The sequence below is a fragment of the Columba livia genome, chromosome 2 (assembly GCF_036013475.1).
Source record: "Columba livia isolate bColLiv1 breed racing homer chromosome 2, bColLiv1.pat.W.v2, whole genome shotgun sequence".
In the NCBI taxonomy this organism is placed as follows: domain Eukaryota; kingdom Metazoa; phylum Chordata; class Aves; order Columbiformes; family Columbidae; genus Columba; species Columba livia.
Window position 1 is genome coordinate 74,863,739 of NC_088603.1, and position 279,697 is coordinate 75,143,435.

Sequence of the window (279,697 nt, forward strand, 5' to 3'; positions counted from 1 at the left end):
GGACTGAGTTCACATACTGCACAGAGAATAAACTAATGTTTATGTCACAATGAAAAAACAGGATAATTATTATTAAGAAGCTGAGTCTACATTCTATTCAAAAACTCTAAAAATTCCACAGACTGTGGTGAGTAGAAAAACAGAGAAAGACAGGAGTCTTTCAGTAGATTATTTAAGTGGATTTTTTTTTCTTTTCACTTGGAGTGCTTCTATATAGAGACCTGTTTGCAAAATGTCATAGAAAAATCTGCTGAGCACAAAGTGTTTCCTCGCAGCATCTCGAACTCAACAGCAGAGCTCAGAGAGGAGAGCCTGCCTCTAGCCCTGGCAGGGCCACTGCAGTCACAAACCATTTGCCTGCCTTCTTCCCATCACAATTTAGAAAGCTGTCGTCCTGATCTCCCCCCTGCAGTCACTGGAGGGAGAGGTGCATGGTTCCAGAAGGCAAGACAGACGTTCAGTTATGTCAGAGGGTGTTTCAGCACACACTGCTAAGCGTTGAATTCAGAGGGTGTTTAGGTTATCGGCATTCCTTAGGAACTCAGTAAAGGCACCCCAAAAGAAATGCCATTGTTCTGTAAATACTGAATGGATGAGGCATCTTTGTCAGCCATAAGTTGGTATAAAACAAAATAATATTGAGCTGTAAGGAAACTACAGATTCGAGAGGGGTGGAAGAAAATAATTGGGTTCAGTCCAGTTCAGATCTTTCCTGCTAGTATAATCATCCTTTTACTGACAGAGAAGAAAAACACAAAGGCATTAATGGTTTGTTTGAGGCCACACAGGAAGCCTGAGAGAGAGCTGGAAACTGAGACTGTATCTTCAGCATCCAAATCTTTAACCACAAGACCATCCTCCTTTTCATAGCTGTCTGTCTTGGGGAAGAGAAATAGAGTAATTCTGAATCCCATGGGCCAACAAATTATGTTACCATGACATGCAGAATCAGTGCTTTGTGCTGGCATATTCTTTGCTCCTTGCAATTACCTTACCAGGGATCACTTGGCTGCATTTATTGGAAGACCAGTACATAATCTGGTGGAGATAATACGTCTTACTGTTTCGTTAGACCTATAAATGAGCTCAGTGGACCCTAAATCCATTGCCCAGTGAGCAATGGCCTATGTTGCAAAAACCCTCCAAAATTTATCATCATCTGCAATAAACTTTGAATCAACTTCTGACTGCAAACGCAAAGGCTGCTGCAGATGAGTCTGAATGACACAGCTGACTAGAGGAAGCTTGGACATACTGCCAAGATGTCTATCTGGCAATACTTCTTCATGTTTCTTATCACTCCTTGTGCTTTTAAAGATTGCGATGGGGGGTAAGAAAGGAACGAGTTTTAAGTATTTTTTATTTTTAACACAGCAGTCTCAGGATCAAAGGTGAGGTTAGTAGAGAGAGCTAATACCTTATTTTAAGCACATAAAATAAAAACATCTGGCCTAGAAAAGATAGTAGTTCTGCCCTGTAGTCTGGGCAAAGGCCAGTAATGGAGTGCTGCTCTGGTGTGATATGCAGCCTTCGCTAACTGGTGTTGCAGTCATGCATGCACTAGTTCTTCACAACACTGGCCCTTGCAGAGCTCAGAGACAGAAATAAATAGCTTATTGTTTCCTTCAACTCTTAACAGAAAATATTAAGCCTTCCTGTGTAAGATGTCTGAAATGTGCAAGTGAATCCATGTGCTGTGAATGGAAGATAACAGAACAAAGAAGCCATGTGTCTTACTCTGGACTTTTAAATGGTGGATATTTGGGAATTTCTCTTCATGGCGGAGAGCAGGAATTACTATTTAAAAATTGCTCCATCATTCAAAACCAGTAGGTATAAGAGGAGATGGAAGTGAAAGAACATAGTAATTCACTCGAAGATCCTGAAGGTCTCTTCCAACAGAAATTATTCTATGATTCTATGATTATTATGAGCGGGAGCCACGGTGGGTTTTAGTATGGATGATCTTCCTTTCCTTTCCAGAGGACAAGTGACCAGGTTATCTGCACTCTTCTGAATGTGTTATGACAGAAGAGCATTAATGTTCCCTCACTCGGGGCATGCCCTTGCAGTTTTTCCACAAGTGCAGGACGAACCAAGTGAGGCAGCTGTAACTGGGATTCTCATGCTGATATGAGACCCATTCACAAATGAGCCAATTCCTTTCCACAGGTTCTAATTCCGTCAGGACATTGTCAGCTAAGCCCAGGTATACTGTCAAGCTTCCCCATGCAACCCAAGAGACCATAGTACATCTAGTAAAGGAAGGAAGTCAACCTCAGGAGATATTTAGAATACAAAAAAAGGTTAATTACCTTACTACCCTGAGTCAGTCCTTCCCCTGTGGCTCCTATTATGATCCTACAGCATTTTGGAAAGCAACGCAGTGGCTAAATGTGTATTCTCAGAAGAGGCGGGGTGACGCCCTATACATATATTTCAACATGTAGATCAAGAGGTGGAATTTCACCAGCCCACACTGAAAACTAAGTATGTCAAAAGCACTCATGAGAATGAGATCTCTTCTTTAACACCCAGCTGTGAAGTTATAGGTCTTCTGAAGCATTGTCCTCCAAATCTAGACAGAGACACTTATTGACAAGGTGCTATCCAAATATCCTTTCCTCTTAGCTCATGTCCTTGTCCTACAGTAATTCATAGGCATTTCAGGACCTTCTGAAAACTGTAGAGCTGCTATAACTAGATTTCATGGAAATACACATGACTCTTGGAGGCCACATGTGAAGTTGGGCTACCTGATAGCTTACAACTGCATTTGCTTGCCAGTGGGAGAGACTAAACAGTTTAACTCTGATAAACCATTTCTGTATGTTTGAAGTACTAAGGGAAACCACATGAAATGCACTGAGAGAGATGGTGTCAAACTTTACCCACAGGAAGCACCTTATTCTCATTTTAGAGTGAAATAGCTGACCTTCACTTATTCTGAAGTATGTAGGGGGTGTACTCTACTTTGAAACATTCTCCTCTCCAGTCTTCTGCCTGTTTCAGGCTCCGGCTTCAAAGCTGCTCAGGAAGGACCTGGGCAGATAGAGAGTATCTGCTAAACATCCTGAAAACATGCAGATTTGTGAAATTTGTGGCTGGCAGCTACTTCCACACCCCGTCACCAAATGGAAACCAAATCTAAGTGCCAGAGGCTATTCAGTAAAAGTTCACTAATAAACTTTGAACTGTGTTATAGGTATTCTTGTTAGCCAGTGTGTGTTATGTTTGGCTGTAGAAGTAGCTCAGCTTTCATTTTATGCAAATGAGCCAGTCAGGGACATCTGACAAAATCTTGGAAGGCCTGACAGTATGGCTTTCTAGACTCTGTTGCACTTTGAAGAAGGGAGCATGCATAGATACCCAAATTAAATGAATTAGAATTTGTTTTCTCTGCTGGCATGAACTTCATGGAAATGGAAAGCTCCCCCATGTAGGCTCATAGAAAGGAGATGTACTGACACCTGCTCTGGTCCCAGTTTAAGAATATTTCACATTGAAGAGAAGCCACCACACTGCCAGCATACTGCAAGTTTGACATCCGTATTTCCCATTAACTACGTGATATTGAGGAAAGGCTTATAAACCTGAAGCAATCTATAAAGGGACAGTGCCTTAAATAGTTGTAAAATTTACATCAACATAAAAAAAACTTAATCCAGATGTTTGTGACTGGATTAATTACTTGTAAGTGCTCAGGTAGTGTGAGTCAAGCATTTCGTGCTTGTAAGTCGTTCCACAAGGGAACTACTTTCTCCATGCACCATTTCTGCTTGTAATTCATCATTTAGGCCCCATAATCATGTTTCTGATGCCTGACTGAGTAACTAAACACTTTTAGTCCTGTGGATACATTTAAACAGGAGCGTAAGGAAGAAACAAGTGAAAAAAACAATGAACAGACAAAAAGCACTTTTCAAACACACCAACATCCTAAATTAAAGTACCCATGGCCCAAATAATTTAATGCAAAGAAAATCTTTGTGCGGTCATTGACATCTGTATCATCATTCAATTCCAAGTTTGGTGGAGCTAGACAAGAACAAAAAAAATTTGCTTACAAATGCCACTCTTAGTAAAATCAACGCACCTTGGTGTCAAACCTGTTCTGCTTCAGCAGAGGATGGTCAATATATATATATCTTTGGGCAAAGAGACCAATGAAAATCATTACCTTTCTTCTGTGTAATTCTCTCTTTCATTAGAGTGAGGCAGTTTTTGTTACATTGATTGAAAGGTATACTTAAGCAAGGCACTGCTTAGGTCTTGTTTCACTATAAAAAGTCCCTGGCATAAAGCTGTCTATAACTCTTCTAAACTATCCATTTTGAATGACTGTCATTAGGAAAGAATTTAGTGGCTTTGCATTTCATATAAGGTAATAGTTTCTAGAGGATTTGGGGGCAGCAAATAATAACTTTAAACGGTCTCAAGAGAAGTCTGGATGACGTACAGCCTTCAAAGCACCTGAGAAAGTCTGTCTTTTACCACCAAGCATAAAGCATCTATTACTTACCTTCTTGTTCTTGTCTAAACCAGTTCCTCCAACATTTATAGGAATATCTCACCCAGTATTGCTCTACCATTGCCATCTCAGTTACAATTCATCCTAAACCTACCCAAGTTACTACCTAAGAGACGTGAGAGCTGCGAAGCAATATAGTAGACACTCTTGTAAAAGACCTGGAGGCATTTAGAAGGAAAATCAGTTTTCTTTATAGTATTGTATCTTCAGTGTATGCTTAACAAACCAACAGCTGTTGTGGGGAGCAGAGAGAACAGTCAGAAGATTTGCACCCAGATCTCATGATGATATAAATTAGGATAGATCCATCCACTGCCAGTTTATGTTGCCTGCAGACTTGTGTCTCCATAGTGTCCCACTGAGGAGAGCAAAAACTTCATGCTATATGCTGCTAATGGAAGTGCTGCATAGCTTTATTGCGTGCTACCATTGAGCATTCATGGAGAGATCACAGAAGCATCCAGTGCTCTGCCTATGTGGGCACACACAGCTTTCTTTAAATAGCTGCAAATCATATATAGTTTAAAGTTCCTGTGAATAAAATCTTGTCAACTCAAGTAGGCTCAGGTTTTCCAGCTGAGTTCAATTCTTTCTTTTGAAACAGAAGAAAGGCAAGGGAAAGTAAACAGGTTTAAAGGATCAAGACCTGTAGCATTCCACTCCAGCAAGTCTGAATGGGTTGAAAGAGCACTGGAACAGGCTGTCCAGAGAGGCTGTGGAGTCTCCTTCTCTGGAGACATTCAAGACCTATCTGGACACATTCCTGTGCAATCTGTACCTGCTTTAGTAGGGGGGTTGGACTAGATGATCCCCAGAGGTCCCTTCCAACCCTAACCATACTGTGATTCTGTGAAAGTGAGGGCTAGAATTTGTGACATGGATGAAATCCTGATAATGTTTCCATCATCTCACAGTTCTGGCCACAATGAAGCCAGTAAGAAGCACTGAGGAGCTTTCTCCACTTTGCATTTCTTAAATTGCTTTTAATATAGAAAACTCACAACAATACAGCAGATTTTTAGTGCTTCCAGGATGGCTAAGCAGTTTTATTCTTTGGAACAGAAAAACACATGAGGAGTAAACCGAAAAAAAGTTCAGAATGTTCAGAATTTCTCTACTCAAAACCACTTAATCTTAGTTGTACTTGGAAGATGGATAAAAATAAGGAAGAAAATAACTGAGTTTGGAAGTGCTAACATGTTATTTTACTAGTTTTCAAATATTTTAACTAACATAACTGGATTCCAAAAGCACTCCAGCACAGGCCACAAAACCAGAATAGGCTACACACAGTTTCTGGGTAGATACAGTTAAATAGATTCTACTATAGTACACACTAGAATTTAGATGAAAACAGTATCTCCCCTTCACTCCATCATGAGAATCATAGTTAAAACACATATTTTCATTCTGTCTTTTTATGATTCTGTTATTTAAATCCTCATAGAGTGTAGAGTAGTTTCAAGAGGACAAGACAAGGAAAAGCAGACTAAAATTCAATATAACATTTGTCAGGAAAGAATGTTTCCTCTACATCAGGTAAAGACGTGATGTGAACTTCATTCGTCTCAATTCCCTGATGATTAACCACTGCGCACTGCTTAGGACATAAATTACAAATGAAGTTTCTTCTTCCTGTTTTGCCAACAATTCCAAAAAGTCACATTTGTTTTCGGGTCAGCCCAAGATTATTTATTCATTTTTCTCCAGTTGGCACACCAAACCCTCCAAACCTCTAAATTATTTATATTTTCCCTGTCTCTAACACTGTATCTGCTCAGAGTGAGCAATACATCTCTTGGGATTTCCCTGTTGCAGTGACCTTCATCCATGCTTTATCTAACAGAGTTCAGAAGAACAACTTTTAGCAGAAATATATTTCAGGTCCTACCAAATTATTTTAGAAGAAAACCTGAATGCAAAATTAAAGTATTTATCATACCCAAGAAGTCCAAAAATAACCAGAACCACTTTAAATATTGCTAGTTCCTCTATTGAGTTTCTATTAGGCTGGATCATCAAAAGAACAAAAGGAATAAACAGTGAAGTCAGCACTGGGGGTGGTAAGGAAGCTTGTCACTAATGACATGTTTGAACTGCCTGTAAAGAAGGTTTTTAAGTAGAAGGAAGACACAGAATCACAGAATGGTTGAGGTTGGAAGCAACCTCTGGAGATCATGTAGTCCAGCCCAACTGCTAAAGCAGGTTCACCCAGAGCAGATCGCACAGGAATGTGTCCAGGCAAGTTCTGAATGTCTCCAGAGAATGAGACTCCACAATCTCTGTGGGCAGCCTGTTCCAGTGCTCTGACAACCTCAAAGTAAAGAAGTTTCTCCTCATATTCAGATGGACCCTCCTGTGCTTCAGTCTGTGCCTGTTGTCCCTCATCCTATCATTGGGCACCACTGAAAAGAGTCTGGTCCCATCCTCTTGACACCCACCCTTGAGATATTTATAAACATTGATCCCCTCTCATCCTTCTCTTCTCCAGGCTGAACAGACACAGCTCTCTCAGTCTCTCCTCATAAGAAAGATGCTCCAGCCCCCTACTCATCTTTGTAGCCCACTGCTGGACTCCCTCCAGTAATACCTTATCCTTCTTACACTGGGGAGCCCAGAACTGAATGCAATACTCCAGATGTGGCTTCACCAGGGCAGAGTAGAGGAGGAAGATAACCTCCCCCAACCTGCTGGTCCCACTCTTCTTTGTGCACCCCAGGACACCGTTGTCTTTCTTGGCCACCAAGGCACACTGTTGACTCATGATCAACCTGTTGTCAACCAAAACTCGCAGGTCCTTCTCCACAATGCTGCTTTCCAACAGGTCCACCCCTAATCTGTACTGGTGAATGGGGTTATTCCTCCCCAGGTGCAGAACCCTACACTTGCCCTTGTTGAACTTTGTTAGGTTCTTCTCTGCCCATTCCTCCAACCTGTCCAGGTCTCACTGAATGGCAACACAGCCTTCTGGTGTGTCAACCCTTTCTCCCAGTTTGGTATCATCAGCAAACTTGCTGAGGGTGCACTTCGTCTCTTCATCCAGGTCATGGATGAACAGGTTGAACAGGACTGGGCCTAATACTGACCCCTGTGGAACCCCACTAACTACAGGCCTTCAAGTGGACTCTGCACAGTTGATCACAACCTTCTGAGCTCTGCCATCCAGCCAGTTCATGATCCATCTCACTGTGAATTCATCCAGCCCACACTTCCTGATCTTGTCTATGAGGATGTTGTGAGAGACAGTGTCAAAAACCTTGATGAAGTCAAGGTAGACAATGTCTACTGCTCTCCCTTCATCTACCCAGCCAGCCATATAATCATAGAAGGCTATTAGGTTGGTCAAACATGATTTCCCTTTGGTGAACCCATGCTGACTACTCCTGATAATCCTCTTTTCCTCCACATGCTTGGAGATGACATCCAGAATGAGCTGTTCCACCACCTTTCCAGGGATGAAGGTGAGGCTGACTGGCCTGCACTTTCCTGCGTCGTCCCTCTTGACTTTTTTGAAGACTGGAGTTATGTTGGCTTTCTTCCAGTCCTCAGGCACCTCTCCTGTTCTCCAGGACCTTTCAAAGATGATGGAGAGTGGCTTAACAACAACATCTGCCAATCCCCTCTGCACTCGTGGGTGCATCCTATTGGGGCCCATGGATTTGTGGATGGATTTGTCTAAATGATCTCTAACTGGATCTAAATTTGTCTAAATGATCTCTAACTGGATCTTCCTCAACCAAGGGAAAGTCTTCCTTTTGACAGACTTTCTCTCCTATATCTAGGGTCTGGAATACCTGAGGGCTGGTCTTAGCAGAAAAGACAGAAGAGAAGAAGGCATGCAATAACTCTGACTTCTCTGTATCACCCATCACCAGGGCACCCTCCTCATTCAGCAGTGGACCTACATTTTTCCTAACCTTCCTTTTGCTGATGATGTATTTAAGAAGCCCTTCTTGTTGTCCTTGACATCCCTGGCCAGATTTGCTTCCAAGTGAAGCTTGGCCTTCCTCACCCCATCCCTGCATATTCTAACAGCCTCCTTGTATTCCTCCCAGGTGGTCTGTCTCTTTTTCTACATTACATAAACATTGTTCTTCCACTTGAGTTTTGACTGGAGTTCCTTATTAATTCATGCTGACCTCTTACTCCCTCTACTTGATTTCTTGCTTATAGGGATGCATCAGTCTTGAGCTTGGAGGAAGTGATATTTGAATATTAGCCAGCTCTCTTGGACCCCCCTACCTTCTAGAGCCCTATCCCATGGGATTCTTCCAAGCAGGACCTCAAAGAGGCCAAAGCTCACCCTGCTGAAGTCCATGCAGGATACTACTTACTGTCCTGCTTCCTTCATGCAGGATCCTGAACGCTACCATCTCATGGTCACTGCAGTCAAGGCTGCCCCCAACCATGACATCTCCAACCAGTTCTTCTTGGTTTGTTAGGACAAGGTCCAGCAGCACACCTCTCCTTGTTGGCCCCTGCACCATGTCAAAAATTTGTCATCAGTGATCTGTAGGAAACTCCTGGACTGTATGTGCTTAGCTGTGTTGCCCACCCAGCAGATGTCAGAGTGACTGAAGTCTCCCATGAGAACCAGGGCATGTGATCATGAGGCTACTTCCATCTGTCTGTAGAAAGCCTTATCAACTTCCTCCTCCTGATCAGGTGATAGTAAACACCCACAACAGTGTCCCCCTTGTTAGCTTGTCCTTTAATTTTTACCCATAAGGACTCAAGTAACTTGTCATCCCCCCTTAGGCAGAGTTCAAGACATTCGAGTTGCTCTCTCACATAAAGTGCACCTCCTTCACCTCGTCTTGCTGGCCTATCTTTCCTAAAAGTGCATAGCCCTCCATGGCAACATCCCAGTCATGTGAGCTGTCCCACCACATCTCCATAAAAGCAATAAGATCATGGTCCTTTGAATGCAGATAGATCTCTAACTCTTCCTGTTTTTTTTCCTCTTCCCACACAGGGGAAGAGGAAAGAATCAGATGACCAGAACAGGCAGTTGTGAATAGAAAAAAGTTTTTGCCATATTTTTCTTCACTTTCTTGACCACAGACTACTCAGGTGATTTAAGGTGGCTCTAGAGCTCCAAGAGATAATATGCTCTTGTACTAGGGATAACGTATTTATTGTGGAGCAAGTAGTTTCCTATCCTTGGAGATGTTCTACTCCATCACCCCTTGACTAATGTTTTCTCTGTCTTGCTTTGAAACCATGAATGTAGTTTAGAAATTTGATAGGATCTTGTATAGTTTTGGTTTTGCTCTTGCTCCAAAATCTTCAGCACATACTTCTGTACAACTATCATCAAAGAAAACAATTTAAAGTCATTTAGCCACTTTTAGTGTATAACATTAACAGAACTGTGCCTTGTGCATGGTTGAAGAAGACACAAGAAAGATTGAAAACAAAATCATTGTAAAAAGTATAAAAGAAGAGCTGTGTTTATTCTAGAGTAACTGTACTTCAGGGTAGAAGGCTACACTTATAATGGCATTGCAGAAGACACATTTACACACAAAAGTTGTATGGCTGAAGCTCTCCATCAGTAGGTCCCTCCTCCAGAGGAGATTCCTTTCCAAAGTGTCCTTCAGTCACCACTTTGAAAACTGCTTTCCACTAATGTCTTACACTAGAGAAGACCAACACTTCTAGCTCAGTGGATTTTCACATTTCAGGGTGCCTCCTCATAATTGCACTCATGCTGCACTGTTTTCAGTGTTCATGGACTATCTTAGCATCAATTTTTCAACCAGATGGTTGTCTTCATATGTGGTTACTGAATGGCATGCTAAAGAGTTCACAACAGAATACATACTGCATGTCTAAACATGACATGAAGAATGGGTAGGGATGGAACAAGAAGGAAGTGATACTGCAGCAGAAGGGGATAGTCTGACCTCAAAACCTCACTTCTTCTCCTTCCCTCCATTTCAAGGGGTGAGGAACAACATTAAATATTGAGACAGAATGTTAGTCTTTATGTGAAACAGTTATTATTTTTTATTATTATTTTAAAGTTAAAACTTCTAGACTGTAGCCAACCCTTGTTAATTTTTATTTGTAACAAAATTCATATACGGCAAAGTAAATTAAAAAAAAAAAAAAAAAGGAAAGCTATGAAGATATGTGGATTATGTAGATAATTACAACTGAATCTTACTGACATAATAAATCATGACAGACCCTCGAAGTACTTGTAACTATGTCACTCTGAATTTCCCTTTGGGAATTCTGTGCATTACTACACACACTCCCTCTATAAGTGTAGATTTAGAAACCCCATGAGTTTCAAATGGCACTTTATTATGGAGCTTTTAAATCATTTCTGAGAGCAAGATCAATTTAAGCATGCAGAATTTTTATTAGTAGCACAAAAGAGGAGTCCAGCTGTTCCTGTGGAGCAAACGTGTGTGAATCAGGCTTCAGAGCAATTTCTGCTGTGCCAGCCATGGTGTTAAATGTTGGCCAAGAGGGACTTTCTCAGAACAGAGTGAACTGAGTCTGCAGCACAGCTGAGGCAACACTGTCCCACATTTTGCATTTCTTATTAGAATGAACTAATCCCAGAATCACCCAAACAAGCCTGTCAAGAGATCCTGATTTCACGGCAGCAGGCGCAGTACAAAACATATATAAGAAGATCCTCAGGCTTTCAGAATATGAGAATAAAAGTATAGGGAGAAAGTCGCCAAGTCTGAAATATTTGCCCATCTAAGATGAGCATGTACATTCCGGAAACCAGTGAGTTTGACCATTGCAACCATATTATAAATTAGCACATTGTCTGTTTTAACCAAATATGTAAACACTTGATTAAGGAGATTGTCAAACTCATGAGCTCACTCTTAACCACCAGGAATATACCTCCTAATTTTGGATTCACCGCTACAGTGCAGGTAGCCAAGTTACCACAGGGTACCCACTGGAGCTACTGGAGTTTAAACCAGTTATGAATATATCTGCACCTGGAGCCATTTTTATTTCCAACAAAGCACTCTTCTTCCAATGAAACATATGCCTTTTTAAACACATAAGGAACATTTACCAGAACTATTTATCTTTTTCTCTGAATGCTAAAAAAAAAAATGTCCAACAGAAAACAGAATTAGACCTGCCCTGACTGGCCCCCGATGGCAATTACAGAATTAAATGTTTTAATTGCCAAAAAAAGTTCTTTTGCCAAAATAATGTCTTTATGGAGCTTGTCAAAAGTTTTCAAAATCTGTCCAAAAAGCTGCCCCAGTGAAATCCAATCACTATTGACAGAAGGTTTAAAAGTTCACAGACTGGCTGTCTGAATAGTAGTTTACAATAGAACAAAAACATTGTGCATTTTACACAGTTAATTCTTGGCAAACTTTTTAATGGGACATAAATTTTAATATGAAATGCCCATTATTTTATTCCCTGCCATTTCTTGAATGCATGGGAAACATTGAACTGGAATACTGAAAAACATAAGTATTACTTAAAGTACATTTCCTTCTCTCTAGTAACAACTGAACAGTTAATAAAATGAATTAGAAGTGGTTACTATTGGAAATACAACGTTTGAATTCTTCCTTGTCTAGAACACTGATCTTGATTCGCACATTTACCAGGGTTTCTGTATACTGTAAAAGGGCTTTCTCCACAACAGGAGAGCAAAAAGGACTATGGCAGTGCCTTATCATGTGACAGCCCATGTGTCTAATCACAAGACAGATTTGTAGTAGCAGCTCAAAGTAATTAGCACTGTATGAAAACATCATAAATATGATTTATAGAAGGAGGTGGAATGGAGTGTGCACAGAAGCTTTGTTTTCTGTGTCTTTAAATACAGGTATTTCTGAACAGCAAAGCAACTAAGATTTTGAGCATGTGAAAAAAATTTACACCTCAGAGTAAAATTATTTGCACCCTATTCCTTCCTTTGGTGATAAGATTAGCTTGAGTCAGCTAGACTCAAGTTAGAGGTAGACCTGTCTGTGCAGCATTTATACTTGTTCAGCTGCACATGCTTGCACATACGTGCACACAAACACTCAGAGCAACTCTTAACTCCCCAGCCCTTCAGCACAAACGCTTGGAGCCAAGAAGGTCCAACATACAAGCTTTGGAAAAGACATGTGAACCTTCACTACTGCTGGTAGCTGGTCCATTAAGAAAAGCACTATTTCAGAATCTGGGTCAGAACTGTCAGGAGCTCGGAAAGAACAAATTCCAACCTGAACTACTCTGAAAGGACTTCCCTAGCATAAATCAGAGCCAATCAGGTATATTTTGACATTTTATAAACTCATGGCCTAATACAAGAATCTAAATCATGCATCTTCTTCATTCATCTACAGATCAGTAATGTCACTATTTACATGCATGTACACTGAAGCCAACTGTTTGGTTTGAACACAAGATTAATTTTACCCGTAATTGTAATTCTTATTGTAATATACAGCTGAAGCATGAGACTTTCCTGAAGAGAAAAAGATATATTATGTGATGGTAGTACATCAAACAGTTTGGAAATGAAAACATCTGCTCTTCATCTATTTTAATGAAATTGTTTGATGCTTATCTTGTCCCAGTCAAACCAGTGTTAACAGCTATGGATTTTATTAAATGTATACCTTTCATGCGAATGTTCAAATCACATCTTTGAGATGTTTCATTGTATATGATACAATGAGACATGGGGACTATTCTTTTGCATTTATACAAAAACAATGCCAAAAAGCTCTTAATTTAACCATACTGTCCCTTAATACTTTGGGAGGCACCATTGTCTTAAACAATGTACTCATGTTCAGTGTATCCCCAGATTAAACAAAAGCACTGTCTGGATAGACACAGCAGTGGTTTTGCCACAGAAAACTAAGAAGCAGAATGAAAAATAGTGTAATTACTACATTTGGGCCTCATTATGTCAGCATTTATTAAGCTTTCTATTTTCTATGAAATATTAACAAAGAAGACTGGCAAGCTTCCCCCCCTGCCCTGCCCATGATGATATGGACAGAAAAATCATGAGGATCAGAAATAAGATCCATGCAGTGCAGAACAGCAAGGCAGCCACTAACCCCAAGAATATTAATAATGGTTTAACTGTACATCTTCAAAAACAAAGGAAAAAGCAAAAACACCAAACCCCACGAACAAGAGCTTCTTTTCCTCAGAAGCAGATTTTGGAGAGATAACATTGATTAGTGTGGGAAATAATTGCATAGGTTGACGAAAGCTCTCTTTAAACATAAAAGGTCCTTTGGGCTGCATTAAGAAGAATTTCAGCTGTTACAGAAAGTTAGAAAGAAAAAAAAAAAAAAGACAAAGCCCTGGCTCCCTTCAAGTCAATTGGACTGGACACACAGCATAAAAAGCTACGATGTGCTATGCTCTGGGGACACAAAACGTTTTGGCCCTAGATTTCAAAGCACCGGAGAAAACGAGGAAAAATGTTCTTCCTGAAGGTTGAAAGAATCTAGTCTTTAAAAACCATGAAGAGATGCACACTAACTTTAAAGTTTCTGCAAGAGACATAAATAAGTACCAAACAACAACAACAAGACCTCTACAATACTTTCATTTAAAAAAAAAAAAAAAAAGTCTTAGCAGCTGAGCTATTTTCAAGCTAATAGAAAGTTTCATCTTCTCTCTTTTTTTATTGCTGTGATTACTATGGAAGAAAATATAGACATTCCTTATTTTTGTTTTTAAATGGAAAAAAGTCATCACAGAGACTGCATGTAAGAATCTGCAGCACCTTAAGAACTAAAGTGGTTTTAAGTAAATAACTAATATTAAATAGTAATATTTTAAAATAAGTTAGAAGGAGAAAAGCCCCCAAATATTTGTAACATCCAATAATTTCAATTTAGATGTGCTATACAAATCCCGTTTTTAGATTCATCTAGTCTAAACTAGCACCATATACTTTCAATAAGAGAATTTGGATTTTCACTCACTCTTCTACATACTTTAATGATTTTAATGACAGTAATACACCTTCCACTTCAGTGCAAACCTTAGTGAATAATTATTTTCCTTAACAGTGCCATAATGCCACTCTACCATGCCATTTAGGTAATGGTTGCTGTTACTTTATATTACACTTCCCAAAATAACTTGGCCAATTATACACCTTCGTGTTCAGGCTTGTTCAGTTTAATAATACAAGGTGAATAATAGCTGTCAAAGAGATTTCTTCTTTTTCTAGGCCTGTCAAACTACTTAATTGATTGCTGATGGGAGTTGCCAAATGCATGATTTATATTCCTTAGTTTTGGGAAAAGTGATTGAAAAATAGAAGCGACAAAGTGATCCAGATACTTTTCTGTTATAAAAGAACAGGCAATAATAATTCTTAGCAGAGCCTGCTCCCAGCTATCCTGTTCATACAAAGCATTATCTATTCATCTCATTAGTGCAATACCATGAAAGAATAATGTGACACATGAAAGCCAGCATGGGTAAACAGTATTGCTTTTCTGCATGTCTTCTATATTGTTGGTGTCTCAACTCTACAATTTTTTACATGGAAAACACTTTCCTTCTCTCATCATCCAGTGTCGGCCTCTCAAGGGAGTGCATTAGAAATGAAGACCAAATAGAACAATTGTTTTTAAAATACAAATGAAAGCTTGTCCACACAACAATTTAAGCATCTGCCGAACACTGATCTGGTCAAAACCAAATGTGTAGGGCTATGCAAAAGTCATAATTGCCTTGATTCAGGAAAGAATTTAATTATTTTCTTACACTTAAGTGTCTGGCTGTCATTGTTGGATGACTAGCCATTAGCTTGGCCATAGTTAGATGATTAGTATCTTGCAACTTTCTTCTTCTAAAACTCTTCAGAGCTGGACTGCCCTAAAACTACTCATACATGTAGGAAAAACTTTTCCTGGGAGTGTTTAGTTGAAGTATCTCTCTCCCCTTGCCCCTTATCACACCCTATTTTCTTAGGAGGATTCAAGTCCCACTTTAGTCAACATGAGCTTTGGCACTAACCTTAGTGGAGCCAGCATTTCACCCATAAATGGTCAGAAAATAAAGCAAAGAAGCATTAAACTCACAGTTCTCTGACTGAAAGACAGACAGAAAAACACACTAATGGAGTCTCAGCTTGCAGTGCACCAAGATAACATACTAAGCAAAGAAAGAGACAGTTACATGCGTAGTACTTCATATTACTAATCAAAAGATGGACCACCATAGGGACATAAGTGTAAAATTCATTTAAAGAAGAAAAAAACAAACACAACATTAAATTCAGCTGAGTTGCTCTGTTTAATCCATGGAAGTAGGGACTCAATGTTGTTTATTTCAGCCTGAACAGTTCCTTGGCCTCTCAGTTTTTCTTAACACAGGGTTCATCCTTGCAATTGCAACTCATACAGAAGAGAGAAATAATTCATAGTGATCTTACTGAATCTTTTTGCCCTATTTTTCACATCTTATTCAACTCTCTTGTCCATTTGTTTCCAGTCTCTACAGTGCTTTTGAGTTTTTCCTTCCTGCACATTTGAAAATGGAAGTAATTGGAAATTTAACATTCTTTTTTGCCTCTCTGTGAAGTTACATGGAGTATACGGGAAACCACCTTTGCTAGCTGCAAGTTTAGTTATTTCCTTAACTAGGGAAAATCCCAATGCAAATTCTCAGAGTGTTCTTAAATTATTTAGAAATAAGCACACTTAACAGTCTAATTGGCATTTCACTTGCAGAATTAGTAATGTGCTATAGACCAAATTCTGCCAAGCTCACTCTCGCATAAAAATAATACTTCTCATTCAACCTAGCAGAGAAAGCTCTTCGAAAGGTATACCCTTTGCTAAAGTTTAAAAAAAATCTGGTCTATTTTCACACTGCTGCAACTAAAAGGACTAATCAGTCTCTCATCCTTCAGTGACTGATCCTTTGCAGGCACAAAACATTATTTACCTATTTGCATCATTTTCAGGCAACTTGTTAAGGTAAAGAGAGGTGACAGTTTATAAAAGGCTATCTGTAATATAACTGTAGAGGATACACAAATCAACTAAAGACAAGTGGTAGTAGGAACAATGGGGATTTTGGAAGGAAATGCATAAGTCCCCACTTATTTTCCACTACAATGAAACATTATCGGAGATATGCAATCCTATCAGCCACATCATTCTATCATGGCCAAATGCTCTTCTTCTCTGAGGACATAAATCCAGCTCCTCCCAGTACTCCAGTCAAGCACAAGTCATGCCATTCATTGCAAGTAAGTAGACTTATTCTTTCAGCGCACTCCACCACAAGTCTCTTTCCAATGGCAATGACCTCAGTACCTCATCAGCATAACTATACACACTTTCAGTCTCACTATGTGAGTTACTACGACTGAGGAACAGATTATCTCTCTATTAAAGTGCATTAACACCTTTATTAAAGCTTTTCAACACGACGAATATGATCAACAGAGCCACAATAGCTCGTTGGATGAAAAGTAGGCACCTATCTTAGAGTAAGCTGGTTCTTTCACTGTACTCTACTGACTGTGCTGATGATCTCTCCACTAACAATGACAGGAGCTTAGATGTTAGCTCACATTTACACATCTACATGTAGAAACTTTTTGTTTTAACATGGACCCAGATCCCATGCACAGTTTCCATCCTGAGATTGCCGAGTGCCACTTCAGTTGTGCCCTGTAGTGACTGAATCCCTCTCCCGCCTCCTCACGCAGGCTAAGTCCTCAGCACATCCCTCCTATACCTTTCCAGGAAATGGCTGGCACCTGGCCTTAGCATTTATCAGACCCAAGCTCCTGTTGCATAAGTGTCACACCCAAGCCTCAGGGGCTTTAGGAGTACTGCAGCAGTTATTTACAGTTGCAGCAGCATTGCACAAGGGTAAGGATAATTACACGCAAGCAGTCTGGTTGCAAGCCAGGTGTACCTCCCTCCTGCAAACACTTGAGCAATCTCTAAGACAATGAGCAGTATTTTAGTAAACACTCAAAATCATCTAGTGCTCAGTATAAATGTTGCCACCTTCTTCACAATGATCTCAACACCTGACTACTGTGAAAAGCTGTTTCTCTCTGTAACATCTGATCTAGATCCTCCCAGAGTTACCCATCATTGCTGTACCCAAGCGCAAGGTATTTCAGGAAACCTTTAGAGATGGACTAGGTGATCTTCAGAGGTCCCTTCCAACACTAACTATTCTGTGTGATTCTGTGACAATCCCCTTGGGCATATGTAGTACCATTTGGCATAACAGGACTGTTTAAGTGATAGGTCAGCACAGCCTGGAGAAAAGACTTTGGATTACATGACAAATAGTGTCATGATGCCAAGACAAATAAGATGACCATGCTAAGTCTTAGCCACCGACGTGTAACAGCCTAAGGAACTTAGCATTCTGTATACTCCAAGCCATACAAGGAGCAAGGACCTGCTGTCACAGCAGTGATGTAGCCTGCATGTGCATGGAGTAATGGATCTGAAATCACCTCATTTATATTTCATTGCTTTTGGTGCAATATACAGTCATCTAGCTTGCTCTGTCACACCACTAATCATACCCTGAAATATGGTTCTTGTTGAGCTTCTTTGGTTTCAGCTATTTCACTGCAATAATATCACTTTATGAGACATTTTTAAAAAATGTTTTCATATATGAACTGTATTTTTTAATTTCTGCTTTCAGTCTCCAAACAAAGAATGGTTATTCTGTACTATAATAAGAACTATTTACTGGTATTGAAATTACAGACTTACTGTAAGTTTTACAGCATTCAAAATGCAATGTAATTCTTCTCTTTTTTTCAGCCCATAATAATTTATTGCCACAATCACATCAGCACTGTCTCACTGTTTTAAAAAATAAAAAATTTTGTGGAAAAGCACACTGTGAAATACTTGCATGTTACTATTTCAATTGCTATTTAATGGATCACTAACAAACTAGTGGCTAGAAACAACTTAAGACTGGCTAGCAATTTAATTGTTCTTTTCTTGTTTACTACTCTCTTTGCCGTCTCTCTTCTGACTCAGGTTTCTCCAATGTATGCAAACAGTATAACGGTGCTGACCACTGAAGATCAAACTTTCGGCTCTACTTTGACAGCAGCAAGAAGCATGGCCTTTCTTTTTCTCCCACTCATGTTTAGAGAGTCTGCTGACCTGGCTTTTCTTTGTGCAGCAATATAAAGTTTGGGAAGTAAAGAAATTCACACAAGAACAATAACAAAAGAGAAAAAAAAAAATACAATACACCAAAGAAACCTAAGAAATCCCAGATCTCAATATCCAAACCCTTCAATACCTAAACATATAGGAGGTATGTGTATTGTCTGGAGCACAGGTCTGATAAGGAGCGGCTGAGGGAACTGGGGCTGTTTAGCCTGGAGAAGAGGAGGCTGAGGGGTGACCTGATCACTCTCTACAACTACCTGAAAGGAAGTTGTAGCATGGAGGGTGTTGATCTCTTCTCCCAAGTAGCAAGTGACAGAACGAGAGGAAATTACCTCAGGTTGCACCAGGGAAGATTCAGATTGGATATTAGGAAACATTTCTTCATGAAAAGGGTTGTCAGATGTTGGAATAAGGCTTTCTCAGGGAAGTAATTCAGTCACCATCCCTGGAGGTGTTTAAAAGACACGTAGATTGGGTTCTTAGAGACATGGTTTAGTGCTAGTTGGGTTAATGGTTGGACTAGATGATCTTAAGGGTCTTTTCCCACCAAAATGATCCTGTGATTCTATGTTATTCTTTAGTTAGGACTAAACAAGACTAACTTTATTTACGGTGCATACCCAAAGTCTGATCCAAAGCTTTTCCATGGGTTCACTTGCACTGCCACTCTCGCCAGGATTTGAATCAATGCTTTGCTGCACTTCTCAAGCCAATCATGCACAAATCTTGCCAGCTCTGTCTGGATCCAAACCTGTACAGAGTAGTCCACCTTCTTAAGTCTTGTAGAAGTCATTGAGAGAGCCTGACTCCACCAAAACAAACCTGATCTGGGCTCATAATTTGTTGTGACCGATGCATCTCCAACCTGCCACTTGCTGTAGGCCCCCACATTACTCACTGTGCCACTTGTTCAGGAGGGACTGAAGATTAAGAAGACCTCTTCATACCACTTGAGTTATGCATCACACACACCCTGAAATTTCTGCCAAAAGCAAGAAGTGATATACAGAGACTCTTACTGATATAAGAAGCCCTTCTGCCTGGCACAAATTACTATCCCTTAATTATGGTGCAGGAGGCAGGCTGGTGCTTACCAATTTACTCATTGCAGAAGTCAGCACTGGTCATAAAAGCATATAGTAATATAAAAAAATAATCTGGGTGTAACACTGAACCAACATGACAAAGAAATTAACTCTCAGTGGCATTCTAGATCATTTGCTTAGTTTTAAATTTATCTGGCCTTACTGTTGAGGTAGTGGTTTTTGCTCACATTGTGTGACAGGATCAGAGAAGAGAAATGGATTTTTGTTTTATATTACAAAGGGAACACTCTTGATACATTCATCAGTCCAGCCTCTTTCAACATATTTCACACAAGAAGATTCTAAAGGAACTGGGATTTCCAGAAGTGAGCAGAGTCCCCTAAAGCAGAATTACTAATAGAAAATACATCCAGTCAGTTGCTAATGTGTTTTGTTTTCCTCCAACCACGTATTTAAGCTTGTTTTCACCCTTCTTATCTTACTCCTTCTCCTTTTCCCCTAAAATTCTCATCAACTCAGTTGCAGCAGATGTTAAGCCAATTGTTTGAGAGACTGCATGCTAAGGGAGGAGAAGGTGTCTAGAGGAGGTTGATACAAGGGGAAAAGGATGCTGGCAGGGGCAAAAAATAGGAGGGGGAACTTATAAATGTCATCCTAAAAAGTTAAAATAATTGTCTGTAAAATTAATCTATGATTTATTTATTTATTTTTACAGATCCACATAATATGACCAAACTAACAGAGTTTAAACTAATTATAATCAGCCGGATTTTGTTCACTTTGTGTGGTTTGTTCTGGTTAGGGCATATGCATACAAGAGCACATTTGTGTTTTTCACACTTGGATTTCCAAGAAATCTCTTTGTTCAGTCTCTAAACTTGCTGTAGTCTGATGGCACAGTAGGGACTGTCTCTTACAGTTTGTTGTTGCACAATCAGATAAGTTTCCAGTTATTCTTTAGTTTTACGCAGTAGAATGTAAAGTCCGTTTATGATCCTTGATTTTTCCACCACCTAACATCTTGGCGAGCATTCCACATTTTCTTGAAAGCTATTTCCTTTCTTAAGCAGTCAATCTAAATTTAGTAAAAGCTGTGATGCTGATGACCTTTACTCTTATTTATCCACAATTAGGTAATTCCACAATCACTCTCTGAGCTCTTTCACCAAGTTATTTGTCTTTATGTCACTGTGTTATACACTCAGAATGAGCTGTTGTCTGCTTGACTACCCAGATCTCATTTGGAAGAAAAGACCTATCAGACCTTTTAACATCAACATTATTCAATCCTGAGTCAGACAAGTTGGCTATTAGGAAGAGGCGTCACAACATTTTAATCTCATAACATGATTTTGAGATGCTTCAACATTTTTTCTCACCCAACTCTCTCTTTCACCAATATATAAAACCAGATCCCAGAATTCGGCATTGCAATACTCAACTAAAAGCCAGAAAGATTTTATTAAACCTATTGGTGGGCTCACATCATAACAGACATGGTAGGCTCAAGGGAATAAGGAAAAGAAAACAGGGAAAAAAAAAAAATCCAAATAGGAGCAAGTCTGTTCTCTATAATGTATATGGCTTTCTTATTTAATTCTTCTCCACAGCTTAAGCAAGGGGAACTGTCACTATAATCCTTTCTTACCCTGATTTTCAAGCTTATGAGAATATGTTTTTTCTAGAGGATATTACCTTCAATTCATTCCTTATGATGAGTTAGTCTGAAAGCCTTACCTATTCTTCTGTGTTAGAGCTAATGCCTAGCCATTTCCACAGGGCAGTAGGAGGCAGAGACACTTATTTCAAAACCTCAGCTCTGTCACAACCTGAATTAATCAACCTCAGAAACTTTAGGTTAGCCTACACATAGTGTGTCACATAACTCCTACAAGCATTACGTATCTGTTGCTGTAGGAGCTACACAACATGGTTTGCAAACTCTGTTCCTCAAATCTGAGGCTCCTCTTTGGCATGTCCCCTGTGGCAGGATCACCAGGGTAGCAGCTGAAAAAGCCAGAGACAAAGAACTAGCAGAGAATAAGGGGAAAATACATAGAAGAACACAGACGCATGGAGCACCTACCCTCAGGACAGGATGGGCAGAGCTGCTGCAAACTCAACCCTTCCTGCAAGGAAAGGACACTGAGGAAAGATGAAAGAGGAAAGAGAGGGAGAAGTGTAAAGGCATCTTTCTTTCCCAAAATGGGCTTTCTTCCTAGAGGACTCAGTATTTCAGCATGTGCAGACTTAAAACCATTTGACTCTAATGCAATTTTGTCCAAGAGGACTTCAGGGCTTGACTCTACAATCTGAAAGCAGAGAAGTTGTCTAAGGGAACACACTTTGAAACTATATTGAGGTCAAGACACACAAATGTGATGGAGATGCACATACTACCCAAACATTATGGATGACAGCTGCCAAATATGGATCTTCTAGAACTGGTATGTTCTACACCAGTGATTTTCAGTGGTTTAGTAATATGATGTGGCTGAAATGCACCAATTACTTGACTGTTGATTTCCAGCAAGGACTTCTGCCACCCTTGAAGATTATACTCCTGACAAGTTATTCAGAGCAAGAAATACATATTTTAGCTTCACATCAGCTCCAGAACTTATCACAGCAGTATCATCATATAGGACATATCAAATATCACAGAAGAAAATATTTGTGTGATTAAATAAATGAGCTTACAGTCAGTTGATCTGGTGCCTAGAAAGACCACAAAAATGTGTAGGAAATCTCCTTCTGTGGAGAATAGAGAGCTCCCATTTAGATTTTATGGCTGAAAATAGAGTAACGGAAAAGTAGTCATATTGTACTTACTGTATTGATGTTTTAGTGGAGTTGCTATGTTTGCTCAGTAGCTGAGAAATAGTTTTCAGTCCACACAGATACACACAATCCTTCCCTTTTGGGAAGGACTTCAGGTTCTGAATGAATTCACATGTAAGTTTTATTTACCCTGCAGGACATATAAGCAGTAAAATAAATTACATTAATCCTTCATTTCCAAAGCCAACTGAAGCTAGTGGAGTCTTTGACTTCATATTGACCGCTTTTTCTCTTCTTTCCCCGGAGGTTTCCCTGCCCAAAGGGGTTATCTGCTATCCTCAGTAGGGCCTTGAGAAATCTTCGTCTTTACCAGAGGCTCACAACTCGATCACAGACCAAGTGACAGAGGTGAAAGCTTGTGTCCACTGTCATGACATGTGACAGAAAAAAAGGAATTATTTCAGCAGTTGAAGATGACTAACAGAAGTAGAAAGTCTTAAAGAGCAATCAAAGTGGGAAAAATCCCCAAACATAGAGACTTTCTTCTGAACCAGACAAATTTTCAAGCAACAAGTGCATGCCCACACTAGCCACTTAAAGTCAGAGTTTCAAATATTTAAAGCTAAATTAACCTTTTGTCCCCTGGAGCAGAGACAGAAGGAACTCAGATGCAGTTGCTTCTGCCCAACACTCTGGTGCAATCGTAACAAGAAAACTCCTAATGCCTGTCTTCTAAGCCCCCAGCAGCCAAAGCCCAGAATGCTCCCTGCCCTGGGACATGGAGTGGGGCAGGAGAAACGCAGGTCCCTAAAAGCCACTTGTGCCAAACACCACTCAGCTGCCCCTGTCCCCGGGCGGCTTTTTGAAGGACACCAGCTCATCAGGAGGCCCAAAGACCCCTTACGCAAGGTGAGGAAAAAAGTCTAAACAAAACAGACTCTGACTGCTAGCTGAACACGAGGGCTTACTGCAGGAGGAATGGAAATCATTCCTAGTTAAGTGAGCACCTCTAACAAGGGCGTTGCTGAGAAATCACACTTGGGTGTACTTTCAGTTCCTGGCATGAGTGTCCCTTTGAAAGCCATAACTATTGCCATCCACACCTGAAACAGCCAAAACTTTGAATCTGTGACTAGTATAAATTTCACTGTAAGTTGTATAAGCACAATAGACACTTTGAGAGATCTACACTGTCTTATGAACTGCATTTCCAAAAGCAGTCAACATCCAAAGCTCTCATGCAATCCCTCCTTACTAAAGTGCCTTAGCACCTGGTTATCCTTAAAAAGAAAAAGCTTTGTATAATGCCTCCACATGTTATTGCTTGATGGCAAGGAGAAACACAGGGAGATGAAGGACAAAAGCCACAGATGAGGGAGAGGAGGGAAATTTCACCATGCAGTAAGATAAAACAGCTTTGCTTAGAAAGAAAAGCTGACTGTGCCTACCTCAGAAGGCTCCAGGCTGCAGCCCAAAAGCAGATTGAAGCACCTCCAGCATCCAGGAGAAAAGAGCAGGGCTGAAGGCCCTCCATCCTAGATCCTACCAGACAGGTGCTGGCACTTCCCTGCTCATCAGGGGGTAGGAGGAAGGGGAAATTAATTTCTTTTTGAAGGGTCATACTTTTCCCACACACCAGATTGGGAGCACTGGTTTGTAATATACTATTCTGGACTTCACTTCTGCCAAAAGCTAAGCATTTCAGCACCTGACTTTTAGACACTTAGGTAGTTTTTTTGGATCTCTCTTTACAAGGTTTGCCAAAGATTGCATAGGAAGGCTGCAGCAGTCCAAGGTCTTGAACCTCTGGTCTCCTGTAGTCCATATTGAGGTGTTAATCACTGTGTCATTCTTCCTCCCCAGCAGGTTCTTTTTAAGAGTTACAGTCATCGAAAGAGAGGAGAGTTATATCCCATTATAAAATACATGACCAATCATACAGCTCAAATTGAATGCATAACAGCCTCTTACATCAGTCTGCCAGCAAGCTTGTGTCAAAGAATTATTCACAAAATGGCAACTGGCCCAAACTGGCAAATGCCTTTGAAAACAGAAGCTGTAATTACATATAGCTTGTTTTAGGATAATTAGCTAAATACCGGTCTCTTCTTGGAGGGAGGTACTTTCCAACAAACAGTGTGTTAGACCTAAACAACAACCATGAAACACAGTAGAGCACAGAAAAATTGTGGCCTCTCCCCGCTTCTTCCTGCTTCTAACTTTCAACTTCAGTCCTCACCCTGCACACCCGAGCAGGACAGCAGCACATCCATCTGGCTCCATACATATATTGCCATCCGGTGGCCACATTCTGGCAGCACAAGGGACTGTCAGAAGGGACCTGTTGCAAAAATAACTCCTGTGGACTGAGTGTTGCTATTTCTAGAGGAGTAATGCACCACATGGCACAAGCATAATAGGGCTTTGTAGTAGACATGGGCTTGAGCTAGAAAATGCACATCCAGCCACATTTTTGAACCTTTGCAGTTCAAGGTACAGCTGGATTTATGATTCAGCAGACTGTTGAAAAATATCTGAATAATGTTAGGAGGCAGGTAAGGAGGAAAGGAACATGAGGGAGAGGGGAAGGAAACACCAGGGTTTGAAATCTTCAGCAAAAACAGAAGTGTCCACCATTGACTTGAGCCCCATGTGAGCATCAGGGAACAAAAATCAATCCAAGAAGTGTAAACAAGAAAGAAAAGCCTTGATGTGACAGATGACCCAAAAGCCTCTGGAAACTTGACCCCTCTACCAAGAGGCAGTTGGAAGGAGGGCATGACTTGATTAAGGTGAGTGATAGGAGAAAGAAAGCAGAAGCTGGGTGGGCGTCTGAGAGTTGCTGGCCCATTTCAGAAAGTTGCCCTGGGTGTTGTATCCAGCCTTCTATGGCCATGGTGAGGGGGGCAAGCAATTCTTGTAAGGATGTGTTTTGGTTGTCTAATACTTTTGGCCTCCATGGAGGAGGCAATCTTCCCCTTACAACTGCTTAGGAAGGCAAAAGGAAAATGTTGATTAGCACTTAGCACAGGAAGTGGCTTATTTGGTTTGATTATAAGCATGGGAACTTTTCTCCCTCTGCTCCAGTGACCACATTGGTAGCGCTAACTGGAAAGCCAAGCAACTGGTAAAGAAACTGCTGAATCAAGCTTAGTCTCATGTTGCTTGCATAATTTTCCTTGAGTGGATATACACGGAACCTTAAGTTTCCTTATTCATTGGGCCCTTGGTGGCTTTCTCCCAAAAAGCCATTTCACAGCTCCTTATTGGGTCAAAATCTGCCTCTCTTTCCCCCAGCTGGATGCTTGGACAGTGATAAGGTTTGCACAGGGGTGCCTGAGGGCAAAATCTGGTCCTGGGATGTCCTGTAGCTATCAGTCTATCATCATTAAAAATGCTGAACTTGTGAATTATTTCTTGAGAGGCTTTTCTAGGCTAGGGTTTTTGGTTGTGTGTTTAAAACAAAAATTTACAGTGCCATAGACATTAATTTCAGTTCAGGGTCACACAGGCCAGAAGCAATAATGAAATGGTGTTTTCATAATTGACATATTTTATGGCTGTATTATTAAATGCTGGAAAGCCAAAGTGAGATTTTCCTTAGTTCTGTTAAATTAACAGCTTAAGTCAATATACTTATCAATTAATAGGTATTCATCTTAACACAGGCTGGAAATCCTTCAACACAGGCAGCGAGAGCTTTTCCAGGGCCTGCTTACATGTCAGCATAGAGCAGCCCAAAGACTGCTTTAGGTCATACTTTAAATTTATTTACAGTGGTGCCTTTTAGCTGCACTGTCTCCCTGCCTTACCATGTTGCATATCCCCCAAGCTAGCACACGCTCTGTGAGACCCCAGAGGCTGGGTCCCTGTGGGCTGAGCAGGACATCTGGTATGGACATTTCCACACTTTCTGAGGTCTTGCTAATTTTCAGATTACTAGTGTAGCTGAAAATCAGACCCACTGGATCTGAACAAGAAAAGCAAAATATAAGAGAAAGACTGGATTTCCCCTTTATACCAGAGCCTTGCTGTTATACTATAGGACTGCAGAATAGGTTTCTTTTTTTCCCAGTTGCCCTGAAAGGCAAAACAACAAGAAAAAAGGAAGATGTCTTGTGGTGTAATTTTCAAGCTCTATTTGCACAGTAGAGAATACTGAAGCTTATTAGATCACCATGTGGAAAAATGATTTTGTTTGGAAGATGCAAAGAGAAAAGAATATTTAAAAGGTAACAGAAGACTGTCCACTTAGTGCTGGGCTTAGGAGCACCAAATAAAATTACCCTGAAAAATATCCACATAATCCTCCCATCTTCTCTTTCTCTTTAGATAAGAGCAGGGCAGAATATTCCAGGGATTTAAGGCATGATTTGTTTACATGGTCGTATTTTAATCATCTGCAAGAAGCTAAGGTTACACAACCCCAGCATTCAAACAATCCTCTACCTTGCTGTTTATAAGAAGGGAGGCCTGACATTCATACTGTTCCTGGGCTGCTCTGAGGGGACAGGACAAGAGGAATGGGGAGGGAGGAGGAGGGAAGAGAGAAAGGTCAGCTCCCTTTTTAAGCATTTCTGAGCTCGCTGGAAGCTTTCAGCGTGTGGGTGGTAGGTGTATCAGCTGACACGGGGAAGTGTAAGCGTGAAGCTGGCCACCCAAGACCTCAGGGTCACTGCTGACACTCCAGATCGCTGAGCTGGGGAAGGCACCTGCTCCCTTGCCAAAACAAACCATCTTCTGCTATGGGCATACTTGAAAAGACCTGCTTTTGTCAGCCCAGGGGAAGAAGGAAAAGGAGGGGGTGAAGGGGGAGGAATTAGAGGGATGTGGGGGCTTTGGGTTTTACTTAAACAGTCTCAAATAACCAGTTTACAATACAGCGATGTTCTTCAGAATTTATTAAAGGGGGTGGAAAAAAGGAGCCGAGGAGACTTGACTCCAGATCTGGTGAGCATTAATATGCATTGCGCTAGAATTTCATGAGGCAAGCGAGTTTTGTAGCCCTTGCTCTGGTGGTCCTCTGCTGACAGGATCTCAAGCTGCTATTTGTTATCTTTAGGCCTGATAAGTACATCTGGTTTTGATTCAGGTGGCTGCGAGCTTGTCTCAGAGTTGAAAAGGGTGCTTTACTCAAATTGAATTTTCTCACAAATTTCAAACTGGGATGAGAACCAGAAGAAGCTGGGCCCTGTCACACAAAACTCCCGTTTTGCTTGCTTGGCCCTTGGGCTCGTAAAAACCTGGCCCAAATCAGTTTCACCTGTTTGGCTAAGTGAGTACATGCTAAAAGTAATAAAGCTATTAGTGCAATCAGATATTTCTCCGCATGTGTTCTGATGTGAAAAGAAAAAAATAAAAGAGAGAGAAAGAAAGCAGGGAGGTGAACTCTTCTCAACCCTGCCTGTCACATACCTTCCTGTGTCCCTGCATATTAGTTACAGAGAGGCTGCTGCTGGTTCTCCACACCTTACTGCTTGGGCATCATAGCATGGCAAAGGGACCTGGCTGCAGAGAGCTGTTTGACTCCATCACCCTGCTTAGAAAGCAATTTAAGTTGCTGAGGGAAGGGAACTTTTTTTCTTGTTCACCATCTCGTACTTTCTTGCTGTCTTTGTACCAGCACCAGACTTGTCCCCGCTTTTAGACAGTGAAGCCCCGTCTGGATCTCCAGCAAGGACCACTTCAGCGCCTGAGCAACCTGAGTCCTCCTGACCCCAGATACAGCCTCTTCCAGCAGCAGAACACGGCTTGAGTGATGAACTCCTGGGATGTTACATAGTTTGAAATAACACACACTTCTGATACCATTTCCTGTCACAGTGTATCATCGTGTCCTCAAAGCCAGTGTCTGTCACGCCTTATGGAAAAGACTCTTGGACAAACTTAGAAATGAAAGAATTTAAGAGAATTCTGGCCCCAAATGAAGATCAGTGACATCTCTAATTAACTGCACTCTGGCAACACATTTTATTACCCATAAATTTGTGACATTCCAGTAGTGTCTACTGCTTTCACGAGATACTCTGTAAAAAGCTGTGGGAACCTCCTGGACAGAAGATACCTATGCTGTAACTCTTTACCCTGTTGTTTGTCTATGTTCTGCTTGAGGAACCTTCAAGATGAATCATGGGGCATTTTTTGTTTGATTCATTATCTATTTTCTGTGTCTCTTGTTTCTGTTCTGTTATGCTTTACTTTGTTGTGCATTTTTCCTTGCAGTGGCTACTGTAGTGTCTTGTTTTATAAGAAGCCTCACCTCCCATGGACATTAAGGAATTACATTTGGGATACATATTTGTCATGCCATCTAAACTAAGAAAGTCTTGCCTTAAAAAAATGAATAAAACAAGCCCCCTTCTATAAAAGAATAATCCTCACAGAGATATTTTTAAATTGCACCAAAGCAACTCCCTAACCTAGATCCAACTGAAAGAAGAAAAAGAATGACACAGTTGGCATTGTCTTCATAAGTGTTCCTCCATATTTTCCAAAACTAAAATTCTACAAAAATATAAACCATCTGTATAGCCTTTTGCAGAGAAGGGTGTTATTCTTGGGGAAAAATGTATGAAATTTCCTGTTTTACATGTTATATATATTATATATACATATATATATATATATATATGTATATCGGTTTATATGTTAACTTCTTTCTAATAAAAAGTTGACCAGCTATACCAGTTCCTTCTCTAATCCTACAGATCAAGAAAACTGGCTGCTTTCTGGCATGAAAGGTCAAGAAAGTGCAAAAAGCCACGTGATACACATTTTCTCCATATTTAATACCCAACATTTAACATGCTGATTCATAAACTCTTTGGGATTCTCAAGAAAGGTACCCCATTTGCATGCTCTGTCTGTGTACCCAAGGTCTGAGAGGAATTCACTTTTGAAAGTGTTCTGCTGATTTATCTTGGTCCCTATTATTTAAAGTGCTATGTAATGAAAATGTCATACCTTGCTATTGTGGGTGCTCCCATGGAGCAAGTGTTTCTGCATAGCATACAAATAGCACCATTCCCAATTGCATGACTGAGGTCTGAAGAAAGGAAAAGACCTGAAGGATGCTGAATGGACCACTTACCAGAAACCAAAGGAGGAAATGAATGACAGAGCCAAAGTATTTCTGTCCATCGAGACCCATCTTGTTTGGGGATGACTTTTGTTAGTGTCACATTCTTAGGCAGGCTGATGGAGACGGAAATGCACAGAGTATTTGGATGTTTCCTTCAGCCAATTTTAGGCCCCTCAGCTGCTTGAGAACATCTGAGGGGCCTCTCATCATTGTCTTCATGGCTGTATGGGGTTTACTACTACAGCTTTCTACCAGATGGAGACTATGACATCTTTGCGGGATAGCCAGCCTCATAAATGCAATACCATGAGACATCTCTGTTGGCATTTGGAGAGTACTGTGGAAATTCACTTCTGTGACTGTTCTGATACCACCAGGAAGCTCACACTGGCCCACTCCATCAGACGAACACACAGGCAGAGCTTTCAGACAATGTCTGCCCCATCTCTTCAGGGTGTAGCTTTACTTTTAAAAACAAACAAACAAACAAAACCCACACCTACTCATAGCCATATATATCTCTACATTGTTGGGGATGTCACTTTGAACCTGCCACGAGGTTATCTGAATCCATGGCATTAGGTGGGTCATGGTTCTCTTCGACTCTCCATTTCCTTTTCCTGGAGTCATCCAGGTCTGGGACACAGAAACAGGATGTGACCGAAGGCATGCCCACAGCATACCCACTTAGGACATGTTTCTGACATCCCTGCTCACACCAGTCCACTCCTCTAGCATGTCGTCACTCCTGTTTCTTACAGATGGGAGTAAGGCATTGGTCACCATAATGGCAAGAGTCATAACAGCAGCCTTTGTGACTGGGTGGAACAAAACTGATGGATGATTTCCACACTTGCTGCCCTGAATACCTCTGTCTAGTTTTTCCTAAAACTGCTAGTCTGACATTCTCAAATTCTAAGTAAATGCAACTCCTTATCTTTTGTCCACTTCTGACATCCTGCCTTGCCTTTGCACCCAACCTACCTAAATTCTCTTCATTCTTGAGGTGTTTCTCTAGGCTGCGAATCACAGAAAAGAATGGGAACAATCAAAAAAGAAAACATGCTTAATTTCTACTGGTGGGATGCTTCCCTCCACCCACACCAGCCTTGTTTAAGTGACCATGCACACCACATGGCCCTTTCCAAGATGACAAAGTTCATTCAAAGGCAACACAGCCAGATCACCACAAGCCCACTATCAAATTAACATCTACAGTGTTTCTCAGCCCCTCCATATGATCTTTAAGGAACAGACAGATCAGAGGAAGGACACCAAGTTTGGGGACTTCTGCCTTCTAAGTCACGGAGAAAAATGTCACCAACTGAAGAGCAGCAGCAGGAGCATCAGACCATTGTTCATCATGGACAGGTTAGGGAGGAGGCAAAGAATGGGTACAGCCTTGCAGGAACTGGGATCATGGTAGCAGAGTAACACAGGGTGGCTCATTTGGTCTTTGTGCTGCAGCTGATACAACTCCACCAACCACAATTTATCACCTGGCCTCTCTCAAAACCCACCTTAATGCTCAGATCAGTTAGAACAATTTTTCCTAACTCCTTTCTATTCTCTCAGCTAAAATATAAGAGGGCAGAATTAATTTTAAGACCAAAATCTCATGACTTTGTTGTTCTTTCAGTAAGCTGTTTTAAAACTATGTGTGCTATTCCTCTTTACCTTTCTCATATTTTTTTCTCCAAATATTTGCCAACAGCCACAGTCTAACAATAAAAGCAATATATTTGAAGAAAAAAAAAAAAAAAAAAAAAAAAAGAAAAGAAAAGAAACCCCCCAAAACCCATATTTAAACTGGTTGAAATAAGTCACAGCCATAGAATGCACATACAAGCAGCAAGAATGTCAAAACTGCAGAAGAAATATACTTCAAAAATGAAGGAGACAAACAAAACAGGTTGCAATAAGTAAAGTCTTTTTTTAGAGTTCCTGGTTTCTAGGTTTTCTCTCTACAAAATGTTGTGCTGTTTGTGTTTTGGTCTTAATAGATCACACAATTCTTATGTGTAATTCTGTAAATTCAGAACTATAAATATGGGGTTTTTTTTAATTTGTGTATTTTTGGGGTATAATAAGATTTTTAAAAGGTAAAGAAAAAAATCTGTTTTAATTTAACATATCAGAAAGATACTGGAAATGGCAGGATACAGGACATGAGTAGAAAAAGATAAAAGTAAATTTACTTATTTTGTGGAGGGATATATGCAGTCAGTAGTATTATCCTGGGTTTTTTTAATCATTTTAGTTCTAGGAAATTATCAGAAAATTTACTTTAATTTTTTTACCACAGAAATCCACAGAGGTTTTATTTTTTTCCATTTTTTAAAAATAGATCTGTAGAGTTAACCACAAGTATAATTACTTTTTGAAAAAGGATTAGTGTTCAAGTGATTAACAACATTTAAAAGGTGTGAGGTAAATCAGAAGTGAGTTTTGGGAAAAAATCAGCCATTTGTACAATACTAGATATCCAGAAAGTCAGAACACAATTGATCTTTGTTTGCCAGACATCTCATTCTGTAGCAAAAGGGCACTGGATAGTTTATGTTGAAGAAAACAATATTACAACAGAAAATACTTTATTGCATAGTCAACAAATTTTAAGTCAAGAAAAGGTAGAAAGAAATATATTTGAAAACATATTCTCTTTCTTTAAGGATGGATATTCTCTGTGCAATCTTGTGGTCTTAGGAATTACAGGATATATCTTTCAATTTATTTAATTTTCTCAGCCCACAAATAATCCATACACAGACCGTGATTCAGAGTGTATTTTGTTTACTGATTGCAGTAGAAAATACCATCCTATCACATCTAGAGACGTTTCTTATACTGTGTATCTATCCATCTTTCCTCAAAAGCAGTTTATTTTCACAAATGTTTGATTTTCTTCACTGACTTGGGTAAACTGCAAACCAAACAGCAACCTTGGTCTACCTGGTTAAGGGGGAACATGCTCAGTAACAGTTATTTTGCTGTAGAGCTCTGCAAAACAAATCTGTAGGCCATCCAAGATTTTAGCTGCTTTATCTATATGAATAAACTAAATCAGACTACGTTTGGGTGAGATACAGAGCTATTTAACTCCATTTTGCAGGAAAGGAAAGAACCTCATCTAGAACCACCTGAGATGTGCACCAGGAACCAGAGCATCCCAACCTTACTCTCACATTTTGTGAAAGGCATGGAAAAGATGTGCACTGGATGAACAAATTTTACTCAGTTCCTAACCCTTACCCATGTTTCAGCCCATTCTTCTTGTTGCTTTGAGTTCAAAAGTACATATGTATGTTTTTTTTCCCTACCCTTTGCATTGCCTCTCTTCTGCCTGTTGCTGAAGTTTCACGTGAAAGCACCAGCCAAAAATACAGTCTTTCAGTACTCCCAGCTTACCTGGAGTTACTGGTATTGTGTAAGAGCTGTTTTTTCCCATGCTCAGGGATGTGTATAATTCAGAGAAGCTGTCAAGGAACACCTATAAATTTACCCTGTAAGCTGCACCTGAAAGTTTCATTAGTTAGCATGGGGCTCTGATTGCTGAAGGGCTGCCACAACTGAGAAAAAAAATGGTTCCTGCATATTCTCTCTGTCCCACGTGTGTGTGTGGTTCATCTTCACACGAGCAAACCCCTGACTCTTTGCGATTTTTAGAGGGGCGCTGAAAGGCAAATAGTGATGGTTTACCTTAAAATACCATGTAGTAAAGCACAGCTGTTCAGCATCTCCTCTGGTGCAGTTTAGCCATCTACATGGGAAAGGGCAAGTGGGGGCTGCCACCTCTCGCAGTACAACGGATCCCTTCTCCACACTGTGAGTCAGGGCACACACACATTTATAGTTCATAGATTTTAAAGCCAGAAGGCAACATAGGAGGTCTGATCTCCTATGTGCATTATAACCTGACTTGGCAGTCCTATTACAATTAAAAAATTACTTTTTTCATTACATTTTGAACACTTTCCCCCATAGAAGGAAGCTAAGCATATTGGAAAAACTGCTTACAATGAGTTCACAGAGTGCAGTGTAGCAAAGGCTGGGGCAGGTTATAGGTGCAGGAGTACCGTATAATTCCTGAACTCAAACTAAAAACATTCGCTGTTTGGTTGTTTTTTTTTTATGCACTGAGCACTTTCTATTGTCATTTTTGTATTGTCAAAATGCTACAAAAATTAAGCATAGACAGACCTATAATTAAAATAGTTTGTGAGGTACATAATTTGAAGTGGTAAAGAGCCCCTTAAAGTAAGTGGCCTAAGTATGACCAAAGACATGGCATTTGAGGGGTATAAGTTGAAAACTGGGATCCTAAGAAGCTTCCGAAGATTCCAAATCCAAACTGGTTCCAACCAGATACATATTAATCGTTTTTTTTCAAGAGGTGTACAAGAACCTGACTATCATTTTGGGGCAGCCGGAAAAGAAGTAGTGGAATAGTATAACTTGTGCACTATAAACCTGTCTGGTATTTCTGGCATTATTGTTAAATTAAAGTTATATTAAAATGAAACACTTCACTATTTAGCTTTCTGTCTGTCTGGCAGGTTTTGCTACATAAATCTAGTTAGAGAAAATTGGCCTATTTGAATCAGACATTGGATATGGCATTTCTGCACCATCAAGAAAATGACTGCACATTTTTTTAATTGTTCCCCTTGCTTATAATTTTAAAACAGTCTTATAAAAATGTTTTCCTTGTTTCACTCCCCACTGAATTAAGAATGCACATGAACAGTTGCCAGTTGGCCTATGTGATAGTCATTCCAGCAGGCAGCAATGAGAAAGTATGAAGTGGTTTTTGGAAGAACTACCTTTCTTTGCAAAATGTACTAGACTGGATAGCTCAAAAGAGATGCCTTTTATTCCCTGCAGACCACTTCCTTCAGCTCAAGAAGAAAGAGGAATTTCTTAACCAGTGAACACAAAGGATAAACATAAGAAATCTTGCATGTACTACTTGCGATCTACTTTGCAAGGGAACAAACTTTTGCTATTTTGTTGAAATTTAAGTGACTTATATTCTCTGAAGATCTTGACTGTGCATTAAGATAGAAGTCTCTTGTAGCTATAGGCATGTATGGTATTTAATTCTTTCCACATCCCCTCTGAATTCTACCTTTCTCACAAATACATACTCATTAATATATTGATGACTGCCATGTAGTTGCTTGGCTATAGTTCTCTTTTAGGGGGTTAAGGGGAAGTCACATTTTCCTGGAAAACACCACCATGCTGACATACAAAAAGGCTTTTGAGATGTACAACAAGTAAGGACAACGACCAAAACATTTTGTGCTGCCAGCTTATCAGACAAAATCCATATGAAAAGGTGCATGTGGCGCTTCTGTTGCTGGAAGAGAGAGAGGAAGTAAATTCGTGCTAGGGCTGCACTCACTGCTGATGTTTCCAGAGCTGTTCAAAGTGAACAGTTAAGGAGGCAACTATTTTATTTCATTGTATTGAAACAAAAGTCTAACAGTTTTCAATAGCAAAGTAAAAAAATATCACTTTTCAGATGGGAAAAAAAAAAAAAAATTAGGATAACCAGAAGAGAGCGCAAGCAAGTCAGTTACTTGGTGTGACCAAAGGCACCGGCTTTAAACCAGGCTGCAGCAGCTCCCTGCCTTGCTCCACTGACCCCCTGCCTTGTGGGGCACAGAGGCCCCCAGGGCCCCCAGGGCCACTGAACAATTGCTCATTTGTTGCAGGGACTGGCTGCCTGGGGCCACCAGGCCCAGCTGGAACAACACTCCCCGCCCTAGGCTGGCCTGGGGAGCTCCTCTGCCAGGCAGTGCTGGGCAAACCTACAGGAAGCATGAATTATTGAAGGAGTTTAGAAAAAAAAAAAAAAAATAAAAATAAAAAGCCCCATAACTAATTTTCCACTCTGGCACTCACTTGATGCTTTCAGATCTTGTGTAGCTCCAAAAGACATCTACACTCTGGGACCAAAGCCTGATCCTGACCCCAGCAGAAAAAGCAGGGACCTCAAACTGACTTTTAGGAGTCCCTACCACATAGGAACATCTCCCTGCTCAGCTCAGCTCCTCACCTGGTGAAGCTGCATTATTTGTGAGCACCATGACAGGGTGAGTGCAGCGCCCACAGGGGACACACATCTCTGTCCCTGGGCTCTGTCTTGGGCAATCAAGGGGTTGCTCGGGAGCTCCCAACCCAAGATACAGGCACTGCCTGTTTGGTCCATCTTTTGTGAAGCTCCACATGGCAGTTGCAAGAGCTCTCAGAGAAATGCCAGGGCAAATGATCTTTGCTCATCTATGCTTTTGAGGCTTTGGTTTATTTCAGTGTGCTCTGGACTGTGTCATCTGGCAAGAGTTAGCTTTATCTAGATCTAATTGTTTTCTCAATTAAGCCTAGAGAGAGAGATTTTTCCCTCTTGGATTACTATGCTCATTTTAAGAAGATAATTTATTGGCTTAATTTAGTGACATTAAAATTAAATTTTAGCTTCAGTTTTTTCCCCCATGCTGAGGCGTGTAATGAATAAGTTGCCTCCTGGGATGGGTAAATTTCTCTCCTGTTTTTCCTTACTGGAGAAGACACTGAGGAGGGAGGAAGTAAAAGGTGAGTTGAAAAAAATTAATATTTTCATGTTTGGATCCTAATGCAGAGAATTAAGACTAGGCTAAGAAAAATACAGGTTAATCTTGACACCAATATGTAATCAAGGGCAAGATCTTCCTGCTGCCACCAGGCTTCTACCCAGACCAAGTTGTGAAGAATAAAAAAAACAGGTATCTTTTATTTGTGTTGGAAAGACAGCACCCTGTGCCCCCTTTCAGTGTTAAATTGGGTAGACTGAGGTGCAGGTAGCACCTTCTCCTCTTTCCTGGCTTCACCTGTGAAGATGAGGTGTCTGTGAAGGGCCAGGGGGAGAGGCAGACCTTTCCCTGCTTCATCAATGGCCTCCAAATGCTGAAGAATAACATTGGTTGGCTGACTCGGGCTTTTTAGTAATACCTCTGCCCTCTTTAGGTCCTGTCTCCTGTTCCCCCAACACCAAACACTTCTTCCATCCTTTCCACCATCCTCAGCACTGCCATCTCCCAAGCAAGCCCGTGTGCAGCAGCCAACAGAGAGGTCCTACTCCCATCATCCCCACTAGCACAAAGAGATGCCCTGGGTAACTGGATGTCCTTGCATGAATTCTGCTCCTCCAGACAGGCCTGATCTGTAGTCATTTGAAATTAATAATTTCAGTGGGATTTGCACAACATCCTGGAAGTTTCCAGTGTGAAGATGTTACTAAGCACCCAAATTTTGTGCTAATCTTCACAGTGATGGATGGTTTTTAATGTTTCTGAAGATTAGGGTCTGGGGGGGGTGGTACTGAAGGTCTGAAGGGTCAGAAGTCTGAAGGTCAGACTGAAGTGGGGTCTGAAGGAACAAAGAGAGCAGCGGAGCCATCCATCCGTGGCTTCTTCACAGAAGGCCTGGAGTTTTAAGGGGATTTATACTGTTATAAGTTACTTCTCTGGATCCTATTCAGAGCTCCTTTCTTATGCTTTGCACAGTCAAATCTGTTGACTGCAGCTGAGTTAAATGTGGACTTTGTCTCACAAGGATATTAGGAACATTGAATAGAGCCTGTTGTTCCCATATTCATTTTTATTTTTCCAAATGTACAGTGACACTTCATAAGCAAATGACAATACATCTTTAGGGAAAAAAAAAAAATAAATATATATATATACATAAACATGTAAAAAAATCTGTTAAAATCTGTTGAAGAATGGCAATTACACTAAGAAAACTAGCACCTGAGAGATGAAATTATGAAATGCAGTCATGATGTGGTTCTACTAGTACTGCTATCAAAGGAGCGGGGAACACTCAAGTGGCAGCTACATCTTAAAGCACATACACTGATTGCCAGATTTGTAAACTACAAGATATAAGTTTGTTGGGCAATGTTTTTTTTTTTTGTAATGCAATTCAGAAAGCATAGATGATACACTTTCTTCCTCATCTGTATCTCTACACATATTTTTAAAACATTAAGACTACTAATAACACCTGTTTTACAGAATTATTAGTAATTTTGTCTTCCTAAGAAACTTTACCCTTTAAACACGTCCCTCATCACATATCCGTTTATTTCTCTCTCCCCATATATGCAGTTCTTTTTCACACCTCACCCCTCCCACACATAACCCCTCACTCATACCTCACACATCGATGTAAAGCACAACAGAGAAATAGCAAACCAGGGTATTTTTCTGATGATAAGAGTAAAAAGCTTTTAAAAAATTCTCACTAAGGAATTTCATGAATTTTATAATTTAAATGTCCTAGCATTTTAGAAATAAAAGCATTTCAATTACATTTAAACACAAACTTATTTCAGTTTGACTACTAACCAAAATAATTAATGCTTTCTAGAGAACTTTTCCTGAAAAGTTGGATAATTCGCAGTGAAACCTTTCAGTAGTTAATCAGGGTTTTTTTTACTAAGAAAAAAGTAATTGCCTCAAGAAAAATCTGTATGACCGTTCCTTCATAATTCTTTTTCTCAGTGTTGCCTGATCCTACTGAGGGCCAATTGTACTCTATTCCTAGGTGCGCTTCTAGAAATTATATCCATTAGCATAAAAGTTAGACTTTAAAATTGTAAATGCTAATTTCAGACTTCATTGCATAGGCTGAGCCTGTTTCGCGTTGAGTGCCGCACAGAAAAAAAAGCAGGCAAAACCCCTACGTTCTCTGGTGTGGCTCTTCAAAGGAGCCCCTGAGACGATTCTGCCCTGTAAGTACCGCCGTTGAGTCAGCGGTGGTGGATTCAGAGGGAGGCCTCTGAAATACTTTTCAAATACTTTTACAAGAAACTGAGAGATTTGTCCTTGAGAATTCTATGTGCCTTGCAGAGGGCTCATAAATAAACAGCTTTCAGGATAATGTTTCACACTTCAGCTAGCTCAAGAAAGAAGAATATGCTACTCAAATGATTTCTAAGAAAAAGGGTTCCTCCCAGAGCCTCATAAAATACAAAAGTGCTTTCTGTCAAGCTTTGCCTCCTTATGACTGTATTTTCTTTGGTGTTAATTAATTACCTGTATTCTTCACTCTCTCAATTTGCCCTACTGACATAGGTACCTAGGATTTCATTACAGAGTTTTCAGTGTTTGTTGGTTCCACCTTTACCTCCACCCCAAAGGGTATCTCAAAAATCTCAACACTTCTTTCCTGTTTTTTACTTCATTTGGGTTTTTGTTGTTTTTGGGGGGTTGTGTTTATTTAAACATTTCCTGTTTCTCTCGATTTTGAATTTGCAGCTCCATCAGAATAGAAGAATATGCACCGTAGTCGGAGATCACACATGCATCTGTTCCCACTGGGCACAAACAAGAATATACAGATCAAAATGACCCTTTTTCATTAATTTATTATTTAAGCAGTAGTTTACACAGAATACTACAGAAAATTCCTACTACAAAAATTGCCAATTGCCTGTCTAGGTTTTAATTTTGTCCAAGCTATTTGATCAATCCTGTTACAAGAGAAAAAATTGTTTGTGTCTCACCTTGCTATATAATTTAAAAAATCTTTGTGCTGTGTGTGACAATCGCTTTCAGTGTATTGTGGGTCTCTGCTCATAAGTCTGAGCTACAACTTCTGAGCGATTTCTATCAGCTTTATCGGATTTTAAATCAGGATTAAATTAGGAACACTGTGTTTTTCTTTGCTGCATACTGCTGCTTCTACTGGGGTTTCCTGACAGCTTCTCAGCTCCTAATTCAGGCTACCTGTGAAATGCACAAAGTGTGCTGTAGTGATCAACTAGCCAGTCTTTTCCCCAAATATGACAATTAACAAAAACCATGAATATTTTTGACCAAAACCAAATGTTTAATCTAAGAATGAGAAAAGTCCACAGCAAATAAATGTGACAACATGGTGTTTTGTCTTGCTCCCTTCCCTCCTACTGCTTCCAGTTTTACTTCCCTGAATTTAAAATCTATTCAAACTGCCTTGTCCCATTCCTGTGTCAGTGTCATAGGACAGCTGCTCATTTCTTTACATTAAGGTATAAATGTTCAATTCGTACCTATCTTACTGCAGATATAGAAAACCAAATGGTAAAACCACAATGATCCTTTCATCATTTTAATTTTATACTGCAAATTATATTTTTCTACTCTACTGAGATAAAAATGTTGTTGTGAACCAAATATTTTATTCAATGCATTTCATTTCATGGATTGCTTTGCTAATTAAAATTTAATTTCAGCAAATTATATATTGAAATATTTTTATTTTCAGGAGAAAGACTAAGCTGTTTTAGTTTGTGTCAGATCAGTATTGTGAAGCTCTCTCACATTCTGTTGAGGGGGCTTTTTTTGCTTAGTTGAGATCCTTCACCAAAATAAAGAAACAGACCAAACACCAAGAATCTGGACCATGACCACAGCAAGTCCTTTTAAGCTCTGGTTCAACCTTCCTGCAGGATTTTTCACACTACCCCCAGTCCTATAATTTTGATTGCAGGTGAGCTAAAAGAGGGATATTTGACAGAAAAAAATGTGTTGCACTGAAGAACAAAATCAACAAAACCAGTGGCATCTCCCAGGGACAGAGCAGGGCTTCACACAGATGACTGTGAGGACAGTGAATTTTAAAAGAAAAATGGGGCTTTTCAGTAACCTGACCGGCTGTTTTCTACATGACGCCTATATCTATATGTCATTTTACAACAAGGCTAGGGCTGCTTACAAGCACAAGCATGCAGGAAAATTTAGAAAACCTGCCTGAAGCTCCTTTTCTCCCTTAACCCCCAACCAGAACGCAGAGGAGGGAGAGAGGTGACAAGGACTGCTGCAGTGGCAGATGCTGCCGTCCTTTTGCCCAAGGTAGGGCAAAGGACTGCCGGTGCGGTGGTGGCCTCGGCTGGCTGGCTGACCTCTTCCTGACTTGGGGCAGGCAGAAACAGAAAGATTTTGTGCTCCAGCAGAGCTGGGCCTTCCCGTGACCCGGGTGAAACCCTCCAGCCGCTTTCCCACAACGCTGCGCCGAAGCCTAGCTGCAGCTCTTCGTTTATTTTTTCAGGTGAGTCGAGGCTGTATCAAGTACTGGTTTCTCAGTTGCTTTTAATTAGGCTTCTGTAAGCCACTCTTTCATCTCAGGCGAAGCCTGCGTCACTTCGCTCCAGCTATTTTCAGTCCTAAAGCCGTGGGTTCGCTTTCATGCGGCTAATTGAAGGCACACGGGAAAGCAGAAAAAGGCTAATCCCAACGATTTGAGATATTTTATGGTCAGGGTAAAACCACACATTTTTTAGCTGCAGAGAACCACTTTCTAAATTTTAACCTCACAACCACTTCCCTGAGGGGAGAGGGGTGGCTTACAGGAGAAACTGGCTGTAATGACACAAGACCCCCACGAGGTCCCACATGCTGTATGGGAAGGTTAAGCAGGTGATGGAGACCTGATGGGTTATAATAGACTGTCTTTGTTGCTAAACTCCTGCCCTTCTGGTCAGCTTCTCCTTATTTCCCAGGTAAGAAGGTGAAGAAAGCCGGGGGGAGTCCAATGAATTGCCAACCAAACTTTTGAGGAGCTGTGCAGAGATGGTCAAGGTGCGTTACTGCCATTGACAGCAGCTGGACTTTTGCAGTGATAATTACCTTTGTGGGTTCAAAAATAAAGTGATAGGCATTTCACCAGCTTACAGGAGACATTTGTAGTTACTATCCAAGTTTACAGCTAAGACATCTGTGCCAGGTGAGGCCATAGCATTCATCACCCCGTCCTACCCAAATCTGCAGCATGACCACATCATCTTGTCACGCAACAGGACATCGGCCCTTCTGCAGCTGCTGTGTGTTGTGGTGTGCTGCTGTGTGTTGCTCTGTGTGTGTTGCTGTGTGTGTATGTTGCTGTCATTCTCACGTGCGCACCCACCTGCTCCCACAGGCTGTATCCATGCTGTAGGTCCTGGGAACTCCTCTGCTGCTGAAGTCCTGCATGTATTACACCTTTATGGACAAGTCATCAGTAACAAGATATCTTATCAGACCTGTGTTTCTAGAGACTTGGAGAAATCACTCTGGTGACAGCTTTGGAGATGTGCTTACAGACACACTTTAGACACAATGGGGTGAAAGCTGGTGCAAATTTACTTAGATGCATGTATTGTGCATGAATTCTTATCTGTTGTGAACCCAGCCCACAGCCTGATACACCTGGAATACCTTCTCACACCAACAACCGTTCATGGTCAGATTCAGTCATCCCACCATATAGATGCTCATTTTCTCAACAGTGCCACTGAACTACAGAGGGCTTTTGACCAGCATTTCTTCTATAACATCAATGTCTGACACTTAGCAACTGGCTTTTTTATTTGACCTTTGAGGCAGATAATTAACAGCAGTATTCTTGAATTTATTTTTAAAAGTATATGTAAAACATACATACAAATAAAAAAAAAAAATCTGCATATAAGTTTGCAATCATCTGTTCCTGAACATGTAGCGGTATGTTTTGTGCAGCGGTTGAATGAATAGCACAAGCAGTTAGGAGCAGAAATCCCTCCATCCCAAAACACGGCAGTGCTATGAACTGTCAGTGGAGGCCCACAAAAGGTTGAAGAAACAGCCGTTGTCTTCCCTGGCTGTTACACAGACCTTTGATACCTTTTTTTCTTTCATGTTTCTGGATTCATATTTTCTTTTTCCAGCCAGCTGATGTGTTGTGCAACACATCAAGCATGTGAGCAGCAGTGAAGAAGTGTGATGAACTAGAGAGATTAGGGATACCACTGGTATGCTGGGCTGTTTGAAGGGCTCCACGTTTGGGCACTTTTCTTCCTCTGGCAGTTCAGAGACCTGTAGGAACTTAGGAAATTAACAAGTTTATGTTCACTGTACCTTGATTAAGTTATCTTGACAAATGGGCAAAATTTTGCTGCTGTTTATTCACCCCAGCACCATTTACATACTATGAGACAAACTTTTCCTCTCCAGAATTTGGGTGCGACCTCTTGATTCATGGCGCTGTATGTCTGTACCTGGGGAGGGGTGGAGTGGGGGTGGGAAACACAGTTCTCTGCACTGGCATTGGGATAGGAATATTCAAAGAGTGATGGCTGTGCCCTAGGCTAACACAAGCAGTGCAACCCTAAAAGCTTGTAATGCAAATGGGTGGGCAGTGCTGGGTAGAAAGGAAGTGAGGAGGCAGAAGGGTCAGAGGAATAGTCAGCAGCAAATACGGTGTTCTATTAGTCAAAAAGATGCATTTCTGAGACATGGCTTTTGCAAATTTAGAACAAAAAATAACATGCTTATGGGAAGATTTTAGACTGTTGGAGGCATTTGTCCTGGTAGTCTTCTAAAGTAATAAGTTTTGGGTAGTCTAACCTCTTTGTTTGAAGGCTGAAGTGACGCCATGACTTTTCACCCTGAAATTACATTTTTCACTTCGCAGGCAATCTACAGCTTCAAAAACATTTTAAAAGGATTAAGTAATTTGAAACAGAAAATAAATAATTCCTGTCTTTTTGCATTTCAAGGAAATTTGAAAAATTCTTCTTTGGTTTAAACCAAATGTTTTTTCCTCTGATACTTCTCAGCAACTGAACTGAAAATGTACTATTCATTCATTCCCTACATAGGTAATTGCAGTTTGAAAATGGGAAAGGTTACATAAATTACGCTCGACAGTCCTTCTACTTAATTATTTGCTGGCTATTTTCTTGCAGCTTCAAAGCATAAGTGGCTCTCAAAGAAGGATTTCAACAACATGAAGGCATAGTGCTAGCTTACAGTGGTTATGGGTTCATATTTTGCATATGGAGCCATTATTCCAACTAATAGATCACCACCAACAGAAGCCATTTAAAATATCTTTATGGTCTATATCCTGACGGGGAAGGAGTTGTAAAAAGGTCATAAACTGTGCCAAGAAGTATAAAAAGAAGTTGGTGTTCTGCATTACAAGAAATGCAAGATAAGGTACTTGCACGTTCCAGGCATGGTGGGTGGGTGGGCAAGGGGCCTAACAATATCCAGATGGGCCCCGGAGCACATGCTGGAGGTAGGCTCTGCAGAGCCAACCCTTTTTGTCTGCCGGTTCTTATCCACATTACTACCCCGTCGTCCCTGATTTTCACCCTTTGCCTTTCATAGCCTGCCCTCTCTTTAGCCCTTGCTGGGCTTGCTGCCTTGTGTCCCTGCAACCTCCTTCCTTTGATGCCTGGGCTCCTCCTTTGCCTTTCCCAACTAGCCAGGAGGTTGTACCCTCCAGGGATTTGTTCCTCTGGCCATTCTGTGCTACGGAAGAGAATACAAACCCTCTCCTCATCCCCTCTCACAGCAGGTGCCTGCTGTCTCAGGGATTGCTTCAGGAGTGGCACAGGGGCAAAGGAAACCAAATGGGTGGGCTGGTTCTACTGGAGTTTCCAGCTGCTGGTCTTGTCCCCTGACAGAAGTGAGGTTGTGAGTTTGGTAACTCTGTTTAAATCCTGCGCCTACATCCTCTCCCAGTTCCCCCAGGGAGCCTTTAATGAAAACACTGTGGTGGCTGGTGGCTGAGTGGGGTTTGTCTGCTTTTGCACTACCACAAATTTCCAGACAGGACACACTTATGTTCCCACGGGATTTAGCCCTTGTGCATCATGCTTTATGCACATTCTGTGATTCTGTGACTATGTCTTGTGTATTTCTACTTTGAATCTTGTTCTCTCTGTTGCAAGAAGCATCTTAATTTTGAGTTTCTAAGCTGACTAATATTTGGATGTTTAGAGAAATCTGCAGTGGCCTTAAAAGGATTTTGTTTTGGTTTGGTTTGTTTTTTTTTTTCCTTTAGAAATATTTTTTCCAGTCTTCTTATTTAAAACTGTCAATGGAAACTGCAATGGGATAGGTTACTACTTATGCTACAACTTTTTACCTTACACTGCCGGTTTAGGTGGACTGTATGTTAAGTTGGGTCTCGGGCTTTTTTGAGATATGACACCATGCAAAAGAACATTAGTGAAAATAAGAAACAGGCTGTAATGAGCAAATGTTTGGGTATTAATTCAGTCTTTACTTTGGCAAAAATCTGCCTGTGCCTTCAACGAGAATTTTCATACATGAGAACGGAGCAAATGCTATAACTTAATTTTCATAACCTTTGTACATGCTTGTGGGCACTTATGCAGATGCTTTAGTCACACTGGGATGAAAGCTGTGAGTAAATGCTCCCTATCTTGCTGTAGTTTGCACAGTCTAGTTTTGAGTAAAACTCATGAAGACCTTTGACTCAGAAGGAACAACATGTCCATGCTTGGGACACTCAGGGCTTCCCTGTCAAATTAGGTCTTCTATTAATATAGATAGTAACAGCAGAGCTCTGATTATAGCTGTGCTTGCATAAGTCCTGCAACTGAGATTCACTGAATCCAAAGTGTCAGAGTCAGCATTATGTCATGATTTGCTGGCATATCCCAGGTTAACCCTCTGTTGCATAGACTGATAATCACCCCCTTTTCTTTCATCTCTTCACTTGCGCTGGTCCTTACCAGACTCCAGTAGAGATGACTTAGCCAGCACTGAACTCTGCAGGAGAGCATGGGTCTCAATACCTACATTTGTTTCTGACAGACCCCAGTCAATGAGGTTCTCTTTTTCCAGCAAGAGGGAAAAACATACTTTACCATTTCTAGCTCTGCTCCCTGCTATGCTGTCTTATGAGCTCTTTGTCTGGCCTATATACTATATAGCTACCATACTTATGTAATGAATCTACCGAAGCCAGGGCCAACAGAAGCTAATCCATGGTTTCAGGTTCATTATGGTATGAGATCCCCTGGAGCCTCTCCTTCCAAGTGCAGTAGAGATGGCCAGAAAACTCCCCTACTCCAGTAACAGATGGGCTCTGTAGCCAGTAACACCCTTCTCCAAAAGCACACCAAGCACCAAGGGAGTGTGTGTGGGACTGGAGACGAGGATGGGCTCATTCTGGATACTACTGGAGTTGTAGCTGGCACCGAGGACTGAGCTTTGCATTATAAGGTCCCTGGTGAAGTCCTGGGACTCAATCTCCAAAGCTCTGGCTGGGGAAAGCACACTGATCTTGATTTCAAAAGTCTCCGGAGGCTTAAATAACCCAAGAGTGCACAAAGCTGTTAGCTGCTCTCTAAGTCTAGAGGTGAGTGAAGTCCATTGTCACTTGTCTTTACAACACTATCATCTTCTAGCCACCTAAATCTCGGGGTTTTAGATAGTCTTAGCGTTGTTTACCTCTCTCATTTACCATTCTGGGTTGCAAAGCAAGTCCTTCACACCTGAGGTTTGCCATGATCCGTAAAAAAATTGTCCCTTACCCATCTCACTTGAGTTGATCTTGAACACTCCAGATGCATTGGTGCTTACAGAAAATACAGCCAGGGAAGGTGGTCTGCCCTCACCATCTCCCCCCAAGGGCTGAAAGGTTAAAACACTCACTGAGGATCTGCAAGACCCTGGTTCAGATCTTTCCTCTCTTTGCAGTAATTTGAACCTGCATAAATAGCCAGTATGCCAGAGAGGAAGTGAATGATAATGTCACAGGCCACACACAAAGCCTCCCCTTGGGATGAATGACGCAGATCTCAGTATTCCCACATAAATGCCCTGACCTCTAGACCTCACCTTCTCCAGCCTGGTGAAGAGTTATTACTGACAAAGTGAAAGAGCTTCAGTAGTGGGAAAGGCTTGACCTGGAATACCATATACAGCCTGGTCATGGCTCATGAGCAACTACACTAGAAGTACAGGGTGTTTCAAAAAGTCGGACCCCACCTCAGAGATACAGTGATTTCCATTTGAGTCCATCTTTTTGAAACACCCTGTAGAAGATGCGCATTCATATCCCCTCAAACAGAAGCAAGACTTAAGCTAAGATCTCACATACCCCAGAAAACCCTTCAGTGATTTCATCTGTGCCTCAAGGCCATGGCTGACAGACTCATCACAGCATTTAGTGTTAAAGATGCCTATAAAATCCCTGTAACAAATGCCCTAACAGCCTACAGACAACTTCGCTTACCAGACACTGACTAGCCAACACACAAGTGGGGACTATCATCCTTACCAGCTGTAAGAAAAGCCTGGCTTACAAGGTAATGGCTAGAGCTCCAAATCTCAAGCTGATGCACATGCTTTCCTAAAAGTGTACAAAACAAAAATGTCACTGTCCTGAACACTGTAGCAAGGAAAGCTTTTTTGAGGTTTCTTTGGGTGTGCTGGGATAAGTGAGGCAAAAACTATTTCTGCAATGTCCTCTTATAGGAGAGGAATGATGAAGCAGAAAGGTAGAGTCATGCACATTTCTGATCCTCTTCAAATTTTCCTCTTTTGTAAGTGTTATCCCAGAGTCACTGTTACCACAGTCTGAGTCTGCTGGGCATTCCTATGCACAGGTTCTCATGTAGATACACCTAGCTATAACCATTTTGTGTGACCATCCAGCATCTCCTGGTTGAGGTCACATATAAATACAGCTATAATCCTTCTTGGCTATGAGGAAAATCCTGTAGTTCAAGTGTTCCTTTTTCTGTAATGAAAAGTATTTATTTGTATATAAACAAACCTTTTTAAAAGTATAATCCTTTTGTAAATGGACATTTTCTTACTGACCAGTAAGTGTGTTGTGAGGACAGGCAATGCTCAAGTGATACTAAATGGGACAAACTCGTTTTTATTTTTGGACCATGTTGAGTGATAGATTTCAACCTCCATAATGCTTAACATTCAGAGTGTAATTTTTTAGTATTACATCATTCCACAGATTAATGCAAAATGACAACCAAACCCCCATGGGAGAAAAGTTAACCCAGGGTGAACTTCCTCAAACCGAAATCCAAAGGCTTTTGTGTTTTCTGTGTTCATTGTCTCTGGTAAGCTAAGTAGCTCATGGCAAACAGAAAAGGTTCATGGCTTCTCTGGACTAATGACCAGCTGTTAGTTTTAACCTCAGAATCCTTCATTCTAATTCAACTGTGGTATCTTCAGAACAAGAAGACTATGTCAACAAGAGAACTGAGATTTCCTTTTTCAACCCATGTCTACTTACCCAGCCTTCTAAAGTGACTTTTAGGCAAGATTCACTTGAACGTGCCACCAGAGACTTCAGTCAATGAAAAATGAGATCGAGCAAACCTTGAGAACAACCTTCAGGACCAATCAACCAAACCATATGACATAGTGGTATCAGTGACTACATCTGCGCTTAAGGATACTCCTTTGCAGCAAGAGGTGTGAGGGAACAAAGGAACCAAGTCTTTGTCCCTGCCTTCATACATGCCCATGATTCTTGAAGAAGGTGCTTATGTCAAATATACATATGTAAACCAGCACCCTAATATACAGCATTGCCAAGACAACACTTTGCTCCGCAAAGTTAGATTGTGGATGAGCAGTAAGCGGTATGCTAAACTGCATGGACATGGAGAGTTAATCTAATGACTCATCAATCATTTGTGACTAATTTCTATTTCTGATAATATTTCTGAGACATCATGCAGCTCCAGAAAAACTCTTCCGGTTCTTACATCACCAACAGGACTTCTAAGTTCAGGCAAAAAGACCAAACTTCAGCTATATCTGGTACTGAATGTTGTGACGAAAAACAGACTTCAGAACTGAATTTTCAGAATCTTTGTTATTATAATGTCTCAGAAGCCAGCAAGAGCTTAGTTTGATTTTTTTTGATCCAACGGTGAAGCTAGAGCAAATTATCTTCATATGTGTTAAAAAATAAATTTAACTCCAAATTTAGTTCAGTTTTCAGAGTAAAAGGCATGTCTTATTTTTCAGAGTGCAATTATGCTGTCCAAATTCTTAGAAATGTGCCTTTTCTTTTACTGTCACCCCAGTCCATTAAGTAACCATTTTCAGGCAAAGAGCATGCCAGAAAGTGTAGCATTCTGTTCTGCTAAATACTTTGGTGATTATCTCAGATCTAAAAGCAGCACTGGCTTCAACCTTTGGTTATAGACTGCTCTTTATTGCTTCTGTGTTTTAGAACCATAATTTGCTCTGTTTCCCCGATAAGTAGTTTTCTATAGTTTTGTACCCATGCATTTTAACCTTTACTTATAGAGTTTGCAGAAATGACTGAGCAAAGAACATTTCTTCAGAGCTCCTTGTGTGATAGACTGGGAAAATCAGTTTTCACACACTGCCAAGTTTGGAAGGTAAGGAGAGAAAGGGCATGTTTTGGGCAAGCTCCTTTGACAGGATGGGGATATTTTGTGGTAAACTGTCATACTAGTCTGAGGTATTTTAGACCAGACAACTACAGCTGCTGTCAAAGAGAAAAGCTCCCTATTTCTGCTGATCTTGCAACTTTGAATAATGTGTGTTTGCTGCTGCCAGTAAAGCAAAGGGTTCTTCCAGAGGGCACTGCTGATCTAGAGGGCAAAGCTATATATAATATTTTTCGGTATACCATGATGTGTCGGTCCTAAGGGAACTCAAGCATCCAGGAAAGACTGAAGTTAGAAACGTGGGTGGAAGCTTTGCAGCCCACAGATATTTCTAAATCCAAATGACATCCTGGGGAAGTGAGTCTAGAAAGGGACTTTCTCATGCTGTACTCTTTCCCAGCTATTAAGAGCGTTATGTGCTTCACAGCACCATTCATGCACCAGAAATGCAATCACTTATCAGAGATGAAGGCTATTTAATCTGTTAAGGAATTCAGCCTTTGGATTAATGCATGGCATGCTGCTGATACTCTCTCCAAACATAACGTATTGCAGCCATAAATGGTGAAATTAGGCATGACAGATTGAGACTTGCAGTCTAACTGCCTGCCAGATGGGTTTGAATTTTGCATAGCCACCCACAGAGCATCCTTGGACCCTCAGATGTTTTAGGTACAGTTGCAGCAGTCAAATCCTTAAAGAAGGTGTCTATTTGCAAGTGGTACTGGTCAAATCTGGGCACTTAAAACGAGATATGCAAGTGTATAAGGAAGATTTTTTTGTGGTGTCTTATGCATGCACTTTATGTACTTTTTAAAAATAAATTTGACTCAAGCCTATGTTATTAGCAATTGAGCAGCCCAAAATACATGATAAAAATCTAGCTGGAGTAATAACATTTCCTTCATTTGGCTTTTAGGTGAAAATTTCTTTGGGACTCTCCTTAGGCTTTCCTATTCTGTCCAAATGACAACAGTTCTGTCCTTGTTCCAGTTATTCTAAAAATGAGGCTGTTTACAGTTTCTGTACATTAGTGTCTCATGTCTCTTCCCAACAGGGAGGCAAATCAATAGTTGGAAGAAACAAAATGAGAAAAAAGGCAAAAATAGCAGCTGCAACAGAATGAATGATGAAACATATGTAATGTTTTCCAAAAACCCTTTGTTGGAAAGGGCTTTATAGCAACGCAGTTTGAGTCTGCAAAGGACTGAACTGCTGGGGAGGTCACAGCTTTATAATCTGACAGCGGTTCTGTCATGGGAGACCTCCTAGTGAAGAGGTACCAGCACAATACAGACACACTGGCCTGTACATGCACACGCACACGGATGCGCAACCTGTAACGCGGCTCTACCTGGCACTATGGGAACACCATGGCCAGCATGCATTTCACCTGGAAGTCATGGAATTCTTGGTATTGCCATTTCTTGAATTTATGGTACTCTTACAGAGTACCATACACAGAATTAGTGCTGTTATATGGATTAAGAGATTCAGAGCCAGTAAATCTCATTAATTAGGGACAGGTTAGAACAAAAGGGTTAGGTTGACAGGGACAAATATGGAAAGCTACTCAGGCAACTATGGAGAAGCTGAGTCTCTTTGGAGCCTAGACAGCATCTAACTGTCATAATTCACTGTTTACAGGCTCATCAAAGAGACCAAAGACTCCAGAAATGTGGAAAATAAACTGTTCTTTCCCCCATTTTAGAAACCTTCAAAACTGAAATTAAGGCCCTTGGATAGGCAGAAGTTTATGCTGTTATGTGTGCTTTATTAAGTTTTTTTCAGTACTTATATTTTTCACAACAGGCATATATCTTCAAAGAAAGGACCACCAACTATCTGAAAATTACTTAGTGACCTGTTAAATATATATATATATATATTTCAGAATGTCTTACAGGAATGGTACGGGTTTTCTGATCTTGCAAAGAGAAATACTGCTTTGGAACGATGTCTTGTCATTACAAATCCTATATGACGTGCTGCTTACTTGGCTGGTACAGATTTCAATTTGTTCTGAGCATTTAGCATGTATAGTTTCAAAGGCTAGCTGGTGCATTAACCCTTTATGTTACTTTAGTTGCATTAATATCCTGCCTATTGTAGTCTTTCTCCATCTTCCTGTTATGCTATGGTAACATCTGCTGGTGGAAAAGTATCTGCTACTGTGAAAGAGCTCAAATACCCAACAACCACTAAGCAACTTCTAGAGTCAGTTCAGCAGGCTGCTTTAAAAAAATAGCTCTAGGAAATGCTTTTCGGTGGTGTAGATTTCAAGTAATAAATTAGTTCAGATCATACAAATAAACAAGAGGGGAGGAACGTCAGTGTGTTCCAGCAGAGGAGCAGAACTTATTTCCCCAGGCTCAAAGTTACAATAATATCAAGGGTTCCAGAGATTTTTCTGATCAAATATTAAAACTCTGGTTTCTACAAAGCAGGGCTGGCAAATGTTTGTGTTTTGCACAGGAGCACGACCAGAGAGCTGGGAGAAAGAAGAGTGATGAGATAGTGCTGGAGTTGGGTAGCAGGGAAAGAAAATTAATTTATATTGGGAGACCTGATTTTCTCTTTCTTACAAATGTGCTATTCTAGAAGCAAACACTCACAGTAACCAGTTTGTGGATATTGATGTATCAGTATGACATCCAGATTTCTTACATCTAAAATGCAGAGATCTGTCTGAATTAGGACATTAAGAAAGGCTATGTTCAGGTCAGACACCCATAGATGTACTAAGCTGTGTAAAAATTGAGGGATCCTGAAGCTTCCTTTACCAGCCCTTATTCCAAACACATGAATGTCCTTAGGAACAAACCCGTATGGAGGAGAAGTGATTTCTGGCTGCTATACAGAAACCTTCATTGGGCACAGGGTAGCTGGACTGGAGACCTGCCTCTCCTACTTGTCTTTGCTCAGGCTTTTCTGTCAGCAAAACTGATGTGCGACAAATGGCTCCACCATACATTGGCACCTGGGACTATATGCAACGAGAACTATTTCCTTTCTTCCCCTCTGGATCAGACCCTCCATGCCTCTGGTGCATCTTGAAGTCCGCATTCAATAATTTCCCGCTGTTTCCCTGCCAGTTTTGAATGAGACAGAAAAAGAAAGGAACCAGTATTCTGTGTTGCAGAAATGACAAAGGAAGCAGCTTCCATATGTGCTGAGGGGCTTAGGTTGTAAAGACTGATTTGGTGCTGTCTCCCAGTCTCAGGTGTGGGTGGTTTTTCAGTGGAGAGGTGAGACAGGGGGAACTCAAGAAACTCATCTGAGTTTTGTTTAGTTCGAGCATTTCTTGTCAGGACTTTTTGAGGGAAAAAAAAAAAAAAAAAAAATAAAAGAGCAAAAGCAGGAAAAGGCCATTTGGCTTATCTTGTTAACTTCCTGAAATCCAAACAAACTTTCAAAAAAATCTGTATCACACCCTATCCATTCACCCTGTTTCCCTGCACTGAGGATGGGAGAGTCTAGACAAATCTGGGCTTTGGGAAACCTTTGGAACGTTTTCTGAAAATAGGTTCCAAATATTTTGTTAAAGGCTTCGAACACATTGGAAACTAGCTGGGGGAGTAGAGGGAGGTTTTTTTCATTTTATTTATTTGTTTTCACCCTAAGCACCATTGCCAAGGGCACAGGAGAGACAGGCTGGGAGGTCTGTGCCAGTGAGCAATTACTCACACAAGGCAGTCTCAGTGATTTCCTTGGGACATCATTTGCCAGCAGTGACTCAGCCAGTATCACCAAAAGTTAAGAGCCAGCCCTGGCTAGATGTGACATTCCCCCCATGGCCTTTTCACACCAGGTGCCTCGGGAGAGCTCCTGCCTTTATGTTTCTCACTGCAGGTGCAGGAACATGGTTTTCCAGGGTCCACCCATCTGAACTTCTTCTGGGTGTGCTCTGTGGCTCCTCATTCTCTGTGAAGTCCATCTGTGTGGCTCCTCTTTTTGGTCCCTGGGGTGAGAAGCAGCAGTCCCTCCCCAGCTCCTGTGCCTGGTTTGCACAGCCTGGAGGCCAGGTCTGCAGGTACTTAATTTCAAATGTAGTGCCTAAAAGCCTGTGTGCATCTGGGCTTTGCTCTCTGTTGACTCAGGGTGTATTTTAAGTAGTGGCTGGCAGTTTCTAGACTAGTGAAAATGCAATTCTTCTTTACAAGTCAGATTAGACAAACAAACACCACACACATACACACACACACACACACACACACACACACACAGAAGAACAGTGGCAGAGCTATCCACCACAGTATTGTAGAGAGGAATTTCCTCAGAGTATATGCCCACCTCCTTTCCCGGCTCATTCCTCATGTGTCCTGCTATGGTTGCAAGCAAACAAATATTAATATATTCCTCTTTTCTTTAACCCCATCTTTTGCAAATATTCTGTTCTTTCTCATGGCTTGATGGAAGAAATGCTCCAGAAATGAGCCAGTCTCTCTGGGCATCCTGGAAAACACTTGTCTGCCAACTTTTGCCATAAAATAGAAGCAAGCAAGGCAGTCACTTCAGCCCATGGAGATTTAATTGACAGTTCACTGAGCTAAATGATGGGAGCCTTCATCATTGATTTGACTTAGTAGTGTCTTAAGCCTTTCTTGTAAGAACCAGGGAATTTGGCATGTTCAATATTTAGCTGGTTTAAGTGCTTTATCTAGTCAACTTATTTCCTTAAATGCAACAAAAATATGTAGGAGGATTTCAGAACACTTTTACTACTTTTTAGTGTTACTTTAAACAGTCTGCAAATCCTGATGCTGTAGAACATTTTTTGCCAGATAAATAATGACAAAATAATGGGGAAATGTTCTGCAAGACAACTAAGGATTACCAGAAAGGTAACATGAAGGAAGTTCTGACCACTTCCTAGCTAATATGAAAATCAACAATTATTAATGCCATGGTGTGAGATCCTTAAGTAGCCTAACTCCTTCTTTTATGTTATTTCGCAAAGACTGGATGGCTTTGGGAAAAAGTTAGCTCACATACTCCCCTGGAATACAGGCTGGGCTTTGGGAAAGTGTGGGAAATGCATGTAAATGGTTTTCACACACTTCAGCATATCTTACATTTAAAAGTGGAAGAAGAGAGAGTGAAACCAGGGGTGGGCAAGTAAGTTTGGGTAGATCTGCTTGTTTCAGATGCCTGAAACCAAGGCATCCTGGGGAACTTGTAATAAATCTCTTTCTCCAATGAAACAAGGACCAGTTTCTAGTTTGACCATGCAAAGCAGAAAATTTGGCTAATTGCCTGAAAGTTTGGTTTAAACTATTAATAAATTAAGCCTAAGGAGCAACCAAATTCACATCTTGCTACTAAAATATGTATTTGATTGAAAAATTCTGTGGTTTGAAGGAGAAAGAAGTTTTGTCCCAGTTTTATGTTGTTCTTTGGATCGGCCCTTAAGTGTCTCCTGAGTAGAGGCTCTTCTGTGACCTACTCTGTGCTGGGTCAGAGTGTAGAGGTAGCAGAGACCTCCCTATCCTCCTTCCAGCCCCTCTCCTGGCTCATGCCCTGCCACTTTTTTCATCAGCAAGCTACAGGACTTGAGTGGACCATGCCTCATTTCAGAAAGAGGAAGACAAATCCAAGGCTCTCAGCCAGTTTCTAGTGATTCAAGGGCATAAATAGTCCTGGAAATGCCTCAATCTCAACTGACTTCTAAGAAGGAAGAAAAAGAAAAAAAAAAAAAAATCAAACTCCCAGCCCTTCCTGTAGATTGCAGCACTAGCACAGAACTTAAAATTTGAAATATGTCATCATCGTGTTTAAGAAGAGGTCTTTTGCTGAGCAAAAAATCTAGGAGATGTTTTCCACAGATTACATCGTGTGATATACTATTGACAGAACAGAGATAGGATTATAAAACAGAGCAATTCAATACAAACTGTGGTCTCCATAAACACAAATCCCCCAAAATTGCACCATAGCCCTTTCCGCTTTCCTGGCCAACAATCCGTTTAGATGGATTAGCTTCTGAATGCCCTTCATCTGGTAACAGAGATTCAGTCAGGTAAATCTTACTGAATACCATAGAGATGAGGTGTCTTCTGATGACTAAAAAAAAGAGAGGTGTGAAGGAAAAGGGACAAAACCAGTTTTTGAAAGTTGTCAAAGGCAATCTGTCCCCTTCTCTAGACTACCACTTTCCACCTCTGAGCCAATCCTGTTTCACAAATATGACCAACCAGAAAAGGTCAAGCTGGCAGAGCCTTAACTTTGGGATAAAGAGAGACACTGGTGTTATGTTTTGCTGTTTTCTTTGGCTTCTTTGTTGGGAGGTGGGGTTTTTTTGTTCCTCCTAGTCTGAGCTCCAGTGATTCATCCATCTCCAAATGTTGACAATTTAACTCGATACAAATCCCTCTGCCTTGCTTTCTGTCTTTTCCATTTTCAATTCAAATTTCCCTTGTGGACTTGCAGTTCAGTCTCAGATCATTAATATCCTTTGCTGGCAAATCCCTCTCAATGTACAGAGTAAGAGCACTCGCTGCCAACTGATCTTCCTTCACCTCTTACTTCCAATAAGAAATGCAACCTCAGCTGCCTTTCGACATTTCCGGCTCCTATTTTTTCTACCCCTACCATTTGTAGTTGCAAAAGGGCCACTTTACCTTAGTTATCAAGGCGCTATATTCCTGCTCACTCATTGCTGTTGTTTGCCTGTAACCTCACATTTCTAGAGGATTGGCAGACAGGAGGCAAGATGGACTCAGGCGGCTGAGTACAGGCTTTTCTGACTATCCAGGATGTGGCATAAGCCAAGAAAGTTACCCTTCCTTCTGAAGAAATAAGGACGGGGGCAGGGGGAGGGAAAGAAGCAGCAATCAAGTCTCAAGACCAATTTAAGCAGAATGAATAGGTCTTTGTTCTCTAGGGCAGAGTTTGCATTTATATTTGCTGTGTTAGCCACGGTCATGATTTAATTGCACATCTTAATGACTTTTGGTGTTTCCCTTAAAGACCCAGAAGCTGGAATCAAGGGAGTCCACACGGCCCTTTGCATTCATTCAGAGCAAAAGGTAAACCTTTACTTTCGCAACAAAGAGGAAGCAAATTCTCCCCAAAGGCTCAAAAACCCAAAGGAAAATAAAAGGAAATTGACATTTGTTGTTTTTAAGAAGTTCCAGGATCTTTAAGCCACTCTCAGGATTTTGGAAGGCATGATACTTTGATGCTTAAAAATTGACAATGCTGCCTTTATGCTGAGTGTGCCACCATGCACAAGTTTGCTCAAGAAAATGAGTAAGGACTCCCTCCATCTGCTTTGTCAGCCCTTCCAGCTTGTTATTCTCTTGGTTCAAGTGGCGGCAAAGAGAGAAGACACTGCCCAGCTCACCTTTGCTGCCTTTTTAGATTGCTCATGCCTTTACTAGTTAGACATCCTTAACATCTCATCACTTACAAGATTGCTGGTGTCAGCACACACTGTATAGTGTGAGTTTTTTTCTTATTTAAATGGGAACACATGAACACTGGATTGGAGTTCACAGGAGAATGAGGCCTATGACTGATTTCTCACTGTTCTTGGGTCATTTACCCGCAATCCAGCATAACCAAAGGCCCTGACCCTTTCTAGTAAAATCACCGGTAACATTGCCATAACTTTGGTGGTGATCACCTTGGCAGGCAGCAGAGTGTGAGTGGGGTGATCTGTGTCCTTCTACTTTGTGCTATCTGGTTTTGCCTATTTGTAACAAACTGCTTTATGCAGCCTTTTACCCTCCTTTACCCATTTTATCCTTCAAAAAATGAACAGATTTGTCACTGACAGTCCGGGTTGCAACTTTTCTCAAGTGAACCAGCTACATTCCCTGCCTACGCTGGGGACTTGCATAGGCAGCATGAGATGCAGCTGGGATGAGCACCCAAGGCTTGAGTTGAAGCTCTTCCACAGAACATGCTGACTGGTCCACAAGGCTGCAGATGAGCTGGCTGTGGACATAAGGAGCTTCGGCCCACCCCTGGCTGTGTGCTGCCTTCCCTTTGCCAGAGCTGCTGCCAGAGCTGCTCTTGCTAGTGCTCATTAGCTGCTCTGTGTCAGTGTGAGCTGGGTTAGCAATGATCTACCACCTGAGCTCAGTTTTTGCTTGGGCAAGGTTGAGGAGTGCTCACACTCATGGTGAAGAAGCACGTTCGGGTGCCAGGGATATGTGGCAGTATAGATGGGTGGTGGCCAGAAGCTGGGGATGTACTTTGTTAAAACAGGACATGAGAGGAGATGTTTGACCAAGCCTGGAAGACAAGTGGACTCTGATCAAGCCACTTTGCACCTCTGCTCTCCTTGCTGCCTTTGGCTTGCTTGTCTGCTTGGATCGTAAACTGTACAGGCAAGGGAGTCTCTCTTAGCTGTGGGCTGGAAGGCCAGAATGAAGGATAGCAGTGAATTTGCTCTCAGTTCTTTTAGGTCGTACTTTAAAACATTCAGCTCAACCCTCAAGAGTACTTTTTTCCTCACTGGTAAATATGATACTGCTGGAGTTCCTCAGCCCCATCACCATCATGCATTTACAGTGAGCCAGATTCCTGACTTTCCTTAAGGCTGGATTATTTCTACCTTGCTATCATACTACCAGTGGATGTCTTCCTTCCATTGACCATCACAAACAAGGTCTTTCTTGATTTATGACATATTTCCTTAACAAGTCTCCTCTCTTGACCCTACTGGTTTATTTGGAATTTTAGCTCTGATTGAAAGTATACATAGCTCCAGCCATTGGTGGCTGGCGTGGAAATCTTTGGATTGACCTGAGACACTGTTGTCATATCAGTTCTTCAGCTGGTACACAGAGAGAGGGCAAGGCCACTCACAGAAAACTGACATTATTTCTGGAGCCCAGCAACTGTCACATACTTATCAGTGTTGTTAATCAGATACCAAAGGAACAAATGTCTTTCCTATGGACTGGGAACTTCTGTCCTGGCAACAGCAAAAGCCAGGCACTGAGAACTTGCAGGTCATAGCCTAAGTTGGTGACCAAACGATCAGTGAGCCTAATGGTGATCAAGAGTGCTGAAAAAGGCAACAGGGGAATGCATAGGAAGGACTCCATGGTCCTGTTATTGCTGATACTGAGGTTACAGATACTGCTATGCTCTGTTGCATTACAGTGCCTACGGCATAAGAATGGCCTCAGAAAACTGACATATAAATGCAAAAGAGACTTGTGAGAATGATCCAGATGTTTTTTAGTAAAAAACAGGAAAGAGCAATCCTGCTTATCTTATGCTTGAAGAGTCAGTCAAGAAGTACTTTGGTGAGGAGGAGACATTTGCTAGTGGGAATTTGTTCAGCCTTGCAAATGTAAAGCAAGAGACAATGACTAGAAGGTGAATAAAATAAAACAAGAAGTTTTTTGTTGTTTTTTTTTTGTTTTTGTTTTTGTTTTGTATTTTTTTTTAACCATGCTATGGTTTAAAAATAAATTAATTGGGAGAGGTCTTATGTCGTCTAAAGTACTGAAGATCAGACAAGGCCATCACAGCAGAGTGCTCTGACTCTATAATTTCTGCTTTCATCTTACAAATAATCATTCAGCTTTCATACAAATAGAGAAAGAGCTTATATATGGAACTTGAGACCGCCATCCTTGTCCTTTCTTTCAGGACAGGAACAGGAGTTCTGTGCAGAGAGCAAAGAGGTGTTTTAGTACACAAAGGATCAACCTTAGTAGTTGCCTAATGCCCTCATATCCCAACCAAGCCAGTAGAAGAGCAACAGAGGTGCCCCAAAAGTCACAAAGACTACTCGTCATCTCACTTCATGTTTTTCATAGAATCACCATGGAATCATAGAATACCAAGTTGGAAGAGACCACAAGGATCATCTGGTCCAACCTTTCTTGGCAAAAACACCATCTAGACAAGATGGCCCAGTGCCCTGTGCAGCTGAATCTTAAAAGTGTCCAATGTTGGGGAACTTACCACTTCCCTGTGGAGATTATTCTGATGGCCGACTGTTATCATAATGAAAAATTTCCATCTTGTGTCCAATTGAAATCTCCTCAGGAGTAACTGTTACCCATTACCCCTCATCTTTTCAATGTGATTCCTTGTAAAATGAGAGTCTCCATCTTCTTTGTAGCCACCCTTTAAATACTGTAACATGGTAACTTCCTATGGAATCTGTCTCAATGTACAAATCATATGGTGTGGGAATTTCTATTTATGACAGGAATGCTTCATTTTTTCTACCCATGTCAGCTGATTTACATGTAAATCATGAATCTCATCTACTTTCTGTTCTTGTTCTGCAGATAACCTAAAGTAGAGCTATTGCTAATAAGAGAATGGTGTAAAACGGACGTAAGTAAGAACAACTCACAGTTCCACCATTCCTTTCCCCACGTTCACCTTGGCCAGTCTCCATGCTGCACAAACTCTCTGATCCTTTTCTGATATCGTACCTCAGGCACTTGCTGGGTCCTTCTACTTTGTGTCCTAAGAACAGGCTTCAGAGGGGAGAGGTTAAAAGCTGTATTTAGCATTGTTTATGCCTGAAAATAAAGTGTTATATTAGTCTGAGATATTTTTAAGGTCACTGGCCTCCATACTCATGGGCCGGCAAGGTCGCCCCTAACTGGGAGCACCACAGCACTACATAGCCCAGGCAGTGCTGGCTGTTCCATATGTAACTTGATTTTCTAAACCAGCCCCTCAACAAAGAGGTTGCAGTGACCATTTTATTGAGTAAGAAACAACAATGCTGACCTCTCGTGGCCATACCAGCAGTTTGCAGCAAGGTATCACAAGTGGCATCTTCGTGCATCAGCTGTACACAGCTACCAGGCTCTGCTGGGTACCAGTGAAACTGAGGGTCCCTGGCCCTGGGTAAGTGACGTAAAGGGAACTGGCACCTGTCCCAGCTACTCTGTCTTGAAATGCTCCTTATAATGGAGGCATCACCTTCCCATTGTTACCAGTTCCACCCCAGTGGTACTGACTGCTAATTTTGGCCCTAACTGAGGAAAGCATCCATGGCCAATACCCAGCTTACTGTTATTACATTAAAATCAAGCTTGCCGCAATAATTTTCTTATCTGCTGAACAGTGACCTATCTGGAGAAGATTGACCAGGGAACAATGAGCACAGCCAAGTGGTCCTGAAGCTGAATGTGTGATTGCAATGTAACAATAGCTGAAAAAGCATTGGAACAACAGGTTATAACAAGATAAAGTTCTACCATGAGTTGGTGCAAAATTACGCAAAATAATTTACAGAAAATTTCATGCATCATTTACATGTGGCAGTGCCATCCAAAAAACAAATTGCAGCTTTATGTGACATACCACATTTTAAATTTACTTCTGAACTTTATTCTCTGCCCACTAATGCCTGTGAGACTAGGTCTAACATTTCAGGCTCTCTCAATAGCTCTTAGACAGCACTTTCACAGGGAAAAAGAAAAAAAAAAAAAAAGAAAACAAAACCCAAACCAAAGCAAAAAAACCCACAAACAAACAAAAAAACCCCCAACAAACACAAAACAAGGCCCTCCTGCAATTAGAAAGCTTCCTCAAGTCCCTGAAATGTGGGCATCTGCAGAAATTAAGAACAAAGTAGATGGAAGCTCCTTGCAATGGATTTTTCTTAAGTCCACACTAATAAACCATAGCATGAAAACGAAGCTGAAAGCAAAATGAAGAAGTGTAGCAAATGTCAGTGCTAGTTATATAGTTTCTTTCAGTACTCTGGTGGTTTGGCTTACTCAAGTCTTACCCATGAAGTGAGCTTTGCTGGTGAGGGATCACAAACCCGTTATGAACCTCCTGAAGAAGGAGATGGGTAACAAGTGGCAGGTGACACGGCACTGCAGTAGGAAAGCTCAGTTATCACACTGAGGCCACCACATTTTAATGGGGCAAGATCCTGCCACATGTCTCTGTGTTATCTCCAGCCACACAGTCTGAAATGGGATTGATATGTCCAAGGAGTTGTCTCAGCTCCAGAGCAGGGGGTCTTGGTACCCTTTCCATGAAAGTACTCATGTTCCTGAAGGACCAAGGTCACTTGCCATGACCTATTTTCAGTGGTCAGGTGTTACACCTACATATGTTATGGATGTAGCCATAGATAAGAGTTCATGAAACAGGGACTGGACAACTAAAGCAAAGAGGGCAGGTGAATTTATATTAACCATTGAGGAGTAGATGGCTCTGGAAAAGATGACTTCCACCTTCCCTTCCTCACAGCCCTGTGTCCACAATGGACAACAGTGTGTTGTGCCCCGGAGATAGCTTCACATCTGATTTTGTGGTGGCAGTGACGATGGTCATTGCGCACCCAGTGGCAATGGTGCAAGCTGGCAGCATGAGGGCAGACACAGTGCAAGAGCAGCACTGCTGGGGGTGGTGGCCCTGCTGCACCCAGAAGAGCCTGAAAACCTTGACTCATGGAGCAAACCCTCCAGTGCTGCCTCCTCTGCGGTTAGTCCCACTGCCGGTGGTGGGGGCAGACCCTCACACACTGCACTCCCTGCCAAGGCTTTCATTGATTTAGGAGCTGGTCCAAAGAGGGTAAAGGTGCTCCTCGCTTTCTGCAAGCTTCACATTAATAGCAGTTCCTTGGATGGCACAGCCTGGAGCTGTGAGAGCTTGGTTCTGCCTGTGGCCAGGCACCCTCGCTTCTCGCTGAAATCACCCACAGCTGACGGGGTCTGACCCCTCGACCCCCTATACATTGCCAGACTGCACTCCAAGTACAAGATGGCTTAGCTCCCAGATGAATACCTGCTGTATGCGAGATGTGAGTCACCCCCGATGAAGTGACATTTTTTCTTCCCCTCCTCTTTTTTCTTTCTTTTTGGATGAGGAGGCTTCAAGAGAGGAATTTGGAAATCTCCAGGCCCTTTCCAAAAGCTTTCATTAAAACGCCCCATAAAAGCAGTCTCTGGAAACTTTAGGAGCCCTTTAAGAAAAAAAAAAAAAAATAAAATTAAAATTCAGCTTTATTGAACAAATGGGCAGCACTGAAAATATTCAGAAAAGTAAAATTAATTTGAAAATAATTAAAAATAAGGGAAGCTTAGTATATGTTTCCAAGTTCTGGGTAATATTAAAGGAGCATTAAAAAATTGCAAAGGAAATTTACTGTGAGCAGGTGTTTGAAATAATTGGGGGAGAAAAAGGGTTGACTCTTAATTAATGAAGAATTATGAACGTCCCTTGTTGGATATTTTTCCTGTAGTCAACATATTTTTAACCACATGAACTTAGCGAACACATTTTAAAAGTGTGGAGTTGCTTTACAGACACATACAGGGAGCTGAGTGTTTTTTTAGCCCCATTTATTTTCACCAGCGGCATGCATTTAGCAGGAGCTGTTGAGAGGACTGAGGTACTATGGCAAAGTCTTCCTCATCAGCTATAAAGCACAGACTCTAATATTTTCGGGACGAAACCTCCTACACCAGGGTCACAGACACCGAAAGCCAAAACACAGCGACTGGCTTCAGAAAGGCAAATGAAGAGCAAATGCATACAGTCTGGTCATGCATAGGAACCCACTCTGGGGTTCCACCCCTAGAGGTTTTTGGAGACCAACTGTATTCAGTTGGGCCCTGTGGACACACGTGCTGGAGCCTGAACACAGGCTCAGGATGAGGGTATGGTACCACGATGTTCCAGCAGTGCAGTGTCGCTACCAGTGATTATAACGTTAGGGATTGCTAGAACACACTTTTCAAGAGAAAGGGGAAACAAAACCTTTGTATGGAGGTTAAACAGCGTGCTAATTTGGAAGAGAGATCTCTCACCTACTTGCATACGAAGGAGGCCAAGAAAGAGGCTGCGCCTGGGCTCACCAACGCAGTGCTGCTGAAGTGATGGGTGGTATAAGGGTTGTCTTGACAGGGTGTGAAGAGGCAGCAGCTATATGTCCTCTGCTTGGCTGCTGTAGAATTGTTCACCGGCCTCTTTGTTTCCTCCAGCCCCCAAGCTCTGGCAGCCAGGCTGTGATGGATTTGCTCCATGTTGGTGAGAAGCATTGAGCTCCCTGGGGGATGAGTGCAACTCTTATGTTTTAACTTACGGCTTAATCAGGAGGGTGCCTTGTTGTACACTTAGATCTTACACCTGAAAAGCTCAGGCTTCTCAAATACAGGTTGCTATTAAACTGGAGCTTTCCAGTGTAAGAAGCCAAAGTTACTCCTCAAGCATGGTAAATGCCACCGGTGCTCCCACTCAGGAAAAGTGCTACTTACTGAATACAGGCCAGTGCCATTCAGAGATTCCTTCCTGCTTTCTCATCCTGTAACTTTTTTCTCAATTTTTGCTCTTGTTCTTCATTTTTTCATTAGCCAGCCCAATTTAAGGTTGATTTAACTCTGCAATAAATATTCCTTCTGATTTCAGACTGTTTTATTAGCCCAGGGAACTGCTAGATGGGGTAAGGTTCAAGTGCAATACAAGCCAACAGTTCAAGTGTGACAATTTGGGGAGAAGAGAGTGACACCAGGAACTTTGAGTGACCAATTTCAGGAATCTCTTCTTTCCTCCCTAGTGACCTGGTCTGAGGACTTGCAGCAAGATTGCAGCCAAGAGCACCTCAAGTCCTAGTTGTCTGCAGAGACTGCTGAGGCTTTCTTACAAGGGGTGAGTACAAGCTGTGAGCCTGAGTGAATCTTCAGCTCACCTATGCTGGTTTCAATGGAAATTACTCTTTTTTTATCTTCATGTATCTAAAGACAGCAGTTGGGGAAAAGGCCATGTTTCTTTCTATTACTAGTGTAAATGACGAGCACATTAAATACAGCAAACAAAAACCCTGGAGTAAACAAAATCAGCATTTATTCCTCAGTCATCTTTTTACAAGGTTGCTTCATGGTTTTCACAAAAGAACACATACCAGAGATATATGAGTTAAGCTACAAAACCAGATATGCAAGTCAAAGGGATATGGTACACGAAAATCCACGTGCTTGATAATTTAGTTCTCACACACCTGTCATCTAAATTTAAGAGAGGTTGCTGTGGGGTACAAAAACTTTAGTTCTGCCACACCAACATGTGATCATTAACTCTACATAGATAGCTAAACAATGTATTTACAAATCATAATCTCTACCAGTATTCATCTAAGACTCAAAACAGGTAGGCAGTTTTTCAGCTACCAAGCCTTCATGGAAGGTGAAACAGTCTAATGTCCCTAAATGGATTCATGCAGTGTTTAGTTTTATTCACACAAGACACAAGGACAAGTATCTATCAGTGACAAAAAAAGCAGTACGTGAAGATGCGGCATCGTCCTGGAAGGAATTTGGAGCACCAGTGCTCACTCATTCATCACTGCTGTGGGTTTGACACTGATCAAAATTCCAATCATTCTTACATGTTGAAAGTCCACAAGCTAAGAACTGCCCTGCTCACTGGTGGGCTGGTGAAGAGAATGGGATGTTTTCAGGTCCCCATCAGCAGAGAAGAGCTGACAAACACCTACTTTCCTCACAACTTCTGCTGGTGGGGGCCGTTTTGCTGAAAGAGGCTGACAGTGATTTGTAATGTCAGCATTAAATCGAAGATGCTAAAATGCCTTGACTCTTACTGCAGCAATTTAACCACTGCGGAAAAACTGTATCTTGATTGAGATTCCTTAACTGATAAAAAACTAAGGTTCCTTTTATTTTCACTGGTCAAGGCTGTGGCAACGTATTTTTTTTTTTTTTCCTGGGGGGGGGGTGAGGGAAGAGTGTTAAACCAGGCTTCTGTGCTACTTATATCACAAAAGGTGGACCAAGTACTCCCCATATTTAATTCTGTGGAGCTGCAGTTATTCCTGGTTGGAATCAAGTTATAACAGAATTTAGCTTAGACTTTAACTCTATGCAGCTTCTGACCTTAGAAGGAACATGAAAAAATAAATTAAGGAGTAGCTTCTGTTGTAGTCTCCAGAGTGGATTATCACAGACTGCCAACTGCTTATGCTGTGAGGGTAGTCAGGGGAGTGACTGGCTGCAGGTGTTCACAAACACGGATATGGTAGTATGGACATCTTTCTGCAGTAAAGGTTTTTACCCATTCCATAGCCTCCAGGATGTTCAACATGGAAAAGCGCTGGAAAGCTACTAGTGTCCCACCTTGAGCCAAACTAATTTGCTTCTAATCCTCATGCTAAAGTAAGACTACTCTAGTGTATCTAGGGTGAAATATTCAGATTTTCTCTAGCTGAATGTCTCCGCTGCATCTATAGAAATGGGTATAACAGCATCCTAATTCTTTCAAGCATCAGGTAATAGCTGTCTTTCAGTGCCTGATAAGTAAAGTCATATTTTTCTGATACAGCTACATCCCAGGCCCTGGGAAAATCTGTCAGACTGCCTTCAACTTCCAGTGACTTCCCGCAGACCATTCCTGCAGGACAGCCCCTACATAAAATTACTGCCAGAGCTGCCTTTCTGAGCAGAAAGCCCTCTGCCTTTTTGCAGTCCAGCAGGGAGTCTGTGTGCAAACTGGGGGTCAAATAACCACCTGGTATAAATCACTACGTTCCCACAACTCAGCCTTTAATTTTTACATGTCAGGATGGTGTACACAGACCAAATGCTGCATCTTGACACTTTACCTCTTCCATCATGACTGATGTTTCTATATGGCTCTTGTACCTCCAGCCATCCCTGTCTGTCTGTGGGTATACAGCTAAATGGAGTAACAGCAGCTGATACAGTGCCTTTCACACCCAAACCTGCTCTCAAGCACAGTAATTCAGTTTCCAAATGAAATCACATAGACCAACACACAACAAAAATTACGATAAGCAAACTCATATAGATGCTTATTAGAACCTAGTCAAATTACTATTATTAACTAGTAGAAAATAAATAATGATGTGTCAAAACAATAATTTAATATAGCGGTCTCTAGCTATTAGTCATTACAGAACATATTTAAGGAAAACAGAACCAAAACCAAACTCGCACACACACACACATCATCATGCAGCTCAAAGTGCAATAAGACAGAATTAGAAAGCCACTAAAAGGAAGCTAGCTGTGTCGAGTTATTATTTAATTAAAATTAAAACAGCCAGAAAAGATACAAATGAACATCTCTGGAGACATTTTTCTTAAGTACACCACTATATATAGCCGTGATAATTACACAGCTGTGTAATTTTTTTTTTAACCCTTAATCACGACAATGATCTCGGTAGTTAGCCTCCTTTTTGACTTGGTGCTGCAGAGCTAGAGTCTATGGGGCAGTAACAAGAAGTACAGTTGGTATTTTCTCCTCCTTTGCTGGACACCAAACGGCACCTTCAGTCATTGTAGAGGTTCACTCAGCCCAACCTTCTCCAACCGTCCTCACCTCAACCTCATCCCCCACTACAGGAGCTGCTCCAGGATGAAACGGTGAGGCAGTTTACAGATAAGAATCAAGAGTGTGACCATCATTGTCTGTGTTAGTAAGAACGAAAGTTAAATCGCTTGAGTATGTTAACACATTGCCCTGTTGCACAAGCAAAGGGCTAGTGAAGTGCCTCCTCCTCAACTCATGCCTTCTGAATGGACCTAGCCTCCCAAAGCATGTGAGATGGGTCAAGATTTTCCACCCTCCCCAGCAATTCATGTGTGACACTTCTGACAGATGAACTCTGTGGGTGTACATAGCAGAGGCTACGGTCTCTTACAGCTCCTGGAGGACTTCTGGCTAACTCAGCACAATATACTCTAACACAGGGCTGATCTTTATGGCACTAAGCTCTTAATTACTACTCAGATGTATATATATCCAAAAATTATAAATCCTCTTCATTCAACTGAACAACAAAGCAGATAAAACTGTAGTCACACTGTTATTCTAGTATAGTCTAAAAGGTTCAAAATGACATGCAATTTACTCATATCCATGTGAAATCTACCACAGGAAAAACAAAACCCCCAGCCTAATCCTCCAATACTGGCACTAAAGTGCATAATGAGATCCTGTCATTCCAAAGTAGTCTGCTGCATTTTAGTCTGATCACTGAGTTATTTACTGTAAAAAAAAAAAAAAGCTACAATATCTTGAAGGCAGTCAGAAAATGAGTGGGAACTCCAGCCCTAACAGAAAGGTAGCTTTTCTATTTATTTTGCACAGGCAAACAGGTGACTAAAAATAAGCAGCCTGGTTTCTATCTAAAAGTCATATGTTCATTTTCTTGCTTTGAGACTGCTTAGTCTTTTTCCAGAGAAACTTCAGTTTCTGCTAGTCAGAGTTTACTTTAGTTGAGACTACAGATAAGGATTTGAAGGTGGCAGTACTCTACATGGTATCATAGTTACATGGTGAGTCATCGTGTGATAGTAGTAATGGGTCTCATGTATTTGCAACAACTAGTACCACACATCAGTATTTCTTAGATTTCACAGCTGTAAGAAGCCCTGTTCATTTATGGGAGCAGTCTCAAGAGACAGACTGCAATGGCTTTAAAACACTGGATCAAACTGGCTGTAGAGAATGTCATGGCCATGATGTCCCACTAATGGGCCCCTTTTATTTCAAAATGATGCTGTCCAGAAAGGACAGAGGTATGAAAAACAATTCATTGGGTGGTGATGAATAATACTGTTTTATGTTGATCCCCTTTAAAAAAAAAAAGACATAATTTAAATATAAATACAAATGAAATGTATAGATAAATATATAGACATAGCTATGTTAATATGTAGTTCGATCAGAACTAGATTAATCAAAAAAAATCTGAAGGCACTGCAGTATGTCAGCATCACTGAATAGAATACTCACTATACTTTGCTTTTATGTAGTTCTGAAACCAAGCAGTCAGAAAGCCATGTACAGCAGGGAAGTCGTCTCATTATTTTAACCTCACAGCCTAGGCAACTAAGACTCAGATGTTCGCCTAATGATGAGCCACACTCAAACAATCTCAGGTAAAGAATACAGCTGTTCTGACTCCTGCCTTTTCACCTAGTTAAGAATCAGAGAGGCTTGGGTGCAAGATGAGAAAACTTTAGAAAAACAGAGGATTTGCGTTTGGGCCTGTAACCCTGTAACCAGAGGTTATAATGAGCAGAGGACTGACTCTCCTTGCGAATGGTTTTAATCAGTCCTATTAGCATTAAACAAATTAGCTGGTATAAAATCACCCTCTGTTAAAATAACTCTGAATTATACTTGCATATTGGAAAACAGAGTCTGCATGGGTACAAGTGAATGGTGCCTTGTTTTCTTTCTTATTTAATGAATCCAAGTGTATTTAAAGTGAACAGTAATCCATCAGCCTAAAAAATCCTCAGATGTATCACATCACAGTTGCAGAAAATTCACCTACATGCAAGGAAAGCCTCATTTCTCACTTCCACTGGTGTTACATTAACATGGCTTTAACTTTGGTTGAGCTAATCCTTAGGTCATTTTTGGTGTGACAGGAAAAGCAAACTTCAAAACTTCTACATAAGGCAGCTTTAAATTGGTTGCCTTTTTTTTCTTTCTTTTAGTTGACTCCAGTGTCAAAACAACTGTGGCTACAGCTATAACAGCGACAGACTGCCTTTGGGGTTGAGATGAGAAACAGCCTATTTAACCTTATAATTTGAATCCTAAGGAGCCTTTGAGAAGTAAATGAGGAAGTAAGACAAGATAGAGAAAAGTTTGTTATGAATCCAAGCTAATGTAGCACTCCCAGACATGGAGAACACCATGTTGCTCCAGAAGAAACAGCCTCCTGCAACCTGGAGAAACACTTTCCTTCTTTCAACAGCTCAACAGAGAAGCAGCAGCTCAGCAATGCTGGGACTCGTCCTCCAGCTAAAATGCTGTTGGTCCATTTAGTAGAAGTCTCGGTCATGGCGGGGGGGTAAAGCACCAAGACTGCTGATATTTTCAAATCTCTTAGCAGCAGTAACCACACAGCAGCTTTTCTGCAAAATAAACAAAACAAGAATCCAGTTAATTCAGCAGTATACTTTTTTATTTGGTTAGGCATTCTAGGACAACCACATGGTGGTTTGTGCATAAGGAAAAGAAAGCAGTGCTGAAGGTTCTTGCTTACAAAGGGTTCTTGCAGCCACCTCATTTGTGACATGTTTTATACATATTAAAGAGACAAGGCCTCTTTGTTGAGTGCAGAAATGGTCCTGGAGGTCTCTCTTGAAATGCAGCTACTCTGCGATCTTGGCTCTCTTGTCATACAGATCACAGCATGAAAACGCATGCTGCAAACTTCTCCATTTGTTTGTGTTACCACTGCAAGCATTTATGATGCCAGGTCTAAATCAACTGGCACTTGAGTGTATTATTTTGGGTTAAATGTGGTAACTCTACTACTTGCCTGATAAAAATAGCTAAAGGGAGTCTTTAAAAACAAAGCCCCGCTATGACTTTAGATCCACTCATTAAGTAAACTCAAACTCCAAAAAGAAAAACACACATAGAGGAAATAACACTGCAAAAGCCAAAACCAGGTTTTCCTGCAGGTTAGATCATGGGTAGGCTACTATGTTACCAAACTATAAAAAGTTTATTTTAAAATAATTTTGACTGCTGTTGGACAGTCAATTTATCTCAAAGTTGATCTTGGTTGTAATAGAAAATTGTGTAATATGGTACTTCCTGCATTAGAGAGGGAGAATTTTCACCATTTGGTTGCTGAGCAGTTGTTGGCCTGAAGTACAGATAAAAACACCAGTCCTATAATATTAATAGGTCAGCAAAACCTGTTTATAAAACAGCTACATTGAGGCACACAAGTGAGTGACCAAAAGCTTCACGTAACTTGTCCCAGCACCAGTGAACTGAGGATGAACACTGAGGATCAGGAAGAGATATTAATTCCCATGGGATTCCCACCACAGAGGCTGATGCTCAGACATTACCATATCAGGAAGTTATGTGGTTTCAGAGAGTAAGTACAATATAATAATGGTACCTTAGCCCTCACTGACCTCCATTGTGCCATGGAAAGGCACACAAGTCTCCAAGATAGCTCATTTAAAAATCACAAACCTCTGTGTTACTACGCTACGCTGTATAAAATCTGTTCTAATCATACTCAGTCAAAACAGAACAAAAATTTCAGCCTCTCACAATACTCTCTCTTTTACATGTTTCTGAAAAAAAAAAACTGTGGCAAACAAAACCCAGTCACTTACCCTACCAAGCAGATGATGGATGATGGTAGCATTAAATCTTGCTTGTGGTGAGAAGTGGACTACTTTTGTTTTGGCATCTTGGTTGTTACTCATGATGCATGACTAAAAAGAAGTGGTTTTACAGTGTGTGTGTTCTCAGCCTCATTCACGTCTCGACTCTCCACTGAGTTGTGCCCAGAGATGTCCCCAGAACCTTTGAGTGGTTTCCATGGTCCTTCAGTAGAGGCACCAACCTCTGTGGTAGCTGGTAAAAGGGGCTATGGAAATTGGTGTACTGATTTATGGAGATACTGTATTGCCTGAGGTAGCCTGATTTCAAAGTGACTGAGCAAGTTTTGGTCAAAGACCAGGGAATGAACATGAGGGGAAGCAACCAAGCCAGCCTGAGAACCACTAATGAGGTGTTTGTTAATGAAAGGGGAAAGACAAGGAGCTAGAAAAAAAGAACAGAAAGAGATGCTGAGTCAAAATTGTTTGGGTTGCTACAGGTCAAAAGGGTAGAGAAGTGCCCTGTCAGAACTGGGTCCTCAAAAGCGTAGAGCAGCTTCTTTTTGGGGACACCTTGCTTTCATTCAGTTAGTGGAGCTGCCCTGAGGGTCTGGCCTGTGCCTCTGCTAAAAAGTAATTACTTTTCATATTTCTACCCTTTTTAAACCATACTCCTAACCACAGCATGAAAACCTGAAAACTTTCAACAGTGAAAAATTGTTGGGTGAAATCCTGCCCCACAAGAGCCAGTGGGAGCATAACTATTCCCTCCAAATTGGCCAGGGTTTGCAGCACATATGGTTTCATATATATGATTTTTTTTACACATTGTTGTGACTTGGTGTAAGTGATAGGGCCAGTTTACATTTTGAATGCTTTCCAGACAACAGCGAGGATGGTGGTGGTGAATACAGTTTGGACTGTGCACTTGGACTACACAAGGTTTTTGGCCGCCCACTGATACCTTCCACAGGGGCTACAGTATTTATGTCTGAAGAAACACTTGGGACCTGAAACAAACCTTCTGTTTGGCAGCTCTTTCAGTGAGGTTATTGAGCTGCGGGTGCTTGGGACGTACAGTCACTTTCAGCCGCCTTCTAGGGGAAAAGAAAAACAGAAAAAGAAAAAAAAAGAAAGATGCTATTATTGGAGCATTAATTGAAGATCAGTCACATCTTACCTCTAGTTGAAGTAATGGCAGAACACTGCAACATCAGCTTGTTTATTGAAGCTATTTTGCAAAGCACAAGAAGTATAAACAAAAAATACTAGGGGAGGAGCTACAAAGGGCAACATCAGTTGTAAGGTTTCTATTAAGGTAGGGTTTCCCCAGAAGAAAATTGGTGATAAGAAGCAACACAGCAGGTAAGCAGCCTGTGTTCTTGCAGCATTTGGAAAAGAGAGACTGTTCCCTAGGTTGCAGGAATCAGAGCTTCACTGGATCCCAACTGAAGAAGTCAAACTGTATCCAATGAAACCCTCTAAAAAGATACTTAACCTTGACAAACTCTCTTAATTTTACTCTGTATGCACACTTATAAATCTTCTAATGTTCTCATGGGCATTGCTGTTCTGGGAGATTATAAAGAAATCTAAATTTCAATTAAAATTATAATAATGTATTTGATTGTTATTGTTTCCCTTTTCACAGTAATTATTGTTATCCTTACACTGTATAACCGGAACACCTTGCAAGGACAGAGCTGCCAGGACACTACCCAGTCCATCCTGCCCAGAACTGACACCACCTCATTAGCAGAGATACTACTGCTTTATTATCATTGTAAGTTTTGCTTTTATTTTAATAAGATTATTGTGTTAATTCACAATATGTTCTCATAATTCTTAATGATGGATGTAGTTCAAAAAGACACCTTGACACATATATCCTAGGCAACACAGCAGTCATTTTATTTAACATAGATGTGCCTTGCCTGCAAAGGAGGAAGAGAATGTTGCACTTCGAATACTGTAAAAAATCTGAAACCTGCTCAAAATCATGCCCTCATGAACCACTGAACAATAGAGTGGGCTCACTTAGAATGAACCAATAGCAAGCTCATCAACAGTGTGAACCTTCCAAACTCACTGACTCCTTAACAGAGGAATAATCAAAATGGTTTAAAATCTTGCTGATCCTCCAGCTCAGCCCAGCTGATTTGTTTGTGTGAACAAACAACTCCTCCTTTTGTGTTGGTCACTAAGCTGGCTATCCTCAAAGGGCAAGAAGGTAGTTAAGTACAATGATATGCACTGGCTGAGGTTCCAGGCTCTCTTGGGAAAGGCATCCCTTGGGAAGAAGTGAGATGAAATCTAACAGCACTCATGGGCAACTTCAGGAGAGTCTGAAAGGGCTTTCAAAGCAGGAAGTAGAATCACCCCCAGCTGGCAAACTCTTTTCATATGGCAATTCAGTGCTCATTTTGTAAATAGTCTCATTTTGCTAAGAAATCACAGAGTGTTAGGGATTGGAAGGGACCTCAAAAGATCATCTAGTCCAATCCCCCTGCCGGAGCAGGAACACCTAGATGAGGTTACACAGGCGGGTTTTGAATGTCTCCAGGAAGGAGACTCCACAACCCCCCTGGGCAGCCTATTCCAGTGTTCTGTCACCCTCACTGAGAAGAACTTTCTTCTCATATTTAAGTGGAACCTCCTGTGTTTCAGTTTATACCCATTGCCCCTTGTCCTATCACTGGTTGTCACTGAGAAGAGACTGGCTCCATTCTCATGACACTCATCCTTTACATATTTATAAACATTAATAAGGTCACCCCTCAGTCTCCTCTTCTCCAAGCTAAAGAGACCCAGCTCCCTCAGCCTTTCCTCATAAGGGAGATGCTCCACTCCCTTAATCATCTTTGTTGCCAGGTGCTGGACTCTCTCCAGCAGTTCCCTGTCCTTCTGGAACTGAGGGGCCCAGAACTGGACACGATATTCCAGATGTGGTCTCACCAGGGCAGAGTAGAGGGGAAGGAGGACCTCTCTCGAACTACTAACCACCCCCCTTCTAATACACCCCTGGTACCACTGGCCTTCCTGGCCACAAGGGCACAGTGCTGGCTCATGGTCATCCTGCTGTCCACCATGACCCCCAGGTCTCTTTACCCTATGTTGCTGTCTAAAAGGTCATTCCCCAACTTATACTGGAACCTGGGGTTGTTCCTACCCAGATGCAAGACTCTACACTTGCCCTTGTTATATTTCATTAATTTTTTCCCCGCCCAACTCTCCAGCCTGTCCAGGTCTCGCTGGATGGCAGCACAGCCTTCTGGCGTGTCAGCCACTCCTCCCAGCTTGGTGTCATCAACAAACTTACTGACAGTGCACTCTGCTCCCTCATCCAAGTCATTGATGAATATATTGAATAGTACTGGTCCAAATGGATCCACATGGATCCACTCAGCACTACACAGCAATTGCAAGATCTTGTATTTCCTCCCAGATGTGCAAGAACTCATGAGCAAGTGTGAGCATGCAAATTGTAACAGCTGAAAAAAGCAAGGGAACACATGTACCTCACAGTGGTAAGAAAGGCAGCAGCAAGGAAAACTCATAACAGTTAAGAAAAATGTCAAAGCAAATAGTGATGTGACAACACAGGAAGGCAATAGCAGATCAACAATGCACAAGAATATTTAAATTTAGGGACCTGGAGTCTGTAGTGGAGCTTGTGGTCTGTTAACCAAGGGTGTTTTAAGGCAGCAGTTGCACTTATTCTCCAGCTGAAGGAAAACCAAAATACTATTAAGTTTTTTTTTCTCAGAATCTTAGAATTCAACAATTATCTCCTACAGGCCATGTGTTCTGCCATCATGCAACACCATCATTTCAGGACACTATGCCAGATGACAGCTAACCTTTGAAATAAGTAAGATTTGCTTCACAGCAGAAATGCATTCAGGTAACTTCAGAGCATTTTATGGACATAAAGAATAACGTCAATGAATTGGCATTATAATATTCCATGTGGACATGAAAAACTTGGATAAGCCATGGTAGTTCTGCAGTGGAACAGCACAAGTAATCCAGCTGTGACATGATGGCATGGAATAGACATTTCAAAGATAGAAGGATTATATACCATTTTTCCTTGATGAGAAGCTTTGAGATGAAATCTTTGGCCTGATCAGAAACATCTCGAAATTCCTCATCTTCAAAATCCCAGCTACAGGACAGGATATTGTTGAGGGTCTCATTGTCATCATCACCCAAAAAAGGAGACAATCCACTGAGGCTAAAGTAAAAAGAAATACGTTAAATCCTCCTGTCTTTTTCCCATCCTATACATGATCTCCTATGTGCCACCTGTGATCGTTCTGTCACTCCTGCCCATCTTGTATCCTTGCCCATGTTACTGTCTAAGAAAGTCTCCAGACCATTCCCATTCTCTCTCCTGTTTACGTGTTTAAATAATCACACTTCTTTAACAAACCAAGCATTACTGTCTTTCATGGTAGGTCATAGTCACTAGACCTCTGACCACTCTTACAAGTACTGACTGGGAACTTATTACACCAAGCAGTCTACCTTATTCTGAAAGTGTGATGCTCAAACACTCCTGAGAAATGTGCAATGAAACAAAACAGAAAAGTTCATGGTGCCTGGAAAAGGGGAGAGATTACTAAATACAGAATTTGGAAAGAAGCCTACATTTTCTATTTTGCATATAGATTTTGTCAGCCTTCCAGTATAACAACAAATTTGGATGACTGACACAGTTCAACCTAGAAATACCTTACAAAGCAGAGCCTGAATCATACTTACAGCATGTAAGCAATGACTCCTACGCTCCACATGTCTGTAGGAAAGGAGACAAACTCATAATTCACAACTTCAGGAGCAAGAAATTCTGGAGTCCCAAAGTTAACTCGAAGTTTTTCCCTGGGTTTATATCTAGGAAATGGAAACATTAACAGCCAATATCAAGTATAGCTCTAACTGAAGTTGAATCATAAATTGTTTAGCACTTAGAGGGATTTCAGAAGCATACAAGAAATTCAGTAGGAAAACAAGGACAGACAGAAGTACAATGTAAAAATAAGTATATCCATATAGAGAATAAAAAAAGTTTACATGCTTCAAGGCAAAATCCAACTGCTATGCAAAGAAACACATATTTCAAGGACCCCTCAGAGCAGCTGTTATCATCCTTTTGGGGCTTCTCCATACCATAGCTACAGAATTTTTAACCAGTAAATCCTCCACTGAGATTATGGTATCTAATTAAACTAGAAAGTTATATAGCATAAGACATATTGTAACAGTCTTTGATGGTCTCTTACATTCTTTTGAAGAATCTCCTAACATAGGAGACAAGAGACCAGATAAGATGCACCACTGGTTTTGTCCATTTTAGCTGTTCCAATCTACTTCTGTGCATGTTAAGCCAGAATCGGCCCCCTTTTGACCTTTTACTGGAAAAAAGGCTTCAGAATAAATATTTTTTTACTCAGGTCCGAGCATTCCGTAATAAAAGATATCCCTGGGTAAAAGAGCCACATTAAATTTGTCCAAAGAACAGTAGGAGACTATTTTGTATCTCATATGTCATTGTAGAGACATGATACTTTCTTGTCATTGTTTCCTAATAAATTTACCATTAGCAGGAACACATGCACCTACCTTCTTGCTAGTCCAAAATCAATGATTTTTATTTGATTTGCTGCTCGGTTCACGCACAGGATATTCTCAGGCTGCCAAGAGAAACCAAGAAACACTTCAATGAGAAACGAGGACAAAAACCAGGGCTTTTATCAAACTGTAGGGAGCAAAAACACTAAGCACCTTTTGCTTTCCCCCTTGTTCAGATTTCTCTGCATGGGTACTGCCCCTGCTATAGCATCACACAGCAGTTGGAGGCACGTGCTCTGTGCCTTGCAACTACTTTTTCTTCTTGGCTTTTCAATTTGACATAGAACAGCAGTTCCGATAAAGAACTCATTAGGGAAAGGGGGACAAAGAATGCAGACTTCCAAATGGGGTTTCAGGATGCTGGCTTTGTTATTTTACATACCTTAATAAGCTGACACTAATTTTTAAAAAAAAAAGGGGGGCGGGGGGAGAAAAAAAAAAGTTGGGCTTTTTGGGCTTTGAAGTTTATTTTACAGCTTTAAGTTAGGAGTTCACAAATGTTCTGGCAGTAACTGTTTGATTGAACACCCATACATTAAGCCACTCACATCAACTTTATGCTTTTCTCAGATATTTTAGCGAAAGGTAGGATTCACAGGTTAAATCCCTTTAGATTTCCACAAGGTCAAATGCTGTTCTTCACTTCCCTGGCATGAATCCACTGACTTCCTAGAACTACTCCATATTCATACAGAAGGGACAGAGAACAGAATTTGGCCAATTGTCTTTGAAACATAAATACTTAAAATAGTGTCTTATATTCACTGCCAACAGTTTTATAGCTGCTCTGTCCTGTTGCTCATTGATTCCCCTTTGAAACAAAACAGCCCTCAACACTTAAAACATTAGTTAACCTTTGTCAGCATTACTAATTCATTTTACATGCAGGACTTTCAAACACCACAGGGCTTTTAAACACCATATGTCCATAGTTTCTGAGATCTAGGATGATTATGGTCAGGATTATTTTCTTTCAGTTTCAAGATTTCTTCCCCAAACTCATCTGTTACTGACAGCAATCTATGAACAAGCAAAACAGAAGGGAGAATCCATAGCTGGTAAGTACATGAAAAGAGGTCTGTAGGAAGAATTTCTTGGATTGTATATGTATCTTTTTGTCAGCAGTTTGACCTCATATTAAAACTGTGCCACCTCCAAGAAATAATTAATGTGTCCCAAAGAACCATGCAAGCTTCTTCTTGACAGGTTTCTAGGTAACTGGATGTTTATAAAGAAAAAGTGAGCCTGGTCATTGATTAGCAACTGAAGCAGGTCCCACCAGGCATTTGCTCATTTGCTTAACCACTGCAATAATCTATATCCTAACAACGTTAAAGATGTACAATATTAACTCAGTTATTACAAGCCAAAAATAGCAGCCATAATAAAAAGCTCACCAAAGAGAAAACTTGTCTTGTGCACTTTTTGTTTTGTTTTGTTGCAAATCTCAGGGATCACTAGGAAACTGTATAGCCAGTCATAAAACTAAAGACATCATCCTGTTTTATTCCTGCATGAAGCAGAAGTAAGAAACACGTCTATCATTTGATAAAAAACTTGAGTTAAGGGAGAAAGAGCCACCTCAAATCTACGGTCTAATGAAAAATAGCTTTACAACAAATGTTTTCTAAGGGGTGACAGCTAAACATTAGCAGTCAAACACAGTAAGAATGTGCAGTTGATGGATTTATTTCTAAAAAGAAGTGAGGCAACTTTTTGTGTATATAGTTGAATAGTCCAGATAACTAAGCAAGTACGTGGCAGAGAATCTGCCACCCTTCTCTGGGCTTTCATCTGCACTAGAAACTATTGCCTAGACCAACATAAATGTGCCATATTTGTTACAATATCCACTGACTATTTTTGTTTCTTTCATTTTAGCAAGGACCTTTTAATGTGTTTTCCCTTAAGCTGGCTATCTATTGATGTTTTTTCATGACCACAACAGTGCAAGGTAGTCCTCAGAAAGATGTGCAGTGCTTCTACTGATCTTGAATGACCATTGAATTTAGTTCCACTCACTAATGCATTGGTTCCCCCATGGTAAAAGATGGGGATAATTGCCACCCCATGGCTGATGTGCAAAATAGAGATCTTGTGCAGTTGAACTAAATAATATTTGCACAATATCCTGAGATCCAAATATCAAAATTGAGAATAGCAAGGTATTTGTGATCAGCTGCTGGCTTTCTGTAAAATCAAGCACTGTGAAGCTTGATGGCATACGAACACAATTTTCATGTAATTGATTTATTCCTTTAGTAATTCAACTGATCTCTCTGTGGTTAAAGTAAATATGTATTGGTCTGAGGAAAGCAGAATAAGGCTCATTGTTGTTTCTGCCATGGGAATCTGCTAAGCTGTATGGTCTACCATTAAGAACAGGAATTTCAACAGCTGTCATTACAAAAAACATACATCTCGATTCTCTACCTTGAGATCCAAATGAAGAATGTACATTTGGTGCATGTACTGAATTCCCTCGCAGATTTGTTTTATGAATGCAATGGTATCCATCTCTGTCAAATTGTAGTTTTCATCAATAATCCGGTCAAATAACTCTCCTCCTTCCACACTGATGAGAGAAAGACAATAATGTGGTGACAAAGTCCAAATTCAATCCCATGCAGTTAGAGTAACACAGAACCTATACTGTTGACTATTTTAATCATTCACAGTCAAGTTCAGTAGGGTGGATCTACAATATGACATTGTACCCTGATCTGAACTTTCCAGGTGCTGGATTCTGATGCATACTGGCCTGAACTTCTTCAAGGTCTGAAAGTTCAGTCTCCCATCCACTGATAAGTACAAAATCTTGAAATCTGAACCTTATGCTGCCTTGAGTCATCAATTTGTACCAGTGAAATTAAAGTGACATGGAAAACCAAGACAATACGTTGGAGGATCTGCATTTAAATCTGCAGTCTCCTCCCTCAGAAGCATGTGATCCAAAATTTCAGTTTTAAACTGTCTAAAGTCAACAAAAATTACTCTTAATTTCTTTTCACATTTTCGAATGCCTCCAGCTTACCCCTTCATAGCTACACAGACATTTACTTTTTGTGATATGCTAATCATGTAGACCAAATTAAGAGGACTGTCTGAGAATGTCCAGAATAGACAAACTCATGTAACTTTGAGCCTTCTACTATGCCTTTCAATGTTTCAGTTATGCCATTTTAGGCTTCCTTAAGACAACATCTCCTTAACTTGACTTTAAGGAACCTATTTTGTGCCTAATTAGCCTTATAACCCAGCACAAAAACAAAAACCAGGTTTGTCCATTCAGGCACCCAATATAAGGATTAGGCACAACACCTACAACTGGCTCCTCTTCAGTGTAAGATGTCTTCTTGTTTGCCTCATAGAAGTGGAGATACTCTTAGAGGTCTGTTTCTTATTTGACACAAATTAAAATATGAAAATAAAGAGAAGATATATAACATAGCTCTGTTTTCAAATAGAGCAGTGGCTTTACAGCACCAGGAATGTGACACATCACTGGAAAAGATGCATAATAGCTGCATGGAAAAACTTTCAAATTTTTTTTTTTTTTTTTTTTTGCATTCCTGAGAACATCTTTCTTATGTTCTTTCCACCTGTAAGAAGCTCTATTTCAAATTTCAGGACAAAATAAGAAGGAAATGGAAAATTCTAGTGAAAGTGGTAACGACAAAAAGGGGAAAGAAAAGAACACACTTACTATTCCATGACTAGGACAATGTCATTTTTTGATTCAAAGGCATCATATAACTGGATGAGGTTCACATGATTCAGCTGGTTCATGACACTGATTTCATTCTTTACTTCATCCTGTAAAGAGTGTTGGGTATTGTTTCAGAAGCCTTTTCTCCAAGAAAGCTACATGAAACAGGACATAGTTTGAACCAGACATCTCTGTTATCTTCATATTTTCACTCACGGCAACCAAACCCAGAGTTTACTCTGATCGTTCCTGCAGTGGTAGATGTCAAGGTTATAGGAGCTACTAGGCTGAATTCAAAGCTCAGGTGAGGGAATGCTTCAGTAATAAGCTATTTAGATGGAGAAGGAAGGGGAGAGCCCACATGGACAAGTGATGGGTTCACAAGAATGTAAAGAAAAGACAGAAGCAGAATAGGACTTGTATACCTGTAGGTATATAAGCTCAAGCTGTGTAAGAAAAATCCATAAAAGTCCTCAAAACCTCCCTTTGCAGTGAGGGGAGAGAGACTGATACCTCTATTACACAACTATTTTAGACATGCAGTTTAGGATGGGCTGAATCATTCTCTGGTGGTGTCAATCTATCTCCATTGACTATAAGGGGACTCTTGGTGATCACCTTCACCACAGCTATACCTTAGCAACCCCAGTTAGTTGAGATGAATCCCACACCTGAATGCCATTGGTGACACTACCAACACACAAAGGACTATGCACATCTTTCCTGTGCACAGATGGCTGTGAGGTTTGCAAAACAGGCCAGACTAATTCTTCTTATCTGTATTTGTGCTGATTTCAGAAGCACTGATCATGCCTTTTACTGGCATTCCTCAAAGTCACATCAAGGCATTGCAGCAAAGGCTACAGTGTGCTCAGGAGGAATATGCTATGTCACAGGCCTGGAAAATGTTTTTACCATTAAACAAAACACTGACAGAATTAGTAGCAGAAAGTGAAAAAAGCAAAGCCAAAGAAACACAAAGAGCTGAAAAGAAAGTCAGAAAAATTAAGATTAAAAGAAAAAGGGAAAAAAGAAAGATAAAACCCCAAAAGAGGACTTTCATCAGTTAGTAGACGTTCTGGAGCAGAAGGGAAACAGAACTAGAGCCAATGGTAATCCAGCAGGTCCTGTGAGTGTGATGGCTTTTGAGCCACTTGACCATGGTCCGTTGCATAGCTGAACAACACTGTGTAACAAAAGACTAGTATTACAGTCTACCAACCTTCTGTTTAGGGCCTTTGGCTTGTATAATTTTGGCCGCTAGCTTGAGACCTGTTGCTTTCTCTTCACATTTGTGCACTTGACCAAATCGCCCTCTAGGTAAAAAATGAGAAAAAAGAAATCATCCAGTGGTATGGTGTCAGCCCTGCATGAAAACTAGATTATAAACAACAGAAATTATCCTCTCCCTGTTTGGTTCCATTTCAGTTGCTCTATCGCTGCTCTTTTATTGTGTAGATTAGACTTGCTACTACTCATTTAGTAACACCAAAAGCATACACTGTTCTAGATGATATTATCTCACTTGTATGATTCACTATACTCACCTCATAACATGTGATGACTAATCCCAGGGAAGTCAACACATTGTAGGGATAATAACTCACTTGTGTGCACAATCTGCCCCTCTCCATCTCACCATTCTCCTCCAAGAGAGGGCTGTGATTTCATGATGAAACAAAGTCTTACTCAAGACCATGCTCCCATAAAAAGTGACAAAATCACTCTCTCCTATACAATGTCAGTATGAGAGATCAAGTAATTACATGGCCAGTCAGATTAGCATGTGTTCTCAGGGATGGGAGCCACCAAGAGAAAGAAGGTTACAACTTGTATCTATGTCCTGCTGTCTGCGATGTGAGGTAAAGTATTACAGCATCCTAGGAGCCCTGTCATAAAGCCTGAGGGCAGCTGGCTGACCTAGAACAATATCAAACACAAGCCAAGTCTGCTGGTGCCAAACCTTAAGCCAAAATTCTCTAACACAATACAGCCTCCTGTTTTCATCCCTCTCTAAAGAACTGTTAGAGCTTAGACTTTCATGACTTCGGCTCTAGTGAGGCATGTTGCTTCCATTCATCTCCTGGGGTGCTTGGCTGTAAATTTGTGCCTTTCTTTCCATGTTGATTTGGTTCGCCTGACTTACCCTCCCAAGATTTCATTCTTGTTGACATTATAATAACTGTTGATCCCCACCCTTCTGGCTGAGACAATCCGGTGACCAAATGGTGCTGGTGGAGTAGGACTATCATCTACAAAGACAAAACAAACAGATAGCATATAAGTGGTCACATACAGTGCTTGTCTATGTTGTATTTTAGTCCCTCTTTTCCCCAGATAAGCTCATTTAAGAACTGAGTACACTTGCTGCAAGTTTCATAGATAGGTCTTTCTCTGTCACTTAAGCAGGGTGTTAATTCTAGGAGCTCTGGCTCAGGAGACATGGTGTTGTTGGGGACCTACACTACCAAGACAAGGACTCCTTTTTGAATTCAGCATCTTCTGCACAACAGTAGCAAGAGGCAAAGTGAAGACCACTAGACTAAACTTCATGCCCACAAGGGGCCTCAGCAACCTGTCTGGCAGGAATTCAGCTTTTTCTCTGTTTTGGTGTTTGTTTTTTCCTCAGGGACTGTTAACAGGTAAGTATATACTGTAACTCTCCAGTGCAGTACGAAGAGAGATTTAGCACTCCTCTAGGCCCAGCTAAAAGAGGCTATTTCCCAGCTTTTGCTGTTCATAATGAAGAATCCCCTTCTCGACCAACTGACACAGCTTGTCATTCTCCACAGTGTGGTCATCACCTTTAAAGATCACATTTAGAGCTTGTGCATATGAGGGTATTTCACCCTGGCAGGCAGCACCTGGGATTTCCAGTATGGCTCAGGACTCGGTGTGGTAGGACACATGGTAACTGTCACATGCTGCTCTGAAGAATTTCTGTCCTTAAAAAAAGACGGCAGATAAAAGGTAAAGAGGGGCACAGAGAAGGGATGGGTTTCCAACATCACAATGCAGCAGCTATGGAGTTTCAGCACAAACTCAGGTCTCTGGTATGATTGTCCAGACCTCCACATGCTGGAGCATCCTGCCGTCCTGATGTCAAAATCCCTGCTGGAGACCAGCCCTGCATGCCTTATTTCTCTTTGCATTTTTTTGCAGAGTTTTGCAACTTCAATTTCTTACCCACATTGGTTTTCATTTGATTGATATTCCTGAGAGTGACCTTTGGCTGACCAAGGTGACAAATACTTCTTCAACTGGTTGGGAGGGCTAGAGCCTCAGCGTTTCAACATGAGCTCTCTGGTTTGGAATGCCAGCTCCCTTTTTGGGGGGGATTTGTTGAGCAGTTTTAAACCCATTCATTACTCCAGTGAAAATTATTAAAAACACAAACAAAAAAAACCCCATGACAGCATGTAGCTGGCAGGAACACTTTGGTCATTAATGTAGCAGTAGATTGTCCTTATTTGCAGCAAATGTCCATTTCTCCAGGACACCAGCTGTGTACCTAGATTTTTTTTTTCCAGTGTTAATAACTTACATGGTCAGGAAGTTAGTTCATAGTCAAGGAATTGTGAAAAGCTGGGGCTTCTGGAAGTTTGCCACCTACTTGGAATTCTGCAGAGTTTGTATTGCATGTCCTTAAGTATGGGCATGTTATTGAGACCCACAAAATGCCAAGAAAATCTCTACCCTAAAGGCAGAATTTGACTCTACAAACTCCAAGGGCCTCAGCATGTAAGTGACAGAAGAAAATGTCTTTCTGAAAGCTCAGCTCGCAAATGTTACCAGACTTCAGGCAAGGAAGTTTTCTTTTAAAGAGGTCAGACTGCCTCTTTAAAACTATGCCTAAGTTTTAGCCTTCAAGATTTTCCCAGTGACAGACCCTCAATTTTCCTTTTCCTGCACACCACAGGGGATTTCTCCCTGTTCAGTGATGGCCTCCCATTACAGATCAAAGATGTTTCAACCTTAATATCATCCCTAACAATCTGCCAGAGCTCAGAACATCTTATGGAGTTTAAAGTCTTAGTATACTATCTCCTATTTCCTGCTACAAGAACCTAGCACAAACCTTTAATGTTTTCCTTTCCCACTTTCGCCCAATTCACAAAGCAAAGAAATTCATTCTGAGTCTTATCCATGCACATGCACACACATATATCTCCAAGTCCTTCAGGCCATCCTCTCATGTGCCATCATTTCATACACAGGAAAAGACACTGAAATCCTCAAGCTGGAGGTCTAATATTAGAAATCTCTGCTTCACCCCAGTGAGCACTTCTTCACAGTTCGGTGCTTGAGGACCATTCATCTGACTGTTCAACAGCATCAGTCAGGCTTCCACACAAAAATCTTTTGTTTTTGTTTTTATAGGCTACAGTTGTCCCCACTTCAGATTACAATGGTACAAATATGAGCAAGCTGGTTTTGCAGGCTACATCCAGAATATTGCAGATTGTGCATTAACACACATTCTCAGCACTTCCACAGGTCAATTTTGCCACTCATTATATAATTTCTCACACCACTCCTTTCTTAGGAGTTTTAGGGAAAGAGGATATTAGTGGAGTAGTTGTGGCAGAACAAATCAGTTGCGACTAATTTCTACCATAACAGAACCCTCTAAGATGGCATCGAACAGAACCAGAGCTTTTTTTCAGTTTCACATGTGCCATCAGCACTTTCTGCATTTAGACTGCTCCTTTTGTTGTCATCTTTGATTAGGTCTTCATCATTCACTTGGTTCTTACTGCTACCACTATGCTCAAATTGGCAGGTCTGCTCAGTGACTGAACTATAATTTCCTGTACCTTTTCCGCAGCCTTTACACCTGCAAGGACAAAATATGGCATTAGAGCAAAGTACACTTAAAGCAGAGTAAATTTAGAAGCATAGGTGAAAAATGCCTACACATATATTGCATTCGAAGAACATTAGGTTATTATGCTTTGTGGTGTAATATTAATTGCTTTAATATTCACTTTGAGAAATAAAAAATATCCTTAAGTTAATCATGACAGCAAAATGTTTCTCCATTACTGAAATCCTTGCCTGAGTTCTTCTAAATTTAACATTTGGCTATCAGTCTCACCATTAAAGCAATGGGAGAACACTGGGATTTCACTCTGTTCATGTAGGTTCCCAAGAGCTTAAAACGGTTTATCCCTGAAAGGCTATTGCCAATGCAGTAAAGAAACAATTACAGTCAACAAATGTATTGCTTTAATTGCCTAGGCAAAGTTTCACAATTTTATGTTATCACTTAAGTTACTACATTTTGCAGTAAATTTATTCCCAGCTGGCACATGGCCTAATCTAACCTTACTTCACTCATAGGCTACATGATGCTGCAGTATATAAACATAACAATGGGAGAATTCTCCTCAGAGATGAAGAATAGGCTAACCTAATTCCCCTGTTCCTAACGTATTTCCCAAGCAAACAACTGCTAGTACCATGCCTGACTGATCGTTTGCCTTTTTTAAGGGTATCATTTCATCTTAGAGCTTAGATTGGAGAGATATACTCAGTTTACATGTTTGTATTGGTCTGGATTTTCACAGATATTATATTAACCAGCCACTTTAAGCTTAAACAGCACATTTTTCTATAGTGTTTTAAGAATGTGCAGCCTGAGCTTCAGACCTTACCTTCCCTCTGGTGCCTCTTGATCATGGCTTTGTCCTGCCTCATCTTCATTTTGGGAAGGAGCTGGCTCTTCCTCACCTTCTTTTTCACTCTCATCAGCAATTCTTCCCCTTTCATTTTCCCTCTCCTCTTGTCTTTCATCTCCAGAGACCTGATGTTCCTCCTTCCTCTCCCTGTCTGCTGGGGACCCACTCTCTCCCTCCTGCCCAGTTATCCTTTGACAAGCATCATCAACAGCTTCTTCTTCTTGCTGCTTTTCTGTAGCGAAGGATTTCTGAACAGAGCTTCTCCTGCAATAGCTTTCAAAAGCCAAACTTTCTCCTTTTTCCTCTGGCCCTTCAGTATGAAATTTGGCAGGATCCATTTGAAGCAGAGCAGAGTTTTCCCTCTTGGCATTTTCCTTGTTGAGCTTATCAACTTCTTCTTCCTGAGAGCCCGACTGGTTCTTCTGGGTGGTACTCTCTGTAAGTAAACAGATTACCAAGGAATCCATCAGTAATTCTTTGATAGTCAGTAACAGTGTTAAAGTTACAGGCTTAGCATAATTTCTGTTGCATTTTGAACTAGGTACTTGCTTTGCTCTCCCACTTTCAAGGTCAGTGTAAATGTCTCCTAAGCAAGACCAGACTACTTCTTTATAACAGGGATATCGTGGGTCACAAACTCTTCCTTTCAGACACAGCACTGGAAAACGTTTTTCTCACTCAAACTTATTGTCAGCCAGGTCAAGGTTAATAAACTCCTCATGCAAATCACTTTTTTGAGCAGTTTGCCACCATGTACACAGGCATGGAAAAGAAGGTTAATGTTGCTTGGACAATTCTCTCTCATGCTGATGAGCACACGTAAACCAACCGAATTTCCTGGAGCTGCTCAGGAGAGTAATGGCTATTTCGGTGCAGTTGTACCCTGAGGAACTAGAAACTGATAAGAAGAAAAATAAAAATCTAACCTGTTGAATCTGGTGGCTTCTTCTCTTTTGTTCCCGTCTCATTCAAATGTGATTTTTCTTTTATGACCTGTGTAGAAGGCAATGTATTAGTCAGTGTATACAGTGTTCATGTATTGTTCCTCATGAAATTACAGCCTAGGTTTTTTTTGTCGAATCCAAGTACTCTGTGTTCTAACTCATGCTCTTCCTATAAATGATGGTCCTTATTTTGATCACTACCTAGCTGATCAGATTGCTATCAATGTAAAGTAAGAGAAATGCTCTCAGTTGTAATCAACATCAATGTTGGCATAAACACAGCCCAGCAAAGACCAGGATTGAGCCTCAGGGACTAAAATAAAAAAACATAGAGAAATGAGCTGTTACCTTGCACCAGCTTTGGCTGCTAAAAAAACAGGTTAGTTACACCAAAGCTAGGAATATTTAATATTCTAGTAAAATGTTCAGTAACAGTCTTACTGACAGATTTCAAAGAGTTTTTTGCTGTTAATCAACATCTGGCAACAGCGTTTTTAATGATCCAATAATTTATTACAGGCTGACTGAAACTGTTACCAGGAATCGGAGTATATAAACCATCTTTGTACCTTCTTCCTCTTACTTGCATTTTACAATGTTACAGTGACATCTAGAGGTGCTTTATTGAAGGCCAGCTCCTCATAAAAACTGCAGTAATATGTTGCCTTTATGGCTATTTACACATATTCTTATGCCGTTTGCTCAGTGTGTGTTTTCATCAGTCACTCCTAGAATTGTAGTAGGGCAGTGACCACAGAAAACCAAGGTGTTTGCTGTTGCTTGGTGCTCCTCCTGCCCTCTTACTCTCACAGTACTGTGAAACTGGAACTACCATTTTAGCAATAGATCCACAGGGTGTGAAAAATGTGGATATATCCAAATATTTTCCAGAGGGACTACTTTCAGTCTTTGAGCTACCAGCTGAAGCAGCATAATACATATTTCAGCAAAATATACAGGGCTAGGCACTTAATTTGGAGTGTCTTAATCACGCAAGAAGCCCCACTGCTTATTCATATTGTACTCTGGGCTTGACTCAGTCCCATTACCAAACATTTGCTTTGGTAAGCCTTCTGCTTTTTTAATACTTTTTTAAAAATTATTTTAATTTAATCAGTCAATATGGAAAAGAGGTGCAAAATTGAAGCTGAGACTGACAACTATTTGGGATACAGTTGCTCCCAGGAAGTTGCAAACTATAAGATGAAAAAGGCCTAAATACAGCTAGGTGAGTACCCTTCAAATATAAATTGGATCCTTGTTCACATGAAACTTAAAAAATAAATTATTCCAGGTGGATCACAGAGAATTAACCAACACTCACTCTGGGTTTTTTTGATGGTGAAAAGCACTAAAAGAAGTAGTGAAAAGCCTCAGACTCATTCGTTTTGCAATGTGACCACAATTAGTAATGCAACTGGATTCCTGTAAGTATGTCAGCCTCACCGTACCACTGAGGACATCAGCTCTGATCAAACACCGTCAGCTGAGCAAATAACCAGAGAAACGCTCTCCAAGCTCTTTGATGCACAGGGCCAGGTTTCACTTCTGTATTCAGAATTAATTGCAGGCACACAGCACTTCCTACTAAATATTGCTGTAGTATGCAGGTGTGAAATACAGAAGCCAGCTTTTGAAAATCCATCTAGTGGAACATTGGATGATGCCGTATATCTGAAACTGCTAGGGTGTTACATAAATTACTACAGTGTTTATTCAAGAGTCATTTCTGATCTCTTACATTTGAACAGCCGATGAGGAGCTCATACTAATTTAAATGAGGCAAAAAAAGAATACAAATGAAGCATTTACTGGTAAATTTCAGAATCAATAAATGCAGCTATTTGAAATAAATACAGAGTAAGTAGTGCACTAGAATAAGAAAAACAAATATAAGGACTAGATATTGGACTTTCTGTGGACATAGGAGTAGTCTACACATAAGCATCTCAGTTTTTTCCATGTTTTGGTATTTGTAGCAACACGTGATTTCAACTCGTCAAATTCTGGAGCCAACAGAAGTCAACACATCCCTCCCAGCCAGCTGCACACTGCAGGAGGCACAAAGGCCTCCCTGTAGTTTGTCAGGGGTATGCGCCCCACGACGTCCAACCCACTCTCAGAACGCACAGTTCATGAGCACCCAAAGCTATCATGCTCTTCCAAAAAGCTCATCGAAAAGCTGTGGACAACTCTTCACAACACTCCTCTCCAGTTTGTCAGCAGTACTTTCTTAAGGGTCTTTTTAACTTAATCTTTATAGGACTTTATTAAATACTTATTATTTTTCCTGAACTTTGGTGACATGTGACTTTTTCCAGCCTGTAATTTCTGAAATCATAGGAATTGATATTTCTTAGTGGAAATGAGGCCTCCACCTTGTTTTTTTCTCCTTTCTTTAATAACTTGAATATGAACAATGAGGTTAATCGTACTACATGGATTTTCTCTACTCATAAAATTCCAAAGCTTTCAATGAAGTTTTCATTTTAATTCCACAAAAGGTTAAATATTAAATGTTGTATTGTGACTCTGCAAAATATACCAAAGCAAAAAGATGTCTATACCAACAGAAGTTAGTATTGTGTCTTCAAAAATACATTTTCCAGACTTAAACATATTCTTTCATCTAGAGCATTGCTAGATCCTAAGCAACAGAGACAGACTAAAAGTCCATGTGATGATAACAAAACAATGCAAGATATTCCAGAGGCTGAAATTTCAGTACCAATGGAAAACAAAACAAAAGAAAACAAAACAACAACAAACCTTTCAGAAATTTTTCAAATTTTCTTTAAAAAGTACATAATGAAACCTGCGGAAATTAAGCAATAAGCAATTATATGTATAAATATAAAATATTTTAACAGAAATTTCAAATAAAGTGAGAAATTAATGGTTTTTATAGACATCTGACTCCTTTTTAATGAGCTGTACTTAGTTAAATTCCTTCTTTATACTGTAGCACTCCTAACCTTGGAATGTTTTCCTAGCTAACGTTCACTTTTTTTTTGTTCATGTAATAAAACTCTTTGATTTTTTTTTCCTACTGCAAAAATTTCTGTAATGAATAGCCTCATGAAGCAGACCCAGCCTTTTAGTTAGAGTTCCCTTATCACCCCAGCACATTTCACTTGATATCAAGACATAATTCTCAACTTTAATCAGCTGATACCAACACAATAAACTTTGCATATGTCTAAACCACATTTCTTACTTGGTGGCTCTTTCTTATGTTCTTAAGATAGTTTATAGAGCTTTATTATGGCAAGACATTCTGGTTTTGTATAAAATCACCATCCATTTATCAACATGGTTACTTTACTTGAGCATTGCAATGAATTCGTTTCACTAACAGCTGGAAATCAGCCATAGGCTTTGACACCTGAGCATGGGATCGTGGATGTTCCCAGTACTTCCACATTGGTACAGGGGAGAACGTGTCACGTACAACAGAGACCTTGGGGCAACAGCATGTGTGGTGATGCCTCCTGTGCCATTCCACAAAGCTGGAATCCATCCCCTCCTTCCATTTTGTGTTGCTCTTCAATACACACCCCTTTTCCTGCACAGCAATGTAAAATATTCAGCATACGTATTTCTGATACAAACTTACAAATTATGTAAAATATACACGTGGAAATTCTGCTTTTACTGGCAGGCAGTAGGTCTGCTTCCATGTCATTATTTTTTTTGCTACTCTACACAAACTCCTGGCACCTTCAGGCAAAGATTTTAACTCTTCAGTTATCTTTACAGAGCTCCTTGAACTAGATCAAGAAATCATTCTTCTGTATAAACCAAACTTGAGTCACAAATATCTTTTAATTCCACACAAAAATAACCCCTGAGCCAAGAAAATTGTGATTCCCTCACTAGGAAATACAAGAGAACCTCTATGTGACCTTCTCCCTTTGAAAATACATTTTCAATGAGGTAACAACCTGTGCATGAAGACACACACTAAACACTGAAAAATACCTTGGAATCACACCATCCTGTGTGAGAAGCTGAAGATCACTGAAGCCAAAGCCTTGTCTATTCCTGACCTGTCTATTCCCATCTGCTGCACTGGAGAAGCAGTGGCTCCTCAGTTTCAAATGGATGATTCCTCCTGCCAGGCCATTCTTCTCAAGACAGGGAGTCTATGGTGAAGAGTAGAAGAGGTTTCCATGGAACCAGGCTCCTAACGGAGCCCATGGCCTTGAGCACACCATCTGCCACAGTGAAGGCACATCATATTGCACTAACAATAGCAGGTTGCTGTTAAACATCTATACTTTTGCCTTGAGGTCTAGTCACTGTCATTTGATAGAATCAGCATCAGGCATAAGAAGAGCTGTGCAGGCAGATTTCTTAACTCCAATTGATTGCTATGATTTTAATGTCTCTGGAATACATGGAGGCCCGTAAGAATGACCAACCAATCTGAGGCTACCAATCCATCTCCTAAGACCAGAGCATTCAGCGCTACCTGGCTTTGACACATCTTTTCACTGCATCTGAGAAATCTAATCAACCCATAACTACCACTTTTGGGTTTTTCACCTGAACAGATCAGGTGCAACATCAGGCAAGCACAACCACTGGAGACTCTGGGTGCTTGTCTCACCAACATATTAGACAGCCTCACATCGACCTCTTCTCTATAGTGCTCAATGCCCTCACATATGTGATGACTGACAGGGTCCCATGTGTTTCACAGGTGGATGTGTGCCTCATATGCACCTGTGTCATATACCTAAAAGTTTCTTGGTGCTATTCTCCATATTTTCCCTATTACCATTAAATGGCTCATCCTCTGAAGTGGGCTACACTATTGTCACAGTGTGAGAAAGAAGGAAAAAAATCCCACTTGAAAACCCAGCCAGTGGCAGATCCTTTTAACTGTGGGCATAAACCACGGATCTGTCAAACTACTCAGGCAATTCTTTGTTACAATTACAGTTAAGTATCCTCATTGTTAAGATAGTATTCCTCAGCTATACTAACTTATCCGAGCTAAGCAGAGAATGATATGGATGGCAAATATCTTCAGACTTCTTGAACTGCCCTTCGTAAGCTGCTTTTGGGAAATCATGCTGTTGGGAGATTTTCAAAGGGTTACAAACTCCAGAAATCATCCCCTACAGCTTTGATGACTCACTTTGAATTGGATTCCAGAAATGCAGGTTTCCTAATAACACACTTCATTTAACAAAATCAGGTTTTGGGTGGATGAGAAGGACCCAGGATCCCTTTATTTCCCCTTTATAGACAGACCTTCTCCTATAGCACCTCACCATGCTGGCAGCGCTCTGTGAATGGAATCTGGCGGGACTCATCACAGGCTCTGCTGGGGCTGCTGCCCAGCCACCCATCACCACCCCTCCTCACTGGTGCACATGTGTGCAAAACCCAGGGTGCTGCCAGAATGGCACCAAATTAATTGCATTCCAGAGTGACTGCTAGCCTAGTCACCAAAAGACAGTGTGGCAGATAACCACATTTAGCTGCCATGGCACACCTCCAGAGGAGGCATTCAAGCACAGCATCCTTACTACTGACATATGCATCTGACTCCTGGCAGGGACTGGAAAGAGTCCTCACTTGAAAACTGACTAAATGGCTAGGATATCTGATGACAAAAGGTTGATTTTAGATTACTGAAGAGGGTGAAGACCTCTTGCCCGAGCAAATCCCTCCTATCGCTGTCTCATATCTCCAAGAAAAATTCTGTTTTTATAGGACTGCTCTCTGTTGACTTGCCTTGTCTCGTTCTCCTGCACTTGCTAATTCTCTCTTCATAATGAGATCTCTCTAGTTTTGCAAAGGGATTGTAATGGATTTCTATAATGGTCACTGTAACACACAGGCATTAATGCCATGCTCATAAGCCATCCAAGCTGGTGTGCAGGTATTTAGAAATCAGCTGTGCCTAGTTTGATTCCACATGTTCATCAGAGTTCTAGAGAGAACAAAATCACAACAACAGTGCCCAGGGCAGGATCTTACCAAGGAAACATTGTGCAGCAGACAGCAACTTCAGAAGCTAAATGAAAGCAAAATTAAACAGCATTCTGAATTGGAAGGGCATGAAAAACCTCCTGTGGCCATCAGTAAAGGAGAAAAGTGGGGCAAAACAAGACGAAAATGTCTCGTCTGGAGAAAACATACCAGCCAGGAAGAGACTTGTAACTCTAATATGTTACAGCTCACTCAAAAACTGGAACAAAATTACCAAGAACATCTGTAGGTAAAGGCATCAGTCCTGAGGGGAAGAGGGGCATTCCTAAGTACAACAGCAGCTGAAGGTCCTGACTGTCTGCACTGCCCAGGCAGTGGACAATCCATCTGCTGAGATTCTGCAGAAGGCCTCTACCCTCAAAACCACTGAGGATGGCAGAAACTCTTCCAGACAGATGAAAAAGAAAGAAAATTAAACAATTCCTGCTTATTCATCTGGAATATGAAAAATTCACAGAACACATCCAGTCTGGAGAGAATTTAAACAGTGCATGAGGGACCCATTAGTATTTGTAGGCAAATGAAGGAATCAGAAGAATGCTTATAGACTGTGGCTGAGAGGATCTTAAAACACACGTGGCAAACAGCAGTTTCATTGCAGACTCCTACTAAGTCAGCCAGTGAGTTGCAATTGCAGTGTGATACCTGCATGGGAGGGTCACAGAGTTCAAACAGAAAACACAGTTCTCACTGCTGGGGTGTTTTTAGTGTGGGAAACAGCCTCAATCTGCTACTAGTTATTAGTCCTATGGCAAAGCCTGAAGAAATGGCAGGAGACTGAAGTTACAGCGACCTGCAGGCAACGGCAATAAAGTTCAACACCACTTTACGATGCCAACAAAAGGAACTTTCTGACTCTCCAAGTGTGTGTTCACAGGTTAATAGTATAGAATCTCTAAACTGTTTAATTTGGAGGAAATAAGTGAGATATTATTTTACTCCCTTTCTTTATAAGTGGAAGGAATAGGACTGAAAATGGAGTTACAGATTCATTTTGCAACAGGATTATCACAAAGTACTTAAAAAGGTGAATTTGAGGAAAACCTCAAGACTTTTAAAGGCTCGTACTGTAGAACTTCTGATTTCCCTGGGTGCTAGTAGTGAGAAAATAATTTAAAATGACAAGTAATACATGCTACTCCTCCTAGCCATGTGGTGACAGAGTCACGCTGCACTCAGTGGGAAATGGCTTGGAGACATTTGGCAGTACTGACAAAGCATGAAGTGTCTGCAGGCTACGCAATATTATAACTCCAATTCAAAACAGAAATAAACTAACCTCCTGTACGAGGCAGTGGAGGTATTTCAGGATGGTAGTAAAAGGCAGGAAAGCAGAAATTTTGCTTCAGAAGAGAGTGATCCCTATATTTTGCAGAGCGCAAAAAGTCCCTGTGGAGCCTGCAATCTGGAAACGTTTCCAGCTGCTGCCAAATCCAGAAGAGAGATTACACACCCCAGGTGCTTATCACCCCCTCTTTGCCTCCCTCCCACTCCCCCTCTTCCTTCCCTGTAGTTCTGCCTCTTCCACTGCTCTCTACTTAATCTGGTTCAGTAAAATGAGCTAGTTAGGAAAAATTTAAAAACAATCCTATAATTAATAAAGCAAAGAGCAGCACCTCTCTAAAGAAGGAAGGATGGGAAGGCAGGTGATTAAACAGTATGTAAACACAATCCACTGCCTTATCCAGATGTATCCATGGCCACCTATTGCACCATCTACTAGTAATTAAGAATGATTGGAATATTTTGCAGAACCAGGCTGGGGACAGCCAAGTATTTGTCAGACAGCTCAGCTATTAGAACTAAAAGATGGCATCTGCTTGTAGGTGGGGCAGGGTGGATGACAAATAGACCCATCACCCAAAATATCTCACCATCTCCAGCAATGCACAAAAGCAGGTACTGTCCTACCAAATTATCTGTAGTGAATGGATCACTTTGCTCACAGCTGTAAGGAAACAACAGGACTGTGTATGTCTGAAGTGATTGCAGGTTGCTCAGTGTTGCCATAGAGAGTCCATCTAGGATTAAACAGATGTTGGTCTTGCTGCCTCGTGGCCAGCACTTCTGCAGGATCAGCATTGTTTAAAATTGGCATATAGGTGGGGTCTAGAGACATTGGTAAGGATTTGGTTGGCAGAAGCAAGGACCAATTTCTGCATAATCAGGTAGGTTTGTTCATTGCTATGCCACCAGGTATCAGTAGTAGATTTAGGGTATAAATGTAAGGGTGAGATACCCTATTTGTCTATTCATTTGTTTTTCTGTTTGCTTTTGTTACAATTTAAAAGTTCACTTGTCAATCCAGTTTGAATATGCGGCAGGCAGAGGTACATGCAACCAGCTTCACAGTGTCTCATGGACCTATCTTCACTAACTTGCTGAGATGCTCTTCCTATACCCTCATGCAAGATGAGACAGCCCTGGTTGCTGGTAAATAATGGCTCCTACTAAACTGACATCCAAGTTCAGCAGTCTCTGCTGAAGGATATCATATCATGTTCTATTATTCTTAATGCAGGGCTGAATTCAAGTCTGTTTTTACTTAAAGCCAAGATGACTAAGTGTTTACTAAAGCCAGCTGTTGTTCACGGGATAGCCTGATAATTTTATGATGGTTCTTTACTAATAAATCAAATGCACAGAGGAAAGTAGTGACAAGCTAACATATGTTGGCTATCATCTCATAAAACAAACAAAATATTAACAATGTAATAATATCACCAGCATGATTCCAGACATGCTCATGCTGCCTTTCCTAAGACCTCATGCTAGACAAGCTCCTACTGAGTCCACCCAACATTGCCAAGGGTCTCCTTGACAAAAATGAATCAGTGAGGAGATCACAAATGGAGCTGCTGTTGCAAAAAGACAGAGACTCCATTCACCCCTCTCCTCTTTGGGTCTTTGTCAGTAGGTTGCTTCTGTTTCCATCATGTTCAAGTCCCCTACCCTCCACTTCCAGGCCCTTCGTAGCTCTGAACTCGCCTCTGGGCACCTGTGTCTCTGCCATCCTTATTCCTCTCTGGGCTGCCAGGACTACGACCTCCTCCTCTGACCTGCCCCTTCTACTGCACCCACCGTCTCCCACAAACAAACCAGCAAAGCATTTCTAGTGCAGAGAGCCTTGCACCTTCTCAGGGCTCCAGGAGCTGCCACTTCACTCAGGCCTAATTCAGTTTTTATTTATAAACAGTTTAGATGAATATGTAATTTATCCAAAACTGGTAGAGTTCTACCACAAACCACAGCAACTGCAGCATTACAGAGATGACCTGTGGGTCTCACTACAATGTGGCTTTTACAACAGATGTTTTCATTGATGTTTTGAAATGTAAAAGAAGCCCTAAACTCAGATGCTCAAAAGAAGCAATCTTTTCTTATTGAAGTAATGGTACAAGAGAAGAAAACCTCTCTTCTGTTGAAACTATTTCATTGAAACCAGTCCAACCTGATGTTCAAGAAGGGCCTGTAAAAAACACTTTTATTGTCAATCTCCTTTGGCAGGGCAGCAGCTTTTCCCTTCAGTTAATGATGGACTGAGTTTACAAGGTGCTCCTCTGCTGCTACTCAGCACTGACCACTGTCTTGGCAGTTTTCTACAATGACTCAAATGCTTTATGTCTACCTGAGAAGTGCAGCCACCTAAGGGTAACCATGCTGAAAAGGCACCTCGTTTGCTGACAAGACCAGTCTGAATAATACTGGGTGCTTCTCTTTTCAAGGGATGAAACTTCCAATAATACCTTCACACAATGTTTTTCCTGTTCAAAATCTTCAGAAAAACAGACTCAAGAATTACTCACTAAATGCATCAATTAGCAAAGCCTGTATGTGACTTATTTTGGAGAAAAAAAAAAAAAAAGATAGAAAAGAATATGAAAGGCAACCTTTTGGTTCACTGTAGGTTAATTAAATATCAACACACTCTGTAGGTTAATTAAATATCAACACACTTTGTCAGAAGAAATTCCTTAATTTTCTAATGCTATTGGGCTTCATTACCAAACAAAGAACAGTTTAACTACTTTACAAGAGCCTATTATAATCAATTGAGCCGTTCAAGAGATTTTTGTGGTCTTTTAATCTGACCTGTAAAGAGCATGACAAAACTCCTGTTATAGTCACACAGGCATTTTTTTCCCCAAGGAAGTTTACACAAGCCAGAGCTCTGGTTACAGTAACCCTACCTCAGATCCCAGTTTAGAAGTCCCCCCCTCCCCACCAATGTCAGCAGAAATACCAGATCAGAACAGCACACTTAAGTTGTTCTTTGAAATAAAGGACATATGTACATGCACTGACCCAAGAAGGGTTTTTACCAGGTTCACTAAGATCTAAACCCCACTGTATATAACATGACTGCTGCAACTTGATTCGCGCAGGTAATTATAAATCCAGAGAAGATCACTGTAAAATGTGTGGCCAGGACACAAGCCTCCTGAAGTCTGTGTCAATCTTTGTCACCTGTGTCAGCAGCTTCTAGTTATGTCTTACAACTGCAAAGAAATAATTAGAAAAAAATTGAAGGTATTTACCACTCAGTAGGTTTTCTATATATTTTCCGCTGAAACTTGCTTGGTCTGTTCTAATACTTTTCATTTTTAGAGCATATTTGTTGCTCTCTCTTACATGTTATCAAAATGAAAAAGCTAAGCACATAGCAGAACATATCCACAGCTTGCAATGAATCCTGACAAGATGAAACACAAACCTGGGCTCACCTTTTCACTTTTCTTCTTGAGGAGGTCTTCAGCTGTTCTCTCCGAGAAAATCTGCATCCTAAAACGAGGTCCAACTTCTTTTGTATTATCAGCTGCCTTGCAAAGTTTACGTTTTTTAACATGGTGTTTTACAACTGAATTATGAATTACTAAAGTTTTAACTCTCTCAACCAGAGGCCTTACAAGCTTCTGTAGTCCAGAAACATTTTGTTCCAATCCATCTAGCCGTTTAACCTGCTGCTGTGCATTCCTGTTTATATCAAAAAGAGATTTTTCCATTTTAAGGCAAAGCCTCTTCATTTCATTACTCCTCATATTTTTGTTTCTTTCCAGCCTTGATCCAGGTTCAGATGTTTCTGCCTTTACAATCTCAATGTCTTTTTCAATGCAACAGATTTCTTGGGAAACGCTGTTAAGCTTCTTAAGGACATTGTCTTGCAGAGTCAACAGCTTATCTATTTTCTGTTCAAGGGAGGCAAACTTCATATCCATGATTTTAGAATTTTCAGATGTGCTGACATCACTTCTTGCAACATGAAGAGTTTTTGGGGGTTCCATTCCATTATCAGGCCCTTGGTTTTGCAAAGCATTTGGATCAAATATTTTGGCCAAGTTGTTGACCATAGACGTAGAAGAGCTCTGCCTGCTGGATGTGGTCATTTTGCTGGTTTGGGTAGGGGAAGGAAATGGTCTGATGATCAGCTGCTTGAGGACAATATCAGTTGCAAAATCTTCCCATCCAGACTGCTCAGATATACAGCCAAGTTTGGCAACTCCAGCTCAACTAATTTATAAACTACTCTCATATATTTGACTAAAACAGAGGAAAGAGACACCCAAATTATTTAAGAATAAAAACACCCTTGACTCATTCTTTTTTCATGTGTATATATATCCGTTTCCAAATGAAATTAATATAGAGATGCGCATCCTAAATGTACTCGGTTCAGTGACACCAACCCTAACAGGGACTGAACTATTTGCACTCCAATGGAATTTGACAGCAAAAGGGCTACGTGATACGTGAGAAGTCTCTAAGGATAGAGACACTTTGGCAGTGCAGTTGTTGCTTTTCAAAAGCCTAGTATGTAATGTTATCCCTGCTCTGAAGAGAATAAGGTTCCTTACAGGCAGCTTAAATGTGGCTGCTTGAAATTACTACGTCTTAAGGTAAGGTTTTCAGATGAAAACCTCTATTTCTTGAAAAGCCTGTTATGCCAACAGGAAGTTGTTAAAAAAATACATCAAAGAAAGTAAAAGAAGGAGACAGTGGAATGCAGATATTTGAAATAATCAGAGCCCCTTTCTCTACCCTACATTTCAGCTACCACATAACTAGCTCTTCATACGCAAACAATTCTCTCCATAGCAAATATCTTAATTTACTTCTGTATTTATCAAGACTCTGCTAATTTGCTACAAGGAAGAGTTTTTTATGTTTCACTATGACCTAGTCATACAAATTTCAAAATACAAATTTTGATTGAGAGGCTCAGTTCTTCGCTTACCTGTAAATATCTCGAAGACAGTGATTCATATTCATAACTCAAATAGTTTAAGTTTTGCTTTTGCAAAAGGCCTCCATTTCTTTCAGAAAGACAATAATGGATAAAGAAGAAATGTCATGACTGGGAACAAGATTTCCCCAGGTGCAGGTCCGAATTGTTGACCATTTTTCATGTTGGTTAGAAAAATAAAAACAGAATTAAAAAGAAAGAATAAAACCAGAACTTTTCATCTCAAGTCAACTGTATTCCACATGAGCAAGCAGTAAATCAGTATGGATCACCTTGATGGAGAAAGACTGCCTCTGAAATGCAAAGGAAAGGCTACCTTGGACAAATTACTGTCATAGATTGAATACACATAGGTCAGTTTGTATTTGTGCTGTACCTCTTGTAGAAAACAACCAGTTGGTTGAAAAACAGGCAGACTGCTGCTCTACTCAAAGGATCAAGAGCTTCTTTTGTGATTCCAGCAAATTCTTTCTCTTGCCAGCATCAGCTTCTCCATCCTTTAAATGGCGAGCATGAGGGATAATTAGGTAAAGCACACAGTGAGTTCTGAAAATCTAATACACCAAACAGCCTTTCAAAACTGCATCTCTTCACTAAATGAAGATTATGGAATGTCGTCTCTTGATTTTTAGATGCCAGAGATGTCTTTTGGAGTCAATCACAGCTGAAGTTTTCAGAAGTTTCCAAAGGCATTCTCCCACAGTCTTTAAGAATCAATATGTAGTCAGTATGTAGTCAGTGTTGATAAGTTAATTTAGGAGCTTGTTCTCCAGTTACCACAAGTTAATAAAGGAAAAAAGTTCCTAGGTACATTTGACAAATTCTGAGAGCAGTGTGTTACTGTGAGTGAAAGGTGAAGTGTGTCTGTGCACGACCCAAAAAGATGGATTGAAATCTCTTCTTTACATAACAGACATTACCAAGAGGTGACCACCGTGTGTTATTGTGTATAGCATATTCCCTGAATGGATTGAGAAGGTTAAATGATTTTAAAATAGGGAACAGGATAGGAGGGAAAAAAAAAAAAAAAAAAGAGTGGGTGTTTAGGGATCCCTATTTCATTGAAAGAATAATATACAGGACAGCAGGTTTTTGTTTTTGTTTTTTTTTTAAAAAAATAAAAAAGAAAGAAAGAAAAAAGAAAACAATACTGAAGCAAATATATGTTGGTTTCAGCAGACAGCAGTGATGTTTAAACCCCTTTGCCTTCTTCAGTTCACCTCTGTCAGAAAGATAAGCTAAACCCTCCTGGCAGTTTCACATCTGCAGAAGCCCCTGTTGGACACAAACTTCCAGGAGAGGTGTATGCATGTCTGTAAAATGGCCAGGTTTGAAAAGCCATTTATCTTGGATAAAACATCCCTGCAGGAACTCACTGTGAGCTTCTTCCCCTCACTGTCATTTACATGCCCTGTACAGAAAACTGGTTAAAGGTTTATTAGACCTTGCCACCCATCCAGCTAGGGCTCCTGCTCTGGGTGGTTTCATAGGCAAAGCCTGTCAGCCACAAAGACCCTCTCAAAAAGGAACACTATTTTTTAAAAGTAATGAAATTAAAAAAAAAAAAAAAAATAAAAAAAAAAAAAATAAAAGGAAGGACATACAGATAGTATGGTAAAATCATGTGTTGTATTAGTGTGCACAGCCACATATGTTAAACATTTAAATCTCTCCTAACAGCTGACCAGGGAAATGTTATGTGAAATACCTCAAACCAATACTATAAACACTAATAAATTTTTTAAGCTCTGTGATGTAAGATCCCATTATCCAGCATCATCTGTGAAGTCCCATTGATTTAATATTACGTCCTGACATACAAAAATGCCAGACACATTAAAAATGTAGAAAGCAAACTATAAAAATGCTTCATTAAAACCTCATCAGTATATGTCAGCAGTTCTGTCTGAAGCTGAAGTGATCTAGAAGAGAGAACTGCTGTGTAGTGAGGAGAAAAGAGGAATAAATGAAAGAAAGCTAACAGTGGCTTGCTTTCTGGCACCAGAAATCTCTTGTCAGCAACTTCTTTGCAGCTGGGAATCTGTGATCCATGTCTCTTGCTCTGTAAACTGGAAATGATCTTACATATTCAGATACCTTTTAATAGTTCAGTGAGAATGAATTACTTAAGGGAAAATCTTCTATAAAAAATAGTATTATTTAAAATATTCTAACATTTCTATCTTTGTGGGATGGATTATTACCACAGCTACTTCATGGAATCCAATAATATTTTATGTAAATAATATGGTATATTTCTAATAGCAAAACACCTAAGTGTACTTTTTCTAGTCACTGAATCTCTGAGCAACTGTACCTATCATTAATGCACAAAATAAGCCCATATAACAGCTTTCTTATTTTCATCACACAAATTTCAGTGATGACTGGTCATTGGATTTGCCCAGGACCAAAACTGCTAAAAAGTTAGACCGGTCAGCCTCACCTCCACCCCTGGGAAATTGATGGAATGACTTATCCTTGGTGCCATTTCAAGGCATATCAGGGATAAGAGGGTCATTAGGGGCAGTCAACATGGCTTCACCAAGGGTAAGTTGTGCTTGACCAAACTCATTGACTTTTACGAGGACATAACAAGATGGATGGATGATGGCAGAGCAGTGGACATGGTCTACCTTGACTTCAGTAAGGCATTTGACACAGTCTCCCACAGCATCCTCACAGCTAAACTGAGGAAGTGTGGATTGGACGATCAGGTAGTGAAGTGGACTGTGAACAGACTGAAGGAAAGAAGCCAGAGAGTCGTGGTCAATGGGGCAGAGTCTAGTTGGAGGCCAGTATCTAGTGGAGTGCCTCAGGGGTCAGTACTGGAGCCAGTATTATTCAGTATATTCATCAACGATTTGGATGAGGGAACAGAGTGCACTGTCAGCAAGTTTGCTGATGACACCAAGCTGGGAGGAGTGGCTGACACGCCAGAAGGCTGTGCTGCCATCCAGCGAGACCTGGACAGGCTGGAGAGTTGGACAGGAAAAATTTAATTAAATACAACAAGGGCAAGTGTAGAGTCTTGCATCTGGGTAGGAACAACCCCAGGTTCCAGTATAAGTTGGGGAATGACCTATTAGAGAGCAGCATAGCGGAGAGGGACCTGGGGGTCCTGGTGGCCAGGAAGGCAAATGGTGCCTGGGGTGTATTAGAAGGAGGGTGGTTAGTAGGTCAAGAGAGGTTCTCCTTCCCCTCTACTCTGCCCTGGTGAGACCACATCTAGAGTATTGTGTCCAGTTCTGGGCCCCTCAGTTCAAGAAGGACAGGGAACTGCTGGAGAGAGTTCAGCACAGGGCAACGAAGATGATTAAGGGAGTGGAGCATCTCCCTTATGAGGAAAGGCTGAGGGAGCTGGGTCTCTTTAGCTTGGAGAAGAGGAGACTGAGGGGTGACCTTATTAATGTTTACAAATATATAAAGAGTGAGTGCCACAAGGATGGAGCCAGGCTCTTTTCAGTGACAACCAATGGTAAGACAAGGGGTAATGGGTGCAAACTGGAAGACAAGCGGTTCCACTTAAATTTGAGAAGAAACTTCTTCTCAGTAAGGGTAACAGAGCACTGGAACAGGCTTCCCAGGGGGGTTGTGGAGTCTCCTACTCTGGAGACATTCAAAACTTGCCTGGACGCCTTCCTGTGTAGCCTCATCTGGGTGTTCCTGCTCCGGCAGGGGGATTGGACTAGATGATCTTTTGAGGTCCCTTCCAATCCCTAACGTTCTGTGATTCTGTGAAAGTCTGTTGCAGACTAAAGGCACTAGCTGCAGCAGTGGTTACCCTTCATGAATTGAAAATAAAGAAACACAACTGACTGAAATACTGTAGAAGGAAAACAATTCCACTAGTTTTGAAGATAACACAGTTTCCCCATATGCCTAAAGTTGTCTAATATTACATTAGAGAATATCAGCACTAGGCCATTGCACCATGGAAGTGACAGTATCAGCCCAAAAGGTGACACTGAACCCTGGGAATGTTTGCACACAGGTGTCACAAACACCTGCCCTATATAATATAATGCTTATCAACTATGAAAATGGGTGGTATTCTATGATCTGCCAAAAGAGCTTCATTTGTTCCATGCAACTGCCACCCCATTGATGCTGAATTCTTTTAAGTGTCTTTTCTATAAAAAAATTAACCCATATTTCTGTTTTATTTCTTTTAATTCTTTTCAAGTTCAGTTGAAAAAGGCCTTGAAGCAGCATTTGTAATTTTCCAAGTACAAAGACATCTAAAAGTTGGAAGAAATAGCAACAAAGTAGCAATGGATGAGTTGCTGCTACTGCAACTTTCACACTTTTAACACGCCTGCAGACGAGATAGGAGTCTGTAAGACAGGTGATAAAACTCCACACTGTATAGACATAGCTAAAAGTGGCTAAAGGTGAAGACTGGACAGACTAGAGTAGTAAAGTCTTCCTTTTGCTTTGTCTCTTGAACTCAGACTGCCGTCATTGTTATTTTCTCTGCACACAAATATGGAAAGCTGGCTAGTATAATGAAATAATCTCAGACAAGTTTGTCTGCTACCCCAACTCTGCTAGCCTTCTGCTTCTAAACAGCCAGTCTCCAGGCCAGGGATACCCAGAGCAAGTTTTTAGCATGTTCTGGCCCACAGAAAGACCTTAAGTTCCACAGTGTTTGGATATCAGTCTCATAAGTATAGAGAAAAGTATCTTTGAAAAAATTATCATAGCCCAAAACATCCAGTCTCCAATCAGTAAAAAGAGGTCATTTTTGCTTTTTTTCATTTCACATGACAACTTACTAGTGCAAAGAAAGCCTGCTTTCTGTTTTAAAGGGTTGTTCACTTACTTTTCACCAACTCTTGATCCTCTGATAGTACTGCTGAGACGCCAACTACTCTGCCTTCCCTTATCTTCCTCTATCAGACTCATGTTAAAAGGAGTTTTCCTCCCCCTCCCCTCTTCTTAAACTTCAATCTTTTCTATTTAGTTTAGTTCAGTTCTTCATATTTCCTAACCATTACAGGCCAAGACAGACCACCTTGTAAATTTATGGCTGCTGGCATCAAATATCATTAATAAGAGCACAAGTGGAAATGTTTGAGTCGTAAAGTCTTATTCCCACTTTCTCAAGCTGTAAGTTGTGCAGCGAGTTATGCTGCTTTTCGTGGAAGACTCCTATCACTGAACCTTATCTGGACAACATGGTACCATGTATGTTCACCAGTTTCAAGCCATTCTAGACAAAATATCTCCAAAACTCCCAAGTCTGGCTTGATATTTTACTGCTGTGGAGTCTTGGAGTGTTTTTCTCCCAGAAATAACACAGGGCTGCCTACCATGCATGAGTTTGCAGCACGTGTATGACGCACGCTCCACATTCCAGCCATTGCTCACTCCTGGGTGTAAGCACCGTATGTTCTCCTGACATTTCTGTACCTACGTCCTGGCAAGGATCAGGTTTGCATGGGATATTTATTAAGGGTGGGAAGGGGGGGAAGTGTGAACAATTAGCTCTGACTTGCAAGTGGTAATTTAGACTGGGCCACTGTGACCTCCACCTTTAGAGAAAAAAAAAAATATATGTATATGTATTTTTATATATATATATATATATATATATATACACACATATATATATACACACACATATATATATACACACACATATATATATAAAGTTATAAACCAACCTCAGTCACTCAGAGATGCACTATACGAAATTTTATGCAATCTAGGTAAGAGTGGATAGAGCATGACGTATTTCAATTTATATTCATACTGAATATTCCTGCACATTTATTATTAAAATAGCTGGAAGATCTGGAGGAAAGCCAGTTGTCTTTATGCAGCTAAAAGACAATTTGGAACAAATACAGTGCTTGAACTTCCATGGAAGTTTGTCTCATACACTGTGCTTATTCTTAAAAACTCTCAGTGCTGGAGCTTCCATAGCTTCCCTAAGCAACCTGGTGCAATGCTGTGAATTTTCTCGGCTAGAGGGTATTCCTAAAGCATAATCTAAATTTCCCTTGGTGCAATTGAAGATGATTTCTTCTTGCCCTATCCATAGATGACAAGAAAGTTTATTCTCTTCACCTCTGCAGATACCTCTTACGTATTTGAAATTTATTACTGCATCTCCCCTCAGTATTCTCTGAAGTGTATAGTTACATTGCACACAAAAATATTTTGCCATTTCCTAGAAGTGATCAGTATTGAGAAAAAAAGAGAAACATTATTCTTGAATATTTTTCTGAAGAAGTTGCCTTCCCATATGAAAAGAAATTGAAAATACTCTTTTGGGTTTCCTTTGAACATATTGATTTCCTACCAATTTCAAAAATTGCTCAAATCCCTAAAATAAAATCCCAGGACAGGTAGAAAAAGACATCAATTCATAAATGTACAGTAGGAATCAACTTTTCAGAAGCTCAGATAATAAAATTGTTATCAACTGTTTTTTTCAGAAGCTCAGATAATAAAATTGTTATCAACTGTTTTATACTTTAATTACTTAAATTAAGACCTTAGTAAGATTATCCTTATCTACTCCTTTCTTACTTTTCTGCTGACTTTTCATTTATTTCTAGTCCTTTCAGTAGCATTTTTTTCTTTATATATCCCTGCCCTATACACCTGGAACTCCCATGTTCCTCTTCCTTCCTTAAAGATTAATTCTCTCCAGGAACCTTTACCACCTTCTTGTCTTCAGCTTTTATCCTATAGTTGATTTCTATTCGTCCACTTGATGGAAACTCAAGTCATAAACTAAAAAACGTCAGGGAATATGTGTTAGCCTACTTTTATGAAGTTGTAGTTCAAATTCTTCATTCTGATGCCATATCTTTTACACATAATAATGATAAAAGAAAAAAACAAAAAAACACAAACCCTCCCACAAATCTTTTTCTGAAACTCTGATCAAGAGAGATGCAGATTTTGTTTTCTGATTGGCCATAGACATGCACATTGTGTGGCTGGACTAGCCATAGGACTCAGCAGAGAAGTTCCAGTAAGATCTTGCATCCGAATCATCAATTGTGTTTACAGATAAATCATGTCTTTGTATTTTTCCTCTCTAGCAAAGAATGTTGCCTCCTCTAATCATTTGCAATTAAGGTGTTTTGAAGAAGATCTTTATATCATTTACAGAATATTTCTGTAGAAATCTCAGTAAGATTCAAATCTCAGTAAGCCACAAAGAAGAAACAACTTTAGATTTTGGAGAACAGGAGAACTGCTATCCAAACTATTAGAGGACTGTTATATGCTAGTCACGAAGCAGAGAAAGTTCTGTACATAGTAAGTGCACAAGTGAGAGCTAAAGCACGTCTGCTCTTTCTCTAGTACACAACAACAGCTCCCTGAGAAACAATATAAGCTTACAGCTGCTCAGCTCTGAAAGAGATCAGAAGGTAAGCATGAAAGCTATGAACCAGATTGAGAAAGTCATGCTGTTTACTGAAAATTCACAGATGTCCATGATGGTAGAACAGAAAAACCATTCTCTTCCCCCTCTCCTCCTCCCTCCCACCCTTCCCAACCAAAAAAAAAAAGATACATCAACATGGATCAGGGAATTTATCCAAAATGATAAATTTCTAAAATCAGCAGTCACGTTGGACTCTTTCATTGTGGGGGCTGAAATAACTGTATGCTTAAGATTAAGTGACATACTGTGTCATAAGTGATATACCTTTATGACACCCCAGGGGTCTGCCCAAAACACTAGTCTGGAACTCTGCTTAAGGTCAGAAAAGGAAACAGCTTTATATAGGGCAGGAGCATACAGCAAGAAAAGTCTGGCACTGAACTTCATGAGGTAGGACTAGGGAATTTACTGCTCCACAGGGCTCTCTGCATACAACTACTCTATGACCTGTTAATTAATTATGAATTCTGACTTCCTTTACTATAATGACCCTGGTAACTAAGTATCCTGGAGATACTCTAGTGATGAATTATGAGAGACCTGAAGCAAAGTACAGCAAGCTCCTGGCTACAGTTCAGTGATTGATCTGCCGATGGCCCCACATACTGGCCTTTTAGAATACACCACCACCTCTCTGCAAGCATTCACATGGCCACCTTTTTGTGGGGGTGAGGGGAGTTAATTGAGCTGTATATCTCTTGTATATCTCTCTGTAGAAAATATCTAGATCTTCAAAGATGGAAATGACAATGGAAGACAGTATCCAGGTTCTGGGAGTGATTCTCCTCATACTCTGGAGCTCTGCAGATCTATTCCATATGGAAAAGCATTTGCACAGAAGAGGTAATCCACTGCAAGTTGCATGGTGGTGCAGCATTTAGCCAGGTCAAGCACAACTCACACATGGCGTCCCACTGTTAATGGGTTTCTTTAGGTGAATAAGAACTGCCACAGCACATAAAAACCCACCAATATCAGCATCGGTCTGCTTAACAGCTGTAGCTGAAGTTCAAAGCATTTCACTGTCAAAGGGCATGATGTTCTTTCAATGAGGGTTGTTCTCCACTATCATCATCTCCTGCTGTCAAGATATCACATCAAGGGTCTCACTTCTGCTTAGCTGTCCCAAATTTACTATACTAAAAACAAAACAAACCTCAAAATCCAGAGTTTCTTAAGGCTGAAAAATACTGTGTGATAAATTACTCATTAATAGCCTAAAACTCTATTTCCAGGAAGCCTGTTTAAAGGAAAATTCCTGACTTTCTGAGGCTAAAGCAGAGGTGTCATAACTCTGAAACAGGGCAATGAAAGAAGTACTGTCTCCAGGTGCAGCAGGAGCTGTACCTCATTTCATCTGCTGGGTAGACTGGTTAAAATCTTTGGTTGAAACCCAAAACTTTCTGGCAGCTAGCATCCTGTATTAAAATTTATAAACCACGAAAGGCTTTTTCATACAAAAAAGTTAATTCAGGATGGATAGTCTGAAAAGACTTGAAAGGGACAGTCATCAGAAGTGGTTATATGGAAAATTGGATGTAAGTAACACCTTTTGCTCCATCAGAACATACTAAAAATACAGTAAATACAATTTCAGTGAGAAAGGGAAACTGTATTGATTAAAAAATTTTTGAAAGAGTTGTGGAGAAGAAATCCAAAGATGCCTGGCCTGTTGGGAGGTGGAAGTTTTACAAAGGATGTATTATCTTCTCCAGAAGAAACATACTGATACCTCAGCTTCCTTCAAGCTACAAAATTTACCTACTGTTCAGCCCGTGATATCAGAGCTCTGGTCAGAAACTGGGCATCCTCTGTGGTGGCTGCCCCCTCAACAGGTTGTATCAATAGAAAGAAGAGTCGAGATCCATGTGTGTCTTGGGTTGTTACTCTGTGATTGACTTTAAGAAACCAGCCCTTAAAAAGCAAAGGCAATTATCTTCGGATTCATTATGAGTTAACATGCTTTCTCTGCTTTAAGAACACTGCAAAGATAACAACATTGAGTCTAGTGAAGGTCCCAGCATGGCAATGAGGAGAATGTTGTGCTCTTCTGCTGAATTACTGCTGATTCATTTTCACTTGTGGTGGTTAGTTCCAGGCTACCTTCTACTGGAAGATGGGATGAGTGCAGAACTCGGAAGGGGGGGTTGAGGATTTTTGCTTGTTTATTTATTTTTTTTTAATACCAGTAAACACTCTCCACAACTACTATTAGCCTATTTCTGCATCACATACTTTCTAAGAAATTATTTTATCCTGCTCCACTGCTAAGGCACTACACCAAAACCAGGAATCCACTCATTCTGTAGGTGAGCCAGGGCACTGGTTATTTATCCAGGCAGGCTCTGCTGAAGCAAACATTTCTTTACCAGTATGATTGCAACCAGAGCTGGAATTAAACAAGCTTTAACTAAGTAAATCAGCACGAAAAGCTGTGTGTAGAAAATACCGTGACCCATCTCTTCTTCTTCTTGAAAGTCTAGTGTAAAAAAGTGAAATAAATGGCACATTCATATTTAGCATGAATGTCAGAATTCAGGACTGTGTAGAAGGGAGAGCACCATGAGACGCATATAGTGGAGACCAGTGTTTTTAGGAAAGGGGTAATTTGAGCTGATTTTATTTGTAGGGTTGGCTAATTCTAGTGAATATTTGTTGATAGTTTAATAGATTGTAACTTGCACCTGTCAAGTTTTCATAGCATACCCTTATGCTTTAGGGATGAAGAATTCAAAGAAAGGGTGTTACGTAAAATTTAACTTCTGACTTGTATTTAAAAGCCCTAAAATCCAGGAAGTGAAGTATTACAGTCAGCTCCCCTTTGATCTGATATATTTTTTTTAAACCAATACAAATAGCCCATTCTGCTCAATTTCATATTACAGAATGAATGGACATGAAGTAAATAAAGGTCACAGAAATCCTCCTCCCTGTCTTCCTGCCCTGGGTGCCTGTGCCAATCCCATTTTATGCTAAGGACATTCTCACAACAAAAATGCCTTCTAACTACGTATTTTGTAGCTATTTTCTTTCCCCTAGAGTGTTCATTCCAAATAGAAACATGGCAAGTATCTGAACTTTGAAAGCCATCACAGTCACCATCTATTTTTGTTTCTTGTAACGCCCACATATTTCAACTAAGTGATCATTTCAGATGTTCAGCCACAGTATCACAGTATGTTTGGGATTGGAAGGGACCTCAAAAGATCATCTAGTCCAATCCCCCTGCTGGAGCAGGAACACCTAAGTGAGGTCACACAGGAACATGTCCAGGTGGGTTTCGAATGTCTCCAGAGAAGGAGACTCCACAACCTCCCTGGGCAGCCTGTTCCAGTGCTCTCTCACCCTCACTGAGAAGAAGTTTCTCCTCAAATTTAAGTGGAACCTCTTGTGTTCCAGCTTGATCCCATTACCCCTTGTCTTATCATTGTTTGCCACTGAGAAGAGCCTGGGTCCATCCTCATGGCACTCACCCTTTATATATTTATAAACACGAATAAGGTCACCCCTCAGTCTCCTCTTCTCCAAGCTAAAGAGACCCAGCTCCCTCAGCCTTTCTTCATAAGGGAGATGCTCCACTCCCTTAATCATCTTCGTTGCCCTGTGCTGGACCCTCTCCAGAAGTTCCCTGTCCTTCTTGAACTGAGGGGCCCAGAATTGGACACAATATACCAGATGGGATCTCACCAGGGCGGAGTAGAGGGGAAGGAGGAACCTCTCTCGATCTACTAACCACCCTCCTTGTAATACACCCCAGGATGCCATTGGCCTTCCTGGCCACAAGGGCACAGTGCTGGCTCATGGTCATCCTGTTGTCCACCAGGACCCCCAGGTCCCTTTCCCCTACACTGCTCCCTAATATGTAATTTCCCAACCTATACTAGAACCTGGGTTTGTTCCTGCCCAGATGCAGGACTCTACACTTTCCCTTGTTAAATTTCATTAGATTATTCCCCACCCAACTCTCCAGCCTGTCCAGGTCTCGCTGGATGGCAGCACAGCCTTCTGGCGTGTCAGCCACTCCTCCCAGCTTGGTGTCATCAGCAAACTTGCTGATAGTACACTCAATTCCCTCGTCCAAATCATTTAATGAATATATTGAATAATATTGGCCCCAATACTGACCCCTGAGGCACTCCACTAGATACTGGCCTCCAACTAGACTCCGCACCATTGACTACCACTCTCTGGCTTCTCTCCTTAAGCCAGTTTGCAACCCACCTCACTACTCTGTTGTCTAGACCACACCTCCTCAACTTAGCTGTGAGGATGCTGTGGGAGACTGTGTCAAAGGCTTTACTGAAGTCAAGGTAGACCACATCCACTGCTCTGCCATCATCCATCCACCTTGTTACATTCTCATAAAAGGCTATGAGGTTGGTCAAGCATGACTTACCCTTGGTGAAGCCATGCTGACTGCCCCTAATAACCCTCTTATCCTTGATATGACTCGAGATGGCACCAAGGATAAGCTGTTCCGTTACTTTCCCAGGGACAGAGGTGAAGCTGACCAGTCTATAATTACCCGGGTCCTCCTTCTTGCCCTTTTTGAAGACTGGACTGACATTTGCTTTCCTCCAATCCTCGGGCACCTCTCCCGTTTCCCAAGACTTGGCAAAGATGATGGAGAGCGGTCAGGCAATGACTTCAGCCAGCTCCCTCAGCACCCGCAGATGCATCCCATCTGGACCCATGGATTTATGGATGTCCAGACTATTTAATTGCTCCCTAACCCGGTCCTCATCAACTAAAGCAAACTCCTCCATTGACCTGGCTTCATCCGGGGTCTCAGGGGTACAGGGCTCCCCAGGACAGCCTCCGGCAGAGTAGACAGAGACAAAGAAGGCATTCAGTAATTCTGCCTTCTCTGTATCTTCTGCCACCAGGGCACCCACCCCATTCATCGGTGGGCCTACATTGCCTCTGGTATTAGTTTTATCTGCTATGTATTTGAAGAAGTTCTTTTTGCTGTCCTTGACCCCTCTCACCAGCTGTAATTCTAAGGAGGCCTTGGCTATCCTAGCTGCCTTCCTACATCCTCTAACAGCAGCCTTATATTCTTCCCAAGTGGCCAGCCCCTGCTTCCATGACCTGTAAACTCTCCTCTTCTGCTTGAGCATACCCAACACATCCCTATTCAACCACGCAGGCCTCCTGGCTCCCTTCCTTGACTTCCTACGTGTGGGGATGCTCTGATCCTGAGTGTGGAAGAAGCAATCTCTGAATGCAATCCAGCTATCTTGGGCCCCTTTTCCTTCAAGCAGTCTTGCCCATGGGATTTCCCCCAGCAATTGCTTGAAAAGGCCAAAGTTAGCCCTGCTAAAGTCCAGGGTTGCAATTCTACTTGCTATTCTGTTCCTGCCACACAAGATGCTGAACTCCACCATCTTGTGGTCACTGCAACCCAGGCAGCCCTCAACCTTTACTGCTTCGACCAGACCCTCCTTGTTACTGAGGATGAGATCCAGCATTGCACCTCTCCTAGTCGGCTCCTCCACCATCTGCATGAAGAAGTTATCATCAATGCACTGGAGGAACCTCCTGGACTGTGGCTGGCTGGCTGAATGGTCCTTCCAGCAAACACCAGGGAAGTTAAAATCTGGCTGTAAAGACTTGCCACATTCATTGCCCAAAGACATTTGGGAAATGAACAATACCAACAGCCATCACAAAGATCCTGTGTGGTACTCCTTCAATTTTCAGTTACCTAATCAGTTCTAAAAGGTGCTATGGTAGCTGTCAGGATACTAATATATAAAACAAGCTAAGATTCACCCAATATCTTTTGTCATAAAGCCTTTTAGTTTTAATTTGTCAAGTTTTAATAGTTCAACTTGAATCTTCCATCAGTTTTGGCCTTACTGTTGTGAGAAACTTCACATTAAATTATTGCCGAGAAAAAAAGAAATTTAAAAAGACATGCTGTGTATGTTAAATATACTGTTAGCACCTGTTACACAAAAGGTGGGGAGAGGATCCTCGCTGTCTATTACCTGCCTTTGCTCACTGAATTAAAAAACAAACTAAACAAAAAAAACAAAACAAAACAAAACAACAAAACACACTCAGACCTCACCAACTTCTAAGGCGCTCAATGCCAGAGATTCCATAGAATCTTTTCATAGCTACATGCCAGTTGCATGGAGTTCGCTTTCCTGGAGGCCATCAAGTCAAGGGAGGACTTTCCTTGCAGATACAGGGAGTCCAGGCAGGATGTACCTTGTAAATGCTTTATCTTGCCTTCAAGAGCCTGCAGTGGCACTGGCAGATGCACCCCTACACTGTGCCATCTTTTCTCCCCTGCTTTCACTTCTCTCTATGACACCCTTCAGGCAGTCTGGAATTGGTAAAGAACCTGTTTAAACACACCAGTGAGTAACGCAAGGAAGGTTGCACTCAATGGGAAGAAACGAAAGTCCTGACAATTGAGTTGTTGTGAACAGGCTCCTGTTTACCATCCAAGAGAGTCCCAAAAACAGTAGTATGTGACAAGATATTAGGACAGTCCATAAGAACTGGGGAAGAAACACTGAGGCTGCATATTTGCCATTTTTCAACTTCTCAGTGCTTTTCTTGGGAAGCAGTGTTCCTTAAGGCAGTCCAGGAGTAAAATAACAGCTGCATTATTCAGTGAAGAGGATGAGCTAAGTTTTTATTTCGTAGAAATGCTGCAAGTAAACTGCTTTCAAAGTTTGGGCATCTGAGGAGCACAGTGACCCAAAAGACACACAGATGGATTACAGTGCCTACCTTAACGGGCAGGCTAAGTAAAAGCATGCAAGATTTAAAGTGCTTAGCTTTTGGGCCAACGTGCTAAATAAAAAGAGTGCTTCCTTTGGCCGGTCACAGATTTTCCCAGACAGGAGTTTATTTTCTTAAAAATTTGATTGACTTATAATGCTGGATAAGTCTGTGATTTGAATAAACAAAGTAAAGCAATGTTACAGAAGTTTGCTAAATAAAACAGAGTCTGACATTACTGATTCACCAGTCTTCCACTGCTCAAACAGTATGTTTCGGCCTATAAATGCTGAGGAATTGCTCTTTCTTTGTCTTTTTAGGAAATGCTATGCTACCTGCCAAGATCACTTACACAGTTGCAGTCCTACTTCTTAAACCACTGATTTCATGCAACTGAGTTTTCACTTTTTTTTTTTCCTTCCAGTGAGTGTGAGGCAGTCTTTCATTAGACTTTGAAGAACTCCAGTAGTCAGCATTATTAAACTGGAGTACAGAAGAAAGCCTTGTGTTAACAGAATGGCTTAAAAATAGCCTACACTAGCTCAGGTGTCTAAATCCAGGTATTTTTTTCCCAGTGAGTACAGAAGAACTAAACCAATGGACTCAATCTGCCCACTTGAGCTTAGCAGTTATATCACATCTTTGCCAAAATGCACACATTGTGCTTTCCCGTGGTCACCTGCTCCAAATTAAAATGCGGTTACAGCGCACACCTGCAGGCTACTGAAGTGGAGGCTTTAAGCCTTTGCTAAGTCCATGCTGTGGGATTCAGCATTAGTTTTATTAGCAGGATTTTAAGCTAAAGACACCAGAACTGAAGCATGATCCACTGAGGAAGGAGCTTCCACACAGGTGGCCAAAACAGGTGAAAGGCAACTTTTGTTGACAGTAGTAATGTTTCATTGTGCTTTACCATCTGATATCATTATGTGCATCCAGAAGCATTTCTGACTGCTCTTTAAAAAGTATTTTGGGAAAAGTCTTGCCTGCTGTTCATACTTACTTGTGAACTTCTAAAATGCCTGCTTGGGCACCCAGGTGAAAATAACTGCGCTGCTATGTTATAGGAGTGGGAACCCTTCATAAGCTGAAGAGCGCTCATCCTCTGAACAACTCATGGAAGACACCAGCTATATGTGCTGGTAAACAGGCCTGGTTTCTTAGCAAAGCAGGTGGTCAGAGCAAGCACTGCCCTCAGGAGAGCTTCAGTGCTCTCCTAGAAACTCATAGAGCAAAAAGGAAGACCAGTGAAGAGGTTGTACCTTTACATTTCCCCCTTGACCCATGTAGTTGGCCCAATTGCTAATGGATTTTGTATCCTATCTGAGAACAGAAAAGGAGGCAATGATGGTTAGCCAACATGGTCTGCTTGCACCTGTAACTTCCCTGTGCTTCTGTGTAGGGGGGACTATAAGCTATCTCTAACTTTGCATCATTAAAATGCAAATAAAAAGGGACCAGAAGTGTTAGGACTCTTGCTGGATCGTACAGTTGTCCACAGTGACTATCCTGTGTTAGGCGCTACTATAACATCTAATAAAACCTCATAAATAGGAAACTCTGACTTTAAAAAAACAGGAGGATTAAGTAACATTATAGCCATGCAATGTAAGAAAACTAACACTCCCTGGGAGACAGATCTTTTGTATTTCTTTATGTGTTTTCAGGTTAAATTGTTATCTCTTTTTTGTATTTAAAAAAAAAAAAAAAGTAAACATAACATTACTTAGAATAAGTTTGTTATGCTAATAGATCAGATCTGGATTCCTGAGTGCCTGGTGACTCTGCTTCTGGGACAGGGAAACACGAGAAGAGCAGTCTTGTTATGAAACAAACTCTCCTCTTACCTCAGAGGCCCTCTCCTCTCTTCCCCTGACCTATCCTCATCTGCTCACTTCTTCTATTTACAGAACTCCATTAACGTTACTCGTTCTAATTTGATCACAAGTTTTCGGGCTCCATACAGAAACTGCCTGGCTGATTTCCATGGCCTCTGTGATGTCGAAGGGCAGAGCAGAGGATCAAAATGGTCCCTTCTCACTTCACATAGCTGGCGGAAGCTTATGTTATAGGCCTTTTTAACTTTTAAACTCTTCATTATCTTTAGGATCACAGATACAAGTCAATCCCTTTTTCTCTTTCCATTTTGAAGGGAAAATATAGGTGGATAAAGTCCTACTGATACTCCTGCCTGGCTTTCCTCTCCTCCTCAGCAGGATGGCCAGCAATTAGTATTATTATAATGGTTAAAGCTGGACATAAACCCAAGGAAAATGAAGTTACAGAAGATCTGAAACCCATAAATCTAACTCCAGTCATCTAAAAGGTGTTTAGCTTAAGGTAGATATCCTCTATGTACAAGGGAGAGAATGTCTACACAACAGTTCAACCCCATGTTACAGGGAAGGACAAATGGGAAGAATTGTCCCTGGGAGAAGTTTGTCATCATCACAGAAACTTGAATTATAGCTTTCAGCATCATTTAAATTGTGTCCGCCCTTGTCCTGAGCAAGAGCCAGTCTTGTAACCCTGTTCCTTCTGCACCATCAGGGTAGATTCTATTGAGAGAGAAAAATAAAACAGTCTACTCTCATCTCAAAAAAAAGTCTTTGATTTTGTGAGAAGCTGTCATGGATGGTATTTTTGTCATGACTGCTTAACAATATATCTCTTATGAATGTTGCTTGCAGAAATGGCATCAGCAAGAATCATAGATTAGACCTTGCCCTAAGGGTATGAAATATATGAGGACTGATCAGAAATGACAAATTATTTTCTCACTCTGCCTACACAACATAGATGGCATTGCAGAAAGTGATTATTCCACTCAAAATATCTGACTTTCACTCTTTGGAAAGACAATTTTCATGAGTTGGAAAAAATCCACACTCTTTGGAAAGGTAGGGCACTTTCACACAGCAATCTCACTTTGCAATTAGGCCATGCTGTTTGGATTATGGTTAAGCTGCTCAGCTGTTTTTATGGTCTTATTAAACAGTTCATTCCTCTCTCACTTGCTCTCTTTTTTTTTTCTTTTTTAAAATAAATATGCCATTTCTAACATGCTTAAACTCAGCACTCAGTGAAAAGTCATATATATGCCTGTAAGTGGTACTGTGGTTCTAGAAAATCATGATTGCTGTGACAAGATGAATGGGCGATGACTGATTGCCATTTCTCCCAATGCAAGAGGATAGAGACACTCAACACAAGTATTGCACATCTGTTGCAAATGCGACACAACAGATTCTCACACTAATTACTTGTTGCGGAGCTTACTGCCACAGGATATTGTGCTGGTGATCAGGTAAACGGAAAGATGAAAAGGCACTGGACAAAATTACAATGGATAACTTCATCAGCAGTAATAGAGAAGATACAACTTCTGGCCATGGGCTGCTGTCTGGCTGTCTGAAGCTAAGAGGGTCTCACAGGGAAAAAAATCTCACCTCACGTTCCCCGATCTTCGATACTGCTACCGACCACCTGCAGCTGGGATGCTGGCCAACCTCTAAATCCAGAATATTAATATAAAAAACCCTGCTTAACCACTTGTAATCCTTTCTTTCTGCCCCTAGAACACAGTGGAGATATTCTTTACTTCTAGGTTTGTCCTACCTAACAGCGTAGAAGGTTTTGGGCTCTTTGGTTTCTCTCCCATCCTGCCTGCACCTAGAAACAGTTGGAAGCTTTGCCATGACCTCACTCACCTTTCTACCTATGGGATTCAATTTCATGACTGCTGCATTTTTTTTTCCTAAATTTTTCACCTATCACTATAGAAAATGAATTGATTACCAGGAGCACAAGTCTGTGTTCCATGAGCAATTAACATGATCCAGCATGAGAATTAAAAATAGTTGTCACTGGAGCTAACCAGAGTTTTGAAACAAAACACTGGAATGTGTTGGAAAACGATGGCTCATGAAAACAGAAGACTTTGATGGACACATAAGGACATGCTATTTCCAAATAAAATTAACTGGGGAAGAAGGCAAGGCAATGCTTGCCACCCTACTAGAATGAAGCATGTCTATTTTTCATTTCAGTGTAGTTTTTTCTCACTGCAGCCCCCTCTTCAGGGGCACAACATTATAACAATGAAACTGAAAACCTTATGAAACAAGCCAGATTGAAATTATTTTGCAAAGAAATTGATAATCAGCTTGCTTAGTCAAAGGCTTTGTTAACTTCTGGCAACCTGCTGACTGAGCTGGAGCATACTTATTGTGAAACAGTCAACTGAATTTGACATAAAAAGACAACTCTACAGGAAGCTGGGGGTAGCTGTTTTCAGTTTTGTTTTAAATGCTACTCCGTGTTGAACACAGCATACAGAGTTCAGGGAGAGCATGAAGCTCTGACAACAGATACAACTGTTGGGATCTGCACAGGGTTTTTTTTAGTCTTTCTTCCTTTCTTCCTTTTGCCCCTGCACTACTACTTTTTGACATTTTCATTAAAAGATATGGATTCTTGACATCATGTTTCATCCTTCAGTTCTGCGGTTTTGCTGTACTAGCTGTTTCAAATTTACTTTCAGTGGTAAACATGCCACGATGTAGAACATCCCCATATATCAAGTAGCTGTGATCAGGCAGATCAGGTACCAGTAATTTTCCTAATGGAGATCCAGTGTCAGAGATCAAGCACGAAGGATCAGATGTCTGCATTGCCACCGTCCAGAATCAAGTGTCATGGATCAGAGCTGTAACTGCAAGGAATGAAGTGTCACGTATGGCAGAGCAGGGAGCAGATAGCGCCCTGGACGTCAGTGGAGGGACTGTGTCTCCGTAACTTCACCACGGCACAGTGAGGATTAACGCAGCAAAGGTGGTTATATGATTGTTCTCTTAGGTGAGCTCAATGCCTCTTTGACAAACATCGATTTGGTCACATAGGTATGTCTCTGGGCAAGCAGTACCTGCAGTATTGTGTGTGCAGTTAATCTTTTTAGACACTGCTATTCATGCGTTTGACTTGCTGCTCAATATATAAACACATGTTTTTTAAGGAACATACCCTGAATGCATGTAGTGACACAGGAACATCCCAAACTTGCACAGAAGTGCACCTGAAGGAGCATGACTTCTGGAAATTGTCCAGTTTGAAGATCAAGAACTTGTCAGTGCCCTCTGCTTCTCTGGTACACATTATCACTATGACCAGTGCTTTCAGATTTAGCTGAAGCTGGGAACTGTAGTGGAACATGAAGAAAATAAAAATAATTGGGAGAAAAGAAGTCTAGGATTATTTTTTTTTAAATACTCTAAATAATTAAAGATTTCTTCTAATTTGGTTCATGTTTCTGGTTTTCAAAATCAAGGGAAAATATTAGGGGACTAAAGTCAAGTCTCTGCTTAGTACCTGTTTGCTGTGCATCCTCTTAAGCAAGTTGCACAATAATTTTGTGACTCAGGTCCTGTGTTTTTCAAGTGGGGATAATAATTCAGCTGTATCATTCAGAAGTGTCATAAAATGTTTCAAGAACTTTGAGATTGGAAGGAGGCATCAGGCAACGAAAATGCTAAGAACTGTTATGGTGAAAGCTATCCACTGGGGTGTCTGTAACTGTCATGAATGTAATCAGAGCTGGAGTGGAGTGGATATGCATCACACTAACAGAAAGAACAATTATGCCTCTTTTGAGTTAGAGTAAGAATCTATTTTAACCTTTCCACTTTCCGAAGGAGTGCTGATATGATTGCTTATTGCTATAGGACAAATAACCCATAGACACAAAGCCATGAGTAACAGATGAAGTGACATCATTTCTTAAAATGGTCCAAATTGAATATCAAGGACCTGTCAGCCATTTGCTCCTCTTGAATGTATTACCATTGTGCTCAGGTCACTGCTCAAAAGCATTTTGTACCGAGCTGTTGATTCTTGTAACCTGGGTGTTTAGACACGATAGGACGACCATGGGCAGCATGCTCCCTGCCTGAAACTAACTCCATGTGAAGCACCTCTCAAGCCTTCAAAGTATGAAGAAACTTTGGAAGAAGAATCATTGACTTAATCTATGTGTTAATACTGTGTATTGTGAAGACAAAGTAGGGAGTTGATGGTAGAGGCTAAATTCCCACCATTTCAGTGAACTAACGTGCATTCACCTGCTTGAACAGATTAATCCTGATCAAGGGAAAATTTCACCGGACAGGGGACAGTGAGGGAGCATTGCACACAACAAACAATTTACATGAACCTTAAATACCTTGTTTCATTGTTGGGTACAATAATTTACATGTCCCAAATAGTGACTTAGAGGCATGTTTTAATAACAATTAAATTAGATTTTTGAGGTTTCTTGAGCTTTCAGGGCTCATTAGAAATTGCAGAGGAAGAATTAAACCCGATGGCAAAGTTCAAGGTTTCGGTCTGCTTCATTAGTGCTGCAGTCCCCTCAGAGCACTACAAGTTATCCTGCTCAAGATCAAGCCAGACTATTTGAATACAATTGTTTTAAAACTTATTTTTGTTATTTAAATACCCAACAGAAGAATCTGAGCTGACAAAATACAAAGGAGAGACAGGTAAATGGAAAGAAAAATAAATTTAAAAAATAAATTAAGCTCTTCTACTCTCCCTTGTCTTCCCACCTTACCTAACCAATCTATAGGTAGATACAAAATCATAGAATCATTTTTGGTTGGGAAAGACCTCTAAGATCATCAACCGTATATAATAATCATTCAAAACATGAAATTGCAAATGTCCTTAAACTGGAAAGTGTTCCACTGGCTTGCATCCTGGCTTTCCTTCATCCAAGGTGGGACAGATGAAAGTCTCTAAGGAAGGCATCAGAAGTGCCTTGTACAGTGATACTGTTTGCTCTTTCTCTAGATACTGATCTTCTGGAGGCACAAATCTTCTTTCTGCCCCACTTCATCTTGAGCTGGCAAAAAAGGTTTGTGGATGCAGGCAGCTTTAATTTTTTTAATGATACACAGAGTAACAGATCTGTAGATTTTAGGATAGGATGAGCAGTTCATAATCACATATTCTAATTAGCTTGCATTAGTTCCTAAAGATTATCTTGTGATTCTCAAGAATCCCTCAGAAAACAGCTCATTGTCAAGATGCTTGCCACTGTTGAACTAAAAAAGGAAACACCATTGTCCTCAGGAAACACTCCTGGAAAGTACTGCAACAAGTAGGTTCACACAGAACATCCAGAACTATGGCTTGAAGCTATGACACATTTTGATAGTGCTTGGTATTAAGTCCTTGGTATACGAGCCACCTGTAAATCCCATCTATTATTAGCAGGGATAAAGAAATATGCCTGGAGCCATTTAAGGAGCAGAAACATTTGGAGAGAGGTGGACCTGTTATAGTTAGCACTCACATCACTGTCTGCTAAGTCTGCTAAGCCCACAAGACTCATCAGCATCTGCAGGTACTTCAGTTCCCAGCTAGCTTTGACATAGATGGTTTATAAGCCAGAACAGAAGAGCCAGCTACAGCCATTGCACCATTACATTTCATGTCACAGGTCTAAACCTTTGTCACTCCAACACCTGCTGTGCTGCTGACAACTACAGCCTTCTAACATTTCAAGCTGCTCTGACACCATCAGCATCTCTTCAGAGGTCCACAGCCTCTCAGAGGGTCATGAAACCTGATGTCTGTGTTTCACTGCACAGAAATTAACTGGAGAAACTTTACAGGGTGACCAGCACATGCCTGTCACTGCAGAATGAGCCATGGCCATGTCTATCACCATTTCTTCACGTCAGCTCCAATGTGAGCCCTGTTTTTTTGTTAGCCTGGAAAATCAAACAAATAGGCTATTCTTATACATGTTTATTCCACAGCTATTAGAAATATGCACTTGATTTTCAGACATTTGCAGAGTTCACAAGGAGCTGACTACTGAGAGACTCCCAAGAAGTTAACTGGCTCCTTGTCAGCACAGCACCTAAGCTTCCTCTCTCTTAGGACTGGAATATTGCCATTTACAAGCATAATTGCTCCCTTGGAGCCCAGAATAAGGAAAGCAGAAATGTGGTCAAGAAGCACAACACTCCCTTTTCTTTTACAAGGACAACAGGATCTTTTACTCCCAGACACTGTGGTTGTGGCAAAGATGCGGAAAGCCTCTCTAAAGGAAATTCAATAGCAGCTAACTGATCTCTTTGGGAAGGATTTATGACAAAGCCAGGCAAGCACAGTTTGCAGAAGAATGTCTCATGCTTTATGTTTTAGCAGGCTGCTCTGCTGTGTTGTTTAATTGGTTAGTTTGTTTTCCAAATTTTAGCCCATCTCAAGCAAGACAAGGTACTCTGTTCTGACAATTTCTCAAATACCATCCCAAAGAAAGTCCATGAGAATTAAAGACCCATCACAATATGCAAAACCTGGTTCAGAAAGTCAGCAAACAAGACTTCTTTTGCAAATTCTGAAACCTGATCTTCATACCTGTTTTTTCTTCTCTCTTTATCTGGATATTCCCAGAAAAGGACAACTCCCACTATAAGCTCACTGGCAACCCAGAATATGTCCACTCAAGTCACACACATGTGAGTTAACATTCACAGCAGCTGGCTGGAGTCTGAAGATTTCTGATCCCTTGCATGTCTGCCACAGAGCACATTTACTTGGTATATGATGTGTAAAAGAATGAAAATCATCTCGGAAAGGCAAGTGACTCCTGTATCATATTAATCCCCCAAAATTTCCTCCCCATCCCTATAAAAACCACAAATGACCTAACGTCTTGACTGCTCTTTGTAGAATCCAGCTCCATTTTCATTCCTGAAGACAGGTCTCTGTTTTCTACGGAGAAAGGTCGGTAAAGCTAAGACGTGGAAGTAAAGAATGCAATCACTTGACAGCAATCAAGTTAATCTGTGCTGCCCACAGTACAGAAGTGAGTGTGGGCAAAGACAAGTGTTCTTCTGGTAAAAATTGCTGTGAAGGACTCTAAAACATAAAGATATATTCTGTCTTGTAAAACACGCAAATATCTTCCCTCCACCCCCAATGCCATATTCCAGCATCACTAATCTCAAAAATCAGCTCTTTCATACTACTTGTGTGGTGTGAGCTAGCCAGAGCGCTAAACCATTGCAGAATCAACCCTTAACATAGAACAGTGAAGAAGCCAGTTGAAGTGAAATGGAAAAAGTCCTCAATGAACAACATATGAGAGACTTTCTAAATCTATGGGAAAGCCAGAAAGGCAGATGTAGAAGGAGCTGAAAGAAATTGTGAACATTGAGAAGACTACAGAAAATCAGATTTCTGAGGGGAGGAAGACCAGAACTGATCTCACACTGTTACACCAGGAAATACATAATCAGCAAAGCTTCATAAAGCTCAGAAACCATATTGCTCCAGGGTGACTATTGTCAATCATTTTCAGTCCAAAAATCAAGAAGATCCTGAGAGGACAAAGAGCTGGGGGGGGGGGGGGGGGAGGCAACAACAAAAACAAGGCTTAAAACATGACAAATAAATTTGAATGTAATAAGCTTTATAGGACTGAAACATGCATCACCTAAACCCTTAGAGGAAGGACTTTCAGACAAAAATCAAGATTTTAGCTACATCATTCTTTCAGAAAGGTTTCTCACCACTGGAGGTCACTGTAAACTGCAGTTGCTCTTCCTCAGTCCCTCAAAAGAAAAAAAAAAATACACTATATGCAAGGTATGCAGGATCCACATTTTGGGGTGAGACAGAACTGAAATATCTCTTGCAGAGTATTTGAAAAGTACATGTACCTAATCAGTGAGAATCTCTCAGACTTACTTTTGTTTCGACTTATTCCAAGCAGAGCAATTGGCAGACTGCTGAGAGCTCAAACGTGCCTGCACAAACACATGGACCAGTTTTGCATCTGTCAGCCTTTCTTACCAGTCTTGCAGACACTTCCTGAAAGCCAGCAAGGTAACAACAGGGAAAGATGAGGACACCATGGGAGACCTACTATTGCAGCTCATAAGAATCACAGGGCTCTTTTTAGAGAACTAATGTAGGATCATCTGCATTAGGATCTCTAAAAAATGACAAATATTTGGCAACAGTTCCTAATAAAAACAAAAGCCCGTTAGGTTTGGAAGTTTACATCCTATGTAATCCATAGATCATAGTTCATCTGAATGCAATTTTCTTTTTTCATTGCATTCAGATGACCATTAGTGGGAACAACCTTTCAAACAATTCCTAGCCCACCCCATTCAATCAGATAGCAGTGCATATACATATATATACACATTACAGATTTTAAGCTGATGCTCAGACGGTAAAGAGATATTAACCCAAGTTCCTGTCTCACATATGGTAGGAGTTCTACTGATACGAATATCAAAAAGAAGAGCTGATGTTCACAAAATGCTGGGTCACTTTCAGGGAAAAAAAGTATGAAATCACTGGAATAAAGATAAATGAGCCCAGCTAGATCCCAATGGCTTAAAAATAAAAATCCAGCTTCATAAAGCAAAGATTTTATACTTCAGGGATACAACTGAAACTCCCATTTGACCACAATTCTGACAATGAATCAGAGGCAGCTGGGCAACTTTTATCTGAAATGCACATGTTATTTACTGAAATTCCACTTTTTGGTGGGAAGAGGGAATCATCCTAATGCAGGTTTCTTTATTTTCTGCTCTGTGAAACACAGCAGACCAATTCTTGGCTTTTGTCAGTCAGAATAACTCCAAAGAAGTTTGGCCTGGTTTGGTCTAAATGGAGAACTTCTATAAAAGAGGAACAATCTGGATCTCTGACAATTTAAAAATAAATTTAAATGAGGCCAGCTTTTCTTCGCTCCTCTGATCTATCTTTTAGATTTCCCTCTATTCTTTTACACTTTAACCTATTTCAAGGAATCAGCAACAGAAGACTTATCACACAATTCACAGTACGGCATAATCCTAACAAAAACCAACCAAACAAAAAACAACAACAAAACACAAACAAACAAAAAATTGCAGAATGAAACTTGAAAAAAATCCTTAAATGTGATTAAATCATTATAGTGACTAAGCAAAGGCTAGCTACAATGACAAGTTGACTGAACAATAACTTCATTGCTTTGCTGTGTCATTCTCATTTTGTTTTTGTTCACACATAGAATATGAGCCCCTTGAAACAGTAATTGCCTTTTTACTGGCTGTATGCTCAGACAGCCTCAGCGTAAATAAATACATAATACCTAACAACCTTGATTTAACAAAACATTGCAGCACATGCTTCACCCACTGTAAACAATGTGTAATCCAAGACCACCCACATGGTGAAGCATCTCCAGCCATATCCTTTAACATGTCATTTTAGCTCACTGGAAGGTAGAAAATCTCAGCTTTCCACTGGAACAAACAGTACTTGCTTGTTTGCAATTATAATTGACTAACAGATAGCAGCACTTGAAATGTGTTATATAGTTCAGAGAGCTATGCTTTAGTTTCATCTAGTTCTTTCTAATACTGAATGACTCTCTTGGACTACAGTGGAGTACCACAAAGACCAAAGGAAACATGCCTTTATAGGCTGAGAAGAAAAAAAAAAAAAAACAGGAGAGATTCTGGGCAATGGATAAACAGATGCTCCAAATAAATGCTTTGTTTTGTTTTTCCATAAAATGTTTATTTTGAATAAATCTCAATATTTCATTTCCCATTCCAAATTCATGCTGATAAAACACATCTAACTCTAGAGACATGCACTTCTTTTCTTCCTGATCTTCATTGCATTGATAGGTCCCTGCAAATAATTATTTCTAAGCTAAACCACAAAATGTAGTTTCTAAAGTCAAATGTAAGTGAAAGATAACGTGGAGGGTTTCTTAATTTACTTTTAAGAGTCTAATTTTTTCTTTGGTGAAGATTTTGGAAAACCTTCCATAGCTCCAGACACTTCATACATTAAGAGTATGATTCCAGCTGTAGGAGATCCTGGGAACTACGGGAGACTTGGCAGATCTGCAAATAGAGCTTAAATCATTATTGCCCACCCACATTCTTTCAATTAAACATTCCACTGATTTTGGAACCCAGAGATAGCTACGAAGCCAATTTTCTCTACCACAGTCACACGATGCTCAAATGGAGATGAGTGAAGAATTTGTAGAGACAGAAAAAATAAATCTCCCAAACATTTGGCAAATGCTAGCTAATAACATGAAGGCTTTCATACAATGTGTGTCAGAGAATACTATTCCAGATATAAGAGATAGGTGTGACAAGGCAGACATTTCTTTCATTGCAAGGGAGTCAGGCTGCAGCAGCAGCATACCTCAGGCTCTGGCCTGGAAGTCAGAAAGTCTGGCTTATAGCCCTGCTTTTGTCACAGATCTGCCGGGTGACCTTGGGTGCATCTTTCTGTCCCTCTGAGGCCCCTGCTTCTCCACACAGTTCTTTAACAACCTGCCTACTTAGACTGTCAAGTCACTGATGTGACAACTGTCACAGACAGTGTCCATAAATAATCTCCAGTGCAGCAAAACTTTGGATTGCCTGAGGATGTAAGGAGCAAATGCTCATCCTGAGCTGGTCTCCTGAACTATCTAACCATGTAAGAAATTACCACTAATGAAGCAGGAGGACCACATACAGCATAGGCATCAGCCAGGAATCATGCAAAGAGGCATTATATAAGCTGTCTTTACAAGTCACATACTAGTCTTCACAAACATTTTGAATCAAACTGTTGACAACTGGTGGCAGCCGGAAAATAATTCAGAGAGATTCTTCAAGAAGATCATTAAATAAAATCTGTTTGACTTGTTCGGAATTCCAGCCACAAATTCCTAGCTACAGATGTTCATGCTTGTTCTCTGGAGTAACTGCCTGATAAAGGTAAACAGTTGTTAATAAGTGACTTACAGTTGAATTTACAACTTATATTTGTTGTACAACTTTATTATAAAGATTTGTAGTACACAACTAATTACGCAGCATGATGTGTATCAGGTGTTCTCCTTACAGCAAGGAAAGTGTTATGAATACTGTGTTTAATGAACCTGGTAACTAAAAGGATAGGAGAGGCAATATGTGGAATCAGGACAATGAAGAGAAAATGCCTTCAAAAACCTTGAAAATTTAAGTATTTGGATAAATTCATAGCTTTGTATATGTCTCTATTTTAACAGACAGCAAGTAATTCTACAACTGAAAATGAAGCACACACACAATGGAGTTTAAAGATACAGATCTTGGATGCAGCACTGGAAAGGTGGAAAACAGGGAGACAGATCTGCCTTTTAGCAGCTAGAATATCATCTTGAAAGAAGGACAATATAGAGGAATAGAAGTGACTAAAATAAAAAAACCTCTTTATAGAAACAGAAGTTAGTATCTTTAGTCAATTTGTATGATTCATTTGTCCTAATCTTCTGAATTTAGTTCATTTTTCCATTTTAGTGGTGCTATATGGACTTATGGTTTAAGAGTTTCCAATTCTTTAGACTCCCCCACAAGCAAGCTAGCTTTCCATACTGTCCATTTTTATTCCTACAAAACAGGTTTCCTATGAAAACATAGTAAATCCCTTGGAAGAAATACATAGGGTAGGTATAAATAGGAGACCTAAGATATCTCTGGGATAGTCGATAACATTCAAGACCAAGAGACTTTAAGCAATTTCTCCAAATTAAGAGCTACCAAACATAGGTCTACCGCAAATTTCAGAAAGACAGCAGAAAGTGTCAAAGGTCAACAGAAAATCATCCTGCACCTTGTTGTCTCCCTGCCAATGGTTAAGATAAAAGGTTCTAATTTTCTCCTATCGTCTTCAACTACAGTCACTATTTAAGATATGAGGTCAACTAGACAGGCTCATAACTAGAAAGGGCCCTAGCTGAAATTAAACCTATCTGCCCATGCAGCTGCTCCATCACTGTTTAGTCCAGGCGTGGAGTTAGGGAGATCTTGTGTATCAGCATGTCTGCTTAGTTAGCCTTGAAGACATGGAAAAATACTCTCTCCTCTCCTTTTAGTATCAATAACAAATTCCTTTACACATGTATTATAACAACATCCTGCAAGCTTTCTTTGGCATAAGGTCATATTATAGAGCCACATTTTCATTTCTCTCAGGAATTTCATTTGTAAATGTCAATCAAGCACTTAAAAGTACTTGACTACATAGTACTTTAAAAAAATCCTCCCTTATATACTACACAATGCATGTCTATCAAACAGTTATGTTTTCAATATAAGCAATTAAGGGATTTATTTAACTTGGGAGTGAAAAATAAGCCATTTTCAACAAACACAGAAAGACCAAACACCAGGAATTACATTGGATTGTCCATATAAGGGGAAAAACAAGGGTCCTCAGCTCATCAAAATGCTCATTACACGTGAGGTTTCCGTTTGAGGTGACAGAAATGTGACCTCTCCTATGCAAGGGCCCTTGTTTGGAACCCTCACGCTGTACCCCACACTGGAGTGTCACTTTTACGGCACCGTGACTTCTGCTAAACGTGTCCACTAGACATTGCACAAGGGTGCCAGAAGAGAAATGTCACAGGAACGGTCTGGATGTATCTCCCTGCACCTCCGTGTACATTACAAATTGGCTGGGTACGTAACCTGTAACGAGACACCTTTGAATGCTCATGGCCAAAAGAATTCTTTGCTAAGCTGTGCATCTAAGGTCAAAGAGGAGTTTTTAAAGGAAGGAAGTATTTTTCAAAACAGACAAGATTCCCCATCTTTGACACTGAAATAAACACCTCTGCCTTTGCTGTACCGAAACGGTTCTGATTTTTATATGTTTTACCAGTCACATGACTTACGACAAACATGCCATCATGGTATTCATAGGATCTAAATAAAAAACAAGGAGGATGAACTGGGGGAGGAGGGAGTCAGTTTCATGTAAATAAACACCAGAAAAATAAAGAAAACATCTAGAAGCTGCAATAGATTTTTGACATTTTAGATCCTGGGCCAAACAGTGTGCAGGACCTTTGCAAAATAATCAGCATTCATGAAATGGCTGGGATCCTGGAGGCTGAGGGTTCAGAGGCATGCCTCCCATCAGATCTTGGCATATAGCTCTGTAAAGAGGATACTAGACAGATAGTCAGCAATTTTCATTTCCATATTACAGATATCTCTACACAGATGTCACTGGTTGAGAGCATGACCTGAGGAGACTCTTAATCCATTTCTGTACCTGCTTCTCATTTTACTTCTCCCTTATTCATCTGCTTAGACAATGAATTCCATGGAGGGGGTCCAACCTGTAATGTGCCTCACACAATCTCCGTTAGGGTCTCTGCTTGCTCATAATAACACATATAATTATTAACAAATGCCCTTTACAACCCCTTGAAGAGACACAGGCTTACCAGGCTTACTGCCACTGGCAGTAGTATTCTGCTGTAGTATCACATACAGAAAGAAAAAGGATTTACTAAAAGTTACTTGTTATAGTTCTAAATTTTCTTTTTTATTAATGCTGCTTTGAGGATGGAGCACCACAACCAATGGGTAGCACTATTCCCTCACATTCCCCTAGGAAGCCACTCACATTTTCTACAGAATCACAAAAAAGTAAGCAAGACCCATAGAATTTTCAGATCACATCCCCCTTCTCTCCTCACTTTGGGGGTTCAAGGGGCATACCATTCTCAAATACGAACTCTGGTTCATATCACTAGCCCTTCTGATCACACCAGCCATGTGTCCAAACCAGGTCTGAGAGCCCCAGGACACATATCATCATGGAGAGGAACAAGGGAGCTCTAGGAACAGTTTACTTGCAGTTGAAAATAATACTTCTCTAGAAAGAGAGGGAGGGAAGGATGAATCTGGAATGGACATAGCATGGGGTCCTGAGATGACACAGCAATCTTGGTCTCTGGCTGCTGTTGGCTCATTTCCTCCCAAAGATAAGGGTTCAGATTATCTAGGAGTCCCTGCATGTGCACGGCCCTACTACCCTGGCAAGGACCCTTGCCCTGCTCTGGAAATACTTCTGAGTCCATGCCACCTTTCAATGTGTGAGGACTTACGAGATAGCCTGGGAAACCTGCACTTCATGAGAGACCTCTCAGCACAAAAGAACAAATATAACTTACATAGAGAGCGATCAAAAGATAAATGTCTGACAGATGTCACCATTCCAAACTTCAAAAGTGGGTTCAAGATGTGTGCAGCAAAAGTGGCAAAGAGATCTGACAGCCACTGGTTTATGTAAAATTCAGGGAAAAAATACTTTAGTGCAGAAAAGGACTAGAAAGCAATCCTTGGTAGTCTTAACACAGACTATTTTAAAATCCATGTTCTTTGCAATGCAATGGATATAGTTCTCTTGCTAATAAACACCATTTAATACACTGACCTTGGGTCTTAAAAACTGGAAAATAAATTAACAGTAGCGAAGCAGTAGAAGTGCAATAAAAATAGGACAGTGGAATGAAATGAACTTATTTTTCCTTTCAAACTACAATTCACCCAAGAAAAAACGCAAAATCTTAGTGAGCCAGGCATGAACAAACGAGTGGATCTTTTTTTCAAGCTCATCTGTGAGTGCAGTAACTACAGAGACAAAATGCAAACCACCAACCACAGACTTGACTTTTTTTTTTACTTGCCAGTGAATCTACAGATACCACTTCCTATAAAGTAGAAAGCACTAGTATGTTTTTTACATGTCTATTAATTATCTTCTCTCTACCACTCGTTTTACTCAGTAACTGAATGTAACTGAACTTTAGATTCAACAGAGCTGCGTACCAGGGACAACATTCTCTTTGACAGTGTGGTACTGAACAGCTAGTTCTTCATCTTCTATCACATTGGTTAAATAATGGACTTAAAGACCATTACTTAAAGTGATCTTCTTTTAAAAAAATATCATCATTCAGTAACTGACACTACCAAATTCTTTAACAGCATGGATAAAGAAATGTCTAACCTGTCTTTAATTTCTGAGTGACCCCCTAGTTTTTCCTTTCTTTCTATTTATCCATGCATGTATGTCATAGAAGCAGAACAAGGATAAACTAAAACAGCGTTAAAAACCTTGATAAAATCTGGCTGGTTTGCTTTTACTAGAAAACTATTAGTACAGATTTCTGAGAGAACAATTTCTCTCATGGATTAGAGGACATTCATATAACAAGTTTCTTAGGTCATCATGGACAAGTATAAAATGATTTTTTTTTATTTTTGTTTTGTTTTTTTTTTTTTCTTCAATTTCTTTATCAATCTTATTAATCCTGACTGCTGATACATGTAGTGATATTTCAGTTATTCTCCTTATTAATGTCCTGTGTGGTCCTCACACAATGTGTGAAAAATTCTTATATATTCACATTAGGTCATGACTCTTTTGGCTAATAGTACTAGAAGAATATGCAAGTGTGAGATTGCAGACTTTTTAGGTCTCAAACCTTTGACATTAAATCAGTTCGAGATTCTGCAGGTGGATCTCTTCACAGAAATAGAGGAGAATTTTGTTTCCAGCAGACTAACTAAAATCCTAAGCATTCTGGCAATCTACATCCTTGGACCTATTTTAGAACAAGTGTCTTCCTTTTTGCCTTTCTAAACTCATATAATTCTTCTGTTTAAACAATGTCTCTTTTTAAGAATAATTCTAAAAGCTCTTGAGTTAAAACATGATGGGTCATCTCTTCACTGTACTACTTTCTGGGAAATCACTGCAAACGTACATACTATTTTTGACTGCAACACTCAGTACATAATAACCAGTGATGCTGCTTCTTTGGGGAGATAATGCTACGTTCATTTGACGAAGACAGGAGAATAACAGGCATGAGCCTTACTGGGGATTTCCAAGTCCCACACCACGGGCTCCCACCGTGGCCGAAAAGGGTAACCTTGGGGCAGTCCCTTGTTCTGCACCCGGTAGAGGTCACTAGAGGATACCTCATGTTTTAATGGCAAGACAAAGCACTCCAACAGCAAGGGTAAAGATACACCTTCCTGAAAAGCACATCAGCAACTGTCTAGGATTTACTGCCAGAGAGACTCTCTCTTAAAAGAGAGGAATATGTGTTGCTCCACGAAAGAACAGGTTTAACTGGCTATGTCTGAACACAAGCAGCATTCATCCAGTTAAACAATATCAATACTGATAAGTGAAATATATCTAACTTATTAGAAGTATATCTACTACCTGTGCATTTCCAGATGCAGGGATCTGTTTCTTTCTTCCACAGCTTAACACAGTCCACAAGGTGTGCCAGATATATGAAGCCAAAAGGCAGAAACTATCTGCAATCCAGGCAGCATTTCTTTGCAGGGGTAGATCCATCCCTTTATTTTTAATCAACTGATTAACTTGGTTCTCCTGCTCTAGCAAATGCAATTTGGCAGGCACCCTCAAAATCCTCCCCAGCTCTGTAAGTACCACCTAGCTAGACAAGGCTTGGACATGGAGCAGGATCCCATCTCACACTTCAACACATTCCCTGAACCTATAAGGAAAAGAAGTGATGGCCCACTGACAAGTGAAAAACAGGTGCAGGGATCTACACAGGAGATGTGTATTGCATGGACTTGAAAGGTAATTACTCTGACACCCCAGAAATTCTCAAACGAAAGTGAACTCTTAGCATAATCCCTTTGCAGTTAGCAGTTCAGGCCACTGGTCATCTTTTTTTCCCTTTTATTAAGCAAAAAATGGGAAAAAAAATACCCAAAGAGCAAAATTCAAGACAGTCACTTAAACTGTGTCATGGTGCACATGCATAGGAAGGTCAGTTTGAAATCTCCTGTCTGCAGTCCCTTCTGTTCCTGTCCTTGCAGTTTATCTACTTTGCTCTCATATCCAAACTACCACCATGCGGAACACAGGTCTTAGCTGTACCCCATCTCATATCCAGCATCTTCTCACCTGTCAGCCATCAAGTCCTTGGCCCAAATGATGGAAGTGCTGGGTCATTTCAACTATATGGATGTGGGACTTTCAATGCCATCAAGGTAACTTCTTTCCCCTGAAATTTCAAGAAACAGACTGCTTCTGCTGAATTTTCCCACGCAATCCAATGTGATGCAAATCCTGCATGGAAAATTTTGGCTTGAGGAGCCAAAACCTGGGAAATTTTTAAACAACTGAAAACTGGATCTTAAAATGGGAAATGGTAAGCAACTTTAATAAAAAAAATATCCTGCTACCAACTCTGTTATAAACCTCATGAAACTGTTTTACTTCTAGAGGTAGAAAACTAGATATCTGAGGAACAAAACATGTCACAGTTTATTGTCTTATATATAAGGATTGTAAAAGACCATTAAATAAGGTCTTAGGTCTATATAGAGGGGAGGAATCCTCATATATAAGAATTATACATGTGCAATAGGCGCTCATAATTACAGAGCACTAACAGACATTTTAGAATATGAAGCAGCAAGACGAAACAGTGTTATTTCTCCTCTGCTTGTGTATTTATCTGATCAGAGGTGCACAAGTAAAGAATTTTAAACACTACCTCTGGCTGCGAAGAAATGTGAGCAGCAGAAATGTCAAGTACTAAAACTTCACAACTCAAACTGAAATTATGACATCACTTGACAACTGTCAAGAGATGTATAAGTTATAACGACTTTTCTTAGTTATAACGTCCTTTTCTTAGACAACTTCTGGCTTCTGAGACTTCAGAGCATTCTCAAGTCACGTTTTGCTTTATTATGTAGTTGTTATACTGGGGCGGGTTTAGTTGTGGGGTTTTTTCAGGTGGGAAACCTTTATACTCCTCTCTTTCTTTCTGAGAAGGATAGACATATACTCTCACAAGTACAGAAACTGGGAGCATTAAGTAAAACAAAGCTGCTTGAAATCATGGAATTGCACACATTGCCACACAGAATGTCACGAACTTGGGACCTGAAGAGTGCACTGCAGAAAGTATATTCTGCAAAGCTGTGCCAGGCTGAGTTTGGCAACATGATGCCTGATGACAGCATTCCAAGCAAGCTGAAATGAAAAGGAGGTTGGTAAAAAAAAAACTGGGCCCAAACTTGGCTGAAGTCCACTTCCACTTTTCTAACCATACTGAGCCAAGCTTTAGGAGGGGTGCTTTGATTTCAAGGCTGAAGTAAGCCTTGAGGGTTTTGATCACTTCTTCACCAGTTAAGAAGTCTCACTGGAAATGTACATAATCCCTTGCAGGATTTTGCTAAAGAGTCCTGGATTAAAATTGTAAAATAAGAAATAGGTTTCGGTCAAAATATTTAGATCAATATTTTGAACAGTATTCAAGGGCAGAGAAAAGTTATTTTGGGCTAATTATGCAACAGTGATCATTTTGTTCCATGTTCAAAATACTGCCATGACTCTAGCCTTGCCTGGAAGAATGAACTTGCAAAGGTATCGTTACCACCACAGTTGTTTCCAACAGAGAGGCTGCACAGACAGTAACTGCTAGAGAAACTGTGGTCATGGTCAAGAGGGAGAAAAAAGGCTCAAAGGAGACAAGGCTGATGACATTCTGACTGGAGACAAGGAATTAGAGGACAATTGGCCATCCCAAGGCCTAGCTTAGGTGAACACCAAATATTCAGTCTATCCAACAGTTCCAGCTGGCCTAAAGATTTAAAAGTTAGTCCTTAAACTGTTTTTGGAATATTATCAAAAGGATACTTTTGCAAGGAAAATTGTATTGGAGGGAAAAAATAAAAAAAGAAAACAAACACCTGTACTGAACTGAAAGTACTCAAATGTCTCCAGAACTTTAAAATGAACTGGCATAGCAACTATCTATTCAAATAAAAGTAGCTAGTATGATGTTTAATACTTATTAAGTTATTGTTTCCTTAAAAGACCAGGACTAAGAAGGCCTGAAATATGGAAGTAAGGAAAGAGCAGCTCTGCTTCTTGCCACTTCCATTCTTTCAAGGAGGACAGCAAGGGCAATAGAGCTACTAGAGGTTATTGCTTATACAACAGTAAGTTGCAGATGACAAAGTCACATTTTTTACCAAATGTTAGGATTCACATTTTTGTTTACTAAGTATGAGAGAAATTCTATTCTGGCACATAAGACTCTAGTATAACTAATTAAATACATCTCAGCATATGAACTAAACTGCAGTAAATAACGACAATACAATTCTGCAAATGTAAGGTAAAATCACAGTAGAAGAAACATTTAACTTAATGAGTTTCACTAATGTCTTTTCTTTGCATTTTGCAGTAGACTGTAAGTTTGCAAACAGTCACCACCACTCAGTGGACAGCAAGTAATGTACCACCCATACTAGTTCAGCTGTATCTGAGCTCTAGATAAAGGTCGTTCTCAATGCTCACACCTCCAAGGGAAAGCTTGCTCATGTACACGCATGTGGAGGATCTCTACTGTCACAGGATATTGCTCAAATGAATGTACTAGCACCACATAGCAAATAAGCAAAAGAGATGGATGGTAAGTCAAGGCAATGGCCAAGACTTGTAGATGCAAATTGATCAGACAATCACAGGAACTGCAATCATAGCTGTGGCAAGAACTTTAAGGGTAGCAGCATTACGCTTGCTGAAAGAACCTGAATTTCAAATCTCTTTCCCTGGGTGGTCTGCCAAAGTTCAGAAAGCTTTGAAGCTTAGCTTAGGACTACATTTAGCTTTTGTTGAATGTTTATTTAATATCACTCTCCTGAAAAAGCAGTCATGTAATAATTATCTGATGTGAGTGGGTTACTTTTGTTATTAACTTGGTAAACGTGAGCCTAGGAGCTTCTGTGGTTCTGAACATTGTTAATGAAAAAGAATCAAGTTGCACACATCTGAATCATGGAGCCAGGGTCTAAAAACAAGTCCCTGACCCTGAAGAGGATAATTTTACAGTATTTAAAACTCAACAGTCATTGGGCTGAGGGGGTTAGTGCCCTAATTTCAGATCGTTATTCAAAATTAAACAGTTTGAATTACATTCTCACACGCGTAATTGACTAGTCCACTGACCAACGGTGTGCAGCTTTGGCTGGGCCATCAGAAGCAGTCTAGGCGAGGAACCTGAAGCTCACTGGGAGCTAATGCTGGTGGGTAAATTGTGCAGTAGTTTCTCAATCAATTTACCTTTGCATAAGCTGGTGCTATTGTCAAAAGAGGTGGTTTTACCTGCCCAAAGCTGCTTGCTCCTACCCTGTGCCACCCCATGCCTTGGACCAGCACAACCCTCGGTGTGGCTGTTCAGTGCAATGGGTCAAGGACAGACCTGGCTATTTACGCTCGTTTTTAATCTAGTTCTCACGCATGAAACCTGCTTTTATAAAACAAAATGTCTTTCACTTGTTAACATATAACCTGAAGCAAAACTTCATTCCTGAATACAGAACTTAGCCAAGATACAAAGATACGGGCTGCCAATGGTACAAATCAAGGTGGCAAGAGGACATTCTGCATAATACACATGTAAAACAGGTAGAGGGCAGTTCTGCCATGAGTTATTTAGAGCCATCCTCCCCAAAAGCAAATGGTCCAGGTGGAGAGCTGGTGTGGCAGAGAGTGCCATCTAGAGGACTGCAACACCACAGCTTGTTCACAGCTCCAAGGACGTACATTGCACTGTGAAGTCATTATTCATAATTGATGGTCAGCAATTGCTGGGTTTGCTTTCTGTAGTAGTACTTTAATGGCCCTGAAAGTATTTTTTAATTATTATTAGGTTTTAGTTTTTACAAGAAAATACTGCACTGAAAGATAAAAATTGTGTTTGCTTATTTTATTAAAAAAATATATCTAGAAAAATCGCTGTTTTGAGGAAGGGCATAATTTTCTTCTCTAATTATAATCAATCAGTTTCAGACAGCATTATGTTTTCCAGCAAGTACACACTTTCACCACTCTCTTCTAGGTGGTCTCTTGAGTTGTAACTCACTCCCATTGAAGCAAATAGATGTTTCATCACTGCTTTCAAAGTGAGCAGGACTTGACCCACAGAAATTGCATACATATGCCCACAAGCATACACACGTAAATGCATATATCTGAGCAAAGTTTACTGTATTTCCTGCCAGCACAGTCTTCTTCCTTCCTTTCATGATCAGTGTAATAAAACTGTTCATCAGGCAAGCAGACCAAGCTAAGACCTTTCAAAGGAAGGTCTTTGTTTTCCTTTAATCAACATTAACAGCATAGCCAGGGCCCAATTCTCTACCCCTTGAGAAATTCTTTAAAAAAAAAAAAAGTGTGAAAGTTAAGTTTTGCAATTAACTTATAAGCTTGTAAAAGTTTAGGAGAAATAAAACTAATGTTTATGTATCTGGAAACCTCACTCCAGTGAGGTATATTACCAAAGTTCAGTTGGACTGCCTTTCACCTTTGAAGTCTTGTCCCCAGGAGACTGATGAGCTAAAATGGGAATACAGAGCTATTTCTCCAGCTTGCAACTAGCCACCAGCTGTTCATATTCTAAACGTATTCCTTTCTGCCCTACCGCACCTCCAAACACTCCCTGCCCTCTCTTACAGCACTCCTAACAAAGAGCCAGTTCCAAGCATTAGATTGAAGAAGCAAGCATCGAGCATTTTTGCAGCAAAAAGTGGGGGAAAATCCCCCTACCCCAGCTACTATCTGAAATTCGTCATCAAACTAAGATACATTAACATCAGCAAAGCAGCTCACATAGCCTTTTTCTTGACCCTAAAGGGACAAAACTAAAGGAAGAGCTAAATGGCAACAACAGGAATTTTCTCACTTGTGCAAGTTGTGCTTTTCGTACAGGAAGAAACCTTTCTTAAAAGAGATACTATCCCCCAAGTCCCAACCACTCACTTTATTTTTTTAATTTTCATTTTCTCTGTAACACTAAATGAAATCCTCTAAAATAAACACAGATCACATCTGAGACATGCTTTGTTTTTTTTAATATATAGATCATTTTCTTCCTTACAATGTAAATATTGTAGTAGCTTACTGAAGACTGCAATAATTTTGTATGAAGGTGACCCAGCAGATTAAGAAATATCAAAAATTCAGCTTCTTGAGTTGTGAACACAAATACAATCATCATGACATTTACTTTACATCAGTGCTCCGGGGTATCATATGAATGAAAACATATTCAGAATACTTGAAAACTGCTCTATCATATCAGCACAATCAGTACACAAAGAGCCACAGAACAAATTTTTCAAGTCTTATCACAAACTAGTGTGTAAAATCAATTTCTTATTGCCCTATTGCAAGTACATTTTTATAGTTCTTTTCTAAACGACATATCAATAAAAATACTGGTTCCTCCGAACTCTCCCATAGAAGGATAATAAAATCACAAGGAAATGTGTTGCTATTTCTAAACACATTTTGGCTGATCACAGGGTCATTTTCCTGCCAGAGACCCCATACTGTGATGCCCAGCACCGTTCTTACAGGAGACAGGTGCAGCACAGAGCTAGGCTGGATGATACTCAGCCTTGCAAGCGCAGCACGCAGCATGTAACCATGCTCTGCTCCCCCAGTCCTAATAGGGAGCAAAGGACAAAGCTGCCTTGGTTCCTCTGGGAAATCCGCTCTTCCAATGGGATTCATTCAGTGCCCACTAACTCCAAAGCTGCGAGATAGGACAAATGCTTTTGAAACACAAATCCAACAAAATCCATATTTACCTTCTGATTCTGAATAGCTGCAGAACCACACAACTTCTTTACAGCTTCTGAATAGAAGTCCAGCTGTAAATGAACCCCAGAATAAAAACACACATGCTTGCTTCTGTGAATCCAAAAGATTAAAAGATGCTGACCAGTCTCTCACAGCTGCAACACATTCTCACAAATGATAATGAAAAACTCAGCTCTACTGGGAAACACCATAGTAAACTCCCTAACTAGCTAAAAGAAGAAAGGGAGAGTGCTTTGGAAAGATAAAACTAATTATGCAGTTAGTTACCTTTTCATCTTCTCTTTCAGGATCTGATTCACTGAATGTTTCTTCCTGAAAGCTTCTTTCCACTTTTTCCATGTTCTGAAAAAAGGCTGTTTTTTCGAGTCTGTTGCTGTTTTGTCGTGTGTTGATCTCTTCCAGCCTGTTAATCTTAATTAGCTTCATACTATGCCCCGTTAATTTACTCTCTGTTTTCCTCTCCACCTTAGATTCATAAACCAGGGAACACTCATAGCTTCTGATTTCTCCACCTTCTTGGCTGTAAAAAAGAAAGACAAATAAGAAACATCAGTGTCATTCATGCATTTTAGCTTAGAAAACTGACATTGTTGCAGTATTTTATGTTACAACTCTCATACTTTCTGAACCAATACACAAATACAGCACTAGCTGTTCAGAGATGTCATTCTACCTACTCATCTACATTCAACACCAAATAATTCAAGCAGGCTACAAGACCAATGTAATTCAATTTTTTCACAGAAAATATTTAGCTCTATCAAATCAAAACGTATTGCTGTTGCTTGCAGACCTTGCTTATGGGTTACTCCCCAGTTTTTAAACACTTCAGTGGTTCCCTGTTGCTCAATGTGTTCTCCTCTCTGTTGCAGTTCCAGAAAGTTGACAGGTGAGGACTCTGTCATAAAGTCCATTAAGATTTCAGATATTAAACAAAGTGTTTTAGGCCTGAACATAGTCTTCTCTTTCCACTATCCTATACCACAGAAATAGGTAATTGCCAAAATGGTGGTGATTTTGGGCCCTATGTTGAAGGTTGCGGAAGGGCTAAGTCCTCAGCTGGGTTCCTTTCCACTGTAGGCCCTCACTATCTGCCTAGTACTTGTGCAATGTAGGATCATTGAGGCTTGTCTAGTGGCAAGATTGGCTGGAAAGCTATTGCAAGTCAAGCTGTTAGTTTAGATTAATTCTCTATAGAAGGGCTTTTATTTCACAGCAAGGTGGTGGGTTCTCCCTTCCAAGTAATCACTCGGTTACACTTAGAAAAGGTGTCTTTTTGCACACTGATTTTAAAAGAGTAAGAGAAACTACTCTAAAATTTCACTTAGCAAATCCATGTAGACCCAGGAAACAGAGGACAAAAACATTTTCATTGTTATTATTGCAACCCTTCCTTCACTATACTGGAAACCTGGCTGCAAAAGCATAGTGCTAATGCTTTCACTCTAGAAACCTGAATCTGGTCAATCTCGTCACACAGCTCATGGTTTTCATTTTAACTTGCATAAATACCATAAACTATGTGGTGTAATTAAGAATGTATATACAACCTTACAGTCATGAGCAGCATAGAAGAACAGCTTTCACTATACAACCAGAGACTCAATTAAATTACTTATTTTTACTTGAACACCTTCCAACAGAAAATGTTCCTCACTGTGTTTTGACCCTACATCTGCACATGCAACAGATTAGATGTATACCTACACTGACTAACTGCACTGCCCATGGCTAGTCTTCCAAACTCTTCCAAGATGAGAAAGATGCCATATGCTATCATGTGTGACACAGGAGGTGGCTTGCCAGTGGTGACATTTATAGATGATGGACAGCAAAAGACAGTGCAAGCATGCAGCTTGCAAATCTGCCTTCCAGAGAGCTTCCTACCACCATGGTATTGCAGCCCTAGAGCGTGCTGTTAATATGTGAGATGCAGGGACACCAGCATGGGATTCCAAAGACATTCATCATCCATAGAAGTTGTGCACCCAGTATGTAAAAATTCCAAATCTGCTCCTTCTAGCCTCTTGTCTCTGACATCCTTTTTCATCCCCTTAAGGCAAAAGGGCACTTTATGAGATTTTCTTTCCCTTTTTCTCAAGAGCAGGGTTCTTGAGTTTTCCTAAACACACTGACAATTGCAGTTGACATACTACAAGGGAACAGTCTAACCTTCAAGCCACTATCTACATATCCTTTGATCTGCTCCACACCAAAACGTGATGCAACATACTCCAAAGCTGTCAGAAAAACAAGCAGGTAATGCCCTCTGCTCTGTCCATGTCTCCAGCAATTCTAATCCCACAGTGTTTTAGAGTGACCTGGCTGTGAAGACTACTTCTGGCCTGACATATCTGCAACCAGGGAAAGATGATTCAGGTTCTCCATAGCTCTTCAAAGAGCATATCATCCTCTAGGTTAAGATCACCAAATGCGGCCATCCATCTCAAGAGAATGACATGTCCTACTCAAAGGACATGTTGTTCCTTCAAGCTGACAAATGGGTCAGTTATCTGGGAAAATATTAACAGGATGGCAAGCCCAAAGGTATTACTGGGCTCTGTTACCAAGCAGAGGCAAGGACTGAGTCCAAATGTGATTGCCCTCTCCCCCATTATGACCTTAATGTATCCCCAAAACAAGGGGATATATCCACAGCTGAACAATAGAAAGTTTCTGAGGAGCACACAGTGAGATTTGTTTGCAAGTGCCCCCTTCACAGTCCTAGAGAAGCCATCCCACCTGGTCATGTGCCACTGAGCAATGGGAGGCTATGGCCTTCCACCTTACTAAGAAAGAAAGAAAAAAAAAGTTCAAGTGGGTGTTGAGCTCCGTTTCCCCCAAAGGACCACGAAAACCTCCCCCCCCATCATTGACATTCCCCAACTTTGGCCTGGAAGATGCTTTCTTCTGGGCCACCTTCAGCAAGCCAATCTTTCACTTCAAGTAAAATAGCTTGCTTCATGAACCACTCCTTCACTTACACTCTCAGAAATCACACAGGTCATAAAAACACAGAAACTAGCCTAGCTGTATGCACAGGGGTTATATATCTACAGTCCTACTGCTTTTACTGCCCAAACACGAAAAATAAATATATTTGCACAATAACAATTTAAACAATAAAGTACAAAAAAATTACATAATACAAATACAAACAATACAGTAAACATTTATAAAACTGGTCAGAAATAGAAATGGGCAAATAGGTATCAACCAAAAAGAACCCACAAAAAACCCTTTTTCTTTTATCATCTGTTTTTAGATAGTAACCTCTTCAGCCATAATTAGGTTTGCATGACAGGCCGTAAAGCAGTTTTCTCAAAACTCAGTCTTTTGGTCTCCATCTTCAGTTCAAATAAAAATCTTTTTTTCTGACCTGTTGGCCTTTTGCAAACCAGTCATTTTCAAAATCTAAGCCTGGGGACAGGTACCATTAGCCAGACTTGTTTACCTCTCAGTACATCTTGACATTAGACTGACCTGAATTTTACAAGCTGGGAATGATTATGTAACAGTATATAATTAAACCTAAATATATAATTTAAGAAAGAAAACAAGATGTAATGTGGAAAGAATTATGAGTGGGTCAAGTTCAGGTGGTAAATTAGGATGCAAACAGTACCGCTTACCATGTTTTTCTTTCAAATACAACCTGCCCTGCATTCTCCATAATACAGGAGATGTTTTTTCTTTGTCAAAAAAAAAAATAAAAAAATATTGACAGCTCAATGAATCACAGAACCACAGAATGTCAGGGATTGGAAGGGACTTCAAAAGATCATCTAGTCCAACCCCCCGGCCAGAGCAGGAACACCTAGATGAGGCTGCACAGGAAGGTGTCCAGGGGGGTTTTGAATGTGTCCAGAGTAGGAGACTCCACAACCCCCCTGGGCAGCCTGTTCCAGTGTTTTGTTACCCTCACTGAGAAGAAGTTTCTTCTCAAATTTAAGTGGAACCTCTTGTCTTCCAGTTTGAACCCATTATCCCTTGTCCTACCGTTCATTGTCACCGAAAAGATCCTGGCTCCATCCTTGTGACACTCACCCTTTGTATATTTATAAACATTCATGAGGTCACCCCTCAGTCTCCTCTTCTCCAAGCTAAAGAGCCCCAGCTCCCTCAGCCTTTCCTCATAAGGGAGATGCTCCACTCCCTTCATCATTTTTGTTGTGCTGTGCTGGACTCTCTCCAGCAGTTCCCTGTCCTTCTTGAACTGAGGGGCCCAGAACTGGACACAATATTCCAGATGTGGTCTCACCAGGGCAGAGTAGAGGGGAAGGAGGAACCTCTCTGGACCCACTGACCACCCACCTTCTAGTACATCCCAGGTACCATTGGCCTTCCTGGCCACAAGGGTACGGTGCTGGCTCGTGGTCATCCTGCTGTTCACCAGGACCCCCAGGGCCTTTTCACACATTTCAATGAATGACCAGGTGGACACCCAAATACACATATTTTAACAATATTCATCAGCATGACCTCAAAGTAGCTCCATAGTGCTTCAGGACATTAGAACAAGGCTGGTGTGGCCTTGCTCTTCTCCCACCCCTTCCCCAAGCCAGGCTGCACAACCCCACTGAGGCAGCATCTCCACACCACAAAGCCAGCAGTGACAACCCCGCACTGTCCTGGAACGAGGGACCACAGAGATACTGCACATAGAAACACAAAATGGTTTGGGTTGGAAGGGACCTCCAAAGCTCATCTAGTCCAACGCCCCTGCCATAAGCAGGGATATCTTCAACTAGATCGAGTTGCTCAGAGCCCTGTCCAGCCTGGCCTTGGATGTTTCCAGGGATGGGGCATCCCAAATAGTTTTTTCAACATCTTATGTCAAGGCAGAAAAACGGTAGCACGGGTTACAGACACAGCCAAGAGCGGATGAGCCGCTGCCTCTGAGGAATCTGCCCCGCGATGCCCTGCCTGGGCTCGGGGCGGGGAGCGGGGCCGGGCGGACTACAGCTCCCGAAGGGCTGCGGGCGCCGAGGGCCGGCGGCCTCGCTTCCTGCCGCAGCCGGCGGTCTCTTCACGGGGCCGTCCGCGGCGGGGGCCGATGGAGGAGCCGCTGGTGCAGTGCCCCGTGTGCCTACGGGAGCTGCCGGGCGCGGACATTAACTCGCACCTGGACCGGTGCTTGCAGGCCGCGGAGGGCCAGGCCGAGCCGGACTCGTCGCCCCCCTGCAAGCGGCCGCGTCTCGCCGCCGCCCCGCCGGGGAGCCAGGCGCAGGGGGAGCCGGAGGAGGCCCGCCCGGCCGCCGCAACCCCTGTCTTCTCCCTCTTCCACAAGGACCGCGGCGGCGGGCAGAGCCCGGGAGCCCCCGGCAGGAGGAGCGGGGCGGGGCGGGAGGAGGCCGCCGTGAAGCCGGAGGATGGAGTCTCAGCAGCGGGCAGCGGAGCGGCCCTGCGCCGGGCCAGCCTGGAGGAGAAGCTGGGCGGGAAGCCCCTGGCCGAGCGGCTGCGGCCGGACACGCTGGGGGATTACGTGGGTCAGGAGCGGGTGCTGGGAGCGCAGACCCTGCTGCGGTCGCTGCTGGAGTCACACGAAATCCCCTCCCTCATCCTCTGGGGGCCGCCGGGCTGCGGGAAGGTGAGTGGCGCCGCCGGGCCCCGCCGCCGCTGCTCCCGCCTTGCCCCGGGCCCGCCGGGGCGGCGATTCGCGACCGGGCACAAGTTCGCACCGTCCACCTCGGGCTGGGTGGTCTGGCCCTCTCTGTTCCATGCAGCTTTCGAGGCTGATGAACTTCCAGGTTTATTTTTCAGAGCGCACTCTTTTTTCCTGCCTTCTTCACTCCTTCTCTAATGGCTTTATGTCGGCCGATGCCTGCAAGTGTTTTCTTGGGTTACGAAAAACACGACTTTTCTCCTGAATAAAATATAAGTGTCTCATCACCACCAACTCTGCTTGCTGCAGCTTGCACTTGTTACTCACACGCTTGTTGATTTCACGTAATTTAGATGGGATAAACTCCAAAGTCTTTAATTAAAACATAGAAGCTGAGAAGCTTAAAAACGGTAACAAAACAGAATCAGTAAAAATGTCTAGGAAACAAGGTGAAATACTGGCAGATTACGAGAGTAGGGTTTGCTTTAGCTCATAAATTCTGGCCCTTGAGAATGCAGCTCAGGTGTGGAAGGGAGCTGACACTGTGGTCAGGTGCTCATCCACCCATAGGCAAACCCTCTGAAACTAATGTCTTTGAAGGATCTGGCTGCTCTGCAATCTTGTTCTGCCTCTTTGAAGACACTGGGAGCTGACCATGTTGAATCCCAAAAGACACTGCAATTGCGGCACAGCAGTGAAGGGATCCACATCTGTAGTGAGGGGAGGACCAAATGAATGCCTCAGGTGTGATCAAGAGAAAGCACTGAAAGATCTCACCTTCATTTTGTCCTTTTTCTCTCTGTTCCAGATTTGTGGAGGGGTGAAGCTAAGCAGGCAGAATATATAGGTATCAGTCTAACGTGAGCACATCACTAAGTTTTCCATATTAGATAGATGTCTGGATTACGTGTGAGAGTATGTATGGGAAGTCTGGGATAGGGAAAATAATGACCAATTGATTAATGCTAGCAGAAAAGTTAAGGACAGAGCAGCAGCTTGTTCCTCTCAGCACACTTCTTTGAAGATAAAGAGAAACTTTCTATGTATGATATTTTAATAGTTATGCAAGTTAATCACAGTTAATAAGGAGCAGGTATAAGAATAATTCATAGATGAATGCTATTAGTAATGATGCAACAGGTTGCTTAGGCTAGATAACATATACCTGAAAAGAAGCAGCTGGTGAACTTAAATAATTGCCACTTTCTTTAAAACAGCAAGGTAATTCAGAAAGAGATCTGAGGAGATGAGGTAAATAAGGGTTGTTTCTAAAAACTCATGAAAGGTGGATTGCCAGAAGTAAGGTGGCCAGAGACAGAAGTGAAATTGAACTCTTTAATAAACAGGAATCTAGCTTATTGAATAACATGTTCAGGCACCTGCTTCTGTATTTATTCCTACTCTTTTGCCTTTTGTTTCTTGTGATGTATGTCAACAGTGTCTGCTTGTTCTTTCTTGAAGCTCTTTTTCCTTAGAAAAAAATTGCTGTCAGAAGTACAGTGGTAAGAAAGCAAAGGCCACATACACTCTGAACAGAATTCAGACTGAATGCACAATACACTGAATTCAGTGACCTTCGGGATGTGGTCTAACAAACCACTTTTTTGGCTGTGGAAATGTTTTTTTGTGAGCTTGTGACAGCTTACGCTTGTGTTTCAGGTCTTCTTTGGGAACCTCCTGTGATACTGTCTTTGAATAATGGGTGATCTGTTTCATGCTTTCACTCTCTCATGACCTGTCTTCCTCACCCATATGCCTTATGCAGAGTTGTATTCAGTAAGGCTGCTCATCAGTCATCCAGCTTGCTTCCCCTCAAGACTGTGCCTTTTGCCCCGTCAAGGAACAGTTCCATCTGTTACATTTTCTTTCTTCAAGTACTTAAGCTGTTGGGTAGCTTATCTCCTTTCTGCGTTACTCTTTCTGAACAAACAGTTTTGAGGCTACGTGCTGTCAGCTAGCTTTTGATGGACCATCCATTCCTGGCTGAACCAGATATTCCTACTGCAAAAAGTTGAACTTTTCCCTTCACCTATGCTTATCAATATTTCTAGGGTGGTGCTAAAGTATGGTTTCATCTCAGGCCTTCTTGTATGGTATTGTCTGTCTCAGGTAAATGACTGAAAGTTTCATCTTTTACTTGGAAATTTTTTAATTCAATTCCTGTCCTTAGGTATTTAGTGTGCAAGGCAAAATAGTTCCCCTAAGGATCAAAACAGAAGTCTGCGGTTGCCTGCTTGTCTCATTCACTTACTATTTGGGCTGTACATGTGTAATAAGTCTTAAGTAAACATTTCATTAAGAAGTAACCTGAAACAGGTGGAGATCAGACAGATGAAGCCTATTTCTCTTTTTATGTGAAGAATCGCATAACATAGTGTTTGCAACTTGAAAGATCTTGTGAAGGAGAAGTAAGTATTCTCGCTGCCTCCAGACCGATTGGACTAATAATCAAAAACTTCTTCTGTTAATTATGGTCTTTTTCAGTGAGAAAAAGATTAAGAAACAATTGTGTGTTATGTAGCTTCAAATGTAACAAGCCCATGTGCTAAGCTCTGCCCATAAGCAACTAGCCTTACATTAGAGAGTAGGTGCTAAAATAGCAGTATAATTAGATATGTTGGTCTAAATTCAGAAGTGCTGTGTAAGATGGTAGTAGACTCCTTAAACTTCTTCACACTCCTGCTGCCTTTGGAATCTGGTTGTTGCAGCTCATCTATACATTCTTCCATTTCTACAGCCATATACAACACTAACCAGTACTTCTTTTGAAAAGGATAGAGCTGGACTAAGTAAAAAAACAACGAAACAAAAAAACCTGGGGATGGAATTAATTCTTGGAGCCAAATTTCAAATTAATTTACATATTATTTATCAGTCTGGACTTTTATGAAAAGTAGTAGCTCAACAGACTTTCTCTAAGCAAGAAGATAATAATCTTGGCCATTCAACTGCTATAAATGCAGTATTTCATATTGTACATCAAGAGTACTTCTGGAGAATTTTTATCATGAAAGTGGTAAAGCTAGGTACCTGAGTAAAAATACATGTGCTTTGTATTGCTTTGCCCAAGTTGATTTCAGCCTCAGCTGCACTTGAATATTCAAAGAAGCACAATCAAAACTGAAAAACAAAATCAGTGTACATCTGTTGTGAGTATTTTCTTTTGAGTTTCCATCTGTATTGCACCTGTATTGCATGATCTTTGTACTTTTGTCATCCTAGTTTCTTAGGAAGCCGTGATGCTCTGGGGGAAAAGGATTTGACTCTGTTTTTGGTTTTACTTTTACAAGAACATGTTTTTAAGAAGCTGACCAGACACAGGCTAGAAGAAGAAACACTGCCTCGAAGAGATGCCATGGTTATTAACTTAGAAACAGTTAGCTTGTTCATCCTGACTATGCAAATTTTTAAAAGCGTGTATGAATCCTCGTGTAATCCGAGTAAGTTGTACTGTGATTTCTGACACCTTAATGCAGGGATTTAGATTTTTGCTCGTCTGCCATGAGGCACCAATTTTAGTAAAGAGTTAGTGGAGGTTCACAGCGTAACTTGAGCGCTGAATAATTTTGCTGCCACAGATATAGTTTAAGCCTTATAAACCTGAACATTCTGTATTTAAATATGGTAAACGTTCCCTCTTAGGTTTGCTGTTTAACAAGAACAAAGTAGGCAGCATCTGGAACCTGCTCCCTATGGAAGATAAGACAAAGAACATTGATATGTGATTTTCTGGGGTCCATATCTGCAATCTAGTGCTAAGATAAAATATACTGTGTTGATATGAGTATAAAACATTAAAAAACCCCAGTAAGTGGTCTTTGAAGTTTCTATCAAATCTCAACTGAGTTTATGTTTTATTTCTAGGACTCCTTGTATTTCTTTCCTATGTTTTTATTCAAGACTTTGCTCTATGACACATTGAAACACCAACAGCAAGCCCAACTTACATATTTTGCTCTCTGCATATTTATGATCTCTTCCCTCCAGCTTTTTCTATTTTGCTAATTCAAGTGATTAACCAAATGACTATTTGATTACTTGAGTGTATTTCATCTTCTCTTATTCATACTGCTTGGGGCACTAGAATGGGCTCCCCAGTGAGGTAGTCATGACCTCAAGCCTGACAGTGTACAAGAAGCAATTGGACAACTCCCTATGACACATGGTGTGAATTTTGGGGTTGTCCTGTGCAGGGACAGGAGCTGGACACAATGATCCATGTGGGTCCCTTCCAACTCAGGACATTCTACGGTTCTGTGATTCTAAGTCTTTGAATGCAGTGTGCTTGGTTTTGCTTATGCCAGCCTAGATCAGGAATAACTTAAGGTAGCTCTCTAGGAAAAAGAAAACTGGAAGAGAAAATACAATTGTATTTGTAATGCAGATGTAATATGAGGAGACAAATCTAAATGCAGCAAACGGAGGCACAGCTCCATTTCAGTAAACATTATGCAATGACCTTGCCTCTGTTTATGTTTGGTCGGACTTGGATTCTGGAAGTGCTGTAAACCACATGCTGTGGCTGTTGTTCCATGACGTCTTACTCCTCCAGTAGTCTCACAGGGGGCTATTTGAGGTGTGAGGAACCAAACAAGATGGGTAAGAATAGCATCTGCCCTTATATAAATGCCAGCTGCTGCCACTTCTGATTGCGTTTATCTCTACAGACAGTGTCCCTGGGCCATGTTCATCTGCTGTCCTGCCAGTTTCCTTTAGACACAGCCTGGTTCATCTCCTGTGATGCAGTGTGGTAGCTTGGGGTCAGCTCACCAGTGTTGTGTAGGACAGACCCCAGCTTTTTAAGCTGTGTCCCAGGGAACTGCGCCCCTGGCTGACATCCAAGCATGCTGGCACTACTGGTGTCTCATTCAGGACAGCAAAACAGTGTGGCCTTTCGTGACTGCTTGTCAACCACAGTATGGCCCTGCTGCAATCAAAGGGAGAGCTGAGGGTGAGGAGAGGGTGTTGGTGGCAACACCATGTAAGCAAAGATATGGAAATCCTGGCCATAATGAAGGAAGAAGAAAAAATACATGGAAAGTCATAGTCAGAGGTCAGCAGGAAAAAAAGCAGGATGCCAGTTCAGAACTCTGATAACATTGTTTAGACACTACAGGTCTATCGGTGTAGTTAGTCTCTTGGGCTCTTGTTTTGCACTAAGCTGTCAGTCTTTTGTCATCCCTGCCACAAACATAATTTACACTGTGGTTTGCTCTGGAACAAGCCAGCAAAGTCACTTGGTGGGGAAGCTTAGATGCCAACTAGATTATCCCTTCTCAGAAATAATCCAGGCTGTGCTGCAGTCTATACCCTAGTGTAGATGTGTGCCAGATCTGCTTGGGTCACCTAAACGTGGCCTAGCAGACCATACAACCTTTCAGACTTGTTGGAAGGGCCCATCCAGGTGCAAAAAAAGCTCTTGCACCAGTGTGCTTCTGTAAGGTGTAGTGTGAATGTCACCTCCTCATGAAAAGGCTGTGAGAAGTGAAAATGACTTGGAGGCTGGAACAGAATGTCTGTGAGCTGTTCTGTACGCCTTGCAGGATCTCTCTGACATGACTGCTGAACACAGTGTAGATGTAAACTGAGAGACCATGGGTTTTCTGTGATTGACATCTACAACAGCTGTTTTGATGAATTTATGTGATTTAAGAATCAGTAAGGAAAGTCACTGTGAACAGGCCACCATAAACAGATCCCTAAATGAGGTCTACCTGTTTTTCCATAAGACTGAGGTACGAATGACCTTAGTTTTCAGAGTCAACTTCTTGACTGGAGCCTTTGTGACTATGATCTGACCATATACGCTAATCTCTTCCCATTTTTTTCAGTTCTACTTTCTAAAGAGAGCTAGGCAGTACCACTCTTTATTCCTGGAAGGGTCTTTGGTGAGCTAGTGCAGTGGGTGTAGTTTAATGGCCTGGTAAGGAGATGCAAAAGTGAAAAGACCACATTGCTTCTGAGTGGGTAATGTTAGTCATTGAACTAGGACAGGCTTAATTTGTACTTGATTTTTACTGTTTTCTTCCAGCCTTGTGTGTGAGATTGCACTGACTTGTGGCAGTGCAGAGAACAGGGCAACAGGTTACACTCAAAGAGGGTTGCCCAGTCAGTGAGACTTGTGGACATACAGATAATTCTTGTCTCCTAATACAAACATCCAGTTAACCAAAAGAGTAAATCTGATTGACTTGTCTGCTCTGACAGTGAGAGGTGTGTGGAGCCAAGCACACATTTGTGGGCTACTTTTATTTCATCCATAACTCATAGCAAAACCTTGAAGAACTGGTAGCATAGTTGCTGGAAGTGAGCTTGCTAGGCTATTTTTTTTGTTTGGTTGGTGAGGTTTTTTTTAAATCTCAGTTAGCTGCAGCCTTTGGGAAAAGATATTCTCATTTGGGATGACATGAAGAAATTTGCAGGACAGTGGAGGAGCATTTCAGTCATTTAGTATTTGGTTTGTGTGCAATGGATCTGTAAATCAGTGACCGCAGGCTCAAGTTGAAAGTGTTATTCATCAGTGGGTAAGGGTTCTTTAGTTCCTTGGTGGATGTGTTTCAAAATGGCTCCTTACAATGGCACTTCTTTAGCCTGTCTAAACAGGTAAGTCAGTATGGTCTTACAATATTCAGCATAAAACTTGAGATGATAGGTATGGGTTTGGACAGTTTGGTGGGATAATAGAGAATTGAGATTGATTTCTGAAAGGGGCAAGGATGTTGCACTGTAAGCTTTGGAAGGTGTAGTTTTTAGTGAAGTTTACAAAAGGATAATTTGCAGGATCACTCCTATCCTCATTGCTATAAATACTACTTAGTTTACAGGAAACAATATTTCTGCTCCTCCTCATATGGAAAAAAAACACAATGTAAAGGAGGAACACCTGTCTAATAAAAGAAGCAGAATATCTACTTGTTTAGATTTCCTCTTCCTGCTTGTTATGCTGGTTCCGATACAGATGTATTCATTCATATTAAATTGCGACATTAGTGTCACTATTTTAAGATACTTTTTTTCTAATGTAACAATCACATCTACTTCAAAATTCATTTCAGATGATGAAGGATATTCAGTGTGTATTCTTCTGCCTCATTCCATATTGGATGTCTAATTTTCTTCTTGTCTTTCAAATACATTGCACCTGAATTTAGTCAGAGAATCTAGAAGTTTAGCGCACCAGTTGCAGTTCTTCTGTGCTAGTGCCTTCATACTCAGCCTACCCTGCTTACATTAAGTCTCTACTGGGTTATATGTTCCTTAGGTTGTAACCTGATAGTAACAAAGAGGGAGAGAAGAGTGTAGCATGTTACTGACTTTTGCTTGGCATGGTAGGAGAAAAGGCAGCAGAAAAAAATTGAGCTCTTGGGAAATAATAAGCTTTCAGACAAATGAGGGAAGTTCGACCTGCGCGTGATGGGCAGTTTGACTTGCCGTATGATTGATTGTGCAGAACAGAGGGAAGAGGCCATGAACATGCCTGTCCATGTTAAGCATTGCTTTTGAAAGGCCATATATGTTATTCTTATTGCAACCTTTCTTGACCAAGAAGTTGGCAGGGAGGGAGAGGTGCATGCTGGCTGAAAGCTGTGCAGCAGTTCTCAAGTAGGTTCTTGGTCTAATAGTAACTTTCAAACAAATATCTTTGTAATTTTTTTCCTGAATTAGGGGTAGAAATATGGATGACTGTGCATGCGTTTCAAAACAATTCCTTGCTGTTTGTTTGTTTAAACAACAAAACTATCTGTGACCTGGTGAAGACAGGCCAGGATGAAGTATGAGCTACCAGTTCAAATGGAGGTACAAGAATAGCTACTTGATTCCCTCCCCCTCACCTGCTTCATCCCCCTCCCACTTTCAGAGAAGGAAGAGTTACATTTTTGCTTTTTCATCCTCAAATTTGATATATTAGGGGTTTCCATGCTTTCAGTGCTTCTTCAAGGCATGGATGCATCCTCTGAAAGTACATTCTGAAGGAAGGGCCTTTTGTAAGGAAACACCAACTTCAGTGTTATTTCGTTAGCTTAGTTTCAAAGATAGTTTCACTTTTGTTCTTTGGTTTCCTAGATCTTCCTGATATCTGTAGGCTTTGCTGCAAGCACTTTCCAGCGTGTCTTTCCAGTCTTGTCTTCCCCAGCAATACAGGGAGGGGAGCGGCAGGGGCAGGTGCTTTGAGCTTTGGGGGTGAGAGAGGATCTGACACGGGATGCGAGTCTTGTATCAGGACGTGAAATGACACCTCTTCTGGGGACAATCAGGAAGCCCTTACTAAACATAAAACAAGAATAAATAGTGATACATCCTCCCCTTTCCCATCTTGGGCTGGTTGCCATTTCAGGGATGAGGAGATCCATTAAAGAGGCAGAGCAGTGCTGTTAGGGCAGTGAATGAGGTCCTGCCAGCCTCACTGGTAGCTGCGTGGTAGATGGTTGCTTCTGGAGTCTCCCTGCAAGAGGATCAGGTTGGCAGCACCTGCTGCTTTAACCTCAGTACTTGGAACATCTTCTGAAGCGGTTTTGTCGGCACCTGTCTCGCTCCTCATCTGCTGAGGCTTTCCTGTCTTCAGTCTCCTTGAGCTCATTCTTTAATAAGCAATCACCTGTTTTTCTCTAGCAGTGCTTTCAAACAGATACATGCTCTGCTTGGGACGTGCAGATAAGGCTGCCTTTACTAAGTGTTGCCAAGGAAGATCTGAAAATTATGCCTGTGGTGTGTTCGGGTGTAGTGAATCTCTCTGGGAGGTAGTACCAGAACTTGCTTCTGTGCTTTGCTAGGCTAAGTGAAGTTCCCTATGAACAAATTCTGCTTTAAAGGAGTTGTCTCTAAGGAAAAACAAAACAAAAACCATAGCTGCTCAGTAAAACGACAGTTTGTCCGGTTAGCTGTCTTTTACTTCCCTGGGCCAGCATTCGACTACTGTTGACTGTTTAGATTTAAAGAGTTACACTTTCTTAAGTATACATTTATTTTTTCAGTACTAACATTCTCTTGCTTTTGTAGAGAACTACTTTCTGATCAATTTCATTTTTATGTGCAGTGGAAATAGTAAAGGCTTTAATTAACAACATTGTAGGTTTTTATTTCTTAAATGTGGTTGCAGGTGTCTCAGGGTAGTCCAGCTCTTTATCCATTAACATATGCTCCAAAATAACTGCACGGCGAATTGCAGTCAGCACGTCTTCTGTGACACAAATATATTTGGTGAAGAGTTTTTCTTCTGTGGTAGAGGAGACAGCTGTCATTGCTGGCCTTTTCAGTATTGCGACTGAAGAGGTTGGGTTCGTGAAAGTGCAGGCATTCGAAATGCAGTGGTGGAATTGACAGCTACCTCTAGCAGGAAGTTTTCAAGTCTTCTGTGTGCTAGAATAGCATGAACTAAAATACCTTACTCTATAAACTGTCAACACTGTCCCTATGTCCAGAACATATAGTTTTGTTCTTTGCATATTTCCTTTTAATAAGTACTTTCTGTGTCCAAAACAATTTTTACAAATTTTTTCCTATTGCTGTTTCAGACTACACTGGCACATATCATAGCCAACAGCAGCAAAAAGAATGGCACGAGGTTCGTGACACTGTCAGCCACAAGTGCCAAGACAAATGATGTTCGAGATGTCATCAGCCAAGCCCAGAATGAAAAAAGACTCTTCAAGAGAAAAACCATCCTCTTTATTGATGAGATCCATCGTTTCAATAAATCTCAGCAGGTATTACGCTACACCACCTTTTGGAAAAAGCCTTTGTCATCACTTTTGTCAAATTTCCTGCTTTGCCTTAAAAGGATAGATTACTTTGGGCTTTTGATTTTAATGTTAATGCTTTTAGTAGATGAATTAGGGAAAAACGTAAAAATTAAATTCCTTAACTAACTTCTAATCAATGTTTAATTATTGTGATTCACAGTTATAAATAAAAACTGTGCTATACTTGTAGTTATGTGCTGGCCTTCATATGACATTTTTCTGAAATTTAATTTCTGCAAAGTCTTGTTAGTAATGTTTGCCGTACAGATCTTCATTTCCACCCCCTCCACAGGGGTAGCATTCTGCATTACCTTTAAAAAGGTGTGATTTGTGGATGTGCCTAGAGTTTTTGTTTGGTTTCATGTTTTCCCCTCTTCTCTGCAAGAAAAGAGACCATAGTACCACTAAAAAAAAAAGCAAACCAGACCATAGTCATACCATGGAAAGCTTGAATTCTGTACTACAGATTGCGCTTCCTATATAAGACCATACTCCAATCTTTCTATAGATTTCTGAGCAATCCTATAGAATTGTGTAGAGAACTGTAGCCCTAAAGACTGGTTCAAAGAGATTTTAGGAGTAGCCTCACTATTTGTTATGTTCCACAAGGAAATTTCATTATATCCTATGTTCGCCAAGCAATGAACCAAAGCCACATAAATAAAATAAAAATATGCAGACTTTTGACACTGTTTCTTGTGAACTGGTAGGGCCATTCTCATTGCAAACATAAGGTATTAAGGTGAACAGCCCATAACGTGCTGTGTGTGTGTGCAATGAAATCATTTAGATAGTTAAGCAGATGAGCTGCCCTGTCAGTGAGGTTATTTGTCATATCAACAGGGAACCCAAAGACTCACAAGACATGAAAAATGTAGCTTACTCACATGGAATGTTTCAGGCTGTCATTAATCGAGATCAGCTTTTTCTGCTTCCCTCCCATCCTCAGGACACTTTCCTTCCTCACGTCGAGTGCGGGACGGTGACTCTGATAGGAGCGACCACAGAAAACCCTTCCTTCCAAGTCAACGCTGCTCTTCTGAGCCGGTGCCGGGTGATCGTCCTGGAGAAGCTCTCGGTTGAAGCGATGGAGGCGATTCTGATGCGGGCCGTCAGGTCCCTAGGGGTCCAGGTTTTGGGCCAGGGTGACCAGCACAGCAGCTCTGCGACTGGCAGCAGCAGCGGGAGCTCAGAGTGAGTACTTTATGGGCTGCAGGGTGTTAACGCACACAGCCTGAGGAATTGACTGCCTGCCAGGGAGAGAATGAAGCAGCTGGGGGTGGGAAGAGAAACCCTAGCCACTTCTGATAGTAAAGAAAAGAAGTGGCAGCATATGGCAGGGGCAGGGGGTGACAAGAGAGAAAGAATTCAAAGCACTGGCTCTCTCCATCCAAAACATAATCTTGCTGTCTGGATTAGGAAAGAGTTTTATACTTGGATCTGTAGCTCCTGACTCACCCTCCCAGGATATTTAAATCCATCCTGCTGCTGAGGATTTGCTGTGGAAGCCTGCAACTGGGGCTCTGTCATGTCCTAATGTGTGTTACTTCTTGCTACTGGTTGTAAAAGCATCACATTACTATTAAGTGGTTTAAGGGGCATCCGCTCGTAAATTAATTTGGAAGTGCCTGACTGAAGTTTGCTGTTTTTGGTTTTTTTTTAATAAGATCAGGAAGGATCTTTAGTTGCAGGATAAGTGCTACGGTATATTTTATCGTATGCTGTGGGGAGAGGGATCTGTTGCCATGAAGTGTTAATAGATTGTTTTAAGAGTCTTTGTTTTGCTCTGTTCCTTGTTGTCCAAGCCAGATAAAGTCATGTGAAACATTTGGGAGAGTTTTGGAAAAACTCCAGATTTGTCCATAAGGGATGTTATTTGCCCTCTGAAATGGCTAGCTGGCAAATAAGGCTTGGTACTCTGCTACTTTCACGCAAGTTATTACATTTCCTTCCTGTTGATGCTTGTCTACACTTCTAGTAATGTACAGTGTATTGACATAGTGGTAATTGGGCAGGTACTCCATATAAAATACATGAGGGAATCCTCTTTGTCCTTCAGCTTTATCACATAATGTAAGCACTAGGAACTGCTAACCTAAACACTAAGGTCAGGGCAGGGGAGGAAAGCTATTCCCTTTTTATTTTTAGGATACTGTGCCTCATGCTTTACTCATTTGTAGTAATGTGAATTTGTAGTAATGTGAATTTTAGAAGAGCGGGCAGTAGTGCATGTCAGCCTTAATGTAATGGCACAGCTGTGGTTGTGGCTACACCCTGACTGGGGTTCAGAGACTTTCGTTTCTGTGCAGGATTAAAGTACAAGGCATAGTTTCAGCTGCAGTTGTTTGGGTTTGGGTTTCACGAGACTCTCCATATCTGTAACCTTCCGTTAGCTGTGGATGATTTAAGCAGCCCGGTGTGGTGCTTCGTCAAACTGAAGGAAGTCTGGCAGGCAGACTGTCAGACCAGCACAGTTTCAGAAATCTGTCCATGGAGAGAGAGGACCCCACTCCAATGGCTAACATGGGAAACAAGAAGTTAAACATAAAAATGCGGTTCAGAATTTAGAAGCATTGTTTGCATTTGTGTGTTAAGTCTTTCTTGTCTTTTCTGCCACTATCTGGTTCTGGTCTGTAGATGATACATACTGTTGCTGATGCGTTTGTCTATTTATAAGCCATCCTGTCCCTTACTGTGGTTCTGGTTTTGGTCTCCTTATTAATTCCTTCTTCCTTCTCTGTCCATACCATTTCTGCTTGTTCATTTTCTCTCCACCTACCAGCCTGCAGGAACAGCTGTAGTTCATCTTTTACCTCTTCACCTCCCTGCCTCTGTGAAGCAGGGCTGTCGTTAGATGCAGGCAGATAACAGCGTTCATGTTGTCCCGAGGAATAAATCAAAGTCACCGATTACAGTTTAATAGGTCATTCACTGTGCTTATCTTTGTTCCAGAGTTGGAAAAGGAGCTGTAAGGCACCATGTCACCAAATGTGGGGCATGCCCACTTTGAAAATGCTGCAGAGATCTAGAGATATGTCGAATGTTGCATGTCATTCCCCACATGAGCCTCCCTTCCCAAACATGGAAGTGTAGTATGAAGTCCTGCGTGTGCAATTTGCCCTCAGTTTATCACATTGTCTTAGTATCACATCACTTGTCTGACACCGTGGCTGACCTAAATGAGATTTTGAAGAAGAGGATGATTCTTTGTGGTCTTTTCTATTACCTTGAGGAATAAGGTGAGGGTAAATCTTCCTCAGTCTCTACAGGCATCTTTTGTGCCCAGTGAGAATGTAGCCATCACTGAGAGATTCAATTGGTTTCGTTGTCTCTGCACTCTGTGCATATGCAGCAGTTATCAAAAGGAAAGTGTGATCTACTCAAATCTGTTTCCTTTAATTTTCTTGGTAGCTTTTCTTACCTTGCTTCCACCATTTCTGCAGGTTTCTGATAAGGTTAGGTCATCTGGCTTCCCTTTCATCCCACTGTGGCCTTTTCTTGCTGTAAAGCTGAAATAGAACTAGCAGGAGGTGTTACATACTTTAGTATCTTTCTTTGTTGTGTCATCATGCTCATAAAGCGTCTTTGACAGTTTTTGTATTAGTTACTGGATTTATTTAAGATAAGATGTGCTTTGTGTTACATTTCCATCAACTTTCCTGCCATCAAATTGTGCCTCTTAAAGCCTGCAGTAGATTAAGCTGAAAGATAGAGGAATATGAAAGGAAGAAAGATACTTGTGAAGAAGAAAAGTAAGGAGATGTCAATGTTAAAGACACTTTATATTGCTGAAAATTTGCTTGTGCTTTCTGCAATTCAAAGTGTCTCAGTAATAGCACAAACTATTCCAGGTGTACACTGATACACTACACTTGCACTGTGTCAGTGATAGAGGAATTAAAATTCTTCTTTTCTTGGCTTTTTATTTTTATCATTCAAGTTCTGCCCTCAGAGTGGTATCTCTAATTGACATTGGACAGTAAACTGGATGGTGGATTAATGTGTTTGAAGTTAGACAGCACAGGAGGCTCACAGCTGACGGAAATGAAAGAATCCCCAGTTTCCTGTTGGCAAGCCCAGACCTCAGGCAGTTCAGTTTGTTAGTGGCTGTATTACAAGTCCTGACAGGTTTTCAGTTCACTGGTTTGTAAATCGCAATGTTGAAGATGGGCTTCCTTTGGGTGTTCAGTGTTTGATACCTTTTTGAAAATTATTCCCTTTTGGAACATCCATCCAATTTCTTTGCAGGAAAGAGTTGCGGGGATGAGAGGCAACATTCAAAGGCAACACTGTAAAGCAGTAAGCAATGCATGTCATAGTGCAGTATTTCAGATGAAGAACTATGTTTTCCTGAAAAAGTGTTGCAATCTGTCAAGGAGTGGATGTAGTGAGAATAATTGACACTGAGAAAGTTAAGAAAATACTAATTTATATGTGAAAGAAGCAATGGGTTCTTCAACTCGCATTCGCTCAGATATTTAAAAATCTTTCATCATAAAGGTTCTCATTGCTTGGACTTCCTTATATTTACTCTCTGATATTGCTTACACCCTCTTGTCATTGGATCACACGGCTGCAGTGTTGTACAGGTTTTATGGGTAGTTCATCATAGGTTTCGTGTTGGTTCTTGGCACAAACTGTCTTGAGGGTATGGAGATAAGAAGGAATTGGAAGAAGGATTTATTATCCTGTAGTGGTAGTTTTCCATTCCTTAAGCTAGTATATCAGCTTATTCTCAGTGAGTAATGGATCCTAGGGTGTCCCTTCTTGTTTATGTTTTTGTCTCCAAGTATCATCAGTTACAAGGTACCAACATTGAGCACTGGCATCCAGTGGGTGCTCAGTGTTAATTTTGGAGAGTGAAAAAAAATACGAGATTGCCCATCTGCAAAGGGATCGGGAGCTTTAGAAGAGGCCAGAAGGCATGGGAGTTATTCTGCCTTGCAGTTGTAGGGTGTGCCAGAAGTCAGGTAAAGTGGAAGAGTGTAGGGCGCTTAAGCTTCTGAAGACAGAATGGGCTTAAAAATGCAAAATACAGTATGTGTCTTTTGGAAACCAAGGTATTGAAATAATTGTCATCCTGATTTTGAAATTGGGCTCCTGTCTAGTGAAGTTAAATCATCCAAAAAATTGAATTTAATATTTTAATTCTTCAGGAAAAATAACTCAGTTCAGCGATTCTGATTATAAAATGTTTTATTTTGAAATACTGAGTGTGAATGGAACTGAGATTATGGAACAGGGAAGCATTATGTTATTTTCAATCAGTGAATTTCATCAATATGCTGTGCAAATAGCTCGTCTGTGGAAATTTTCTCAATTTATTCTCATTCTTTATCATGTCCTGTATGTAGTGCTATTATTGTAGACGTGGACTGGATCAGCCTAATACATAATACATAATTAGGAGCAGAATTTCTGCTATCAGTATGTTGTAACTTGGATTTCACCATGGAAGTGAACAAGGCCTTTCCTTATAACAGGGTTTTCCATACTTCTCGTGCATATTTGTTTCAATTCCTGCAATACTAATTGCTTGTATTGAGTCAACAGGCCACTTAGAGTCCTGTAGAGAAACTGAAGAGGTGGAAATACAACTTTACTTTTTTGCCCAGCTTCCAATTAGCAAATAAATGGCAAAAGTGCTCTGAGGCCTCAGCTTTGTTTGGGACAGACTGTTTGTAGCTTCTTGCAGGCGTAATACCTGCCTTTCAGTGCTCTCAGCACTCCTCTTCCACTTGCAGTCGCTGAGTGCACTTGTGGGTATTGGTATGAGGAGGCCTCAAGCACCCGGTGTTGTTCTCTGCAAACAGGAGGCAAAAAGCTTACTCCTTGCAGATGAAACCTTCTCTTGAGTCTGCCCTGCTGGTGTATGTGAAGTGTTCACTCAGCGTGCAGCAGATTTGGTTTTGTTGCCTGTTGGTGGAGGTATTAGCAGCAGGCTGTCTGTTTGTAGTGCTTGCTGGGTTTTTAAACATTGGGTTTGCTTTCTTTGCTGGTTTCTTTCGTGGAATATAGAAAAATCTGGTGGCCATCTGTGTTGCTGAGGGGTCAGTTTTGCTCCCTGATTTTCAAGGAATTTGATACATGAGATACTTGACCAATCTCCGCACTGTTATATTCTTCTGCTTCCCTGTTCAAACATGAAAGTGTTTTTTCAACACCTTGGAGATAGTGCAGTTATTTTGGAGTGCCACTGTGTATGCATGTAACATTTTTTTCACAGCTTTATCAAATACATGAAAAATAAAGAGACGGAAATAAAATATGACAACATGCATATGTGTATATAGACAGATTTATTTTTCCCACGGGATGTGATTCCTGCTGCCTACTCTCTGTAGTGTTGAATTATGGCCCTAGAAGATGTTTATCAGCCTTACAGTGACGTGGATTAAGATTGAAGCTCAATGAGCTTTTCCCTCTCACATGTGGGCATGAGAGGGCTCAAACACTGACTGTTGAAGTTTTTCCAGCACCTACCATCTTGTGCTTGTCTAAAACTGATGAGGACCGGGTGGCCTCCTATGCCCCTAGGGAGAAATTGGTGTGCTCTGCTCACTCCCTGAAATGCCTGTACACCAATGCATGCAGCATGGGGAACAAGCAGGAGGAGTTAGAATCCTATGTTCGGTCGGGAGATTATGATCTGGTGGCAATTACAGAAACATGGTGGGACAGTTCACATGACTGGAATGTGGTCATGGATGGCTATGCCCTTTCAGGAAAGACAGGCCAGCCAGGCGTGGTGGTGGAGTTGCTCTCTATGTGAGAGAGCAACTACAATGTACTAAATTCTGCCCAGGAGTGGATGACGAGCGAGTTGAGAGTGTATGGGTCAGGATCAAGGGGCAGGCTGGCAGGGGTGACACTGTTGTGGGCGTCTATTACAGGCCACCAGATCAGGCTGAGGAAGTAGATGAGGCCTTCTATGGGCAGTTGAGAGTGGCCTCACAGTCACAGGCCCTGGTTGTTGTGGGTGATTTTAACTTCCCTGGTGTTTGCTGGAAGTGGCCAGCCAGCCACAGTCCAGGAGGTTCCTCCAGTGCATTGGTGATAACTTCCTCATGCAGATGGTGGAGGAGCCGACTAGGAGAGGTGCACTGCTGGATCTCATCCTCACTAACAAGGAGGGTCTGGTCGAAGCAGTAAAGGTTGAGGGCTGCCTGGGTTGCAGTGACCACGAGATGGTGGAGTTCAGCATCTTGTGTGGCAGGAACAGAATAGCAAATAGAGTTGCAACCCTGGACTTTAGCAGGGCTAACTTTGGCCTTTTCAAGCAATTGCTGGGGGAAATCCCATTGGCAAGACTGCTTGAAGGAAAAGGGGCCCAAGATAGCTGGATTGCATTCAGAAATTGCTTCTTCCACGCTCAGGATCAGAGCATCCCCACACGTAGGAAGTCAAGGAAGGGAGCCAGGAGGCCTGCGTGGTTGAATAGGGATCTGTTGGGTATGCTCAAGCAGAAGAGGAGAGTTTACAGGTCATGGAAGCAGGGGCTGGCCACTTGGGAAGAATATAAGGCTGCTGTTAGAGGATGTGGGAAGGCAGCTAGGATAGCCAAGACCTCCTTAGAATTACAGCTGGCGAGAGGGGTCAAGGACAGCAAAAAGAACTTTTTCAAATACATAGCAGATAAAACTAATACCAGAGGCAATGTAGCCCAATGATGAATAGGGTGGGTGCCCTGGTGGCAGAAGATACAGAGAAGGCAGAATTACTGAATGCCTTCTTTGTCTCTGTCTACTCTGCTGGAGGCTGTCCTGGGGAGCCCTGTACCCCTGAGACCCCAGATGAAGCCAGGTCAGTGGAGGAGTTTGCTTTAGTCGATGAGTACTGGGTTAGGGAGCAATTAAATACTCTGGACATCCATAAATCCATGGGTCCAGATGGGATGCATCCGCGGGTGCTGAGGGAGCTGGCTGAACTCATTGCTGGACCGCTCTCCAACATCTTTGCCAAGTCTTGGGAAACGGGAGAGGTGCCCGAGGATTGGAGGAAAGCAAATGTCACTCCAGTCTTCAAAAAGGGCAAGAAGGAGGAGCTGGGTAATTATAGACCGGTCAGCCTCACCTCTGTCCCTGGGAAAGTAACGGAACAGCTTATCCTTGGTGCCATCTCAAGGCATATCAAGGATAAGAGGGTTATTAGGGGCAGTCAGCATGGCTTTACCAAGGGTAAGTCGTGCTTGACCAACCTCATAGCCTTTTATGAGAATGTAACAAGGTGGATGGATGATGGCAGAGCGGTGGATGTGGTCTACCTTGACTTCAGTAAAGCCTTTGACACAGTCTCCCACAGCATCCTCACAGCTAAGTTGAGGAGGTGTGGTGTAGACAATAGAGTAGTGAGGTGGGTTGCAAACTGGCTTAAGGAGAGAAGCCAGAGAGTGGTAGTCAATGGTGCAGAGTCTAGTTGGAGGCCAGTATCTAGTGGAGTGCCTCAGGGGTCAGTACTGGGGCCAGTATTATTCAATATATTCATTAATGATTTGGACGAGGGAATAGAGTGTACTATCAGCAAGTTTGCTGATGACACTAAGCTGGGAGGAGTGGCTGACATGCCAGAAGGCTGTGCTGCCATCCAGTGGGACCTGGACAGGCTGGAGACTTGGGTGGGGAATAACCTAATGAAATTTAACAAGGGAAAGTGTAGAGTCCTGCATCTGGGCAGGAACAACCCCAGGTTCCAGCATAGGTTGGGAAATTACATATTAGAGAGCAGTGTAGGGGAAAGGGACCTGGGGGTCCTGGTGGACAACAGGATGACCATGAGCCAGCACTGTGCCCTTGTGGCCAGGAAGGCCAATGGCATCCTGGGGTGTATTACAAGGAGGGTGGTTAGTAGATCGAGAGAGGTTGTCCTTCCCCTCTACTCCGCCCTGGTGAGACCACATCTGGAATATTGTGTCCAGTTCTGGGCCCCTCAGTTCCAGAAGGACAGGGAACTGCTGGAGAGGGTCCAGCGTAGGGCAACAAAGATGATTAAGGGAGTGGAGCATCTCCCTTATGAAGACAGGCTGAGGGAGCTGGGTCTCTTTAGTTTGGAGAAGAGGAGACTGAGGGGTGACCTTATTCATGTTTATAAATATATAAAGGGTGAGTGCCATGAGGATAGAGCCAGGCTCTTCTCGGTGGCAAACAATGATAGGACAAGGGGTAAGGGATCAAGCTGGAACATAAGAGGTTCCACTTAAATTTGAGAAGAAACTTCTTCTCAGTGAGGGTGACAGAGCACTGGAACAGGCTGCCCAGGGAGGTTGTGGAGTCTCCTTCTCTGGAGACATTCAAAACCCGCCTGGACATGTTCCTGTGCGACCTCACCTAGGCGTTCCTGCTCCAGCAGGGGGATTGGACTAGATGATCTTTTGAGGTCCCTTCCAATCCCAAACATACTGTGATACTGTGAAAAGAATAATGTGGGCTTTCAAGGAGGAAGAGGAGGCAATTAATGAAGATTAGTGGATACATGTATCCAGGAGCCCTGGTGTTGCCTTTTTGTATGCCACTGGTAATAACAGTAATAAATCTTTCTGGAGAATAAAGTGCAGGGCTGTTGTGAATCCTTAATTATTTGGCACACAAGAGCTTCATAAGAATTGCCTCTCACACCAAGCTCTGTGCGTTAATTTTTGCTGATACGTGTCTCTCTTAATTTTCAGTGCAGCTACTAGAAATAGCTAAGTTAGGGCCATTACCCAGTGCTGTGCTTTAACTCCAGTAGCTGCTGTTCCCAAATCAAATCAGTGGTACCCTCTGCCTGGTGAAAACCTTGGCCATTACCTTGTCTCCGTCACTAAAGTTTGAGGGCCAAATGCTCAGCAGTATGCATTTCCCATGAAGAGAGGAGAGCTGGTTTCCATGTGCCCCAACAGTGGCGACTGCACCCCGGCAGGTGAAAACCTGGAGAAGGAGCTTGGGAACTTTGTTATTTTCCCAGATTTTTCATAGATCCACTGTGAGATCTCAGGAGAATCTTTACCTGTTGCTGCATTTCTCAGCTCTTTCTGTCTTTTTCAATTAAATTGAGTGTTCAGTGGAGTTTGGCCTTTTTCATGTGTTTGTATAGTCCTGGCACGCTTTGAGTAGTAGATGGCAAGAGCACTGACAATGTAAACAATCCTTCCAACTCTTGCTTTTTAAAGAACCATATGATAGCAGCTCTTGCTGTTGGTAGTTGGTTCAAAATGTTATGCAAATTACTTTGTATCTCACTGTATTCCCTCATGTGCATTTGGATAGCTTCCTACCTTTTAACTGTCCCTCCAGCAAGGAATTTGAAGTGCTAGCAATGAAATGCTGATGGAGTAAAACTTTGTGAAGTTCAACTGACTGTGCCAGAATTGTGCTCTGGCAAAATCTTAACCCTAGTTTCCACTTAATGAAATGAGGAAAAATAGGGACGTTAAATAGATGAGAACTCCTGCCATGCCTTTTTGATGTGCAGTTGTATTTAACATGCATATGGGCAGAAGGAAGAGGGGTCGGCTCCCACGGCGTTCTCCCAGGCTCTGCAATGCTTAATCGTGACAGAATGGGTTAAGAACAAAACTCAAACGCAGCTGCCTCTCAACAAACCTTGTGAAGAAGTGCCACCTCCAGCACAGTGTGCAAGGAGAGGAGCGTGATGGGGGCTGACAGCGTGTGGTTGTTCTGTTGCAGATTCCCAGTGTACATAGAGGAGAAAGCTCTCAACGCCCTGGCCTACCTCTGTGATGGTGATGCAAGGACTGGACTGAATGGACTCCAGTTAGCAGTTCAGGCCAGACTAGCAGTGGGGAAAACCACTCCTTTGCATGGGACCACAGGTGGTTCTGCGGATGGCATTCTGATAACAGAAGAGCATGTAAAGGAAGGGCTACAGCGATCACACATCTTGTACGACCGAGCAGGTGAGTACCTGAGACAGTTTCTGAGATGCAGCATTCTCAAGAGCTGACAGCCTTTATAAGTTCTGTTTCTTCTCCCCCTTTTGTACCAGCTGCTCCGGTAGAACAGTGTCTGTGCTGAAATTTGGCCTCAAAACTACTTTTCCTTTACAGTATTGCAGGCTCACCCAGAAATTCCTCCTAAACAGGCGTTCCTCTTGCCACTTAGGAAGTGTAGGTTAGCTGAAAGACATATTTGCTGCCCTTCAAACAGTTCTATGGTGAAATTATTTGTTCTTTAAGGTTATTAGAATATTGTCTTTTAAGAGGGTTGCAATGGAAAGAGGGAGAAGTAATTTAATGAGGAGGTTTGTTCTTGAAGGGCTTTAAAGCTCCCATTGCACTTCTACTCCTTTGAAAGACTTGGAAGTGCTCACATTCACAACAATGTGTTATGTGAAAACCTGAGCAATTTACTTTGTTTTTAGAGTTGCTCTTTGAGGTAGTGAATTTTATAGATTACCTAGGGCAGGTCCCATAAATCTAATTACATTTAAGGCTTTCTAATGTGATAAAAGCTCTTGCTAAATCTGTGACTTAGCAATGTTAGGCATCACAATATTGACCATTATACCATTTTATGTGAGAGGGTTAAAAATCAAAGAGCGAGTATTAAAGATGGGGTGAATCCCCTTGAATGTGTACAGTAGTTCTTCAGCAATACTTCCATCATAGAATCACAGAATCATTTCAGTTGGAAGAGACCCTCAAGATCATCTCTTCCAACCATAACCCAACTCTAGCACTAAACCATGTCCCTAAGAAACTCGTCTAAACGTCTTTCAAACACCTCCAGGGATGATGACTCCACCACTTCCCTGGGCAGCCTGTTCCAGTGCCTGACAGCCTGTGCAGTTTAGTATCAAATGATTATGCCAAGCAGTTTTGGAGAACTGATTGATTTTTGTTTTGTCACTGTATCCGGTATACTCAGTTAACTGTCACTACTCAAAACTTGTGATGAGAGGTTTCTTGAGGTAGTTTGTAACGTACGTGCCTGCTTGCAGCATTCTTGCTGCAAAGAGGAAATGATGGCTCATTGTCAGGAAAAAGTCAGCTGGGCAGATATTGATACGGTGGCAGCTGATCAGTGGAGGGTAGGTGGGGGGGGAGAAGAAAAATTGTATGGGGTCAGTGGCAGGAAGAAGTCATGATTAGGATAAAGCAGAAAACCTGACCAGTTTACCGGTGGGAGTCTCTCGCATTGTGTGATTCCCTTGTGCATTTGCTGTCGCCCTGTGGCTGCTGCCACGCAGAACGCTTGCCGTTGTCATTGCTCTGGGCCCTCCTACGCATGTGTGCTCCCTTGGAGGTGGCTGCAGTGCCTCTTTCTGAGGCTTGCCGAATAGCACACGTCAGCCCCTTCTCCATGGCAGAAATCCTTCGAGCTCTGTGTAGAGGTTTGGGTTTTTTTTGTTAAGAGATTTTCAGAGGGGAAAATGCTGTTTTTCTTGATTGTATGAATGCCAAAGAACCTGCCACAGATATTGTCACAATAGCAGGGTACCTGAGTATGTGCCTTTACAAAATTTCTCTCTTCTGCAGAGTAATCTGCGTCTTGGTTGATCATTTTTATCTGTAGTAGAGAATACCTCGTTGTCTTTTTATGTACAAAGGGCTTCTGGATAGAGGCTGCTGTATAAATAGAAACACTTTTGTAGCATGTTTTAGTAAAAACATTTTGAATCCCATTTCTTGAGTGGAATCTGCAATCTTCTAATAAAGTGCTTCAGCCTTATAAAATGAGGAGACATACATGGTGCTGTCTAATCATGACAGCAGCCAGCTATGATTGAGTAGTGCTCCGAGTTATGTAAATATGGAACTTTTATTTTACGTAATGATTTTTGCTCACCTTCAGCAAAATTTGGCAAATATATGTAGTTGGGCATTCTTTTTTATACTTTCACCAAGTAGTCTAGGAAGGAAATTGTTCTTAATCCAGTCATTAGGCTGCTGTTCTGATCTGTGTGCAGGCATGTAAAGGCAAGATCTTTGGGCAGATAGTCTGTGCATTTTAGCTGGAAGGGCAAAGAAACAGCTCTAGTCAAGTTTCACAGCCAGCAGCCGCCCTTGCAGTGCAAGTGGAAACAAACTATTTAGTCAGATTTTAGCTTTCAGTTGCATTTTTTAAATTTTTGATTTTTTGAGAAAATGATGCAGCAACCAAATTAATTAAAATTAACTGCAAATGGACAAAGACTAGATATTTAAGATAGAGTTGTATTGTCTCTTCTTCCTCTTATGTATTGTGTCTCACTGCTGACACTGATTTACTGGCAAATACCAAAGATGTAGATCAGAATAATTGCAGGATTTTAACTCATTATCTTTGTGGTAACGTAGTTTCACTCATGGTAAAGGCTGGGAATGCGTTAAGATGGAGATAATTTATTCTGTAATCTGTAACAGGGTTGTTCCTTCCTTTTCTGTGGAGAAGGTGTCTTGTGCCATGTTTTTTGCCAGCTTAATTGTTTTTTTCTGGGCCAGAATGAGAGGTTTTTTCACCCATGCTGTCTTCTAGTCTTTCATCTAAGGCTTTCTTCTCTTTTTTATTGGTGAGCAGTTGATGTTTACCTCTGGCTAAGACTGACAGGAATGTGAGATGGGGACTGTTATTTTACTTTTGCCTTCTGCCTTTACAAATAGGGATCACTGAAGAAGTCTAGAAATTAGCTATGGTCAGCAAATGAAGCCGTTTCAATGTCTTCTATCAATAAGACTTTAGATAAATTAACATCTTAAATAAACTAGCTAGAAAACTCTTCATGAGCACATAAACCAATTTAGGGGCACAAAACTGGGAATCAAGAAGATTTAATCATCTCTATAGATTAGACACTCTAGAAAATCCTGTCATCCACAAAGCCTCCTCTGCAGTATCCTTTTTCTCTTAGGAAAGGTATTTGCCTTTGTGGGAGCTGCATAGAGCAAATGTATTTTAATTCAAAAAACTCTTTATGGAATGTTGATTTCCAGAAGCATCCAGGATGCAGAACAGCGGCAATAGATAAGTTTGCGTGTGTCTGCCTCTCAGGTGAATTTAAAAGTCCAACATCTAGGTATTGGCTAACCAGCCTGAGAGACAGAGCAAACAAATAAAGGTCTGTATAAAGTTCTGTCTAATTTTTTAAAAACTGCTTCTGGTATCTTACATAGAAAACATGTAAACTGTATCTTTAAACAAGAAACATAAACCCTAATTGTCCAACGCATGTAATTGTATTTTGCCTTTAACTGAAACTGCACAATATTTCTGAAGAAGTCCAAGTCTCATTTATAAGTATTGTCATCGTGTTGATGATTCAGTCACTGACATTAACTTTGTGAGGAAGGAGATAAAGGGAAAAAACTGTCCCCTTTCTCAGTGACATACTCTGAAAATATCCCACAGCCTATCCGCTGGTTTCCTTCTGCCTCTCTATCTGGTACCCTCAAGTGTGACACTTTACAGTAGCCCTAACAGCGTATAAAAGCACTCCAGCAAAAAAAATCTGGGCAAGCGCAACCTCTGGGGATATTTTCAGGGTTTCTTCCTTGCTTTTAAGAGACCAAGAGACGCCTCTGCCAGGAGGACGATGCGAGTTCAGCTGCTTGGGCTTATTGCTGCTAACTCAAGTGTTATGACGGAGCACAGACATGCTGTTTGTGTTGGCACGAGGGATGACTGCGTGCCACAGGGCTAGCGGTGTGGAGTCCTATCAAAAATAGCTGCCGGCCTGTGTATGCTGGCAGCGCACGCCTTGCATTCCCCGCAGAACCATGCTGCGGCGTGAGCAGCCACGCAGGAAGATGGACCCGGGTTCTCAGATGGGAGGTGGGGGTCTTCTGGCTTTGGAAAGGGCAATTGCAGTGGCTTAGGGGCTTTGGTTTTCAAACTCATGCATGTGGCCTTTTATTTTGCGGTGTCTACAAGCAAGGGTGGTGTGTTCTGATATGGCCCTGGGGCTGTAAATCCTTTTAGCAGTAGGAAGAAGAGAAATATTAACAGATGGCTGTGAATGCAGCCAGTTGCCTTTATAATACACAGTTAGCTGTGAGCCAAAGAATGCCAGACACTTTAAAACATAAGAAGACAGATTATGTGGAGAGTTTAACAACTATACCACAGCAAAATACTCTTAGAAGTTTGATTAAAAGTAATGCATAAGAATCAAAACAAGCTGCATGGAGAAAAATTGCAAGCAGGAATGGTCTCATTTGCTGTTTGTAATGCTGACCCTCTATTTTTAACTGTAGCCCTACAAGAGCTGTCAAATGGCTTTGTTTCTCCTTGGAGTCTGTATGTAATCTTATATTTAGTGTTTAAAAAAAAAATCCGTGTAAATAATTCAGTCTTCCCACCCCTTTCTTAGCTGTCTGGCATTTCAGGTAGTTGACTTTTTTGTTTCATTTTGTTCATGGTTTTTTTTGTTTGAGCTTCTTAGTTTTCAGGAACCCTCCAGTAGTACAGGTGTCTACAACTGGACCCAACATTCCATAGGGGTTTGCCAGGGTTGTGTGCTGTGATCCTGCTTCCTCCAGATTGTGTTATGTGCCATCATTGTGTATCCACAGCAGTGTTTCCTTTTTTCCCCATATAATACAGCAAGCACGTCTGATTTACTGCATGCTTTATTTTCAAGTTTTCATTGATGTGAAATTTATTTTTTCAAAAATACCACTATTGTATGGAACTGGATTTCTGTCATTCTTCTGTTGCCTTCTCAGAGCTGTGTGCATGTCCAAAAGCAACAGTGAGTGGTTTATATGTGCTCTTTGTCAATTATGAGATATTCACATAGAGTTTTCTTCCTAAATGCTTAAAATATCAGGTGTGAGGTTTGGTTGTTTTTTTTTTCTTTTGAAGGAAAGATCATTAGGTTACCAAAATCAAATCATTTGCCTTGTAATGTTTAAAAAAACAACCTTCTTTTCATCTGCTGTTGCTCTGTTATGCTTATGTAGTTAGTGTAACAACCCACGTGGCAAAGCAGGAATGTGCTGAAACCATCAATGAACACAATAAACACGTATAAATACAAAGAACTGAAAGAAGCAGGTTATGTTTACCTACTGTGATCTAGTAAAATATATTCTGCTCCCTTAAATGTGTTTAACTTAATTTCCTCCTAACAGCTTTGTGTATCTCTTCTCCCCCATTCTAAACAGGAGAAGAACATTACAACTGCATCTCTGCCCTGCATAAGTCTATGAGAGGCTCAGACGAAAACGCTTCCCTTTACTGGCTTGCTCGAATGCTTGAAGGTGGTGAGGATCCGCTCTACGTGGCAAGGAGGCTGGTGAGGTTTGCAAGTGAAGATATAGGTAAGTATTTGTGGTATTTCGTGTTGGAATATTATGTTGAATGAAGATGTGCCAGGCTTCTGGTTTCCAAAGACTGGCGTGTGGGAAAAAAAACAACCCCAGAACTGCTGTGTGCAAAATGGGTACAAAATACTGAAATGCTCCACAATCAAAAAAACCTTTGTATCTGCAGACAGGGACCTACATGTGATCATTGTGATGATTACCTGTTGCAGGAGAAACAAAGATTTATGACTTCAGGTTTTGGCAGTGTATTAATATGGATTTTTTAAACAATGGTGATTGTAGGTCAACAGTAAACTTGTGTCACAGCAAATGCATATTTTAGGGGTGTCTGCATTTTTTTAATGATTGTGGAAGGTTAATGTCTACCCTGACTTGCAAACCTCAGATTTGGTAGCTGGTTCCCTAGTTATAAGGTCTCTTGATTGACTTCTTGAAAGTAACGGATGCAGCAAAATTTTAGCACCTATGTGGTGGGTGAAGAGTTAGGAGATCTGGGGAAGCTGTGTCTATGCTATGTCTAGCAGTTTTCCCCATTTCTTTCTCACTTCCAAAACATAAGTGAACCACACACGGGCAGCTACTGCTCAGGCTGCCACCGTGTGGCAACAGATTCAGTCGGTTAAATCATAGCCATGATTTAGACTTTTCTTTTTTGGGGGGAACAGAAGAAGAAAGAAGGTGGATGGAGAGAGTACATCTTCTGGATGCAAAACATTGTCCTAGAAGTTACAACATCTGAGAAAGCAACTTTGAAATGTGCATGGATAACCTGATCTGAACCTTATCTGATCCCTTTTTGTAGGGCTGGCAGATCCTCTGGCTTTAACACAAGCAGTTGCTGCTTATCAAGGTTGTCACTTCATTGGAATGCCAGAATGTGAGGTAAAGGTTTCATTAATTTACTGATCTGAAAGTACTGCAGGCTGTAAAACCTAGTTGTAATGATAAAAATAAACAGAGATTGCAAGGACAAGGCAAACTTAGTGACTTGTTCATTCAGCATGCCCCTTCTTTGACAAGTAAGAGAACATCGTAGATCTTAAAATAGATGTTATACTTTGAAATAAAATTCACTGCGTATTTATAGTTAAAATGTGGTATGCAAATTAACATAATTTTGCTCTCTCCATTTCTTTTCCTCTGTTGTAAATCATAGAATCATCACAGAATCATAGAACACCAGGTTGGAAGGGACCTTAAGGATCATCTGGTCTAAACTTTCTTGGCAAAAGCACGATCTAGACATAATGGCCCAGCACCCTGTGCAGCTGAATCTTAAAGGTGTCCAATGTTGGGGAATCCACCACTTCCCTGGGGAGATTATTCCAATGGCTGATTGTTCTCATTGTGAAAAAATTCACTCTTGTGAATTTTCTAATTGCAATCTCCCCAGGAGTAACTTGTACCCATTACCCCTCGTCTTTTCCCTGTGACTCCTTGTAAAAAGGAAGTCTCCATCGTCTTTGCAGCCACCTTTTAAATACTGGAGCATGGTGATAAGGTTTCCCCCAAGCCTGAACAAACCCAATTCTCTCAGCCTTTCCTTTGATCATCTTTGTGGCCTTTCTGGACCCTCTTATATAAAATTACACACTCTGATATTCTCAAGTAGCTATTTTTTTCTAGTAGTGAGAATCATGAAGAGCTGCATTGTTGTTAAGTACTAATGTTCATACTATAGTAGCAGGCAGAGGTCAGTTAAAAACATAACCCCTGTCATGCTACATGAACAACCTGAATAACAGACCTTCTCCCAGAGAACTTAAAAGCAGTCATTTAACACTTTCCCTTTTCTTCTTTCCAGGTCATTCTAGCACAATGTGTAGTGTACTTCGCCAGAGCACCGAAGTCTATAGAGGTCTACAGGGCCTATAACAATGTCAAAGAATGTCTGAGGATGCACACGGGACCTCTGCCACCTGTTCCGCTGCACCTGAGAAATGCCCCAACAAGGCTTATGAAGAACTTGGGCTATGGTAAAGGCTATAAATATAACCCCATGTACAAGGAGCCTGTAGAACAGGACTATCTACCACAAGAGTTGAAAGGAACAGACTTCTTCAAGGAACAGAAAACATGACTGCCTTGCTCGGGATGGATTTTTATTTTGTGACGTGTACATTTGTATTGGGACGGAAATTCCCCTTACAGTTTCAGCCATCTGTTACTATGTCGGAAAGTATTAAACCACTGAGCCTTTCAGACACTTTCTAACCCTTCTGATTTTACTACTGTTATTCTGAGGGTGTTTTGTAAAGAATTTCTGTTGAGCGGTCTAGAAATGCAGAAGTAAGCTTTATCAGTGTAGTGCTGTCACCCTCTGATTCAAATGGAGAAAAAAATGAGACACCTGCGTTTCTGGCTCTTACTGTGAGACAAAGAGTATTATTGTGCTGCTTTTTAAAATCAATGTCTATTTCAGATTTTGAGAATGTTTATTTTCCAAAGAAAAAAAAACAAAATTGTATTCCCCCCACTAAAATACAGTAAACAAAATCTAATTACAGTTTAATTCTTGATTTTATGGTGTTTCATAGACTAATTTTTTACAACATTTATTAAGCCAATAAATTTCTTAAAAATAGCATCTATGCATTTGTTTAATATTCTTAATGACAACAGTGTGTGCAGAGAGAAATCCCATCAGAGTTCCAGACCCGAGCGGACGGAGGAAGAAATGCGGTCGACCCAATATGAGTGATAAAGCATACTTCAACTTTATTGCCCGAGATAGCGTGCATTTATACCAAATACCATAATTATGCATACTTGTCTCTATCTAATAGGCTAAGCACTAAAAGGTTACATTTACTTACTCCACCTACTTGGGTTTAGCTAGCTATGCGCATCCCGCATTCTTCTGACTCTTATCTCTTCAAGGATATCCTGACCCTGCCTTAGTTAGTACTTTTCCGTTCCCCCCTTTCCCACGGCCTAACAGACAAGCTAACTAAGGCCTACTTATGTCAACTAAAATGGGCTCTGCTCGTACAGTTGCTTGGTGGACTCATGTCTGTGCTCCTTGAGCCAATCCCCGACAAGTGTGGTTTTGAAAGCTTGAGGTTCTTTTAACTTTGCCATCCTTACTTTCCAGAGAAGTCTAAATCATTTTTGAAGTAGAATATTCATTAAAATAGCTGAATTATGTTAGTTTTTGAAGTTGTATCACTTAGAATTGTTATTGTGTGATGAAGTTTTGGGAAGTGCTTTTGGAAAGGAGATTCCTGGTAGTGAAAGACGCTCATATATTTCCATTTGTGCATCAGGGATTCCACTAACTTTGAACTGGAAGCAGAGACACACAAATTGGCTTTCTGCTGTTACCATAGAGGATTTATCTTCCATTTCCTACTAAAAACACATCCCCATCCAAGATTGCAGTTGACTGGAGATTTCAGTAAGTGGAACGTATGGTTATGGCAGTGTCCTTGATGTTGACAATGTTCCTTCATTTAAATGCTGATTATTTTCCTTCTCTTCAATCCTTAAGTGTGCAGTGGCCTGGTGTGCTGAAAGTGACTGCTAAAACGGTGTATGACTATGCTAAGTAGCAGTTGCATAGGAGAAGACGACCGTGTTTGGCTAGAATTGCAGCAGATAATTAGTAAAGATTTTCATTACTGAAGTGCTGAGGAGCTACTGGGAAACTGTCCACACTTGTCAAAGTGCTGTGGAGCAAATGGGCCACCAGTGATACATGTCTTGGCTGCAAGTTGCCACCTGCACAGTGGCTCAGTGCAGGTACAGCTGGATTTCATTGATAACTACTCAGATTTTGCTTGCTACATGCCCCATGTACCCTTGTTACTGGGTTTATACTGGTTACCCGGTGGACTTCAAGGATTCCTGTCTTGATCCTACTTAGTTTATGAAATGTGATCAGATTAAACCTTACAGTGCTTTATATATAGCTTCTGATCTTTTGCTGTTCAACTGAGGATGCCACATCCCTGCTAAAAGGAGTTGGCTCTGCTGACTTCCATGAGAGGTGTCAGCAGGTTACTAACTCTCCTTCAAAAGGACTGTGTGCCACAAATATAATATTGAATCATTTGGGGGCTTTCTGATGGGTTGGCTGAACTTGGCTGGTCCTTCACTTCACATTTACAGTACTGCATATGACAATTTTTTTAAACTTTTATTCAGCTACCAGGTTCATTTTGTAAATAAGTGATTCATTTTTTGGCGAAAGAAGAAAGCTGGTTTGCACTGGAGTCATGTGGAGCTCTTTACACCTCTCTCAAGCTGTGGGTGTGGTACAACCCTGACCTGCTGGTCAGCTTCCTGGTACACACTGACCCCTGTGGCAGGGGGTTGGACTAGATGGTTTTTAAAGGTCCCTTCCAACCCCAGCCATTCTACGATTCTATCCTATGATTCTAATTGCAGGTGGGTACTTCTTACAGCAGAGGTATTTGGTGCTGTGCAGAGCTTAGATCAGAGGGGATGCCGCAGCCACACATCTGGAGTTCATTCAGAGTAACTTTGGCAGACCAGGAGGTCTGTGGCCTGAGAACGCAGTTCCAAATCAGAAAGACAACTTTGACTTTCCTGCATCAGGAAATTCAGCTCATTACTCTTTACATTCCCAGACAGATTGCTGGATCTTGGCCTTGGTCAAAGGTTTTCAATATATAACCTGCAAAATTTTTTAATTACTGTCTTCTCTTGACCAAATGGTAGTTCTAGTGGAGATTAATTTTGTTGTGAGGCTCCCAGCTTGGTGGTCTTCATATTAATTTCTTCTGCATGACAAAAACTTAGGACTTAAGCCGAGGATTGTGGTCTAACTGAAATGTTTCAGAAATTAAACTGATTGCATGACTGCATACTGTTAGAGGGTTTGAGTCTGATTCTTTAAATGTCATGATGTCAAGATTTAAATTAAATCTTTAAATGTTTCTATGTGTTATCGTTCCTCAAATAAGTACCTGTATTCTTCACAGCAGAATGGTCTAGCAGGGTGGGAGCTACTGTTCTGAGTTTGTGTCTGCCCTTTCAAGATGTAGAAATATGGGGACAGAGGTGAAAACATAGATTATATTAATCCAGAATACTCTTGGCAGAACTACTTGTGCTATTAACCAATGTTCATTTTAATTCTTAAGATACAGACAGTTAATACAAATATTTCTTTAAATGGCCTGTGATTTGTAAGCTGACCCCAGTTTGCAAAACAAATTAAACAATGGATTGGTAAACCTTATTTTTTTTCTTACAGGTGTAGGAGAGGTTGGTGTGCTTCCCTTTGCTGCAACTGGCACTTAGAAGTGTTGGGCTAATGCAGTCTGAGGTATTTTTCTATTCTCTTTTTCTTCTGATAGCAAAAAGAAGAGGATAACCTCACCAGATTTTCTTAATTTTGCTAGTACCCACTAATGCTCAAATCTAATTAGCTATGAAGTTTTACCCAAGGGAAACCCCAGACTGTAGTTTCTTGCCTCCAGATGGCAGAAATCCTTACTCAAAGCCTGAACTTTCTATTTACAGCTCCTCTTTTAGTTATTTAAGACTTGATCAAACTTCCCTTGTTACAGTAAATTTTGTCCCAGATGGTACAGCAAAAGCTGCACAGAAGTTTTGCAGAATGATAATCGTGTGCTTTGCTCCATATGCCTTTCTAGTCCTCGCTGTTCTGGAGCAGCTTGGTATGCTCAAGGTGGACCTGATGAAAATCCTCTGCGGTGGTTGAGTTTAGCTGATGGAGTCTCTATCAGCCAAAAAAGTCAGTGGCTGTAGAGGCTACAGCTGGTCCAGCTGTGCAGAGATTAATATTTTCTTTGCACTGTCTCCTCTGAGTTGCTTGCGGGCTGCTGCAAAATGGCAAACAGAGAGTCCCTCCTGTGATCTTAGTGCTCCTGTGACGGTCCTACCTCTGTTCTGCAGGCAAAGTGCACAGGAAGAAAATTGGCATTGATGAATTTGTGCCTGCAATGAGAAAACGAACATACGCTGCTGCATGGAGAGAGCGGAAATGGGGCAATAAGAAAACGTGCAGGTAAGGCAGAGTAATTGAAAAGCAGTTGTTGACTGTAGTTGTTTGTCTCCTTAAATGTGGCCTAAACATTTCTGCATCAATAGAAGCAGGAGGTGACAGGAAACTGCAGCAATCTGGTATAGTCTGCAACAAATACCTTGGGTTTCCGGTGGAGAATGGTCTAGGGGTGATATTTATGCCTTCTCTGTAATCAACATGAGTTTTTGTTCAAGCAAAGACAGTTTTTTCTGCCCTGGTCTGAACAGACTGTGGGTTCTCCCTTCATAAATACTTTGTCTGTGCTCCCTTCTCCAACCATTGGCCTCTAAGCACTCGTGCGTTATCCATACAGTGCCATACTGCAAGTTTTCTCTGACTTGGCAGTCCTCCTTCTCTTATTTGGAAGTGGACAGAGACTGATATCCCCATGGAGAGCCTGGGATTTTTCCTCATCTATCAACTCACACCTCCATCTACAATACGTGCCATAAATATTATTTTATAATGTTTTGTGTCATTAAGGAAAAAGGTTAAAAGTTCTGTTCTCCACACTCCCCTACTGATGATGAGTCTATGCCTGTTCATGGACCAAATTGGAAATTCTCTAAAAACTGCAGGAAAAAAATGTTTATGTCAGATGTATCACAAATAAAGTATTCTGTACTAATAGACAAGGTATGACCTAAATGGGTATGTGGGGATGGAGATGCAGTCATTGTCTTCCCTCTAATTTTACAAACAAGTTATGCAACAGTAGAAGTTGCAGAACATTGTTATATAAAGTACCCACAAAGGATCATTCCTTATTTCTCATGTTACAGAGAAAATACTGTAACAGTAAACCACAAACTGTTAAGTCTCTCAGCTGTCTAGCAGGGGCATTGTTTTATCTGGTTAAAAACAACTGAGAGGAGTGAAATCATAATATGATTTTTTTTTTCCTAATTAGTAATTAGGAAATTACTATTAATAGAGATTAACTGACTTGAAAAAAAGCAGATGAGGACCTTCATGGTAGCACCAGAATCATAAAATATATGACACCAAAAATTGTACTCGAAAGGGAAGAATTTCTCACACTTTATAAAACTTCTCCACAAGCTTTCATGATACAGTGTACAACAGCCAGAAGATGATTACTCTTGGAGCTCTGAGATTAAATGCAAAGTGACTGACCAGGGTCATACATGTACTAATGCAAGAAGTAAGGCCTTCCATGTCTGTGAGGGCTTACACGCAACAATTTACATTCCATGGTATGCATATGAGAAGTCATTGCCTAGAACAGAGGATATATTGCTTAGTTATAACCCAGCAACAGTACAAAGTCTGGCTTACTCATCATATCACAGTGAGGAAATAGTGCTCTAAGTTTTGGTCTGCTTAGGAGAGGCCAAAATGGAGCGTGAACTCCGTCTGCTGTAATCTTCTCTTCCACTGGAAGAAACTCGCCTGTTGTTTTCTTAAAACCAGCAGCCTGTTGCAAATTGGTTTTGAACAGGGAAGTTCTTGCTCCGGTACTTATTGGTTCTCCCCTGGGAAATATAACTGCAGTCACACTGACTTCCTAATCTTGCAGTCTCCTAGGCTGATAGAAACAAAAGAGTTTATATATGGAAAGTATTTTTGTACATTGTGTGTGTGGATTTATGACTGGTACTTAGCTAAGACTAAGACTAGGCTTGTCACTTTACATTGAGCCTTCTGATGTGACATTCTCTCATCTTGTACATTGTATCTATAACCCGTTAAAATTACAGTTTCTTCCTTAATATTCAGTTGAAGCATCTCATACTGCAAAATTACCAAGCTTTGAACACAGTGACACGTGTTTTCATTCAGTAGTACTAAAAATCAAGTCCTTTCCCTGAGCTAGTTGAAGCAGCATTTTTATTTTTTAGAAATATTAATACCACTTTAATTAATTCCACTTTTCCCTGTTGGAGTCAGACCTTGTCAGTCACTTGTGACAGAAGCACAGAAAAAATCATTAAGGAAAAACACCCACCATGGTCTCACTGTGGGACATAAACTGTGGGAGAAGAATATTTGCCAGTAGGTTTGCTGGTTTTGTTTTTTAAATGGTTGAATGTAAGGCAAATGATGCTGCCTTTATTGAGATTCTTATTGCCAAGATTTTATTTTGTGCATCCTGTCTGTAGAAAAGCAATGTATTAGTTCAGTTTCTGAATACTGAGACCAAAGTAATACAGAAATACATGAGTCTCCTCATAAAGCTACACTGATTTGTACTATTATGCAAGGTTTTATCTTCCCTCTAATCTCCTAGTAATTACCGCCCTAGAAGCCTTCAAGCGTCATATATCTTGCATGCATTGACTGAGTTTAAGCATATAAAGATAAGGATGTAATTACAACAGAGTTTTTGAACCTCACTTAGTCTAAACCCATCTATGGCAGCAGCAGCTTTATTTGCTAAAAGGCTGAAGACAAAGGCCCAGAAACCCAGTGTGGCAGAATGCAACCCCCCTCCCTCCTTCAGTATGGCACATCTCCCTCTTTCTCTGCTACTTGAGGCTAACAGCTTCTTTTGTTTGGCCCAGAGCACCCTGGCTCCTGGGACATTAGCAGAAGGGAGTGCCAAGGCACACTGAGCCGCGCCCAGTGTGGGGGATGTTTGGAGGCTTCAGGGGCACCCACAGACAGTGTGGGGGTGCAGAGAAGCTTCTAGAGTGCCTACAGTCAGGTCTGATCAGATAAAAACGGGACTCTCGTCGAGACTCCGCCCATTGTTGCGGGTCTCTCGGAGCACGAGCAAGATGCTGCCGCCGAGAGCCCCCTCCCCGGGATGGGGACTCCTCTTGCCTCGCTGCCACGGGTGTAAGTAAAACTTCTTGCAGGATTGCGAGTATATTTATACTTTCGTGCACATATGCACGTGTAACTTTCCGTGCTCCATATGAGCGCGTGTAAAATTAATCCTCGCAGAATCGCGGGTGTATTTTCTTTCCGTGTACATTTGCACAATTACTTTATTTCCTCGCACAATCGCGAGTGTATTTTCCTCCCGTGCTTCCACATAAGCACATGTAGGATTCCGTGCACATTTGCACGTGTAAGTAAAATAACTCTCGCAGGACTGCGAGCATATTATAAATTTACTGTCACGGAATCGCGAGTGCACACTTTCCGTACTCACTACGAGTGTGTGTATCTCTTTAAAAATAATCCCGCACCGTGTTTAGGCAAGTGTGTACTCCTCCGGGACTCGGGGACGGCTCCAGCATTGTTTTGGGTGAAGCCACGTGCATGCACATTGTGGACCGCCTGTTGTATTAGTTGCTGTCTCAATAATTTTCCTCAACTGATATCCGAACCTGTATTTAAGTCACTTTTGGAGTGCTAAAACCCTGTTTTTCACCGGTTCAATAAAAGTTGTTTTTGGACCTTGTTGTCCCTTAAATTGACCTGTGGGTTGCCTCCGTGACACCCAGAACTCAGGCAGCATCAAACCCCTCCAAATTTTTATGTTAGTTTTGTGCTAATGTTTTTCTCACTTATTTGCAAAGCATTGTTTTTTCAAAGCATTCAGCACAGAAAGGGTTACATTCGCATCTTCAGTCTGCAATACAGGCTCTCCTTTACAAATTTACCGGAGCCTTCGCAACTGCGGTATTGCTAACGCACAGAACATGGTTACTAATGTGCCGACCAAGTGCTTGCATCATTTCATATAAACTGTTCCTCTCTCCCTTCAGGTGGGAGCAGCTGGGGTGGCTGCACTTACAGGGGAAGCTGGTGGTTGACACAATCATTTCTTCTACCGAGTAATTTGTTTTTCAGTGTTTTCACCTACTCTGAACAGGCCAAGGCCTTCATACAGCTGATCACACCTGCTGCACCCATGGTTGTCTTTGGAGCTAGCCCTGAGGTAGACAGTTATTTTAGCACTTTGAAATACTAAACTGTGTATGGAAATTTCCATTCTGAACACAAGTTTAAGGAAAATACTTTTAGTTGTTGCTTAATGACAGAAATAATATACAGTTTGCAATTACAGAAAGTGTTGTGCCCCCCTTAGAACTGAGGTTGTACAGGTAAACATTACAGTACCCAAGATATACATGATCCAAGCAAATATGCTCCAGAAATAAACACAGCATGCTAACAGTATGTAATTACAGTGGCTCACAGGTGTAAGGCTGTTGTGCAGCACAAAAGGTTTGTGTATAAAGAGGTAGTGGAAGTCAGCTCAATAAACATTTAATCCTTTTACATAAAGAGACACATCAGATATTTATTGCAGATTATAAACAGTTATCCTCTGGAAAACTGAAGTAACTTTAAGGATCACATAGGCTCTGGCCAGAATCTGATGCCATACTGAAAGTTTCTGAACTTGCAGAAGCACCCATGAGCTTCAGGCACCTAAAACCTCTCAGTCCTGACACATTTTCATGCCTTCAATAACTAAAATGGCACCAGACTATACAATTTAAAAATCCTCTTTAAACATGTCATCTAACGTTGTTTTTAATATCTTTACCTCTTCTTCATTCAAAGCTGTATTGCAAGTTTTCTAATGACTGGAAGGGGTTACTTTTATTTAAATAGCTTAATCCTTTCTCTATTAATAGATGTCTCTAAACAAATGGTTATCTGGCCTTCTATTTCACGACAGAACTGGGTAAACTCAGCTGTTCAGGAACATGCCTGTGGTGGCTAGAAATATTTTATTAAGATATTTTCGAAAAGCAAGACTTTAGGAGAAGGATAGCTTTGCATGAACATCCTAGTATCCATGCATAAGGAATGACCAGATGATTATAAATTATTACAAGAGGGGGCTGTCAACACAGAGAAACCCATTAAAGTATACATGAAGGATGATCCTGTTGTTTAAAAGACAAAAGTTTCTTCCAAGAGTATTTCTATTCCTAGTCCAATTTCAAAAGATTTCTTCTCCCCACAGTTAAGATTTTCCTATTTATTCAAGGTTGTTTCAATCTCAAGAAAGAAAAATAAATTACTCCTCAGTTTCTCTGGGATTGTTTCAATGGTAAAGGCAGAATCTCAGCCAAAGTCACGAGGAACTCAAGACCAGAGCACTAACTTTCTACATCAAAATCCAACTCATTCAGGAGCAAAGATTTCACTGACTACAGCACGAACTGCTCTGCAAATGCCAAGTTCTCTTTTATGGAGAAGCGTATTTGCCGAAGAACAGTATGCTTTGCGTTGGGTTGTGACGAATAAAGAAAAGGAAAGGATGGTCAGCATTGAAATCCTCTTCGATCGCCATGCAGAGCATAGCAATGCCAGCAGTGGCAGCTGCAGCTTCCGTGCCTTCCTCATTCACTTCTACAAAAGCCTTGTGGACAATTTTAGAGAGGAAGAGGTCACGTGCCCCTGACATTCCCGACAAGTCAGCCTTGCCACTGTCAAATACATCCAACAAGCCCATAGCAGCTAAATCTGATTTAAGGTCATAGCTTTCTTCTAGCTTAAACTTTGGCAAATGCACATGAACATCAGTGGAATACAGATGCTCTGCACATGTCCATTCCTGGAGCTTCTCTAAAGTGAGCTGCTTCTCCAGCTAGAATTAAAAAGACAGAGATCATTACATATCACCAGTGTAGAAGTATTTCATTTTCAGTAACATTTACAAGGCTTTACGAAGTATTATACAACTCTAAATCAACTATACAAAAATAACCATACCCAAATGCTATTAAGTGGAGTCAGTGCATTTTTTACTATACAAAGTAATGCAGACATTTGCTTCTTGCTGCAATGTATAGAACGGAAAAAAACACACACTGATGGCAACTAAACCAAGTCATTCTTACTGTTTAATCTAACTAAATGGAGTTACATAATTTTAAAAAGTAACAAAAAAAATCATCAGAGACCTCAAAGAAGCTGGTGTATTCCTGGTCATTTAATGGAAAACAGTCTCACTGAGTCTAAGAAAATAAAGACTTTGAGAGGTAATGAAAGAAAAGTTCTGTTATTTAAAAAGAAAAAAAAAAAAGCAAGTTTATTCTCATAGTTAATTTTGGTTTTGCCTCTTCCCTCATGGTTCAGTTCAGCAAGCCAAAGGACACAGGAACACAAGCTACAAAACCAGAACACAACTCTTCTTCCTGATGCAGCATGTGCACGTATTCTTTACTGCAGTGCTAGTAGAGTATGGCCTAAAAAAACAGGCTTGACAGAGATTGCCTGAGAACATGAGTTCATTAAGGCTACAATTTTGAGTGGCTGGACTTATCCATTAAATAACTGCATTAGCTTAGATTACCTTTTGCAGTCCAGTGGAGTCATCTTCAATGTCATCAGGTAACAGGATGATCATACTAAGTTCTCTTCCATCATAAGGCAGCTCTAAAACACGGATCTTTGCTTCAGGGATATACCCAAAATGAAATTTCTTTTTCTGATACATCATTTTCACCATCTTTCTTTCATTCTGGATGGATAAAAGGCACCAAATGTAACAATCAAGCAAACACTAATTTAAAAAATACTGATGGAAAACAAGTAAGTTAAAAATTGCTTTCATGCCAAAACTCTTCTGCCATCATATCAGGTGATTATAAAACTGCCTTTGTCAGACTCCTGACTGCCTGTTTAACAAGAGTTTATTCTGAAGACATAATGAGTTTGTATTATACTCATTTCTTCTTTGGCTTCTATAGCACAGGCCTCGCAGAAACAGAAACGATTCCTTCAAGTTGTTCTACTTTTATATTGTGCCATCCCCAAAAATTACACCATGAGAAGTCAACAAAGATCAGCTCTGTTCAGCATGAAGCAGATGGCCATATACAGTATCTTGTACAGCTGTTAACATAAGCAGAATGTAGAACAAGGAAATGGGGCTTAACCAAAATGTGGCTTAACCATTTTAATACTGCTCACCTAGCATCACCAATAGGCACAGTTCACAGCAGCAGAAGCTATGAGCAGACAAACTCTGCTGAGAACAAGCAGGGTCCTAATCTATATGTGAGAATTTTCTCTGATAGTGTTGCAGTAAGTGAGACAACAAATGGCTGAATACAGAAAAATACTAAAATCCATAAAAACCTCTTTCGTGTGAACTTAAAACATTCATGAAAAACATTATTATTCTTATTATTTTATCTGTAAGGAAAGCTTCACTTTAGTACCTATGTTGTTTGACCTCTCTTTTTTAGATATATACTACCAAGATGTATCTGTATTACCTTATTTAACCGAAATGGCATGTCAGTGGTGTTGGCTTCTGAAAATTTCTCTGCCCAGTTCCCTTTGAAATAAATAGCATTCACCAGTACAAGCCTTGTCATGTTATCAACTGAGCCTTCAGATAGCAGATTAGGGATTTTACCTTCAGAGGGGGCAGAAAAAAAGAAGTCACAACAAAATCTTGTAATAAGGCAATGTCATATAAAACAGACATGAAGAAAATGATGCCACAGAAGTACTACAAATATAAAAACCTTAGTCCGTTCCTGTAACAGAGTGTTTGAGTACCTGCCTCTTTGGTTCACCATACTTTTTAATAGTGCATACTACTATAAAACTTTTGATATGTAGTAATTTGATGCAAATGTAATATTTTAGCTTAAACTGTCACGTATGACTCATCATACAAGAACTAAAAAACTCCCACAGTTAGGATTACTGAATTTAGAAATATATATATGATATGGACTGGGACTGTCTAAAACAAATTCTCCAACTCATGGGTATAAATCTATATTTAGGCATGTCTTCTGCATTCATTGGCCTGAACACAAGAAAATGTAAATGTAACTGAGGATATGGAACTGTATAAATACCTTGCTTAGGCATTTTCTGGTTTTGTCAATGCATCAATTGAATATCCCAGGGCAAACTTAAACTGTTCTAAGTGCAGCAGAAAATAAAGCCTATTCCTGCTCTCGAAGTTACTTCATTAACCAAAGTAGTTTACCTTCAGTTTTTTCCTCTACCCAGTGGTTAATTTCTTTCCTGGCTTCATCAGGAGCCTGAAGAAAATCAACTGCTGCCAAATCAGCTCCATATAATTTCTGAGTATTAGTCAGGAAATCCTAGATTTTGGAGTGATAAGAATCGTTTTCATTGCATGCAGATAAGAAAAGATCTCTTTATGTTGTAGCCAAGGGGCATGTCAAACAGATTATCACCTGCTCTGAGGTGGGTTTCTGGAGTTGGGTTGGTTTCCCCCCCTCTTTCAGATTAAGCCTCATAGTACATCTGCCACGTATACAGCTGGTGGGGTGCTTACTGCAGGTGTTGCAATATTTACCTGCCACTCTCCTGAAACAGGTTCAAACACAGCTAGGATAAAACAAAACTCTCTGAAAGAGCTGAAGAGGGATAAAAATAGCAACCTAAGTACACACAAAGGTGTAAATCACTGGTGAAGAGTAAGTATCATGTTGCTTAGACATGGTGGGCTTCCCCTCACAAATAAATAAACATTTTCAAAAATATTTAAGTGATAGCGGTACTAGACCAACGAAAATACTAAAAAGCTGGTTGCAACAACCACAGAGCTGGTTGCATCCTAAAAAGGTGATTGCAACAGACAGAGCTGTTTGCATCCTAAAAAGCTGGTTGCAACAGAGTGGGATGTTATGATAGTTACTGTAAACTAAGAACCTAGACAAGTGATTTTTCTCTTGAGCCCAAGAGCAGCAGAACCAAATAAGCAATGAAAAGGATTTGCTATGTAACGTCCTTTAGGTGAGATGCACAGATGCCTACATGGAAATGCATATTTACGTATGCACCACTTTTGTCAGCTGCCAAGTGACATTTAGAAATACACCTAGAAATATTTCTACTTCATAAATACGCAAGTAGCTGCATTTTCCCACCAGGTTCCACAGCACCATCATGATCTGCACCAACATACCGGCAAAAAGCTGAAGGACTTCTCTCCAAAAAGCCGATTGGCGAGCCGTAAGAGATAGGGAGCATTGCTTCTGTTTATATCTGTAGTCAGAGTCTGAAATCTTGAATGAGTATCTTCAACTTCATCAAAATGAAGTGTCTGAAATTAAAAAGGTGAACTAGCTGCTGCTAATACTGTCTTTAAAGAACATGCATTATCTGTCTATAGTGTTGGTCTGATACAGCAGGTAGACAAGTTGAAGAAAGAGGCTGGAAGCTGCTCAGAGACTTCTATAAACCTCAAAAAATGAACAAAAATGTTTCTTGTTGGTAGATACACTGCCTGTGTCAGCTGTTTGTATTTAGCTCCTGGTTTATACGTCGTCACAGCTGAAGCTAGTTGTGTTGTTCATAACCCAGGGTCCTGTCCACATATCTGAATGCCTCCCCTCCATGGACCTCTGGGCACAAGGACTCATTCCCAGGTGCGAAGCTGAAAAGAGAGACGATGCCATAGAGATACTTTAGGCTTCTTGCTTCTCCCTTTGGCCCAAGGGAACCTGGGGTCTTGCTTTTCAGAACATATAATCAAAACTAACACTGGGCTTATCTGAGCACTCAAGAAAGGTGAGGTCTTAAGAAAACTAAGAAAAATTATCTTTTCTGGTTTTATGAAAATATAACTGCTTATATATTTATATAAACTGTATCATCTTGAAAATCAAATGCATCACTGCACTTTCTCTTTCCCAGCACCTGCTCCCCCAGAGGGAAGGCGGCAAGCCAAGGCTTACAGATACAACAGCAGGAGCTGCCAGACATCACTGACAGGGAAGACTAGACCAAAGCAAGGACGTGTGCTTTAAAACTTAAATCATCTCTGTAGGGAAGACCGCTGTGAAACAGCCCCTGGATTCAAAGGAAAGCCCTTGTTTTCTCTCACTGTGTTTTTGGTCAGGGCTTGCTGCCCACATTAATGCAAGCTGTGTTGTACATACAAATAGCTGAGCAAAAACATCACACAGGCAACTTACAATAGGATTATGATCACAGAAACGAATTTCTATATGGTTGCAAACAGCCCTTGACAGTTAGCGACCACTGCCTCCTTAATTAGCTATGTTTTCGTAAGTAAAGTATTGTGGTACAGGAACATGCATTATTGAAAGTGACTGTGCTGAAACACATATTTTTCCTTTTGCTTGATTTCTGCTGTCTGTAGATTTATCCTAGGCGGGGCTGTCAGTTTGATTACATGAAATATATGTTCAAAGTCTGTTTGTACAAGCAGTGAGAAAATAATTTTATTGTCTTACTCAGTAAGCCCTGCACCACTCAACAGTGTAAAACAGTTCCTCCTAAAGTCCAGAATACAAAGGTGAAATTATTCATGGGCAAATACAAGATGATGACTGCAATGAGAAGTCTCATACGCCCTTCTGTGCTAGCAGGTATCAGCCTAACAAAGGAGGAAAAATAATAATGACCAAGTCCCTTCCATGCAGGAGGCCTCAGGAGAAACTGGCACACTCCTACCTGGCCATTTTTACAATTTATAATAGGGGTTTTAAAAAATATTCTACCTAAGGCTATGGTAAGAGTAAGCATGTGGGATTAGCTCCTCTGAGGAACCCCAGTGCCCAGCTGTTACTACGATACTGATACTTAAGTAGCATCATCATGTATTATCACAGTGGTTATGCTTTAAATATAAAACTACATATTATTTTTGTGTTTCTTATAAAATACACAGTGTTATCAGTAATAAGCATACCATTTGCAACCTTATATTACAAAGCAGTAGTTCTTTGTCGAAACATCTCATGAAAACTGGTAGGACCTTGCTGCTGGAAACTCCAATTTAAATGGAGACTGATTAATTAAACTAGTTTCCTACTTCAAGAACTAACAAGTGAAATTAAGTGAGAAACAAGGGCCATAGCAAATATGGAAAGAGGGCTCTGGAGCTGGGCAGGCAGAAGGTAACTGCAGAAAAGACCTTAAGGAAGACTCAGTGAGCATGAGAGAAATCTTGTCCTGACCACACAAAAATAACACCCTCCTTCCATTTTCCCTACTCCAAAACACAACAATTTTTAATGTCAATGAAAAGCAATATAGATTTATTTATTTTTACCAACCTTCACCACCTGGGCCTCTGTATTACCTTTGGCCCCTAAAAGGACCATGGCCAGAGCAGCAGAGACACTGACAGGGGAGAAGAAAACATTTCCCGTTGGGTTGGTCTCATTAAACCTTCTGAGCAGATCGAGTGCAAATCTGGTGTTGGCATTACACAGGTTCTCCATGGTTATAGCTGGAAAACAAAAGCCAGGAAAGACTCTGGGAAACACTCTGCAAAACTCTAGTCTAACCTTGTGCGACTCACAAAGACTGGATTAATCTGGTTGCAGCTCGGTACAGAAACAGGAAGAATTTCATTGTCAGTACATGAAAAAAAAATAAAGAAAACAGTCACATTGAAAAAGTGGGGGTTTTCCACTTAAATAGTATATCCCAACCTTCCCTATCACACCAACTTTAAAGACATTATTTTAAAAAATTCCCTGCCTTCTACCTTGAAATGGGAAGGCACGATTGCAAATTAAAGTCTTTCACAGACCCAGCGCACTCCAGAGAGCTCAGTGATGCAGCTTTCTCGCAAGTCTTCTACCCGCATCCTGCACAGTGAGCATTCACAGCAGCTGCTGAAGGAGACGTAGACATCTTCATGGCACAAACCATCTCACAAAAAGGTATCAATCCTGCCAAAGACTGAACTATACGCTTACCTTCAGCAGTGCAAATCACCACTATTTTCAGCAGCAGGTCCTGCCAAGAGCAAGTGAGCTACCTGCACACTGCATCCACGTACAAACACACCCAAGTCCCAACAGGGCTGGGTGGCCTTAAACCCATGGGCAGAGAGCCAGGGGGCTCAGTAGCTCAGGGTGACATACCAAGAAGGCAAGAAGCAAAGCACAGAAAAGACAAAGTTTCAGGGCTTACTCTGTGCAGGCAGACCTGTGTTTCATTTTGGTTGGATGTTCCCTAAGAGGCACTTGGGGTGAGGTGAGCTGACAGGTGTGAGAGCTGAGTAAGGTGCAAAAACCTACCCAAAAGTAGTACTGCTTGATGCTGTAAAATCTTCCTGCCCTCCCAGCTCAGATTGCTGGCTTCTCTTTGCTTGCTTGCAGCAGAACTTCTGCATTTGGCTGTTTCTAACGTGTTTTCTCAAGCAGTTTCATTTTAGACACAGGCATTTCTGCATCTGCCCCCAGCAGCAATGGCAGCAGCCTAGTAATACTGTTCGGTACAAGTGCTGTCCAGGCCCAGCTATGTGGAGGAATTTGGGTATTTCTAGCACAGCTTGGGTGTTTCCAGCACAGTTCTTCTACACTAACTGCTTTCACCAGCATGTGAAAAAAGGCCCTGCGTCTTTGCAGGGACCTTTTATCTAGGTCTATGCTAAAAAAAAAAAAAAAAAAACGAAACAAAAAACAACCAAAACCCACAAATAAACAAAACCAAAAAACCTCCCAACCCCTACACACAACGCCCCCCACAACAAACACAAACACACACTAAAGTGTACTTTCACTTTCATTTACTTACCCCACCCCACTGTGCAAGCGTTCCACTGGAATCGTCCGTTTTACAGCCCCCACCCCAAGGCTGCCCCGGAGCCGCCCTGCAGACCCCGCCGCGGGGGACAGGACAGGAAGAGGGGAAGAAAAAAATCCGCTTTTTGCCCCGTAACCGCCCTATTCCTCTACAAATCACCCGCGGGCACGGGTCCCCCCAACTCCCTCCCGGCCTGCGGAGCGCCGGCACAGCCGAGAGCCGCTTCCCTGCCTACCTGGCCGGAGAGGGGCTGCGGGAAACGCCGATCCCCGCCGCACCGGGACGGGGCGATGGGCGGGCGGCCGCGCCCGCAGCGGGGAAGGCCTGGATTGCCCCGCCAAGGGGAGGAGAGAGCCACAGGAGCGTGATTTAATAAAACAAACAAACAAACAGACAAAACCAACACACCCTCCTGCACAAGCGGTACAACGTTGGGTCGCTTTTTTGCCCCGTGGAACAAGCTCATGGGGGCCACCCAGGGTAGCACATCTCCATCTTCCCATCGTGCTGCTCTATTTACACTCAACGTCTAGGGCACAGTCATCTTTTTTTTTTTCTCTTTTATTTTTCTTCTTTTTATATATATATATATATATATTTTTTTTTTTTTATTAATGTAAAGAAAATAACAGCATAGAAAGCTCTCTTTGGTTTAACCCCATGGTTTTTCTCCATCAGCCCATCACCAGGATCACACCCCACCCATCTGGCCTGTTCTGGCTTTGTGTGCAAAGCACTGGCTCTTTAACTGGAGTTAAAGGTGACTAAACTGGTGGGTGGGTGGGTTTCCCCACCCCCTCATATAATGGTTTTATTTTCTTCAGGAGAGACAGCTGAGTTGCTATGCACAGAGTTAAGCCCTGCACAATCTGGCACCATTTGGATGATGATCACTGAACCTTGATTTGGAGTTGTGCAGAAAGGCTGAGGGAGCTGGGTCTCTTTAGTTTGGAGAAGAGGAGACTAAGGGGGGACCTCATTAATGTTTATAAATACATAAAGGGTGAGTGTCATGAGGATGGACCCAGGCTCTTCTCGGTGGCCAACAATGATAGGACAAGGGGTAATGGGATAAAGCTGGAACACAAGAGGTTCCGCTTAAATTTGAGAAGAAACTTCTTCTCAGTGAGGGTGACAGAGCACTGGAACAGGCTGCCCAGGGAGGTTGTGGAGTCTCCTTCTCTGGAGACATTCAAAACCCGCCTGGACATGTTCCTGTGCGACCTCACTTAGGCGTTCCTGCTCCAGCAGGGGGATTGGACTAGATGATCTTTTGAGGTCCCTTCCAATCCCTAACATACTGTGATACTGTGATACAAAAACAGAGTCCTGCCCAAAACCAAATGCTTGGCTCAGCACCCCCTTGCTGTAAAGGCTCTTTGCTACAAAACCTCAAACTTCATGGCAACACAAGTAAGCACCACAGCTTTGCAGTATTCAGAAAAATCTCATGTCGAACAGTGAATTACAAACAAGCTACAGAGAAGCTGGTTGTACTCTGTCAAAGAAAAAAAGTTATCTTCATACTACAGATAAAAATATACATAATTTATGGTTGAAAAAGAGAAACAGAGGCCCACAGCATATGCAGTTATTTTATTATTTCAGGAACAGAAACAGCAAAACAAACCACTGTAATCAGAAAGCTATTTCAGCTGTGTCTTTGGTATTATACAGTTAAACTGTTTCAGAAACTATGAATAGGAAAAATACAACAATAGCAAAAACTTAAAGCTTTGTCATTTAAATATTCCAGAGGTACCATATGCTTTTTCATTACATTCTTTGTTAAAAGACTAATAAGGTAGGTGATGGGTAATAAAATCAGGTGTCTTGTGGTGACAAAGCAATGATCCTCACCACCTGAATACCATACAAGGATATTTGGTACGAAGACGTACTTTTATTCTCATTTTTGCCTAAGTGCTTGTCCGGTTGTTATCCAAAAAATGCTGTCTAGTCAGGATGCTTAGCAACACTTGGAACAGGCTGACAAAGCCTCCTTTCATCTCTAGGGAATGTTATTAAGACATTAAATAGATGAGCCTGGAAGAACAAAAAAGGTAACTAAAGATGTACTCCAGCCTTATCAGAAACAAAACTAAATTCTTCCTTCCCTCTGAGACATCACTGCCTGACTTGCTGGCTGGTGGCCACAAAAAGTGACGTGCAATGCAGACTACAAGGACAGATAAAGCATTCACTGAAGAAGTGGGAAGTTTCTTTTGCCAGCAAGAACTCAGAGAGCTCTGCACTAAGGTGCACAGGGCAACACAGTTTAAGTGGCAGTGGCTGTGTGTAAGTGGTTCTGTTATTCTATTCAAGCCTGAGATGAAGGCCATAGAAGTGGATTCAGGCACAGCTGAAAGAGACAATTAGTGCAAAAAGAGTAGCCCTATTCTAAATAAACAGAATGTTATCGCGTAATGGCGGCTCTTCTGCCGAGACATCTCCTCTTAGGGAGAGCAAAATCTGCCGCAGAACAAAATGCTGGAAGTTTTGTTGTGCCGGATGAAGAAGAGGAAGGGATGATCAGCTGTGAAATCTGGAACGATCATTGCACAGCGCAGCATCATCACCCCTGCTGTGGCAGCTGCTGCTTCAGTGCCTTCTTCATTGACTTCCACAAAGGTCTTGTGAACCACTTCAGAGAGCACCAGCTCTTTGCCAGCTGAGATTCCCGAGAAGTCTGCCTTCTCTAAGTCAAACGCATCAGGCATTCCCATGCTGCTCAGAAGGGGTTTCAGATCATAGTCTTCTTCCAGTTTAAATCTGGGTAAAGACACCCTCACCTCTGTACAGTCCATCATTTCAGGATTGATCCAATCTATCAGCCTCTCATATGTAAGTTCTCTTTCGAGCTGAAGAAAAACCAAAAGTCACATAATTAAAATGAAAAGAAAGTCAGTTTCACATAGCCAAAAGTGGCAATTATTGTGTTTGTCTACGTAGTACATAATACATGTATTTTTTTCCAGTATTTAGTGTCTCAAGCCAAAAGTGCGAGTTATACTTCTCACTAGAGAATATAGCCCCAGCTGAGATCAATCCTACATGCTTTTAGGTAGGTACAATAAAGATCAGTCCCACATAAAGTTTACTTGTTTACTTTTATAAAACATTAGATTGATTGGGGTTTTTTGGTGGTAGCGGTGTTTTGCTTGTTTTTTGTGGTTTTTTTTTTTGCTGTTGTTGTTGCGGTGCTGTTTTGGGTTTGTGTTTTGGGGTTTGTTTTTTTGTTTGTTTTGTTTTTCAAATGGGAAGCAAAGACAGATAAGACCTGATATGAAAAGGTCCCAAAGGATCTGATCCCAGTTCTTCGGTTTTTTAACCAGAGGATCCTCCTTCAGGTTGACAGGCTGATGAAAAAGTCTGCTCACAATGCCCTTTGCAGTCAGTGTTACAGAGCCCTACAAATAAATGCCTTGTCCAGAGCACAAAATAGCCAAAACTTGTATAATATCTCCATAACAGAAGAGATCCTACACTTTCCTGTGAGTCTGTTTGCAGGTGGTGGACCAGAGAAAATCCACCAGCTGTTCAGAACAGACCTCCTAGGAGCTCCCCCAAATCCTCTCTCACTGTATATGATGCTCACCATGCTATGCCTTTACCATAACCACAGCTAAACTCTGCTTCTGAGGAGGGTCAGGTCATCTTCCAGAGCCTCTGGCCGAGGGGCAGCACACAGCTTGACCAGTGGTGGCACAAGGCATGCCACCCACTTTGGGGGCTGGGAGATGTGGGACATTTCAGCAGGTGTTGAGTACCACTGACGTAACAGCTTTTGAATTGAATTGCAGGTCTATAAGCAGTATCAAACTCCCTTCCCTGGAAGGATACAGGCTGTCTTTGCATTTAGCTCAACAACTTACTCTTTCCAAGCCAGTAGATCCATCCTGGATTGTATCAGGGAGCAGAATGATCATGCTGAGTTCATTACCAACATAAGGGAGCTCAAGGATTTTGGTCTGGAAGTCCCCAATATAGGTCATGTTAAATCTGTCCTTCATGAACATCATCTGCACAGGTTTGGTCTCGTTCTAAAAATGAAGAGATGTCAATAGTTAGTACTGAGCTAACATGCTGGTCTCAAAATACAAAGCAGGCATTCAGTTACCTGGGGCTTTTTAGAATTTGACTGAAGAGAACTAAGCACATAACAGAGTACAGCCCCACCACTATCTCTTAAAAAGAAAGAACTTAAGAAGTAAGAGTCCCTGAGATTAAATTTTTAATTACTAATATGGAAATGTCTGTGAAGTTTCCTTTAAGGCAAAGAGGCAAGGACAAATACTTGCTCACTTAAGAACTAGTGACAAGTACTAAACAGAGCTGGTAGGAAGCAGGGCTTGTGTTCCTTGCTTTAAATGGATACAAAGTAATTTCAATTTAGATATTTTCATTTTTAGTCCATGTAGCCCTAAGTGATATAACAAAAAGTAATTAAAATATTTTAAAATTATAAAGTCATTGATGTGCTGGAGAGAGTGCAGAGAAGGGCAAGGAAGCTGGTGGGGAGCCTGGAGCACAAGTCTGATGAGGAGCAGCTGGGGGAACTGGGGAACTGGGGCTGTTTAGCCTGGAGAAAAGGAGGCTGAGGAGAGACCTGACTGCTGTCTACAACCACCTGAAAGGAGGTTGTAGTGTGGAGCGGGTTGGTGTCTTCTCCCAAGAAGCAAGTGACAGGATGAGAGGAAATGGCCTCAAGTTGCGCCAGGGGAGGTTTAGACTGGATATTAGGAAAAAATTCTACACAAAAAGGGTTGACAGGTATTGGAACAGGCTGCCCAGGGAAGTGGTGGAGTCACCATCCCTGGAGGGGTCTAAAAGACAGGTAGATATGATGCTCATGGTTTTGAGATGAACTTGGAACAGCTGGACTTGACCTTAAAAGTCTTTTCCAAGTAAAATATCTATGATTCTATAAAAATGCCAAGAAGCTGAGCATATTATTTTGAATTCCTAGAAGTCACATGGATAGTAATGAGGGGAAAGATTTTTCTTCTAAGTTTTCTTCTCTGCTATTTCCTTCCATTTTCACATGGAGTAGGAGCTACTATCATTACTTTCCTCCTTTTCACTTAAGAGTTTCATTCCTTTCTCCTTTATCTTCATGAGATAATGACGATGCAAGCAGTTTTTTGTTTTTCAGGTAAAGCCCATTGAAACAATGCCCACAGAATACAGCAGAAATTATTTTGCAGCACCAATGACACATGTAAAGGATGGATAAGCAAAAAAAAAAGGCCACACAGCATATGAAAATCATTCAGTGAGTCACAAGTGCAAGACTCACAGAAATAATGTCACATGATGCTGGAAAGGCTCCTGGGATGTTAATGTAACTCGTTGCTACTGGACAGATTGTAAAATAACTAGCTTAAAAACTTCAGGTTACACCTTGGATTTCCAGTTGCTCATTTGAGCCTACTCATAGACTTCTACAGCTTACCAGTGGCTAAGCATTAGTAGGATAAAAGTACAAATTTAAACTGTTCAGTTTTACAGGGTAGTTGTTTACATATCTAAAAGCAAGTTCCTTGGGTGAGCCAAGGCAGCATCTCCCAACCTTACATCTTGCAACTTTCTCTAATAGTTACCTGGATCCCAAAGACTCTGATCTTAAAATAATAACTGATTGAAGAAGACTTACATGCAGAAGTTTCTGCACATGTAGAAGTGCTTTTTTCAGCCTAAAACCTAAAGGAACATTTCTATCTATACCAGTTTCATGCTAAAATAATCAAGTTCACTGACTGCTTTGAAATTGTTCACAACTCTCAGCCTGACAGCTTCACTCAACTGCTTTCTTCTCAGTTCTAAGTTCTGTAACTATGTAGAGGGCTGCCTCTCTCAAACAAGAAAGGTAAAGGAAAAAGAGACAGAATGAAAGAAATACTTACTTGTTATATTAAAGTTTCTAGCAATTATGTGTAACTTAGCAGAAACTAAACACAGAGAGTGTCCATATTAAAGGGAAGAGGTATAAGGAATTTCATCCAGCCTATCCAAGGTAATTCTGCTTGAATGACATTTTTCTTTCAGAGTTAAATATATTCATTTCTGAGTACTTTAGAGTAACAATGTCTTGTCAGTGTTTTAGTACATCATACCTTGTTAATCTGAAATGGCCTTTCTACTGTTCTGTCTTTGTTGAACTGCTTTTCCCAGTTGCCTTTGAAGTAGATGGCATTCACCAACACAAGTCTGGTCAGTGAATCAAGAATCCCCTCCACCAGCAGGTTCTGAATTTTACCTTTACGATACATAGAAAAAAAACATTTTTTAACAGCTTGACATCTAATTATTATCTAATATAGTATCTACTCTGTAATTAATACACAATAGATACGAGAATTATATACCAAACACAGCAAGAGCTCAATGTTTGGGTTTATTTTTTTTTAATTCACAGTATTATATCTTGAAATAGCTGTTTACCCAAGCCTTGTCTGCCATTAAATACAACAGGGCATTCTGCAAAGCACTCACCTTCGGTCTTTTCCTCTACCCAGCCATTTATTTGTTTTCTGGAATCCTCCCAAGCATGTTTGAAGTCAGTCTGTTCTAGTCCAGCATGGTAGAATTTCTCACTCAACTCTATAAATGACTAATATGGACATGCAGAACAGGTTTGCAACAATATCTTTTACTCCCATTCAGCCACAGATGATTCTTAAATATACAGAGAAAATCTGCCCACTTTCCTCCCCCAGCTTCATATAGAACCATTAAAGTTTTGTCTGATGCATTCCTATTAGGTTTTATACCACCTATTTGGACTAGAAATTGTCCACTGATCATTATTAAGTCAAATGGCTTGACTATGCTAGAAAGGTCTACATAAATTATTTGAGATATGATGTAGCTAGTTGGGGGGGCTTCAGTGAGAGACCACATGATTTTGTAAGCGTCTCACTACATAAATTTCATTGTTAAGCCTCACAGACTAAGAGAAAGCTTTTAATTCAGAGAGGAAATTGATTTTTCTCAGAGAGGAAAACAGATACCTTATCTTTGATTTAATATAGTTAGAACTTTTTACACAGATGCAAAGTTTTGGAGTACAATCCATGTCATTTTTATCTACTAGACAAATGGAACACCAGCATTATTCATAAGAAGAATCACTGTAAATCACTCCTGGGGATGGGGGCCTTACATCATCTTGCTTCTAGAGAAGAATCTAAAGGAATATGTATAACACAAAATCTATTATCTTTATTTAGATTTTCTGATAAGGGAAATCTTGAAAGTCACATACTCCTCTCAGTATGTTCTCTGGATGACTTACGTAACAGAAAAACTACAAAATACTGCCCATGCTGAAGAGCAATATTCTTCTTTTTTATCAAGGGAAAAGAGATACGTCAACCATTTCTACCACAGCCAAAAATATGAATGGATCATGGAACCCTGCAGATTTAGAGTCTGATAGATTTTACAGTGCTTTGCACCAGTTGTGTGCTCAGGTCACAAGCTACATAAAAGGAGCTCCTCCACTGAGCTCAGATACCAGGCTTGGGCACAATCTGTCACATTGGTAGGTCTCAGCCTAGAAAATTTGAAAAGTAAGACCCAAAGCCTGCCTTTGACCTCCAAAGGAGACAGGTAGGAAGTACATTATACTAAAAATGCCACAAATTTAATGGTTGCTTACCGAGAGAAACTCAAATGTCTTTTCTCCATAAAGTCGGTTAGCAGTTCTCAGTATATATTTGGTGTTTGAATCATTAATTTCAGAAAGAAGTGACTGATACTCATTGTGAGCATCCTCGGCTTTGTTCAGAGAAAGTACCTGTAGAAAGACAAACAACCTCAGCAGAGTCCTTGCCTTGTCTAAAGACACTTGCTTCAGCACAGTTGTTTTTTTAATGACTTCTGCGTTTAAAAACTGTGACTTGATGCCTCCCACCTGAGGCTTATCACACAAGTCACGTATGATGCGGCCAGCCAAACATTGTAGGTTATAATTCTATGATTCTAATAAATTAGAAAGCAGAAGAGTCAGCAGTATTTAGTTTTCTTCACTCAAGCCAAGCATTAGAGGATCACAGAATGGTTGAGGTTAGAAGGGACCTCTGGAGGTCGCCTGGTACAATGACCCTGCTCAAACAGGGCCATCTACAGCTGGTAGCCCAGGCCTATGTCCAGACAGCTTTTTAATATCTCCAAGAATGGCAATAATAGAATATGATACGGTATACATAATAAAACACAATAAAATATAACATAAATTTAATATAATTTTGGAAAAACTTTTATAGATTTAAATGAAAGCAAAACATGCATTTATGCTCCTCTTCCACTTTGCAAAAGAGGCAAAAATAATAACAAAAATTACTGACTACACATTTAATACTGCCAATTGCATATGCAAGAAATATGCCAAATGCTACTTGCCACCTGAGCAAGTTTATAAAAAATTAAACCAAGGTGGAGCTACCATTTTGACATGTATACAGAATGGATTTTACTAATTTTTTTAAAGTGTGCTTCGCTGCATCTTCAAAACATGCATAGTCTGATATTAAGCCCCCAAAAAATACTACAAGAAAATATTTTATCCAAATACAAACCTACAAAAAAAATGTGAGGTACCTCTTAATGTCATACTAAAGGAAGATCTCAATCTCAAAAAAAAACCCAAAAAACCCACAAAAAAACCCTACAGAACAAAACCCAGGAACCACTTAATTTCATACTGAAGGAAACTTCCCCTATAAAAACAGTTACTGCTTACACATATATCAAAAGAAGACCTCTGACCTCTGAGACCAGAATGGGAATAATAGTTTAGCATAATTGCAGGTCACAGACAGATTTGTTGTTCATGTGGTCTCATCAAATTCCATACACTAAGTTTATTTAGACATACCTTTGCTATTTGGGCTTTGGTGTTACTTTTTGAACCCAGCAAAATCATAGACAAAGCAGAAGAAATACTGAAAGGAGAAAAGAATAGATTCTGCCTGCTTTTGTTCTCGCACAGCTTTCTTAAGAGGTCAACTGCAAAAGTAGTATTTGCTGCACAGAGGTTATCCATGGTTCAGAGCCTGGGAGATAAAAAATAAAACAAGAACAGCTCAAATTGATTAGAATACAAATTGAGAAGTTATTTCTGTCTTTTACATTTCCCAGCATAAACTATGCAGCAAATGTTATAATTAGGCTGGAAAATTATGAACTCTCTGAAAAACTCATTTGGAGGAACAAGCACCTTAAATCCCACACTATGCACTTGAGTTATTTTAGGGATATATTGTTTGATTTTTCAATCCCATACCTGTAGCAGAGAGCAATTCCCACTGGTGTCATTAGACTCTTCACTGGGTAAATAATATTACATCTTTTGAGGTGGTCATATACAACAGTATTTTGTTTAGGATTTATTAAAACAAATCTCTTTTGACTTCACAAAGACAATTATTTGCCTTCATAGGAATACGAGAGCATGTTAGAGCATAGTTAGGCATGAGAATGCCAGAGTTATAAAGTCTTACCTTCTCTAAGTCTATAAATCTTCAGTATTACCTTCAGCTTGTATGTATGTACGCTGTGTCTTAACCCTAACAGCCAGTCTGGTAGAAGTTAGCAGAATTACTTGACCTACAAGATTAAAAAGAGAAGAAAAAAAAGTTATTTGGTCAGCATGACAGATTACTGTAATTTCCTGCTGTAGTACAAAGAGAAAAATCAAAGTCCATTTCAATTCCATTTTATTGCCTACAACACGGAAACACACTCAGAAAAAACCCAACCAAAACCTGCTCATAGATAACTACGGTACACACACACTTCAACACATCTAAGGATGCCAGTCATACTCTACGTACATCAGCTGTGTAGGTAGTTAACTAACCTGAGATTTTGTCCACACACCCACAAAAGGAGCAATGAATACTACAATGCTGAGTTCACTACAGATAAGTATCACCAGACATTGTAAGATATCCACTGGTAGTTAAGGTTTCTGTGTTTTGTTATTCCTTTAAGGCAGTGCCTAGTGTTAATGTTGCTACAAAATACAAAACCAACACCCAATTTATATTACTGATTCATTTTCTCAAAAAAAATACAGGTAAAGAACAAGTTTCTGCATGTATAGTTTTCCATCTAAGTAGATTTGCAATAAATAGTAGTAACTTTTCTCCTGGTTTTGTTTGTTTCTTTGTTTTTGTCTTTTTTTGGGGGGGGGGTTGTGGTTTTGTTTGGTCTTGTTTTGTTCTGGTTTTTTTCCAGTTATGGGAGAAAAGTGAGATTTGATGCAAACACTCCTCCAATTCCATCTAAAATGAGTCATTTAACTAAACGTACTTCACTGCATGAGTAGGAAGCACTTAGCATTTTCGGTTCATGTTAGTCACAATGAAGACCAGAATTTTCCTACTGTCCAAATATCTGTCAGATTGCTAGCAATAAGGTTTTTTTGCCCTGGAGGTCAAAACGCACAGTAATGGTAGTAGCAGCAAGCAGTATTATCTAGGAAGTTTTTGCAGGACTTCATGACAGCTCAGGACTTACAGGCACACAATGCACACTATTTGCCTACCTGAAAAATCAGTGCATTTAGTCAAATTGTGAGTAATATTTCAACAGCTCAGACACAAGTCTAGGAGTTGTATCAGTACAATCATCCATGCTTTCTCTGCAGCTGAGGAACAGCAACATAACTACTGATACCCTTCTCATCAGGGTGGTTTTGGAGATGATACAAAACACTTTAAGGAGCAAAAAAAAGTAGGATACAAGCACGTATTTATCAGTCATTTGCAAGCCGCTTGCTGCAAAACGCTCAGTGATCAGAGGGTTTGGCCATCCCTCACTCTGGTCTCCCTGTGGGCTCTGTAGGTCAGTGGTGAGGAGATTCTGGGATGCTCTGACCCTCTGTCTTCCTATCACTATGAATTTGCATCATATATCACAGAATCACAGAACATGAGAGACTGGAAGGGACCTCAAAAGATCATTTAGTCCAATCCCCCTGCCAGAGCAGGAACACCCAGATGAGGTTACACAGGAAAGGTGTCCAGGCATTTTTCTAAGGTCTCCAGAGTAGGAGACTCCACAACCCCCCTGGGCAGCCTGTTCCAGTGCTCTGTCACCCTCACCAAGAAGTTTCTTCTCAAATTCAAGTGGAACCTCTTGTGTTCCAGTTTGAACCCATTATATCCTCAGTGGTAGACGCCTATGCTTTAGGACAGACTTTACAAGCAGTAAGGCTTGTCTGAACAAACAGGACATCCCAAGGGCTGTACCTAGATTCAACAGTTCATACGTGTCTCCCAACACTGGTTTTACCCTGGGGGAACCTGGCCAGAGCTGGGCGCAGCTCTTCTCCTGCCTGCAGCTTAAAGAGACGTGCCACCCAAACTAGAGCATGGATTAGCACCCAGTACATGCAGATATCTCCCCACCTCGCCTCAGCTGAGTCACAAGGCGACTTTTTTGAACACAGCCAGTGGAGGAACTCGAGGTGAGGAACATCAGGCGGCGTCCATCTCTACAGAGGAAGCTGCGTCTACAAGCACAGACATCCGTCTTCCCACTCCCCTCAACCAAAACACCCCTTATGGAAGGAACAGGGCGCCATGTAGGATTTGGAGAGTTGGAAAGGGCGTTAAAACATTCCCCAGGGTAAAACCTCCGACAGCTCCAGGTAATGGCTTCGCACCTCTCCAGGGGCCGGAGACGGGCAGGGAGGACTCCTACCCGCCCCAAGATCAGGCAAAAGAAGCCTAAGGTTTGGCACTCGCCAGGGCGTCGGCTGGGGAGTAGGAAAGGAGCGCAAAGACCCTCCCCCGCCCCCTGACTGCGCTTTGCACCGTGAATCACGTTAAAACTCCACATTTCCGTGGTGCCCCCGTCGCTCCTACACACGACAAAATATTCCATGCACGCCACCGCGACTCCAGCTGGCAAGAAGCAGAAAGCACGTCACGAAAGGGGGGGCGGGAGGGGAAAGCAACGCCGTACAGCCTCTGCTTTTTTCAAACAAACAAAACCCACAAGCGCAGGTTTCCCGTAGAAAACGGCATCTCCCAGACAGCGGAGCCGCCGCACTCACCGCCCGGGCTCCGTGCTCCCTCTTGCCGGGGCCCTGCCGTTCCCCTTCCCTTTCCCCGGAAGCATTGCCGGGCGGGGGAAAGGGCGGGCGCTCGGCCCCGCTGTCAGCCGGGACCCGGGCTCCAGCCGCCGGGCACAGTGGTTCCCGGCTGCAGCCGCCAAGGGCCATTGGGGCGTTGCGGCAAAGACCCCCCACAGCTCCCCTTACTCCCCGCCCCCGCCATGTGTCTCCGTGGTCTTCACCTCGCCACAGCCGATGATTTTGCACTCCTGCCTCCCTCTTGTGGCAGAGTGGGGAGCGTACACTACAAGTCCATGAGGGGTCATTATTAATATTATTATTTTTATTAATTATTTTTGAAGCGGAGCTTGTTTGAACGAAAGTGAGGTGTTGCTGTAACCGGAGAGCATACGGGCTTTGGCCCCTCCTCACATGTCTGAGTGCAGTAAATAGCCCTCACAGAGGTCTATTTTTTTTCTGGTCCGTGTGTGTTTATATTGTTGTTGGCTGATTTTTGTTTTTTGTTGTTATTTGGTTGGTTTGATTTATTTTTTGTTGTTTGTTTCGTGTGTGTGGGTTTCTTTGTTTGTTTGTGGTTCTTCTGTTTTGTTTTCATCTAAGGAATCAGCAAAGTGATGCCAATGAAGGTGAAATTGGGAGCTGATGAAGACTCAGAGATGGGGTGTGGAAGGAAGGCGAGGGCCACAGGCCTTGGGTAGGGAAGGTCTGCCACGTTTTGTATTGCAAGGACCTAAAGAAGGGCTAAGGAGGAGTAGGGTCTAACTGCTGCGGAGTGGGACTAAGTGCTAAGACCACATGTGAACACAGGGCTCTAGTCAAAAGGGTGAGGAGAAGACCTGTGTTAGCATACATACACATCACTGTGAGGGGAAGGGTTAGAAATGGCATAGCTGGTAGGGGTTAAGGGGCAGAGCTACACTAGGGGGCCTGGTCTGAATGGTGACCAGGTTTGCTCTACAGATGCAAGGGATTGTCTGCTCCCCACTGCCATGGTTAGGGGTTAGGGGTAGGAGAGAAGCACAGGTGGAGCTGTGCCCCGGGGCCCTGGAGTGTGTGATCAGATGGGAAAAAAAAGGGTTCAGGTCCCACCCCCCTCAGTTGCAGCAGGAGTTTTCAGGTTTTGCACTTTGCCTCTGAGCTGGCAAGCGAGTTAACCTCCTGGTCTGCAGGGCAAGGAGTAACTCTGACTAGGGTGAGCAGAGTCTGCCAAAGAAGAGGATGGTTTGTGACTTGTTGTGTTTGATGAAGAAGAGGAAAGGGTGATCAGCTTTAAAAGTCATTATTGGTGCTTTTGATCTCAGCATGAGGACACCTGTGGCAGCTGCTGCCTCAGTACCTTCTTCACTGACCTCCACAAAAGCTTTGTGAATAACTTTTGAGATAAAAAGATCCTTCTTAGCTGACATGCCTGTGAAATCAGCTTGAGTGGGGTCAAAAGCCTTCCGTATCCCCATGCTGCTCAAAGTGGATTTAAGGTCATAATTCTCTTCCAGCTTCAATTTGGGCAGGTACAGATCCACTTCAGCTTTCATCATGCTGTCTGATTTGGTCCATTCAGCCAGTTTCTCATAGGTCAGCTCTCTTTCAACCTGCAGTGAGTGAGATCAGAGTGTCAGTGACTTACACTCTATTTGTTTAAAGGTGGCGAGGTTTAGGCCTGAACTGTGAGAGCAGTTAATTTTTTTTTCCTGGTGTGAAGAGTATTGCTTTTTTGCAATGTGTGACTCATAATGATATTAATAGGTGCTCTCTATGTTTCTGTATGGTTGATTTTTCAGTAGTGGCAAATAAGTGGAATGCATGGGACCTCATGTACACGTAAAAATATGTTTGCCCTGATCTGTTTAGAATCTTAAACTGATCCTGGCGTGATCATGAATGGCTTTTGATACCTTCCGGGTCAGGGCAGTCAACACTTAGTTTGAGAAGCCTCACCACAAAATATCAGGTGCAAATCTAGACTGCAAGTGACATAAAAATGAATCAATACAGCCCTCAGAAGAAGATGACTCTAGGGCACAGTGGTTCAGATTTGGTCCTTGCTTTCCTTATGCTATTCTAACAATAGGAAAGGGGACCCAAAGTAGGCTAAGATGGTTGTATGGACATACTTTTTCAGTGTACCCCTAAGTAAAATACTATGTTTGCAATGTTGTCAGATGCCCTGAATCCTGAGGGCATGAGAAACCATGGTGTTATCATTTATGAAACAAAGTATGCATGCATCAGAACCTATTCTACTGTGATTTTGATGCTCATTCTTTTTCTTTCATCTCTTTCTGTTACTGTCTCATAGAGTATGTGGTGAAATGGTAGGTCAGTTTTACCAGCTCCAGACCAGTAGTGTTATCATGGATGTCATCTGGTAGGAGGACGAACATGCTGAGTTCATTTTCCACATATGGCAGCTCAATGATTTTGAATTTCATGGTTGTTTCATGGAGTATCAAAAATGTATCTCTCAGAAACATCATCTGTACTGGCTTAGTCTTGGTCTGTGAAAAAATTCAGACATAAAAAATAGTGTTACTTCAGTCCTTAAAATTGTTGATAAAGATTACTTTCTTCATTGAACTCAAAGCAAAAATTTGTAAACAAATACAATACTGAGCAGTGTTTGTATTACTCAGTACCCTTTCCCTTGGACAGTATCACGTAAACCCCCTTTTCAAAGTCATTTTGATCTTTACAAAAAATTGGCATAGACACATACCTGCTAATTGAATCACTTGCAATATATTTCTCATTTTAAAATAACAGAGATAGCTTTGATAAGCAAATGACTACTTTGTTTCATGCTTTCTCCCAAATATTACACTTTTGGAGTGAGGACCTTGACTGGAGGGAAGAATGTTGACTTTCTTCCACTGGGTGCTGTCAACTCTTTTGCCTGTTTTATCCATCCAGGCAATGCTGATTGTCTCACTTTACCTCTGAACCGTATTTTCTATGACCTGTGCTGGCTTTTCCTCTTACCAAAACCATAGAGAACTGGATTACCAAATGAAACTAGATTACTCAGTAGTCCTCTAAACTCCTATTATGTTCGCAGAGTTTTTTACTAATATGTCCACTATCCTTTATGTGTGAGTTACATTTGAGTGCAAAAGTTTATCTGTTTGTTGGCTTGTTTGTATCAGGTAACCTGTGAATTAAAACCTCTCTGTGCACCAATGTATTTGGTTTACATGGCGAGGTTTTGGCAGTGATGGGGCTGCAGGGATGACTGCTGTGAGGAGACATCAGAAGCTGCCTCCATGTCAGGCAGAGCCAGTTCCAACCAGCTCCAGGACAGACCCATCACTGCCCAAGGCTGAGAAGTACTGATATCATATTTATTAATGGGTGAAAACTGCTGCCCAACAGCAGCTGGGAGAAAGGAGTGAGAAAACATGAGAGAAACAACCCTGCAGACACCAAGGTCAGTGAAGAAGGAGGGCAGAAGGTGCTCTAAGCACCAGAGAAGAGGTTCCTGTGCAGACCATGGGGAGGCCAGCTGTCCTCCTAGAACCCATGGAGATCTGTGGTGGACCAGATCTCTCCCTGCAGACCATAGACTCCACACCGGAGCAGGTGGATGCCCAAAGGAAGCTGTGACACCAGGAGAGCCCGTGCTGGACCAGGCTCCTGGCAGGACCTGTGGCCTCAGGAGAGGAGTCCACACAGGAGCAAGTTTTCTGACAGGACATGTGGCCCCACAGGGGACCCATGCTGGAGCAGTTCATTCCTGAAGGCCTGCACCCCATGTTAGGACCCATACTGGAGCAATTATTGAAGAACTGCAGCCTGTGAGAGGACTCACATTGGAAATTAAGGACTGTGTCCTGTGGGTGGGACCCCACAGGGGAAAAGTGTGAGGAGGAGGGAGCAGCAGAGACAAACCTTTGAACTGACCACAATCCCCACTCGCTGTACCCCTGCTCTGCTTTGGGGGACAGGTAGAAGAGTTGGGAGAGACGTTCAGCTGAGGAAGAAGGGAGGGTTGCGTGGAGGGTGTTTTATATTTTGTCTGATTTCTCATCCTACTCTGGTTAATTGACAAAATATAACTAATGTCCCTGAGTCTGTTTTGCTCATGATGGTAATTGGTAAATGATCTCCCCGTCCTTATCTCAACCCATGAGTTTTTAATTCTATTTTTCTCCCCCTGTCCTGTTGAGAAGGGGGAGATACGGCAGCTTGTTGGGCACCTGGCTGCCAGTCAAGGTCAGCCCACCACAACCATCTACCGCGACAGATCCTAAAACCACACATGTAGCGTAGTAGTTTCGGATACGCAGTCACATCATCAACACAATTGCTTCACATTGCTTGGCATACAAAAGGTATTTGCACTCATAATCTCTGTCAAACAAGACGTATGCTTCCATTGACAAATATTTTTGCTTGCCTTTGACACAGTCCAAAAATACGCATGCAGTCAGCTACCGTGAATCGTCAGTGCATGAATGTTTAAATACTGTTAGCTCAGTAACGTGCCCTCAGTGCGTACTGAATACATCATCCATGCACACTCAGCTAAATTGACAAACCCCCATGAAAATTCGCTCTGAGGTTTTAGGCAACACCCAGGGTGTGTGAGGAAAGAAGAGTTGGTTCAGTTTCCTTGAACTCAGAGTACAGACTGTTTCTGAAAAGCAGAAAAGAGACGTAGGTGTGTAAACATTGCTCTCAAAAGCAACTCAGTCCCTTTTGAAAACCTTGGGGACCTTGGTACTTACGGAAATTTCCTCTGTCCTTAAGCTACTTAACCATAGTCTTCTCAACTGTTTTGGTATTGAAGAGGTATTAATTAAAGTGAAAATCATATTTTCATGGCCATCTGTAAATAAGATAATGCTGACTGATTTTCACAATTGCAATTCTCGCTGAGTTTATACCACGTGCCCAGCAGTGAGTAGTGTTGCAGTGGCATATGAAATGCAAGTGAGATGTTTAGAGGTTTCTTGCACTTCTGTGATAGACATATTGATGTATGACAATAGGCACACAGACAAGGAATTTACCTTGCTTAATCTGAAGGGCATCTCAGAAGTATTTTCCTCCAGAAATTTCTTTTTCCAGTTTCCTTTGAAGTAAATGGCATTTACTAAGACCAGTACAGTGCGAGAATTGAGAGATCCTGCAGGCAGCAGATTCTGGATTTTCCCTTCAAAATCAGACAAAGAGGACTGTTATTCCAGCATCACTGTGTAACTCCCCAATTTTAACTGTGCCTTCTCTGTGCCTACCTATCTAGCAAAAATGTTTGCATTTGGAAGGTTTTTTTAGTGTACATTTTTCATGGTACACATATGGTAAAAATGGCTTTTGAAGCATTTCTAGATTTTTAAGGTATTTATTGCAATTTTGATAGTAAATGACATTGCAAAGCAGGTAATGTGGATAGCTTGGATGTTCTGTGAAGGTGGTTGCAAGCAGAAGAATGCAGAAGTAAAACCTTCACTAATCGGAGTGGAGCAACTCAGTATCTTCCTGTGTCTCCCTCTAAAGAGAAATAATTAAGAAGAGGCCACATACAGCATGAAGAATCAAGGGAAAGACCTTGTAAGGAACAGCAGTTAGGTTTGGAGAGAGTCGTTCTTCAAACCATTTAACTGCACTATGCTCATCACCTCCCCTAATTCCCATCTTTAATGGATCCTTGGCTGCAAGAGCAATATATGTGGAAATACAAATGCTTTGAAAGTGAAACAAGACAAAAGGCACTGTAGTGGTACTTACTCTCAGTTTCATTTTCAACCCATGAATTGATGAGCACTCTGGCTTGTTCTGCAGCTGTCTTAAAGTTTACAGCTTGTGGCTTTGCATTGTAATAGTTTGTAATGAGCTGTAAGAATCTCTGAAAGATAAGATTGGAAAATGTATGCTTATTTAGTTAAATTTGGGTTATAAAAATCTTAGAAATAATAACTTCCAGAGATTGTACAGTCTGCTAATACATCATTGAAGAAAATATAATTTGCTTGAAATGGGATAACCTTTAAAATAAGGTCTGATGCCTTCTATGCTAAATGTTAAGTGAGGACTGATTAAACTTCAGTCTCAAGGAAACTGATACTTCATACTTTTGTGTTTGAAATTCAAAGTGCAAATTTGTAGTTTTGAAAGATCTCATCAAACAAGCATACTTCACTTTAAAAAAAAAATTCTCAAGATAACCTTTTTATGTAAATTGAATACTTTTTGTCTGCTTTATGATATAGGGCTCAGCACAAGAGGGAAGAATAGTCTCATATAAAGTCAAAACAAGGTTTTTAGATTTGCTTCAGAGGTGAGGAACATGCCAAGAGTTTGTGAGGACAATGAAGGGTCAGGTATAAAGGGAATATTATGGCAGAATAAAGTCATGGCAGAAACGCAGAGTTAATGTTTGCATTGGTGTCTGCCAGGAAACAGTTAATGGAGATTCCCAGCAGGAAATTCTCTACATTCTCTGTAAAGCGTGTGAGATTATGGAGAGAATGAGCAATAAGCATTCAGAAGGACAAATTGCTAATTACTCAGGAGGGTGAAAGAAACTCCAAGATCAAAGAGTAGTAGTCTCCTTCAAAACCACCTTCCAAGAAATTGTAAGATGATTAATATAATGTCAGTTTTAAACAAGATGTCAAAGATACAGGTAATTACAAACTCGTGAGTCTGTACGGGGTGAACTAATAGAATAGGTCTAGTGGGTGTATGGATAAACATGAAGCATTGGAGGAGTGTCAACAGCATTTTGTAATAGGAAGTCCTAAATCACGAATCTGTTTGGAGTTTTTTGAAGGTGAATAATATGTGAATAACAAGGTTGAGCCATTACAGTCTATTTGAGTTACCAAAAGGCATTTTGTAAGACTTCTCACCATAGGCTGAGCATGCATAGGACTACAGAGATAGGTCTTGTTTCTTTGAACAACTGGAAACAAAGAGCAGGAGGAAATAGGGTTCACAGTTATTACTACTGGACTACCACAGGGGTGTGTGCTGGCATCTGTGGTAAAATATTTATTCTGTAAAATACAGCTCTAAATATTTACATGAAAATATCGATATTAAAACATTTGTAAATGATGTGGAACTCCCAGTGAAGGGGATGCTACAGGGAGTGATAATTTCTGTTCAGGAATGAGATATTGAAGATATAATGGACAGCTGCATGAAAAAAAATCTGCTTAATAGTGGCCCAAAAGACAAATACCATTTTAAGATCAACAAATTAAGGAGTAGGGAATGAAAGAGAGACTATTAGAATACAACTGTATAAAGCTGTGGTGTCACCATTGTCTGAGTTCTCTGTGCAGCTCTGGCCTCCCCAAAGATACAGAGACATGGGATGAGGATGACAGAGATATGGAAAAGCATCCTTTAGAGGAAAAACGAGCCAAAAATTATGCCAACAGGTAGCAGGCTCAAAATCAGGTGCTTCCTACAGTCTATGGTTCAGCTGCGGAACTCCTCCTGCTGAGGGTTGTGGTACATTCAAAAGGAAAGTCTGCAAATTTCCTGAAAGAACAGGCCATCAAACAGGCCATCAAGGTCTATTAAGCAGACATTCACTCTGGTTTAGGAAGATCCTGAGCTGCAGATCGCTTGGTGACCACAGCAGATCCTGGATAAGCATCACTACACAGCACGCCTTGTTCTTCCTAAACTGTTGCCCACTGTTAGAGATAGACGAACCTCTTATCTGTGTGAGGCTAGCCCCATATGGCTGTTCTCATGTCCTCACTGAAACCACCGTCCTGTCATTTGGAAAATTTTTATAATCTCTATTGATAATCCCTCTTAATGTCAAAATATTCTCAAGTAGAGATATTCAACTCACAGGTAGTAATGGGCAGGTCTTTTCCTCATACAATTGGTTGGCACTCTTCAACAAGTAGGTGCTTCTGGGTTTGTTGATGGCAGACAGGAGCTCTTTGAAAGCAGAGTGGATGTTTTCAGCTTGATTGTGCTCAGGATCCTTGGAAAGAGACACCAATTAGTATGGTTTTCGGTTTGGTTTTGTTTTGTTTGTTTGTTTTTTTTCTGTTTGAAGTATTGCATCTGCTGCAGCTGCATGTATGTAAAATGTCCGGGTTCTTTTAATTAGAAAGGAGTTTCAGGGGATGGAGCTGTTTTTGAGTATGTTGCATGTTTGTACACTATGTATACTTACCAACTATTAGGTTTTCTCTGTTTGACATGAATTTTGTTGTTGCTGTTTGGATTTTGGAGGGAGCTTGTCCTGGATGTCAATGCTGATGATTTTAGGGAGCATGAGCTTGCTTGCCAGCTGTTGCCAGCTGTTGCTTTGCTAATGGAGAAATAACCTGCTACTTGTCAGCTGCTCCCCGCCAGCTGCTTGGGTGCAGTCCCCTCCTCTAGGGCACGTACCATGCCCTGCACATAAGACACTGAGAGTCTGTGCCACTGACTCAGGGTGACTTGTCCTAAGGTTGATCAGGTGGCATTCCTTGCTCTGGTCTTTTCTTACTCATGCTGAGATGTGGGCTGCTAGCAAGGACACCTAGGAAAGAATTTGATAGCCAGAGGACACAGAGTGGGAGAGGTTGGGTTTTGCAAGGGGATGGGAACAGATTGAAGAGGTAATGGAGGGAACTGTCTGAAGGACCAGATTAGGCAGACTTTGCCACAACTCAGAAAGTTAGTGAATGCTAAAATGAATGTGGATGTAATGATTCATTTTGAAGATTCATCCCCCACCACCTAGGGAGAGAATATCACCTCCTCGCCCCTTTTATTTCAAGTTTGTCTAATCTATTTTGTTTGAGCTTTCTTTTAGTTCCTAGGCTAAAGAAACGTGGCTTGTTTGAGTTTACAGGCCTTTTGGTGCTTAGGGAGTTCGTTTGATGAAAAAGATCTGGGCATTTCCTCCTGGTGGCAACTCTCTGGGGAGCTGATGAACAAAGGTGAATCAGCATGCGTTAGATTAAAGTGGAATTTTGTTTGCCTGATGTGTCCATACATGAAAAAGGTGGAAGGGAGTTTAATGGGTAGGGCTGCAGTCAGGTGTGAACGTAGTAGTTGTTTTTCACTACAGAAAAAAAAAAACAAACCACAACCTGAAACTGATAAGAGATAAAATTGTCCTACGCACATTAGAACAGTTGATTTGTTGATCTTGCCATAGGCCATCTAAAACCAAGTAACACAGTATTAGGGCCAATCAAAATTATGTTGGTGTCTCAATTCAGATTTTGAAGGCCTGAGTTAATAAGTTTTATGGTAACATTATCTCCTTATTCACTTTTTATATGTATAGTTCTTACTGAAGTGAGACAGTAAATATAGACTGAAGACAAGCAAATGTTGGAACACTAAAGCAGCAGTTGTGATTAAGCATCCCTTTCTCAGAGATTTTTTTCTCTGAGTCTTTTGTTGTAATAAATACCATCTTTCTTTTCTTCGGTCTCCCCAAAGGCCTTTCTGTCTCAGATGAACCTTCTTCTCCTGCAGTCTGGTTAAAATGAAGAACCTGTGATAATGATAAATGTTCATAAATACAGCTTGGTTTTTAAAGATAAATGTATCCAAGGGTTATGCAATTATGTTCGTTTTCTATGGTAATTCACCAGCCACGCCCAATGATAGTCAGTCTATACAAGTTATTGAGGACAAGACCTTACTCTCGATTTTGTCTCTGTAACTCATTATTATATAGATTTTAGTGACATTTACTGCTTAATAATAGACCAATATTATGGCTCAAATATGAATTTATTTAGATAAATGATCAGTTCATGCTTGGCTACATGGAATTTATTTTAGGATCATGACCAAGCGCAACAAAGAACATAGTGCAGTTCAGAGTCTTACCACTGGGAGAAAAATGTAAAATTCTATGTTTAATTTGTTTAAGTAAATGTGTATAACCTAAAAGAATACAAGACTGAAAAGTTCTGCAAAAGTGAAATAATGTTTTCAGTACCACTATGACTCCATTATTCATGGGAGGATCACCTTATTTATGGACAAACTATGTCACAAGCAAAGGTGTTTGTACTGCTCCAGTGCAACCAAACGTGTTCAGGAGAGCTTTCTAACTTGGGATGCAGTTTGAGAAAGCAGGTACACTGCTGCCAGAACCAACAGGGGTCTAGAAACTGTGATTAATCTCTAACACTCCCTGTTCTAGATTATTTTAGCTCCATATTAATTTCGCTACTACAGATGTCTCTTTATGATTTTTTGAGCAGTAAGTCAGGTGAAATATCATGCTCAACAGGCAACTAAAATAGAAGGCAGAGTTCAAAGCAAGACCAGCAGTAGAGTCTAATGTCAGTGGCTTCCCTCTGGCAGATAATTGCAATGCTCTGGGAGCTGTAGGTGTAAGCTGAAGGCAGGGGTAGCGCAGAGCAGGGAGGTCTTGGAAATGAAGGAGGAGAACAGTGGCCTGCAGAGCTGCTGGCTGCCTGAGTGGGGTTATTTCCTGTACCAACATTATGGCAGGACACTGTTCTCCCGTGTTGTTCCCTCCTGTTCCTCACAGGCAGAAGAATAACGCAATTTATGTGAGGTGTTATACAGGACATTTCAGAGCTTACCTCAGCCATCTGGGTTGCAGTGTCACCTCTTGCACCCAGGTAGACCATGGCAAGAGCAGTTGCAATACTCCAAGGAGAAAAGAAGATGTTTTGGCATTTGGAAGTTTCATTCAGCTTTTTGTAAAGGTCCAGAGTGAAGCTGTTGGTTGACACTGAGAGAGACTCCATTGATACAGCCTGAGACAAATGAGTGTCAGAGAGAGGTGATGACTGCTTCTTCACTTCTTTTAAAAATACAAAGCTGCTAGTGGGAGATTTCCTGCACCCTTTCAAATACAGTGAGGGGGTGCCCCTGTAATGGGTAAAATACTGCACAGAGACCGAATACAGTCAGCTAGTGGGTCTCTTTTTAAGACTTGCATTATTTCTCCTTCTTCCTTCCCTTCCTCAATGTCCTCAGCTTTTTTATTTATGCTTCATTAGATGAGCACAATTTTAGCTAGCAATGTTTTCACAGACCAAACTTATTTCAAAAACCCATTCGCTTAAGTTTCATAGAATTATTCTTCAGTTCTGTGGGAGTGAAACAGAATAATTTCTCATGTGCTGCTTTGAGCTTTTTTCTATTTCTTTAGACTTCCTGTGCTATTATTTTCTGCTGAAAAAAACACATGGTGGATTCATGCAATTCACTACATGTATCTTGAAGGATACCAGAGATCTACAGATTTTTTCTGTGTTCTTGTTGTAGGTAAACCCACATTTGAAGCTGTAGCTGGATTTGCTAATTACTCTTTTTCAAGTTAACTCTTCTATCTTACATACAACCTCAAATAATTCATCTTTTAAACAACACCAAATTTCCCCTGTTTTTTTCCCATGCCTTTTCCCAGGCTTATCAGAATGTACAGATTTTACGTCCTTTTTCTGCTTCTTTTTCCAAGTATGTTTTTACAGGACAAAACCAAAGCAAACAAAAAAATCCAGCCTCAGGAATAAACTATTTTTCCATACATGGATCTGGAACAAACCTGTGCTGCTTATTAGCAGATTTTAGATCAATCTAATACCGTTAACAAATATTAGGATAAACTCAGAAATGTCCATTGCCTTCACCAGTTTAAGGACTACTAAAACATACTAAAGTCAATGTAAGATGGCATCAGGTGAAAGGTTAAGCATTAGATCAACAACTTTTAAATCTATCTTCACCCACAATTTACATGTTTAATCAAAAACTGTGGTCCTCAAAGCTGCCTGCCATGCAGTGTTAGAGCTGCCCAGAGTCTCTGACATCCTTGAGTTTTGGTTTCAAAGCTTTCCAGGGTTCCACCACTGCCTTGGAGCGTTCTCAGAAGCACTTCAGAGGTGAATGCCCTGCAGCCTAGCTCCTACCTAAGCATTTTTAGGACCTTGAAATCAGCTGTATCTCTTACTGCTGTGCATGGAGATGCTGATATTCCCAAAGCGTATCTAGGGAACCTGGCTGAGCTGAACATTTTTGCCTGAAGAATTTCAAACTGATGTCTCCAGAGGGTAGATGCACTGAATCCGCATGGAGCAATCAAGCATTTCTCAGGCTTGAGAAAGAGAACATGTGAGGCTCGCTGGTCTACTAGCCACTTCAGTCATCTGGGAAAGGAAAAGTCTGGATGCCTGATCCAGTAGTTATTTGATAGTAATAAAGCAGAGACTTGAACCAACACGCCTCATGCTGAGCATCCAAAACACTGTGCTACAGAGTCATACTGTCTTGTGTGTGTAAACCCAATACTAGTAAGTGTGTATTCCCTTCTGCAGCCTGTTCTTAGTCCTCTGGTCCTAAATTGTCTAGTAGCCTGGTGATTAAGGCACCCTTCCTGCAGGTGAGGAAACTTTCTACCATCCCAGGCTGTGTAGATTTTGCCCCACCTGGAATTGCATTCTGACCCCTGTGCCTTGGCACAGGTTTTTCCTAAGGGCTACATTTTATACTAAAAAATGAGCATTCCCTTCCTCTGCATGACTTTTAAGCCATCATTTAACCACTCAGTACCAAAGAATTGAACGTGAATTTGTAAGGCTTCCAAAATAAAGCCAGTTGTTTGTTATGAATATTTACACTACCTGAAATCCTGAGGGAGAGAAGAGTGAAGATCTGTCTTCAGTCAGGATCTGTGGTGGTTTGTGAAGCAATGAATACTTTAGGAAATGTAGAAATGCTTGCACCTCCCTTTTCTTCTCTACATCCTCATCTTGTATTAATGTGCGTGTCCTACTTCTCCTCTCTATCACCCGCTTTTAGAACTTGGAGAGACCTGCTCAATTCAGGTCTGTGGGTGGGTATCCTGAAACTTGAAGGCCAATGTGCCTTTCTCCCACAGGTAGCCTCCACAATCTTGGCATTTGGCCTGCAAAAATGTAGGAATTGAAGAAAATAATTCAACCACCCTCCGTTGGCAAGGGACATGCTGAAATAATTTTACAGCTTCCTTTTCTTTTTACTCTACAAACTGGGGAAATTAATAGGAACTGATCTCAAAGATATGGTAAAAGGGAGTATTAAAATAGGCTATTAGTCTTATTCATTCTGTGGCTAAATTTGAGAGGGGAAGGATTTGAATACTTGTGGCCCTCAGGTCACATAAAGCCCTTATTTTGTGATATTTTGCATTTTTTCTCTTCTGTTTCAGAAAGCAGATCACAAAGGTTAGAAACTATTTCCACAGTCACCTAAAATAAGCGATGAAACAAAAGTGAACACTGAACTCGTTTAAATTGGTGGATGTTGTTTTGAGACTGCTTTTCTTAGCAGAGGGGATAAAGGTGCTTTAGGCACCTACAGGCCTTGCACTGTACCAAGCTTATTATTCCTTTAGGTGGATTGAGAGAGTTTAGGTCATCCACCAAAAGCTGCAAAACTGCTTGGAAGCTCTGCTTGTAATGATTTCTTTTACTGAAACTATTTGTTGCATTGGTGCAGAGAGCCCAAACAATAGAATGTGTAAAATTGGATATCAGCAAACAAGTAATACAAAACAGTTACATGTACACAAATGTTTTACTTTAAACCATTGTAATTTGCAATTCTGCTGGCTTACTCTGCTCTTATCTGTGTGACTTGGATTAAACTGCATTGATAAATTTCGTTTGCAATCATTATATGTCTTTTCTGCTACATTTATGGTTAGTTAGGAATGGCCTCTGCCCACTAGTGTGGCACAGGCAAAGTAAACCAATTACCAGCATGAAGTCAAACTGGATGGAAAAAGCATCAGTATAAAGTATACACATCTGTATTTTGAATTAGAATTACATTTTTGTGCTTATATTTACTTCAAATCTGACCAGTGCATAAGCTATACAAGGTTTCAAGAGTGGTAATATGTGCCTTTCTTTTTTCACACCTTTTGTTTTTAAGTGCGTGCAGGTTTTGTGCCTGGAATACCTATCTTATTTTCTTGCTTCAGAAATGTATTAGTCTCTATTGTGTTCAGTTATGTGCTTAAGAAGTATTTCTACTATGTATCCAAACCTCCTGCTATTTTTTTAGCTAAATGAGTAGGAGCAGCAAAGATTGGCCAAAAATACAGGAAAATGAAGAAAGGGTACCCAAACTGTGTAGACATTCTTTGTGGTATATTCCAGCTGCTGCAAGATCCTGTTTAGTAAGAGAGAGTGGAGTTTCAAAGGGGAGCGAGTCAGCCAAAGATGGGGTGCTCTTGTTTTTGTTGTGCCAGATGGAAATAGTCAGATGAAATAATGAATTGCTGCAACCAGAATGGTAGAAACAATGTGTCACAGCATCACACCACCTCACCTGTTGACCTGAAGTGGATTGACCTCTGGCAGATGGTCATAAAAAGTCTTTGATAAAACCGGTCATTTTCCTCTGACATACCGATAAAGTCATTTTGGCCTTTTTTGAAGCCATCATTCATCCTCATCTTGCCCAGCACGGATAAGAGGTTGTATCTTTCTGCTTGTTTGATTGTCATACTCGCATACCTGTGCTATGTAAAGGGTCCACTCTGAGTGGGCCATTTGGGCATTTATTGAAGATCAGTCTTCTTTTAGTTACATCTAGTAAAAAGCAGCACAACTTAATATCAGTGCTAGACTAAGTCAAATTACTGATTTTAGTCTGCAGGAAATCCCATTCAGCTATGTCCCCCCGGGAAGAAAATGAGATCAAGTATCACTTCTGTTGCAATAGAACTCTAAAGTATTGGATTATACGTAACATTTTAAAAGGGATTTTTATGTGCCTGTTACTGATGGTAAAATAAAACTTTTAAAAATACAGATGCATTTGCATTTCAGTTCTAAAGCAGGAGGTTTTTGTCTCCTTCTCTTGAATTCTAACACTACACCAGCACTGTAAAAGTTCTTGTCTCTATTATTGTGTGCTGTGTCTGCCATTTCTGCTTGTCATGAGGTCAGCCTACCACAGAGGTGTCAGGGATTATTTTATGAAGCTGAGATTTGCACTGGAAGATAAAAGGCCCATCTTTCATTTTAACATAAACTGAAAGCATGTTAGTACACTGTGTTTTGACAGGCATGGAATCGCCTAGTGACGTGCTCACAATGTATTTGTATTGAGTCTTGTCTCAGCAGTTTCCTGTAGATAATTCTTCCTTTAGTTTTCAAAGCTCCGAGACATTTCAAGGAGGATTTTGTGAACTTGAAGTTACAGATTTTGATGAGACAGGACAAACCCAGGGCTGCTTTAAAGCAATTATTTAGAAATGCAGTCATGTAGCACCTATTACTTAGCTACCTTGAAGCGTTTCAGAAAGATGATTAAATAAATACCCTTTCTCCAGTATGGAAGAATAAAATGAAACTGTCAAAAGCATCAAGCCATCCTTTGTGGCAGACAGGAGAGAAGGGATAGTGCTTGGGAGAGTCCTTGCTGAGAGGAGCCTTTGAACACCATGAATGCTGTAGGAGCTGCTGTACTGCAGATCTGTCTTCTTTTCCCTTCCCTTGTCCAAGCCTGTTGCCAGACAGACTGTTACCTGCAGAAGCCCTCAGAGTTTTTGGAACAACAACAGTAAGCATGGTTAGCACATTGCACTGGAAATTCAAATTCCCAGGACCACCTCCCTTGCTGTATCCAAGTGTAGCATTCCAACCTAACAGGGAAACAATTGTGAAACAGCAGAAACTAGAAGACTTGCAACTTTTAACTTGCAGCACTGGCAGATGCACCTTCCAGATCTCAAAGGCCATTAACAAGTGTGAGGACTGAAAGTAACTGCAGTGGACAGGGCCCACATCTGTTGACCTAATTTGTCATCTGGATATATTTGCTGCTTGCTAGGGGCATGCATTTGGGATGTTGTAGAGGGTCTACTGAGGCTCACTTGTCCCTCCCCCTTCTGCTCTTACATGTAGGCACCAATGATACTGCCTGGGTGACCTGGAAAGTACGAAATGTGACTACAGGTCTCTGAAGGAAGTGGTTAAGGGCATGGGGGCCCAGGTGATGCTCTCCTCAATCTTTCTGGTGAGGTGAATGGGCCTGAGGAGGACTTGACAGATCCTGTGCTTTAACAATTCATTGCACTGCTGTTGTTGGTAGCAGGGGCTCAGTTTCCATGGCCCTGGGGCCTCTCTGAGGGTCACCAGATGTTTGGAAAAGAGGGGATCCACGTGACTGAACAGGGAAAAGTACCTTTGTCAACAGGCTGGCCAATCTGGTAGGGGAGCTTTAAACCAGATATGGAAGGGGAGTGAGTGATTCCACAGCAAATGAGGTTGCTAATGTGGTAGGTACACCAAGGGCCCGGGGTGATGGAAACAGGAGGTACATTGTGATCAACAAAACAGCTAAAGTGGAATCGCTTTAAGCATAGGCATGTAAAGAATGAAGTGCTTGCAGAAGAGCCTTAAGGGAAACCTCTTAAGCCTGTACAAGAGAATTGGCATGCTTGAGTGCCTCTCTGAAATGCCACTACACTAATCCAGGCAGCATGAGCAACAAAGAGGAGCAGTTAGTAGTTTGTATGTGGTAACAGGGCTGTTACCTCATTGGGATCATTGAGATATGGTGGGATAGGTCACACAACTGAAAGGCTGCAGTGGAGGGATACAGACTTTTCAGGAAGGACAGGCTGGGAAACAAGGAAGAGTTACCCTTTGTGTGTGGGAGCAGCTGGAATGCACGAGCATCTGCCTTGGCACAGGTCAGGAGTCAGTCAAGAGCTTGTGTGTCAAGATCAGTGGGCAAGCCAACACAGGTGCTGTTGTAGTGGGTATCTGCTGCAGACTTCCTGATCAGGAAGTAGATGAGGCCTTCTTCAAACAACTGAAAGAAGCCTAGCCCTTCTGGAGACCACCCTGATATCTGCTGGAAGAACAATACAAGCAGTCTAGGGGATTTCTAGAGTACACTGATGACAACTTCCTGGCACAAGTGATTGAGGAGCCAACAAGGAATGATGCTCTGCTGGACCTGATACTGAGAAACGAGGAAGAACTGGACATGAATGCGAAAGTCACTTTGGCTTTGGCTGCAGTGACCATGAGATGATGGAGCTCAGGATCCTAAGAGGAAGACGCAGGGCAAAAAACAAGTCTGCAGCCCTGGATTTTGAAAGATCTTCAGAGATCTGCTTAGAAGAATCCTGTAGGTTATGGCCCTGGAGAGGAGTTCAGAAGAGCTCCTTGATTTTCAAGATTCACCTTCTCCAAGCTCAAGAATGATCCATTCTGACAAGTTGGAAATCTAGCAAATGTGACAGGAGGCCTGCATGGATAAGCAAGGAGTTCCTAACTGAACTCAGACATAAAAAACAGGTGTATAGGATGTGGAAGCAGGGGAGGTGACCCAGAAGGAATGTGGAGTTGCTGTCTGATTTTACAGAGGTAAGGTTAGCAAAGCCAGTGTTGATCTGGTATTGAATCTGGCAAGGGTCGTGAAGAGCAGCAGGAAAGGACTCTACAAGTACAAGACAAAAGGACCAGGGAATACATAGGCCTGCTGCTGAATAGTGCAGGGCAAAGGCTGACAGAGGACCTAAAAAAGGCTGAAGTACTCAATGCCTTCAGTACTTCAATCTTTACTGATAAGACCACCCTTCAGTTAGAGTTAGATAAGTGAACCCAGCCAGGCCCAGAGGGTTGTAATTAGGGGCATAAAGACCAGTTGTAGTCAAGTCACTAGTGGGGTTGATCGATACTGGGGCCGGTACTGTTTAACATCTTCATTAATGACCAGGATGCTGGGACAGAGTGCACCTTCAGTAAGTCTGCAGACAATAGAAAATTGGGAAGAGTGACTGATACACCAAAGGGTTCTGCTGCCATTCAGAAGTACCTGAACACAGTGGAAAATTGGGAGGAGAGGAATCTTGTGAAGTTCATCAAGGGAAAATGCAAAGTTCTGCATCTGGGGAGGAATAACCCTAAGCATCAGTACATACTGAGGACTGACTGTGTGGAAGGCAACTCTACAGAAAAGGACCTTGGGGTCTTGGTGGACAGCAAGCTGACTGTGTGCCAGCAGTGCACCCTCACAATAAGAAGACCCAACAGCATCATGGGCTGCATGAGGGTAAATGTTGCCAGCAGGTCAAGGGAGGTCCTTCTCTACTCAGCCCTGATGAGACCATGGCTGGAGTTCTGTGTCCAGTTCTGGGCTTCTCAATGTAAGAAAGATATGGTTTTCCATATCTTCCCACTGAACAGAGCCACAAAGATGATTAAGGAGTGAAGCATCTTTCATATGACAATAGGCTGAGAGAGTTGGGAGAGAAAACTCAGGGAGATCTTATCTATAAGCATAAATATCTTATGGAATGTAATGAAGAAGAAGGAACCAGACTTGTGGTTCCCAGTGAGAGGACAAGAGGTAATGGGCACAGATTAAAAACATGAAATTCAATCTGAACACAAGAAAACACTCTTCCTGTGAGGATGGTCAAGTACTGGCATAGGTTGCCTGGAGAAGTTGTGTAGTCTCCATTGCTGGAGGCAGACATTCAAAATCCAGCTGGACGTGGTCCTGTGCAACCTGCATTAGGTGACCCTGTTTGTGTAGGGCGTTGGATCAGATGATCTCAAGTGGTCACTTCTAGCCAGAATGATTATGTGGTTCTGTAAGGGTTAGCCTGACTTGAGAGCCAGATGCTGGTTACCATTAAAATAGTACTGGAAGTCACAAATTAAGCAGCTTCTAGTGTTGCTCGCAGTAGATGAGCCTTGATGAGTGTCTCCCCCTGGACGGATTCATTTTCTTCCCTTTCATCCTTTTTACCTGCATCTCAAGTATGTCTTACCCTGGAAGCTGTGCTCTTTAGCATTGTCTCCCAAGCAAAGCTGAGACTGAGAGTGTCATGGTACCAACACCATCCTGTTTGACTCTTTACACCTCTTGCCAGCTGGTGGACACTGCTGTAGTTCCTCAGAGAGCCCCAGAGGTATCGCTTTGTAGAGTCCTGAAGTGGCGGATGAGTGACGGGATGCACAAAAATAGCATGGGAAAAACTTTCATTTGGCTTGGCATGGAACTCTTCCCACATCTTTGGGCAACTTTTGACCTCACATGAAGTGACTCTTCAAACTGCGTGTACACAATTTAGGAGTTCTCGGTAATTTCTTATTGTGGAATACACACAGCAGAGAGACAAGATCAACATGCTGCCAGGCTAAGAATTAACATGCTTACCAGCTGGCCAGGTGTCACTTAAGTGGAGGAGGGCTGGTCTTTGTCGCTCCCTAGAAGAGGCTCAGCCTCAGTGTTGTTAGCTGTTGCCTTTCAATTTTTTTGTTTTGGAGTTGAGATTTTATGCCTCCTCATGCAAGCGTTTCTCCTCCTGAAGCCTTGCTATGCTGACTATTTTGTTTGTAGTTTTGTTCTTCTTATTTTGCACCGCCTTCACTTGTGTGCTTTTCCACGCCTAGACAACAAATTTCTTAGTAAAGCTGAGTCAACAGCACACAACTGGGCTGCACCAAGGTAGGTCCTGGATGACAGACAGCTGAACCCAGAGCTGAGGGTTACAGACAAGGGAGGGCACCTGTTTAAGAAGGAGCACTTTGTACAGGGAAGAAGGTGCAGGTATACTTTTTTGGGTGGAGATGTATTTCCAGATAGAATACCTTTTGTTGAGGTGGAATTTTGCAGAGAATAAATGTTTTTATAGTACCTTCCTCCTGCACTCAAATCTTGTTGCCTTAGATAATGTCCTCTGACATGTGGTTAGAGTACCACAATGGCTAAAAAACATTATGCTGTTGCTTATGGCCACAGGAAAGCACAACTGCTGCCTTCCCAAGCCAACAGAGGGAACTGATGTACCAGTACAGCATTGCTTGTTCATTATTGTACATGGGCAAAAAGGATGTTTGGAACAAGCTCTTCTGGGCTATAGCCGCTAGTCAGGCATTTTGTTTCTAGTGTGTGGTGACAGGTTTGTTTAGTAAATGCCTAGGATAACATGCTGAATAACAGGGTTTTGGCTGTTTGAAGCCTAGTGGAAATAAGACACTAGTGTATTAAAGTCTCTCAGCTTTGTTGATCAGGATGATGTGGTGGTTGATTTGGAATGGCAAGAATGGAAATATGCTCCAGCTGTGCACCTTACAGGATGCTCTAAGAGAACCAGGTAACTCATCAGTGTCTTGAATAACACAAGTACAACTCCAAGTTAATTTATTTTATTAAATGCAGGTCATGGTAAAATTTGAAAGCAAAGCATCAATCAAAATCTCACTGGTGTTTCTGTCAATGCTATGATTATTTTTGCTGAGATGCCCTCATAAGATACAAATCCTACATTGATCAATAATACAGGTATTGTTGGAAGTTGTGCAGATATTAGCCAGGAAGCAGGTAAAATAAAAAGAGGAAGCAGATTTGAATTCTGAAGGTTTTTTATTGTATATCAGTAAGAGTCAGCAAGGTGTCATGTTGCTCATAGCTTTCTTAGCATTTTTGCTAGTTGGAAGTCTCATCAACCTTAAACTACAAAGTTTAGAAAAATGAGGAAAAAATACAAGGTTATTAGAATCAGAGATTAAATGTTAAGGGCTGGACTGTTTTCCCTTGCTGCTTCATTTTTTTCATAAGCTGCAAGAGCAGGAGAAAAGGAATGTAAAGTGTCTGTATAAATCTGGTGAGACAGGGGAAGGTAAGGGGCATTTGGAGGTTATTGTGGGTTTATATTAAATTTTGATAATTTCCAAGAGTCTTTAAATTTGAAATGAACATAAGGAAACTGTAATTGTAAGGCAAATGCACATTTTCCAATGAGAAAAGGAAAGCATACAGATTTCTCCAAGGTTGTTGGTGGGGTTTGGTTTGGTTTGGTTTGGTTTGGTTTGGTTTGGTTTGGTTTGGTTTGGTTTGGTTTTTTTCAGGGATTTTTTTCCTCTCTAGGAGGTTCAAGAAGATGAATTGCATTTCCCTTGAAGTCAGCATTTGGCATAGGGCTAGATGATGGCCTGTGTGCAGAGAGCTTTTATGGCTCCACCTTACTTTCAAACAACAAAGCTGGAACAGCAGGTTTGATGCACGGGAGCAAAATTCTACACTGTTTTTTGTGAAGGGTTGTCTCATTAGGACAATGGAAAGAAGCAGCAGAAGGGTAGTCTTTGAAGCACAGGGTGGTTTCCAGGTGCTACCTTACTTGGGAGGGAGAAAAAGGAAATACACTTTCAGTATATATGGCTATATGGCTTAACATTGAGATTTTAAGACTGCAGATCACATTTTTCCATCATACAGTGAACCTCGGGTGCTATCTGGGAGCAAGTAATAGCTCATTATGGGGGACAGCAGAATCTGCCAAAAAAGAGGATGCTCTTGGATGCATTGTGTCTAATGAAGAAGTGGAAGGGGTGGTCAATCTTAATTTCCAGAACATGGTTAATAGGTGCACTTGTTACTGATATAATTACAGCAGTAGCAGCAGCTGCCTCAGTGCCTTTCTCATCAACTGCAACAAAAGACTTGTGCAAAACTTTGGAGATATGCACATCACCCTTCGCAACCATTCCGCTGAAGTCAGCATCGTGACCGAAGGCAGCGCCCATTCCCATGTCGATCAGATTATCACCGAGGTCATATTTCTCCTCCATTTTGAACTTAGGTAGGTACAGATCCACAAGAGTTTCGGTCATCTTCTTGGAGTCAGTCCATTCAGACAGCTTCTCATACGTCAGTTCTCTTTCCAGCTATCATTTAAGAAAGAGAAGGAATTTGATGTTTGCAAGGAAAAACCAATTAATTAACTATGAATTTCTCAATTTTATGTCAATTTAATGCATTAAATAGTTTTTAAATGGCAAATTTGATGTTTAGCTGAAAGCATGGCATATAAATTGGTTTTACTGATTATCAGAGGTAGGGTGTGCAACAAGCATTTGAAACTTAATGCTGCAAGGTTTTGAGCACCACCCCTGCCAAATTAATTGCAAAAGAAACAGGTCAGTCAGCACCTGCAACTGCCATCCCCTGAGTAGGTCTTTCCTCTCTTTTAATTCAGTCTTGATGTGAAAGATATTGCTGGGAGATTCCCAGTTGTGCAGCAAGTGGTTTGGTCCAGTTCTATATAAACAGGTGTTGATTTTGCACGTATCTCCTTTGCAGTTTCAAAGCAAACTGCTTCCAGCAGATTTTTTCCCTGCCACTCTGTGTCCTGGATACTATGTCACCAGAGTTCAGCTCAGATCAAATAGAGGAAAACAATGAATGGTATTCTTGACATGATAGATGCCAAGAATATAACAGTCTTGCAATTGTAGCAACTACAGTGGCAAATCTCATTATTGTAGTAAATGCAGTTTCACCAAAATCCTGGCTTTCCAGACAGAAAAAAAGAATGGGGGGGGAGGGGGGCAAACAAAATGAGAACACGATGGTGAATAAACTTCCAGGCCATGGAGAAGAGATGTCTGTAATTTCATGTAGTACTGAATGTGCAGTGAAGGGAGATTTAATTCTTACAGATCATATAAAACTGGGTGTCAGTCATAGGGTTGTTGAAGAGCCAAGCATCTGACTATGCCCAGTGTTGACTGTCTTCAGTTCTTACCAAACTAAGGGCTGTCAGTATGGATGAACTTTCTTGGGATTAGGCAGGTATCAAAGGAAATTAATTCAGCTAGTGGAGCAGATCAAACAGCATGTCCTCAGAGAGGGGGATATGGTCACCAACCTGTCTTTTTTTTTTTTTTTTTGATGACTGGTTGGTGATACAAAATGGATGTACCATGTTTCTTTACCTGTTCAAGACCCGTAGTGCTGTCTCTGATGTCATCGGGAAGGAGGATGAACATACTGAGTTCACGTTTCACATACGGCAACTCAATCATTTTGAAATTCATTTTTTCCATGATGAGAACTGGAAATGTAGCTCTCATGTACATCATCTCCACAGGCTTGGTGTTTCTCTGTAAATTATTTATAAGAAAGAAATGACTCCTTGAAAAAAAAAGGATGACGATGACTCCGTGCAGTGGAGGGAGAAGAAACTTTTGTAAACAGCTTTTATAACAGTGATTTGACATTCATTTTCTAAAGCTTTTCTTGACTGGAAAATATTGCCTATCTTGTTGTTTGTTCCAGAGCTTTTTGTCAGGGCCTGAACTGACTGGTTTTTCTATTATCCCCAAAACATGCACAGCAGCCCACAGAGGAGGGAGGAAGAGCGTTAGAAATATTTGCAAGGATTAGGGAGATGGAGCATGTGTGGGATATGGCCTTACAACACTATGGTAGAGGAAAAGCTATGGATTAAGAGGACAAGAAGTATGCAGTTTTTCTGTGGTCTCCTCCCGCTAGCAAGAAAAAGTGACTAGCTGATTGATCTTTATGTCACAACCAAAGGGGCTCATGATGAAGAAGGTTCCTGGCAAAGTCACCTTTGCAGGAGCGTGTAACCTCTCTTAACATCTACATCGATTTGTTCAGGGAAGCAGCCGGTATATATGTGCCAATCAGAAGGCAGAAGCTACAGTAGGTGGAAACTGCACAGAGCTCTTGTCTTTTGATGTGAATTCATTGACATATTTTCTGGACACATGCCATTAACATTTCTTCTAGTCGCATGCAACCGTGCACCCATTCAGGGCACTGCATTACAGCTGTATTTGAGCAGATACATTTGTGCCTAACTGGGCTGCGCAGCACAGGTGCCTGGGCACCATTCTTACCTGTGACATGGCATGTAGCTCTTCTCCATGAAGCCTGGACTCTCAAAATCATGTTTTTACAATCTAGCCCTTTTAATACTGCTTTACAAAAAGTTCTTAAGTGACTCTAGTGCTTTTGGAAACAGTAGCTGTTACCTGAGTCTCATTAATATTTACCAGAGAAGCATCTTAATGTCACAGTGACTTGAGCACAGGCACATTTTGCTGAAAGCAGCTTTTCACAGAGAGCCTAGTTACCACAGAGATACCTAAGAGACTTACAAAATTGAAAGATTTCAGCAGTAGCTGTTGTCACCAGGCTGTTTACAGTAAGAAGGATACCAGAGACGCTTACCTTGCTCAGTCGGAAAGGTTGCGTTTTTGTATTATTTGCCTGAAATTTCTTTTCCCAGTCTGCCTTGAAGTAAATAGCATTTACCAGGATCAGCCTGGTGAGAGCGGTTACTGTCTCCGGCAAAGGCAGCAAATCCTTGATTTTGCCTTTTGAGATCAAAAGAGTCATGTTTCATTCCAGTCTAGCACAGTGATGATTTATTTTGATTGGTTTTTCTCTCAGCTCAACTCCTTAGTGAAAAAGACCATACCTCAGTGCCCTACTGCCTAAAATACACCTCCCCCTGCACCCCCTGGCATCAATCAGTTTGTTTACAGTTTCAAAGATGTTTGCTGCCCTGTTCTCAGGGGTAGCTGACGTGGATTGACTCCCGAAAAATGTCACAGCTTCATGGCAAGCAGCTAGAAGCAGAAAGCCATATACTACCTTGCCAGCTGGTTACACCAGGTAAAAGGAGGCCAACACCCCTGTCCAGTGCAGGATGGCACATCTCGGTAGGCATCCTCCCCCTACCCCGGAGCACACTGGTAGGCAGAGGTGGGTGCAGCACCAGGGCAGCAGCTGTGCTTGAGGAGCAGCTAGTGCACAGCACAGCAGAGTCCCTGGGAGTCTCCCCAAGGAGCTCACTGGGGTTTGGATCAGGTATTTGAAGCTGTTGGAGTTTGCTGCTCTTTCTCTGTCCTCCCACTGCATCTCTGCTCACTGTCCACATCAGAAGGCATGGCTTGGCTGCTGCAGTAGCATTTGAGGAAGCAAGGGCACCTACCCAACATCAGTCTGACTTAATAGGAAAGATGCTCAGCTTACCCTCAGTTTGAGTTTCAACCCAAGCATTGATTTCCTTTCTGACTTGTTCATGTGCTGTCTTAAAGTTAACCTTCTGTGGCTCTGCTTTGTAGTACTTCTTACTGAGCTGTATGTATGTCTGCAAAATAGAAAACAAACAAACAAACAAAAACCAAACCAAACAAAAACAAACAAACAAAAAACAAAATTAAATAAGCTCTATACTATACTGGATTTTTCAGTCCCAAAGGGAATTTATTAACCCTTAGACTTCTTGATAGCTTCTTGGGCATAGAGAACTGCAGGATCTTGCTTGTTACTCTCTGTTGGACTGTGAGTTAATAGTTAAGAAAATAACCAAAGGACAGAAAATTCCCTTCTTTTGCTTCCACTTTTGCTTGGGGAAGCAAGGAAGGCTGTGCGCATCTCATGGATGTGCTTGTTTTCGTGTCTCATTTACAGTTGTATATATTGGGGATTCCAGTAATAAAGCCATATTGCCTGAAAAGGAAGCCCTACACTATAGTCAAAGGGAAATGCATTGTTAAATATTGTGAGCAGACCAACTGGTATTTTCCAGTTAAGACTATCACTGGAGTCCAGGGCTCTTCATTTGAAGTATTTGGGATCAGCTTCAAATCTGTTCTATTAATGACAAGTAATTCAAACGAGAAAATTGTTTTGCACCTTTTCTTACTTCTCTCTGAGATTTAACTTACAGGTAATAATGGAAGGGTTTTTTCCACATAGATGCGGTTGGCACTTCTCAGTGAATAGGTGCTTCTGGGTTTGTTGATGACAGTAAGGAGCTCTTTGAAGCCAGAATGGATATCTTCAGTTTGCTGGTACTCAGGATCCTTGGAAAGAGAAACCATACATTCAGCAATTGTATTTTCTGCATGAAGTTTTAAAAACATGCTAAGTAATGTATATGGGGAAGGAATTTGGGTTCCTCTCTCTTTTTATTTTTCCAAGTTTACCATCACTGCAATTTACAGGGTTCTGTTTATGACTGGACTGATTTGCCGTATAGAAAACCTTCCAGACTATCCCAGTGACTTGTCCTTCCATACTTCTGAGAGTCCGACTGAGTGAGAGGAACTGAACTTGCACCTGTTGTGAAGTATGTTGGGTTTTCTACTTTAAAGAGGTGTGCAGACAAGAAATACTGGACTTCTAAAGCTATGTTTTGGATATTTTGATTCTGGAGATTCTTTATCTTGGGATTTCAGGTCTAATAGATACCATTTTTCTTTTCTTTGGTTTCCCCCGACAAGGTCTGGCCACAGAAGAAGATCCTTCAGCTCCTGCTGCTGGAACAAAATGAAGAACCTGCAAGCAGAGTTTCCAAAGGTAAGAGACATGAAGGAAATGGCGTGACCTAAAGACAAATACACATCTTGTGTACATCTGATTATCTTGTTTTGTGCCGTATGATAACTCGCAGTGCTATCTGATTCTTAGGTGACTAATCAAAGGGATGCTGAAGCTGTGATATATGTCAATTCTATACAATAACAATGAGTAGCACTGTCCCTCTCCCAAAGCATCAACACAGTGCTCCTGTCTGCATGCTGCAAAGCTAAACTCCCTTCCACAGCTGTTGCTCTCAGCAAACTCAAATGATTCTCCGCACAATAGTGGTACAGAAGGCATCTGAACAGGAGTGTGATGACCCAGAGAAGACTGGGCAGTGCTGAGTTCTACAGCTCCCTTTGAGCCCTTGAGCCAGCAATGTGGCCATGTAGCATTAGAGCATGGATTGGGTTGGAGCATGTGGAGTTATGAAAACCCTTCCTATTTTCCTGTTGGATTGTCAAGCAGTTGTTTATGAAAGTGTAAATCAAGACAGAAAGAGGCATCCTGGCCAGGGGAGAGAGGGAGGGTGCTGGGATCTGAAAGCCCTCTGCCAATTAGAAGATACTAGTGTCAACTATTTGAATCTCAAATGGAATATCCCTTCTGTGGCAGAATCATAGAATCACAGAATAAATTAGAAGGTACAGGAAAATTTAGAAGAATTCAGGTTCAGAGAACCTCTGTGCTCAGTGTGTGATACTCACAGAACATTTTCTCTTAGTGGAGAAGATGAAATTAATAAAATTTACCATTGAGTTATTGCATAATCTCGTCTGCCTTGGTTCTTTGTCATTGTGGTGTCAGTTTTTTCTATTTAATGCTAAATTTTGCAGCCAGTACAGAAGTTAGATATCGTATGGGGTGTGTGCTTCACAGAGCAACTTACCTCTGCCATCTCTGTTGCTGTATCGCCTTTTGCACCCAGGTACGTCAGAGCCAGAGCAGTTGATATACTCCAAGGGGAAAAGAATATGTTTTTGCCCTTATTGGTCTCATTCACCTTCTTGAAAAGATCAATTGTAAAATTGCCAATTGATGTCGACACCAGTTCCATGGCTGCAACCTTGAAAGAGGCAACAGACAAAATTGTACTATTTGAATGTTTAAAACAATATATGCAGTGCGTGATAGTGAGAAATGTTACATATGCAACACAATGCATATGCCCCCAGTACAACTAATAGCCTAGCTGTATGTTTTACCTTCCACACAGATACTGTTTGCCACAGTAAACAGTTAGGAGCAGCCATTTCTTGTAGGTATTTTGTTACCCAGATAATATTTCCTATAGTTGGGGCTATATCCTCTTTTATACAACTGCAGTTTTCTTTGTGTTTCTTTCTGCTTTTGGTTTTAAAAAGTGCAGATTTGCAAACTGCGTTGTTTTTTTTGTTTCCCTTTTCATCCTTAACTAATGATTTATTGAAATAATGTTCCCAGAGTAAGTTAAAGGAAGTTTTAGTACATATGTTCACAACATACCTGAGTTTACCACTACTTCATTTTGGATCTGCATGGGATTGAGAAGTGATACAGAGAAAGTATTTAGGCATAATTCTTAGGCTTGTATGCTTTTCCTGGCCAGACAACCATTCTGAGCAGCATGATGCATGGCAAAGCTGTTATTCAATGGAGTTTTTTTCATTATTTTGAGGTACCACCCCTTCTATATGTTCCAGAAATTTTATTTTGCCCAGAAACTTGCAGATTCATTGAGGATATGAATATTCCAGACTTTAAGATATCTGTCCAATAGTAGCTGCTTCATGTTGTTTTCCAGTCAAGAGACCAGGTTGTGTTATTATTATTAATACTGGTATATCTATGGAATGGAGCTGCAAAAATTTTGAGGCAATCTCTGTAGTCTAAAGGTATTTACTGAGTGTTTGCCGACTGTAGTGGTTGCCAAACCACTACAGTTCTTCTGGCAGTCAATGTGCTGCCAGTACAAAATCTGTATTACAAGGTTGTTTCCTTTTCTTGGAGAACATAACCAAGAGAGCATCAGGATGGACATTTCTATATTTTCCACAAATGAATACTACTCTGAGTCCCTGGCCTGATGATGCGCAGTGACTTTGCAGAATGAAAATGATCTGTTCCTAATCTGAAGTATGGCACTGTTTTGTCAAACTGAAGATTTCATTAATGAGACAGTTACTACCCGGAGAAAATTTTGTTTTTGATGATCAGGTCTTCCCTGAACTAGCAATATTCCTTAGTCTCAGAGATTTTTCTCTAAGGGTTGACATCTAGAGAAACATGAGGCAAGAATAAAGCACTATAACACTGGTATGGTAAAATTTACCTATACAGTCATTCAAGCCATAGATTGGTTCTTAAAAGCATCAGAAAAGCTACTTAAATTGGCTTAAATATTTACCTCTGATCCTGTGAGTGAGAAGATTCAAGTCTTGTCCTCAGTCAGGTTCTGGGTTGTTGTGTCAAGCAGTAAATACATTTAGATATATAGTACTGTTTGCACCTCCCTTTCCTCCTCCCCTACAACCAGGTTGTTTCCGCCTATCCAAAGTTCCTTTCTACCAAATCCCCAAAAGAACTTGCGCAATATTGTCCTCCTTGTTGACCTTGTCACTTTTCAGTTTTAGACATTTCAAAAGGACAATGGGAGTTATAATCTCAGCTCTATTGTTACACCACAATAGCCTACTGACAGGACAGCAGAACAGCTCACCCCTTCCAGCGGTGTTCTGGAGACAACTGGTCTGTTGTTTTAAATAAATGACCCTAGTAAAAAAGTTGCACAACCTGAATGCTCGTTTTTGGTTTCTGGGTATAAACAGATATTGTAGGCCTGATTCTCTTTCCTGGCTTTGTGCAACTGTGAATCCTGGGTTTCAAATGAGGCACATCAGCATAAAACTTCAAGACCTTAGTGACTGAATGGGACTCTGAGAGATCTTCAGACTGCAGATCATTAGGAACATAAGCAGAGGCAAAAACATGAAGGACCATTCAGGGTAAGGGATAGACACCCCACTGATTGTGTTGGTGAAGAAATCTCAGTGCAACCATGGCTGGGAAACATTTGAGATAAACACAAAAAAAAACTGAGTTAGTGCATAGCACTTGCATGTAGTGATAGAGGGCAAGGACTGCAACAACACCACTGGGCAGGCTTGAGCAAGGGCGGAATGAAAAAAATACAACGTTGGCAAACATGGCACAGTAGTTGTCACTTTGCAGTCCCCAAAAACAGCTGGGCTGCTGTTGGATGGTGAAGGAAAGAGAAGGTGGTGGCAACAACTGCAAGAGCCTGGGGGGCAGGGGAAGGGGAATGGAGGAAGGGAAGGAAACTACTGTGTGCTAAGCATTTTGCTGCAAGCTTGGTTACGGGAACAGTGTGGGTCAAGTCTTCTAAAAAGTGGTAGAAATCAGTGTTGTGCAAGGCAATGAAGAAATGCCAGAAATTAAACAAGGTTTGTTTTTAGTACAGTGAGTAAATTATCAAGAAATCAGGATAGGAGAAAGGTCAGCTGAATGGTTAGGTGGTGGGAAAGCCCAAGCCAAGAGACTCCAAGTTCCAAAGAAGTGTGCTGAGAGTGAGCAAGCTAGCCCCTTTGTTAGTCAAGAAGCAAGGATGCCAGGGAGGATGAGAAAAGGAGGTGAGAAGGCAAAATGGATGTTGACAAGAGAGACAATCACATGTGTTATTTCAGAGAGACACCCAAAGGTCAACCTCCTGCTTGGAGCAGGGCCATCAGTAGATAAGGTCAGCCACAATGCTTCCAAGGATCGAGATTCTCCAGTGCTGTGCTGCTCACCCTGAGGGAATGTTGTTCCCTAATATGCAACTTGTCCTCCAAGTTTTGTGGACTTTGCCACTTAATAATGATCTGGTAACACCAAAAGAATGTTAACTCTGTCATCTTTGCAATCACACTTGAAACAGTTGAAGGAAAAAGAATAGGTGACTAACATTTCCATTGACTTTAAAGGCCTGTGATTAAGTTTGGATGTGTGCTGTCATGGTTTTGTTCCTCCTTGGCTTCCCAGGTGTGGCTTTCATGCCTTTATTCCTGAGGCACATCAGGAAGTGCTGAAGGGGCTTGGTTGTGGGGGCCTGAAGCCCTTAAGTTAGGTGAAACAGGGCATGGCAGAATTGTACCTGAATGCACAGGGATTCTGTTTCACAGCTGAGTCAGACAGAAGACAGCGCTGTTGAGGTTGTACAAGGATACAGGAAAGCACGCACTTCACAACACTTTTCCTATGTGCATTCCTGTCTGGGAAGCAGAGCCAGAAGGGACCCTGGAAGCAACTGGTTGCATGGAAGAAAACAGAAAGGACTCAGTGACAGCCAGCAGCATCCTCTCTGACAGGAAAAGGGAGTCCTGCCATCCCAAGAGATATTTCTAGTAAGGTGCTAGGGGTGTGTGCAAGTCCTGTATGAGACCTGTTCCATTCTGAATTCAGAGAGCTTGGGAGCATCCTCTACAAATATGCATGTCTAATTAGGACACTACTCCTCAGGAGAAAGAGCTGTGACAGGAGTAAGTGTGAACTGGGAGATTTGCATGTGATCTTCCATAAGGGACTTGGGAAGCTATTACTACAGGCTTGATTCTTCAAGTTGATTTTGCCTCAAACCAGATAAATAAGTGACAAAGCAAAATGGGAACAAAACAGTGCAGTGCTGGGCTGGCAACAGTGTTGAATGCAGGAAAGGTTACAAAAGAGAAGGTTTCAAGGCACGTACATTTTATTTTCCTCCAATTCTATATTGTTCAGTATTTTCCAATTGCTGTACGGCAGAGATTAGAAAGTACATGTGTTAACACCTTTTACATTCACAAAAGAAGAACCGGTATTAAGAATACAGCAGATTTTGCAGGTTTATTTCGTTATCAGTTGTGCCAGGCTACAAAGTTTGTATAAAACTGAAAAGAATGGGGGTGAGGTAGCCCTCCTGGGATGACCAGCTTAGCGAGCTGAAACCAATGGAGATGCAGCAGCATTCCACAGGAAGGAGTTTTCCCTGTCTCTTGTCTTCTTATGTACCAAAGCAAGTGTGTTGGGGATTACTGTTTCAGATTACCGTAGTCTGTTCTGCATTGTGGCAGTTCTGGTTCAGAAAGTGCTGAAAAGAAGCATCAATGTTGTTCTGTGCGCAGCTTGGTGCTTATAGTGTAGTGCTACCATTTTCAGGTTCTTTGGCTGGGAAAGTGAGCCAGAGGCTTGAATTCCAGGTTATTTTAAATATGTGCTCTCTTCTAACATTGAGAGATTTGTGAACAGTACAGGAAAATGAAGTGCACATGAGATGCTCATCATGGTGTGTATTTTGTTCATTATTGTTGTTGTGAGGGCCTGTTTAGTAATGGTTGGGTTTCTAGGGGGAAGAGAACCTTCCCAAGAAGAGGATACTCTTGGTCTTGTTGTGCCTGATAAAGAAGAGGAAAGGGTGATCTGCTACAAAAATAACAGCAGCACCAAGACTTCGTGATGCCAGTGCTGCTGAACTGGCAGCTGCTGCCTCTGTGCCTTCTTCATTTACTTCTAGAAAACAATTGTGAAAAACTTGCGACAAAAACAGCTCTCCTTTCTCTGACATTCCTGTGAAATCAGCTTGACCTTTAGTGAAGGCATCTTGTATCCCCATCCTGCTCAAAGTAGATTTGAGGTCGTATTTCTCTTCTAACGTGAATCTGGGCAGATAAACCTCAATTTTTGTTTTCTCCATTAATTCTGGGCTGGTCCATGCAGACAAGTTTTCGAAGGTCAATTCTCTTTCTAGCTGCAGTTAGTAAAAATAAAATCAGAAAATTACAAAGTGTTCAAAAACCTGTGCCCTACGGGCTATTTCTTCTCTTTTCTTAAATGGAGAACTTCTCAAGCTGTTTTAAGAGTACAAAAACAAACAAACAAACAAAACCAAACAAAACAACCAACCAACCAAAAAACCCAAAACACAATGAGTAGTGAAAGACCAATTTGGAAATATTTTTGACTAAATGAGTGTGTTGCTCTGCAGTAGGTCAATGCAATATTTAAGCTGTTCTCGGTAATTGTTAGGTAATATAGCAGGGTTAAATACTTGTAGAATAAAAACATCAGTGTCAAGTGACAGTAGTCTGTTTGATTTACTGGTCATATTTCTGTCTTCCCTACATTTTAGAATTTACTGAAAAGAGCTTTTTTTTTCTACAGAACACTCACTAACATAAATGAGAATGTAATAAGTTTATTATCCAAAGGCAGGATCCATCTCTTTACAGAAGGTGGCAGTGTCCATGTGTTTTAGCTCTGGACTTCCTGGAAAGTAATGGAGGCTGTCCAATTTGTGGTTGTTTGGTTTTTTTTAGAATGAAATCATAATTGTACAGATGGTGAATCTCAGCAGGCTGGCTTTGTGTCCTCATTTTTGTTCAGCTAGAAGAAGAGCCAGTCTTTCAGGGTCTTGGTTGCCTGTTGCCAGGACTGATCAGTATTAGAATCCACAGAAATGCCAGCTGCCAGGAGAAAGATCTAGTCTGAGCTCCAAGAGGTTTAAGTTCATAGTGCTAGGCCAAATTTGGGATTTACTTTTCCTTGAGCCTGATTAGTACCCTCCTTCCTAGAAACCTGACTGCAACATGGTCTTTTACCTCACACAGGCATAAAATAAGAAAATAATGACACTTTTGTTTTTTTCACGTGATCTACATTCTCAGTTGCTTTACCTTTTGTAGGCCAGTGATGTCACTTGGTAACAGGATAAACATGCTGAGGTCATTATTGACGTATGGAAGCTCAAGAACATCAACCTGGATTGATTCTATGTAGGTCCAGTTTAATTTATCACTCAGGTGCATCATTGGCACTGGCTTAGTTGTATGCTGCAACAAATAAAATTAGATGTTTGCCATTTGTACTCTGACTGAACACAGAAGGACTGAGTTAAAGTAGCACAGTGGAAGTTTATTGTATTTGCTGTAGAAGCTGCCCAGTGTGTCTGAGACATCCTTATGGCTCTAAGCCATAGGACACAGGTTCTACAGAGGACCTCTAGTCTTCTGAAAAGGCACTTGGAGGCTAGGCAGGCTATCTAAGCTGCGTCAAATGACATCTGTTATAGGAAGCTGTATTCCACTCTGATTTGTCGTATGGTTAAAAATGAAAATGTGAAGAACAAACTCGTCCAGCTTTGTTCACCTCTCTGTTTTCACTGCCTTCAGAGAATGGAGACTTGTTTAAAGACAGCTTCTGACAATTTTACTTGTGGCTAGTAAGTGTGTGCAGTCTTTATGCTGAAGATGTGATGAAGAAAATAAGCTGTATGCATTAAGGGAAATAGCTTTCATGCCAGATCTCATGTGGATTTAAAGACTGACAGGAATTTCTCTCCCTCAATTTTTTCACTGCTTTTTCCACCTGCAGTCTAGGATATAGGTCAGGATATTCCCATACCGTATTTAATCTGAAAGGCCTTTGCCTGGTAGCTTCAGCATCAAACTTTGTTGCCCAGTTTCCTTTAAAGTAGAGTGCATTTATCAGGACCAGTCTTGTGAGCGAATCTATAGATCCAGGAGGCAGCATATTTTGGATTTTACCTAGAGAAAACAAAAGGGTGTTTACACATTTGTGCAGTTTTACTGTTTCAAAATGTTGGCACAATTTCTGCAGATACAAGCCAGAGAAATGGTAAGTGCTGATACAGGATGCTTCTACCTTAAGATTATTCGCAAATGTGTGATTACTGGGGTAACCTTGATTTACAAAGAAGAGTAAGCCTCCTTCCTCACATGTTCAGATGGAGTGTACTAGTTTTAGTAAGGGCTTGTCAGTGAATGACTGCTTTAGGAAAACTGATCTATTTTACCTTTCTAAGGTGAATGGGATACCTGCCTTGGGCCTCTTGGGTACAGAGACTTTGCTCAATGCCAAAGCAGCGTATTTTTGAGTTGGGAGAGAAGAGACAGGAGCTTACCTTCAGTCTGTTGTTCGACCCTGGAATTGATCTCTCTTCTGATTTCATCTGCAGCTCCCACAAAGTCAACGGATTGTGGCTCTGCATTGTAGTATTTCTTGGCTAACTGTAGGTATTCCTGCAGCACAAGAGAGACAGCTATCTTATGTTTGTTGCCTGCCAACATGAATGCTAATAAATAGCTAACATGATAAAAATGCCATAGACTACAAGCACATCTTTTTGCTAAAGGAACAAAGTATTTTTAGTGGAAATACTCAATTTAAATGTTTATACCTATCAACACCTGGAAATCACCCTCAAATTAGATATATGTCACATAAAACTAGAATTTTAGTGCCCAAAGTCTCAGGAAGAGTCTCATAGAAAGGATAACAACATGATTTGCAGATGTAGTGAAAATATAGTTTATGGTATGTTGTCACAGAGAGGTCATAAAGGTTAAATAGCACTACATAATGTGAATAAATTGCCTACCTACCTTACTGAAAGGCAATGTTTTTTCTCCATATAACTGGTTGACACTTGTAAGCAGGTAATTTTTAGTGGGTTGGTTGATTTCAAAGTTGAGTGCTTTAAACCCAGCATGGATATTATCTGATTTGCCAATTTCTGTCTTGGAGAAAAGAAAAATTAAGTTACTCATCCATTGTATAAAACAGTTCAAAATTTCTAATTTCTTCCTTCATGCAGCTCCATGTATAGTGTATCTATTCAGGTAATCTGTCACCTGTATTGCAACACAAGACGTATTCTAAACTAGACAGCTATTAAAAGAATAATTTGAAATGATTAAAAGTTGTGGATATAGTGTAGACACAGTAAGTATCTCAGAATTTAAGTGGTAAGAGCCTGAACTATGTAAAACAGTTAAAGGTTTCTAAGTGGAGACTGTGAAACTAAGTATATCCAGAGCGAGAGACAGAATGTAATTGTTAAACAATGCATGAAGATTTGGTTGTATGACTCCTCTCATTTATGGAAGTTGAGTGTGTCACATGGAAATCTTGCCCTTAAATTTCATAGTTTTGTTCTTAATGTTAATATTTTGTAAATTTTCTTCTGTTGCAGTAATTGCAGTAAATTTGTTATGTTGAAATAACAGGATTAAATGAGTGTGGGCTCAAATTCTCAAATGAGCTCGAGGAAGTTATGCTATGAACTACTAAACTAAAAATCTGTGCTCTATTCATCTTGCCATCACCTCAGATTCAGAGGCATGAACAGACACTTAAATTTCTAAACTGTTAGAACAGTCCCTTTGCCCTACCCACAGTGCTCTGTAATTCTTACAGTTCAAACAAGCATTACTCATGCGGAACAATCCCCCTCCTGTTCATGCAGTGCAAATGAGTTGTTGACGTAGTCCTTAAAATAAATCTTCCAGCCATGGGATTAGACTGTGAGATGCAGATCCCTGTTCCCATTCATCAGAACTTGTGGCTGCTGGGGCTTTGTGGGCAGACTGGAGGGAAATGGCTCACGCCCACAAAGAATAACAGTGATGGGAAAGAGCTGAGAGAAGAGCTTGATGCCACCATGGTTGAATTGTCAATGAGGAAAAACTGCCTTTGCTGACTCAGAGGGATTATGTTTGCTTTTCCGTATTTTTCTGCTATCTTAAATTACATATACTTTGACACAAGACGCCTGACAGTATGTCAAAGAAATATTTTAGGAATATCATTATTTCCATTTCTCTAAGATTCATTGCAAGCAACTCATCTATCTTGTCAAATTCCAACACGTCAGTTTATTTTGTTAACTTCTCAACTGAAATGGAGACTAATTTCTGAAGTGTATCAAGCATAGATAGCCTGAAAAAGTTAATGTTCTGGGTTTTGTTGCCTTGATGCTGCAATCAAATGTGTAGGAGGACAGCTTTGTTCTTGTGATTAGCTCTCTGAGATAGGGACAGTGCCTGGTCAAAAAACATGTTGCTAAATAGCTACCTATTGAATAGTAATAATTTGAGAAAGAAATCTCTCCTCAAAGCTAAAGGAAAAAGATAAGAGATACATTGACAGAAAATGGTAACATGAAATTCTAAATTTTGCAAATTTGAGGTTAGTTTTTGCAATTCTGCCTAGAAAGGGGAAGCATGTAATAAGTATTGCATTAGATGAAGGTATCACAGGATGCTGTACCAATTCACTGTGTACACTACATCTGAGAAAGGCAAACATAGACAAATGCCAATGTGGAAGAAAAGTACAAGAAATACAAGATGTGAGTATGCCCATAGCTTGATCACTAGACTTGGTGAGATACCTTCTGGAAACAAGCACATCGATTTGATAGACGCTCTTCTGTTCTGGAATAGACTTGCATTTTTATGGTTGTGGTTATGTTTCTGGCTCCATCAGCTTTGTTAAAGTGAAGTACCTGTCGTGGAAAAAGCAATAATAAATGCAACAATAGAAAATTTACTATTTCAGTAAAGTCTTTCAGTGATGTCATGGGACTGGTGATGAAGAGAGTCAAACTCAGATTTTATTCCTGAATCCAGTCCTGACTGAATGTGAAATCTTTGGTTAGGTCTTGAGGCCCATGTGTACGAAATGGCTTGAGCACACTAAGCTGAATGCTGCAGGGCAAAACTGTCACATACCTGGCCTTTCTAGATAAATTTTCCTGCTTTGAGTCACGCTCTGGGCTGACCAAATAACACCTGAGAGAGACAGTTATCTCCAAATGGAAACTAGCAAAACAGAAGTCTAAATGGAGAGCTGCTATGTGCCAGAAAGCATGAAAATGATGGGGGCAGTTTCATGCTTAAATCCCTTGCTCTGGCCATGTGCACCTTAGCCAGACTAAAAAGGGGTGCATCCAGCCTTGCAACATTTTTCAGAAGACCTATGCCCTTTGTATGGTTTTGTTTTCCTATCTTCCTTACAGAAGATGGCTCCTTTCTTTGTTACCCTGCTGGCCCTCTTTTGTCCTGTAAATCAGGAGTTAGATCACTGCCTTAGCAGGTAGGACAACTTCTTCTCCCTTGGCAGATGCAAACTCACAAGCCTCACCTCCTACGATAGGAACTAGGTAACTATGCATTGAGGCTGTTCTCACTGCTGCCTGCTAAAGCTGTGCATTTTGCACAAATTCAGTTGAGGATTTCAGCAGGTGATTTTGCCTGTAAAAGACATACTCCAAAGGAGGGATTGTAGTCTCATCCTGACTGAGTTTCTTCTCTAACCTTGTGGATGTGGATTTACGTTAGCAGACTGCAAAGCTTGCAAGAGCTATAGGGGAGAGTCTTTTTGTGGGGGTCACTTCCAAAGAGATGAAACATGAGACAGGAATTGTCTGTGGCAAAGTAGAAGGAGAATTCAGGTCTCCGTCTCCCTGGTGAGTGCTCAAGTTACTGAGCTTTGGGATAATGATACCTTATTTCTGCTGGTGAGATTTAAAAGGAGACACTGTCACCAGTGCCGCCTCTCTCATTTGTTTGGGTTCCTATTTCCAGAGGCTAGAGTAGACTATTTCTTTGACCTCCACAAGTAAAGAACTGGTCTGTTAGTTACAGTGCCCATCAGGGGTAAGACAGAAGCTGGCATATGTGTGTAAAGTTTTGATTAGAGTTATTTTTCTGCTTATGGTTTTCCTCTGTTTCATCATAGTAAGTTTATTGTATAGAAGATGTTATTCCAAATGCTCAGCCCTTTCAGACAGCTACCTTTTGAAGCCCAAACTCACCTTTGCCATCTGATCTGCAGTGTTACCTTTGGCTCCCAAATAAACAGTAGCCAGGGCAGATGCAATACTGATAGGGGAGAACAAAATATTCTTGTCACCATCTTCCTGACACTCACGTTTGAAAAAGTCAAGAGCAAAGCTTGTATTTGCTTTATTCAAAGCTTCCATTGTTCTGAACCTGCACGGAGAGGGAGAAAAGATGCTATTAGTGAACGACTAATTTGATTGCTGTGTGTCTGCAAGATTCTCTTCAGTTTTTGAAGTTTCTTTTGGGATTTAAAGGCTTTCTAAAATTATTTACCTATATGAAGAACAAGGAGGATTAACTGTTATTAAGTCATAAAGTTGAGCATGTCCTGTTTCACTGATGACACTTGCTGTCATTTGGGTTACAGAAAAAGCAGCATTCAACCTTATTTTGTATTTGTTCACCAGGACTGTTGTTACACTGTCCTTTACAGCAACTTGGAGTGACAGTTGATAGTACTACTTACCAGTGCCTGGGCTAGCTGATATTGAGAGATTATCTCTTACGACAACTTTTATGCTTCAGTTTATACAAGAGCATTTTGATGCTCATAGCTGCAGTGAACAGATACTCTGGTAACAGTCAAACTATTCCTTTAGGATAAGACAAAATACTCCTTCCAATCTTTAGAGAAGCACTGCCCCAACTATTGCATCCTAAATTCCCTTTTTGACTTTCAAACATGTCCTGAAGCTCTCTTACAGTGCTAGCCCAGATCATAGCTTCCCAGTTCTTCTGCAGGACAAGCTTTCCATATTCAGTAGACCACAAATGCTTCTATTTGTAATTTGCATTGCAGGTTTAGCTGAGAGCTCTAGGCAGGGACTAGGAGCTATTCTGGTTGGTATAGTATGGCCTTAAAGACAGTTTGTGTCCTGAAGCAGTTTGCACACCAGGAGCACAGGAACAGCTCTGAGAAGCACAGGAACAGATTAGCTGACTTAAGCTGACTTCAGCAAACACAGTGCTGTGATAGATATGCTAGCCAGTGAGCTCTAGAATCTGTAGAACGCTGTACAATAAATTATTCTTCCTGTATTTTTTTAAGACTTACATCTTCTAGACCATGCCTGTGCCATCTTAGTAAATCACTTTCTGAAGCATTTGTTGTCTCCAGTTCAGATCCCTGGCACCTTTTTTTTTCTATGCATTTGTCAACAAAGCAACATCATCTGAGAGTATATGTAATAAATAATCTCTAGAAATAATTACAGTACCTTGTTTTGTGCAGGGAGAAACACTGCTGCTCTGGGTGTCTCCAAGGTTTCTGCAGTTCACGTGAAGGATAGGGTGAATTTATACTGTGTCGGGCCAGTTCTGCAAAGGTTCTTATGACTCATGACTATGCAATTCATTATGCCTTGAAGGCCACATCCCTGTGGAAGACCTGAATCATCTCAGAGTGGGATGTGAAGTGATGGTATGACACCATACGTGAACCTTACAAAACTGACTGCATAAGTATTTCTATAAACAATTTTGTGGCAACAGGTTAGTAACAACTTGAAACTGCACTACTTTAAACAACCTTTCTTTTGTGGTTTAGAGGGTTTAAAATTGTAGTTGTTGACCTACTTCTTTTATGATTCCTCTAATAGAAATTATTTCTGAAGAACAGACAGACAGAGAAAGGACAGGACTTCCTATGCGTGAGTTGTTCTATTTTCTGTTTCCTACTGATAAAGTATTTGTCACTCCTAGTGTGTTTCTGTTTTAGAAAAATGGATTTTGTTAATTTTGAAGGATTCTAAGACTGTGCAATAAGAGAAATATTATCACTGTGAGATAGTGAAGGTTGAAGAAGAGTCACCAGACCCTCAGCTTTATTATCAGTGGTGACATCACTAGAACCTGATGTGAGTGTAAGATTAGGCTTCTTTTTCTTCTGCTGCTGTTTCTCCACCCTAGTCTGAAATCTGCTGTTTGACCAGTGTAGCACCTCAGAGATATATTCCTCATTTTCCATTCCAGAAATAGATATTCTGTCAAATCCTCTTATTCTTCTTGCCTTGGCTACCAAAATACCTCCTTCCCTACTTTGGTCACAGCCATGCTGTCTCTTCCTCTGTTGTCCTTGTTGTATCTGTTCATCTCCACTCTCACCTCTGACTGAAAAACCTCCTGTAATTCTACTCTTGCCCTTTATTTCATTCTTTACCTCTCTGCACTGTTGATATTGCCACCTTGAAAACCTGGATAGGAGCTGCTTATCTCTCCAGGGCTGCCTCTTCGACATTGAGCAAGACTTACTCACAAAGGTCTACCTCCTTGGTATAATCTTCTGAGACCTTTCTTCTGACTTGCTGTTTATGAACATACATTTAACATGGCTTAAGTTGTAGGTCTGTGGCTGGCACAGAGGATCTTCTAATGAGGAATGAGCCATACAAGTAGCTGCAAAATTTGGTGTAGGGTATTGGAGGGTGCAGCAGCAAAGGGTCCCATGCCAATTATGAACCTTCTGCATCAATATAACTTGGGAGCCAAAAGCTTGGTTAAAGTCACTTTTCTACTTCAGGAAGAACCCCACACTTTTAATCTGATGGTCTTTTTCTGCCCCTCTGGTCTTTTGAAATTGTAGCTACAAAAAAACCAGAATGTTTCAGTGGGAGTTGTAATTAGATGCATGCGATAGATTTTCCAGAGAGCAGCATAGTGTAGGAGAGATGTTCACTGCAGAATTAATTGCTTCCATTGCTCCCAGGAAAGTTGTGATCTGTTTACATTGGCCCTAAATGATTCTCAAAGCCTAAATGATTTGAGTAATCTCTGCAAATTTACCCATGCTGTTGAATGAATGATAGATACACTGGATAGAGTTCAACCCTTAGAGCAATTTCTGTGGGTTTTCTGGTTTTAAAGCAGGGAGTAATTTAATTTGCTTACCCGTAATACTGCTTGCTGCTTTACAAGAAGTGACTGAGGTGTTCTGTTTACGCAGAAGTGCTGGCTTAGGCTGAATGAGAGGCTTGTGCCTTTGTACAAGGTTTTAAAGCTGACTTTTAAAAACACTTCTTGAATGGCATTTCTGGTCATTATTAAAAAAAAAAAAAAAAAGCAAAGCATACTGAGTAACTAAAATTATACTTGTATCAAGGAACTACGTATGCTACATCAACATGATGGATTGACAACATTTTCCAATATCCTTTTAAATTAACATCACCAGAGGCCAGGGCTCAATGGGAGATGCCGCTGACTCAGTAGCCGCAGTACTCTCACTCCCACCACATGCTACGTCAACACAGCAGCCCGCTGGAAGTGTTGTATTAATAGTATCCTTCCAGTGGAAAGTAAACCTGTGAGCTCTTTCATTGCAGCCGTTCGTGTTTCCATTTGGTCAGGACAAATATTGGCAGGACAGCAGTGCCCTGGCCAGATTTCAGCTATATAAATGCATTTAGTTTTCCTCCAGTTTCAGTTTAACTTAGCACAAGTCATTGTGACTTTCTTACACAGTGTGTTGCTCTGTTCATTAACACCAGGGTTCAGGAGTAGGCGTAATGCTTGATATGTAAACAGAACATTTTTAGGTGCTCTTTAAAGGTTTTTGAGGGTCTTGAGATAAAGACTTTCTGTCAGAGAAAAATGGTAGCTTCTGCTTCACAGAGTATTTTAGGATACAAATTTCCATGGCTGGTTTTCATATTCATTGTTAACTTATTTTAACTATCAACTCTGTATAGCTCTTGGAAATCTGATTTAATTCAAAACTAATGTGTTCTCTGTTTCAGGTAGATCAAAGGAAAAAGTGGCATTTGAAGAGAAGCTGCTCAGTTTCCCTGACATCTTCAAATATTTTTTAATAGTATAAGCACTGTTTATTTACTTGGCAGGGAAGAATTTCTGGTTCACATTTTTTAATTTTTCCAGCCACAGCAGGCCAGTAGATTTTAAACACGAAAGGATGTTAAATGTTTCTAAACCTTTAAAAGGACTTCAGGAGATAAAAGAGGCATGGGGAGGATGAGAGTTTTGAAAGCCGAGATAACTATCTGTTGTGTTCCTCCTACAGTTGGTTTGCAAGCCTTCCCTTGCCAAGCAATCTTTGCTGACATACTCCAGCAGTGTTTAAAACCTTGTGAGTTTCCAGAGGGTGTGGTGAGGTTCCTGTATAAATATTACTGAGGCATTTGATCCCCACCTCCAGAAAGCAAAGGTGTGGTGAAATTGGACTCTACTGGCACAATTCATCATACTTTACTATTACTTCTACATGCTTTGGCTTAGACACTGTAATTAATAAACGTAGTGTTTGTCCTGAGAAATTTAGCCCTGTGAAGAACTACAACACTTCTGAGAAAGGGCCGATCTCTATAACTGAAAAGAGATCATTTATCTTTTAATGAATGTGCACACTGTTTTCACATGTGCAAGGGTGCAGTTTTCCTTTGAATGACTCAGGCGGTGAGCACTTTTTTAAATATCCCGGATAGTAGTTAACATCAAAAATATGAAGTGTGGCCTGAATTTCTCAATCGTGATACCCAGTACTGCATTATGAGTAATAATGTATGTGTGGCCTGTATGCACTTTAGCTGAAACTTGTCATTTTTCCGAAGAAACCTCTCAAAGGGTGTAACTGTATGTCAGCTGCGCAACTACTGAATCAGGAAGCTGATCCCTGCTTTGTGCTATTTGGAGTTTCCCAGGCTGCTCTCTGTGGCTGGAGGAATTGGGCCCTCACCCCATCTCCTGCAGGTGCAGCTGAGGTGCAGCTTGCGCTCTGTAGTTGAGCAGCACACAGTCTTATTGCGTGGCAGATGATCCCTCCAGGCAGCAGGAGTGGGAACAACCTCTTCCCACTTTCTTCCTTAGTCCCAAACCTTCCTCTCCCTGATATTTCTCCTCTTAGAGACAGGGCCTGAACCCAGCCCTGCCCTCTTAACTCACTGCCCCAAGGAGTAGATAGAGATTGCTGAAGGGCAAGGAGAGTAAAGGGGGGGCATGGTGAGGGTGGGCTGGTCAGTGCCTTGGGAAAAGGGAGTTACTAGGCAGAAATGAACTGTGACCAAGCAATGAAGCACAATGAGAAAGAAAAGAGGGAAGAGGAAAGAGGAACTGCTCTTACACATAGTCCTGTGAAGTTTAATGATTCTTCCTCCACCCGCTTTGTCCGCCTTTAATTCCCATATCTCTGCATTCCTTACAAGAACTCATCTGACACCTCACTATTCTCCTGCTCCATGCTGACCTTACCAGAGCCACGGCATTGAAATTTTACTTGTGTGACTAAGAAGTCAGCCTTCCACTGTAAGGATTTGCTCGCCTCCAGGATTCTGTTCCTGTTGTCTGTAAGGTGCTTATAACAAAAATTAATTTTTTGCCTGCTTTGATTTTGGGCTGTGTGTTGCTATTGTTAACATTTAGAAAACATAGGAAAGTGCTGTATGAGTTGAAAAAATAAAAGCTCCAAATTGGTTCAGAATATTTTTTTCTCGGTAATATCACACAATTGTGAGCATTTGCTCATGTTACAAGACAGAGCCCTATGATATTAGAGTCTTTATTTTGTGATATTTAAGACTATAACAATGAGGAAAGGGAGGCCAGGTGCAAATGATAGCACATGGATATCCACATATAGCAAAATGGAGACAAAGTATAAATTATGCTACTAGGGCTAAAAATGTGTAGCATGAAGCCGTGTATTATCTCACCTTTGCTCCTAAACATCATGAACCATCCGAGGAACCTGCTGTTCACAGGGTGACTAAGCACTACTTGGAATTCACAGAGATATTCTCTAGACTTTGGTTCAGAGAGTGTTAAAAGTGGGAAGGGAGGGTGAGAGCATTGTAGCTGACCATTGAAGATTCAAAATGAGGGCTGGTGGGACTTATTCTCACATGTAGCCAACTCTGATTTGGTGAGAGAAAGCTAAGCTGGCTGAATGGCTTATACTATTTTGACATTAGTGAGATGTGGATTTATGTTTAAAATTACATTAATCAGAAGATTGTGTATTCTACAATCTTAAAGCTATGCAACATTTGACAGGGAAAGGCCATGAGCAGCTTAGTATAGCTTTGAAGACCAGATGACTGTCAGCTGCCCGTTCTAACACAAGTTACTCTCTAATTCTGTGAACTTCGGGAGACCAATTTTTGCAGATAGCTGACTTTGATCAACTGAGCAATGTTGCTTACATTCTTATGTATTAGAAGAATTAGGACTGGAATAAACAATAGAGCCCTGGGGTCAAATTCTGTCATCTCTGTGGAAATTCATTACGTGAATTACCTTCCTACTGTAAGACTGCAGGCAGATGAACAAGTGTGGTCTTGTATCTGCACAGCTCATTAATCCTTTGAATTAATTGTGCCCCTTTGTATGTGTGCAATGACAAATACATAAAAGGTGTGGTGGCAGAGCACGTAAAAGCCTCTTATGATGGGTCCTAAAGCTGAGAATCGGAGCTTTCTTCCATACTTGTGCAGAAAGAAATATTAGGGGTAAAAGAGAGGTCAATCCAGCTGCACTTCATGACACAGAGGAGAGTCAAAGTCTCTGGGACATGGTGCTGACTAATTTGCTTCTTTGTGAATGGAGAGAGAAAGCTGTATCCTCCTCTGTTGGCACAAAGGAGAGGACTTGTTCCATGATGGGTGATGGTGGTCTGATATCTGTCACCCAACTTGGGACTTCATCCAGGACTGACATTTATGTGTCTATTATTACAAAAGCTACGGTGCTTCAGGTGTGGAAGGCTGTTGGAGTTTTTGACTGTTAGACAAATATTTCTGGGTCTGAGATCTGAGGACTCCAGCATCCATTCCTTCATGGGTGTGTGATTTGCCAAGTCCAAAAAATGGTTTCAAAGTTTTCAGTCTCTGAAAACATAGGGCTGAGAATGTTGAGGAAGGTTAAGGAGGTGGCTACTGAGGACAACAATATGACTGCTGGTTGCTGTGCTGGCGGAAGTCAGCAGAAATAAGGAGGCCACACTGAATCTGTCTACATACAGGAGTAGATACACTTCTTTGCATCTTCTGTTTGTGAAGAAGTATGTATTAATTGATAAGAAACACAATGGCCTATAAATAGGGCAGTTTTATAACGAATCTGCTGAAAATTAAGTGTCCTGAGGATTTTAGGCACCCTATTTCCATGACCAGATAACAGAAACTCCAGAGCAATAGTGAACACGTTGTTAGCTCTCTTGCAAAAAATTTCCCCATTTGTTATCTCCTGACCAGCAATTGACTAAGATACAGGAAATTAAAGGAAAATATTTGAACTATTTATACACCGGTGGAGGTGGTGTCTTGTTATCTTCCTTCTTTTGCAAGATTGTGTTTGCTACCAGCAAGTTATGTCCCCTAGGTATGGCCAAATTGTGTGTTATCTTGAAGGGGAGAGTGAGGGAGAGAGGGAGTAGCCGAAAAAAGTAGAACAAACTGAATACTGTGAGGTGGAACTGAGAAAACATACCATCACAGACTACCCAGCACTGGTGCCATGCTGTGCATGCTGGAGTCTAGAAAGAGCATAGCTTTCTTGCAGTAACTTCACCCCAAAAAATCTTCCTTTCATTCTTCTGGTACTTCTCTGTGACAGTTCCTCACAGGCCTGTTTCCTTTCTTGTTTCAGTGACAAAGGGAAGAATAATTCATTCCAGAGAGAAACTTTAACTTGCCATAGACATTGCTTCTTTTAGTGTGATTATTCTCTTTATTTACCAAAAGTAGAAAGCCCATTCCTATTTCCCATTCCCATATGTTCTTCAAGGCAGTGTTATGGTCTCAGTGAGGTGTAGATTCTGCACATATCCAGCTGCCTTCCAAACTGCTTATCGACACTTGTTTCAGAGAGACTGGATGAATCATGGTTTGTGCTGAAAGTGTTGTATGTGACTAGTTGGAGTTGCATGCTTGAGGGATTATGGGTCATGCTGGTCCCTTCCTGGCAGAACAGTGGTCTCAACATTGTATCGTAGCCCGTTGTTAGGACAGACTCTCATTCCTCATCTCTCTGTAAGCAATGAATCAACTATGATAAAAGAATCATAGAATATCTCGTTAGAAGAGACTCATAAGGATCATCGAGTCCAATTCCCTGCTCTTTGTAGGGCTATCTAAAACTAAACCATATGACTAAGAGCATCATACAGATACTCCTTGAACTCTAACAGGCTTGGTGCCATGACCACCTCCCAGAGGAGCCTATTTCAGTGATCGACCACCATGTCATTGAAGAACCTTTTCCTAATGTCCAGTCTGAACTTCCCCTGACACAGCTTCATGCCATCTCCTTGTGTCCTGTCGCTGGTCACCAGAGAGAGAGAGACCAGCACTGCCCCCTCTGCTGCTCCCCTGAGGAAGCTGTAGCCACCATGAGGTCACCCCTCAGCCTTCTCTTCTCTAGGCTGAACAAACCAAGTGACCCCAGCTGCTCCTCATAAGTTTTGCCCTCAAGGCCTTTCACCATCTTGATTGCCCTCCTCTGGACACACTTTCATAGTTTGATGTCTTTCTTATACTGAGATGCCCAAAACTGCAAGCAGTACTCGAGGTGAGGCCGCACCAGTACAGTGTAGAGTGGGACAATTGCATCCCTTGACTGGCAGTTATACTGTGCTTGTTGCACCCCAGGACATAAATGGCCCTTTTGGCTGCCAGAGCACACCGTTGACTCGTATTCAACCTCCCATCAACTCAAACCCCCAAATCTCTTTCTACAGGGCTGCTCTCCAGCTTCTCATCCCACACTTTGTAGGTATAACCAGGATTACTTCATCCCAGGCACACTTGAAATACTCCAGATGAAATGCACTTGCTTAAACGTGTTTTTATTATGATTAAGGAAGCAAAAGAGTATGTACACAAGACCCATCACATATGGACACATGGAAAACAATTTGAATAGTAATATGCCATATTTGGTCAAGACAATTGAGCCAAAAAGGCTTAAGGAGAAATACGAATTGTAAGATTTCTATAATGCATCTTTAGAAAGTGAAGAAGAACCTTGCAGTATCAGGAGCACAAAGAAAAAGCAATTGCCTTGTCAGAGTAGGAATGGCTGGTGACAGTTTAGAATTTAATCTGGGAGTTTTCGAGTGACTAATTGCAGAGGAGTCACCATGAAGCTTGGCCATAGAAAAAGCTGGCTTCATTGGAAGACTGCATTTTTTTCCATAAAACTCCTGCTGATGAATGGGGTTGTGATTTTTCAGTGTGATGAATTGGCACTAGTATTGTTAACTTGCACCAGGAGCATCTCTGTTCATGTTTTCTTTGGGCCTGGTTTTCATTCCTTTAATCCTTCGTTCATGAGTAAATAATATTACTCTACACAGAAAGGAAAGGCAAAGGACTGCTGTTTTCATGGTATAATTTCTCTGATTTAATTTTTTTTTTTTAAAGAAAGCCCTCTGCATTTAGAAAATATGGATGAAAAAGAGAGTATACCTTTCTTTTTACCCTTGATACTGCAGTGCTCTGGGTCTTGCTGTGAGGGACAGAAACTCTTTCAGCTTTCTTGTCTTTAAGGGGAAACGCATCTGGCTAAGAATAGGATGCCATCGGTTGGATTGTGCCTGATCAAGAAGAGGAAAGGGTGGTCAACCTTAAACTCTGGAGAAGCACTTTCATCCTTGACTGCAGCTCCTGCTATGCCTGCCGCCTCACTGCCTGCTTCATCGATTTCAACAAATGCCTGATGAACAGCTTCAGACACCTTCAGGCGCTCTACTGAAGAGATGCCAGAGAGATCGGCTGATGAGCTGAACAGGTCAGTTATACCCAAGCCCATTAAGACAGATGTGAGGTTGTATTTCTCCTCCATCTTCATGCGGGGGAGGTACACTTTCACTGTCTTCTCTTCCATTAAATTAGAACTGGTCCACTCCTGGAGTTTTTCAAAGGTGATTGCATTCTCAATCTGCAAGAAAACAAGAGAATAAGATCTCTGGGTTGAGAGCACAACTTCCTTTGTGGCAGTGCAGTACCAGCGATGTTTTTTTCCTTTTTCACTGACTGGTCTTGTTACGGCATTTTTTCTAGATATATACAGATTAATGTATCTAGGACAGGAAAGCAAACTATGACTCTTCCTTATCTGTTCTGTCTTGCTTTCTATTTCTTTAACAGACTCACTGCCAATCAATTTTTTTAATGTGGTGGCTACTTAGCAAATTTGACCTAAAGCTCTTGCTATTTATCTTCATTACTTGGGGAATACATTCCAAAAATAATTCTGTGCTTTTGAGTTGTAAGCTCTACCTACATTTAAGACCTCCAAATAACAAGGTGGTAATGGTAACCAATTACTAATACCTGAACAATGAATTGTTGCTATACTAGGAACTAATATTTTTATGAGAAATTGGCTTTTTGAAAAGTAAAGGCTAAGTTGTAAAGTATCCTTTTATTTTAGTTACACTGTACTACTCCAAGCTCACTCAGTTCAAAGTTATCTCTGCCCATCAAGAAAGAAAGTCTAAAACAGCACAGTCACCACTTGCGTTGGTGACCATTAGAAGAGTGAGTACCCTTGTTAGTGATTGCTATCCAGACTAGTTGGTTGTTTCCATTATTGTGTACGTTGCTTCATGCCTAGTAATATTTCTTTCTCTGCTAATTTACTGAATATCTCTCTGCTAACTTGCTAAGTATGCAGATCTTGCCATGGCAGTATGTAGTAACACCATGTTGATATAGTCTTTCTTACCAACTTTATCCAAATACTTTTTTTTTTTTCTTATGCATAGAGATTCTATTTTATCCAAGTTTTTCCTTTTCAGACTTTCTAATTATAATATACAGTGTTTGTTCTCCTATGTATACCTACTTTTTCTTTTTTTTTCCAGAATTGTATGTAATCTTCATTATGCATGTCTGCAATCATAACTGATGGAAATTTAGCTGTTTTCAAATTGCTCTTCACTTTCATAATTTAGATTCTTGAAGTGTTAGTGTACGAATATCTCAGTGAACTCTCATTTATTACATAACCTTTCCTATTCAGACTAACTACAGTCCTGCTAATGACAATATCCCATGCCTGTATTCTGTTCATATCAACAATAGTATGTCATGTACATTTTATTTCGTGAAATTGCTTTAACCACTTCAGTACCCTTCATGTCTGGTTTTTTGAAGATAGGAAGGAAGCATGTTGAACACTGCCAAACCAAGCAATAATTACAACTACTAAAGGTAACATGAACTTCCCAGGAAGCTCCTCAATGGACAGAAATGGAGGCATAAATGTTTGACGTTCAAGCTGCTGGAGTAACAGCTGATTAGCCAAGAAGAATCCATTCTGTGGTGTCCAATATTTAACCCACTGAAGTAGTCCTGTAAGTAATCTGTGCTCAGCACAACTATTGCAGGACCACTGAGTCAGCTACATGCTTCTATGCAACAATCCCATGTTGCTAGTGTCCACATCTTCACTGGTGAAGTGTTTTAGGATAATTTGATTGTGAAGGGCTTTGCAGCATCTACATTCACCATGTTCATGGTTTTCTGAAACCCAGTTCCCAGAGTCATACCTGCTCCAGGCCAGAGATATCATAAGGCAAGATCACCCACATGCTCAGCATGCCGCTGGCATATGGAAGCTCCAGGATCCTCATTTTCTCAGGAGGCAGGTCTGTCACTTTAAATGAACCAAGCTGGTACATCATCTGCACAGGTTTGCTTTCTTGCTGCAAAACCAAATAAGATAATATAGTTTTCACAAAGATTATTCGTACAGCGTAGAAATATCTCCTTATCATTAAAAGTACTGATTGCTCTTGTCCAGGACGACTGTATAACAATGTGTCTACTGTCTTCACAAATTCTAAAAGATGACACCTTTAAGGTGACGTATGCCCATGTACCTCAGTCACTCTGAACGGCATTGTCTGGGTGCCTTCAACCTTAAATGCTTTCGCCCACACTCCTTTGAAGTAAATGGCATTGACAAGGACCATTTCAGTCTGGGGATCCACAGAGCCCGGTTGAAGGATATTTCTGATCATTCCTTTAATAATGAATAGGAAAAGAGAACACATGTATAACATATTTGTGTGTAACACATCTTACTTGGCAATCATAACATTAAATGGAGGGTATAGAATATGTGGGGAGGAGGGTGTAGGGCAGAGACAATTTTTTTTTCAGCTCTAAACATAAATACTTGTTGCTTCAAACCAAAGCTGAAAGGCGATGTCTATGTAGAAAAGGTAACAGGAAAGAAAACCAGAGTTTTATTCTGATTTCTTGTTATACTTCGGTCCTGTTTATTCTGCAGTCCTCATACACATAGCACACTCCTCCCTTAGTCCTTTCCCACCAGTAGCTGAATTATGGCCTGGTTTTCTCCATCAAATTACGACATTACACCAAAGGTTGTGTGATTATTAATATTCTCATTTAAGTTAAAATTCAGCATCTTTTATCTGTGTTTTCTGTTCAGGCCATGTGCTTCAAGAATGAGGGAAAGGAATGTTTTGAGGGGGGCAGGAAGAGACTGGAAGAATAAAAGAACCACATGGAGGTGCAATAGGGTAAAAATCCCAATTGTGGTGTGCTTGTGGTTTTCCATTGCCCTTTACGTGTTAAGATTTCTCAATTACCTTGTGACTGCATGCCCTACTTAACAGGCAAACAACTCTGGGAATCTTGAGGGCAAAGCGTGCTGATCAAAGGATATCCAGATTCTCAACACTAGTGTCAAACCACTTGTCACTGTGTACCAAGCATGTTCTAGGGTTGCCGCTTTCATCAGAACTGGAAGTGTTACATACCCACAAAGCACCTACAGATATAGAGAGTCCTCTAAAAGGGATGTGTCTGAGGAAAAAAAAAATTGTTAAATGATAGTTCCATATTTGGGAACTGATCCATTATCCAGGAACAGGAACAGAGAGAGAGGTTTTGGGGTTTTTTGTTCTCTCCTGACTTAAAGCATTACCATATGCTGCTCACATGCGGTGGCAGAATGGAAAATACCCATGCTGATACTTGGCTTGCTCTTACCACTTGTCTGACTTTCAGCCCAGGAGTTGATGAGCTCTCTGGCTTGATCTGCAGCTTTTTGAAAGCTGACAGTTTCCACGCTTTCTTTATACAGTTCCTTCACACATTGTATGTATTCCTGCAAATGAAGAGTATGCAGTTTTCAGATTAGAATGTCAAAGCATTTTGAAAATGTGAAATGCAAGACTGAAATTAACAGATATGAATAATCTGCTCATTAAAGCTACTCAATAAACCATGATTCTAATTCGTAAGCATCTTAGGATTTGACATTCATTGCTTCAAGCAAGAGTATATGCTTGAAATTTTTTTTAAGTATTTCCCAGAATTTAGTTTGATCCAAAAAAAATACATTCATTTCAGTTGAAATATGGGGGTTTTTTTTAATTTTGCCTACTTTTTCACTTTTGACTTTGCAATGGTATTTTCCTTTAATTTCAAATTAAATGTTCCCTTCAATGGGAAAACTTGTAATATTTTTGAGAACCTGAAATTCTTTTTCAGGTTTGTTTTATAAGTTAAGAAAACAGTTAGAGTTCTTTCCAACGAAAGTTACCTTTATTAATTATATCTTGACATTATTAGATCATGACTGTACTTTGCAGAAACATCTTTTTGGCTAAACATATTTTTTCTCAAGACAGCGGAGGGTTAAGGCTGCGACAGAGAGAAGCCATGAATCCTGTCTTCCATATGGTAGAAAATTTCTTCAGCAGAAACTAGACTTCTGACAATTATTTTGCACTACAGAATGATGTTACAGCTATGACATGAAAATACTCTCAGATGAAGATTTTAGTGCAACTCACCGGTAGGATTTGGAATGTTTCTTCAGCGTAAAGTCTACTGGCAAAGCTGAGTGAATAATTGTCACTTGGTTTGGTGATTTGGATGAACGTGTCTTTAAGTGAAGTGTGGACGTTTACTGATGTACTGCACTGAATTGTTGGCATGAAAGCAAATAAAAAGATGGATGATGTTATTCTAGTTTTAGTACTTAGTAGGTTTTTCATGTTCTATGAGAAGAATAAAGTAGTTCAGACACTTCTGCTTACAAAACTGTTGTTTGTCCTGTATATCTATCTTGTTGCTATAACTACATTGATGTAGTAATTTTCTAATATATACAATTCTGTGCTGTCTTGCTGATATAATTGCCTCATACCTCCCCCAGAGGTTCTTTTAATTACCCACTACAGTAATCCAGCTCCAGCAGATCAGATAGGCTTTCCTCCATTCCCAGCCAGTCCCATTAAATCAGTAACATCCAGCTACCTTGTCTAAGCATGCAAATATCTGTCATTTTCCCTATTTTCCCAATATTTTGATGCCAGTTTCATCTTTTGCTTGTTCTGATTCCTCTGTTACCTCCCTTCTCTCTCTGTATTCTTATGAACAAAGTGTTCCCCTAACTGCTGGATGCAGAGCAATAGCTACTCGTCAGAGAGGGGTTGGAATGGCTAGAAGGCTGCTTTATCTGCTAGGTTTTGCTCCCAGGAGAAAGTGACATAGAGAAGATGAAATTGTTTCTGTACCTGAGATTCAACAGTCTCTCCAGATCCTGTGATTTTATCAAAGTGAACAACCTGTAATTGAAATTAACACAAGTTGAAATAACAGGTATGACAAAAAGGGTTATGCAACTGAGATTAACACATGATGTTTAGAGTAAAACTGTTGGCTAACTCAGAAGTCGGATGACTCAAAAGGTGCAATCCATCCGTACCATCTGTGAATAGCTGTGCATCCTGTTGTATGCTTAGATGATCTTTTTTTCTATTGGACACCTAGAAGTCAGCTCCAGAGTGTGCTGTTAATAATACTAACTTTCTTCCATCTAACAAGCCACCCACCCTGTGAAGTGAGAGCTACAGAAAAGTAATGTGAAATATTTTGCAGACTGGAGACATGTTTTGGCTATTTCCCTGGAGATTTTACCTGCTTTCCTTACTCTAAACAAAGGACCACTGGAATGTGTTGTTCTCTTTGAGAATCCTACTGCTAACAATGAAATCCTGTTTCAAGTTTTGTGGCTGATGCATTTGTTTAACACTATGAGAGAGTTGGAGATTGCCGCAGCTTTTGATAACTCTAGATCCAGATTTTTTAGCCTCTGATCTATGCAAGGGACATTATAATATAATTAAGAGCTACAGCTCTATTAAGCAGCAGGAAGGTTTAAATCCTTAACTGTAGCCTCACCTTATCTATCTGGGCCTTGGTGTTTCCTCTTGCACCCAGGTAGAGCATGGACAGAGCTGACAGGATGCTCAAGGGGGCGAAGATGATGTTCTGATTGGGATACTGGGCTTTCAGCTCATCGAATACCTCAAAGGAAAATTCTGCACTTGCTGCACCAATGGAGGCCATTGTGAAACCAGTATTGCCTAGAAAAAAACAGTAGAAGTACAATGATAATGTAATAATGGAATAGCGCACATACACAGCACAATGCGCTTTAATAGTAGATGTAGGCAATGAAGTATAAGCAAGTAGTTTTGAAGTCATGCTGTGGTAACATGCCTATTGCTATGCCCACCTCTAGTGCATGTTAGAAACTCTGTATTCGTAAACTCTGTATTCTTTGACATTTGTATTCAGTTGCCTTTTTGGCTGTAATATTCTTAATCTGTAAGTGATTTCTGTTTACTTTACATTTTACATTTACATTTACATTTACTTTACTTTACTTTACAAAACAGTCAAACAACAGTTGCTTGTACTTATTTTCTTTCAGTGAAGGCTAGAATTGCTTGGCAATTTGTAGTACCTTTGATGAAAACACAAAACTATGATCTGTCTATGACACTTGCAAAGCTGAAAATTTAAAGTACAAATTTTAGTAGACTTGCTCTAGGTTTGAACAGATATAAGTAAAAGCAGAGGCTGGCTGACTATTTTTGTTTTCTAAAAGTAAATAAATGCAGTAAAATATATCTATATATACTACACTATAACATTTCTGAGAAATTAAATTTTGTTAGTGATATTCAGACAGAATGGAAATGCAGGCATGATAAAATAGCAATGTCTACCATAATACGGCACTGTTGAATGAATGTATGTCTGTGGCATAGACCGATAAAAGCTTTATATTTGTTTCTACCCAAGGCTGCTATAAAGTGCTGGACAGTATAAGTCCTGTGTACCCACTCTGCTTATATAAAGCATAACTTTTCAGGTCAGCATGAATTTAGTTTCCTTCCTGTGATTTACAGAAGTTGTGAAGTTTGTTGTCTTTCAAAATGCAATCCCTTTTATAGATGCTTAATAGTGGGATCTCAAGTTTGTCTTTAGAGTACTAAACCCCACCAAGATTTTTAGTGAATACGCCCATGACTATATGCATACAGTCAAACACACATTTCTCACTTTCCTTTCTGTATGCAAATTCGCCTCTGTAGATTATTGTAAAAATATGTCTGCACACCTACACACATTGTTGTTTTGTGTAGTGTTCAGCGGCTGTATTTGACAGAGATGCAACTGTTAGAGGAATTTCACACTAAAAAAAACCAACTAGCTAATTCACTGAATGCCACAGCTTTGCTCTCAGTGCACTCTGTTGAACTGGAGGTCAATCAAGCAAACTTGTTCTTTTGCTGCTGAAGTCAAACTTAGGAGATACTGAATGAAAGGATAAGCTGCTCTGAAAATAATAATATTTTAAGCACAAAGAATGAACTTTTAAGTCTCCTGTAAACAGTCAGGTTTTACACATAATAAAATAGTGTAGGTTGCATAGACACAGGTGAGAAGTTTTTGTAGAGAATACCGTGTAAATATTTTATCCTAAAAGATACTGAACGTAACACAATATTTGCTCTTTTTTTTTTCTTTTTTTAAATTTAGGCATAAGCAATAAATGATATAGTGAGAAGGTAAATTTTCCTAGAGAAATGCTTACCTTTTGAGCTTCAGCACCAAAGGCAATATAGCTCTCCAGCAGTTCATAGACAGACTGGCTGAGCCCCTGGGAATTTATACAGTCTGAACTGTGACTTACCCACTGCTGCCCTTCAGAAGTTTGACCTTTGACACCACAAAAATAAATTAATGGGATTAGGTCAGATTTTAGTTTCAATGGGTCCATTTTTGATTGAAGGGAGAGCAAATATTAGGTTTCATTCTGTGTAACAAAGTGTTTTCCAACAGTAAAGCAGGACTGTTGAATTGTAGAAAAGACTGGGAAATAATCCTTGTGTCCCTTTAAGTCTCATTTGCAGCTAGATACTGCTTTGTTAATAAAAACAAAAAATGTGAAAACTTTACTGATGGGAAACAGAATTACCAGTTATTAGTCAATCTGTCAATAATTAGTCAATTTGTTATTATGGTTGTCATAACAGACCAGAACTCTCTTTCCACTGATCCTTTTTGAATGCACAAAATGCAGCTGAGCCGTGTTAGACAGAAGGTAAGCAAAAACAGGACTTGGGCTATTATTCCATGAACAAAACTGGGGAAATAAAGAAGGGTATGTGTGAGAAAAACAATTTAGATGAAAGTCTAAAGCAGGCACATTTTCTTTGAAAAGCTGGGATATTTTAAAAAGATCTTTTGATAGGTGTGGAGGTTTTATAGCAAACTACTTTATTTTAAGGGAGAAATAGCGAAACATAGCCCCAGACAAAGTAAAAAGCAGTCAATTCTAAATGTATTTGTGGTGTGCACTTGCAACGTATCTCTCAGATCTTCCATGGGTAACTTAATGGCCTGTCAGATGACAGAGGAACTGTGAAATTCAGCTGAAGGAGTGTTCATGGTCTGTGGGACAATCATAATATACAATAGTAAATATATTTCGGTTATAAAAGCATTTCAGTTATAAAAGCTATTGTTCTATATTGAAATAATAGAATGGACAAACAGTGAAGAAACTATTCTGACCTCTGTAAAGCACTATGTGATTTTTAAAAGGATGGAGGAGGGGGAAATCCCAAACTCACTGTAACATAATTCTCTAGAACATATATGGAGCTGTGATCTCTGTTAAGGAGAAGAGGTAGGCTCCTGTGCTGCTGTCAAAAATTTAGACAGTGCAGTTTGCCTCAGCCTGCTTGCTTTTGTGAAAATAAATGTGCCATAGAAATACACGTTCTCTTTGTTGCATTGTTGTTAGCAAGGAAGTCTGAGGACTTCAGACAGTGCTGTAGTGGAAATGTTATTTTTTGTTAGATCTCTACTCCACAAGTATGAGCCAAGTGTTTTGTTTTGTTTTCCCCACAGATAGTGTGACAGATACATATCAATACTTAAGCACAGAATAATTTTTCTCACTTTTTTTGAGTTAGGCCTACTGCTTCTATTTCAGCCCCAAAGAAAGACTAAAATGTTTGTATGCTCTTTCTGATGACAGAAGTGCTTCTCAGAAAAATTTATCTCCACTTATAAAATACGTATTAGTATGCTGATGGACAAAGGGAATGGGGAAAGTGTCTCCCAGGTGTGCTATTAATCAAAAATCTTCACCATCTGGTCAATGAAGCACCAATAATGAGCTATGTACAGGTATCCTACTTAGCTCTTTGTATCCATTTGTTAATAAATAGATTGATGTAGACACAGTGGTCCTGCCACCCTGAAACATCCTAGTGAAATAACAGGAAAAAAGGATAGTTTTGCCCCTTACTGAAGAAGCTGTTTACCAGCCAGCCAGGTGTTGGAGAAGACATCCAGCCTCAAAGGGATTCAGCCAGATACTTTAAAGCATTGAGTTAGTGCTACCACAGCTGAGAAGAATGACTGGAGAGTTCCTTGAGAGGGAGACAGCAAGGAGACAGTTTTAGTAGGAACACTTCCATCTTTGTGGAAGCCTAGGTCTGTAGACATATTGCATGGACACAGCCAGGGAACTTGGACAGCTCAGCTAGTACCTCAGCTTCTCACTTGCCCCCCACTGCATTCAAAGGGTGAGCAGCTGTCAGGGTTAGCAAGCCTCGTGAAACTAGGAGGATATGGTTCTTTCTTAATGAAAACTGTCCAGGAGAAGCTTTATCCAAGGCTGAGTTGTCAGATGGAGGATGCTGAGGAATTTCTCTCTTATGAGAGTCTCTGCTACAAAAAAGGGGCAACTTATCCACTATGGCCAAAACTGTCAGTCACTCAGTCACTGTGTCTGAGCAGATACCAGGTCAGGTCAGTAAGGGCAAGGTTTTTCCAAAGTAACACTGGTGTACAGATATAGAATTATGCTTTTCTTTTTTTTTTAATTACTTACATTTTTATGAATACTGTTTAGTCTGTTACCTCTCTTTCGAATGTTGTATGTAAATGCTTTTATTAACACTTCACCATAACCTGTCTTAAGAGTGTTGAATAACAAGAGTGTTTCTCACCAAACAGTTTGGTATACCAGTGAGCCAGGGCACTGAACACTTAAATACCCTCTTTTGTACCCACTAGCAGAGTGGGTCCCCATTTCATTTGTATAGCTGAAGAAGTGAGGTGGTACCATAGACATCAGGAGAGGCAGTGGTGTTTTCCAGTGCTAGGTGGTCAGAAGAATATTAGGCTTATAATAAAATACTGGGAGGTATGCCTGGACCTTGGGAGTCCCAGTGAGTGTATAACACCTTGCTTTGCTTTTAAGCTTCTTGTCCAGAAAACAATGGTTAGCAGGAGTTCTTCAAAGCTGAAGATGAAAAGGCTGAAGAGGAGATGTCAAAATGGGCAGATGTGTCTACACCTAATAAGGTGTTTTCTCACACTGTTCATAGTGAACCCCAAATTTATGCCACTATTTTCAGTCTTTATCCCTTTTTTGTTCATGTACACTTTGTATTCACAGGGGTTCATTTGTATTTCTACCACACTGGTCTTCCATTCTTGCATATAAGACTTGGCCAGTACATTTAACTCAGTCAAATCTTCCTTCCGAGCATCCCTCAAGCCTCTTTCCTAAACAGCCATGATTCCCCTTCCCTTAATCTGATTTATCATAGATGAATTACTTAGGTGTTCAGACCTGTGTCACAGGCCCAGCTCATGACAAATGGCCTGTATTTTAGGACTTACAAACATATCCAGGGAGTACCAGCAGTCTTGCCAGGGATAATTTTTTTTCATACAATTACACTGCAAGTATAGAATAAAAATTATCCCAGAGGCATTTTTATACCTGGTGTCCCGGTTCCAGACCTACATAACATTTTTGCATGTGTTTGGCCTGCCATGTTTTCTCTCCAGGAAGTGCTGGTGGTTCAAAGCTCACCCAAACTAAGCAAAGATGTGGAACGTAAGAAGCTGTGCTTTGACAGTGAATGAGAAATACATGGTGTACTCTTTCCTAGAGGCCTGTTTTAGTTCTCTGTGCGCAAACTGGTAGTTACTGCAAGGCCTGTTGCAAATGGCAGAATCAGCTCATGAGCAAATGAAGATCTTGATCAGAACAGGCTGTCAGCATAGTGCCAGCATGCAAAATGTCTTGTATAGTCTGCTCAATACAGGGCCTAGAGAGAGTAAGCAAACCTTTGGGTAGTTGGAAGGCTACCTGGGACAACTGGCAATGGATTGCCATGTCCAGCACAGCTGAGCAAAGTAGTACAAACAGTTCTGTCACACATCCTTGTTTGACAATTCTTGTCCCAAGAAAGAGGTCAGCTAAGGCTCTGTTGCCCTTTCCTCTGCCGGGCATTTCATTGTGGAGCTGCCCTTCAACCAACAGTCTTGAGTACCTAAGACTTGGACACCTGAGAGTATAAAAGGCACTTTTTATCCAAAAGTATATGAAGTCCAGGTCAGCTCACAGGCCAATGCCTCTTATCCAATCACAAAAACCTATGTCCTCCTTGTTGCAGTTCTTTTGCCAGTAGGAAGGAGCATGTTCATTGTTTTGTGTTTGTCTTCGTTCCACATTGTGCAACTGGAAGCTGCTTTTCCATGAGGGACAGAAGTAATGATTCGCAGAGAGAGAAATCTTTTCATCCGGAGTGTTTGCAGCTGTCTATCTGGTTGTCATTGCAGACCCTGGTGCTGTAGCTCTCAGTGATGATTTCTCTGACACTTTTTCTATGGGACTGTGTTTTTTCCCCAGGCCAAAGAAAATAAGGTATCTCCTGTCTCTTTCAGATAGGCATTTGTAGCCCACCTGGCATCTTTCTGCAGCAGCACTGTGCCATTCTGAAACAAATTACATTGTTGCCTGCAGTGCTGCCTTGATCTCCCACAGACTGTGACAGAGACATTTGTCATTGCTCTTGGGTGTCATTGGGATATTGCATATCAGGTCTTACATTCATTTTAACCTGACAGCCTTCATTGTACAGCTGATTATTTCTTAATGCTCCCCCATGCGTATTTGATCTGACATAGGCATATGTGGCCTTCATGGCGTAATTTTCAATGACCACATCCTGCAGACCAGCGACAGGTTGGTTGGGAGTATCTGACCCAGAACCTGAAGGTTCTTCTTCACTGGATTGAGTGAATTTTAGCCTCACCTACATGCAAAGCCTTTCACTTGCTCCCATATGTGCCACATATCTTGCTGCCGAAGCAATATAGAGGCTAGCTCTGATGATGAAGGTGTCTTCGTTCTAACTGAGCTCAAATACAAAAAGAAACTGCACAAGAGGTAGAAGCAAGGACAATCCACTTGGCAGGAGTACAGAAGCTTTTCCCACACATGTAGTTATAGAATTTGAAAAGTGAAAATTCTGCTGGGAGGAAAACTGACAAGGTATGTGAAGGGCAGTAAGAAAAGCTTCTTTAGATAGAACAGCAAAATGATGACTAAGGAAAAGTCAGGACAGTTAGGGAAGATTCCTGATGATTTGAAAAAGTAACTAATTTTCAGAAAGGAAAAGGAGAAGAATTCAGGAGACTACAGGTCTCTGCAGTCACCGAAAAGGTGTAGTGCATGCTGCAAGGCACTATGGGTATTGTTTATTATAGAATCACAGAATCATAGAATCATTTAGGTTAGAAGAAACCCTCAAGATAAGTCCAACCATAACCTAACTCTGGCACTAAACCATGTCCCTAAGAACCTAATCTATACATCTTTTAAACACCTCCCGGGATGCTGACTCCACCACTTCCCTGGGCAGCCTGTTCCAATGCCTGACAACCAGGTGCCCAGGTGGCCAAGAAGGCCAATGGTATCCTGTCCTGTATCAAAAATAGCATGGTCAGCAGGACAAGGGAAGTGATCCTCCCCCTGTACTCTGCATTGGTGAGGCCACACCTGGAGTATTGTGTTCAGTTCTGGGCCCCTCAGTTCAGGAAAGACATTGAAGTGCTGGAGCAGGTCCAGAGAAGAGCAACATGACTGATGAAGGGACTTGAACACAAGACCTATGGGGAGAGGCTGAGGGAACTGGGGTTGTTTAGTCTAGAGAAGAGGAGGCTTAGAGGTGAGCTCATCACTCTCTATAACTACCTGAAGGGAAGTTATAGCCAGGTGGGGATTGGTCTCTTCTCCCAGGCAGTTGGCAATAGGACAAGGGGGCATGGGCTTAAACTCTGCCAGGGGAAATTTAGGCTGGATATTAGAAATAAATTCTTTACGGAGAGAGTGATCAGGCATTGGAATGGCCTGCCCAGGGAGGTGGTGGACTCACCATCCCTGGAGGTTTTTAAACTGAGATTGGACATGGCATTTAGTGCCATGATCTAGTAAATGGACTGAAGTTGGACCAAGGGTTGGACTTGATGATCTTTGAGGTCTTTTCCAACCCAGTCACTTCTGTGATTCTGTGTGATTCTGTGAACCCTTTCCATGAAGAATTTTTTCCTAATATCCATTCTAAACCTCCCCTGGAGCAACTTGAAGCTGTTTCCTCTTGTCCTGTTTCTTGTTACTTGGGAGAAGAGACAAACACCCACCTCATTACCACCTCCTTTCAGGTAGCTGTAGAGAGCGATCAGGTCTCCCCTCAGCCTCCTTTTCTCCAGGCTAAACAGCCCCAGTTCCCTCAGCTGCTCCTCAGCAGACTTGTGCTCCAGGCCCCTCACCAGCTTGTGATCTGCATTAAGAAGGGCACTCAGACTCTGTAAGATATTTCTTAAAATAACATTTATTGCAGATAACATCAAAAAGAAAAATAGGATAGGATAAATAATCCTACATTCCCTCAGATGCAGGGAACCCCAGGTTGTTTCAGGGGACACAAGGGGCAGGGACAGTGGACTGGAAAGAGACATGGTGTGAGAGACCTGGGGCTGAGTGAGGGGGTCAGGCCACCCCAATGGGCCACAGAGGCTGGTTGGGCACAAGCCAGATGAGAAGTAGAGTCTGGCTGGGTGGAAGGGGATTCAGTCAGGAGCCTGAGGCTGAGCAAGGGATGAGCACTGCAGGGAGATCAGGAAGTTTTGTAAAGACAAGGCCCTGTGTGACCAGAGACTAGGTTCCTTGGTACTCATCAGAGGGTTCAAGGAGGCCTGAGCGGACTGTCAGGGAGTAGAAAGGGCCAGTTTCTCCCCAGGGAAAGACAAACCAGGAGGCAAGGGCGATCCCACAGCTGGCAGAGCAGGAACCTCACCATCTGCGGATCAGTCCCACAGAACCTGAGCAGGACAGGCCCAGAGATCACCAACAGCTCCAAACAAGAGTCCAGATCATAAGGCAACAATGTCATGGCTGTGAGGCAGGTCCAAAGACAAACCATGAAGTCAATTCACACATCAGAGCCAGGCTCAGGTCCAGTGATCACAAGGCAGGGCCAAGGTCACACTCAGAGTCCTTGGCCAGCTGTGGCCACAGCTATGTTTAAACTGGAGACTGGTACACCTCTGATGTAGCATGGAGAGGGACTGAAGGTCCAGGGCAAAGCTCAGAGGTCCTGGGCCCATAGGTGTGGGTAGAGGTTCCAGTTGTGGCTGGTCAGGACCATTAAACTCTTATTAGTGCACTCATAGCCCTGTCCCTTACCTATGAGCAAAAGACATGGGCCTGGAGACAAGGTTATAAGGCTTGGGTCTGATGTCTGTCAGAAGGCAGGCCTGAAAACACACACCTACAGTGTAGTTCAGGCAGAGACTGAAGTGCCAATGCTTAGTTGAAATGGGCTTCTCTTGTGGGCAAGAGTCCTAGGGAGTTTTACATAATTTCTTGCTGATTAACACAAAATTTTTGTTGTTGATTCAGGTATTGACAAAAACCAGTGTAACTAACTATGAAACAGACGCTTAGACATTTCATACCCCTTCCCCGCACTCAACTTCAGTCCAAAACTCTCCTCCACTTCCTAGTTTCAGCTTTTGTGTTGCACTCAGTACTTCCCAGTCCCTTTGGTGAAGCAGCAGACAATGCAACAGGTTGGGGTTGATGTGTGGCTGTTTCTATCTGCCAGCTGTAGCTGCTCACATTTTCCTGTGCACCAGTCTGCTCCAGGTGCTTCAGTTCCACAGGAATGTCCTTGCTCCAGGTTCATCACCTGCAGGCTTCAGTCCCTCTGGAGCGTCACTGCCCTGGCATGGGTTGCCTATGGCTGCAGTCCCTCAGAAGTGCCTCTTCTGGCATAGACCACCTCCATCCAAAAGTGTGCCTTCAGCTGTGCTCTCAATAACATCCCCTTCCACATGTCTCCTCTGGTTTGTTTCTCCAAATATGTCTCACATTTCTCCTGCCCTCCCTTTCTTAATTACACTTGAGCAGAGGCGCCAAACACTTCTCTGACTGTCTGAAGATTTGGCATACAATGGGTTATTTTCATCTATTACAGGGCCAGCTGCAACTGGCTGAGACTGGCTGAGGACAGTCCATGTCTTCCTTTCACAAAGACCACCCCCAGTATCAAAATGCCAGTGCCCAATACAGGCTGCTGGGCCCATTTGCAGAGGGTGTGAGGTAAAGCTCCTGCTGAGGCTAGCCATGCCATCAGGGTCCTAACATGGGCTGTTTTCTGTCCTGAGACTTCAATAGCTGGTAGCATTTTCTATATATTTATTAGTTCTCAATGGATTTCTTTTGCATGGTTTTGCCTAGTCTGCCTTTAAAATAATGTAAAATTTTATAGTCTCTAGCATCCTTTGATCATGAGGTCCATCATTCAGCTACCTGTTTGTTGTCAGCTACTTCTATGTGGTTTGGGTTTTTTTTACTACTTTCTACTAACTTCTTTTAATACCATTAGGTTCCTCTGTTGTAACAGATACTGAATAGTCAGTCTGTCATTGCCTCCATCTCATCCAGGACTTCAGAAACCTCTGCTCGTGAGAACATTAGCCCTCTCTTAGGAGTTTGGCTGCCTGGGCTTGGGCACATCTGAAGCAACTGCCCAACCTTCAATCAGAGCACTGTTTGTGAAAGAGCTGTGAGAATCCTCCATGGGGGTCTACATCCCCCCTCACTTGAGAGAAGCATTTAAACTGAGTCTCTCGATTGTGATCCTTGCATGCCTGTGCCTGGCCAGAAACCTCATCAAGATGGACCCTGTAATGCACCACTGCAAGTGTTTGTTTTGGATACCAGTAAGAAACTGATTAAAATGCAGTTTATTGGAGAAAACATGAAAAGGAAAAAGGAGATAGCATAGATAATTTCATGTCCCTTCAGCTGGTGGGAACCTCAAGCTGTGTAGAATTGGATGGATCTTTTTTCAGGGCACAGCATGCTGCACATATCCCATGCATGCAGAGGTTCACTGGTGGTGTGATCTTTACAGCTTTTAAAGGTATGTTACTAGAAGTAACCAATTCTTATTTATCATTTCTGCTGTTGAAGTGTATTTATATAGAGACATGCTGCCTCACTTCAAGATAAAGACAAGGATGTGCTGGCAGCGTCATCGCTGGGTGCCAGTACAGGGCCATCTACAAGCTCCTCCATTATGATTAGCAGGTGAAGTTTGTCCCACAACCACATGATACTTTAAGCATAGTAGAGGCCTGGAGGCCAAGCAGTACATGCAGCATAAGACAGCACAACTGAGCACATGCCTGTGCCTGATCGGGTCAATTTTTATGTGGGTCACTAACTCCTTGCTATACAACAGTCTTCAGGTTAGGACCACTACAGACCCTGATGCATGGCCTTAACCTCAAGGCTTGATATTTGACCTACCTCATTGCTACAGACCTGTTTGGGTACTGGGAACTGTAGCACTGGGAACTGTAGCATTGGACCCGATCAGGGACGCTCATGCTCTGCTGACCTTGCTGTCATTTGCTGCCCTGGGTCCCCTTCCCTTGCTGAGCAGCCTCACCTTTGCCACTCCTTGACAATCGCCTCTCTGCTGTCTCTTTTCTAGATTGAAAATCTTAGCTCACTAGCCACGAGAAACGGAAAACTGAACCACTGCTCCATGTCAAATCCTTCCCTGCTTATATGTAGCTTTCTGTTTGGTTCAGCATGCTGTGCTTTCTTAAATGTTGTTTAGGAGCACAGGACAGCTTTTCTCCTGGAGTCCAGAAAGTTCTCTGTGTGTTCTTCCTCTGCTGACTATGATTAGAGCATACAGCCTGTATGGGGACATAGTGGAAGATTGGCGAGGAGGTTAAATGTAAATACGCTCAAGTGACTTGCAGCTGGGGTGTAGAAAAAGCATATACATCACACCAATTGTTTCACTGACCTTGTGTGCTTGACAAGTAGAACCTCTGTGCTAGATAACAGAGGCCTGTGAGAAACTCTAAGGCGCCTTATCATTATGCCTGAGGTTCCTGCTTTTGTTGTGAGAAAGCAGAAGGCTGCACCTGTTTGAAGCCTTGAAATATAGGTGGACACAGCAGGCCCAGCGATCTTCTACCAGGGCTGAATTCTGTCCTCCTGTGTCGCCGCTTGTGTCACCGCTGCCAGGAAGTTTAGGTGCTGTTTCAGAGATCCCACAGTAGCAAGGTAACTAAAATAAATTTGCTTTTTGCAATTGCATTCGTGGCCTCTGGGTGTTTCTTGTGACCTGCCTGCATTGTCTCACACACTGCCTGTGAAGTCTTGTGCCTTCAGCCACGAATTTTGTTTGCTTAGGAGAAGGCAGGCCTTTCTTGCAGGTCAAGTGTGCAGAGAAGTGAGGAATGGACTCTTCCCAAAGGGCGGAGAAGATAGGTCAGCTCCAACCCTTCCCCAAATGACATGAGGAAGAAAGGCACACTTAGTCCACAGAGCACTTCTAACACTGTCCCATGCAGCATTAAAAGAATGTGATTGCATGTGGCTGGTTTTGTTCCGTAGATCTCTAGCAGTACTGTGTATCCAAAAAAACACAGCACATAGTGAAAATGGAGTGTAGTGGATGGACAAATGTCAGTTTCTTGACATACCAACCTCAGTCACACTACCAGGGAACAAAAAGGACTATTTCACAATACCTGGACTTCCTGGGAACTGGGATTTGTGTTTTTAAACTGTTGCTGGGCTTCTGAGCTCAGAAGCAGCAGTGTTTGCTCCCCTCAAGGCTGCTCTACCCTCAACCCTTGGTAACACACTCCCTGCTGCCCTTTGCAGAATCTCCTCCCATGGGGGCTGCAGCATCCGCATTCATCATGGCAGAGCCTTCACAGCAGTGGCCCAGATCAGCAGTGTACAGACACAGTTCTCAGCCCAGCTGTCAATATAGGAAGGTATAGATTTTATTCGGCTTTGTTGAATTGGCATTTTTACCTGTGATTTCAGCCTCTGCAGAGGACATTTTCTCCTTCATAAAAAAAAGTAGCTCTATCCCATCTACGGTATTTGACTGTTATACTGTTTTTTTCATCCAGGGCACAGATATCTTAAAATGCCTCTGGACTTTCACCAAATAATATTTCTGCCTTTTTCTTAAAAAATTGCTGGGTTCCAAGCACACTGCCACTGGTCTACATTTTCAGTATACACGTCAGAATCATCTGCTTGCACAGAAATTAAAATAACAAAATTGGAACCTACATTAAGCTCCCAAACCTAGTTTCCAACAGAAGTCTGTCTGTCAGAAGACTGGCAAACGTGACTTTGTATCCCTAGTGACACCTAATGGCTCAATTTAAAAGCAGTCAAATAATTCTGTTTCATAGTGGGGACATTAGGTGGACTCTGTGCCTTGAAAACCTCTCTCGTGTAGTTTTAGGAAGCCACTTACCATTTCAGCCTCGATTTTTTCAATTTCTTTGCTTTAAAATAATAATTAAGCAAAAGAATGATTAAAACAATTTTTAAACAAAATAAACAGCTATTATGTTACGTAGTAAAAGAATTCCATAATAAGTGTCTATAGTTTTTTTGTACCTAGAAAGTGCAGAGTGACAGACATGCTTATTTCAGTTTCATAACAGTTTTATAATTGTTTAATAACATTATACCCTCTGCTCCTTAGGACAAATCCTGCCTTTTTCTTTTGTTGTTAGTCTGTTTGGGGGTTTTGTTGTTGTTGTTGCAGTAAAACTCTGTTGACTGCTTTTGGCTATAAGGGAAGCAGAACATAATGTACACAGTAAAACTTGAAATATCATATCTCTTGAAATATATATATATTTTTTTTTTGCTTGAGTACTTGTGTTAACTGTAGCTAATCCTTTATGACTGTCTTGGGAAGATCAGTATTTGCTATTCTCCCATAGACTTCATAGCAGCTATGTAAATATGTTTCCCTGCTGCCAGCTGTTGAGTATTGATAAGGATCATGGCTGAAAACATTGTGACTAGTTCAGCCAGGAGAAGACACATTCAGAGCAGGGGGAACTGCGATCTACACATCAACGACAAGCTAACGAGCCACAGATCAGGCCGGCTGACCGACCGGAGATGGAGGATGTGCTGGAGGGCACACAGCCCCATCTCCTGATATGCCCAGCTCGGCAAACAAAAGGGAAAAGTTGAGACCCTTTTAACGTGGCCCAGGACTTGTCCAGACTTGCCTCTCTTTCGCAATCACCACTTCCCCCCCCAGGCTTTCCTCTACCCTGGGAGCTATAAAAAACCCACCAAAAACAGCACGCGGGGTGGGGGGGCATACCAGTCTAATCAAGGGAACACCAGTTTCACCAGGGCCTACCAGTCTCACCGAAGGAAATACCAGCTCGGCCTCACCAAGGGAATACCAGCACCCTGAAGACCCTCACTCTGAACCAGGCATCGGAGGACGCTGCGGTCCTGACCCCAGCATCCTTGCCATGGAACACTGAGGCTACACATCATCGTACAAGTCCTGTCATCCACACTGTGGGGCCGTAAGAGACTGGATCCCTCACTCTCTTCCTTCTCTCCCTTTTCCTACACCCCCATTTCTTTGTCTCTCCTTCCGTATACATATATTACTCTCTTTCTCTCTCCCTTATGCCTTAGTTTTCCTTCCTTCTCTACCACTCGCTTTCGCTTTTGAACATATAAGGATAACACCATCTTTAAGCTCTGCTGTTGATTTCTGGTTAAATTTTATATTATAGCTACTGATGGTTGCCAATACACTGCTCGTAGTAGGACTTTCGTTGTTAATGTGTTGCTAAGTTCTGTTATACTTTTGCCAAGTCACCATTCGCTGTAACCAATATTCCAACAAGTACTTTTAGTAAAACTTTTAGTGAATTGGACCCTGGAGATGATTGTCTGTCATTCACTTCCCATAACCATGCAGAATTAACCCAGAGTTAACTCACACCTGGTCTCATCTGTTGAGTCAGGGCATGTGTCACATCTAGAGTTAACTCATCCCTCATCCCATCGGTTGGGACGGGACACCAGCATAATCATTTCAAGTTATATTTAATGCTAACTTTGCAAATGGTTGAGGCAGTTCCAAATACTGCCATGTGCCTCCTTTTGTAACTGCTTTTTAAGTGCTGTGATTGTAATTTGCAGTTCTGCACATGTGTCCCATCAGAACAGAGACTGCTTAACTCAGTGATTAACAGTAACAACCTTTTAAATTGGATAAACTGTAACCTAAAGAACCTTTTCTCCAAAGACTGTGAAACAGGAAATAACATCTCTAGAGGATTATCACATCAAGAGGCAATAAGAAAGATTTCCTTGTGTGATTCTTGTAGGTATTAGAGAGCTGAAGTAGTCCACCTTTTAAGACAAACACTCTTCTGTTTTTGAAGTTGTATCTCTTATGCATCACCTTGATATGTTTACTGAGGACACCTAGAGGACATATTTTAAAACTATATGGAAATAAAATAGCAAATTAAAAAAAATATAGTTATTTGATATGTCCTATGAAGATAAGCTCAAGGTAAGAATAGGAGCTGTAGGGTTTACCTTGCTTAAGCTCAAAATTGAAAAAAAAAAAAAAAAAATCTTAAGCTGTTTTGTGGCTTCATATATGGGTACATTAATTCTGGTTTTGAAAACAGGATCTAAATCTCAGTCTAAACCACTTCTGTCAGTAATCAGTACCCACTATATCCTATGTTTCAGGTTACGTGGCGCAGTAACCCAGAACAGACAATGATGTATTTAGTTTGCAATGCTTTTATTAGAATAAACAGAACAACCAACAATTAACATTCACAAAATCAATGGTAGGTCACTGGAATAAAGATGGGAAATCACATCAGTCAGGAAGATGTTGTATTTGGAGACGATGTTTTATGAAGAAATGGTAGACTTTCTCTATGCTCCCTTGAACAAGAGACACAGCCTTATATTACCTGCAGCATAACCAAGCTCAGATGCATTCCTGGAAGAAGAATGCTTTGCTAAAGTTTACAATTTCATCCGCAAGTTGTCAAAGTGTAAATTACAGAATGGTAGCCCAGCAAGTTCAATGGAAAGGACCAGGTTTATTCTGAAAGCTGGGTTAATTTCATATAAGTCCTATAGAGAAACTAATTTCTCAATAGTGGTGGAAGGATTTTTCTCAAAACTCAAAACACTGGTCCTGTCTCTCAAGTTATTCCATGACAATGGGAAATGTTCCTAAGCTACCTTCTGAAATTCTCATTCATTCCAGGATACACACCCTGAATATAAGTTGTGTGAGCAAAAATACCTACACCTAAAGATCTGAAAAGTCACGCATTTCTTCAATAACATCTCCCTAGATATTGAAGGTTTTCCACTTGAAGAAAATGTTGTAAAGATGAGATTATACTACAACACTACAGGAAGGGTGGGCTGTTTCTGAGGGGAAGGCAAGCATTATTTCCAGCTTTTCTTCTCCTCAGGGGGAACAATATTTACCAAAGAAGAGGATGATGTCAGTTGGATTGTGTTTAATCAAGAAAAGGAAAGGGCGGTCAGCCTTAAACTCTTCAAACTCAGAGGAACGTTTGATGTCTGCCGTTACCTCCTCTGAACCTGTGGCTTCAGTGCCCTCTTCATTAACTTCCATGTACGCCTTGTGGATGGCCTCAGATATCTTCAGGCTCTTTTGTGAAGAGATGCCAGACAAATCAGCAGAAGGGCTGAACAGGTCAGTCATACCCAAGGCCTTTAAGACAGCTGGGAGCTTAATTTTTTCCTCCATCTTCATGCGTGGAAGGTACACCTTCACTCTCTTCCTTTCCATCACATTAGGACTGGTCCACTCCTTCAGTTTTTCAAAGCTGATTTTGTCCTCAAGCTGCAAAGAGAGGCAGAGAATTACATGCCTGAGACAAGAATGCAATGGCCTTAAGAGATGAGTTTATACCACTTGTTACTATTTTTTTCCATTTACTTTGCACACACAATAGAACTGATACTTAACCTTAAATGCATTTGTTTATCCTGTATGCCTCCTCCTTACTACAGCCTATATATCATCTATCTTGGTGAAGTTCTCCAAAACTTTTTCATGTGAAAATTTCTTCATCAGATCAAGGCGGTTTTTTTTTTGTGAAAATACAGTTTTTGAAAATATCACATAAAATTGGCCCCAAACCTGTTCCTCCTGGAACATATTTTATTGATCCCTTCTCTCATCTTTTTTCCTTTAATACTACTTTTCTCATTTTCCTTAGTCGGCTCTTGGAATGCTCTCCTCATCACATCTTTTTTTATTTCTCTTTGGATAAACTTTTCTGTTTTCCAAACCATTGAGTGCTCTCCTGGAAGACTGAAAATACTCTAAATGAAAAAAAAAAAAAGTCCTGCTAGCATGCCTGTTTCTGGTATGTATGAAGAATACTGCACATAGCAATGTCCTCTTCTGTAGGGCTACAGCAGCACTAGACTCTTTGACCTTTGTTTTATCAGACTGACTCCAGGGCTCTCCTAAGAGGCTGGTCTCTGCCTGAGCACATGGTAGCACCCAGGCAGCTGTTGTGCTCCTGTCTGCCCAGCACAGCCCTGTTGGGGTGTAAATGGACAGCAAAGCTCTGACAGTAGACAGGTCCCACTGAAGTGACAACTCTGCCTGCCAGGGCCATACCTTTTCCAGGTCAGAGACGTCGTCAGGCAACAGCACCAACATGCTCAGCTCCCCGCTGGCATACGGAAGCTCCAGGATCTTAATTTTCTCTTCAGTTACCTCTGCCACTTTGAAGGTACTGTTCTGACACATCATTTGCACAGGTTTGGTTTCTTGCTGCAAAAACAAAAATGTGAGGTGATGTGACCAAGGGTATTTTTTTTCTTTAAGCAGGCAACTGCACAAGTCCTTTGAAAGAGACAGGGCTCAGTCTTCAAGCATGTTGCCTTTGAGGAAGAGCTGTATCTCCATTTTCATCTCTTATCTGCTGGCTTGCCCTGGTCAGACACAGCACTTGCAAACCTGACAGTGAGGGCCCCAGCTAAACCACATGGCCAATGACCACATCTTGTGTGTATCACCCAACCTACTGGCTGGGTGAGCCAACAGCCTGGATTCCTGGCCAGAAGCTGTGTCTGTGTCCCCCTACCTTTGTCACGCTGAAGGGAAATTCCCGAGTATCTTCTTCTTTAAATGCCGTCTTCCATATCCCTTTGAAGTAAACAGCATTCACAAGGACCAGAACAGTATTGAGATCAACAGAGTCTGGTTCAAGGAAATTTCGGATCTTTCCTTTAAGAAAGAAGCAGGACAGAGAATGTTAAGATACACCTGCTCTGGTGTGCACAAATGCCTACAGTGAAGGGCATTGGGGTGGGGGGCTTGATTTGTGGAGTTTTGTTTTCATAGCAATAAGGAACCTGCTCTTGCTTGACTCACTTTTTCTAGACATTATAAGGAAAGGAAGACAAGGGTATAGATTATAGTAGGTAGGGGAAAATATCTGCTACCCATTTTTTAGTCCTTACCATCTGACTCTTTCTCCACCCAGGAATTAATGAGCTGTTTGGCTTCCTCTGCAGCTGTTTTGAAGTTAACTTCTTCCAGCTCTGCTCTGTAGAATTTCTTTGCACACTTTAAGTATTCCTGTAAGCAGAAGGATTGCAGCTGTCACACTGACGAAAACTCGAAAATGTATGAATGTGAAGTGCAAGATTGTAAAATGAAGCAGAATGGTTAAAAGAACAGTGAACTTTTACCCCTATGTTTGAACATGTCAGTCACAGCTGCCTTCCTGTAACTGAATCTTCAAGCTGGACAAGAACTACCTCACATATTTAGGTCTAGTAGGGGTTTTTTGGATAGGATTCTGAGTTAAAATTTTGATTTATTTCATTTATTTTACTAAAACATTTTCAGTTTAACAAATATTTTTAAGGAAAAGCAATGTTTGTTTACTTCTCTTTGTGCTCATTTTTTATTTTCAATACTGTGTTCTTACATTCTCAGATTTCAAAACCAAAGCTTCTTTTCACTTGGAAGATTTTATATTTGGCTTTGAAAAAAACAAACAAACAAATTTGACAATTTCAGTCTTCATGCACTCAATTAATAAAATGTATTTAATTTCCCTTAAAAGTTACATTTTTCATTAAAAGCCATTTCCTAATGAATGAGAAGAAATCTTTGTTATCTCCTTATGGGGGCTGCAACATGGGTGTACTTTATGCTGTTATAATTTCTCCTGGCCTCCACCTAAAAGCCTCAGGAAGGTCCAGACTGGTCCTGAACCTGTTCCCTTCATGGCTCACAACCACCTCTTCATCAACAGACAGGGGGCTTATTGCAGGTGGTGCTTCTGTAGGGTAGAGTGGCAGGGGCCTTTATGGAGAATGTCATTGAGATGAGATCACAGCACAACTCACCTGTACAATGGGGTATGTTTTTTCAATATAGAGTTTATCAGCAATCTCGAGTGAGTATGAAGCATTTCTCCTGGCGATGTCTGAGAGGAGATCCTTGAGTGAATTGTGGATGTATTCAGAACTGCCACACTGAGGTGATGACAAGAATATAAGAATATATATTGTGTTAGCTTCTTCTTAGCTAGGAAATAAGACCCTAAAGGTTTGTCTCTATTAGTAAGAGTCAAGTTTCAGTGGAATCCTCCCCCACAGCCATGAGGCTGTCACCTTTGGGACAGCAGGTTCCCTGGTGATGGTACATTGAACCAACAAGTTCATCCTTTTCAAGATAAGTCCCCTAAAATGTGCTTTTTTAAAAGTGCAGTTCACAGTATCACAGTATGTTTGGGGTTGGAAGGGACCTCAAAAGATCATCTAGTCCAATCCCCCTGCTGGAGCAGGAACGCCTAGGTGAGGTCGCACAGGAACATGTCCAGGCGGGTTTTGAATGTCTCCGAAGAAGGAGACTCCACAACAGTTGTATTCCTGTTACTGATACTTTTGGGCTCTTCTCTCTCTGCCCAGCATATTTCTGCCCTGCGGTGGAGTCTCTCAGCTGCAATTCTGACTGCTGAACCCTGGTTCCAGGTGCTGGGTCCCTTTCACATGCTGCCCCCAGCAGCACTTGCCCGGGAAGGCATCCTAGTGCCCAAAGCATCCTGCCCCACACTGTCCCTTGTTCTGGTGCAAGGTGTGCAACCTGCCTTCCGTCCCTGGTTTTTAACAAATAGGTAGGTTGCACCCTCCCTCCTTCCTTCCCTCCCTCCACAGATCCATTTGGTTTGAGAGCATTGCCATAGTTTTTGACATGGCCTGAAACTACCAGGAGGAGAGGCAGAACAGTTCTAGTTTTGTTCCAAGGAGAAAATAAGACAGAAAGGTAAATCAAGTTATTTCTCTACCTGGGAGTCAATAGCGTCTCCAACTTCTGTAACATTATCGAAGTGAAGAACCTGCAAGAGAAAATGACAGTGGTAGTACATGACCAAAAATGATGTGAATTTGAGATTTACACGATGTTTGAGATAAAGATATTTGCTCAGAAAAAAAAAAAAGTGCTGAGAACATAGATGAACTAAAAATTTACAAGTGAGCTTGCAACTGCTTTATGCCTTCTGTTGCCCTTTGAGAAACCACTCTTTACTTAGATGGTTTTTTTTCTAGTGAATGCCTAGAAGTTGACTGAGTTACCTATAATGTGTTGCTAATAATAATTCCCTCTTCTCTCTTCCTGGGATTTTTCTTCTTTATATATATTTTTAAAATCTCCTCACATGATCTGGAAGATGTCATCATTTAAAAGAAAATCATATAATAAAATTTACTGACTGGTAATCCATTTTGTTATTGTCCTTGACATATTTTTCTTTTCTAAGTCAAAATTAACTGCCCCTTATAATGAAAATACGTTGTTTGGTTTTTTTTTTTTTCTGTTTCCCTAAATAACTGTCAATCCAGTTCTCCATTTTGTGACTTTCACTTATTTCTGGTTCATTAAAACACGTGAGAACCTCGTCAGTGGATGTTTTACTTGGAAAGAACAAGCACAAGCAGAGGTCACTTTGCACCCATGTGTTTAACTTACCTTCTCCATCTGAGACTGAGTGTTACCTCTTGCTCCCATATAGACCATGGCCAGGGCTGAAATGATGCTCAGGGGGGAATAGAAGACATTGTCGTTGGGATGCTGGACTCTCACCTCTTTATATACATCAAAACAGAATTCTGCATTTGCTACACTGATGGAGCCCATTGTGAAATCAGTGTTGTCTAAGGCAAACAGAAAGAGTGTGACTTATTATGATGAAATATATGAATTGTAATACAAGAAATTCAGTGCACTTGAACCCCTGAGCTTGTTGCACAGACTTTTTCAGCAAACAGAACCCATAAGCCTTCCTACTGAGCTTTAATGCTCCTGCATTTAAACAATTTCATCTTTTAATTCTAAATGAGAAACTAAAGGGATAAAAGAAGAAGGAAAAAAGCCTTTCATAACACATCACCAGCTTTTCAATGTGGAAGAATTAGTGAACAAATCTTTAGTTCATGCAAATAAATACTTAGACTTCATGCATGGCAGAATGTGAAACAGTAAAATAACACAAAACACACATGGAAAGGTGAAATGAGGTTCCTGCAGAGGCATCTTTTAATCATTCATTTCTTCGACTGATATTGAAGGTCATAAACATAAGTTTTCATCATAAACATAAGGTTTTATCAGTCTTATTGTAAGAGGCATATACTTTTTTAAATTGCAGATTTAAACTTAAATCATAATAGAAAGAAATGCTTACCTGATCAGGTTGCCCTATGAAGATAATAGTACAGCTGCTCAGCTGTACTTGTGGTAGACTTGCTGAATCCCTTAAAATATACCTTGCTGATTTTGGGACACGCCCCATGTTGCCTGTTCTCTGTTTACCAAAGAAAGTGATGGATGGAGCTCAATGTCACACATGCACTTTTACTTGGAGTAACTCCATTCTTTCCAAAAAAAAAAAAGCCTGAAAAAAAAGCCTGATGAAAGGATTTTAACCCAAAATTTTAACCTAAAATCTCCAGAATGGAAGATTTGTTCACCACATCATGTGAAACCTTGCAGAAAAGGAAAGAGCATGTTGAAATGGCTGAAGCAAAAATAATGATAAAAGCTATTCATTGGAACTTGACTAGCACGTATGATTTGGCTGTGGCAGCGAAAGTGCATCATGTTCAGTGAAAATAAATGAAAAATTGTGAAATTCAGTTTGCACAATGTCTTTGAAGAATTTTGAGTTAATTTCTTTAGTATTCCTCTGTAATGAGTAGGGACAGGCCAGATACCTCTTAAAATCACCATTCTGTGAACTCAAAACATTTGGTAAGATCAGCATATTCAGGACTGCTTGCTGTGGTATGCCCACAGCGTATTTATTGCAACTTTTTTCTCTCCTTTTGTTGGCTGGATTACCAATATCAGTAGTCTTTCTTCCCTCCAGAATCCATAGCTCTGGCTGAGGAATGGAGAAATTTCTGCTACCAAGGAAGTGAAAAAAAGCACATCCTTCAAATATTAGTTGCCAAATTAATAATATTGAAATAGATTATTCTGCAAAAACATGTGTGTAATTGTCTGGTGCCACTCACAGTCTGCATTGTAAAACACTACAGACACAGTGTTTCACAGAGCACAGTTTTTCAACTCGGAACAGTCTGTCTCAGGGAACTCAGACACAGTCACAGCCTATGCAGCACAACAGTGGAACAAAGCCATTAGTGAGCATATTGTGGGAATACAATTTAATTTCAAACGCAAATTCGGATCATCTATACAGAGAAGAATTATGGTGCTGAAGAAAGATGTGTTCAGAAAGACAGGTTGAGCAGAGAAGAAAGACAAGGCTTCTGTTGCTTTTTAAATCCAGATATCAGGATATTTAGAACCCAGACAGATGCTACCAGAAAAGGATTAGACCTTGCTGCTGAAATTGTGAATGGTGGTTTAAGATGAGTTGCTCTTTTCCTTCTCCACAGGTCACAGCACTAGATGCTAGGTTCAAAATGTGCCTTTTGTACACACAGAGACCATTCTGACAGACCTTCCACAAGTAACTTCATGACACATCAGGTGAACAAACCAGCTGAAGAAACATTCATGGTCTGCAGGACAGTCATAATATACAATAGCAAGCATAAAGTAGTCGCATAATTTCTTTGAAATAAAAGAATGAACAGACAATAAAAGAAACTACTTTGACCTCTTTATATGCCATGTGATTATAAAACAGAAATCCAAAGTCAATACACAAAATGCCTCTGAAATGGTCTAGAACACATTATGCTTTTGGAGAACAGAGGTGGACTCCTTAACCCTTTTAATTTTCTATGCCAGTGGAAAGACTCCAAATCATCCATCCCTTCCTACCTTATACAGTCCTTATTAATCTCATTTAGCTGAAGATGTCAGTGCAGTAATTACTGTGACAGGCTCAGTCTGGACTGGTGTACTTAAATACAACCAGTGCTTTACATAGAACAGTTTGTAGCGCAGACCAGTCTGCTACATCCTTTGCTATGCAGCAGCAATGCTTTTGAGGAAAGGTCATCATATTTGCGGCCCATGACTGCAAATCTATTGTAAAGAGAATGATCTGTTCTCTCACAGGAGGGGTACATAAATTGGGCACCACTGCTGTGAGTTCTGTTTAGCTGAAAATGGTATCACCACACCAGTGGAAAGACAGGTCAATGGGTGAATGTATCTGTACGTGGTGAATACCTTTAATTACACAACTAGGAATGCTCCCAAAACTGCAAACTGTTCCTGTGGCTGCTGCCCCTTCTGCCTTTCCTGCTGAAGACTGCTTTGTTTCTGTTCAAACAAGCTTTAACACTCATGGCCACTGTCCGTTGTTGTATACTTTATAGCTCAGAAGTCAAAGGATTAGCCAATATATTTTCCCCTGTCACTTCTAACTTTGGAGTATGCCTTGAATTTTCAAAGTGTCTAGCAGTTTGCTCCAGCTCATCATTGCGAGCCACCTTGACACTTGTGCACCTTCTACCGGAATCACATTTGGATCATCATAGAGAGCCTGTAACTAAGTAGAGACAAAGATGCCCAGTGAGTCAGTACAGTTATTTCATAACAGCAAATTCACAGTATTAATGTTGCTAGCAATGATATGGCTTTCAAAATACTTCTGAGTTAAATACATCCATTAATGAAAGGAATATTTTTGTTTTGCAGTACAGAAGGGGCAGCACACCCCTCCAGAAGCAAGTTAATACACCAACCAGGTTACTGGTGTTGTTAGCATTTCTATTTTTTATTGGTTGAATGAATGATGAATGTAAAGAGAGCTGCAGAAGCAGTAAAATAATTCTACAAGTAAGTAAAAATCTTGATCATGATCAGCCAACAGTGCAGAATTGTAAGAATATGACTTTATATCTGTAAGAATATGACTTTACACCCATGTCTCGCTGACTTTACGTCTGTCATGGAGTCTAGTCAGATTAAGCAAACCTTTCTGTAGTCAAAACTCTTCCTAGGATAAAAGATAATGAATTGACCTATCCAGCACAGCTGTGTAATGTAACACAAACACAAAAGGATGTGTTTTGCCACGTGTCCTTGTTTCAACAATGCTTGTCCCAAGAAAGAGGTCAGCTGAGGCTCTACTGTCCTTTGCTCTGCCAGGCATTTCATTGTGGAGCTGTCCCTAAACCAACAGACGCTTGGGCATTTGAGCCTTTCCAAAAGGCTATGAAGTCCAGGTCAGCTCACAGACCAAAGCCTCTGCTCCAATCACAACAATCCACACAGAACTCAAGATTTTGTTCTCACCCACGTTGCTGCTCTTTTGCCAGTAGGAAGGAGCACATTTATTGTTTCATGTTTGTCTTGCTCTGAGTGACTGCCAGTGATTGTTTAGTTGCCATTGCAGGCCTTGGTGCTGTAACTATCAATGATGATTTGTCTCTCAGTTGTCCTGTAGGGCTGTGTTCTTTCCTAAAGTCGAAGAAAAGGATGTGTCGGGCCAAGCTCCTTCGGACAGGAGCTCATACCCACCTAGCACCTTTCTGCAGCAGTGTTGTGCCACTCTGAAGAGACAGACGTGGTTGTCTACAGTGCTGCCTTGATAATTCACTGGCTGTGACAGATGTGCATACCTCAGTGTTGGTATAGTGGATTTCTCCAGTGACATGATTTTCAGAAGGCTCCTGTCTTATTCACAAGTCTCTCACACTTACTCACTGCATTCGCTTAGCAGTGCACACAGCATCCAGGGTGTGCTTGCTATACAGGTTCTGGACCAGAACACACAGCAGTCTCTTTATTAGTTACCACAGCATATGTGAAGTCCTTTATTCATCCCTCAAGTCCCTGGGATCAGTCAAGAGCAAGGGAGAGGCTGTGGATGGTCTTACCTCACCGGGTCCTAAGGAGGCAGCATGGTAACCAGCCCCTTACACCCAGCATGCAGTCAACATGGGGCAGTCAACATGGCTTCACCAAAGGGAAGTCGTGCTTAACCAACCTCATTGACTTTTATGAGGACATAACAAGATGGATGGATGATGGCAGAGCGGTGGACGTGGTCTACCTTGATTTCAGTAAAGCATTTGACACAGTCTCCCACAGCATCCTTACAGCTAAACTGAGGGAGTGCGGTCTGGATGACCAGGTAGTGAGGTGGACTGTGAACTGGCTGAAGGGAAGAAGCCAGAGACTCATGGTCAATGGGGTGGAGTCTAGTTGGAGGCCTGTATCTAGTGGAGTGCCTCAGGGTCAGTACTGGGACCAGTATTATTCAATATATTCATCAACGATTTGGATGAGGGAATAGAGTGTACTATGAGCAAGTTTGCTGCTGACACGAAACTAGGAGGAGTGACTGACATGCCAGAAGGCTGTGCTGCCATCCAGCGAGATCTGGACAGGCTGGAGAGTTGGGTGGGGAAAACTTTAATGAAATATAACAAGGGCAAGTGTAGAGTCTTGCATCTCGGTAGGAACAAGCCCAGGTTCCAGTATAAGTTGGAGAATGACCTATTAAAGAGCAGTGTAAGGTAAAGGGACCTGGGGGTCCTGGTGGACAGCAGGATGACCATGAGCCAGCATTATGCCCTAGTGGCCAGGAAGGCCAATGGTACCTGGGGTGTATTAGAAGGGAGATGGTTAGTAGGTCAAGAGAGGTTCTCCTTCCCCTCTACTCTGCCCTGGTGAGACCACATCTGGAATATGGTGTCCAGTTCTAGACGCCTTAGTTCAAGAAGGACAGGAAACTGCTGGAGAGAGTCCAGCACAGGGCAACAAAGATGATTAAGGGAGTGGAGCATCTCCCTTATGAGGAAAGGCTGAGGGAGCTGGGTCTCTTTAGTTTGGAGGAGACTGAGGGGTGACCTCATTAATGTTTATAAATATATAGAGGGTGAGTGTCATGAGGATTAAGCCAGGCTCTTCTCAGTGACAAACAATGATAGGACAAGGAGTAATGGGTTCAAACTGGAACACAAGAGGTTCCACTTAAATTTGAGAAGAAACTTCTTCACAGTAAGGGTAACAGAACACTGGAAAAGGCTGCCCAGGGAGGTTGTGGAGTCTCCTCTGGAGACATTCAAAACCCACCTGCATGCCTTCCTGTGTAGCCTCATCTGGGTGTTCCTGCTCCGGCAGGGGGATTGGACTAGATGATCTTTTGAGGTCCCTTCCAATCCCTAACATTCTGTGATTCTGTGAAGGTGCAGGACAGGTGGACACTGGCATGGGATCAACTAGTTTACTGGTTGTGCCATATGGGAGCTTAGTTACCAGAGTCTCTCTCTGCAGAGAAGACTGCTCATGACAGCCCGGGACTAGCACTGCTCGTGTCACCATGCCTTTCACTTTACCTCCCACCTCTCACTGGAAGCCTGCCTAGCATATCAGTTACCTTGGCACATGCTCTGGGGAAAAATAACATTTTTGTTTTGCACAAAATAGGATAAACTAATCTCTTGGTTTGTTACAACACAGACATCTTTCCATGTAGCCTTCCTCTTCTCTGACTAATAGCCTACTGAGATTCTTAATAATATTGCTGGCATGTTTCCTGCCTCCCCTACAGGAAAAGACTGCTGCAGAAAAGAGGGATAAAGGCTGCTGCTGCACAAAGTTCCATGCCATCATGTCAGCTTTGCAGAAAAGAACAGAGGGTCCTGGCAGGCACCAAGTTGACCATTCACCCTTGTGGCAAAGAAAGTCAACAGCACCATGGGCTGCATTAGAAAAAACATTACCAGCAGGCAAAGGGAGGTTATCCTTCCCCTCTGCTCAGTGCTGGTGAGACTGCAGATGGAGCACTGTGTCTGGCTCTGGGCTTTCTGTTACAAAAGAGATGTCGATGTACTAGACTAGGACCAGAGGAGATCCACAAAGGTGATGAAGAGATTAAAGCATCTGTCATGAGAGGAGAGGCTCAGAGAGATGAGACTTGTTATCCTGGAGAGGAGAAAGTGCAATGGAGATCTTATCCATGTGCATAACTTACTTGATGGGAGGGTGAAAAGAAGATGGAGGCAGACTTCCTCCAGTGAACAAGCAAGAGGGAATGGGCACAACTTGAAGTAACATAAATTCCATTTAAACATAAGAAAATACATTTGTTTTGGGGAGAGAGGTAAAACCAGGCTGCACAGAGAGGCTGAGGAGTCTCCAAACTTGGAAATATTCAAAATCCAGCAGGACATGGTCCTGAGCAACCTGCTGTAGCTGACCCTGTCTGAAGGGGGGACCTTGGAACAGGCAATTGGCAGAGGTCACTTCCAATCTCAGCTGTTCTGTGATTTTGTGTTACATGTAGAGGAAGATCTCAAAGGACATGGAGACAGTGGGGTCTTTGCACACTAATGTGCCAACAAAGTACTGTGGTATAGATGACATACTTGGATTGGGAGCACATGGCAAATCCCACAAAGGAGTACTGTTCCCATGTTGTATGGGGAGGAACATCTCATACTGAGAGGCCCTTGAACCTCTCTTTGAACTTTCTGGAGGTGTGTTAGCTGCACCAAGACATGCAGAAGGTTTCAGATCTTGCCTTGCCCCGCATGTGTTACCTGCCAAGCTTTCCATGTGATGCTGCACAGCAGTCTGTCAGAAACATGGGGTCTCAATTCTTCAGAAAACAAAAATGCCAGAAGCCATTGGAAGGCTATCACAAAAATGCCAGTAGCAACAAGGAGGTTTTCAAGGCTTATTTTTGTATTTTTCAAATAGAAATCTCTGGAGTATTTTAATATTGTTATAATTTTGGCCCTTTGGTTGGTTGTTTTGTTTTAAAGCAAATAGACTCAGCTGCCTATTAGCATGAGAATGAGAACCATGCCTGGGAAATGAAACCTGCCAGGTGCAAGTGCAGAGGTGCTGAGGCAGAGCACAGGGTTCAGCTGTGCTGCGGGAGCACCTGCACCTTGCTACTCCCTGCTTGCTCAGTGGGTGAGGGGACAGAAGGGCTGGACCACAGACCCCATCTCTCTAGCTGCTTCTCCCAAATCTCCCCAGGGTTCTGGAGATCTCAGA

At 41.2% G+C, this 279,697-nt stretch overlaps 9 protein-coding genes and 2 long non-coding RNA genes across 25 annotated transcripts in view; 2 read left to right on the forward strand and 9 right to left on the reverse strand.

The window, feature by feature from the left end:
• LOC110361891 (uncharacterized) overlaps positions 1-2,393 on the reverse strand; it is a 7,016-nt gene extending 4,623 nt beyond the window's left edge. The window contains exon 1 of the long non-coding RNA XR_010470981.1: positions 2,316-2,393. This is a non-coding gene — a long non-coding RNA (uncharacterized LOC110361891). The remainder of the gene's footprint in view (positions 1-2,315) is intronic.
• A 62,077-nt stretch (positions 2,394-64,470) lies between these two features.
• On the reverse strand, positions 64,471-153,156 carry MYLK4 (myosin light chain kinase family member 4). 5 transcript variants are annotated; one of them, XR_010470312.1, is made up of 15 exons: positions 96,575-97,553; positions 85,827-85,893; positions 84,877-85,336; positions 84,037-84,056; positions 81,366-81,471; positions 80,442-80,535; positions 79,217-79,326; positions 77,944-78,085; positions 75,502-75,572; positions 74,644-74,772; positions 73,961-74,113; positions 73,529-73,601; positions 70,898-70,973; positions 69,889-70,321; positions 64,471-68,658 (listed from the first exon to the last, which is right to left on the reverse strand). XR_010470312.1 is itself a non-coding variant. In XM_065052538.1 (15 exons), exons 1-14 carry the CDS (start codon positions 153,078-153,080, stop codon positions 70,926-70,928), a joined length of 1,782 nt encoding a protein of 593 aa, XP_064908610.1. In that variant the 5' UTR covers positions 153,081-153,156; the 3' UTR covers positions 64,471-68,658; positions 70,898-70,925. The 5 variants fall into 5 exon arrangements, 3 of the variants coding, with proteins under 3 accessions (XP_064908610.1, XP_005506768.1, XP_021148999.1); XR_010470313.1 differs by having other exon boundaries at positions 70,898-70,970; positions 96,575-97,551; XM_065052538.1 differs by lacking the exons at positions 69,889-70,321; positions 96,575-97,553 and adding exons at positions 137,060-137,312; positions 153,025-153,156.
• On the forward strand, positions 141,739-170,964 carry WRNIP1 (WRN helicase interacting protein 1). 2 transcript variants are annotated; one of them, XM_065052539.1, is made up of 7 exons: positions 141,739-142,382; positions 151,910-152,101; positions 153,060-153,331; positions 162,799-163,028; positions 168,216-168,371; positions 169,180-169,259; positions 170,182-170,964. In XM_065052539.1, the coding sequence occupies exons 1-7, from the start codon at positions 141,849-141,851 to the stop codon at positions 170,455-170,457; spliced, it is 1,740 nt and encodes a 579-aa protein (XP_064908611.1). In that variant the 5' UTR covers positions 141,739-141,848; the 3' UTR covers positions 170,458-170,964. The 2 variants fall into 2 exon arrangements, with proteins under 2 accessions (XP_064908611.1, XP_064908612.1); XM_065052540.1 differs by having other exon boundaries at positions 153,087-153,331.
• Positions 170,965-178,312: 7,348 nt separating this feature from the next.
• On the reverse strand, positions 178,313-187,190 carry LOC102094978 (leukocyte elastase inhibitor). Of its 5 annotated transcripts, XM_065052549.1 has the most exons (8): positions 187,067-187,085; positions 186,823-186,898; positions 185,349-185,524; positions 183,230-183,367; positions 182,282-182,399; positions 181,551-181,693; positions 180,623-180,790; positions 178,313-179,914 (listed from the first exon to the last, which is right to left on the reverse strand). In XM_065052549.1, exons 3-8 carry the CDS (start codon positions 185,514-185,516, stop codon positions 179,513-179,515), a joined length of 1,137 nt encoding a protein of 378 aa, XP_064908621.1. In that variant the 5' UTR covers positions 185,517-185,524; positions 186,823-186,898; positions 187,067-187,085; the 3' UTR covers positions 178,313-179,512. The 5 variants fall into 5 exon arrangements, with proteins under 5 accessions (XP_064908621.1, XP_064908620.1, XP_064908619.1 ...); XM_065052548.1 differs by lacking the exon at positions 186,823-186,898 and having other exon boundaries at positions 187,067-187,190; XM_065052547.1 differs by lacking the exon at positions 187,067-187,085 and having other exon boundaries at positions 186,823-187,044.
• Positions 187,191-188,412: 1,222 nt separating this feature from the next.
• LOC102094795 (serpin B6) lies at positions 188,413-199,180 on the reverse strand. 5 transcript variants are annotated; one of them, XM_065052545.1, is made up of 8 exons: positions 199,144-199,180; positions 196,369-196,443; positions 195,713-195,890; positions 194,495-194,632; positions 193,327-193,444; positions 192,948-193,090; positions 190,707-190,874; positions 188,413-189,692 (listed from the first exon to the last, which is right to left on the reverse strand). In XM_065052545.1, exons 3-8 carry the CDS (start codon positions 195,878-195,880, stop codon positions 189,288-189,290), a joined length of 1,140 nt encoding a protein of 379 aa, XP_064908617.1. In that variant the 5' UTR covers positions 195,881-195,890; positions 196,369-196,443; positions 199,144-199,180; the 3' UTR covers positions 188,413-189,287. The 5 variants fall into 5 exon arrangements, with proteins under 5 accessions (XP_064908617.1, XP_064908615.1, XP_064908616.1 ...); XM_065052543.1 differs by lacking the exon at positions 199,144-199,180 and adding an exon at positions 198,902-199,091; XM_065052544.1 differs by lacking the exon at positions 199,144-199,180 and adding an exon at positions 198,844-199,060.
• Positions 199,181-199,213: 33 nt separating this feature from the next.
• Positions 199,214-212,202, reverse strand: LOC102094610 (heterochromatin-associated protein MENT). Its single transcript, XM_005509743.3, has 8 exons — positions 211,501-212,202; positions 209,455-209,631; positions 208,302-208,385; positions 206,733-206,870; positions 204,647-204,764; positions 203,929-204,071; positions 201,250-201,417; positions 199,214-200,511 (listed from the first exon to the last, which is right to left on the reverse strand). The coding sequence occupies exons 2-8, from the start codon at positions 209,620-209,622 to the stop codon at positions 200,110-200,112; spliced, it is 1,221 nt and encodes a 406-aa protein (XP_005509800.1). The 5' UTR covers positions 209,623-209,631; positions 211,501-212,202; the 3' UTR covers positions 199,214-200,109.
• A 6,824-nt stretch (positions 212,203-219,026) lies between these two features.
• LOC102094432 (heterochromatin-associated protein MENT) lies at positions 219,027-227,641 on the reverse strand. The gene is made up of 8 exons (XM_005509742.3): positions 227,403-227,641; positions 225,906-226,082; positions 224,906-224,992; positions 224,380-224,517; positions 223,682-223,799; positions 222,875-223,020; positions 221,611-221,778; positions 219,027-220,560 (listed from the first exon to the last, which is right to left on the reverse strand). The coding sequence occupies exons 2-8, from the start codon at positions 226,071-226,073 to the stop codon at positions 220,150-220,152; spliced, it is 1,236 nt and encodes a 411-aa protein (XP_005509799.2). The 5' UTR covers positions 226,074-226,082; positions 227,403-227,641; the 3' UTR covers positions 219,027-220,149.
• Positions 227,642-229,719: 2,078 nt separating this feature from the next.
• Positions 229,720-237,993, reverse strand: LOC102094252 (serpin B10-like). 2 transcript variants are annotated; one of them, XM_013369462.3, is made up of 8 exons: positions 237,891-237,993; positions 236,646-236,823; positions 235,221-235,334; positions 233,431-233,565; positions 232,950-233,067; positions 232,430-232,572; positions 231,703-231,858; positions 229,720-230,777 (listed from the first exon to the last, which is right to left on the reverse strand). In XM_013369462.3, exons 2-8 carry the CDS (start codon positions 236,811-236,813, stop codon positions 230,373-230,375), a joined length of 1,239 nt encoding a protein of 412 aa, XP_013224916.2. In that variant the 5' UTR covers positions 236,814-236,823; positions 237,891-237,993; the 3' UTR covers positions 229,720-230,372. The 2 variants fall into 2 exon arrangements, with proteins under 2 accessions (XP_013224916.2, XP_064908613.1); XM_065052541.1 differs by having other exon boundaries at positions 236,762-236,823; positions 237,891-237,962.
• On the forward strand, positions 237,981-246,035 carry LOC135578552 (uncharacterized). The gene is made up of 3 exons (XR_010470314.1): positions 237,981-238,164; positions 238,272-238,322; positions 240,408-246,035. It is a non-coding gene; the product is annotated as an uncharacterized LOC135578552 (long non-coding RNA).
• A 4-nt stretch (positions 246,036-246,039) lies between these two features.
• LOC102094064 (ovalbumin-like) lies at positions 246,040-253,601 on the reverse strand (the record flags this gene model as incomplete). The annotated part of the gene is given in 8 exon segments (NM_001282843.1): positions 246,040-246,558; positions 248,174-248,329; positions 248,507-248,649; positions 249,648-249,765; positions 250,457-250,585; positions 251,183-251,233; positions 251,850-252,034; positions 253,555-253,601. Coding segments are annotated over 7 exon segments (1,161 nt in total). The 3' UTR covers positions 246,040-246,162.
• Positions 253,602-267,373: 13,772 nt separating this feature from the next.
• LOC102093759 (ovalbumin-related protein Y) lies at positions 267,374-273,094 on the reverse strand. Its single transcript, XM_005509738.3, has 8 exons — positions 272,946-273,094; positions 272,231-272,415; positions 271,548-271,598; positions 270,607-270,735; positions 269,710-269,827; positions 269,331-269,473; positions 268,862-269,017; positions 267,374-268,072 (listed from the first exon to the last, which is right to left on the reverse strand). Exons 2-8 carry the CDS (start codon positions 272,396-272,398, stop codon positions 267,671-267,673), a joined length of 1,167 nt encoding a protein of 388 aa, XP_005509795.1. The 5' UTR covers positions 272,399-272,415; positions 272,946-273,094; the 3' UTR covers positions 267,374-267,670.
• Positions 273,095-279,697: the final 6,603 nt, after the last annotated feature.

Coding starts and splice junctions, on each gene's coding strand:
- MYLK4 (XM_005506711.3), bottom strand. CDS start 97,234: ATGACCACATCCAGCAGGCAGAGCTCTTCTACGTCTATGGTCAACAAC. Junction 79,327..80,441: donor CCAAAGGCCCTAAACAGAAG/GTTGGTAGACTG, acceptor CACTCTTTACAG/GATGAAGTAAAGAATGAAAT. Junction 75,573..77,943: donor TTCTTCATTTGGATCTCAAG/GTAGAGAATCGA, acceptor TTCTCTTGGCAG/CCTGAGAATATCCTGTGCGT.
- WRNIP1 (XM_065052539.1), top strand. CDS start 141,849: ATGGAGGAGCCGCTGGTGCAGTGCCCCGTGTGCCTACGGGAGCTGCCG. Junction 142,383..151,909: donor GGCCGCCGGGCTGCGGGAAG/GTGAGTGGCGCC, acceptor TTGCTGTTTCAG/ACTACACTGGCACATATCAT. Junction 153,332..162,798: donor AGCAGCAGCGGGAGCTCAGA/GTGAGTACTTTA, acceptor GTTCTGTTGCAG/ATTCCCAGTGTACATAGAGG.
- LOC102094978 (XM_065052548.1), bottom strand. CDS start 185,516: ATGGAGAACCTGTGTAATGCCAACACCAGATTTGCACTCGATCTGCTC. Junction 183,368..185,348: donor CAGAGGCCCAGGTGGTGAAG/GTTGGTAAAAAT, acceptor TTTTAATTTCAG/ACACTTCATTTTGATGAAGT. Junction 182,400..183,229: donor AGTCCTTCAGCTTTTTGCCG/GTATGTTGGTGC, acceptor TCCAAAATCTAG/GATTTCCTGACTAATACTCA.
- LOC102094795 (XM_065052545.1), bottom strand. CDS start 195,880: ATGGATAACCTCTGTGCAGCAAATACTACTTTTGCAGTTGACCTCTTA. Junction 194,633..195,712: donor CCAAAGCCCAAATAGCAAAG/GTATGTCTAAAT, acceptor GTCTTTCTACAG/GTACTTTCTCTGAACAAAGC. Junction 189,693..190,706: donor GATCTACTGGCTTGGAAAGA/GTAAGTTGTTGA, acceptor GTTTTTCTTCAG/CTCGAAAGAGAACTTACATA.
- LOC102094610 (XM_005509743.3), bottom strand. CDS start 209,622: ATGGAGTCTCTCTCAGTGTCAACCAACAGCTTCACTCTGGACCTTTAC. Junction 204,072..204,646: donor GGTTGAAAATGAAACTGAGA/GTAAGTACCACT, acceptor CTGATTTTGAAG/GGAAAATCCAGAATCTGCTG. Junction 201,418..203,928: donor TGCCCTTCAGATTAAGCAAG/GTAAATTCCTTG, acceptor ATTTTTTCACAG/ACCAAGACTAAGCCAGTACA.
- LOC102094432 (XM_005509742.3), bottom strand. CDS start 226,073: ATGGAACTGGTGTCGACATCAATTGGCAATTTTACAATTGATCTTTTC. Junction 224,993..225,905: donor CAGCAACAGAGATGGCAGAG/GTAAGTTGCTCT, acceptor CTCTGCTTGCAG/GTTCTTCATTTTGTTCCAGC. Junction 221,779..222,874: donor AACCTTTCCGACTGAGCAAG/GTAAGCGTCTCT, acceptor AATAATTTACAG/AGAAACACCAAGCCTGTGGA.
- LOC102094252 (XM_013369462.3), bottom strand. CDS start 236,813: ATGGAAGCTTTGAATAAAGCAAATACAAGCTTTGCTCTTGACTTTTTC. Junction 233,566..235,220: donor GATGTGCTTGTTTCCAGAAG/GTATCTCACCAA, acceptor CTTTTCTCCAAG/ACAGAAATTGGCAAATCAGA. Junction 231,859..232,429: donor GGCCTTTCAGATTAAATACG/GTATGGGAATAT, acceptor TATTTGTTGCAG/CATACAACTAAGCCAGTGCC.
- LOC102093759 (XM_005509738.3), bottom strand. CDS start 272,398: ATGGGCTCCATCAGTGTAGCAAATGCAGAATTCTGTTTTGATGTATAT. Junction 269,828..270,606: donor AAACATACCCCATTGTACAG/GTGAGTTGTGCT, acceptor TTCTGCTTACAG/GAATACTTAAAGTGTGCAAA. Junction 268,073..268,861: donor ACGTCTCTGACCTGGAAAAG/GTATGGCCCTGG, acceptor CTCTCTTTGCAG/CTTGAGGACAAAATCAGCTT.